The following is a 288358-nucleotide window of genomic DNA, read 5'->3' on the forward strand; positions in this document are numbered from 1 at the left end:
AATGCCAGCTATACTAGAGGCAATAGTATGTTCATACAAGAAATTATTCATTCTTTAACTGAATTCAGGTGAAAGTACAAGTGAACTAGAATCACAGAACTGCTCAGGTTGGAAAAAGCCTTAAAGATCAAGTCCAACTAGCTATACTCCATTCCAGTAAGGTGTTTCAGAACCCTTCATCTCCAGGTCATTTGATTTTTCAAATATCTGTATGCATATATTTATATAAAATATGTTCAGCCAATCTGTAAACGACAGCAAAGCACTGCTTCCTGGGCACTGAGTGCCCAGCATGAAATGCATTAACTGCTTTCCCCTTTGCTTGATGGAGACCTGTTCCTATCACAGATCTGTCATCATGGGTGTTGTGAACTTGCAGCCCTACTTGGAGAGGCTCACAGGGTGAGAAGACTTGCTGGAGCTCCTTCTCTCAAATATTGCCCTGAACTGAATGACACACATGGAGGACATGACGCTGAGCTCCCTGCTGCACACACAGGCTCAGATCTTCCTCCCAGGCCCAGAAGCAGCTTTCTGGTCAGGTACGTCTAGATTTTTTACACAGAGTTTCTGACAGATTTCTGTTCCTAACCACCTTTTTGGGGCATCTGTTTCTCTTTGAGCAATTAGGGCTTTTCTGAGACTCACACACAGGGATGCTTATAGGGAAAGCATCAGTTTTTCATAAAAGGTTTCTTGGATATTAATGTATGATTTTATGATATTGTTTATAGGATAATGAAACAAAATGAAAGCAATCTTCTGTCCGCTCTGTTTCTTACCCGAATCTATTGTGGAAAGCATAAAAAAAAAATCCACAAACTCAGCAGAACCCTTTTAAAAGTATAACATATTACTTTCAGCTTCTCCTGATATTCCAAGCTTTTTCTGAGGAACACTGAGGGTCTTATATGCAAGATGCTAAGAACTTTGATTAGCACAAAGGTTTGAGTCATTGTGACTGACAGACACAATTATTTAGACTACTGCACTGTGTAGCCCCACATCCCCCTTAATGGTTCAGGGAAGAATATATGTATCATATTAGCATAAATTTAATTTACTGACTCATATAAAATGCAAATCAGTAAGACTGAACTTTAAGAAGCATTCGTTTAGTTTTTCATGCAGGGCTTTGTAGGGCGAGGATTCCTACCAGGGTTGAGGAACAAACAAATGAACATAAATCTGAGTAATCTGAAGTTCATCAGTGGTGAAAATCACAGCTAATGGTAGTGACTATGTTGAAAAACAGTGCTTTGTAGCTGAGAATTTGCTCTATCAAATACTGCTATTGTGCTCTGTTGCCATTTCCATGGATATAGGAGGCATTACTTTCAGAGCGATCTACTTGTACATCTATATGAAGTCAGAGTCCTTTATTTATCATAAGATTTGACTAACAAATGACTTTTGCCTTTGATTGCATGGGAAAAAAACATTTTATAGATGCCTCTATTGAGTTCTAAGGGTTGTTTAAAGTCATCTGCTCTTTTAAAGATGGAAGTTCAAGGGAAATAATTTCAAAGCACCTCAGACGAGAGAAACTGAAGTTGGCATCTCCCTCTCATTTGTATATTCCTTAGCTCTCATTTGAAAGAAGAAAAAACCTTGTTTTGTATGGAGAAGAGAACTGAGATAAAAATTACCAAATATATGAATCAGCTCCAAAGAAATGGAAGCAGAATCACCTGCTGGGAAATGGCCATTCCTTCATTTTAGATCTGGATACAGAAAATACAAAGAGAGTTGTAAACACAGGTTAAAGACAGGATACAGTGGTTCAACCTCTCCAGTTCTGCCATCTCTCTCTCTTTAAGATACTGTTCAAGGTAAAGCATTTAAATAAAATCTCTTTAGAAAAACTCAGCAAGATTGAATTCCTTAAGAAAACATGGTGAAAAACTGTCCTTTTGTTCTTTTCTTCTCCATTTTTTTTTAAACATCATCTTTAATTATAAACTACCAGCTATGCTCAAAGAACCATTCTGTCACTATGAACCTTTTTTTGAAGGCGATGGAAGGGCCATACCCAATCTAGGAGATTTTATAGAATGGGAGGAAAATTTCTATGTTTAATTTGATTAAGTTTAAATAAAGTTTCAGGAATTGAAGATGTATAAACAGCCTTCTGCAATCTCCTTCAACAGGAATTGCTTGGGTTTGTTTTAACAGACACTTTGGGAGACTGCTGCTTCTCTTCAGAGTTCCAATGAAAGACAGATACTGCGAAATAGCCACATCCTTACTGTAAGACACAGCACCTCGTACTCAGTCTTTCTAATTTCATGAGGTTTATGTGAGCCAACTCTCCAGCCTGTCTGGATCCCTCTGGATGGCATCCCTTCCCTCTATCAAGTCAAAAGCACACCCCAGGTTGGTGTCAGTTGCTGAGTGCACTCAGTCACATTATCTATGATGTTTATTTTATTTATCCACTGGGGGGAAAAATGTCTTGAATACAGCAAGAGTCTATAAGCCATTTATCTGGTCATTTCTGCTTAGAAAGTTGTCTTAAGTTGTTATACTACATTGAACACACAAAGATAAGAAAAAAAATGCTAATTGATTAAAAGAAATAGATGGATGGCCCTTCATTTCCCCATTGGGTTGCTTTCATTTCTCTGGTCTGAGGCACCTCCTGAGCTGTTCACAGGAATGTGACAATAATTTCAAAGAGGATAAAGTGATCATATTAGATAATTTAGAATACAGTTGCATCATGGGAAAGCAGATTATGAGACAAAATGGTGTGTCAGCTTTATTCAGGAGAAAAGAGAATTGTATAGATTATTTTTCCTTCAGATCTAATATCTGCTGTTCACAGTAAGTGACTGTATTTTCTGCTTGGTCATAGTTAATTTTCTTTCTGTTTTTGACATATTTTCCTGATTTTAATAAAAATATTCCATAATTTTACTATTTATAAACTCAGATTCTGTTTTAAAATAGCCTCCTGATTTATTTGCATCTTCATCTAGCTCCATTTTTTTTCCAGTGTATTTAGAGCTCAATGACTTAAGAATCCTCTCCAGAATGCTTAAACGAAAGCATTTGACAGCTCATTTTAGTTCTCTCTCAGCTAATCCTTTCCAGCTTGCACACCAGATCCGTGCTGCTCCTGCCTCCTCTCTAACAGCTTGCCTCAAGCCTGGCCTTGAAAGGCAACTGCACAATAAAGCATCTTTGACAAACATGCAGTAATTCATTATTATCATGAAAGCAAACTAAGAGTGATAAGTTTCTGAAAATTGCCCTTAATTAGCTGAGCAAATCATACCAGCAGTCCAATGCCCAATAAGCAAGTTCTCTGCTTGCTGCCCTTCTGACTCTTACACTTACCATTCTGCCCTCTTGCATTTGATGTTTGATCAATAGTATCAGAAATCTGATCTGGCTGCCATTGAAATGACTGCAAAACTTTCTTTGTTTTGATTGGAAACATGACGGGGCTCAGATTTTTGTCTTTTAATTAACAAGAGGTTTTAAAAATAAGTCTTAAGTTATATGGCTTGATTTGATCACTGCGGCGACCTTTCCTCGTGCTCTCAAAGCTACGTTTTAGAGCCCAGTGGTGCAAGGAGAGCCCTTTCCATGGGGGCAAAGGGAGCATAGCAGCAGCAGAATAAAACAGACTGCTCTGAAGATGTCCAGAGCAGAACAAAGAATACAACTAATTAGATTACTTTATGGCAATGTTTAATCTTTTCAAATGAATTGAAAACTGTTTTTCAACTCCCTTCCTTGGTGATTTCTCAGAGCCATAAAGTGTATTCTTTGTAGATGTAGTTCCCAACACTGAACAAAACTCCTGTGAAAACGTCTCACCATCTGATTTTCTTAATCCACTTTTGTAGATTAATGTCTAAACTGAACTGTAGTATTCATCCAGCAAGAGCACCTAGCATCCTCTCTGCTGTTTTCAATACACCTTCATATAATCACTGGTCCCAAAGAAAGGATTAGTCTGTCGTTTCTTACTATTAATTCATCTTCTTCAAATCCCTTTTCAATAAATCTCTGAAATTAAGACAAACGCTGTAAATATGGGGTTTAATTCAACAATATAGTTTTAGTGTTCATTTCCTTTTCAGTATGGATTTGGTCTCAATGCTCTCAGAAAGCTATGGAGGTTATTCAGTTTCTCTTGCAATCTTTTCATCTCATCCATATGAAATATTAAACTTCCAGCATTTAATAATGATGTGTAAGACTGAGTTTACAGCAACTTAAAAAATGTTTTTCTTTTATTTCAGCACCAAGAGCGGGATTGTTCTCAAATCCAACTATTTGGTTTCTTTCAGTTGCTTTTGTTGCTTTCTCTTTATAAATAAATATTCTTTTCTTGACTGTTCTACTTAACGTCAGCCTCAACAACTAAAGAATCTGAGCTTTGCCTGACCAATTTACCTGTAAAGCATTGCTGTTTTGAGCTCTGGGTTTAGGAGTGCCCTCAGGTCTTTTGGCTTCTCAGTTCTGCAGAGGATGGGAGACTCGTCCTGCCTGTGAGCCCTGCACAGCCTTCCCCTATGAGGATATTAGAGAAGAAATCTGCATTTCTGAAAACACAATTCTAAGTGCAGAGTGGAAGAGCACAGTCAATTCCATTGCAGATCTGAAAATATAATTAAGTTCCTTAAAATCCCAGTTCATCCCCCCTCTTAAGCCACTCCACTGACCTAACATGAAAGGGACTGGTGGTTGTGCCTAACCACTATGTCTCATCTCCTGTCTTTTCTCATCTCTTTCCTCTCTTGCCTTCTCCTACTTTTGGTGGTTCTAGATCTTCACAAAAAGCCTGAAAACTGATCATTATGCCAAGGTAAGGATAAGGCTCCTCTGATTCTTCTTTTTATCACTGCAGAACTTGGCCAGGGTCAAACATACAAAGCTGCTGAAGGTTGTTCTTTTAGAAGGAACCTTCGTTATTGCAGCTCTGTGGCAGAAACACCTCATAGACTGACTCTACATACAGTTTTAGTTTCTTGTTTATCCTGCTTCACTTTCATTTCAAAATAGGAATGTAAAAATAGCAAGTGTCTTCATTTTGTTTATGGTTTATGTTAATTTCATCACTATGTAGGGCAAATTCCTTCTGGTTGTATGGCTTCAATCCATGCCTGATTCAACGTTTTCTTGCTTGATCTCTTTTTTTGGTCAGTAATAAATGCAGCTTTGGCAACAGTCTACCTGATCCTTCCTGCATTCTCTTCAGTGGTCACCATTATGTGTCTTTACTGCAGTTACTGCAGAAACGTGCCATGGCCAATGCATACATCATACCAGTAACATACAGTAATGGGAGCATCCTGAGACATTCCCTGTTCTGGTGCAGTCCTTGCATTCCCTTCGAACGAGCACAGGAAGAAAAGAAAAAAGAAGTCTGAAAGTTTCCTTTTTTTCCTTTTCTTTTGGTAAACTTTGTTTCTCCCTGCCTGGCAGGAGGGAGAAGCAGCTAATGTCTCCCTGCTGAAAGCATTAACTGATTGCATTGTTGCTTGAGCACAGCAGCTGTCCTTTTGCATTTAGACTCCCAGTGACAACAAAATTAAGGCAGCCTCCCCTTCTGTCAGGCAATAAAATGATTTTCTCAACTTCTTTATTTCTTCTGAGAACTTCTTAGCGCCTGCCGCTCTATGACTGCAGTAAGATGCTACAACCATAATGAAGGGGACTCTTTTAATCAGTGTTTTCTGGAAAGTCAAATGGGAAACACAAAACAACGCAGATTGTAATGTGTCTTGAGGACTGACTTCCCCCACATTTTCTATTTGCCTTAAATTTGCTGATGGGTGTGTGTGTGTGTTTAATCTCATTTACACCACCAATGCTATGCTGATTAATTTCCCATTGATTTCTTATGTCTGATAAAAAAGATTGTGCTATGACATCTATAGAAAAGAACAAATCGCCAGCAAGGAGGAAGAGTGCTGCATGAGTCTGGATGGACCCTAATATTTTGTTATGCTCTTTGCGCTAGATCAAAATGAGTCCATCCCAAATGATGCCTTCCAGGTAGTTTCACCTACCTAAGTCTTAGGATGATGTGGATGCATAGCTGAATAAGAAAATAACTTTAAACTCAGTCCTTTCCTCTTCCAGTGACCTATTTCAGGTACTCCTCTTTAAGCAGACATCCTGCCTGCAATGAAAGTGCAACAGGAATGGAAGCTGCTGCTGAAAACTGACATACATCTCTATATCCTCACTTTCTGATTTTACACATAGTTAAATGTGCATTATTTTTAATGAGAAAAAAAGCACTTTTCAATTTAATAACTCTTTTTATCCTGGTTCTGACTGCATCTGTTTATGTGCAGCTGCTAGGTCCAGTGTGGTGCACCGAAAGCATGGGCTCTACTATAACTTATGGGGGTTTGGGAGCCACAGTGCTAGGCTAAATCATCCACCATTTGCCACAGCAGGATCCTTCACCTATTTTCTGAAACATTTAGTTTCATTTTTTTTCCTCTGGATCTGACCCTTGCAGCTCAGTGTGGGTAATTAGCCCCCTGCTTCTTCTGTAGCTACTAAAAACTGGGGGAAAATAAAACGTTTCCATTTAAAACCATTATTGCAAAGGCACAGCCATGGAACGCTGGAGACTCACTCACAATGTAAAGGGCAATTCTCATAAAATGACACTCAGGCATTTGGGTTCTTGCCTTCAGAATTAAGAACAGTATATTTTCTTAAGGAAAAAAAAAAGAAAAACAAAATACAAGAAAATGGAAAATGAGGCAGTTCTGTTTCTGTGGTTTCAGAACAGGAATTCAGGTATTGAAATCTCAGCTTGATGTTTCACCATCCTAAAATCACTTATGCAAGGAACTCTGATGTGAAATAATAAAAATTAGCATTAAAGTAAGCAAAGAAAGAGTCTTTGGGTACACGTTTTCTTCTCCAGAGGTACCCAAAGGAAATGAACTCTATATGGAAGGGTGGTCAAGAGATGAACTCTTAAAAAAGCTGTTATTGCAGGATATCTGCAACACTATTTGCCATCACACAGTTCTAATAGCACTTGAGAGCTTCCCCTTGCAGCTCCCTTGACTAAGTATCCTTCCAGTTACTGCTTCTACGCCACTTAAATCAAAAGTAAAGTTTAGACAACCAAGCAAAAGGTAAGATCTGCTGTTATGGGGCTGCGCAGTTCTGCCCTTTCTGCATACTGACCCAATCGGGCAGATATTTCATTAAAGCAGTAAATATCAAAGCCAAGCCAGAATTTACCCAAACATCCAAAGCAGTATTGCACTTTACAAACTATGAATCTGCTACGCTGTTTCTCATTGAATCTATGGATTTAAAATTAAATCCCATTTTCTTCTTTCTACAAAGGAGGTATTAGAACAGACATTATTGGCTGAGAACTTAATCCTGCAATGGTACCATGTCCAACTCATCCAATTTTCTTATGAAATTCAATGGCTTTCTTTAAGCTCCAGCTTTCTGCATCAACCAGTTCCATAAGGAGCTCAGCTATTCATTTCAGCAGAGCTGAAGTCCAACTTTGACTTGGGTACACACTAAAGGCTCAAAAAGCCCTACATACACAATAGTTAAAATGATTGCCCATTTTGGGGGAGAAATTGTGATTTTTGAATGCCGCTGACAGTGCAGGCATTGAATATTTGAGAGGGGAACGGAACGCTAACAGAGAAACATCTCAGTGTCTGCTGGCTTTGCTGGAGAAAGACCCGCTCTGAGCAACCACATTCCCTGCTTCTTATTCACCCATCTCTCCCTTTTGCACTCCCCACAATTCTCAGAGATTAATCTGGAAATAAAGTTGCCTTTCTGTGAGTTTTTCTCAAGTTTCCCCATCCCTATAAAGGTTTTATCTACTCTGCCATTGACTTGATGCCATTCTGCTGCAGAAATTCTGCTCAACCTCAGCTTTTCCAATAGCACAAAAGCAGTTCTGAGAGCCCTTAAAGACATCATTAAACATTTTATTTCCACGCCTTTCAAAGCCCCTGGAAATACATGTTGTATTACACGCCATCATTGCAAACAGCATTTCTCTTAATGCAATAATCTCAGTCTGATCTTTAGGCAGTGTGAATATTCTGAAAGGGAGGTTTAAAGATGTAGATGCTAAATAAATTAAAGTGAGCTAAGGGAAGGTGCTTTATAACTCTAGAAATATTGCAAGCGTTATTTAAAGTAGTTAATATTTTTACAGCCTCGTGAATGCTAATCTCTGGGAAATCTCAGGTAGCAAATATAGTTTTAATTCTCAATTTTAGTTATCACAATCTGGAACTGTAAATTAATTTCAACACCATAAAAAGTAATAGAGACGTTTATTTTCCTAAGCAATCTGGCTTATTCAGCTGCAGACTAAATCTGAATTAATGGTTCCGATATGCTGGATACAAAATTAGTAATGATGTGAAACACAAACAACGACAGTATCTGCTGGAAGAGTTACGCTGCAGTCCAACTTCTTCTCATTAATAAACTCCATTACTATTATATTACTATTATAAAAAATTATACTGAGCTTTCTAGCTGGCACTTGAGTGCTCTCCTGGAGTCTCCTCTACAACAAATAACACCATCTGCAGTATTGTTATAGCCTAAATGTACTTCTTTCTCTCAGGGTTGCATTAAATGCAGAATTCTGACATCTGTCATATTTGTGTAAACAAGAAGCAAACTAAGGTAAAAACTTAGGAAAGTCATGGGATGTGATGGCCAGTGCTCAGCCCGGGGAGGGAGGTAGAAGAGTTTACAAGAGCCTTATTTTAGTCATTGGAAAATAGAAACAAAAGGGAACAGGAAGGAAACCACGATGATGCCTCAGGAACACAGCGTGATTCAAAGAAAACTGCACTGTTGAAGAGCCATTGGTACTGCCCTGTGCCAAAGAAGAGGTTTCTTCAATTACACGTTGAAGACTTGTATGTACACAGGAGTATTTTTGTAAGTCCATGTATATGGGAAGATAGGAAACAGGGCAGAGGCATGCAAGACTGAAAATAGGATCGAGAAGGAAAGCAAGCAGCTTAGACTTACAGGAGGTCTAAAAGCCATGTGAAAAAGTACCAAACAGCACTGTTAGACTTAATTACTGTTTACTATTGACTTCCCTAAGTAAGACAGTATTGCCAAAGAAAGCTATTGTCTTCCTCCCTAACAGGAGCAACCCCCAAATCCCTCCATCTACAAATTACAAGTTCATCAACAAACGAGTTTTTACCACAGTGGCTGGACTGTAGAGCTGATGGTTTAATTACAGGTATGTTGATTACATCCAGGTGAAGAGTCTGGGTACATACTGCTGCCTGTGAAAACCTAGCAGGGAAGATGAGGTTGGCAGCTCTCCAAAGAGAACTCAACCTGTCCTTGCTGCCCTCATGCTCAAAATCACCTGAAAGCCCTCACAGACAGGAGCTGAATCACTCTGTACTCGTGGCATTAAACAGAAGTCAAAGCAAATAGCAAGGCAGGAAAAAAAAGACACAACAAAACTTCTCTAGGATTAACAAGGAATATCTTTAACTTGAGAGCATGCTGAGAAACCTGTCCCACTGCTGGGGATGCGGAGGGGCTGCTCTCCCCACCAGGCCACGTTCATACTGATGGCGCTGGAGGCATCTGCCTGCAAAGCATCATCAGCTTCTACTGAGAATGTGGCCACCACCAGCAGCCCAGATAAAACTCTGCTCTGGGATGGAGCAGCGTGCATCTCCTCAACCAACCAAGGGTGCTCCTGCACGGTGAGCACAACACAGAGGGACTCAGAGTGCTCTGGCTAACTTCTTTGGCAGAAAAATGTTCCAGTGAATGCAGAGCTATGAGAACCTGATTAGGAGGATTTGCCAGGGCCTTTCCTCTGCAAGAAGTGTCGTATCATAATGGCAAAGCAGAACAAAAGCGTTACTAATTGTAAAAGAACAGCACACATGGATGTCAGCACCCAGGCAAAGAAATACTCTATTTGTTTTAAACAACAAAAGAAAAAAATCTACTGAATCTTCATTGCCTACACACAAAATATTATGCCAGTATTAAAGCCCTGAAACGTACATTATTTGCTAGAAAGCATAGAAATATTTAGGCTTTGTTCTATATCAGAAAAACTGATTTGAAAACTGGAAAGCACTAAAAACATCTCTGCACATCCCCAGTTGGGACCTACGATTATGACAGATCTTTAAGAGCAATTCCACCTGAGAGCTCTGGTAATCCTGCAGTTATTTGGTTACCAAACTGCTTTAATGTAAACTTCACTTGGAAAATACATGGGAGTTTTAGTGCAACTCCTCAGAAGAAGAGCCAGACAAATCAGGTATCTCTGGTAAAGCATTTCACGGTGCACTTCCTATGCTGATATCTCCCTTCCTCAGAGGACAGATGTCTTCCTACCATTGCCTGCAGGGCTGGGAGACGTGCACAGCTCCAGACTACCATGAGTGGTGCTGGAAGCCTTAATAAACACAGGAGATTGCGCTGATTAAAACTCAATGGCGTAATTTGACCGGGTATATTTAATTTTATTAAATGCCAAGCTATGTACCAGCACAGACCAGAGTGCGTATGAATCAATAGTTGTTGGCAGGCTCATTTTATTTAAAGTTGCTACTGCCACAAAGTGACCATATTTCAGCTGATATCTTTAATTTAGGAAATGAAAGAAAAAAGAACTAAGTTGTAGGGATGGGGTGATGATAACCGTGGCCATGAGTTCATTTCACAGGTGCCTTTGAGTGGTATATAAAACATCTCAATAAAACAAGTTTTAAAGTACAAGGTGTGTTATCATTTTATTTCCTCGGAACAACTAATAAGCCTGGAAAGCCAGCCATGTATTTATAGAGGGATATATTTATAGAAGAAATCTTCGGGTGACTGGGGGAAAAATGGAGAAGCACACACCACTCCTAATGTAGAGAAATGGCGGGTAGCTCATAGTTATGAATGTAGTGCCATAGCTAAATTAGATAAATTATTATGGGCCCTAGGTACCAATATCTGCTGCTATACACTGCCTGCTGCTGCAGAATCAGCCTTTTGATTTTTCTTCTCAGGGAGAGAGGGAAAATGAAAAATGTATTACTTTTTTCATTACACAGCTCTCTATTTTCTACTCCTTATATACGTGTTTGTATCTATACGTGCATAGATATGCGTGCTTAGTTACCAGCTTTTATTTTTAATTTTCTTGCTGCTGAGTGCACTCATCTCCTGTACACGTGGGAAATGCTGGTGCCCCAGTGCTGCCCCACCACCAGGCAGCTCTACCCACGCTGCTTTTGGAGTGATATATTGATTCCAAGAACAAGAGTGAAACCTACCGTAACACCATAAAACCAAACCCTTTTCTTCAATAAAAGCATAACCTAATGCAATAAACTTCACTGTTTGCCAACCAACACAACAGGCACAGAACAGAGTACTTCTCTCCTAGATGCCTAGATATGAGGAGAAAGGTCTGTGTGTTAAACGGGAGAAAAAGGGATTCTTTGGGGGGTTTAGACTTTAGGCAGCTAATTCAAAAACCTCATGCAACTCAGGAGCCTAGGAGGATCTCTCTATTAAGGAGCATCTCCAATTGGAACAGTGTGGGTACTCGGAGATGTTCTCTACAGAAGGTATTTCTTGTGCCATGATGATTTTACTTAACAGATTTCACCACATAATGCATATACACATACACATAAATAGGTATAATAATGCTGCCTTGTAAACCTAACGCTGAATACATAATATGAAATAAGATTTAAAACTTTTTGCTCCATACATAATTTTGAGATTTCTTACAACTGCAAATGAGATAGAGAACGGTGCAGAAACTTACTCAGAACCACTCTTGTTGGAGGTACCAGAAAAACTTCATTCTTCAACATTATTGGAAGTAAATGCTATTACCCTGTAAGGAAGCATGAAACTGCATGTGTGCACACAGGGATGAGAGAGGGTGTAGGAAAGCAGCTACTTTCCTCCTTATCAGCCACAGTAAGAATCAAACCTGGAAATTCTTTCCCCCACTCTGCACCACAGTCTGCCTCCTACTTCCTTTGCTAGGAGCAGGAACACAGAAAAGTAGTTCCAGCTCAGCCAGAGGATGATTTTTATCAGCTCATTTTAGTCAATAAAGAATGGAGTCAATCACTCTTAGAAAACAGCACTTTGCAGTCCTTGTATACCAGGCCGGTACAATCACAGAATAAGTCAATAACCACATTAATCAATGCAATGTAAACTGCTGATCTCTGCGGATAAATGGTACTGGTGTAAGAAGGCCCTCAAATAAATCCCAAACCCACTCAAATGCATAGGTCTTAAATCTACTGAGGGCAGAGGGACACGTGAAAGATTTGCCTTGTTTCTCTTTAAAATCTTGAACATGTCTCATGAAATCCAGGATGGGCTTTTTTTGTTGTTATCTCTTTGTGTCTCAGAGTTATTCCAATTCATTTTTTAAGGACAGGATATCTCTGTAGACATTTTCCTGCACTGAAATACATTGGCATACGTTGAACAGGTTAAGCAAAGAAATAATACATAGCAGCATTATTAATATGACATTCTAATTGCTACAGCACACACATTGTCAAGTACTAAGTGCTATGAACTGATAAAAAAAGAAGCTCAAACTAAAAAAGCCTGAATGATTGAAGCCATTTAGAGGCCCTTATTGTACCATGCTGTCAAAATGTCCAAGTGACCTTTTCTACACGGTAAATTTAACCAAGAAAAATTTTATACAAGCTATTTTAATAACACTGTTTTGCCCCTTCCCCTTCCCCCCCCACCTCATAGTTTTGGGATTAGATAATGGTCAAAGCAAGAGAAATGTCACATCTTTACACAAACGCTGAAGATGACTGGGGCATTACGTGCCAAGTCTCTGCAACTTCATCTATGTTTTCAGGTAGAGAGATATTTCTGAATGCATATATACAAATGCATGAAAGCGATACTATTCTTCCACATTGCTGGTCCATAACAAGCCTTTGCTATGTGGCAGCACTCCAATAATCCACTCTCAGTGGCAGAAGACAGCACACAGATGTCACCTGAACCCAACATGATAAATAATGCAAACACAAGACAGCATTTCCATATTGCCTGCACTTGGAAGATCTCACCACACTCGTCCCAATATTTCAGTAGTCCACTAAAATATTATCATACCTCAAACCACATTCACCCAAAGGCTACAGTGAAGCTGCATCTACATGACGCAAGGCAAACTTCAAGGCAACTGACATTCAAGGGCACTGAGACACATGGGTGTGTACCCTGGACACACAGGTACCAGAGTGGAGGAAAGGCATTAGGGATACTCACTGTAGGGCAAGATTCTGGATAGCTTTTACCCAGAGAAGTGCAAAGAGCACTTGGACACAAGTTCCTTTTGAAGACCAAATAGATAAAACCTGTGTCAGCATCCCCAGCCACCAGCTCAGACAGCCCTGTGCACGCAAAAGCCTCTCTGAGCAGATTAATTCTTGCTTCCGTGCAGAAAATCGTTGTGGGAAATTCTCTATGACTGCAGTACATTCAGATATTAATAAAATCTTTCTTTGCTTTTGCAATGTATTTATACATAAGCGTGATTTAGAGCTCTGTGTCAAGTCCTCACTAGCACTGCATTCCAACAACCTGCACAAAACACAGGGTGTTTCTACACATCAGGGTAATGCTGATTTAGGGGTTGGTACAATGGCACACATGGGCTATTTTACTTAGTTTCTTGGCATTCATATTCAGAAATTGCTCTATAAAGAAGGGAGAAGGCATTAAAGAAAGTTTAAATGATCTTAAATCACAGTGAAACATTGCATTTGGAACCAACTGAAACATTTGGATAGACTCAAAATTGCTTTTTTTTTTTTTTCAGGGAGAAATATTTTGTTGATGTATTAAATTTAAAATGAAAATCTCTGACTGCAACTGGCTTTAGTTTTTTTGTGCTTGCTTATGTCATCAAAATATAATAGATATTACTCTTCTTGCTGTTGGAAATCTGAGTCTCGTCTTGGATTTGATCCCATGCTCTGAAGTCTGGGAGGCCTGCACCCAGCATTTCCAGTACAGAGCAAATAAGCAGGGTTGTTTTCGTCTTTCCTTCCCCTTCTCTGTTGTTTTCCTTTTGACTTCTAGTTTTGGGGAGTTTATATTCCTATGTTGAAATATCTTCTACAACTGTGAGTATCAAAACTATTTTTGCAACTTTTTTTTCCACCCCCTCTTCCAGTCAACTAAACTCGTTTGATTTCGGCATCAGATGTCTTAACATTGTACAAAGATACAAGAAGAAAACATTCAAGTGGGCTACCTGGCCTCTCAACACAGTTCTTGTAGATTGACCAGCCCAGTTTCATTTGGACATCTATTTTAGTGAAACAAACAAGAAAAAAATAAAAATAATAGGGAGAACATGGGCCTCCACAATTTAACGAACTTCATTTATTTAGGAAGAGTAGGGGACCACATTATTATTTAACAGTATTCTCTTTAAGACTGCTCAGAAGCAGTGTTTTAAGGCATTCTTCTCTTGTTTGAGTTTCTGAACGCTAGGTAAATCTACTTTAGGAAGCACAGCAGCAGAACAAAATAGTGAATTAGATCAATTTAAGTTCTGTTTGCTGAAGTAAACATCTCCTACGGGAAAGAATGAAAAGATTACTTGCTAGAGTTGCATGTCTTACTTGGTTTTAGTGGTTATGATGCCTAAAACCTGATGCCCGCAGGCAGAGGGAGCAACACTTCACCACAATGGTGGAGCAGAGTTCTATGATAGACACTGTCCATATGGTGGCACATGGAAGAGGCAGGAAACAGAAGCTTTAACAACTACTGGTTATTGCCTTGATATTGCAAGAGTCCTTCCTGTGTAAATACGCAACTGGAACTCACTAGGCAGAAGAGTAACTTGGTAATCCACTCATGTTCCAGCTCTAAGGAAGCTCAGCCAAAAAAAAGCTTTATTCAAGTCAGCAACTTTCCAATTCCTAGGGTCCTCCTTTAATTTAAAAGGGGATTCTTGCACAGAAATAACAGAATAAGACGCATGTAGAAATTATGAAGTCAAACATGGGGAATTTGAAAATTACCTTCTACAAAGAAAAACACCTTGCAAGGAAAATCAGTAACGCATGCAGAAATTAAAACAAACCTTAAGAAAACATTTCCTTGTTTAGTTTCGCTGCAAAGAAAAATATTTGTTCTTAGGGTATTAACAAGACTTCTAAATACCACAGCTACTTCATTCTGCACTGCTCTTTCCTACTGAAAGCTGTGTTAAACCTCTTCCTAGTAATTCCTGCAATTAGTATCTATGTAGAAGCCTCAGAGGACAGGCTTCTAAAAGCAGAATTATATTTTCAGAACCTCCCTGTAATTAATCACCTATCAGGCCTCCTATATAGTTCCACACAACTGCTCTGCAGAACGTATTTCTTTCCTTGAATGAAAAGAACTGTTTTGTTTCAACTTCGTGAAAGGATCACATTCATGTTATAAAATATAAGAGCTTAAGTTACATTTCACTGAAAAAAAATAAATACCCCTCGCTTATTGGATGACAGAAAATCTGCATGCAGGCTGCAATGGTAGCAACAAGCTGCAACTAGAGACCTGCTGGGACGCAATGATGCAAAAAGCTCTGTCAGAGCTCCACTGCAGCGGTCATCCTTTTGAAAAACAATGTTGAATTCAGTATGAGGATTACCAGGTGTCACCAGATACGAGTAAAATTCGTTTATCTACAATAAATAAAAGCCCACATTTCTACACTCGATTCTGTAGCCACAAGAATGTGAAATACGCTCTTTTCCAGCTTTGATAGCAGCACAGAAAAAGCAAATATTTAACAGAGTGCAATTCCTAGTGAAATACCTTGTCCTGGGGATGTAACGTCCTTTTCATCCTCTAGAGTACATAAATCAAAACCGAACATTGTTTCATAATGCATGCTCTTGTTACGTGTTTATTATTTATGGGTCTATGTCAGAGCACGTGGAGTTCTCTCAGCACGTCAGTAATCCCAAGCATCAAAATTTTGGTAACTTCCCATACGATTTCAAACTTTAAGGACAATATCAATGAAGAAAGGCTGAGGGAGATGAGCTTGTTTAGCTTGGAGAAAAAAAGGCTCCGGGGAGACCTCACTGAGGCCTTTCTGTACTTGAGGGGAGCTTATAAACAGGAGCAGAGCAACACATTACACAGTCTGATAGCAATAGGCTTTGGGGGAATGGCTTTAAACTAAAAGAGCAGAGATTTAAATTAGATGTTAGGAAGCATTTCCTCACTCAGAGCAGTGGGCATCCCATCTCTGGAGGAACCCAAGGCCATGGATGAGGCCCTAAGCAGCCTCAGCTGGAGGGCCAAGGAGGGGGTGAGCAGCCAGCTTACAGCAAGAGATTGGAACTGGGTGATGTTTAAGATCCCTTCCAACCTTGATGATTAAGACTCTTGCTTCCAGATCAGCTTCCCATTTCTGTGGATGTGAAATATGTTTTATTATGCTTTTTGGAAGATTACCATGCACAGGTTAAAGCATATTCTTCAGCTCATTCATGTGCACACACAGTGCCATCTCCCTTTGAGCCCTTCTTTTTTCAGAAGTATTGGGGAAGGGAGGGAATTTGATTAATTTGTTGTTGCAAATGGTTACAAAGATGAGATAACACATTTGTCAGTAATGAAAAGAAAATAGACTTCAGAATATAGTGGGAAGGATGAAAAGGTCCCCTAGTAGTGATGCGAGAAAACAAATACCTTTTATAGGATGTTGTTAAAGCTGACAGCAGTGTGACTTCATGTTTTGAGCTCTATCTATTTACTTGAAAGTCACGCTCACTCTGGTGTTTAATTTGACATGCTAATAACTCAATAGATTGAAGGGTTTAATTAGATGCTTTTATTTATATTTCAAGATGAGGAAAATCAATGTTCTTCTCATTTACCTTCACACCCATCCCAGAGATGAATCTACACTTTCAATCTACAGTGAAGAACAACAATGCCAGCTGAAGGATAACTAAACATGCTAGAAGACAGATATATTTTAATCTCCCCTTAAAAAAAGTTGTTGATTAGAACAGCCTTTGCATAAAACAACCTGTTAAAGTTCATATCTCAAATTACAAAAGGCTCTGCCTTGTCCAAACCTGATTCAAGGCTTGCTGGTGTTACTGACACTCTCTTAAACTCAAGGGTTTGGGGTTGGTCTATATACCTCCTTTTAATATGATGGATCTTTTCAGAATAAAACAATAAAGTGTTGGTCTACTCAGAAAGAAGCAAAATCACTTTCAACAAGCTCTTGGAAATACCAGCCAAAGCATTCACAGATAAACCAACAGCCACATACAGAAAAAAGAACTAAACTCACCCAGATGGTGAAGGGGATCCCTGTCTATGCAGCACATCTCCTCAAGAAGCAGTCCAGGTCCAAGAGATACTCTCCTTCCAAGAGTTAGCCCCTGTCTGAGCCCTACTTCCCCTCCCCTTGTGGTTAAGTGGGAAGGGAGCACAGGTGCAAACAATTTGCCTGTGCTGTCTGGGCCAGGCACACCCCTTCACCAGGTGTTCAATCACCAGTCAAAGCCCTGAACTAACAGCTCCCCTGCAAATATATTCCATAACATGAATTCTGTAGTGGTTCCTGTAATACAGAAAGTAAACAACTAACTGTTATTTATTTGAAATGGTTTTGGTGGGTTTTGTTTTGTTTAGAAGTTGTGGTGAAGAATGTGAGATAATTAATATCCACATCACAAGTAATTTCAAGTCTCTTCTCAGTTACCTCCTGGCACAAATCTTTCACGTTTGCCATACCATTAAATTGGAGTTTCAATAAGAATTAGTACAAAACTGGAAATCACTCTTTTCACAGTCTCAAGTTATATTTGGTACCACTCTATTTAATTAATGCATATACATTTAGCTGTGTATTTCAAAGCTTATCTTTTTAATCAATACATTATTAATATTTAGATTTTGTTCTATGTGTACAATCTCTGTCTCCCTTCCCCACCCCCATTATTTTTCCTTATTGGAAATTTTGGTTCTGATAAAGTATTAAGACAGAATCTACAGGTAGTTCAATGTTAAGAGTCCATTGCTTCAGTCATCAAGGAAAAGAGTACATAAGAACAAAACTCAAGAGTAGGATAGCAGATGTCAACATAGACAGTTCTCTTGGGGACAGTTTTATTCCTCCAGAGCTTAAACCTGTAAAGATATAAGCATAAAAATAAGGAAATTTCTGTCCCAAACCATTTTTCCCATGCAGTCTTGTCCAACAATGCTCTTTTACAATATATTTGCAAAATAAAATATCCAAAAGACTATTTCTTTCTATTCACTTTTAAGTTGTAGCAGCAATTCTAGGGAGTTTTGAACGGCCTTCCCATGCCCCATATAGATATCTGCTTGCAGGAGGGTCTGGATTGGTTAGTTACAACCCAGGGTTCCATACTGTGTGAGTAATAAGAGCAGAGCCTGGACACACCTGCACTAGCTGTGGAGTGCAGCTGAGGAGCTTTACCTCAGTTATCAGCAGCTCCAAATCGGATTAAAATCTGCAGCGTATACAAAAGCTGCAGAGTTGAGTTCAGTAAGAAAGTTTATGTCCATGAAAAGCATTACAGATAAGGTCACATCTGGGTGTTGTGTGAACACGAGAAAACTGGAGACTAATCTACATTCACCCAGTGGAACAAAGGGAGAGGGAGGTCAACAGTGGAAGCAAAAATTTTGTTAATCCTTTGTACTATTTAGAGGCACACAGATTTCTTATTACACACTGATATTCAGAGAAAGGAAATACAATCTTACGTACTTGATATTTTTGGGATCCTAATTTCCTCGCTGCTGCTGCCATCCCCACCATCACTGACGGTTCTTATTTCAATGAGATAATCTTCTTCAAATGGCACCAGAAGTTCAGCTGAAGTGTTGTTTGTCTCCAGTATGTGAGCTTTACTCTGTCTGTTTTGTCTGTACAAAATCTAAGCAAAAAAGGGTTAGACAACAGAGGTTACTCGATTACTTCAAATTTTACATTGTTCTTTAGATGGCTGAGAAATGAAAGGACAGAAGTCTGGACAGTATCATCTGGGTTTCCACTTAGGCAGCACGTTTCTGCAATTAAATGTGATGGACCCAGTGCCTGCCTTCATACAGGTCTCTTCACTAATTTATCTCTGGGACGAGGTGCAGAGCAGCCCTGAGCCCACGTGCCCTGGGGGAGGTGGAGATCCTACAGACTGTGATCAGATTGGGTCTTCTAGAAGCCTTTCTTCATAATTAGCACTCTTGACCAACTTTTTACATAGTTATGATTAAAAGAGCACTTGAAGAGCAAAGCAGAAGGAGAAATAGAGTTAATGGAGACTGTAAGGCAAATACTGTGTTGAGTACTTATAGCACTCTCTCCACAACAAAATATAACAGACAGTTATAACGAAAAAGCAGGTATGCTAGAAACAAGGAAAAAGAGCTTAAAAGTCTGATTTTAATGTGTGGGGCCATTCAAACACACTAACTAGGCTCTAAGAGGAGGTGATCTTGAGAAAGATTACATGGTAGGATATTTTTTCTGTCCTTTTCCTCCCTGGGAATAAATAACTCTTGATAGTCACTTAAATGCTGAGCAACACAAGGATCTTGATCCTGACAATCTTTCCCCATCTAAGTGCTCTCCCCAGCCATTCTGACCACTTTTCAGGTCTTTCAGAAAGTCTTTGAGGGTCAGAGACACTGCAAATAAACTTTAAACTAAATGTTCCTGTCCTTAAAAAGCAGATTTATAGAACCATCTTTTACTTCACCCACACTGATCTTTATGTGAATATCTTCCATTCTATTTTCAAAACTGTGTTTATGAATTGTCAGAGAGGGAGGACTTTTAAATATGTTCTGTGTCAATTTAACTCTTAGGAGTCTGTTCTCTATTTCTTACAGGTGTGTGAAGCTCATTTCAATGGAAGAACCTTATAGAAATAAGATTACAAGGGAAAAGGAACAAGAGGAGTCCAGCAATGGGGACGTCCAACTCCAAATGAGATATTCTTCCACCGTCTGTATAAATGTCAGCCAACCATCCCAGTGTCTGCAGAAAATTCACCTTTTCATGGGTAAAGAATAGTCACAGTCCAACTACTCACTTTTTTCACCTCTGTTATAAACAACGTGTATGATTAAGGAGATGAAGCAATGACTTACCTTGTAGCCTAGCACCTCTGATTCATTCTCCATTGTTTTCACATGTTCCCAATTCAAGCAGATTTTGGAATTTGTCAGTTTCCATGCAATATTTACTGGAGGTTGACTGGGAGCTTAAAAACAAAAAGAAACCAAGATGATCACAAGATACAACTTTATATTAATTTGCATAGTGTAATTGAATGAAACTCTGACATGGAAGTAGCAAATGCATGGGTGATTCAAGTCTAAAAGAGAGAAATATATTTTCCAGTCCATCATTGCTCTCTTATTAGTCAGAATAAAGATCTATTCATAGCACAGAACCACTTACTGTGAGAGTTCATTCTGGAAATTAGGCGAAGCCTGACAGTGCCTGACAGTTCAAGTTACATTTGATAGATTTTATTTAAGTATTATGTTGTTCCCATCTATCTTTTAATGGACTGGAGAATGTTTTGCTGTATGGATTTCAGAAAAAAAAGTTGAAACCAGGAGCAGAATACAAAAGGCTCGATTTTCATCGGCCATGAGAATAGGCTACAAAGAGTTACACATTAAAGTCTCCATGTGATCCATCATGAAACGTTGCTGGATTTTATAAATTCTCAGTATAATAGGCTGAGGGTAGATTTTCAAAGGTTTTTTTATGCCTAAGTGCCAGGGCTTTGAAAATTTGCCTACGAGTGACAGAAATCGAATCTGTGTGAACATGTGAAGTTGAAACTGTGCCTTTGAACTGACTGTCTCAGATTGACATCATCTCCATCTCCATGGTGCGTTCCCCAAATCCTGCCTGGGAGGAGAGTGCCAGGGGTGTCAGAGGAAGTAAGGATTTAAAAATAATTGAGAAAAGAGAGATCTGGAGAAAGGACTGCTGGGTTGTCAGGGTCCCAGGCCTGACTTTAAAATGTTAAACTTCTGGGATTCTTCTTCATTCCTTACAGTTCTTACATACTGATGGGTTAGCATACATAACTCAGAAGGTACCACAGACTTGGTAATACTCCATCATCTGTTTATTTCCAACATGGAGAATGAATCAACGGCATCTGTTGTTATGTATCTATCTGCTTCTTGACTGTGGAGAAGTTTAATCCACCCCACTGTCTGGAAAAGGAGCTGTTACTGGGCCACTCAGGTGAATCTAAGCAGATGTCTTTCCATGAACCGTAGTCCATACTGGATAAAGATTATTTTTCTTTTTGAATGCATTTAAATACATTCACATGCATAAAACCACAAATTTACTTAAATTTTGTTTGAAACTTCTTTGTTGCTTTCACCAAATGTTTTAGATAAAGGAATTCAGACATGAAACATTCTCAATATATAAAGGATGTCAAATTTTTAATTGACTGGGTACTTTGAAAACTCTTTGATGTCCTCAAATATGGGAGAATATCATCTTATCTAAAATCTTTTGATATAATACTTAAAACCATTTAAATTCCCCAACTTTTGGTTGAAAGAACCACCTCTGGGTGACTTCCTAAACTGAATTATCTGGTTTTCATTTACAGTCAGGGGCCAGAATAGGCAGTAATGGATTGCCCTTTCCCAAACTCACAGTGATACCCATAAACAAGAACACTATGAACAGCTCCTTAGATATAAGACGACCAAGCCTTTCCACAACTAACTTATCAACTTTATCAACATCATTTGATATTCCTAAGTAAATCAAGTTAATGAAGTTACTCATGTTTTAGGAAATCCTCACAGGTTTTTTGAGTTGAAGTTTATACTTGCGAAGTATTTCTAATATGAACATCTGCTGACATATGCATTAGTGATTAAAAAGCAGTCAAATCTCTTAAAACCATGGTGACATATGAATAAAATAAGTGGAATAGCTGAGCCTCGTAATGCCTCCTTGTGGAGCACTATGCATCATTTTTACTTTCCTAAGCAGTAAACCTACACCACAGTGTCAACCTAGACATAAAACCGATCTTAGATAAGTATGTTTCAATCAGAATTGCACCTATTTATTATAATTATTTTTATTATTTATATTATATTTATATTATATTTATATTATATTATTATTATTTATTATTATTATTATTTGGCTGAAGGCCTATTGGAGTTTTAAGTTTGGCTTAGTCTGTACAATAATTCCGTATACAGAACACTGGGAATCTTTGGCAATGAGTGTGAAGACAGAGCTATTTGTTTGAAGCCAAAGCTCCCGCTGTATATATGTATTGTTTATATGCTCTTGATGTACCATCTCTTCTTCTATTGAAAATGCCTGCATTTTTCAGAAATGAGAGCTTAAAATTTTAATATATGTTTTCAAGTATTAAATAGGTTGTTTTGACTTTAATTTTTAAATGAACCATTAGCACCATCCTGAGTTTGACAGAAGACAAAATCAATGTAAATCAAAAACAAATCTGTTCCCTTTTTGTTTTGCCTTTTGACTGACATGTCTTTATCTTTTCTTCCATACAAATATACACACAAATATGGAGAATCATTTCCAGAGATGAGTCTGTGAGGAAAGTCTTCCTTGAAGTTTTAATTTCACAAAATATTTTCTCTGTCTTTATTTTGGCTTATGCTACCAACATTAAATTTTATCATTAAAGTATTTATCTCCTGTCTAGCGCTTTAAAGCAATAACCTGGAGCGATACATGGATAAGAGGACAAACGAGGAGAGTCAGAAGATTCCATTTTTGTGCAAAAGTGTTGATAAATTGGGAAAACGTAGTCCACTGATACTCTAAAAATAATGGGGCGTGTGGATATATAGCAGATTAGCAAGAGTTCCTGTTTTATGACTATTTTGCTGTTGGTGAGCATTTCCTTTACAGGTTCTATCATGTAAAACAGCACTCCCGTATTATCTCAGAGGATGGCCCCATGAAAGCCTACATTTCACGTAGCTCTTATTCTCACAGGTAGAAAAGCGCATGTTTTTGCTTCTAAAATTGCAGGGAATTTGAACAGTTACTGATTAAATAGTATTTAAGTGAATGTGTCACATAAGTTCCTTTCTGCACGGCACAATTTTGGGGTCCCCAGAAACACCTAGAAAATTTAACAGTTCCCTATTAAAAAAATAAAAATAAAATAAATAAAAGCCATAATCCCAAATCTACAGTTTGACCTGTGGAATATCTTTCCTTCATTGAATTTGAATCTCTTTTGAAATTTCCTGAAAGCAAGTGGCACACTGTTCCATTCAAAAAGATCCTTCCTAATTGTTGCTACACTGTAGGAACATAAACACCCACGTTACCTGGTTTTGCCAATGTAGATAATTACCTGAGCACACACGCAGAACAGGGTAAAAGAAATAACCTCAGGGCTGATTTCACTCACTGGGAATTGTAGCTTCAGAACTGAACGCAGATCTAAATACAACATCAACATCTTGCATACCAGAATCTGAGCAAACTCAACGCTGACCACAAAATCAAGAAACAAAGAAGAGACAGGGAAGTTTCTCAGCCACAGACTTCACTGCTTAATTTTATGAAGAAATTTGGGATCCCATTTTCCTCGGTACTGCAACATTTAGCAGAGCTGGGTCATGATAAGCTGAAATGTCACTGTCCCACCTGGGAGTCTGCAACATTTGTTGTACAAAATTGAATACTCACGTGACTTTTTAGTGGTGACATTTACTGGGGAGCTGGAGGGCCCTGTCCCTGCTGTGTTGTAAGCCCGAACTGTTGCAAAATACACGGTGTTAGCTTTTAGGCCTGTGATATTTTTGGCTGTTACGCTCCCATTGACTCTGACTTTACCAGTTGTGCTTTCCTTGGGATCATCAGTCCAATATAAAACCTGAAAAGCCAAAACAAATGAAAGGCAATTCATTGTTTTACATCAGTTACAGATCTGGCTGGCATGTAGGCACACTGCCAGCGAAGATTTCAAGGAATACTGGATTTTTCATATACAAAACCAGCAGGAAATAAAACCAAGCATGAATATTTAGAGAGAAGAAATAAAAATTCAAAAACAGAATACACATTAAGAAAGCAAATGGAATCCTTACAGAAATCCAAAAGGAAAACTTTGAAAACACTAGATATTTTAAAAGCTTTTTGGCTTTAAGGTTTGAACAGATATAAAAGAAAAAAAAAATCTTTAAAAGATACAAAGAAACATTTATATGCATCATCCAAGAGGATTTCAACTATTTTGTATCCTGTCTAATTTTTGTTCTGTGACAGCCATTTAGACCTTCTTTGCTTTTTAATGAACATTTGATTTGGAAGGTTTGGGTATTGCTGCTCGCTATGAACAGGAGAGAGAAGCTCAAAGCCTTTCAAATGCTGCAGCAGAAGCTCTGGTTGGTAATAACATGCATTTCCTTCTGTAAGGAATGGTGGAGGTCATGTGCATGCCTGCTATATATCAGCTGCCCCCATCATGCTCAGGCAGTGCTAAAGCTGTGTAATAGGAGGGAGGATCAACCTTGTTTTGTGGAATCAAGAACAAGCACAAGTCCTTCTATAGTGGCCATCACAAATGATTAATCTTGAGGTTTTAATTTACATTACAAAAAGGCTGGGTAAGAACTGCAGTCCTGGTCTGTAAATGCTTGTGATTATCTCAGGTGAAATGCTGTTAATGAGAGTCAGGTGAAGAGCTGCATTATCTGCTGACTTGGCAGCAAGGGAAGAAGAACCAGAATACCAATGTGAATGGGGAAGGGATGTCTGCAAGGTTCCCAATCTCAGCCCCATCCCCCTTCTGACCCCAGCAACAACAGCATCAGCTGCTACCTCACCTCATAGCCCAGCACCCTGCCTGTGTGCCTGTTCCATGCAACAGGCTGCCAGGAGACCTCCACCTCTGCCGCCGAGATGCTCAGTGCTGAAGTCCCTGCTGGTGCTATCTGCGGCTCTGGATCATGAGAGGAAAGGCAATAAGTGGAACGTTTGTAGTATGAAAGGGGTATTGCATCAGAAAGTTAGGGAGATATGAGAAAAAGTCAACATTTTTGGTGGAAGCAGCAGGAAGAGGATTGTACTTTTGCTGCCCATTTATTGTGGAACAGTAGCAAAACTGTGATTTTTCAAAATTGGTCATAACCTGTAATCTGGGACAGATCTTTAGAGGAAATGAGCTGTATGGAGTGGTCTGGGCTCTCTGATAGAGATAAAATGTTTTGAACATCTCCTGCTTTTTCTTATACTTCCCAGTGGGAGCTCCTGAGACAAGTGCATTGAAACGTGCCATCTACTTAAAGTAACTCTGACAATCTTTTCCTTGCCTTTGTTCCTTTCGAATTCCCATCCTCTGTCCCGTGTCTCTCGAGAATCTGCAATGAGCAGCTTTGAACAGATTTCTTACCACCCTACAGAGATCTGCATGGTCATACCTGGGACCTATGGGCTCTACAGAACCGATACTAATAAGAGCAACACACTTTACCATCTTCTCCAGAGTAGACAATGGATATGGAGCTCAGGGTCCCTTCTCCTTCATTGTTGTAGACACCAACTTTCACTTCAAAAGGAGACAGAGGTGCAATGCTTTCATTCCTATAAACGTATTTACTTGCTTCTACGGGAGCCACCGCTGCTTTTGTCCACGTTGTTGAGCCAAGAGGGCGAAACATAACGATATAGCCAAAACCTTCTCCATTTTGTAGTTCTTCTGGCACTGGCTGCAGTGACAGGGCAGTCAGTCAATAAGCATTTGCAAGTATACACTGTTTTAATTGAATCTTCATTTTCTCAGAATATTTTAGGAGCATTGATTCAGTTGACTGTGCCTTAGAGAAGATAATAATGTTTGCTCCATCAGTCAATGTAATATTGAAATAAAAATCAAAATAATAAATCTATTGAGGCAATCAATTTAGAAACAAAAGATCTGATCAGCTCCATTAAAGTTATTCTCTTTCAGGCATGAAGTTTTCAAAATTAAAAGCAATTCACTCAGCACAGTTTATAGCTGGATTTTTTTCCCCCAAGGGGCAAAGGAACACTAATTTTAAATGATTTTAAAAGAAGGAAAGAGATGGGAAAGGAGCAAATGTACATAGAGGCTCATGTCAGCTGTGTAATTGCTTGTGCATGTCTAGAGCACGTATATTTTTCTTAGAACAAGGGAGAGTTTGGAGTGCATGAATGTTTTCTTATTTAAGTTTGTTTAAAACAGAAATGTTATTGCGAGCTAACATGACAAAATTAATGTTTCTATTAATAAAATCTCATGTCAAGAAATGTATTAATGACTCATACCGAACAGGCAGTTACATCAACACTGTATCCAGAATGAACACTCCTATTTTCTTGGGAAATAAAGTACTTCTATGCTGGCTTTTCAAAGCAAGAGAACATTTGTAAAACAAGAAAAGAACAGCAGTATATGGAGGAAGAAGTTTTGCCAGCAAAATTCCATTTATTTTGAATGCTTTCATCAAAGCAAAGGTGCCCAGAAAAGCCGCCATGACAAATGGTACCAAGGGCAGAACTGCTGCCCCTGCGGTGGGTCCTGGCTCCTCCACCACGAGTGTTACTGGGGTGAGAAGGTGGGAGGATAAAACTGGTGAACATCAGTCGATTTCAGAGCACCGAGTTTATTTATTTCTTCATAAATTACTTCTAATGTGATAGTAAGATTGTCAGATTATAACCCTGATCTGACACACATGACAAATGTTGTAATATCTTAAGTTCTTTACAGGCATTAATTCATCAATCTGCCCCCCCTTCAACGTCCTATCCAGACCCAAGAAAGTTAAACGTGAGGGCTGAGGGTGCAGTGGGGATTGATAAGAGCTCAAGCCACTTTCTAGAGCTTTTAGATTGTTTTCAAGGCTTTCACGACCTCAGATTTAATCAGAATGTTTAGGGAGTTCATCACAGAAAGCCAGAGAGTCGTATTCAGTGTGTTTGCTTATTAATTACTATTTCTTCTGACTATTTTTCAGGACACGCCATGGAGTCCAACAGGATAATTTGATTGAGATCTCTCAGGTTGTTTTTCAATTTTCACATTCTGCTCGCAAAGAATAGATTGGTGGAGGAGAAGATGAAACACAACTGAGGAAGATGCATATGGAGGAAAACTCAGCTCAGTAAAAGCGAAGTTTCAGTCTGTTTGGAGAGCTGAAAGGGGAAAGCAGTGCACTATTATTTATCTTGTGGGGATTTCGGGTTTCATTTTTTTTCCCCTCTGTCACTTCCCTTCCTCTCACACTGGTTAAATGGCAGAGTTATCAGCATACAGGACAAGATGGGCAGATCGCTCAGCTGATGAATAACATCGCTTTTAGAATTAATTTCTTCTCCTTTTCTTCAAACTATGGACACAAGGTTGGCTCTTCTTTTGACAAATAATGAAGTCAAGGAAAAGTGGTTTTTTTTTAATGAATAAAGATTCTCCATGACTTATGAAGGGAGCATAGCAGTTTTGAAGCTGTGTCCTCAACTGAGAATTAACTGAAGACCACGTTCAGCTTGAGGCACACAACAAAAACACAGAGGTTGGACACTGGTTGCTGGCCAGTTTTATCACAGGGCAGGAGGCTTCCTGCCTTCATCAGGCTGGAGAAGGAGGGCTACTTCCTTCTTTCTGCTCTCCACAATGACCCGCACTCTACTCCCTCATTGCAACTTGTAGGATGGTGCTGAGGGTTCTGAAATTGTATATTCTCTCCTCCTGCTGCAGCACTGGAGAATTAAAGGGTTCATCTCCTTTAACACATAATAGGATATGCCTTGTCAGCACAGTGTTCCAGAATGAAAAACATGTAAACAAAAGTATGAAAAACGTTAATGCAGAAAATGGCCGAGCAGATTAGTGTGTTAAGCACCTCCTGTACAATGGAGATAAGAGGGTTATACAGACTTCTAAACATCTTTATAACATGCCTCCTAAGCTGTTTATTTTTATAAATGGTTCACTATAACACAGAAAACTTGCTGTGTATCTTAAACTGTTTCCTCTCCAGATGCAGGATGAATCTCAAGCCAATAGCTGAAAGGCTCTGGATTTCAGCAGGGCTGTGATTGCGCTCACTGAATCCCCCATCAGACAGCTTAAGTTAATTGAGTTACCAATTACCTCCCATGTGATGACCAGCTCTGAGCGGCTCCCTCCTCCTCCGCTGATGTTCGTTGGTGCCACTGTTGGAACTGGAGGACAAAAAACACCAGGGCTGCAACAACCACCACTGCTGGGGGTCTCCTCTACTGCAAGAATAAAGCTTTCCTCCTGGCTCCTCTCACGTGCAGCTCCTCTGCCATTCAAGACGTGCAACAAGGGTTGCATTCTATTACGGTGCATTTTAAGTGAACTGAAATCATGTTTGCACATTTTCAGGTTTCTAAGGCTGAAGCCACAGATGTATTTGATACATGAGTACCCTGGTTCAAAAAATTAATTAAAGAAGCTAGTAGCATCAAGTATCTGACATTATTATGCCTCATCAACTAATTGGCAAAATGCTGTTCCATTCAGACTGTAGCTGCAACACTACTGATTTACTAATTATGCATTTGTTCAGTAAACATGTTGTTGGAGCAATATATTAATTTTTTTTAATTGGCTGCATGCTTTCCTTAGGAAATTCAGAACTTGTAATTTGCTGTTCTCCTTCTGCCAGCACTGTAAGAGACCCAACGTGCATTGATTTGAGCCTGACTTTCCCCAGTGGTGCTTCAAGTGTGTGGCTGCATAGGTCCATGGTTGAGGTCAAATAATATGTTGCTGTTGCAGGCTGAAGGGACTTTCATTTGTCTAATGGCTGTTGGTGGAGAGGCCAAGAAAGTATTTCTTGCCTCTTGCTTTATATCTCAATACACATACTCAATACACATCAGCCTATAAACATTTCTGCTTATTGGACACTGAACTGTGATGTGATGGATGGGATTTAGACTGAGCAGCTTTGTTCCTATTGCATATTTCGCAATACATTTACTTGCGAGGATGATGTCATGCTGTTTTTCTGCTGTGTATTAAAAAGTATTAAAAAAAAAAGGACAGCTGCACCACTTACAGATGCAAAAACCTCCCATAAGAGGGCATTTATATTGTTTGCCACCTCCAAACCTTCTGCTTCCGCTGCCTAAAAATGGTGTTGAGATAAGGCCAAAACTTTTCCAGCTGCTGTTTTGCCATGACTGCCAACCCTTCCCCACGTCTTCCTCCTGGAGTTAAGCACAGCTGTAGGAGGAGCGATATAGGCAACAGCTCCCCACATTCCCAGAAAGGTATGTGAACTGGCTGCCACCCACATCTACATCTTTACCTGACTTAATTCTCTTGAGAAACATTGAGATTCTAAGGTACATTTGTTGTGCAGCCAGAAAAGCGAGTGAAGGTACAAATGGACTAAATTCTGGGGGTCGTTTAGCGTAGGCGTTCTGTTTTGTCACTCACAATCCATGTCTTTGTGCACATCAGAGGTAAATAACCTCAGACTGAAAAGAACATCAAAGGGAAAAAAATAACAAAATGGATATTCAAGACTACTCCTTCACTGCATGGGTCAACTTAAACTCAAACAATTTATGTGTTAAATGTGTTCAGCACTTACTATATTGGCATGGGAAAAAAAACTGGTACTGCTGCTCAGCAGAGCCTCAACTGGGCCACAGGTGAGAAACAGATGAAAAACTGAGTGCACCAAAAGAGCCTCAATTAATTCTCTGCTACACCTTAATGGAACAAACGGTGGCTCATTTGCACTCACAAATCTACTGATGCTTAGATTCTAGCTGGCAAAATAGCCACGGTAACAGCAAAGTTGAAATTCGCCCTACACAGCTGGTCTTTTGCTCTCCACACTGTGGTGCTGCATGCAGTTTCCTATTCTAATAAAAAATTGAAGACAAGTGTTACTCCTTCTATTGCATAGTGATGCTTTGAGGCAGAGCAGTGGACAGCAGTGAAGGGGTAAAGTAAAGGAAACCTAGAGTCTTTCTATTCCCTGTGCTGAGCTTCAGCTTGCACTAAACTGTAAGGAAATAACACTTCTTATGCTACTGCCATGATAAATAATAGTAATTTTATTGTTTCTTTCTCTTTCTAGCCCCAGCCTTGTGAATCCTCCCAATAAAACTGATGAGAGCTGTTACTGATTGCATAGGTGGTTTGGAACACCACACTCCACAAAGCCCCAAGGCAACATCAGTAAGAAAGACCCTCTCAAGACTAATTTTGACTTCATGATCAATCATGTGTTGGAAAGCACATATCTCTGATGCTCTGTGGGGAAATACAGAAAATTCGGCCTCTTCCTGTCTGCAGCTTTTCTTTAGCCTTCCATTTCCACACTGCCCTTATTTCTCCCATGTAAAAGCTTCCTGGGGTTCTTCTGAGGGAGGAAGGGTTTGTGCCACTTGGGCACACATCCCCTCTACACCTGAGCAAAGGATTGGTCCCTGCTGCAGGCTGGGAGCCCACCAGCCCTGTGCTGGTGAGCAGCCTGCAACCCTCTGCACTGCCATACTAGCCAGGTGGTCCTGACTGCTAATGAGCCTCATTTGATTTCTCCCTCTGCACCTGGCAAGCAGACAAAATCTATCAAAACTGGTGCTCTAATGTTCAAGTAGTTTTTTCTGGCACCAGGACTCAGAAGAATCTTTTACTTCAACAACAGGAAAAAAAACACAGAACACTTTCTTATTAAATTTAGATCAACTGATTCAATACATTTTGAAGTAATTCTGCCTTGGGAAAAATATGGCAGGTAGACAAATAATGTGGTGGGTATTCTGAGAAATAGATGGATCTGCCTTTCCAAGACTAAATATGCTTAAGTTGCTCTGAAAGAAATGCCTTCTATTTCTTTTCATGAAAACTACAACAGCTACTAAGAGCACAGTAACACTACTTGATAAAGCAACATCTCACACAAAGAAAATATATATACTAGCTATGCATTTTTTGCTTGTGATGAACACGAGCTTGCATGTGCTTGTCAAAATCTGTACCAGCAGAGGTGACCATGCTGCTGTCACCACTGCTCAAAGACACCACCCACCCTTTGCTGTGGTCACATCCACTGTTTGTCTCCATAAATGTTCAGCAAGCGTTAATGAATGTCAATGAGTGACATCTTTTTCGCATTACACAGACCTTTGCTTCATACACATCATTCTATCAGGCTGTCCCTCTGCTGCTATCTGCCACATGGCAACAAAATGTAATGGAATACTGGTGGGAAGGTTCAGCCTCTCCTACCGTACCACCAACCTCTGCTTCTGATGTAATGAAGCAACATAATAAAATAGGAGGCATTACCTTTGGAGCAGATCTTGCATTTTCTACTCTATAATCTACATTATTATATTTTGAGTTCAGTCTTGAAATGCACCTTGCCAAGCTTCAGCACATGGCAAATGAGAGAAAAAGAGGGGAGAAAGTGGACTGGAAAAACTGCTTCCATTTCACTGCTCTCCATCCTACAGGTGTTGGTTTTATGGGTGCAAGAGAGCTGATAGGCAGGGGGCTGAGATAAACATAAAATGAAGCAAAGGTTTGGGCTTCAAATAAATTGTACCAAACAGAGAAGGTTAAAGGACTGACAGTGTTGGTCATCCAAGAATGAGCTTTCTTCCCATGAGGTTCCAAGTCCCGGAAGATAATTGTGTAAAGGTTAGACAGACTGATAGGAAAGATCCTGTCCTGGAGTCAGTAGAAGCTATTAGCCTCACTGGGCTTTGGATGTTGTAATTTATTTCCTCCAGTTATAGCCAATATCCTGTCCCCACTGATGTTCAGATATCAAACACCCTAAGCAGCAAAGGCTTTATGTGCTCATGCTAGGGTATGCCAGAGAGCTGGCTTTATCATTTTCTGTTCAAGTCTCCGAGCAGAGTATAAGTGCAGTTATAATAGGAGGAAAACATAAGTTGCTCCATAATTGCTTCAATGAAAGCTTGCGTTCAGGCACAGGCATTAGATGCACTTGGGGATGTATAAAAGCACAGCCCAGCTCCAGCCTTTATTGCTGGCTCAGGTGATCTTTTAGCTGGAGAGAAATGCACGTGGTACCTAAGACATGTTCAAGCATCACTCGCATCAGTATTGCAGGTCAAGGAGACATAAGAGCCACAAACTGGTAAAACACCAAAGAGGTATTTAAGAAACTCTGAAGTAGGGAGGCTTTGCTTCCACAAACCTCTTACATAGGAAACTGGTGAGGTACCTGTGCTGAAAAACCCAGGAGAAACCAGGGACTTACCCGCTGCTTTGGTTTTCAGTAGAGCTGATGGCTTGCTTGGTTCCCCAGTTCCAACACTGTTGCTGGCAACCACGCGGAACTCATACTCAACCCAAGGGCTTAAGTCAACCACTGTTGCCCTGTGAGTCCTACTATTGAGGACTTCAGGAACTAGAAGCAAAATAAACATGTCAATAAAACGATATTTTTGGAGTAATTAATGTTATATGCACAAAATACAAGGCAACTCTCAAATTACTCGCCTGTTGAAACTGCCTGCCATCCAACTGAGAAAGGAGTCCTTGTCTGAATGCTGTAGATCTGGACTGGACTATTGTTATCTTTCCCAGATTTCCAGGATAACACAGCAGTAGTGCTAGAAATCTGTTCAACTCTAACATCTTCTGGTGGGCCTGGAGGACCTAATGTGAAAGATATTTTAAGATAAATGCATTCAAAAGAGAAGATGATAACTGAAGATAAGCAAGAGTGCAAGGCAGTGCTTTATACAGAAGTCTGATTTCTACCAGTGGCTACAGGATTTGCTCCCATCAAAGCATTTCTTTTGCTGTTGACAGTAGAAGGATTAGCTAAAACTTTAACCTTATCACTTAGTTGATCATAGGAAGTGATCTTTCACCTTAGCTCCAAAGAGTGGAAAGAGGCCTGGTCTCTTGATTTTTGCCAGCCTCTACCATGACCCAGAGACGCCCAGCAAGGAGCAGGTGACTCTGAGCTCTGCTCAGCTGCACAGCAAGAAAGAATAACCCCCCAAAAAAGGCCAAGGCACAATTGCTCAGATCTCCCACTGAGTTACCGAAATCTTAGACTGTCATCCCAGGACTTTTTAAACAACAGCTGATGCTAAGAAATACTAATTCCTCCAGAAGATACGTGTCTACATTTAATAAACATACCTCTTACAATTATGTCTGCTGCTGTAGATTGACTGTCTAAAGTTGTCTGCACCATGCACACGTATTTCCCAGAATGATGAAGCTGAATATTTCTTATCATCAAATCTCCAACGGATTCCTGGCGATACAAAGAAAGTAAACTAATCACTCACAACGTGCTTCTCATACTGGACACTTTTATAAATTGCTCAATATTAATAAAAAATTCGGCTTTTAAATTAAAATATTCATAGCTACCATCAGTTTTTCTCATGCGGACATTTTTATTATGGCTTCACAAATAACTCAACTGCCTTTATGATATTTAAGAAAGAAAAATAAATGGCTGCAGTCCTTTTAAAGAAACAGAGATTTGGTGCACATATAAACAGTGACAGGAGAGTAATGAAAAATGCTTGTGCACTCCAATGACTGGCAAATAGATTCATTAAGCACTAAAGAGTTCTAAAAACTTACTCCTCCAATTCTCTCAAAATGATGTATTCCTCTTTGAAAGTCAATTTTGTTGCCATTGAATGACCACGTGAATGTCACAGCAATGGAGGGGTCATGAGAAACCTGGCATGGAAGGACTATGCTTTCTCCAACTGTTACATCCATGTCAGAAGGTGAAACAGTAATTACAGTCCTTTCTGTGGAGACAAAACAATTTCCTTTTTATTAAAGTGCTTATAAAAATAGTAGATCTTGAGTGAGCTTTGTACTATTGGTGAAATGATGTAAAACTGGCCCATCTGTCCCATAATAGGGAAGATTATCTCTAATACGGTGATGACTTTAGAACACTCTTACCCACGTGCAGCCTATTACTTCTGCAGTATCGATACGAGCACTCTGTGTGCTCTGAGAGTGAGCAGATGTCAGAGGCAACACGCTAAATTAGTCACATGTTACTTTGTAAATCCCATAGTCAATAGATATGATTTCAGCTTAAAACGTGCAGAATTAATTATTGAGACTGCTGGAAATATACCCACTGTTCTTCAGGTTTAAAAATCCCTCTTTATAGAAAACTGCAGCAAAAACAAAAGTGGTGTCCATCTATCCCCATTTACTGTATATACAGTGAGATCTTTAATCTACATTCTTAGCAGTAGTTTACTGTAGTGCTGCTTACACTACAGCTTCAAAAAACCTCAACAGACAGAAAAACTATCTATGTAATCTTTATTAACCCCTTAGACTGAGAAATAAAAATGCAGATCTTATGAAGGGAACTGGTAGTTTGCCAGAGGGGAAAGAAAAGGGTTTCTATGGCTTCATTTTTGTTGTTATGACTGGCAGATAGATTAGGGATAACAACCACTTTGTTGTAGCAATTCCATTGAATAAAGCTTTTGTGCATGAAAATGTTATAAAATGGTGAGAATTGAGAGGCACATGAATAAAATGAGAGCAGAATCTATTCAACAATATTAATGCATTCCGAAAATAACATGAGAGGAGGAGAAGAAACCTTGCAGGAGCCGTATTAGTTTAGTGTTCATGCTGGCTTAACCCTATCTGTTATAAATGCATTCAAGAATTCAGAATTTTGGTTACCAAGGCTATGGCTCCAAGGGGATGGGTGCATGATAGAGCATCCAACACTTCACCTTCAAGAACGTTTTTGTTCAGATTGTTACGACCACTGTAGTAGCCAAATAATATGTAGGTGCAGGTAGGCAACATGGACTGAAGCTTGATGGGCATCTGAGCATGTCTGCTGTGATATCGTATACCATTATCAAAGGAAAACAAAGAGCTGATTTCTATTGCTATAGGCCAATTAGGTGATTTTTTTTCATTCCAGAATCACTGAGAAGCCGACTGTCAGAGTTTCTCGTCATCTAGAGCTCAGATTTAGAACACTTTATTAGATTCCCCTGTGTACCCTGAATGCTCTTCATAACTTATGCAAAACCGCCATCATGGCAGATTCATCCGTTTGTCTGAAGTCAAGGACTGCAGAAATGTGAAGGCCTCAGATGACTGTCTTGAAGATACTTGATCATTAAGTTAAAGCAATCTCTCCCTCTCCCTGGAAGCAGAGTGTCAGTCGCAATAAATTCCAGATGATTCAAGGGCCATACTCTCCGTTGGCACAACTCCACTGATTTCAGCACACACTGGCAAAGAACTTGGCTCCATAAATCTCAAGTGAAGTAATTCCATTGTGAAGTACAGTTAACTTTTACAGAATAATGTTGAAAAGTAACTAAGAACTACAGAAAACCTCTGCAAACTTTTACTTTCTTGATTTTTTTTTTCTCTAGCACTTTTTTTCTCACAACTGAAAGAGATTACCATGAATAACACTCTGAAATAAGAATTGGAGTAATGCTGTGTACATTAAAAGAAGAAAGAAAGAATTCCTTGGTATAAGATAAAAAATGGAAAGATGGTTTTGTGATCGCTGGAACTGTCCTTTGCCACCCGCAGATGGAGAAGCATGATCTGGCCTGAGGTGGCCCTCAAGCCCATAATCTCTTCCTCCAAGGCCATCCTGTGACAGTGTCTCCATCCTTAAGCCTATAAACTCTTTGCATCTTTAAATAGAGCTGTTGAAGCCAAATAAGTAGGGAAGTCAAGAAACAATATCTGGATAAGACTGAATGGTTGTTACAGGCTTCAGGTTCCCAGAAAGTTACTCTGAGGTTCCATACAAGTTCTCTGCTGATTAGTATGAACTGTCTTGCTTAAAGCTGACAGGAGTATGTCTGATCTGTATTGCGTTGGTGGCAGCCTGGAGCTACCCCTGAATTCTGTTACTACAACAAAACTCCAAACCACTGCATCTACTCTAGGGATGCAGTTCACATTGTTTGCTTTGGTCCATTAAGCTTTAATAAAGCTTTGCACCACTACTGAATTTTCCATGTCAAATACTCCCTGTCCTTCAAACTCCTCTTTAAAATACCTGACCTTCACCAGCCCCATCTCACCTCTGCTGCCAAAAGAGTTAACATTACCTCAATTTGTAACTCCTACTTCTCTGCACTGGATGGCTGGTCACCCAGATTGGTACATTTTGACTCTTCTGCTATGCACTGTGTACAATTACAGCAGTCTATAAATAAGTAAAATACTACAAATGAAATCAATTTATTTCTATGGAAAAGTCGGAGTAAAACTAAGCAAGAATGATAGCAACAGGATTGCATAGAATTTATAATCAGATTCAACAGTTATATTCTGAAACCCACAGAATACAAATAGAAAATGGTGCTCCATACAGTGAAATGTTTAAGACTCCCCCAGAGCCAACTGACTGTAATATAGGAAGGGGCCATCAGTTGGCTGGGTGGGAACTTTTTGAAATCTTTATTTTTATTCTTTTAATCAGAAAGTTCCAGAATGATTATGATTGCCTCATCGGGTCAGTAACATTATTTCTTGTGCCATCTGATTGTAACTCCAAGAGATCTGAAATCAGATAAGTGCAATCCTGTTATGAAATATTATTAGAACTGAAAATCCCAGAGATCATTTCTCTGTTGAAATTTATTGAATTCCTCCTTTTTAAGAGTTCTTTAGGAGTGCTTGCAAAAAACCCACACTGTTTTGTTATTAGATTATCATCCTGTTGTACCTTCCGTTCTGGCCTGCTCATAAACAGTAGCATCACTGATGCAGAGCTGTTCACTCGTATTATTTTCTGCTTCCTTTATGGAGCTGTCCTTAAGACAACCACCTCAAACACTTTGAAAAACTTATCACAGATTCATGGCTCTACATTATCTTGTTTAGCAACTTCAGATGTGTATTAAATGGCAAGACCCATTCCAAAGGAGAAAACAGATAAGATGGTGCGAGTGCTTGAGGTGCAATAAGGATTTCTCACACAAAGAATAAACAACTCAATGAGCAGCAATAAACTTAATTTGCACATTAGATATGCTTTTCCAAGTTCTGACATTTCAGTTGAAAATAATGCTGAAGCAACGAGGCCTATAATTGAACAGCCAAAACTTCTCCAGAGGGGAAACAAAAACAAATGTTCCCTGCAAACAAGATCATTTTTATAACATGTTGTTACTCAGTGTTTTAATAAACTTCCTAAATGCCAAACAAAATATTTTTTTCATTTTTTTTTCTTTTAATGGGATTTTTTTCATATTGCTCCATTAGGATGTATATGTGGGGTAGCTGAAATGGTGCCTAACTTTAATGAAATCAGAGCCACCTAAACCCTAAAGTTCTCAGTGTATTCACCACCAGCTGTGCTGTAACATCAGCTCAGATTACACATTGCACTGCATCAATGCTAATTGCCCTTTCAGAGTATGAAAACAGTCTTAGACAACTGCCGTAGGTTAGGAAGAAGGACGTTCCTGCAGGCTAGAGTAAATATTCTGAATTCATTGAAAATGAAAATATTAAGGAAAAAAAGAAGTTACAAACTGCATGTAATAATGTGCTCTTCTTGTAACTGCAATCATTATTAATGTTAGTTCTTTCGCAAAACTGAAGCATATTTACTATAGTCGCACAAGTTCCACACTTGAACTTTTCTTTCTCATTTAAAATCAACAAATATGAATACTTGTACAGGAAAATACCAGTACTGAAAAGATCATGCAGGAAATAGAGAAGGAAAAGACACCATTTGCCTTAGTTTTCCTTCTTTTCTTCCCTTCATAGATCAGACATCAGAGGATACAGAGCACAGTCATTATATATGCTGCTCACAGGAGCAGCTACACAAACAATATCTCTTTTTATGTCCTTCAGCTCTGGACTGGCCCACCTGAGAGATAAGTTGATACTAGCACTTTTTACTAATGGAGATGGACCATCCATCAGTGCGGCAAAACTTGAAGCTGCTTGGATGTAATAGACTTTAATGTCTTCCACAATGCATTTATCTGTGTTTCAAAGAAGGGTGGAAACTGCAGCAGGGAGGTAACCCGTGTGGAGCAGCACTGCTCTGGGAGCACAGCCAGGGTGTGAAGTCACAGCAGCAGCCCCAGTGCTGCCTCTTATAACTACCCATACTGAGAATCTCAAAGAGATGCTGTCTTTGTAAGGGTGTCAAAGTAGCAGCCAGCAGCTGAGTGGGTGCAGCTTCAGGATCTGCAGGGATACTACAAATGCAACACACCCATTTTATGGTCTCTTCTGCAGTCTCAGATGTGACAGCAATTAAAAATGAGCAGAATAAACCCACGCAAGCACACTGTATGGGGGCACCATATTGTTGTGCTAAACTCAGGCTGCCCAATGCCTTCAACTTCTAAACAGTACTGCAGTGCAAATATCACTATTAATGTTACTGTGCATTTCAGTTGGTATCTTGAGAGGCCTCTCTGATAAACACATTGATCGTCAGTCTGCTGTGGCCATGAGGTTTCTTTGCTACAGGTGATGTCGCTCATTTTCAGCTGTAAACTGCAAGGAAAAACCTCTCGATACCAACAGTGACTGGTTTAATCTTGAGCATCCCAGTAAAAAAAAACAACCCACATACTTTCTACTACTCATAAAACACAAAGGAATATGCTAAGAATATGAAATATACCTTTCACTATCACGTTCCCTGAGTTTCTGGCAACTCCAAACTGATTTGTTGCTATACAAGTGTACACCCCAGCATCTGATTTGGTGATGTTGTAGAGCCTGAGACTGCCATCCTCCAGTAAGAGGGCCCTGGGAAAACAAACAAAACAAGCAAGCAATAAAAGAAGAAGAAGAAGAAAAAAGGCTTCTGTTACAGGAACTGCAATAAAAATGCAATCCTTCCTTTAATATTTAAGTGCTTCCATTATGTTTCTTTTCTCTTCCACAGCAAGCTGAATATGCAGCAACTAATTTTCACCTCTGCTCATTATTGATTTCTATATTGAGAATGTTATATTGACATACTGGAATTGACCATTAACTTATCCAGATCGCTTGTAGTAAAATTAGGAGTCTCAAGAGAAAGAAGGAAGACCCAACTTTTTACCTAATTGTGCTGTATTTGACCATGGGGGACATTTTTCCAGATCCCGATGCTGAGATGCTAACGTTATGTCTGAGGCCAGCTGCCTGTGCAATTTTGTCAGGATTATTAAAAGACATTAGCAGAGTAGCTGAGATGCTGAAATGCCATCTCACAAGCCAAGGAGCCAAATCAAACACACTACTCTCTCCCAGGGCCCTCAAATCACCTTGTTAGTCACTATGTTGTTCACATCGGTTTGCAGAGGATTGGGTAAATTGCATTTAATAGTGATTTCAGAACCACTCCTGGGTTTTGTGGATAAAATTAATTTCCAAGCTTGTTTACATGCCTCTTCGTGTCAATGAGATACCTTTCGGATGCATGCCAGTGCAGTGCTCAGCGTGAATTTTCTGTAGGTATTTTTCTGTAGGTAGGCTTACACAGCAGGCCTGAGACCTCTTTCTGTTACATACAGGGAAAACAATTCAGGACAAGAAGACTTCCTTCATGAATATACAGAAATAGAATCGTTAGGGAATGAGCTTTAGGACAGAAAAGACATTATTCTGTAAGATCTTCTTAATTCGATGTCAGTTCTTCCACCCAACTAATGCTCCTGATGCAGAAGCTTTTAATAATTTTTTGAGTTTAGACCGGAAGACTTGAAGATCCTCAAATCACATGAAAATGGGGTTGGGGTTTCAGTGTACAGCCTTTCCTGCTAGTAAGGCCCCTGTATGAGCACACTCCTTAGTAGGCATCAGAGAATCTGCACTGCACAGGGATGAGCTACAGTCAGACATCACGCTTTGCAGGATCTGACAGAATCCAGACGTAAGTCATAAATCCCCAGGAAAAGAGGCTTCACTCATTCCAGTGCTCACAGAAGCACTGCATTATTCTTTTATATTCCTCTTTTAATTGACATTTAAATCTAACACAAGAATGCTTTTATAAAAAGAAAATATCTAATTCATGCATCACAACTTGGGTATTTAATATTTATTACTGACAACATAAGATTGGATGATGCAATGAATTATTAAAGGAAATGAACAATAACAAGAGCAGCAGTTGAAGCTGGCAGTACTATCATAGCTGTTAAATCACACAAACCATCACAGCACCTTTCTGTATTCCACTCTTGTATTTACATGCTTGTCGCTATACACAGAACACACATCAGGCCTTGTACTTCTTCCCATTACCTGTTTTCAGCCTTAGCTGAAGTGCCAGATGTGGGTTTCAGACCTTTCCTGGAGCAACAGGGCCAACCCATCCTGCACCACACCAGGGATGCAGAGTGGGGGCTGAACAGAGGTGATGTAGTGCCCACCTGATGAGGGGCGATGGGGAGATGAGCTGAGAGGGAAAAGGATTCAGGTTTGAATGAAAAATCTTTGTTACCTTGGCAATAATCACCAGTACTGCAGTGGTTGCTTGCCTGCAATTTGGAGTATGATGAGAAAATAAGTTGGGGTTTAATAATCTATCATATATCCATATTAAATTGGAGAAGAGCAATAAAGTACACTCTTCAATACAACAATGACTCAACCAAATAACATTTTCAGATAGGGATGAATAAGCAAGAAAGAATTTGACCTTTCCACTGGCATCACGATGCTGTGCATCAAACCAGGGGCTGGGAGTGCATCTCCTTCGTGTGCTGGTTGGCTGCTGTGTGGTGGCTTTATCATACAGCACCAACAGGTACTCAGATGAGATCAGCAAGTGTTCACAGACTGGATACCTGACGTATAAGCTATAATGAGCCAAAACAGCACCTGTCTCACCACCAGATACTGACATCCTGTTATTTTAACTGCAGTTGTATGTAAAAGCATTAGGCACAAACTGGAATCCAGAAGTGGGAAAGAGGAAAAGAAGACAATGCCAGTCCCCAAAACCTTCTACTGTAAATATCTGGGAAAAGCAGTCAGTAGAAATGCAGAATAATAAAGGAAGAAACTTTGAAAGCACTGCGCTGAGCCCACTGTGGGCTTTTCCACCAAAGTTTAGTGATGTCTGGCTCAGATTTCTTTTTGTGTATTCTTCGTTAGGAACTGGGATCTGAATAATTCACAGCTTTGTGGTTTACCCACCATGAGGGGTTGGTACCCACTCAAGTGCTGACAAGGCAGTGTTTGATCTGTAGAACTGTTGTTCTGAAGCAATACTTCCACAACCCGGAGAGTTGAGATAGAATGGTTCTTTCAATGGAAAAAAAAAAACAGCGCTTGGCAGAGACAAGCCAAGAGCTAATAAAAGCTTCAGAGCAGTGTGAAACCTGGCAGAGGTCACATTACCTGAAGACAATTAGAGAGACAGTAATACATATGATACTTGGGCAGAATTTATGTAAAAGCAGAGTGGAATCTGGAGTAATTGGCTGGCAAAGAAGGGAATTAAAGCAAAACAAAGAAAAAAGAAAGAAGTAATTTACAAATGTACTGAGGTCTGTGTCAAGAGAGAAAGCAGAGCACAGCAGAAAATCAACATGATGCATTTTGAATACAAGGGAAAAAGCTCTGTGAAACACTGACCCCATTGCCATGTACAGCAAAGTCGCCATAAACTTCCTCCAAGCCATGACTTTATGCTGTGGGTGGGTTCAGAGGGGCTTCACTTTGTCCTCTTCCATTTGCCTTTCAAATTACAGCACTGCGTTTCTGACGGCGATGGGAATGTTTCCTTTAATGCACTTCGGATCAGGCTCTAACAAACAGTTTAAGAAGAAGCTGTGAAATGCACGTCTCACCTGCTGAAAGGCTTGCTGAAAACCGCTACTTTTCACAACATTTTACACTGTGTGAAGGATATGGATAATAATTCTTACCACTTGCATCGGGAGACAAGGTAATTTCAAGTAATGAGACGAGATAGAAAAGTTTAACTTGTTGGATATAATGCCAGTAGAATATTTTCTCTGCCAGGAAAATGAGACTTTACTCAGTAAGTAAACAAGGGTTTGCCAAGGGACAAAAGTTGAAAGGCCGGCAGTGAATCTGGTGAATGTCTCCCTGCTATGGAGGAGAAAATGCAATGAGCTGTTTGAGACACAGCTGCTCATAAAATCCTGCTGCAGCAAGGGATTGCTTGGGCAAAAGCCTAAGTCTGAACTGGCATCTCTGACTTACAGAGTGCTGAAATACTTAACAGAGTGCTCTAATGCTGGTATTTCTGCCTGAATTATGCAAGTTCTCTCTGGGTAAATAGCTCAATCAAGCAAAGATGCTGTGAGGAGAAGGAGATAGAAAATTCAGTGATACAAACTCATATGAAAGTTCCAGCACACAAGAGATGGTTAGAAATACTCAGAAATATCACCCCCCTATGTAACAAGCCTGGGAACCTACCCCACAGAGGTGGATATGGTGCATGAAGTTTGCTTCCAGTGGATCATAGGAACGTAAGACAGCTGTAAAGCCCAGTTCCAGGGCACAGCTCTCCAGTTCTGCAGCCGTTCCCATGGAAGAAGGGAGGGCAGGGCCCTGCAGTGCTGTCCCAGCACCAGGTGGGCTGCAATGCAGGTTTGGTTCCAGCAGCAGTGCCTTTCCAAGCACGATGAAAACCACCCAGAGGGGATCCACAGCTCTTCGCATCTCTGTCAACCTTCAGTCATGCACCAGTTTGGGAGAATTTTCTCCTTGGTTTATTAAGCGCAGTGATGTCCTTTTGTTTGTTTTTAATCTACTAATTTCATGGGATTGATCCATGTCCTTGTCCTCCTTGAGTGACTCCATTAACATGCAAGACAAGTGCAGAAGTGAGAAGGGAAAACAAACAGGAGACCCAAGAGTCAAAACTCTGTCATGTTCAAAAAGAAGAGACTGCAATGCTTCTGTAGAAGACACGAAGCTGGGAAGAAGTGAGAGCTCATTAAAATTGTCACACATACTTTTTAGGTAAAGAACTTGAGAAATCAGGCAGGGACAATAGATACAGCTTTTAATTAACCAGGCCAAACAAACCATCTCCGAAAGCGTTGTCTCATGTGAACAAAAGATTGTTGATGGCTATTTGCTTTGATCTTAAGGGCATGAAAGAATAATATGTATTTAACAAGGCTGATAGAAAAATAAAACCTGGGAAAAGAAAGAGGTGTCAACTCATTAGATTTTAAAGAGCAGCAGAGGTAATTTTGCACACAGCCGCATTGTTCAGCCAATCCTTGTTAGAGAGGTACGATTCTAATTCATGGATGTGAATTGCATTAATTCAATACAGCAAACGTCTTTGAAATCCCCATCAAAATCAGCTGAACTGCATTGGTGTAATAGCAGGGGTGATTCAAACCTATGCCTGCAGATTTCAGTGCTGCCAGTATTACAGTTATCTCTTCAAGGGCATAAAATAATTCCTCTCCAAATAAAGTAACCCTGATACTTGATGTACAGATTCACCCTTCTTTTCTCCTGTCTGCCTCTAACATCAAGTGTCTGACACCTCGTAATGTTATTGAAGCCATCATTGTGGCACTGTGCAGATAAAAACGCGCTGGATCTGATGAAATCAGAGGCAAAGTAATTTTTATTATCTGAGAGATCCTATTTGTAACTATATCTTCTCAGTCTCACTTTGGTGCTCGAGAGCAAAACCACTCCTGATTTCATAGGCTCTGAAAAGCCACATTGTTTATACATTTCTAGCGGGTATGCCGGCAGTCACCGAGACAATAGCTGACTCTTCCAATTGTGCAAAGATCGGTAAAGCACAAGGGAGGCTGAATTAAAAAGTATGGGGGGGAAGCAAGCGAGGGGCAGATACATGAGCACAGCTCTCCAGAGACTCGGTTCCTACTGATTTATGCAGATGTGAATGTGAGTAAAGTTTGACTGAGTGAATGAATTGTACCTGCGGATGACAGCTCTGGTATTTTTGAAAAGGTCCCACTGAGTCCCATCTGAGATCCAACTGTCTGTATTATATGTTAATGATCTTTGTACCTGTTTATCTATTCTGAATGTAATTTGTATGCTAATAGTACTGCCATTTAATAAACTATGCTTAAACGAAGATTTTCCTTATCTGCGCAGCTGACAGTTAACTGGAAATAAAATAAATGCCATTAAAATCCATGCTAACTATTTAGATCAAAACAAAACTCCACAATCAAGCTGAATAATCTTATTGAAATATTTTAGAGCAGAATGCCATTAGCAATGGTAGAAGGTGTCAGCAAAACACTGCTTGTTGCCATCTTCCAAAATCCCTCACTGTTCCTAAAAACAAACATTATTTCCGTGTAGAATCTCTGCTATTTGAGATAGCACATATTTACCTTATTCAAATATATGCAGACATCTGAACCGAGTTTTATGCCATCGTGAAGCTTCAAGACAAATTATAATATTTTCAGGAGATGGCATTCCCATTAGCATAAAATAGTTATGGTTGCTAGGCCCTGTTTTTAAGATACTCGAGTGCTAAATGTGAGGCAGATGTCTTTATGTGACGGCCAGAGGAAAAAACACAGCAAAACCATCAGCCTGTAGCTCTGTCTGAACATTCTGCATTACTGTATCTCCAGATTTGTAGCTGAGGAGTCCTGGGCAGCAGCACCTCTCCGTGTATGGGAAAGAAAGATGTGCCAACCAAGTAACTGAGTTAGTAATGAAAGAAAACAAAAGATTGGTGCCAAAACCACTTTAATCCTTTCAGCTTTCTAAATCACTGCAATAGTTTTAAGCTGCTTGTTAGCCCTTTCATCCCCAGTCTGCTGCACCAAACATCCATGCTCTGTTCTGGTCTTCTCCCATATGGTGAAATGGGTCTCATGCCATATTACCAGACATGGCCTATTTATAACTATTCTCTCCCATGTCTGTCCTTGTCCTGCTTGAAACCTGCATCTAAAAAACCAGTGCCATGAGATGTCAGATAAACCTGACTGAGACACGAGCTGCACCCCACAAAGCCCAGCCATAAAGAGACATTTCTTGGTTACAGAATCATAGAATCACCAAGGTTGGAAAAGACCCACGGGATCACCCAGTCCAACCATCTACCCATCACCAACAGTTCTCATTAAACCACATCCAAATAGGTCTACCTCACAGGCAGGGTGTAATGAAACGCAGCATTTACATAGCTGTACATCAATCTGACAGTCACACCTGACAAAAATACAGTGATAAAGAAACAGTAAAAAGGAAAGGACCAGGAACCAGACTTCACAAATTCTGTGTTGAGAATCCAGGTAGAAATCAAACGGAATTGATATAGAAAAAAGGTTGCCATATTTTCTATTTGCTGGCAAGTTCTGTTGCTTTGAAGAGACCTTTACATCAGAGGAAAGTTCTTCCAGCACAGGATGGTATGCCCACACTAATAGTATTCAATCTAATCCCACCATTAATCATTACTTTTATGATTCAGATCTTATCAGAGGCAGCCATTCATACAGCCAAATTCACTCCAGATGTAAAACTAAGCCCTTAATGTGGGACTTAAGTAGAATTTAAACAGTACATAAGGCCCTGAATTACCCTCTGTGTGGGAGTTTAATTCACATAGAGAAATCTTCTTCCCTATCTGCTTGTCAGAATGTATTTCAAAAATAAAAGTACAATAAAATCTGCAGTTAACTTTAAATTGTTTTGTATATACAAGTGGCAAGTGACACCAGGTACACAGTGTGGTACCGGTTTGTTTTCACAGATCCTGAAGCAGTGTGTTTGTGTGCATGCTCACACATAATAGATCTGCAGTGCTGGGGATGCTCTTGCTGTAGCATGTTCTAATGTTGAAGTGATTAATTTTTAACAATCACATCAGGAAAGGGGTTTCAGAATGAGTAGATCCAAATCCCTAGCACAGGTGAGCAATTCCTAAGACAGCAAAAAAGGAAGGCCCCAAAGCCATGTTCTCCTCTACTGAGGAGCTCTCACTGCTGCTTTGCCATTGACTTTCTCTCTGAGCTCATCCCCTGAATCCCTCTGCTCTGCTCAGCCTGACTACACTCATCTGTTGATCTCAGCCTTCACACCAATGACCCATCTTAACTCTGTGCACTACTTGCCTATCATGCTAATCAATATCACTCTATTGCATCTTTCAACATCATCTCCCCAACATACCTCAATCTGTTGCTTCTTAATACTACATTTAGGGCAAAACTTTTTCAATCAGGAATCTTTTACTCGATACTTGTGCAGTGCAGCACAGCATGTTTTCCACCAGTTACTCTTATTTCTGCATGCAGTAGCAATATGCACAAGAATAAGTGCAGCACTAATGATGTAGATGGCAGTACAACTTGGACTAGAATAGCAGCACAGAAGGTTGCATTCTCTCATTATTTTTTTGCAAACTCCTAATTAGGAACCTTGATACAGAGCCTGTTGAAGTCAATGGAAAAGCTCCGGTGAGATTAGCTGGCTTTGGATCAAATCCTAAACATCAATCAGAATATGTGCATGAAGCAGGGACAGAACATGAACTGAAAGGGAGAGAGGGCACAACACCGACACTCACTAGGGCTTAGTTTATTACAACTCCATATGACATAGAAGAGTGACAGATTGCTTGGGACATCTCAGCATGTAGGACAGCCCCTCAGAAAGGCTCACCTTAGCAAGGTTCCCAGGAGCTGTCTAGGAACAATTTAAAATTGCATTACAGAGATGTCATACAGGAGGGAAATTGTAATAAATCCAGTATTGTGCAGGTTGTCATTCTTTGTCGAACGTGAGAACATATGGTTCATTTGCTTACTTGATGCTCATTCTATCTGATGTGCTAAACACTATTGCATTAAGTAGTCAGTAATACATGATGAAATTAAGTTTATTGGCTTGTTCCATTATGAAACTCCCTAAGGAGAGAGAAGAGAAAAGGAAAGAAAAGCCTTTTCCTCTGCCTTCCACTGCACTAATATTCTGCCTGCTGCCCAACAGAGTTCCATTGGGTCAAGTAGCAATGGGGGGCCCCTTCTGTCTTCTCATTACTTTACAGTGGATCAACTTCAAATGAAAAGATAACAGAGAAGGAAGAAAGGGGAAAAACAAAGCAAGATAAGATTAAGAAGAAAATTAAAATACTGTCCTTTTCTTCCCCTCCTCTGTGCTCATTCTTCCTTCTCTCTGTATCTCTTTCCTCATCTCTCATTCATACGCTTTCTACTCTCTGGCCTTCCCTCTCATCTCAAGGTGAAGGCAGAAACAACTGGAAAGACAAAAAATATGAAGGAAATGTGAAGGTACTGCAGGTCAGTCAGACACTTCCTAGCACTCCTGTGATGGCAACATTTGTCTTATGCCAATATTATCATTTTTGCCAAATCACCAAAAATTTCTGCTCATGCTTACTCAGTCATTGGCAGGTATTGCAATGTTTTATGGTCCTGATTGATTTGATGACGTTATCTAGAAATGGGAAGAAAATTGGAAAAAGCTTGCAATAAAACAATGAAAACAGAAAAATAGCATGGCCGATAGCAAACAAATATCCAAGAACTACATCTTTCCTACTTCTACTGGTCTTTCACAGTACCTTTGCTACTATCATCTGAGTAGAAACAGAGACCGTTATAATCTGAGAATAAGACATTTTTAGCCAGAATGTAGAACACTCCCTGCAACTTTCAGTGCTCCCTTGGGAAGGGTGTAATGATGGATTTTGTCTGGTTACCACCACCAAACAGATAGCAGTAGCGCGGCTAGAGAGTTGAAAACCCAAAGCAATTGTACACCGCAATCTCAGGTTTTGCAGGAGTTTTCCTATCTTAATATGTAAGTTCAGACCTAATGCAGTGATTGCAGGCAGGTAAAACCATGTCTTTGATTTCTGTCAGTCTAGTTGTTAGCAAGGAATGGAACTGATTAATCAAATTTAGCAGATGTGGAATCAATTTCATTGGTTCCCTCAGCAAAATTAGAATTTCATCAAGAGATAAGCTTAATTTGTATTCATGTTGACTTACAGCGATAGAGTCTAAGATATCTGGAATTGCTCTGATTGCTGATGCCCACACTTCAAGTGCTCTATTTAAAAGCTAAAATAGGAAATGAACTTCTTTACAAGCACACAGACAATGATAAGATAGAGGGGTTAAGGCATATCATCAAAGCTATGCAAAGCCTCTTGTGACAGAAAAGCAAGAGGGATAAAATGGAGATACACCTAATCCAGGCTTCAAAAAGTGGACTTAAAAATAAAATAATAGCAACATTAATATCCCATTCCTACTCATCTAGCCACATCAATGTAGAAAGCTGGGAACAGAATGCTAAGTGCTGGAATAGCATAAGAAAACATGTTGCATGTGAAAATTGCTACCAGCATACAAATGCCTGCACTACCTTTATCTGCAAACAGTGAGTGCACAAATCAGGGCAGTTTGTGGCACTAAGCAGCATGACAAGCAAAGCTTCTCTTTGTCTGTACTTTGCAACTCGTGTGACTTCAGTCCAGGCTTCTTTTTTTTTCAAACACTGTGGATGTTTCATTCCCCAGCTTTGTTCATCTAAAAGTTTGGCATCTCATTTGAGACGGAGGTGCCTGCCAAGAAAAAAGTAAATAACTACCTTACACTGCATATTGACTTCAGCTAAATAAAAGCTAAGTAACATCCATCTCCTCCTTTGTTAGTAGAGTATGGCAAAACTTGGAATTCTCAATCTCTTTTGTCGTGATTCCTCCCCAAGCAGGATTTTTTATTTATTTATTTATTTTAAATAATGGATATTCTGGAAGGTTTCGATACAAGCTAAACAAACAACGCTGACATTCTGGTAATTGAAATGTTTCGTTGCAGTTTGTTGAACTGCCCTGACACATTTCTTCTCAAATTGGTTCAAGCTGAAATGCTATTTCACAGCGCAATATGCTTTGTGCGTACTATTTGAGCAGTAGATTGAGGACTTCTCATGTTTACCAATTAGTTTTCCTCACTTTTTAAAATCCTCCTTTCTCTAATTCCAACAGCAGTCCACAAGAAGACAGCCTTTATTTATTCTCTTTCTTGCAAATAACCAAAAAGTTTTAAAGGTATGTATATACACACATTTTTGAGATGGGGATCTGGCTCTCAACAGTGGAGCAGCAGAAAAAGAGCAGCAGCAGACAGCAGCTGGGCACACTGGAAAGGCTGAAGAAGAGCAGTTAAGCTCAGGAGATCCATCTGCTGATGGAGCAGCTCAGATGCAGCACACGGCTATGAGAGGAGCCAACCCTTCAGCTAATGCAACCCGCTGGGTTGCTGCATCTCACCTGGGAGCAGGAGAATCCCCCCCAGCTCCAGCCTCCAAGGGGCAGCTGTAAGACCTCAGCAATTAGCGGATCATCTTCCTGCCCTCATAATGGTAGGCTTCAGCCACAACAACTGCTCAGAATCACATCAGATTCCTGCAAGACAGCTTTTCATTTCAGCTGTTTCAACCCTTCTTCCACATTTCCTTTGATAAATGGCAATAACTTGAATGCAAAATACCAACAAGTGTTGGTATATGAGAGAGAATATGCCAGGGTAGAGTAGCTTTACTTATGGCCAAGAATCAATTACCATCCTTCACTGAGATAGGGGTGAACACAGTCCTGCATGCGAGACCTGGAGCCAACAAGTACTGAGCATGTTTTATTGACGTACTTCTTGTCCAGTCCCCAGGAAAGAATTTAAATTATGAATATTTGCTTATTACTGATTATTAATGCATGGAAAGTGCTGTATATGACTAATGCATTTTTTCAGCCTACCTCATTTCTCTGTTTTCCCTAAGCAGTCTTCATTTAAATTCTGAGTGGAGTGAATCATTTGTTTATATGCATTCACTACAGTGTTTGGGGATCCTCATCTCATGCTGAGGGAATAGCACCTCTCCCTGGTAAGTACGTAGGGTTCCAATTCCCGTTTATTAAAATGCTTCAATCAAAAAGAATTTTTCAGAAACACGTTTGCCATGAGGCTCCCGATCCCACCAACGGCACAAATAAGACAAGCATTCGTGATGAGATCAGTATCTAGGCTAGAAAATTTGCTGTGTTTAATATATTAATTGCTCTCCCTTTCTGCATCTTCTCTCTACTTTTCCTCAGCGAGGCGTGAGATGAAGAAAACTCCCTTTGGACTTACTGGGAATACCCAACATCAAAAATAGCTCACACCTGTGTCAAACTTCACAGCTTAGGATGATCCAGAGGAGCTGGTTGGGGATCACAGGAAGGAGGAAGCAGGTAGAAAGAGCTCAGATTAGTCAGCTGCAGGGTTCCTTTTTGATTCCTGTATTTGATAACCTCAAGTTCTGCCTCTAAAGCAGCCAGCTGCACGAGGCAAGGATAAACCCCACTATTTGGTGGGGTGGCTCCTAACAGTGGATTTAAATGATTTTAGAGAATCTTGAAATAAAGTACTTATGCAGATGAGGATCAGGAAGCAGATCTGATAGAGTTTGTTTTGCCATTTAATGTGAAAATTTATTGATTTGGGAATGTTTTGAAGGATTTATGTATGTGATTCAAAGGTAATAAAGTATTCTGCACAAGCAAGAGCACAAAAGTAGCTGAAGAGCTGAGCAAAGATGTTTATGAGTTACAGAGAAGATGGGAACGATAAGTGGGGCTGGAGAAACCTGTCTGTGCCCTGGGAAGGGGGCTGCAGGCTGAGAACCTTCACCAAGCTCTGCAGCTTGGTAAACAAAGAGGAAATCAAGTACAAAATATTTCACAGTGCTTATATTAATAGTATGGACGGTTTTACAACTCTTCCTAGTTAGCACATTTCTACTTACGTACTTAAACTGACGTTAATGTAATATAATGCAAACTAACATTGCTTGAAGAGTTCATAGGATCAAACCGAGCAGTGGCCATATATGCCACAATCATCATCAAATAAACCATTACGAGTGGAAAGAGGAAGGTGAAAAAGAAAGAATATCCTTTTTCCCTTAGTGTGAAACAAGTCTAGTTGCACTATTTCTGTAACAAAAGATCAAATTAGTCCAAGTCATTCCCTGGAAGCTATGGGGTTTGACTTATTTTGTAACGTGTCCATCACAGTTCTGCTGTCAGAACCACGAGGGATTGGTATTTCCTTCCTTTTTCCCTCCAGCATATATAGCCCAACCTGCCTTAAAATAATAATAATAATAAAAGGTAGAAGAGGAATCCACAGAGATTAGAAATGCTGCATAATAGCATGAGAACTGATATAAGCAAAGGTTTAGTTAAAACAGTGTGTCTGTACATGACATGGCAGGATTTAATCATACACACAAGTAAGTCAAAAGCAGGTTCTCTCTCTGTTTTTATGAGTAAGGATGTGTGATTTTAGTACTTTAATGAGCTCTGAAGAGAAATTACAGCCATACAAGAACTCTTTTTATTTCTGCTTTCTATCACAAAGATCTCTTTGAAAAACACCATACAGATGATTTACTTTACCTTCTCTAAAGCTGTAGCATTATCTATTTTGTCATTTAATAATCCAAAAGCCTCAAATTCTGCCCCGCACCAGTGGGCACACAGGCAATAATGCTTTGCACGTGGAGCGTCTAAAATCCTCTCATTCACTTCAGTGCAAATCCTGCTCCTTTTGTTTACTTTTGCTCAGCAGCAAAGGCCTTATGGGATGCTTAAAAATTACAGCGTGCTTATAATTATTGTTAGTAAATTAAGACAGGAATATAAGTAAATACACAGTATGTAAATATTTTTTATGAGTAGATCAGATGGGGAATATCATGGTGCTGGAACTTCAAGGTCTAGGCTTAATTCAGTGATCTGAATTGCAAGTTTTAGATGGTGCTATCCTCACTCCTGTTATTTAATATCAGAAAATTCAGAGCTTGCTCGTGGCAAACTGGGAGCGTGCAGTATACTGTGGTAGACCACATCCAATAGGAAAGAATAGGAATTTCTGTCAAATAGACCACGCAATCAAAATGCAAATAGAAATATCAGAGCGAGCACTGGTTAGAAAAGTATTTTTAGCTAATAGCTGAGTGGTTAAATGGAAAATAAAACTGGCATTATTGAAGAGATGGAAAAACCATTGCAAAGTTCTCTACATCCTCTAGCACAGACTGCTTGCCTGATTATTTCTGTTTCACTGCAAGTGCCTTAGCAAAATCTCTCCTCAACTTTGCACCTTCTTGCACAAAACTTATATTTACTGTTATCAGCATTGTACACCATGGCAGTATGGGATAGGAAAATACTTATCTCAAACTGTGATGCAAATAAAGTTGCTCTAAAGAACTGAAGTGATATCCCTTACATGACCCAAAGCAGCGTCTTTGAACAACTGGTACTGCCTGCAAAATCTGCTGTTTGATGCCCAGAACTTTATGAATTACTAGCTCTGGTTTTAGCCTTTGAAAATGATGATGTGATAGAACTGTGTTGCTGTTACAGTTGTGAACTGAAGGAACTGCTGAGGAAGATTTCACTTCTTAAGACACTGTTCCCTATTCTGTTTGCCTTCACTTCTATATGGGGGACAGTATTATTTTACATCATGTCTGCTGTTCACAACTTAATCAGTTCCGCAAGTAATTTCTCGTTTTGATACTTATATCAGAAGGTAATGCTATAGTGAGTTTGTGGCAACTCACAAATCAGCTGGTAGCCCGGGCAGACCCTATGTCAGCAAAGCCCTGCACAAAACCATGTTACCACACACCAGTGTGTGTGAGCATCCTGGCACACTGATCCAGTGGCTCAGTCCTGCCTGAACAGCACAGACAGAGGATATGGAGGATGATTTAGGCATGGGTTGTTGTACAACCTGTACAGATGCCAAGCAATTATGCTGCAGCCTGGGGGTATGTTCCACCTCCCCGAAGCCTCCACTGATGCTTCCTGCATGAAGTTGATTCACTCAGGCTTTTGCACATGGCAAACAGTTGGCTTTAATAGCATTGCAGTGAGTTAACTGATGATGAACACAAGCATATGTATCATACAATTACCCCAGCGGATTCGGTTTGTCTTTGTTCTCAGTCAGCTTTCTATCTGCAGAACTGTATGGCTATTGCTAAAGAATAGGCCTCTGGCATCAAAGCTTTCCATCAATAAGCTGTCAAAAGCAATACTAACTCAGCTGTGTTGCGGTGCTGTTTAAATGATATTAAAACAGAGAACACCCAACAATCCAGCAGCTGCTTTATTACAGTACCTTTTGTTCAGGCGCAGCACCTCGGGGCCCTTTCTCCAGTCAATAGCTGCTCTGGGAGAAGCACTTGGTCTACAACCAATGGTGACTTCACCACCAACTTGAACAACGGATGTTTTTTTCACAGGATTTTTGGAAAAATCTGGGGCTGCCACTAAGAATAAAGAAGAGCAGAATGCAGTTGTTAAGTTATTGGACGAACTTGCTGAATTCTTTTGAGTAACACAGTAGGTGAATCCAATAATTGCTTTGCTTTTAGGGTTTCTACAAAAGTGGGTGTGTCAAACATGAGGAATATATCTGAGTAAGAAAGCACGGAATCCACTGAGTCTTATTTATGCTGCTGATCTGAACTCTCCAGTGTGACATCACTCCTTAAGATTCTCTGTGGACTGGGACATGTCTGTCTGTGGTAAGGGAGGCTCCTGAGCTACATCAGCAATAGGGGAAGCTGATTCCTGATCCCAGTCACAGCTCGTCATCCATGGTGTTAAGAAGATTCAATTACAAATGGCATTTTTCAGTGACTGTCAGTTCATCTGTTTTCTGAAAGCACTACACACAGATCTGTCCAGTAACCTATGGGGAAATTCTTTCAGAGAAACAGCAAATAAGTCCTGTACAACAGTTATCATCATGATACTATGATGCAACAGTTAGGTGCTCCCCAAATTAGTGTTCCACTGCTCTGAATGGCACTTGGCTGTAGAACAGCCTTTATGTTTTGCTATCTATACTGGAATACTTTTCACTGTTTGGGAAAGAATCCCATTTTATGTGCATCTCTGGTAATTGTTCATTACATTATTTGTTCTGTTATGCTTTTATATACACATATGCCATATGTTCTTTATGTAATATTAAAACTTTTCCCACTTTCTGAAATTATTTTTAAAGCTGCAGAAGAGCTACGAATAGCTCAAAATACAAAGTGAGAAGAATTATTTAAACTTGGAAAAGTTCACACATGGGATCAGAAATTTCCCCCCCAAGCAGCCGTGAAACCAATAAACATTTACATACAGCTTTATGAAATTCAAGCAGCAAAATAGCATGAGCCTGAACTGTCAGGTAAAATTTAATCATTTCTTGATTTCAGATCTTTAAAGGGAGCATCCCATTACACGTCATTTTAATGCCATTTACTCACCTATAACCCTCAATTCAGCACTGGCATAAATAGTATCGTACTTGTTTTCTGCCACACATTGATAGAGGCCAGAGTCTGACATATTCAGTGTCGGTATGATAAGAGTTCCATTTTCCACTTGAATTCTCTCCTGATAAAGGAAAAACAATCAAAAACAGATTAACGGAGCCAATAAACATATGATCCCAAATATTTTTGGTATCACACTGTTGCACCTAAACATAATTCAGGAGTAGATATGCTATTTTCTATTAAAAGTGCATGTACAAGTGATGCATACATCAGTTACAATGGTTTTTATTTTTCCAGACCTCCTAACTCATGGTCCAAACCCCTCTATTCTATTAATCCAATGATGATAATTGGATAATAGAAGGTGATCAGCTAACCTCCCCAGGTGACAGAGATATTCAAATAGCCAAAATTCTGAAGTGTCATTGGATCCATGTCATGAAAAAAAAAAAATACGATCCACTGAAAATGTTCTGAATCACAGAATGGCCTGGGTTGAAAAGGGCCACAATGATCATCTCATTTCAACCCCCCTGCTATGTGCAGGGTCACCAACCAGCAGATCAGGCTGCCCAGAGCCACATCCACCCTGGCCTTGAATGCCTGCAGGGATGGGGCATCCACAGCCTCCTTGGGCAACCTGTTCCAATGTGACACCACCCTCTGGGTGAAAAAGCACTCCTGAAAGTCAATTCCTAAATTTCTATTGAAGCCCAAAGCCAGCTGTTCAGCTCAGAGGAACTGCACATTCCTCATGCATTGAATTTCTATTTACAGTACGTTTCTTTGGTGTAATACTGCTGAAACAGTGGAAACTGCACAGTAGGTAAATTCGGACAAGAGCTTAGTTTTTGTGTATTAAATTATTTTGGCAAATTAAAAAGCTTGTTTCATGATACAAGCTTAACTTAAAGCCAGATATTCTGTGATCTCAGCTCCATTGTGAAGCGTAACACTGAGAAGTAAGAGAAAGTGCGTTCTCCAAAACAGATCCATGAGGAAGAAGCCCACAACCGGGAATATAAATTCCATCACCAAGTGCAAATCTGAAACAACAGTGCTATTATTATTATGTCTTAGTCTGGCTCTACTGCCTCTGAAACAGTAACATAGGAACATACGTTGTTAAGCTGTCCTTTGCTGAACAGCTAGAAGCATCTACAACATCCCTGTGAAGCGCAGAACAGATTAGCCCTTTGCATCCCCGCGGGGAGATTTCTCTCTGTGCTTGCAGAGGGGAGGGTGCCACCTACTGAGCTAGGGAGCTCTGTGTTTCAGTGCTGTCTTTTTCCTTGGAGGTCTCCCAACCAGGAACTGACCGAGTCCAACCTTGTTCAGTTCAGAAATTTGATGTGATCACAGCCTGTGGCTGTATGGTTGGTGTATTGCAAGCTAATTAACAACATTACATTACTTATCTACTGTTAATTTTTTGAGGCTCTTGCTACAAATATCTTCTGCATACTTAGTTTTACCTTCAGGCTGTTTGCTATCCTCTTGATGCATTCTATTTTTACAAACATCCTTTGAATACAAAACCCCCTTCTGAAGTAACACTTGCATTTCATACACATGCTGAATCCCCCTCCATTCTCAGCTGGCTCTTTTGAACTACACAGACAAAGAGAAGAATAAAGCACACCATGTACACAAGCAGGAATACTGCAGAGATGACCAACCAGGTGGTTGGGGAAAAGGGTTTTACAGAGAGCAGACAATATCCTCAGAATCAGCCCCGAGATGGAAAGCATCATATTTCCAGCAAGCAGGGTGCTGTGATGGTCTGAATATTTTATTACACATCCCTTGTACTTTCACCTTCAAACTATCCATTTTGTCCATTGAGCAATAACATTCAGTATTTTGTTGCCTGAAGTATTCCATTTACAATATACTGTAAGCACTGTGAAAATGTTTCTGTAGAGTTTTATCCTTTTTTTTTTTTTTTTTTTTATTTTATATTTTTATTGAAACGATGCAATTGTAGAGTGGCAGGCTTTAAATATCACTGTCTTCAAAGAGAGAAAATAGATAATCTTGTGTAGGAACAGGCAACAATATGAGTGAAATTATTGGGTTCTGAAAAACTGCAATCCAAGTAAATTCTGCCTAACCTTCTCAGATGCTGGTTGAGCGTTGCTTAGGATTCATCCAAAAGAAGATCACATAGCAGACTGGACCCCCTTCCAATTATTTCAAACAAGCACCAGCAAATCAAACAAGCGTAGGTTCTACACCCCAGCAGGTACAGAACACATCTATTTTGGAAGTGCTTCTGTATCTGTTCTTGTTAGACAGAAACTAATCACAGTATTATTTTTCTCCTATCAAGTTAAAAAATGCATTACAAATGAGCCACGCCATTTCACACTCAATAGATGCTGCACAGATGCTAATAAAAAGGGAAACTCGGCCTCAGCAGAACACAAATGCAGCAAAGAATCTCTTGTCACAGAAGTCGGAAGACTGGAAGATGGATGTACCAAAGCTTGGCCGCCACAAAAGAATAATTATACTGCTCTGAAAGAGCCAAAGCTGAGTTCTCAGAAACCAGACTGCATAAGTAGCTGATCAGCTCTTTTAGATGTCTGAGCTCCAATTGATTTCCTCTCTCATCCCCCACTCTTACAACTCTATTGCTTCCTTCTCCACTTTGTCCTTTAAGTGAGGTTTTTCATTTATTCCCCTTTTTCTGGTTAGGTTGTGGTTGGACTCAATGATCTTTAAGGACTTTTCCAACCTGAGCAGTTCTATGATTCTTATAACTTTATATGGTCTTCTTTGGTTTGTTATTCCACTACTGGGTGTCACATGTATACTAAACTTAATCAGTTAATAACTGATTTTCATGGCTAATTCAGTTACAGTATTAATATGCACACTGCATCAGACCAGAGGTCCATTCAGCCTCAGGTTAAGAGCAGAAGCCACAGAACCAAGTTGTTAATGGGCTGATGAGATTGCTCTAAAACAGTTTTCCACAGCCAGCCAATTAGGACAGGCACCCTACTGGCTTTCCAGACTACATGTGGCCTACACATGCATTCACTATTTCTGGACAGACCCTTCTTTCCCCACTTATAATGGTGATTTATAAACCCATCTGTACTTGTCATATCTTGTGTGTCATATCTTGTAACACTCAGATGCTTTGTAAGATAAATTATAATCGACATTTTCAATATATATGAACTCAAAGTACTGAGGCTTTATGTTGCAAAGCTTAAGCTGCTGCACTAATTATCATTTCTGAAACTTAATAAATTCATGAAACTAGCAACATGATTTACAATGAACGTCATAACCAAACCCTGTAAAAAGGAGACAAGAAGTTAAAAAGATAGAACCTTACCTCGGACATGAGAGGCTGGCCATTTTTTAACCAGCTGTAGGAAGGGGTTGGTTTTCCTTTTGCCTTACATTCCCAAAACAAACTGTCATAGAGAGACAGAAAGGCATTTTCGATTTTTTTATCCCATTCAGGGAGTGCTGAAAAGAACACGCAGATCATTTTAAACAGGAGAAAAAATGATTTTGCTGGAAGTGTGCTGTTGTTAATGAATGAACTGAGCTAAGCTAATGAGTATTTGACCAAAACACTCACATTGTCTTACAAGTAAATTCTGCACAACGGATCTCCTGGCACTGAATGAACTTCAGGACTAACTTGGGAGGATGTTAGAAATTAAGTGGTCAGGAGATTCAGTTTAGATATTGTTTCTTATGGCCAAAATTTGCAGAAATGGTTATTTTAGATGCCCAGAAGTCTGGACACTCCATTTCAGATGCTATAATCTATGTACCAAAAGTAGGAAAATCCAAACTATTAGTCAGCAGCTAATCAAAATCACAGACCGTAAGTGCCACCCCCTGTGTTTTAAACACATACCTGAGATGATGGTTTTACATCATAGGTTCTTCAAGTGTAATTTACAACAGACACTATACAAAGGAATTAGGATTATTCAAAACAGTTTCTAAACACTTGAGATGCACTGACATAAAGGTTTATGAAACAAACAAACAAACAAACAGAACTTGGAAGAATCACAAAGAAGCTCTGTAAACATCCACATAAACACAGAAGGACAGAGCTGAGCAGGAGTTAGCACGAGGCTGACGTAGTTGTGATATACTGGTGAATATGAGAGCCAGGAAGAATGACCAATGTCCAGCAGGCTCTGGGATACACCAAAGCCACTGGAAGCATGGTTCTACATTGCATCCTCCTGTCTCAGGTGAGTGGTTGATGTCTCAGCATCCCATGAAGATTCCTGGCTTGGTTAAGTCATAAATCTTCAGACTTTGTGTGTGTGTGTGTGTGTGTGTGTGTGTGTGTATTCCAATTTCTTATATACAGCAATTACATTTCAGGAAGAGAACTGTTATCTTTTAAGATAAGCAGAACAGGCTACTAAAAAATAATCATTAAATAAACCTACCTCCATAGCACAACCCTATGGGGACAAGCCCATGGCTGTGCCCCATTGAATCACCCTGACAGTACCACAAGGCCAACATTTCACAGGGCATGAAAGTCTACTAAAGACACAACTCTCCACACTCAAAAGTTACTCTAATTACATGTTGTCTTCACTGCTCTCAGAGACACGTGCACAAAGCACCACCCAGCAAAAAAAACCCATTTCCTAAAGATGAGCTGCTTACAGAGTGAGTAAAACAGCAGCACGTAAACTAAGAGGAAGTCCATTATGTAGATAATAAGCAAGTACACTCCTAATACAATAAAAATTCTTGTGCAAACTCTTCACACTGTCTGTTTACATGTTTACTATGAATGGCCATTAATTTACAAAGCGCAATTAATGACTATATGCTTTCAAACTGTAATAACTGATTAAAATGTTGTAGTTGCCTATGTTGTTATCAGTCATGTCCAAGTAGTTTCCTCAACTTTGTTTTACCGGAATTCTTAGACATCCTGTGAAAATTAGTGAGCAATGTGAGCAAAAATAACCCCTTAAAAACAAAGAAATAATTAAATATTCAAAGCAGCAGCAGACTGCTCTATTCCCAGCATAGATCTTGATATTAGCCATGGCAGCAGGAGTTGTAGCTTATTAGCAAAGCTTGCACTGCTTTGTTCGCCAAGGTCTTCTCAACAGATATTAATTGTAGGCACATAGTCTAGCTTTCCTGTAATTCCTTTTTTATTAAGAAGTTTTATTTTTTCCTCTTATTTTCCAAGACCCATCAAGTCAGGAAAAGACCTCCATATCTCCTACTGACGCATAAACATTGCTTTTTTTCCCAAGTATTAAAAAGAGGACTAAATGAGTATACAATTTGCTTTGGCTGCAGTGGAACATCATGCATAACTTGGACCACAGGAAATTAATGCGTAGGATGGGAAGGGAAATGGGAGAACAGTTTCACAGAAATATTATTGCCTGCTTTTACACAAGGAGGAAGGAGAGGGAGGCAACAAGATGAGTTTCCCCTGCTTTGCCCTCATCTGTTTCTGGAGAAACATTGTTCAGCTAGAACTCATATGAACCAAAATCTCATGAATCCTTCCCTAATCTGCATCAGGGCAGCACAGTTTTCTGCTGCTGTGAGCTACTGAGAGTAAATCTTTTTGCCTGCCCTTAATGTTTCATGTAAATGTACCAAGGATTTTTTTCTGCCTTGTATTAACCTTTACAACTTCATCACGGCACAGCCCACATTTTCAATCTGAGTTTTAATGCAAAATATCTTTATTTGCTGAGGATATAATTCAGTGAAGGTCACTGCAGACCTGCAATCATTTTTTAATCAGCTTAACCTGAACTACATTTCATATCCCCAGAAAGGGGCTAATAGACTTCATCTACAAAATACATCTGAATGTTATCAGGCTCTGTAGAGGAGAAAAAAAGAAGAAGAAATTAATCAATCTGCTTACCATAGACGAGTAATTGCCCTCTTGCAATGTTTCTGCCTCGAATATTTTCTGCAATGCACTCATAAGAACCTTCATCTTCTTGCTGAACATCTGGGATTTCAAGAACTCCTTTGTTTTTGTCATGTTTGATTTTCTTTGTCAATGAGTTTCCATCAGACCTCCTCCAGCTGATATTAGGGACTGGACTAAATAATTATATTTATTAGAGAAGAGTGAGCGTTTGTTATAGCAGAAAAGATAATGTGAAATCCCTTTATAGAAACATATTTCAAAAAATAAATCATTTCGGTTTCTAAGAGCAATTTGCAGAGGCTCAGAAGGCTGAGGTTTTATAACTCACCCAACCTATTCAGGGGCAAAAGCGTAACTGTGGTATGAAGCCCTCAATGATTTCTTGTAAAGCCAATTTTTATTTTCCCCACAGTAACTCTGAGAGTTCGGTGAAGGGACAATTCTGGATGTCCAAAAAAAAAAACCCAACAAACACCACAGAAACCCAGAATAATTGACGACTTGTTTTGTAGAAAACAAATTCCCTCTGGCAACAGAGCTATTTTCACACCTCAAAATAGGAAACACTGCACAAGCATTTAAAGAAGCTAAAAAGACCAATAAATCTAGGTATAAAAAATGGGATCTGAAGTAGAGGAGGGCAGGAAGACAGTTGAACAAGGAAGTGGAAAGCACAAAAGGTTGAAAGGAGATAGAGACTAAAGAGAATATTTCTTGTTTTGTGCTTTCGTAGCTTTCTATCACTTTCATTTACATTTAGATCAATGTATTCTATATGATAAAAACAGGCAAGTGTAAAGAATGCTACAAAATAATTCTTGGGTTCCTGGTAATATCATACACCATACAAGCCTTGCTATCACGATCTATTGTGTCACCAGAACGCTTTGAAATATTAATAGTGTTAGATGTCACAGTTGCCTTCTGTAACAGCAAACCAAAGTAAGCTGCTTTTTTCTAAGCAGACGAGCAGTGACGTTTTGAACAGCTTCTTACAGTGGTTTTGATTAAGGCTGCCATCTATTCCATCGGAAGTAACATCAACAACAAACACTTGGTACTAAACTTTAAAGCATGACATCCATAGAAATCAGAAGCGCACACTGCCCTCACTTTCCAGTCCCTAAGGTCTCCCTATGTGGCCTGCAGCACTGATATACAAAGTGTTTTTAACAGAGATCATAACTTATTTAGGTCCCTGGTTCAAATTCTTGTTTACTGACCAAAGAAATCAAGTCAACAATATAGAATGGAAAAAACACTTAACACTGCAAAATCAGGTTTAGCTCCTGTGCTTTGAGCCCATGGCAAATGCAAACTTGCTTAGCATCATTCCCTACTAGGGATGCTGAGGGGCTTGACTGTCACACAGGTCAGTGTAGTAGAAGGTGCCATCTCCCCCACCAACTCTTGTGTGATATTTCTCATGCAGAATTTCTCAAAACAGAGTTGTTTTAGTCATTTAAAAGAGAAACAGCTCTCAGGCAGAACAGGCCCATCCCAGTGCTGCTATGATCAAGCCAGGAAAACAGCCAGAGGTACTCTGCAGCGTCCTGAAGGACTGACACAGACCATTGACAACATGAAGGGGAGCACTGCTGGCTTTAAAACACTACTGCATATTAAACAATGGGTGAATAGCTGCTGTGTAATGGAATCCTGCTGTTCTCTGAATGCTAGAAGCCTTAACTGCTTACTTTAAAGGCACCTCTTCTGGATGTCTTTTTTTCCCCCCATACCACCCAGATTAAAGGAAACTGATGTTTATGCAAGAGAGGAGAAACAATTAGACATTCATTTATATCCTGCTACCTGAAAATGCTTCATCTAAATATTTCCTATACTATGAGTTTATTTTCCATAGCACGACTATGAATGAAGGGAAGCCTGCACTGACACTAAGGCCAGAGGCAGGGCTCTGTGGAAAAAGGCCACTCCGTCAACTTGTCAACTGAAGTTTACCAAAACTGGCACTGAAAATGATGTCCTGCTTTCCTTCTCCACACCAGATACTTATAATGACATCCTTGGGGATGTTTCAAGGCAAACTCTCCTCCTTGTCAGCCCCATCCTTCCTAACAAGGCTGCCTCTGATGCCAGCTGCAGCAGGATGACATAGAAAATCAAGTTTGGGTTAGCAACTTGACTGTCTTTAAATGCATAATTGCAATAAATACTTAACTGCACTTTGTTCTTCTGGGAAAGCACGTGCTGAGCGGCCTAGTTTTGTCAGAAGAAGGAATTCATTCGTCAGGAGTGCAGCCCCTCACCAAGATAAAGGCTCAGCAAGCAGCTGCAGGAGGAGCCAAAGCTCAGCCATGTGCCACCAGCCGTGGCTGGACCTTTGGTACCATAGGGCTGCAGGAGCTCTGCATTTCTCCATTGCCTCTGCAATACCTCCATCCTCGCCATAGGGTTTCCAGAAGCTTTAATCACTGTTTTGCAAAAGGCAGGGTTTGGGGTGGTTTCACTTTCTTCCAAAGTTAGTATATACCTTATTTAAATATATACATATATCAGCACTAGTATTACAGGGCATTTGAAACCTTTCAAGCTGAGAAAATCTGAATAGCTTTAAAAAAGAATGAATGTAGAATTTACTTCAGTGATTTCTCTTAGCTTCAGAAATACACCCTTGTGAGCTTCTGCAGGATGATGCACGGAGGTTGGAACTAGATGATATTTAAGGTCCCTTCCAACCCAAGGCATTTTATGGTTGTACTTCTCATAACTCCTACACTGAAGGTCATTATCTGACATTCCAGCACAGACCGGTACTTTCCCATACCGATTTGGGGTATCTACTTTCTGTAGCGGTTACTAACAACCAAATTGGATGAAGAATTAAGTAATTGCTTGGTGTTAGGAAGTTTTTGAATATGTAAAGAAACAATGAGTGTACTTATTTATTACACTTCACAGGCAAGTCTTGCTTTCACCTGAGTAAATAAGAAAACAAGGCATAAATATGAGAGTGTCTCTGTATATAAATCTATAGTATATCTGAAGTCCTCAGAGCATCCAAGAGTACTGAGCTCAGCTACTAATTTAATTTATACTACCACGCAGACGGCAGGATCACAAAACTGAATGTTATTAACTTCGAAAGAAAATGAGATGAAAAATATTTTTTGGTTGGTGACAAGTCTTGTCATACTGAACATTAGATTAATCCCTTTGCAGCATTACGCCCCACACCAAGAGCCCCACTCTCCTACGGCAGAGACTCAGCAGCCAGTTGATGTATGGCACCTGGGCCACAGCTTTACCCTTGTGCACCGGAGGGCACTCCACAAAAACATTAAGTCATAGAATGACTTCGGTTGAAAGGGACCCCAAGGATCATCAAGTTCCAACCCCCTGCCACAGGCAGGGCCACCAACTGGCTTCAATAATGAAACCTCCAGCTTCCATAATGAAGATGATGCCTTGATAAAAAATGCTTCTGGTTTACTTGATGTATTTGGAAACAGCAAAGAATCCACATTCTCTGAAACCAGACATCATCTTTCCTTCTCCTGTGGTCACAGGCCATCCACATTAACTTGTGTGAGATTGGCACTCGCAGAGCTGCTTCCTCATCTCTTGAGGTACAAATTCTCTGGTATTTGTTCTATCAGGAAGGCAGGCTGAAAGTACCAAAACTTCACTTGTAGTAGAAAAACTGATTCATGTGAAACATGGTTTTTAGAATTCTGTGCTTGATCTCTCTACAGCCTCTTGCATAAAATCTTAAAGATACTTTGAAAAGCTGTGAAGCCTGGTGTTGTGATGTCAATGTAGTAAAGATGGTTATTTGGAACCCACTTGTGGCAGCGTTGTATACTTGTACTAACAGCCTCTAGAAAAGCTCAGCTCTGAATAGATAAACAATGGGAAGATGTAGCATCTTCCCTGGAAAGAAAAAAAAATAAATAGATATTTGGGGTTAAAAGAAGTCCCGTTTTGTATTATTCAATATGCTTTTCACAACTTCAGCTAACAATGACCCATCCACAAGGATTCTGAACAGGTTATCTTTTTATTTTAGTGAATTAAACACAGGCACAATTTAATATCCACACACACCCAACACTGAAACTATTTCGCATATTTTTGCTCCAGAAACTGTTTCTATTACTACATGAGAAAAAAGTTTCTTGGAAAGAAATCTATAGAAAAGCACAGTAACTCAGCTGAACTTATCTGTGAGCAACGCCTTCCATGGCACTCAGTCCACTCAACAGCAAGCCGTAATTCAGATATATGGCATGATTAATATAGCTTGATCCACAACATGACTTTTAATACTGGCATAGTATTAAACACTGTCAACATAATGAGTCTTATTGCAGAACACAAAGTCTCATCTCTTCTAATAAATTGCCACAGGCTGCAGCATCTGAGATGGTCATATTAGTATTTCCATATTTCAGTTTTCCCTCTTCAAAGAATTAAGCTATAATGTGCATTTGTGTTCTGTTTGAATTCTCCATGCCAATCACCATAGAGATGCAGGCTACTCACATTCCTTTTGTGCAACCACATAGCATCACAGTGAGGAATAATTTACTCCTCAAAAGCTGCTATTCAGGGTTTCTGTCCTACCAGAAAAACTTGCCCAAACATTTTGTCCATTTGAGATCCATTGCTTCAAACCCTCTCCCCAGGAATAAATAGCATCTCTTTGGCCTCCCTATATTTATTTCCATCAAACAGGCATGGGCTGTGTGACACCCGCTATGACATTCCCATGCAAAATGCATGAACAGAGCTTTGCAACAGATTGCAATGGAGAGAACAACAAATGCTTTGTGCCCGTGGGGTGCAGTAAGTGTTGAGGTCTCCAAAAGCATCCTCAGAAGGCACATGGAATGCATTAGCTCTGGGCACCTACGGTCTGATTGTGCTAAGTTGGGTGACTTAGAGCTGCCTTGGGTAAAAAGGGCTTAAAACTCAGCCCTCTGTCTGGCCTCCTCTACTTATGTTTTAAATGCAGAAGTGCTTTTTAAGCAACATCCAAGAGGTATGATTTGCTGTTCCGTATAGAAAAGAGATGCTATTTCTCTAAATACCGTGAAACTACTTTCATTTAAGACTTTTGGAGACCAAAACCGCAGCAGGTTGCCTATAATCTGCCTTAGATGTGAAAGATTTCTGTTATTCATAGTGCGAGGCAGCAGCAGCTGACAGCTTTGTCTGAACCAGTGGACTAACAGTATGAATATAGAAAATTATGGATAATGGGAAAGCAGTTCTGAAATCCAAGAGAGATAATAACCGTTAGTGCTTGTGGCAGATCAGAGGTATAGTTCAACAAACGCTGAGCTGAATTGATTTTAACATAAACAGACAATAGTAGAGGCTAGAGTTTTGGTGGAATTGAGGCATGTAAAGGTGCAGATGACCGCATCGCTGCACTTGTGAGTGCCTGACTACAATTGCAAACAGCTGGAGGTAGGAAGCTTAGAGGTTGAACACCACCACTAACCACCTGCATACCTTTAAAAAGCTGGCCTCACTAATGAGTTAAGAGTATTTTGCCCGTAATCTGTTTTTCTTGCTTTATTCACATACAAATTTCTGCTCTGAAATAATGCTTTTCCCCCACTGACTGAAAATGTACTTCAAGGCTGTGTTCAGAGAAAAAACTCTGATGGAAAAGCGGAGACATCTAATCCACCACAAAATGCTGGAAAGGAGAAATTCTCCAGCACTCCAGCAAGAGCCTTTCCTTACGTACATCATCTCCTGAACACATGCACTGGACCATGTACACAGCAGCAGTACGATATCACAAAAGCTGTGAAACATTTCTGTGCACAGATGACTGCTATTTACTTTGTAAAACTCCAAGCAAGCATACCAGCACCAGTATCTGCTCCAGTCCTACACGTGAAGAAATGCCTATTAAAGCTGCATTAACCCTCTCAGCCATTCAGTTTTCTAAGCATGACATAAGCAGGTATGATGCACCTACACAGGAGGAGCTGTGCTGGCTGTTTCATTACCCACATCCTTTCAGAACACACTGCTGCTTTAATAACAATTTAAGCATGGTCAAAACTAACACGATCTGTCTTTATCCCTTCATTGGAAAGGCACTGTTTTGTACGTATTACTTTCTGGTTTTGAAATGCTTTTTGTGTAGTCAATATACCACTGCTAAATGCCTCCCGTGCAACAGATGGAAATCTATAGTGACAACTTGTGGTGTAAAGCCTGCACTGACTCACACACAATTAAAAGAGGTATTTAAAGAGAAGTAGCTTGATTGTTTGGAAAGGAAAACCAGATTTAGCAGGAATGTTCCAGTCTGGGACTAGTTTGGGGCCAAGAAATTCATATGCTTTTGAATGTGACTGCAGAAATATTTTTTTTTTGTCAAACTAATTTTGGGGCTAATTTTCATTTCTATAAAAACCTCATCTGTAAGGCAAGACCGTATCTCATCTTACTACCTTTATTTGCTTTATTTTTCTACTTCTCAGCATAGGTTCCAGAGGAACTTGATTAATTTGTGCTGCCTGCATGTCAGGCTTTTAACCTCTGGAAAAGCTCTAGACGCTATAAAAGCCTTAAAAAGGATTGTCAAAGTGAACTTAAACTAAATAGAGGTCGGCTATGTAAGGTTATTTTAGCTCTTCCATGGAAAAAGGGACGCACTGGAAAGGCAAGTTAAACATTCAGTTAACCATCAGCTCTCAGAATACAGAGCATCTCTTTGCATTTGAGTACCCTACTGCTTCTGCAAAGGGTATGTCTATGTGAGGAGCCCAGACACAATCCATGCTAGACTGTAGCTTCCCAGGGCTCCTCAGTATCTCTTTAGAGAAAAGGGTGATGAGAGCCACGTGGGACCCATTCCAGACAGTGTTGGGAACACGTTGCACAGAAACAAACCAAGATAAGGTTAGAAAAATATTTACATTTTCATGTTCTGACCAAAAAATAATAATCTGCTATGTCACTCAGAAAGAAACAATTTCTCACTGTACAACTGGGCTAGAAACCACAATTAATAAAAAACAGGAATCTTACTTTCCAAGGGCAAAACATTCCAGTTTAACAGACGAGCCCTTCGCTGCGTATGTTGTTTCTGGAAAACGCGCTTCAATCTTTGGTTCATACTCTCCCATCACACCTGTTGAACATCAAAACAGCTAGCACTCCAGTGGAGCTTCAGACCTGCCTAGTACAACAGAATTTCAGGCATTAATAGTCTTAGAGCCTTATGCTCCACCCATGGACATGTGATATCTGAAGATGAGTTTTAAGCATCTGGGTGAAATCCCAATCTATGCTGAAAGCTCATTGTGAAACGTGCAAGTTCTTCACATTTCAGTGGTGAAGCATGCACGAGTACAATATCGACATGAATTTAGGGAGAATTTGGGGTTCACACCTCTTGTTAGTTGCTAATAGTGACAGATGTCACAGGCATTGCTTCAGTTGCCACTTCTAGGGATACCAGGTAGTTCTGAGCACAAGAGAAAATTACAGGGTTCTATGTCCAAACTAATTACAAAACACTTCAAGCTTTTTAAAAATAGCCAGATGTGGACTCCAGGCTCAAGAAAGGCTGATCTAATTGGATATAGCGATCACATCCCCAAATCTCATCAAGCATCTGATAAACCAGATAATCCAGTATCAGTTTAAGGGCATTTGACCTTGCAGCAGGTTTGGGATTGCTTTAGAAAACTGACTTTTTAGCTGAAATTCTTTAAAATGCATTAATCTTTCAGTAGAACTCATTGAATCAGGAACGATGAATATCGGTCTCCCTCAGATAGAGTCTTAGCCCAGATCTCACTCAAAAATGAATTAGTTCATATTTTACATTGAACAGGGGCCCAGCTACTGCTACATGTGCTATTCTGTACAGTTCCCTTGAGACTGCCTGCTTAGGACTCAATCCAGAGGCTACCAAAGAGAACAGGAGAAGATTAAGAGACTGATGAGACTGAGAAAAGGAATAAAGCATGATGATGAGAAGGAAGAAAACAGGCATAAAAGATCTAAAGCATTTACATGCAGTACCAAATTATTAACTTCCAATTTTGGGAATTATAACTTAATTTAGGGTGATCAGATGGAATGTTATAAAGTAGCATAGTCTCTCAGTGAGAGTGTTATGCAATAATGCACAGTTGAGTTTTATTTATATCAGAAACATAACACTGTACTGACTTTGGTAACAACTTGTCACTGAAATGTAGGTGAGCAAACTTACAAAACCAACTTAGTGTAAAGACCTCCCAGGTATGCACTTCCCCATGCAAACATTTAATTAGAGGCATTGCTGAAAAGGCATTTGTATATGTGCAGGTGAGTCTTTCACCGCACTGACTAACTCAGAACAGCTTTCTAGATCTGATATTTGAGCTATACTTAACACTGAGTGTGACAAGAGAGCTTACCATCGCTGCGCAGGGTGAGGGGAGTTGGTGGCCCCTGAACACTCTGCCCAGCCTTGGAGTTGGTCACCACACAGGTGTAATTGCCCACATCCCATGGCTCTACCTTGGCAATGTACAGATTGCCCGTTTCTTGTGAAACGAAACGCCGTCTGTCCTCCTGAACGTACAAGGTGTTATTGTTGAAGGTCCATGCAAAGGACAAGCCTAGAAAAGAGCAATATACGTCATGCATCCTCAGATTTGCTTGCTTCCTCTTAATGCTTTTGCTGGTTGAAAGAATGTGCCAGTTACAGGGCAGACCACTGGGGATGCACAAATTAGCACAGGCAGGATAAGTACTGCTTCAGTTCTAAACTTACTTCGAGCCACTTCAGAAGGTCACAGGAGTTTCTGTCCCTTGCTACTTTTCATTTTCCTGTTTCAGACCTATTTTTAGGTAGAAATGGCAGTGCTGCATTGCCACAAGAAAGCTGGCTTAGTAAATAATTCCTGTCTATAGCAACTTCCCTCTCAATACTAAGAGCCAATTGCCGATCACACAGCACTACTGCTCCCTTCTCCACTCTGCACATGGAGAAACAGGTAAAAGAACATCAGATTCTTACACTGAGGGAAAGAACTCTGCTGCATCCAAACATTTGGAGATTAATCACTCCTTCTCTGCCTTTTTCCTTATCTTCCATACTTTCAATCGCCCCGTGCTTCTTGTCCTGTTCTGACTTGCTAATCCTGTTCTGTTGACTTTTCCCATAGCATTTCACACCGTACACCTTAAAAAGGCACATCCATAGCCTAGCCACTTTAAAACTAATTTATTTGATCATCAGGAGAGAGCTTTGTGAGACTGCCATCCAAGGGCCCTGCTGCCCCAACCCTGTGTTTCCATCAGTGCTAGAGGTTCCATGCCCACCCCATGCCCAATACAGAGCTGCAGTGTTCAGCTCTGCAGTGGCAGCAGCAGGACAGAAACTCTGTCATTAACAAGGCCCAGTAAATCAGAACTTCCAAAACCTACCCAGTTTAGCTCCCTCTAATTAAATGTATAATTCATAAGCTAACAGTGCTCTGCCAACAGCTTCATTTTTTGCACATTTCCCCTATCAAATATACCATTTGCAAAAGATTATTTACATTTCTTTCCCCTCCCTTGGTTGCAGCATGGGTACAGTATGATAATAAGTCTGCAAACTCCAGTGGTTTTGTGGAGTTTTATGTTATCATCTTCCAACATTTTAAAACTCTCATTAGAAATGACACATCTCCAGGGAGCAATCAATGACACTTTCTATCCTTGGCTAAATTCTGTAATAGGCTCTGTTTTATTACAGTATTTTTTTATTATTCTTATTTTGACATACAGTAAGCCCAGAAGATGCAACAGGTCCTAAAGCAGTGCAATAGGTGTGTGTACGGGATTGAGCAGAGGTAGCTGGACACCCATCAGGCTTTCCATGACAAGACAAGTAACCCCAAAGTGAGCTAAATAGGAACAATGAGTGATGGTTCACTTCCTAGAGTGCAGTTCTGGTGCTGGCAGTTACAAGGCTGATGAGAGCCCTGACCCATGGACAAAGAACCATGAAAGACTTCTAGGTCATCCTGTGGCACACCATCCAAACCCAGATACCTGCTGGTGGCTCCTATACTACACAGCAGTGCAGCAAACTTCTCCATTACAACAGGGTATACAAACACTAATGAAAACCTATTAAAAGTAGCATTCTGCTGCACAGAGCTTGTTCATGACACCAACCTACATATCAGTAGGTAGGAGAGCCAGTTCTCATCTCTTATGATTTCAGCACAGGGGTTTCCACCTGACAGTCTTACAGAGTCTCCATTACATTCTATCTGTACTGAGCCATTGCCTCAGTGCCTATTAAATTTCCCATTAACTAGGAACGAATTCAGGCCTTTTCATATTTCAATTCCTTCTCTCCCCAGAATGAGGCATATAAACACTGCCACTCTTCTCACTGCAGGCTCATCATCTCCAGCTCCCAGACCTTACTTGCCTAGAGCCTAATTCAGATCCATTAAACTCTGTAGAAGCTCTAATTTTAATTGACTTCAGTGGGAGCTGAATGAAATCTCAAGAAAAAGATCCAAACTTTGGAGATCAAACTTTTTTCCTCTTCTAAAGCATAGCCCCAGCAGGATACTCCCTCACACAGCATCTTTTCACAGAAAGCTACGATAAGCAAAAAATATTAATAGATTTAATAGACTAGAAAATGTAACGTTACATTACAGAAGGAGCTACTTTTACTTAAACATTTCCATTTTGGGTCACTTGGAATAGATCCGATTTACGCTCCTTTCTTTTCCTCATTTAGTGGCTCTGGTACAAGGCCCATACCATCATTTTTGGGTTATGCTCATTTGCATGAGTAAATCAGCAGCTGGGAAGGCTCTGGTGAAAGTAATGGTGAACAGAAGGTAGCAGAGACATAGAAGGGAAATTATGTAAAAAATGCAGTAACCTGCTAATGAAGTCTAGCTAAAATGGACTTGAAAATTGCTGCCACCAGCTATTTTAGTGAGGAATAAGAAGTTACCTTTCTAAAGTTTATTTTGCTTTCCATTTAACCATAAGATTTCTGAAAATGAGAGCTGCCGGGTTCACATCCCCAACACAAATCCAGAGCTGCTGAATTTCAGAGGCTGCTATGAAAAGGCTTCAGTAAAGGTCTTACACAAGCCTTAGCCATTATCAGCACCAATTATTTTTTGTTCCCAATTCATTTTCCCCTTGCACAGAGCCTTGTATATCTGCCACTTTCCCTCTAGGGTGACTGCTTATGTGAAGTTGAAAACAAATCAACATGCTTCAAAGTAAGGGAGCAAAGAAGGTTTTCTGCAGGAGACCAATTAGTCCAATTTTTTAATTCTCTTTCCACTGTGGTTAACCTGTGATGCTTCAGAGAAGTAAACTACATGGATGTACAGAAAGGAAAAAAAAGAGGCTGGGGAAGAGAGATCTTCTGGAGGCCCCTACATAGGGTTAGATTTGTCCACAGTCTATGGGGTTCATTCTTCCCCTTCACAAAAACCAGGAAACATTCCCAGCACCTTACAACTAACCAGTCCTTTCCTCACACGCTAAGGCTGCATAGATAAACGGCCACCTGTGCCCCAAGGGGGAATGCTTTTAATCTGAGATAAGGGAGGTTTAGGTTGGATATTAGGAGGAAGTTTTTCACCCAGAGGGTGGTGTCACATTGGAACAGGTTGCCCAAGGAGGCTGTGGATGCTCCATCCCTGCAGGAATTCAAGGCCAGGCTGGATGTGGCTCTGGGCAGCCTGGGCTGCTGGTTGGTGACCCTGCACATAGCAGGGGGTTGAAATGAGATGTGCAATGTGGGCCTTTTCAACCCAGACCATTCTACAGTTCTATGAACTTTAGCCAATATGACACCATTTGTCCTTGATATACATGTAAGGATCTTTAGAAATGCTTTTTGCTATCCAGAAATGAATACTTCCAAAACATGGGTTAGATGAGGCTACTACCAGCAGGCAGACACTGTCTCTCCTGGTTTTGCTGCACCCTGGAATTGTTTGTGCCAAAAATCAGCAAAATGGTTCCCTGAGCACCGTGTCACCATGTGCAGAGAGAGACAAGCTGAAGCACACTGAGGCAGTCCCTGCTCAGTAGTGCTTTAGGTAAAGGCCAAGAAAGCAGAAGTTGATCACAGCTTTTGCTTTAATCTTCTGAAGAAAATCACATACAGTAATGTCAGACTTGTTCTAAAGTCAGGAAAAATGAGTATGATCTCCTCCCGGGTTAGAATAGAACTCTGCTAACCTTATGACAGCCTTATGTTCAGAGATGACCCCACTTCCTACAAATAATAACAGAACACAACACCCACAATACTATACAAGTTCCAGGATTCAGTTCACAAAGACTCCAACAGAAGAGAGAAAGCATTATAAAGTATAATTTATATCATTTCTATTTTTAATTTAACACTTGTGTTAGTCTCACAGACAAGCTTAGAAAACATCAATCACCTTCATGTGATTAATTTTTTAATTCTGCCCGGCTACTGCCTAATAAATACCACACTACAGCTCCTTTTTCACTTGTGCAGCTGAGTGGCCTTAGCCCAAATTAACATGTTTGAGCTCTGAACACTAGAAAATGATATTTGCTCTCTAAAGTAATCCTGGTGCCATTATTGACTCTGTGGGAAGAAGGTGCCTTGAGTGCACAGAACTGCATTTACTTCAAAGGGGCTGTGTGGCAGCAAAGGGATAATTACAGCAACATAGACTTCATTATGCACATGCCAGCTTATAGGCTTTTTTATTAGCGCTGCAACCCTAATTGTTTGGTTCTTAATCCAAGACAGGTGACTGCACAGGGTCCATCTCACTTCTCACCCAGGCCTCAAGCAGTGAGCCCAGCTCAGCTGCCAGCACCAGGAGGAAGCACTGCCAGCTCAGGGCACAGCTGGGAAGGGGAGCAGCTGATAACCATCTCTGATATATCAGTCTAGGGAATATAACATTTCAGAGCTCTCCTCAGCCCAAGCAAACTCAGATCGATATTGCTGGTTCTGCAGGAGGAGAGCACAGGATGGTCTCAGGGAAGGATTAAAGATTCATAGGGGAGCTGAGAAACAGGAGCAGAGAGAAAGCTGCTCTAAAGCAGTGATTAAGGCACTCAGCTTTGTAAAGGGAGATACCCATCAATCCATCACTTGGAAATTATGCATGTTATCAGATGATTGTTTAATACAAAATGCAGAAACAACACAAGGAAGCAGTCAAAGAGCCTTTTACATAGAAAAGCACCGCTCATCTCATCTCCACACACCCACTCCCCTGCCCTCTATGCCCTCCTGCCAACTGAGGACTCAACATTTGTCTCTACTGAGCCGACTTCAGAGCTCTCACTTCTTTAAGAGCCTTTTTGGTTTTTTAATCCAGCTCCGCTGTAGTTACAGCAATACAGAAAAAGCCCACTGAGTCAGCATCCCAGGTTTGAGCCCCAGCAGCCCTCACGCATGACTAAATGCAAATGCACAAGTGATCCTGCTGCTTCTAACAAGATTAGCAACTTTCTTAAGACTCTGCAGGGAACCAGCTTGGAGGAAACAAGCCTTATATCAGACTTCACCTCTAACAAAATAAACGAAGAACATCCCACCTCATAGTCCTGTGTCAAGTATTACCACTTTGGGAATGACTCCTTAATCACAGGCAGGTCAGCCTCATACTCAGCTACAGAACTGAAAGCTTCTTTAGGCTTCCTTCCTCCCTCGTAGATGCTTTTCAACACTTAACTCTATACAAGATGCTTCTCTCTTTCTTGTAAGTAATAAAACAACAGCATATGTTGACTATACAGAGAGAAAAAAATAACGCTGACCTAAAGAACTTTAGCTGCAGAATAGATGTGTCCCAAAGAGAGAAATACAGCTTACCTCCCCACCCCTACACCCTGGAGCCTCACTAACAAGCAGAAAAGGGTCAGATGCTGAACTCTATAAGGTGTGTTAATGAGCCTCATAAATAACAACAGCTGAGGCTGAAGAGCAGCAGGTGCAAAAATAGGCAAGAAGGGAAGGGTGTAGGAAGCAAGAGCTGGGGTGTGTAATTGTTGTTTCATTACTGTTCTATTTATTTATTTATTTATTTTGGTCTTTTGGTCAACAGATCCCACCTCTAGCTTAAACCCAGTGCCAGACAGATAGGATGGTGGTTTTTTTCCATGCAATTTAACCTGAAGTAAGCTTGCTTACTATTGATGTACTCATTCCGAGTGCTTTGCCAAATCATAATTTTATCTATCAGCAGGAAGAAGACACACAGCTCACGGATGGATGTATTGTCTTTGTCCCACTGATACATTTCAGGAACTCTTTAAAGCTTTCTCTGCCCTTAAGGGCCACATTTCACTTCATCTCCTTGATCACATACCTCTTTCATACAGCTGCAAGCACTAAGTGAACTGACGTTTCCTTTCTGTTCAAGACTTGTGGGTTTTAAATTGACTGATGGGTTTCTCTACTTCTCTGATATACTGCATCCTCCTTATAGATCACAATTTACCTTCTTCTTATGGGAATTTGTCTTACAGCTATTTCTCAAGAAGGATTGAGGAAGCAGAGCTGAGAGCAGGACATTGGTGCTAGCACACAACATGCTCCTTCTCCTGTGGGTGCGTGGTTATAACTAAAAGCAGGAGGTGAGTGCTATATAAACTGCTGATTCCTTCAATCCAGTAACCGTACTATTGATGATTAACGCCTCTTTAATGTGCATCAGCTTTTCCAGGATAATATTTATAATCATCTTCAGCTGGTTATGTTAGAAAACTACAGACATTGCTCTGAGCCTCACAAGATAAGAAGCAGTTATGATGCGAGTACTGGCACCTCCAAAATAAGATTTGAAAATGCAGATGGCTCAGAACCTGCAAAAGTCAGTGTTAGGGGGAAAAAAACAAAACACAACCACACTCAGAAAATTGCTCTCAAGAGCTTCTTGCTGCTATCAGATGCAAAACGTGGGGTTGAAGAGAAATGGTACTGCTCTAACAGTAGTGCGCATGCATGATCAAGCCTTTGTATTGCTCTGAAGTCACTGATGTTGGAAGTAGGCTGTAGCAATAAAGGAGGGGGAATGAATAACGTGCCCCTTGGCTAGGGATAGCTTACTTTAAAGAAGTCTGAAACATCACATGAAAGGCCCTGTTAGCTCATTACATGTCCCCAGAACTCTACCTTGTCCAGAGCAATAGCAACAGAAGGACACCCCACATCCATTCTTTGCTTGGGTTGCACCCAACTCAGAGCTACTCCACGTACCTCCGTGATGTGGTGGAGGACCACAGAGCAGAACCACTCCTTGTCCTTCTCTGACCAACACTGTGCTTCTCGTTTTCATTTCAAAATTCTCAAGATCTGAAGAGAGGAGGAGAAAACAAAACCGTGTTATAATCAGATTTACTCCTAGCTACAGTCCAAAGTACACAGTGCTTATAGATCACTCAAGAATATACAGTTCAGTTGTATAAAATCTCACTATGCAAACTAAAGTACTGGATGGACAAATAGCTCATCCAGCCTCCTACCTGGTCCTTCAGCAACCATAAAGGAAGTATTTATAAAGCACTTATACTCTAACAAGTGTGGTTTCTTTTCTCCTTGTACAGCTAGTGTATTCTGTCAGTTTTTCTAGCGACCCATCTCAGAATTTATTAGTCTTAATCTGCACGAATAAGGGAAAAACATTTTGGGCTGCTTCCCTTTTTTTAATCAATTAAATGCAGGTGTGTGTTTCTGTAAGTATAAATGATAATTAAACCCCATCAGAACTCCCGCAGAGTGTGCGTTTAAGTGATAAAAGTATGCCATACTTTCAATGAGCATGTTCTTTCCTAAAGCTGTCTGTGGTAAGTGGGCATGATTTTAATTGACTTGAACGAACCTTAGCACTGGTTTCAAAGGGGAGGATAAGAGCACTCTCAAGAAGCAAAAATCACACAATGCCCCAGGGAAATTTGTGTAAAAACATTGATGCCTTGACTCCCATGGGTGATTTTTGTGTGTGCTTATCAATTTTTAAGTTATTTTTACTGAATCTAACACAGTATTTTCTGCTTTCTCCCATTTCACTAACACGTGGAAGTCTCTTTTTTAAGCACGGTTCAGTTTCAGGACACGATGTAACAGATGTTCTTTAAAAACAGATTATTTTTTGATCCATTTCTCACCCTAATGAACTGAGTGACTACTTTTGTCAGAGCACTTTGGAAAGCACTTGTTTGAAATGCATTCAGAATGTTTTAATAAAATAAACAGCACCAGCTTCCCCTTAAATCTATCAACATGGTGTGCTGCAGGTTCTTGTTTCAAACAATTGTTCCATTTTTCATCAGCTGAACAACTACCCGATCCGGAGTTCAATAGAAAGAAACAGTTCTCATTGGTCAAAGCCATCATGATTACTACCTGTACAGCCCCAGCTATTTATGTCAATATATCAATTTTCTCTCCCTTTGTTGAACTTTACAGAGTTAATTTTTCTTTTTTCTTCTATATATTGGTCTCTCATGAAGACATTGTCTACTCAGAGGTGACTGAATTGAATTAGGCAGTGGTGGCACCTCCTCACACCGCCATAGCCACAATAGATGGTACCTGTCAATACACAGGTAAGTGTTTTAAACTCTGATGTTCTTTTAATTGCCTGCCAACTAGATCATTGCCTTGCAGTCCAGGTAGTCCAGAGGGACACACACACACAAAAAGAGAGATGGAGTGAAACTATAAACATTTTTCTGCCTGTCTCTTTAATACTAATTGGGAAAGAAAACAATGGAATGCCTTCTTAAGAGTTTTGATTCATATCTAAAATACACTTACCCAACCTCTGAATGTGTGGACTGATTTATTTACCTGTTCTGAAAATTCACTCTGAAAAAAAGCTAATCCTGTTTCTTTTTCTTTTCTATCCTGTGGGTTAAGTAGTTTTGAGAAGGAAAAGACCAGAACAAAAATTGGTCCTAATGGCAAGTCAGCACAGGGGGCCAGACCAAGGCACATGTGCTATGGGAAGAGATGTCAGCTCCGTATGTGTTAGAGGAGTTAGGAGGAAGATAGGAAAGAGTCAGAACATTCAGACACAAGCAATGAAAACAGTTGCATCTCCCATTCCTATCACATTCCTTTCCTTGATTTGCTAATGTAACACGTTGCGCAGTTCCTACAGAAAAACAGAGATTAAAAATAATTGCAAATCTCTACACTCATATGACAAATAGATGTAGTACAACCGGTGGTGTTCATTATGGTTAATCAGATCTACATTTTTGCTGAGAACAAAACTTTACTGGAAAAGAAAGAATGAAAAAGGAAGTCTGGTGCTGCAGTTAACAAAAGGTTTTCATGACAGTTCAGAATTAACTATAGGATACTTTAGTCTGAAACTGGCATGGTTTCTGGAAAGTAATAGGTTGCTAGTAGCAATTCTTAGTTTAATGACACAATATGTCAAGGTATCATTTTACCCATTTAAGAAACTGTCACCTGTCCATGTTCCCCCATTAAGATAATGGCAAGTATTCCTGGCTGAAGCACTGACAAAGCACAAGTACTAGATGGCTCATGGGTTGCATTATTTTATAATTAGCGGGACTCATTCAGATTACAGGCGGAGAAAAATTTGACTTTGTCCTTTCAATCTCTGAAATATCCAGTTCTGCATGCAGGAGCACCACCACTTCCCTAGCATACTTATACTTTGGTTATATACAGCAGCCCATCTTTTCCTGGTGCTGGACAGATTTTTGTCCTCTTCTTATGGTCAGTAGTGAATGGTAGGTATAAAAGCTGTTATGGGGACACACTAGGGATCATTTACTCGTGCCCATCACAGGTTTGAGTACACACACATCCTTCCAAACAGACAATAATTTAACCTATTAGACTCCTAGGGACAGACATTTCCTTAGATGATGCATTCCAGTGCTTGGCTCTGGACTTACCACACTGAATCCTCGAGCAGCTCTCACTCCCAGACTCTTAATAAATCTAACAGGAATGATCCTTTTTTCCCCTCTACCTCAGGTCATTTTTAGTAGATAATCATACAAAATATTCAGTGTCTGTCTAATAAAGAATCACTGCATATTAAAATAATATCCCTGAAAGAATGACTCATTCTTCTTTTGTTCTTCAACTTCAAGGGACCTTCTTTCCATGCAGGCTCCACCTCCCATAAAATACTACGACACTTCATTCAGGAAGTTTTCAGTAATGAGTTACAGAATTGTCTGTCTCCAATACGTAGCCCAGGGTGACAGCCAGGACTGAGGTGGACCATCAGGAAAAATGCTTCCTTTGGCTGGAAGCGGTCTTTTTGCTTGAAAGATTTTTGCATCTATTTTCCCCTCTTCTTGTATGTGTGTATTTGCAATGATTAATAGCAGCCGAAAATGTGCTAAGTGAAGAAAAAGAACTTGAAGATGAATAAAAATGCAATATTTATATTTGTTCTTGTTATTCTGAATCTCTGGCTGCTTCCCAAAACCACATCTCTTAGCCCCAAGCACACACTTACACCAACAGAGCACAACCACCCCATCCTCCTTGTTACTGTTACCTAGCATAACTCTATAACATAACATGACATAACCTAATAAAGCATAATGTTGCTTGTCAAAAAGACTATCAAAAGATAGCTAAGATCAGGTGTTTGGCACACATTTAGATTGCTAATATGCACTTAGGAATAGTGTGACTATTTAACAGATGGTATACTTGCTAACTTCAGTGTTTCTGCAGAGATCTATAAATAAATTATCACCTAGTTCCTCTATTCTTTGCATTTATCTCACTTTATGAACAATGAGTGTCCTCACTGCTCTATCAGCTACAAGTTTTAACAAACAAAACTTCCTTCAGCACAGCACATGTTGGCAGATTACTATCAGTGTAGCACAATTAATCAGTCGGATGCGATAATGAGGTCACACAGGCTAAGCAAAATGCTCAGGTGAACAAATGATTCTTCACAGGGAGAGTGGAAATATATGAGCTCAGCTGTGTGTGGCAAAGAGTCATCATCTTCAGCTGGGAACATTTGCAGACCTAAGCAGGAAAGGTGTGTGCCTGGAGCATGGGAAACATCTGTTATTTTGTGGAAAGCATATCAGAAAGCGACAAGGCTTCCTCTGATGGTGGAGGCATGCAACTCCTCACCTGGTATGAATGCAGGGACAGGGAGGAGTAATGGGCCACAGCTTGTTTCAGCTGGTGTAAATCATTAGGACCCCACTGAGGTCAAGAAAATGATGCTGATTTATGCTAGCAGAGGGTATGGCTTGCAAGTTCTCAGCACGGGTACTCAATTACAATAAAACCAGGAAGTGACAGGCCAAGCATGCACACAGGTATGGTGTGGTGCTTCCTTGAAGTGAAGGATGCAGAGACTGACAGGTGTCAGTGTAATAGATTAACAGAAATTCCTCCTGCTCAAGCACTGCTGTTAATAGGTTAATTGTTAGAATCAGACACACCTGGAAAATGTGTGTTTTCTTCATTTTAAAACTTGCACTGACAAACACTGAGCTAATTGCTGCTTGGGCATTAAAAGCATTGCTTTTCTAGTTTCTTCCCCAGCTTTTATTCACTGTAACAATCACAAAGATCAATGCAGTGAAATGACAATACAGGCGAGGCAATGACAAAAGGACTGCTGCAATGGAAAGGTGTTATAAAGGAAAAGTGCCTGTCTCTGAAGATCTAGGTTCACAAGGGAGGGATCTTCAATTAAAATCCTCCCCCAGTGTCAGTCAGCCCTTAAGTGAAGTCTAAGGGAGGTGCAGCCAGGCTCCACCCTTTCTGCTCACACGGCTGAATTGCCTTCACCTGTGTTCCCAGAGCTGACCAAGTCCTTTCCCCAGATGCTCAATCAGTGGTTCAGGCTGTGACTCAACAGTTACTATATGCTCACACATCTGCTATTTTTTTTCTTAATACAAAACTACCTTGAAAGAGTTCTACTTGCACACCAGTGTGTGTGAAAGCAGAAATAGTTTTCCTGGGATTTGGGGATCACTTTTTAAACTTCTATCACAGGAACAAAATGTAATCACAAGTAACAACTCATTCCTTTCAGCCTCCATGTTGTGTGTTTCAAGTTCCTCTGTCTGCTCAGGGATAGGTGTAACCCTTCTCGTTTGGTCTGGCTTAAGAATGGGAGTAGAACATCCTCGTTTTACCGAATAAGAAACAAGGAAGATGGGCTATTTTAATATATAGAATTGTTACAGACAATTAGAAAAAAGTCCAATTCATCATCTTACATAATTACTAACAATTCATCTGAATTACTGTAATTTCATGCTTTCTTGAATTCTTGATTTTTTTTACATAAGTGTTTTGTCATTACATAATCCCAACTATTATAGTTGGAATTGCCTGTTATTGAAATGTGCAATGAATACTAAGGCGTTACATGCAAGAACACTTTATAAATCAGCTCTGCTCCCGAGGATGAATCAATAAACTTTTCCATGTTTCGGTGGGGCTCTGTCAAATTGTGATGTATTGCATCTGTTCCTATTTCTTCTCCTTCTCCTATTGGCTGTGATATATTGCAATAGGATTGGCGTTACGGGATGTGATGTATCACAATAGAAATTCTCTTGCAGCGAAATGGGATAAAATTATGACCTCAGCAGTTTTTAAAAGAAGCTCATTGTTATGATTTGCTATAAGCATTTCTAACACCTGTGTTATGCGCTGACAATTAGTTATCTTCACTTTCCCTTGACTGTAATGAATTAGGGGGCCCATTGGTAATTCTTGGCTTGAACTCCAGGCCTGATTCAGAGGCATAGGGTCTGCTGCAGGTGCAAACAGAAATCTTTATTGGATCCTTATCTCAAATTCTAGGCTATCCCATACTTCGGATGTATTTTACCTATGTGTTGTTTTTTTTTTGGCATGCAATGAGATAAAATGCTTTAGACACAAACTGTGCTTGTTGCCAAAAGACAGTGATAACCTCTTTCAGATCACTCCAGGAGAACTTCATTGCATTCAGAAGTCCCTTTTTTCTGCTCAGTCCTGTTGTACTGAACAGCTCGTTAGATCAGCACAAATCTCTGTTCCTTTAGTTACCAGTAGGGTGTGTTAAGGCAATCTTTCTCCAAATACCTCCCAAGGGAATGGCCACTCTCACTTCCTGCAACTTTCACAGTTAAGTAAACTCTCTTCTCAGCTTTCGCAACTGTAGTAAACTTGCTAAACAAATCCTCCAGCCACTCCTTTGTCCTGATAATAGTGTCAATACTATTAATCGTTTCCCTCTACCATCTAATCTCAATTTTTTTAAAATGTTCTAATTGATTTTCTATGAATTCAATTCTATGATTAAGAGCTGTGTTATCTCTAATTAAGGTGTCTGAAAGCTGCTTAGCATTTCCCATTTCCTGATTTTTAAGTTTTCCACTAAACATGTAATGAGTTCTGTTCCTTCCTATTGAAACGTTTGAAAACCTCTGCTCTGTCAGTGCTGAAGCATCACAGGGACTGCAGGAGTTGAAGGAGCTGAATGTCCCCTTTGATCAGGACAGGTTAAAAATCAGCTATAATTCACACTTGTTTTAGGTGTACCCCAGTGCATCCCATTCTGGTGGGAAGCGAAGGCCACTGGAAGAGCCCTGCTGCCAAACCCTGAATGAAATGCACAGTCACCAGGTCTTGTCCTTTTCCAATGCTGCATAATCGACCAAGGACCTTCATCAGGGCTTCTTTATTTAGTTAAATTGCTTTGCAGCTTCTAAGGGGAGCGGAGCTGTAATTTACGCATTAGGATGCACGCTGGCCCCAGGTCTTCAATTCAGCTTAAATGGTATGAATAGCCAATCCAGGCACTAATTTTCAAGGTGGAGAACAATAATTTCTGCCACAGCCTGATTGTCTTTTTCAATTAAAGAGTGAAAATGCCCTTTACAAAGTAATATCAAGCTTCTCTAGAGGAAAAAATGGAAGGTCACAATTAAATTAAATGGAGAGAATGAGGGGGAAAAATCCCAACTTGGTTTTTGTTCAGGCACCAAGAAACCGGTGTGAAGAGGCATATGCCATGAAGCTGTGCTGCTGGTCTACATCTGCTTTTTGTTATTTTTCCCCTTTTAGAGATTTAGCAGCATAAAACATTCAAGCTTTCTTTTGATCTGAACACAGGCATCGCGCCGAGCAGTAAGTGTTGTTGCAGCCTTAGGGCTCTTACGCTAAACTCCAGCTGCATGCTGGAGGCACAGTGGAGGATCCAGCCCTCTCAAAGGGAAGGGAGACATAAGAAATTCATTTTTTAATATTTTATTCCCGAACAGTTTACTCACTTGTCACAGCAGAGTTCATTTGTCACCTGTCATCACAGAGTCACTTCACCGTCTGCGTGAGTTTTCACCAGACTGGAGTGCTCTTAAAAACAGATTTCTCTCTCCAGTGTAAATCTCACGGGACAGATTTCTCCCTGACAGAGCTGTGCCGCTTTGACTGACTCACACCAGGGGTGGCCTGGGCCCCCTGTGTCCATCCACCTTAAGGCAGCGGTGCTGATTATATCCAGCATTGGCTTCTTTCATCGTGTGCCTTAAAACTTTTGTATTAGGTAGGATCAACCTTCATTCAAAAAGTAACTAGTAAATCAATTACATTGCTTTGAAGCCATAAGAGTCAGTCATTCCAAACACTTTAATATGTATATTTTTTTTTCTCTCAAGCTTCAATCTCTTATTTATTTATTTATTTATTTATTTTTGACAGACTGAAGAATGAGGGATTTGATGTGGACTCTATGGATATTTCATTCAGTAACTTATTGGAATTTAAGTCATATCATCTGCAATGGAAGTAGGGCAGATAAAAAGAAAATCACCCAGACTGCAAGTACAGACTGGTTTTATCCTTCAAAAATATTAAATTTTATTAATCAGAATCTAACATCTTTGGGACCCGCTTTGTTCCCTACCACATCTCAATCACATATATTGCTTTTCCAATACAACTTGCAGTGGGCTGATTTAGGATAACCACTTTTGTAGGAACCGCAGAATAGTGAGTAATATATAACTGAAAGATAATCTTCAAATACTTATGCATTCCACATTACTCCTTTATCTGAGTAGCCTTCTGCCTGTAAAGCTCCTTCCAACATCTCTGTAATGGATGTCTCCATTTTAAAGATAAAAAAATTCCTGTATGAAAGGAGTGAGAGCCAGGTATAATAGAAGTTAATAGAAGTTTAAGCAACTAAAAATTAGACGCTGGTGCAATTCAACCTGATAGGATGAAGGAGCTTTAACAAAGTGTGCTGATGCAGCATAGCCTTGAATGGTGGTTAGACTCTCTGAGAGAGATGAGTTTAAAAGCATTTGAGAAAGGAAAATGCATCTCAGATCTGTGATGCTGCCTGGGCTGGTGCCATCAAATGAAAGCAAAATGTTGCTGCCATCAGCTCTGGTTTGTGTGTTTAATGAGAAAGGGGAGGATGTGACTGTGTGTGATGTTGATTCCCTTTAGATGGGCTCCGGGAACACATAGGACTCGAACCTTTAGGGGAACATCTGACAAAATAAAACCCTTCTACTATATAGACAGCCCTGTATCTTCTGGTTTTAAGATTTCAAGGTGTTCTTTGTGTCTTCAGGAACATCCAGATGTTTGCATGATCCTATTCTTGTAGTATCTGAGCTTTAGAACAGAAATGCTATCATCAGAAGGCAGGGGAACCCATCCCAGGCTCCTGCTTCATCACTGCTGAAGGGCGGCTGATGGCTCTCCTTGAGTCTGTGTGTGCATAGAATACTGTGAAGAATAAATGCTGGAAACCTCAGCAGACAAACAGATGAACATAGCAAGGTCTGGTATGGTTTTTGATCATTGTGCAAAAATGCTGCATCATTTATAGTTGGTTCTCCTTTGCTTAAAGCAATCTTTTAAGGAAGCACAATGCCCAGATTCAAGGTGGCTGGAGCAGTGCACTGACCCACTGAAGCATGGCAGGATTCCATGAAGTCTTTCCTAATTTTGTGCAGAACTGAGGAGGAGGAGGGGGGAAAGTGAAAAGAAAAAAGAAAGCCCAGGGTTGCTTGGTCTGCTCCATGGAGAGCATCCATTAAGGCAAAGGACTTGGTGCAGAGCTGCTGCAATGAGTTTTGGAGCACTGGCACAAAGTGTCCATAGCAATCAGAGCTGATAAATGAAACTTCAGTTTCTTTTTACTCCAGGCTGATTTCTGACAAAATATGGGATGTATTTCCAAGTAATAAACTGATGGTATACTTACTACAATTCATTTTATTCAGAAAGCTTGCTCTCTCCACCTGCCTGTACTGAGGGAAAAGCAAATGCTGCTGCTGTAGCCGTGTTGCATTGTTTGACTGGTTAGGAGCCCAGAAGGCAATTTTGAGCTGTAAGCCTATTTAGACAGGAGGGATGACAGTAGCATTTCCATCCTCCAGACAGAATCGTTGCTACTGCAAGCTGCATTTTATTCTCACCTGCCCACAGGAAGATGCAGATTGTGAGGTGTTGCCAGGGCTATTAGGAGGGCTGGATGAGCCACTGCTCTCTCTCAGATTCTCCATACATCCACATGTCAAGGTGTGTTTCTACACTATGTGTAAGGAAGACTTTCAAGATCCGAGAGGTAGGCTTAACGTATTACTTTGCATTTGGGGTGTCCCTAGACAGGACAAGGGAAAAGTTGTTCAGTGAGCAGTTTGCCATCCCTGCACCACTTCTCAGTGCTACATTGAGGAGCACACAGCTCCTTCTGAATCAGAAAGAAGTCGCAGTGTTCACTCTTCAGCATGAGCTGCGAGGCAGCTTTATCAGCATGGCAGCCCCATCTGGGCTGATGAATTAACACTCAGCTTAAGGGCGGAGAGAGCTTTACTCAGGGTGGTAGTTACAACATCTTGCACACCTTCTAATCAAATACAATTGTTACAGGGGGATTTCTGAGCACACACGGTACTGTGGTACAGCCAATGCAGAAGAGTATGTGCTATTTAGACTAGAATTCATGCTTGTGCAGACTTTGCAAATTCAGACTATCTGATCTGATTTAAGTGCATTGATTTTTCCATTTTCTATTTCAAAGCATATGCTACAAGTAAAAAGGGTTATGACATTTCGAGGCATGCTGTATTGCTTTGTGATGTTTGTGTAATTTGTGTGCAGTCAAAGGTAAATAACATGATGAAGTAATCAGATGAAAAGTGGGCTTTCATGCTAGCTGAGCATCTCACAGACAGTCACTCTAAAAGGGCTTTGCAAATGCCTCAGACTGTTACAATCTAGCAAAGACTAAATGCACTTGATTGCTTTTAATCTTTCCCCTAAAATGTTTAAATACTACTGACGGATTATTATTTTTCTTCTCAGAATGAGAAAAGCTCCGTCCAGAAGGAATTATTGCCTCTTCAGTTTGTTACTGCAGCAAAACCATGTCATCATTTGTCTATCTGATAAAAGGCACTTGGGATCTCCAGGTTTCTTCCAAGTGCTCCAGCACCATCATTCTCATCCATGCTGCCCCAAGCAGGTCCTCAGTGGCCAAGAGGAGGGAGAAAACTTAGAAAAACACTACTTAGGAAAAGGCAAAAGCAAAACCTCTGACCGCCCCACTGAAAGCCATGAGAGCATGACTGCATCCCAACAATGCCAAGGAAGACTCCTTCCTTACTCAGTAGCACTGGGAAAAAAATCCTGTTTATAAGAGGTCTACTGTCCTGTGCTGTTCAGGACGAAATGACTAAACCTATCCATGGATTTAAATTGTTGTCATTGTTTCTCAGAATTCATGTTGAATTAATGAGACCCGAGGTCTGAGGAAGTTGCAATCATCACGACAGTCTACCAGCAATGCTAGAACAGTGGGACTGAGAATCTCATTTAAGATCCCCAGCCAGCCAAACATTTTCAATAAGTACTGAACTTTCAGGGTTTATGTCCTGAGTAGTCGTGGATCAGGTCCACATATGATTCTTTCTCATGGGAGAGCACTGTTTTTCTATTTTGCTCAACTGCATTTCTTATTTCTGCTATGCATCTCTTAATGTCTCTATCACAGACACATATGAGGACTAGAAGAGTTACTAACTGGCTGGGACAGCCTGTTTTACTGCAACTAGTAATGGAGATTTCCCTCAAGACCAATTGCTTGCATACAGTTACTTTTACTTAAAACTGATGAAATAATTAAAACAAATCCCCTGTGTGCCTGGAATACAATTCTGGTTGCAGCAGTATTTAAGCAGTTCTCCGTAACAGGTTTGTTTGTCTTTTTTTTTTAAGGTGTGAAATCCAATCTAGAAGACCTACATTAGTAAGAACAGATTTATGCAGAACACCTCGTCAATATACACGTAGGTACAGATTGTCTTTGCCCCAGCTCTGAGTTGAAGCTCCACTGGTGCCTGTGTGTTGGATGCCAACAACAAGTGTGGAGATGGGGAAGCACAGTGCGGGTGGTGGTTGTGACTTGGGGGCACATCTGGGTGAGGACCCTGCTTCAGTGCCTGGCTCTGGCTTCACAAGCTGGGGTTCAACATCCATGTTTCTTATTCTGCCTGCAGATCTAGATCACTGACTTCATTTCTTGCGGGACACACATTAGCTTTTCAGAATGTACTGCTTGCTGGGTAGCTGGAGATGCACAGGATTTATAGGGAGCTTTCAACTTTATTTATGACAAAACAAACCTTCACCGGGAAGTATGAATAACATAGGGCTGCCATGCTATGCATCCTGCAAATGCATTTATGTGCTCTTGCTCTGCTCTCTCTCGCTGGTGCTGTCTCTCATTTTCAGCCTGTAGCTTTAATAATCTATGCCACTTCCTTCTGTACAATATTCCTCCTGCAGCTTTCATTTGACAGCTCTGTTTTTAATAGAGGATAAGCATGAAACTCCAGCTGAATCTGAAGACATATTTCTAATCTCATACAGCATTTATTTTGCTACTCAGAGAGCTTGCTATCTTGAAGAAAGGAAAAAGTATTTTTCACATATTGAGATGTACAATAGGTTTCCAAAGGTATCATTAATTCAAATTCCAACTCAAAGTTACCTTGTAGTAAGAAGACAAATGCACATAAACCCTGTTACCCAGATAATAGGTTTGATTCAATTATTTATCATGGTGACTGCTATAGTATGCCAGTCCCATTCAGGGAAGAGTCCCATCTTGTTTGGTATTGAATGGAAGTGTCACAACAACAACATGCCTGCCTGCCCAGATTTTAAGATGTAATCTGAAATACCGGATGAAACAAACATGCAAATTGGATGGCAGCATGAAAATAAGAAACAAGGAAATGTTAACTGTGAAATAACTGTTACAAGGTAATTTGTTCCACTGTTCTTATCAGGTCATTTTGGCATTTGCTATGTACTGTGTTCTTGGTTTTTTTTCTCTTGTAAGACAAGTAGACTCATACTTTCAAAGTGGTATCACTGAACTGAAGCATTTTCCTGTATACTTTTGTTTGCAAACGTAAATGACATTTCAATTCATCTGTCCTATCTCTTTGATATGGGAAAGGATCAACACTTCTGTTACTGGCAATGGAAAAATTGCGTACTTCTTGGAAAGGGGATACATTTACTGCTATGCAGCTAGAGGGTCAAAGCAGGATGAGAGCAGTAGGTTCGTTTGCTGCCATGGACAAATGAGACCCCATTTTGTTGTGAATTGCTCCCTGCAGTAACTTTGAGAAGAGCCTTGGTGGGAATATAGAGCCTAAGAAAAGGAACTGTGTGATATTTAGCCCATCTGACTACCTTATATTGGCCTGAGACACTAGGGAGTTACATGCTTCAGAGGGAATGCTTCACCAGCATGGAACATTAAAGAAGTGGTCTTTAAAAGCTGAAAATACTTAGGCCACTGACAATGACCATTTGCTAGCAACGAGTTTCTCTAGTTGCTCAGGAGCATTGATTGAATGACGTTGGAATACACTTTGCCTCAGGATGGCCAGAAATCCACAAATAAACCAAAGTGCTTCCAGGAGTTTGAGTCAGGGACAGATTTTTCCAAAAGAAGTGGAAATTAGTGAGGAATGTGAGATGCTGAACAATGACTGGAGCCTTTTCATCTTCCACTTTCCATGGACATTCCTTTTTATTTTATTTTATTTTAAGAACTTTCCTTGACCTTCCCTTCCCTTCCCTTCCCTTCCCTTCCCCTTCCCCTTCCCCTTCCCCTTCCCCTTCCCCTTCCCCTCCTTCCCTTCCCTTCCCTTCCCTTCCCTTCCCTTCCCTTCCCTTCCCTTCCCTTCCCTTTCCTTCCCTTTCCTTTCCTTCCCTTTCCTTTCCTTCCCTTCCCTTTCCTTCCCTTCCCTTTCCCTTCCTTCCCTTTCCCTTCCTTCCCTTTCCCTTCCTTCCCTTCCCCTTTCCCTTTCCCCTTTCCCTTTCCCTTTCCCTTTCCCTTTCCCTTTCCCTTTCCCTTTCCCTTTCCCTTTCCCTTTCCCTTTCCCTTTCCCTTTCCCTTTCCCTTTCCCCTTTCCCTTTCCCTTTCCCTTTCCCCTTCCCTTTCCCCTTCCCTTTCCCCTTTCCCTTTCCCTTTCCCTTTCCCTTTCCCTTTCCCTTTCCCTTTCCCTTTCCCTTTCCCTTTCCCTTTCCCTTTCCCTTTCCCTTTCCCCTTTCCCTTTCCCTTTCCCTTTCCCCTTCCCTTTCCCCTTCCCTTTCCCCTTTCCCTTTCCCTTTCCCTTTCCCTTTCCCTTTCCCTTTCCCTTTCCCTTTCCCTTTCCCTTTCCCTTTCCCTTTCCCTTTCCCTTCCCTTTCCCTTCCCTTCCCTTCCCTTCCCTTCCCTTCCCTTCCCTTCCCTTCCCTTCCCTTCCCTTCCCTTCCCTTCCCTTCCCTTCCCTTCCCTTCCCTTCCCTTCCCTTCCCTTCCCTTCCCTTCCCTTCCCTTCCCTTCCCTTCCCTTCCCTTCCCTTCCCTTCCCTTCCCTTTCCTTTCCTTTCCTTTCCCTTTCCCTTTCCCTTTCCCTTTCCTTCCCTTTCCCTTTCCCTTTCCTTCCCTTTCCCTTTCCCTTTCCTTCCCTTTCCCTTTCCCTTCCTTTCCCTTTCCCTTTCCCTTTCCTTCCCTTTCCCTTTCCCTTTCCTTCCCTTTCCCTTTCCCTTCCTTTCCCTTTCCCTTTCCTTTCCCTTTCCTTTCCCTTTCCTTTCCCTTTCCTTTCCCTTTCCTTCCCCTTCCCCTTCCCCTTCCCCTTCCCCTTCCCCTTCCCCTTCCCCTTCCCCTTCCCCTTCCCCTTCCCCTTCCCTTCCCCTTCCCCTTCCCCTTCCCCTTCCCCTTCCCCTTCCCCTTCCCCTTCCCCTTCCCCTTCCCCTTCCCCTTCCCCTTCCCCTTTCCCTTTCCCTTTCCCTTTCCCTTTCCCTTTCCCTTTCCCTTTCCCTTTCCCTTTCCCTTTCCCTTCCCTTCCCTTCCCTTCCCTTCCCTTTCCTTTCCTTTCCTTTCCTTTCCTTTCCTTTCCTTTCCTTTCCTTTTTTACTCCTTTGAGTCTTCATGTGAAGGTGTTCCTTCTCTCTAAGTCTCTTCCCCACATCTTCTTGGCCTTTCATGCCTCCTTGTGGGTTACAGATTCCACACTTAATCCCAAGGCCACCTATTCTTCCTTAGAACTAAAACAGGATTTGTTCTGTCACTAAACACTTCTTATCTTCAAGCTTTGAAATCATTTCCCATACAGAGGAGTGACTTACAAAGGTGCTTCAGAAAAACTGTGAAAATAATGAATCAAAATTTTGCTTTCCATCTGACCAGCTTCTGGGAATCAAAAGCTCTTTGAGAAATTCAGGGTAAAACATTATTAAACAAGATACTAGTGATATACCATCTGATCTGCTTTACTAAGAGAGAGTCTGCGAACCATCCTGACCTCTAATGTCTCCTTTGTATAACCCCTGTGACACGAGATTTGCTATGAGTAATGGAAGAAGATTAATAATTAATACATTTTCTGGTGTCTGGAATAGCGGCACAAGGTTGTCTTTTTGGCACATGTTTTATTAATGAGGTTGAAAACAATTGCTTTCTCCCAGCAACAGATAGCTCAGACTTTGATACTGAAGAAATCGGAGTTGAAGCAGTATCTGTTTTTCAGTGGTGGTTTTTTTTGTTTTGTTCTGGGGGAGGAAGGGAGGGTTGGGGTTGTTTTGTTTAGTTTTGCTTCCCCAGGGCATCGACGCAACTCAGTCACCACGTAAGTGTTGCAGAAAAGGTTGTGAAGTTGTGAGGAAGCGAAATGGAAGTGAACTGGGGAGCAAGGCTGAAATAAGATGTAAACTGGCTCAAGACAGCATACGTGCTCTGTCCAGTTGAGCTGAAATAGGACACACTGCAGAGCCTAGCATCATCATTTTGCATGCTGTGTAAGGGGAGAGGAATTTACTCTGTTAATAATATAACAAAATGTCCGTGTGGCAATTAGGGGAACAATGTTTTGTACCCATCCTTATGGACCTCCTCATGCTAAGCCTAACTTTCAGACACATTTCCCCCCACTCAACTGCTCTTACCTGCAATGCAGCACTGAAACCAGTCTTAAAAAAGTGGAAACACCTCTACTAAGTGAAAACAACTGCATTCATCTTCCTTTAGCTTTCAGTTTTCTAAAAGTTACTCTTCTACCTGAGGGTTTGCAGCTCTCAGATGTCTGCTTTTGTTATTAATATTTACTAGAAATGATTTTTTTTTAAAGAATAAGCACTGCTGAATTAGGCCAAACATTTGAACAGAACCATCAACGATTCTTTAATTATCCAATATATTACCACTCATGCACAAAATTAATCAGAAAATAATGCTCTAATAAATATGATCTTCCCAACTTACATGCAAATTGAAGCTTTGCCTTCCTGCTCAGAATTGTTCCAAATGTATTTGTGGCCAAACACTGGTATGTTCCAATATCCTGTTTTTTACGTGGGTTATTGATTGCCAAGCTGCCTCCAACCAACCTGTAGTGATAACTCATGGTAAGATCAATATCTGTGCCATTTTGCTTCCACCTTTGAGGGGAAAAAAATCAAATTATGCTTATAATTTACAGAGTCTATTCATGTTTGTCTTAAGTAGCGTGCTGTAGCACACCTGTAATGATAAAAATGGAGCTAAATATCAGAAAATTATATCATTTTTCACACAACTGCTGCTTATATCAATCTTGATGATGTCAATAACTCTGTCCTTTGAGAAAAAAATCTTTACTGCTTTTGTGCTAGTCACCGATGTTCATCCAAATGTCTACAAAAAGTAATTATAGCTCAATTATAGAAACTAAAGTTACCCATCAGACTGATATTATGGCATATTCCTTCGCTGAAACTACCATATTTTTAATGACTTAAACAGTACCCAAATATGTTTTACAGTCTTTACAAATGATGTCATAAATTTGGTTACAGAAATGATGTGGAGATATAAGCCAGGAAGGATTACACTTCAGAGGACAGAGGAAAACAAGCAGAAGTTTTCTTGCTGGAAATTTAAGACAGATAGTTTAATGATGATTACAAAACTTGATTTGCCTCAGCGTTAAGTACAAAATGGATGGTGTCTGCAACATTACAAATGTAAGAGCTGAAGCTTATATTGCAAAGAAAATAATTATCTGTTTTAATTTGGAAAAGAATTGTGGCTTTCTTATTGTTTATGTAAGAGCTGAACTCTCCTTGCCCATGTGAGGCTCAAAAGAAACATCCTCAGTCACTGATGTCTGCAAGCTTTGAGCACGTTTGTGCCACATTTTAAGTCGTGAGCAGCCCTAATGCTCCATAACCAAGCATTTTTTCCTCTTAATTTCATTCCATGTCTTCAGCCATGTCAGGGCTGTTGGCCTAGAAGAGCATGATGCTGACCCCTCTGTAGGATGCAAAGACCACAGAAGAGTCCACAGAAGAACAGAACTTCCTCCTCCTTGTTAGCTGTCAGGAGGATCATAGTGAAAAAAAACGTGTGTTTATTTCTTTTTCTGTGCAGAGATGAACCTACAGAGAGGGAAGCATAGCAGACTTGTTTGCACAGTTAAAACTTGAAGCAAACCTGCATTATAATTACAGTCCTGGATGATCTGACCTGGGTCCACAGCACAGTGCTTTGCTCCTCACACTCACAGACCTTTCTCAACACAGTCAGCCTGTGCAGGTGGCTGCTCCAACGGAGAGAGACTTTCAAACTGTGCTGTCAAAAGCAGTGCTGTGTTCCAAGGTAAATCTTGATGAAAATGTATGGAGGAAGGAAAGATCCTGACTTTTGAAGTGGGCAATTGTTTTCCAAGACAAAAAATAGCCGATTAAATAGGAAATGAGTTGACTTCTGTGAACAAATCCCAACAAAACAAATTCTAAACTAACATAATTCCAATTAATTCCCAGGTCTGCTTCTTCTTTTGACCCTTGTGTACCACTGCTCTATTCCCTTTTTTGTTAATGTTTTCCCTTAGTTGGCCTGCATTATTGCTGCAGTTTTGGTTTCTTTTCTTTGTGTCTTCATTTATTACTTATTTTTCTCCCAAAAAGAGAAGGTTTCAACCCATGCCCCTCCGTGTGCCTCTTCCATAAAGCAGTGGGAGGATTCTGCAGTATTTCAGAATTTACATACAATGCATGCTCTCTATCTTTTCAGTTCTCTAAGATGGGATATTTTGGTATTTAGTTTGCCATTTCTCTTTAATTTCTGAATCAATCACTGAAATAACTGCTGTCATCATTACATGGCTCCCAATTAAGCTCTATAATTGTTTTTCAAAACACATGCAAAGTTGTTGGCTTAGTTGTCGCAAATGAATTCTTCACAGTATCCCAATAATCATTCTAATCACCATGGTACAATGATTATTAAACTGTGTATATAGATCAGGGGTTCATCTCCCGGAGTGGGCTTTTTCCTAATTAATATGTTTACATCACTAAAAGAACAGAATTAATGAATTCATGTGATAGGCAATGATTTAATGACTTTGTGCGTTCTGCAGTGCGGGGTCTAAAACACAGAAAAAAAAACCTTTGAAGAATTCTTTGAGGAGAATTTGAACAGGTTCATGCTAAGGCACGGGTTGCCTATGTATTTTCTTGAGATTCCTCATGTTACCATTGCAAAGTCCTTTCAATCAGTGACAGGAAATGCATCCTGGACCAATCATTACAGAATCTGAACTTAAAATGTGCTCTATCTTGAGTTCAGTTGTTCTCTGGAAATGCAAGACATCTCAAATCCCATCAATACATCCAGGTATTAAAAACCAACAGTAAAAATATGCCTTATGTGCTTTACAAATGAACAGAATTGATTGCCATGTTCTTTTTGTTTTAAAATCCCTGTTTCTGAAATAGAATTCCAGTCCTAAAATGTTCCCAATAAATCCCTCATTGAATTAAATACTTCGGAAGCGTACAAATGGAGCGCCACCCCATCCATCCCATCTTGATTTAAAGACTTCAGGTGATAAGTAGTCAGATTTCTCTTGTTCTCCTTTCTTAAATTGTTACAGTTTCAATTTATTCTGATATTTGAATGTACGACAATGCCAACATTCTTCAAAGTATGAAACTTGCTTCAGTGAGATAAATCTGGTAACCTCTGGTCTTTGCTATTTTAGTTGTAAAAAGATGATTTTTGACACAAGATTATGTTTTCTGGGAAATACAATTCTGTGCAATGGAAATGAAATTCTAAGAAATGAAAATGAAATTTCAAGGTACATCACTTTTGGTAAAACAATCAATGTGGGCTTGTTGAAGCAATTCAGGAATTGGTAAAAGATTCCTTTTAGACAACGTGCAAATATTCAGATGTGATCTTTCATTAATCTGCTTTTCTTGTCTTTAAAGAAAGGCACACCTGGAACTGTTAGAATTTTGCTGCTGAAAGAGAAGTTTTGCAAAGCATGCACGGCTGGGTCATGATGTTGCACCAAAGCCTCAGCTGGAAGTTCTTATCTATACCTTTCCCTAATTTTGAACCACCTTCTCCATGATATAGAGAAGATATTTTTCTTTCTTGCGGTTCTCACAGACATAAGCCACTGGAAGGAAGAATCGTTGTTTTCATCCATAAATAAAAGCAACAAAAGCAAAACAGAGCAATGTGTGAACCATTACGTATTTCTTCTGATCGTTGCACCTCCACCGCTGTTTTGTGCAGATCAACAAAAACAGCTATCTAGATCAGATTTTTTATTGAGGTGGAAATACTCCTTTGATAGAGTAATCTCTATGGGGATTGTTAAATCAGATCCCTCAAATTATTATTTTAATACTTGGTGGAGCTCTGCTTTGAGGAAGAAATATTTACCTTAGGCTGATTGACATTTGGGAGGCATAGCTCATTCTCTCCCTAGGAACAATAGAAAGATCATTTCTGACCTGATCATTTCAAACAGAATTATTTCTAGTAAAAATAAGGGAAAGGAAAGTACAGCAAGGGCTTTTGGAAATCAAGAAGGATTGTTGAGAGTAGTACTTAATAAAGGAAAATCCTTTTGTGCAGGCTTAGAAGACTCCACTTGTTTTCCTTTGTTTTTCCAATCGAAGAGTATTTCTGTAGTAAGCAGACAACAATCCAAGATCCCCAAGTATGAGAACCCCGTCTTCAAAAGGGGCACATGGAATGGGATAGAACCAATCTCCAGACTGACTGCTCCACTTACATTTCCCCCTATTCTTACAGAACTTCAAAATACCTGAATTTTAGAGTCAGTGGTACATCCATTTATTCCATTAAGCTTTGGGTAAAGCTGCAAGCTTCCTGTCCGTATCTCTACCTTGCCCTATTCAATCTAACCTTTACCTGTCCTGAAGCCTTAGCAGCATCTTCCCCTAGAGTCACAAAGGTTATTTGGGACTTCTGATTTATCCCCACTTCTGATTTATTTCCCCCTATTATCACTTGACTCATTACTGAGTGGATCTTATGTGCATTTCTCCACTGTGAACTAGTGAAAATAATCAATGTAAGAACAAATAGACAGTACCCAATTTTAGTTTGCAAAAAGTAATGTAAAAATAAAATAGAAACACATACACAGCATGGAAATATGCATGCATGATTCTTCTAATAATCTTCTCAGGATACTGTTATAACAAAAGTAGGTGTTTTTTAAGTATTCATTAAGTGTTCTATGTTTCTAAAGTTAATTCCACTCTAACAGAATGCGTCCTGCCAAGCCTCCTGAAAAACAGTTGGATTTTTACACTGTTTCCATAGAGGCCAAAGATATAATATACAGTTTAAAAACCATTGGCTGAAACAGAAAATAGAGGTTGTAGAATTTTTTAGTTCTACTTCAGTGTCGAAGCAGAATCTACAATGAGTCAAGGGACAGCATTTGGCTGAACAAGCACACCACAGAAAGGCTGGCATTGGTTCTTCAAGATTATGAGTAAGATAAAAATAATCTCAGAGTTACTAGGAATAACTCCACAATCCCATGCAATTTTTATAAAACTCTTTTATGGTATTTGCAATCACTGTAGTCTTTCTGCTATGGCTTCTTTGCTTTTATTTGACTTTTGCAGTTCTGTTCTGGGGTGCTTTGACTTGAATTGAATTTGAAACTTTATCTTATTTTACTGCCTCAATCAAAGTTATGCTTAAACATTGAAATATTGTTCTATAATTAATCCAAGCCATCCTTGGATTTCTTACTTTCTCAAACAACTGATTGCTCTCTCTATAGATCTGGAGGAGGAAACCCCAAAAACTTGGTTTTATACTTTTGTGAAGATATTGGTTTACTTTACTCAGAACACTGAAGAAAAAAATGCAATGCATTCAAACCAATTGCCTGAACGCAAGCAGGAAATGTCAAAACATTGCAGAGAACACCAGCTTGGCAAGCTTTGGCACCATCTCTCTTTCTCTGCAGTGTGGAGGAAAGCTAGCTCTACTAAATGGAAGGACTTAATGGAAGAAAAATATGGGACAGTGCTGACATGTTCATGAATAGCCTGTAACCAGACAAAAAAAGGTAAAACTCATTTCTTAAAGTAGCTGATAAGCTTTCGATCAACTGCAATAAAACAGCCTCAGTACACAAAATTATAAATCTAATTTGAAAGGTTGTGTTTACCACCGGTATCACACAGAGGAAGAGCTGAAATAATGTACCTGATATTAGAAACAGTTTGATTGCACAGAAGACATCACAATAAATTATTAGGATGGCATTTAACGGGATATTTATCTAGATTTCCCAACATATTCACAAAAAAATCAGAGATATTTCTCTATTTTTGTTTCATCAGTAATCAGATCTATGTTTGCTATTATTTCCAGGAGAGGCAATCAGTTCCTCTCATTTTTTTCTCTTTAGGCATGATTCAACCCCATGCGATTCTTGCATTGTGATGGGATTTTGAAATGAAGTTGCAAAAGGTCATTAATATATTTAATGAGTCTTTAAGAATGTAATACAGTACATAAAAAATAAGATTTTTCTGTAAAGGAAAGGTTCTAATCATAATATTTATTTATCCAAATAGTTCCTAAATAGCAAATTAGTTTGGGCTTAACTTTATTCCTATTGTAGTGGTTTTATAGTTATGAATCAAGGAAAAGTCTTGCTATAGTCCAAGCTGTTCTTTTCTATCAGTCAGCAAAGGATATTATTAACATTTCATACTGTGCTTGATTTATCTAAAATTGTTGGAACTTCAAATATATGGGCTCAATCCTTATCTGATAAAACTGATATTAGCTCTACTGAAATCAAAGAAATGTGCTGAAGACTTCCTGCTCCTTTCAAGTCCTGGTAAAAAGCTCCCAAGTTGTTGTAGCAGCAGTGACGGTCTGATAACTTCTAATTGACCTAGATGGGGCAGGATCCATCCCCAGATGTTGATCTGGCCTTGCCAGAGCAATTAAGGCAAAGGAAAAAAAAATGAATTAACTAAAGGACAGCTAAAGAGCATAAGAAAGTGGAAAGGAAAATAGGAATATTGGATGCCTGATGAGACTTCACAGCTCTCCCACCTAATGAAATCGACTGTTACTACTGGTTGTGGATGCACAGAGTCTGTGGGTTGAATACACAGATTAATAACTTCTACATGTCACTGAGGAAGCTGCCTATATAATGGGATATGAAATGGATGGATGACATGAAACAGTGGATGACAGTGCTGAAAACTGCAAAAATCAATCTGTTGGGACCTGGATGAGGATTTCTTCTCATATGAAGAGAAGAAGCACTGGGAAAAGGTGATGAAGTACTACTTCTTTGCTGGCACAATGCTTGGAAAACATGGAGCACAAAAGCCAAGTTCATAATTAGCAGTTGTACTGTACAGAGGAAAACTCTTTTGTGAGCAATTAAAAGCTATAGAAGGAGTAGTGCCTAAGTATTTGGTAGGGGACACAGCTTTCTCTCACACGCTGGATGAATTAGTTCTTGTTTTTCACTTTCCTTTTCCCAGACTATTAGTTCACTCTTCTTTTCTGAAGAAAGCACCATCCTTCCTTTTCCATATATCCAGCTTTTCACCTTATTAGGCTCAGGTTCGTAAACCCTTGGTGCATCAAGCTACATTTTAAGCAATGAGTCCATATTTATTGAAAAAACAAACATTTCCTATGTACCAAGGTTTTATTAAGTGAGTCTACAGAGTGTTGTAAGCTAGATATCAAAGCTGTGCCTTGCTGTTTCTCTAGATAAACACTATAAATATATACATGAAATCTTGGAATTAGGAACGGGCAAGGATGTTGCTCTTTTGCTTTCATAGCATTTATAGATGTGCAGAAAGTTTTAGAAAATACAGATGCACAGCATCTCCATCTTCCCATTTTTCACAGCTATTCTGAGGATTCAGAAGTAATTTTGTAGGTTTTAAAATACTTTAGGGACAATTTTCAGTGCTGGGCTTTATTTTCCTCTGTCAATTTTCTTGAGTAGACTAGCAAAAATATTTTCCTTTCATTTTCTTTAACCCAGTAGCTTTTAAATTTTCACCATTTTCTTCCTCTTCCCCTCAGATGTTCTTTTGAAGTAGGCTTCAAATTATTTGATGCCATGCCTATATAGTTTTATGTACGCACATTTTCTTTTTGAAATAAAAGCAACAAATGTAAACTTGCTTCAATTTCGAGTGTAAATGAGCAGTCCCAAGGAAAAGCAGCAAACCCAGCCCCAACATCTGGCTGCAGGGTCAAGGTTTCCTGCTACCACCAGGCTTGCCTTGATCATTTGCCTCGCATTGAAGTCTACTTCTGATTAAAAACATGGCTAAAAGATTTACAGTGAGATGGCACATTTCCAAAGTTGACTTCACCTGTAGCTGGGGAGGGGATGTCCTTTAGCTGTACAGTTCAGTAGGACTTCTGGATTCACTGAGCCCATGGAATAAGTGATATCAGATGGCTCTTGAATGAAAATAGGACCGTGTAGTGTTTCTTCCCCTAGAAAACAAAAACAATAATTTAAGATTAGACAACTTTAGCATGTCCTTACGCACAAAAGTGTCCTTTGGTGTCTTTTCCTTTTGGTCAAAAGTTAAGGTCTACTATTATATTCAGCAGAGAGAGAACCTTCAGACATTTTGCCATTAGGGAGGAAATATTTCAAGCCTGATTGATAATAAAATCACATATCCCAGGTGTTGGTGATTTATTAAGCAAGTGACAGTTAAAACCACCTTCTTTGCATGTCTTCTATGGAAATTATACTGCCACATATTAAATCTTCCACATCTACCTCATACATATGGTTTAGTTTGAGACTGGAAGCAGAAAAGGATGATGTTGTGACTTTCTGTGTTCGCAGCTTGTATCTCCCTGCTCAGCTGGTGAAGAGTGAGATCTTCTCCTTAGTCTTTCACCACTTTTGCTTTAATAGTACTTTCATATAATATACCAGCTTGGTTTCAGGTTTATATATATATTTTTCTTACTTTTGGGCTCTTTTAGAGGAGCGGTAGCATAACATAAAGTTGGATCATTCATCATGCATTTTCACTAGAACCTGTTCCTGTTGCTGACACACAGAACCTAATTAGGGCTTGAAATCACAAAGGGACAACAGACGTGGGCTGCAGCAAGGACTGTTTGTCTCAGCAGTTCCTGCAGAAAAACATGCACAGAGGTGAAGTGATTTGTGAGAGAACAAAGAAATGGTTCCTAATCTTTGAGTAAAGCTTAGCAACTGGATCATCCTTTATTTCTCAGATAGTTTTCACAAATCCAAGAAACCCAGGAAGTTTGCAGTGCAGTTATGCAGGTATCTTGGGAGAGACGTGAACTTAAAGACTGGTAGCTCTTCAGTCATGTTCTGGAAGCAATGTAAATGTTGGCAGTAGTCATATCTGGTCTTATTCATCTATTTTATCTGTTTGTCACTAACAAGAGAAGGAACTTACAACATATTTCCTCACAGCTGCTGCTTCGCCCCACCTTCTGGAATCACCGCAAGCATGGGTTGCCCACTACAACCTTCTTGTTCTATAGCCCTGTAGCCCCTAGAGGATTTTCTAAGCTGCTGCAAATAGCTCCTATTCAGCTGACACCAGCAGTTTCTCCCTGCATCCCTGAAGATGGGCAGCAGTCCTGATGCATTAACTCAGCTGGTGCCCCAGGCACTTCTCCAAGCTTCACCTTAGCCAGGTCAGCTCGTCACTGGCACCACGTCAGCCCAAGCACCTTTTTCAGTGCCAGGAGTGACTGCACACAGTGCACATCAAAAATCAGATCCTCTGTATCAGCTTTCAGCTGTATACATATTCGAGTGCTTTTGTACTTTTAACCACTCCAATGTATTTCCTCTAGATCTGAAAAAAAAACAAAAAACCACCCAGATCAGCACTGTTGTCAGCTGTCATCGTTTTCTGACACTCAGTGCTTTTCTGAGAGTCCTAATCCCGGAATTGTATGAATAATTTGACTCATCTGAAGATTTATTTTTAAAATGTAATTTATTTATTTTTAAAAAATATTTATTTCATCTCTAAAATATTTTCAACTAAACTGAGAAGTTAACACTGATGTTTTTCTAGAAGTAAAATAGTTTTCTACTGATGGATTTGGTCAAACTTTTCCACTTTGCTGGATCTAAAAGAAAAAACCTCTTGCCAAAATATGGAATGATGATGAAAAAACCTTCCACACCTCAGCTCTTTTGACCTCTTTAAGAACGACACCTTATAACCACAATGTTTTCTACATATCTTAACATACCCACTTCTACATGTCTGATACCCACTTTACCGTGTGTATCCTTCAGAAACTCAGAAAGCCAGCCCAGTTGTGAGAAATATCGTTCAAAAGAATTGGAGTAAAATTCAAAGTAGCAGTCAAGGAAGATTGATTTGTTTTATACCACAATAGCTGTTTGGCTGGGCACAACTCATTTTAAGAATATCTCATGTTATATAGGCATTCATGTTATATAGGCATATAGGCATGGGCATTCCAGAAAGAGAAAATACATCCTTTCTATTTAGGATATAAAGTCTGGCTAGTAAAAGATCTGAGATGAGCTACTGGTTTGAAGGTACAATATTAAACTTGGCTGAATATTATATGTGATGTTATAAGAGACATAACAGACCATAAAATGAACTAAATCACATAAAATATTAATTTCCGTAACTTTCTCATTCCACTGAACATTGGATGCTATACGTGAATTTAATGTAGGCTCCAAATATTTTCTGACTTATCTGTAACTACTGGACATTTGAAGCAAACGCAATTAAAGAAGCTTTAACTCAAGTATATTCAAGGCACCATATTACCTTTCTATCTACAGGTTCTTCAGAAATATTATATGTCTCCCAGTATGTACTCAAGAGCCTAAATCCTTTTTTTCTCTGTCTTGCAGTTTCCCAATCAAATGGTTGTAAAACAAACCACAGTTTCTTCTATTTCTCATGAAGTCTTATTGTTTGTTTGTTTTTGCAGATTTCTCAACATCTAAATTCTTCTATGTCCTTTAAGAGTCTTTAATACAACACAAGGTTGAATGAGGAACTGTGGTTTACATGTACCCTAACAGACAGCTCCTTTATGGTAGACGTGCTGCAGCATCTGTCACAGAAAGATTGTCTATTTTAGTGAAGGTGGCTTCATGCTATTATTTTGTTTTCTTTTTAATATCCTTTTCTTGGTGTCTAATCCGTAACAGAGAATACCACCAAGTCCGTGAGAAATGATGTGCACTTTCAGAGCCGATGGTGTACTTTAAGTCCATCTCTTATTTATATGAAAGGTCAGATTGGTCATATCTAATTTCCTGATGCATCCTTTTGCATTTGGTGTAGAGAATGGCCATATATTTCCCCTCTATTCTCCAAATTCAATGCAAGCCTCCATGATCTTCTCCAAAGATACGCATGACAAACTCTGTAGTACTGTTTGCTTGGAGCCAGGCGGTAGGCTTGGAGGGGTCGTGCTGCTCCTAGGCAGAAATATTAGTGTATACTTACTGAAGATCATAAGAAAAAAGAGGCCAGAATAACAGTAAAACTTGTACTCTAAAAAGCCTCTAAATGCAAAACTGCCATAATTCACATAAGCAAACCAGATAAGGAGAAATTTATCCAGGCTATTAAGTTCCAGGAAGGCTGTAAATTCCAGGGGTAGTGAGTTTCTAATGAATCTTTCTTAATGTGCCTTAGATAGAGCCTCATATCTGATCCAAAACATTAATATGACTTTATGGGCCAAGGCTGACACCTGATTAAGAGGCCTCTTTTAAATCAGCTTGATAGTAAAACACCTGTCATTTCTAGTATAAAGGACGGGACATGTGAGTTAGAGACTTCCTTGTAATGACAGCATAAGTAGAGAAAACTAAGAAAAATCAAAATGACTTCAAAATCTGTCTAATTTTCTTCAAAACTTAAGACATCAGTAAGTTTTAATTGGAAGAGGGGGGAATTTATAGAGCTCACAGGTCTTTAAATATGATTGAGTCTTTCCTGGCAAATAACACTGGGGCTTTTGATTGAATTTTGACAGGAGCTGAATGGAATGATTATTTTTGTCATCCAAAGCTTGGATCTGGTAGCTCAAAGACTTTAAGGAGGATGACTGATGCAAAATGAGAGGTAATGGATGAGACGTTGTTTGTTAACAGGAAAGTGTGAACTTAAGTAATGCACATCGGTGCAAAGAATCATGTTAGCACTGAAAGAGAAGATGGGCAAAGAAGTGAGAAGCCAAAAAGGACCATGGAAGCACTCCTAGAAAAAGAAAAAAAGCTTGTCAATATTACTGGTAATGGGAAGCAGGCTACTCTCCTTTCCTTCTCATTCGGTTCTTAATCAGAGAGTGAAGCAGGAGGCTTATATACAGAGAAACGAGATTAGAAGAGATGTTACAGGTTTGAGCAGGCAGAAGCAACCTAAAACCTGTAGGATTTCCCCAAAGGGCCTTCAACTTTCATGTGTTTTCTCCTTTCAGACACTGATGTACAGAGCTCTAGAGACACCGGGTTCCTTTCAAGTTGCAGCTTCTATCAAAAAAGTCAAACTGGGAGTAGTGGTGAAATTCCACATTGTCTCTGTTATCAGACACCCAAACCAGAAAGACACTTAACTGTCTGTGATGTGGGGAGAAAGGTGGGCGTCAGGGCGGCACGCGGGGTGAAGTCCTGGCCCTGCTGAAGTCTGAAAAACTCAGTAATGAATTGAAGCTCAGTGCTCGAGCTCAGGTTTTCTTTATGAAGCCATCTATAAAATGACAGTCAATGGTGCAAGGCATCCCTTTCATCTGGGATACAGGCTCTGTGGGCCAGCAGTGCCCCATCCTTGCAGACAAATAGTGATTTTAAGCAGGTGAAAAGAGCCGTGCAGCTCCTCCAGCCCTGGCAAATGGCACATAATCATTAAATATCTTCAGCTCAGCAATCCTATATTCTCTAAACTTTATTCTTTGAAAAATATTCACCGAGTCCATCCTCAGGTTATATTCCAACTCTGCATTTTCCTTAGGTACTTGAGTGTGAAAACAAACAATAAGTGTGTAAAAATGACATTAATTACTAGTAGCCAGCTGACAGATTTGCCAGAACCTTACATACGAAACGAGATTTTAACATATCACAGCCAATAATGGATTACTATGCAAATCTGACTATAGTCTTGAATTATGAGCCTTGTCCACACACGCCGACAAAAGTTTTTGTCCAAACCCAAAGCTTCCGTCACTTTTTACAGTTTTATTATGATAACCTTTATTGCTTTAACTTTTAAGCACTTTTTAAAATATAATTGGGTATCAGTGAATTTACTCTCCACCTGCACTTTGGTCTAATAGATGCATACCTTCTAATTACAAAGTAATTAATGATAGATCTCTAATTGCCAAATTTTGGTGTCTCTCATACTGTCCTACTGAGTACTGCAATCAAACCTAACCCCGCATCCACATGATGTTAACTGCATTCAATTCATATGCAAAATATTCCCCAAATACTCTTTTCCATAAGTTTAAGCTGCAGTGTTGTACAATTGCTCATAACTGATGCACTCTGCACCATTCGGTGCTTTGCTGATTTCCACACTGGGCTAAAGATGAAGAGAGAGTTATGAAAAATGTATTGTACAGATATGTGTAAAAACACTGTGCTCCAAATGGTTATAGGGAATACAAATACCGCAACGTATGAACTATATTAATAACTTAATACTTAATTAAAAATAAAAAGCAAGTAAGGAACAATGTTGGAATTGCTAACCGTGCATGGCTTCGTGGCCCTTATGGAAAGATTTCTGAAGGCTTTTGTGCTACCGTGCAAGATGTAGACAAGATAAAGGAAGCCTTTTCATTTGTGCAGGTGATTTGTTTTATGTCATGAACTTGGCCATGTCCTTCAGATACAGAACTATTGTGGAACAGACATCTAATTACAGAGACAAATATCCACAATGAAGTTAGAGGGATGTGTCTTTATGATGTATAGTAATCTTGACGTGCACTCTTCTCAATGAAATTTCATTAGTTTTTGTGTTACCAGGCAAGATGAATAAATAATAACGAACCTTTTCCAATCTACTGCACAAGCACTTTGTTCACTGTAATTTCGCTTATAAGTGAGACACAGATTCAATGAGAGATACTGTTTGCTGCATTGTACTGCTGTGATATTCATTTGGCACTGTTGCCAAACTGACTGAAGGCTTAATTCAATAATTTACAATACAGGAAAAGATAACAGCTATATCGTGTGATATCTTGCCAGTTAAACAAATCCAACACTTTGTTTTTCTGCAACTATTATTATTGGTGTTTTTTTTGGTGTAAAATGTAACTATGATTTACTGTCTTAAGTGGATTTCACTAATTAAGCACAGATAATTTTTACCACTGCTAGCGTTGGCCAACTCCACTTTTTTCTTGGTGATGACTCCAAAGCTTCATTTCCCCTATTGACAGATGCACAGTCTAAACTGTAAGAGACAGAATCACTAGCTTCAAAGAGTACATAACAACTCAGCAAGCTACAGAGTTCTTACGCTCAACATGAAATACAAACAAAAAACCCCAACTGCTTCATGAAAAACTTCTTCCAAACTTTATGCTCAGAGTCATTTCAGTCTTTTCATTAAGCATCTTGCCTTGCATCCCTAGTTCCCATCCAGTGACTCCAGAGACAGAGACAAAAAGGAACCGCTCCCCCACCTCCTTCCTGCAGATCCTGAGCGTGTGCTGGGGAAGGAACAGCCCTGTCTCTCTTTTCTCCTTTTCCTATGTTAGAATAAACTGTATGTGTAGTTTCAAGGACTCGGAATGAAATGCTTTATTACTCTGCTCCCCGCCCTCTCCACGTTCTTGGCTGAAGTATCTGAGACAACCAACTCTTTAAACCTTCAAGATCATTTACACAAATCTTCCCTGGCACCTTTTTTCTTTCCCACCCTATGGCAGAAAGACCTGAGTAATCTGTTGGGAAAAAAAACAAATCAAATACAGCTGCATTTATAAGAATAAGTCTTTTTTTTTTTTTCCTTTCCCCCAGTGTGACTGTAATTTCAGCACAGAAAACACTCAGCAGCCTGATGGGTGCTAAGTTTGGCTACCGGTTTTATGGCTGGCAATAGATATAGTTTCATGCTCCATCAAGCTCTTTCTTTTCCTATTTAGAGAGTCAACTTATGAGCCAAAGTGCTCTGAAGTCAGTGAAAGCCTTTCATGAACTTCAGTGGGCACTGAATCAATCCCTAATGAACAGAGTAGTTGCAACAGAAGCTCCAGTCTTGTATGTGAAAACACTGTGCTACGTAACTTACATTTAGCCTACACTTAAATGCTTACATGCATAGTACACATAGATTTTTACAAGCAAAAAAAATATGCATATTGTAAGGAAAGAGGGAAGACATCTGCAAAGACCTGTCTTTGCTCTTCTATTCATATGAGCTTTATCATGTGTAGTAAATGATGGTGTTCAAAAACAGTACCAATTCTGTGTGTAAGAGCTATTGGGTATCGATGACAGCTGTGTTATTTTCACGCAGATACTTAGCAGCAAAAATCCAGCCACATTAGAATGAAAAAGAAATGATGAAAAGGGCGAGTTTGCAAGTAGCCTGAATGTATTAAAGCAAACAACAATTCCTCTTTTGTTTCCAGAGGGCATGCTTTGTAATTCCCATTTATGTTCAATAAGAAACATGTCGTAATGTGAAGCAGTGTTTTGTTTTTTGCAGTATTATGACTCCCAGACCTTGTACAAAGCTAGATACAATCACCATTATAGGGGACCTAAATTGGAGGTGGATGTTTAAGCTGTGTGTACACGTTATTTAAATTCTGCTTATTTACTTTAAATAACTGGAACTAAAAAGCTGTTTCAATGATGTTAGCTTTTCCCACCAAGGCTTAAATAGCAGGTATGAATGAGGCAGGAACTAGCCATAAGAACCTGACACCAGAAACGATTCTGTATGCAGATGGGAAGGTTCATATTCTGGAATAATATTTAAGAATAATAAAAATCATGAAGAGAATAAAAGAAAGTCACGTGGAGAGAATTTATCCTCCTAGCACAAATTATCACCATGGTAAAACTCTTTAGAACATAGGAGAAAGGAATCCCAGACTGTCACTCCTTGTTTGCCAATGATTGATAGTTGGGGAATAAAATCTTGGGAAAAAATCATCTTAACCAATCAAGGCAGTGTCAAGCCAGACAAGATTAAAGGGTTTTTTATTTTCTAACATGTAATTGAGGGGGAATACAAGAGGTGTTTATAACATTACTAAACCAAAGGAAGATCCTTATTTTAATTAGATTTATCAAGTAAGGTATTATCTCACATATGTTGTGAGGACTGATTTTCATAATCTTGCTGTCACAGAATTGAAACTACTTTAGTAGACGGAAACTAAACACAGAACTTAAAATTAAACTAGATATCAGGTCGTTTTCATTTCAATACTGATAACTGGCTGGTCAAAACACTCAGGGTTCAAGCAGACCCATCTCCATGTTGCTCCTAGCTCCTTTTATTGCCATTCCGATTGAGAAAAGCTGCAGGCTGTGCAGGGCAAGGCCATGGCATGCTCCTTTGCTCTGTGTCCACAGCTCCAAATAAAACCATTCCCCTTCTGTGCTGCTTTGTATGTAGTGAGGAAGTAATAGAGTATTCCAGCTATAAAGCATCTCTCTCTTTTTTATGTGTCTGCTTTTGTCTGGCTGCTATGCGATAGGTTGGATGCACCTTTGCTATGAACCTGCAGATCTGGTTCATCCCTAGGCCACTTCTATTTAATTATTCTTATTTTGGCATTCTAGGAAAAACAAAGAAATAAAAATCCTGAGTATCATAAACAGCAGAAGGAAAATAGTGATGTATAAAGCTTCTTTCTCAGAAAAGAAATGGCTGGGATTTCATGGGACGTAGCTCCACCATCAGACATTCAGTGCATTCTGAAAACCAGCTGATAACACGAAGGTGCAATATTTCCCCACAAAAGGGTTTCATAACCCATCTATTGTGGAAAAGATTGGGCAACCTAGAAAAAAAAGACTGTACTGTGTATTTTGCTATTGTGTCAAGCACTGAAAGCTCTCAGGCACTTTCACAATGAATAGGAGAAACAGAGATAAATGAAACCAAACTCTGTTAAATATCATCAATGAAGATTTGCTTTATTACTGGCAATTAAACAGAAAAAGTCAAAACACAAGTATCATTATCACTCATTGATTAAAAACTGGTTAGAACATTGCATTCCAAACTAACCTACTGCTTTGCTCGTTATGCATTTCAGCATGAGCAACAGCACAATATTTCAGAAATAATTAGGAACACAGCGTAAGTGATCAGTGCTAATGTTCCTGAATAAAATTGCCAAGGCAAATGATTATAGATCAGCCAAAAGACGCTATTTGAAGCCATCATCTTCTGTGACTATTTAGTATCTTCATGATGATCTTTCTCTGAGCAAATACAAATGAACTTAAAGCCATCTCAGTAATGGCATCCTAAAATTTAGTGGCAGCAACAAACATAATTTTTTAAATGCTCGTGTTTGGGAAAGCTGGAGCTACCAATTGAGTTCTCAGACAATTTTTGTCCTTAGTCTCTGTTTTAAAGAGGCTAATATCAACATTTTTGACATGCGGCAAGCCAAGGATGTCTCACTGTCAAATTACTGTTCTTTTCCATTCAAGAAAAAAAAATACATGACCTTTCTCTAATCTATTCTCAACAAAATGACAGCACAAATAGCAAAACAAAACACAATGGAATGGAGAAAATATACGTGGACTGATAGGGCTGCAATGAAACTGTGGAGCAGAGATGGGAAGGGAAGGGCTCAGGAGGAATCCAGCCAGCCACTGCTGGGTTATGGGCCAGGAGCCCATGAAGGGGAAATAGAGTCGGTGATATCGGCAGGCTGAAAAACCTGGGGAAAAGTGGTCAAGTTGAGAAGCCTTCTGTTACACTTTTCACCTCCTGATGGCTTCATTTCAGTGCCATGCTCTTAAAAACAGGAGCCCAACTGGCTTTCCTGGGTGTCTCTGTTCATTTTTCCAGCTGCACTCACTCCAAGAGCAAGCCGGCGGAGCATGAGATGCTGTGCCACTTGGGGAGAGTTTGTAAGATTTGTGCTCTGTGTCTCTGGTGCATGTTTCCAGGGGGAAACCAGAACTAGAAATGCTTTTCTATAAAAGAATACACCTGTATCGATACTTCTATCTATTGGATTGCCATTTTCATTTTAGCAGGCTGGCACCTCTTTATCTTTGTTCTTGCTTCATTTCATCTTGAACTTAAATACTTGTTGTAATCCGGCAATTTTTAAGAAACAGAAATTATTAATATTTCTATTTTATCCAGATCTTGAAAGCTGTAGTTTCAAATCAAGACTTTTCTTACCATCAACACTATTTTACAAAACCAAATTTTCTCCTGCTGTGAGTTACACTGATCTCTTTGCAATTAATGCCTACGGCAAGCTCTGATTGCTGAGCTTGCCCTTACTTTCATTTAAACTTCCTGTTTTCCTTTCTCTTTTAAGAAGCTAATAAAAACTAATGTAAGCCCAATGCCTTCTCCCCACCTGAAAACGTTCCAAAAAGGTCAGAACATAGCAGGAAAAAGCCAGTCTTAGGGCCTCCTTATGCTTAACACAGTATATTGAGACCTGCACAGTTTAGTACAATGTCACTGCCCAGGCTGGAAGCAGAAGTAAAGCCAGGTCAATCCACATTCTGTTGGGGGACTCCATCAAGGGACGATAATGAAATGCTGGCTAACCATTTCAGATGTATTCCTTTACTGTAATTTTTCTCTAATCCAAAAATCACAAAAATGCTGTAATTCTGCACAAATCTTGCGGACTTGAATTGCATATTTTTTCCTAGCTACAGTAGGAACTGATAACAGGCTGCTAAATTACTGCTTAATAAACCACTAAATGAGTGCCATCTAAGATAACGGGGCATTAAATGACAACTATTCAGGGAAAAAGTAGATGCGCAGAAAGAACTGCAGAAGGACTCTCTGCATAGACAGAAATTACATTAGTCATTTCATCTATGCCAGTGGTGGAATTCAAACTGAAGCAGAGGTGAAAAGAGGGGAAAGTAGTTTGATTTGTAATGCGCCAAAGGAAGGAGTGCACTCAGCACAGGGGTTGTCCCTCCTCACCACCAACTCAAGTGGTGTCATCACAGGGATTATACGAGCATTAACATGCAATGCAAAGGCCAAACATAATGCAGGGGTGCTAAAGCAGAATTAAGTAACATAAAACTAAAACATTATCAAACAAAACATAAGAAGAAAAAGAGCAGGTGGAGGGTTCCAGTCTGCAATGACAGAACTGAGTTCAGGTTCTTGATCTCCCAAATTCTGTGGGTTTGGCATTGGAATACCTGTCTGCAATGCAAGGGTAAGGCACTGCAAATGAGTGTGAGGGGTTGCTGTGCTGTAGCCCATCCATCACAGCCTGGTGTCATCCATCTGCAGGCATGTTTGTCCCAGAAGGCTGAGAATGTATTTGTTTGACATGTAGTTGCTGGAAAACTGCATGATCCTGACTGATGCTTAATGTGTCTGTGGTGTGGTATCACCTGTGGAGTTATGACAAAATGTCTGAAAGCCGTATTTCTGAGGAGTGATATAATCAACAACAGACACAAGTCTAATTTAGGCAGGTTTAGAGTGCAGAGTTTGAAAGGAAACAAAGTGGAGTGCTTTGTTTCATTGCTATTTGCAGCCAATTGAATTTACAGTGCACCTTGTTTAAAAGAGTTTATTTCTTGCTTTGTAGTATTTTCACGTCTCTATTATCTTGGAAACTGTATGGAAGTTTTAGTTAAATGTCAGTGTGTTATAAAATATTGTTGGTTTATTATTTTGGCCTGCAAAAGTGATATCCAACTTTGGGCTGCCAGAAGTGCTCTTTTCTCATCCTTTCCCCATAAAATAGCTATGTATCTGTTTTGTATGCACCAGACTGCAACATGAAATCTTAGCTCAGGTTAAGTTTTCTTAAATTACTTGTGAATTTTCAGCTGTTCTAAGGGACAAAATGGGAACTGGGCTGGATACTGTCCCCAGTGCTTCAGTCTTTCTTTCGTACAGACATTATTGGAAGCACTGGCAGCTGATGCAATTTTACATTGCGTTTACTATCTGAAGGTCCACTTTGACTGAGGAAAGGCCGTTTTGATGCTGTCATGTGGCTGACCAAGAGTGGAGCATTATCCTTTGTTTCTTACCTACTTTAGCCACTGTACTGCTTTTGAACTGAGAAAAGCTTTGGAAAAGCAAATATCACTACAAAACACCCCCAGAGGTTTAGTGCGGATAAGCCCTTCAATATTTGGGATTTTAAACATTTTGTCATTGAAAGTCTTGGAAATACATATGGAAACAAAAATGAACTTGCTACCCAGACAGACTTCATGTGGCTTTGGATGTTATGAGGAGTATATATATTTTATTTCTTTCCAAAGCAAACATCCAGGAGTAATAGTAAGACCCAGCTTCTTGTTTGCTCTCTGTACTTTGAGACATTATTTTTAATAACATGGAGGTGTTCCTATTCCCCAGCTCTCATGCTGTATTTTCAGCATTATGAGGTTGTTCTTTAACTGCCTATCGGATTCATAATCAATTCAACATAATAGAATGGAGATGTACTTTTCTTAAGGCAAATTTGAGGAGGACATGTGCACCACCATTTTAATAGCAACGCTACACAGGATTTGGTATACCACCAGCTTATCTTTAACAGAGGCTGGGGGTTAATTTAGTGAAAAAAATAAGTATACACTAATTAGAAGACAACAACTCATAGCTGATAAGGTCACTTGTCAGGCAAATATGAATTCAATATCTACTGCAGAAATGACTTTATTTACCTGCCCTGGAGCAAACTATTACTTTTTTTTTTTTTTTGGAAGAGTACAAATGTTTACAAGAAAGACACTGAGAAAACTCCTTTATCTCTACTGCATCCCATACAAAATAGAACAAATCTAATTGGAAACAGCAGTTGGAGGTATAATGTTATATTCTGATCTAAGCTACATTATTGCCAGTGATTTCAATAGCATTAGACTAATATGAGTGAAATATAAATCTGATTAATGCTCATCAAGACGTTAGTGGAGATTAAACCCTGGATTTTTTTCACACTGCCTGTTCCAGCATACATTTTTTATATATACTGTAGGAAAAGTAATCAATCATCACCAACTATTAGGCATAAGTGTATGAAGTGAGACAATAAGGGAGGATGAAGAAATTGTGTTCCATAAATCACCGCTCTGTTGGTGGGAAGGCCATCTAAGCACGAGTCAAAGTTTGGATGGATTTTACTCTAAACTACAAAGCCATTTTAAGGTTGAGTTCAGGGCACAGTCTATTAGATGGAGACAAAGCTGCAGTTTGGGAGGAATGGCAGCCTGAATGTCTGCGGGGGCCATAAAGGAACAGAAACAAATGTCCGTCCAAGAGCACACAGCAATCCAACAAAAGCTCATTCTGATGGAAGGGGTTTGTTCTCTGAATTTATAACTTGCTCCTATTTTTGGAGATGATTCTCCCAAATGATAATGAGCTTTGCATCAGCCAGTTTTTAAGGAGATCAAGTTGCAAACAGCGCACCTATCAGTGTCAGGGTGGTACTGCCAGCAGGTGAGATGGGACAGCCCAGCCTGCCTCTGCCTGTAGCTACAGCTCTGCTATAGCTGAAATACCACTGAACAGAAGAAGATGCAGAAATCAGATTCCATCTAACAATGGCACTGGTGTGCACACTAACACACGCGAGTGCCTGCAGAACAGCTCTGGCACACTGGTTCCAGTAGGACTCTCCGCTGTCTTTGTGGACCCAGACAGAATGATTTCAGAAGGAACTGGACACAGATGAACAGTGGCTTTGATTTTCAAGGATCAGTGTGAAATGTTTGTAATGCACAGATAATGCCAGATGTCCTGCCACAGAAAGGGAGTCACGCTCATTTTAGACGTACATCAATAAAGCCCGTAGCTATTAATAAATATTCCCTAGTGGCTCAAGAACACCATCTGTGTCTTCTGCTTGGGAACAGCAGTGATGCTGCCTGTTCCTAAGAATGCAGTCTGATGGATGTCATCTTATATACATATTGTGAAGACATCCCCAAGCCATGGTGACTTTCCTTGCTGATATCTTCAATAGTTGGATTACTTCAGTAATCTTTCACTTTTCCCTCTAAGCCCTCCTTCTTCTTTTGTGCCCAGTCTGGAGCCATCAAGTGCAATTATTCTATTTCTATGGCCTTCTGGGACTACAGTGAAAGGTGCATTTGTCACTACAAAAATATCTTTGTCCATGAGAACTTTTCATTCCCACTGACAGCAGCTCACACCATGGCAAAGCTCACAGGAGCCTTGATTAAAAGACCTGACTTACGTAAGAAGAAATGAATGACTTTCAGGCAATTATAGTGGGTTGAAAAGCAGGAGCATGGTGTTTGGAGCTAAACAATTTCACAGATAGCGCCTTAATTAGCAGCAAAAGAGATTTAGCAGATTAATATTATAATACTGATTCAATTGCTACAAATTATTAATAACAATGGCACAGAATAACCAATATCCAGTAACAGTGAGATGCAATATCTGTCAGAGGAAAACATATTGCCCCTTTAATAATGAGAACATAATTAGAGTAGAACAATAAAGCATATATTAATATTGAACAAAGGACAAAATACCATGGTATTACACTATACAGGAGAAAAAGAATCCTATTGCCAAAATCCCAAATGAATCTAAAAATCAAGCGTATAAAAGCAAAGGTATAGAGATTAGTATTAACATCCATAGATTCACCTCCTGCAGCAAAGCTGACATGACTTCAGTTTCCTCTTTGAGCCACCCTACAGGGACAAGGATTGTCACATGGAGTGCCCTTACGCAGACCTCAGGAAGCAGAAGTGGGGGCTGCTGGTCTCCTGCTGGTCTGATGCCCACCTCCATATTCAGAAATTGGTCTCTTTTTCCCAGTGCAGAAGAAGTCTGAGAGCCTTATCTATGGATGCTAATGATATTAACTATATTGTTAACACAGACCCTGAATAGTGTGGCTTTTTACACCATTCCTGAAACCGAGCAATGCCATGAGAGTGAAAAGCTGCCTTTCGTTTTGATTGATTGAGGGTTTTTTGTTTGTTTTAGAAAGATTCCACCCATCATACGTGATGAGAGAACATGGAAAAGGGGAGTTCTGGAGGATGAAAAACAAAGAGAAGGTAAATCAAAAGAATCTGTGTGCATTATTATTTTAAGGTTCATGACTATAATCTAGTCTCATAGAAAATACATATGTGGCTTGAGATTTTGATTGTCTTTTGAGTTAATAGCACCAAAACTAGGAAAAAATACAGGATCTGTAATATAATAAGACCATTGAGAGGACAGCATTACAGATGGTATGGAAGTAATAGCTTCAGTCAACAACAGTTCATCTCTATCTCAGATATTTTCATTCATCCAGCCCTTACACATGGCCCTGCTAGACTAATCCATCCATATATTTCCCAAATTACAGATCAGCGTGTGTCTCAGAGTTGGCTTCCCATGCATATACAGCAAGCAGTTTTAGTGGTAATCACAAGAGTTTCTCATCCAGATAGTTATGAAAAAAATGCCACATGCCCTAGGAGGCTTATGTGGGTAACACGGGCATGAGAACCAGAGCCTAGATAAAACTGCATTATCAGAAATGACTCTGCAAATTCAAACTCTGTGACGATCCCATTTGCTGCCCCAGACAAGTACCAAGAATAATAGTAGTTAAAAAAAAAGAAAAAATGATGTTATGTATACAAATCACAGAATCACAGAACCGTAGGGGTTGGAAGGGACCTCCAGAGATCATCGAGTCCAACCCCCTGCCAAAGCAGGTTCCCTACACCAGGTCACACAGCTCGGCATCCAGGCTGCCAGAGACTGAAGGAGAAAATGAAATAGGTTTTTGAAAAGCCCAGTTACAGTGATTGTACAAGCGAGCTTTGCCCAGGAATGCCAAGCAGGTAGGAATGCAGTGAATTCCAAGGTGTTTTCAGTGTTAATTTCTGCTCAACAAGAAACACACACACATAAACAGCAATCAATAGTCACTAAATGAAAAAGAAGTAGCAAATCAATAACTAGAGACATTTTATTTCCAAGCTTCTGCAAACAATGGAAGGGATGATCAGCCTGTGATTATGTGGAAGTAGCTGATACGGTTACAGCTCTTAAAAGCTGGTGAGCAAGGCTTCACCCATGTCAGTGTGCGCAGATCTGCTGGATGGGAATATTAAGACACATGGAAATTAGATCTGGGTCTCCATTTCTAAGTAAAGCAGACTGAGTAATGGTTTGCACTTCCAAGGTCTGTTTTCTGAAAGTTGAATAAATCCTTCCCATATTTACTATTCATTTGCTGAACTTTTCTACTAGTGGAAAGTTACAGAATACAACCGGGTTTCTCTTCATTTCATAAAGAACATCTGCTCTTTATTAAACATAACCTTCCACACGCCAGTTGGAACTCACTCCACTTGAGGAATGGTTTTCCATGAGAGAAAGCATTTGATTATTATACCCGTGATTTGATTACAGTAACTATACATCAGAGAAAGATGCCACCATCTCAACTCCGAAATGGGGAATCTCAAAATCCAGCACTGGGACTTTAGCAGAACATTCCTTAATAAAGCACCCTGCTCAAATAATAAACCTTGGCAAAAGAATGTCTTAAATATTAGCTTAATGGTGAGCCCGCCTCCTCCTAAAGGTCTCTAGCTTTGAACAAATGAATAACCCTGGTGCCAGGAAGAAGTCCTGGGCAATGTGGGAGAATACAACACGCCCACAGTTGCAGTTGATTTTGTGCTTATCTGGACTGAAATGGAGTTTCAGAAGTAAAATTCACACCTTCACCTCCAAAATAGACAGTAGGATTTATATTAAATGTACAAACTACATCCAAATGCTCTTGAAAACAGTGATGTGTCTGACTATGACGCTGATCTATTATCATGCCATTTTAAGGTGGGGTTTTGTTTGTTTTTTTTTGTAGTTATATTTTCTTCTGCTGGTCAAGAAAGTGCTCAAAATACTTTAAGTGCTTAATTACCTGATAACTTCTTGGCAGTGAAAAAAAGAAGTGTTTCTAAAGTACCAGTTAATGAGTCTTTCATATGAAGAGATGAAATGACTTGGTATAAAACAGAAAGAAAACATGTAAAAGTTGCAATATAGCAAAATAGCATTTCTTTTTTAAGGAAAGTAACTAATTGTGGAGATTAGAAAGCGGTAATTATTTAAACCTCTATAAAAATCTGTTAGTCCTTTCAGCCTAAAGGAAAAACTTCTGTACTGGAGCCACACAGAAAACATAAACCTCCAGTAATGACTTCCATGAATTCTAGCATGCTCCACTTAACTTCAGGAACTGTAAATAACATCTTTCTGACAGCTAAATCAATGCAACCTAAAATTTGAAAGTGTATTGACCCTCAAAGAAGCATCTGAGCTCTAACCTCTTTTTCACCATCCGCCTGTGCACTCAAGGGAATTCAAGAAAGATATTTTTTCTTGGAAAGGAAATGTAATAAGGAAGGTGCTTCTATAATGTGAATCTAGCCCATGTTATGTAACATTAGATGATATCACTCCTTGTATCCATCAAGTCAGTTTGACGTAATACAGTGTACACAGGAAGCACCATGGTGATACACTTCATTGTCCACTCAGAAAGGCTGCCTGGGATGTGGGCTTCTGTTTTTTTTTTACTGCAAAGCTATTAAAGCTCTTAAGATCCTTAAACATAATGGGTGAGGCTTTCAGAAATTCCCAGCCTTACTCCGATACTTTGCTTTTCAAAACAAGTGATACGATTTCCAATGCAAACTATGCCAGTGTAAAAATAGCAGAGCTGGGTCCTCAGCTCTGCTAATGTTTGTTGCCACTTCTTTACTGATGTTACCATCATTGCTGCACCATCATTCCTTTCTACGTGTGCTTTGTTATCACGGCAGCTGAAACCACACACTGTTGTGAATATCCTTCTCTTGAAATTGAGCAATGAAGGAAATAACTCCACAGTGCATCATAACATCCTCCTGCTCCTGTAGCCAGTAAGTGGTAGAGCCAGAAATTGCTCACGGGCTTCCTGAGCAGCACTCCTCTTAGTCACAAGAGGATTCATCCTTTACATTGCCTTGCACTGAAGAAAGACATTCACATTTCTTACATGCTGGCTTATTTTGTCTCCTTTTTGCCCTCAAGTTAGTAACAGTTTGCAGTTCTGATAAGAGACAGGGAATGGAAATAATAACATTGTTCATCCTCATTCCTAAAATTAAAGACCAGCTCTGTGTAAGCCCTTCTAGAAATGAACAGAGGCAGAGCAGCTCACTCCCCACAAATCACCTGCTCTCTAGCTTAAGGCAATATTTACGTTAAGATTTTCTAAATGCTATGTCTGCAAAACCAGGCGATGGATTAGAAAAATAACTTATTTTCACTTCCTATCCGTCATGTTTTTCATTTATCTTGCACATGTTTTTACATCTTTTTCTTTTTCTTTTTTTTAATAAGAGTCTATTTTTTTTCTGCTGATTCAAAGTATGTCCTGGTTTTGCATCACAAGTGGTAGATCTCAGAGTACTGGATTTCAGCTGGGACAAGGCTGGCAAGGGAAGAACTACTCACCTTCCTGTGGCTCTCCACCTGTCTGCCACCCTCCCAGTCCCTGTAGCCCCAGGGACTCCAGGTGCTCTCATTTTCTGGCTTTGTTCTACCAGAGTATGTTTACTGTTCACTGAAATCAGGAAACAAGCTGAACCAAATGGCATCCCATAAAATGGAAATAAAGGTTTTTCTTTAAATGTCAGTTTTCACTCCCCTGAGAAGGTCACTGCGTTACCAGACATCATCTCTTGCCAGATGCTTGGAAGTGGCTTACAGAAACACAGCTTTCAGGGTCACTGTTTGCCAAAGTCATCAGAACTTCCATGCTGTCCAAGGGAGACCTGATTATTATCTTTCTCTGACTCATCAGTGGGTCTCTGAATGCCTCAGGTCTAACATTTAACGCCCTAACATTTTTGGGCTAGACTAGTTCTTCTCCACAGTTTGCTGTTAGAAATAGCAAAGATGTCACTTGTCTTAAAATATATGGTCTGCTGTTCCATTCCTAAAGGTGCTGTTATGCTAACAATAAATCTGCAAGAGACTGCAGGCAGAGCGTGGGATGTGATGTATTCAATATTCATCATGCTGTGACCCAAAGGAGTGTCAGGACACTTTACATCAGGAAATTTCTCTCCCTAATTTAGCAGTTTCAAAATGATGGGCCAAAACAGAGCCCAGGAGGTTGTAGTTGCATCTTCAACTGAGTTTTGTCTAAGAAGCCAACAGACTGTAAAAACATAATTACTGCTTGATTTCCAAAATAGAACTTCGGAATAACTGGTTGGCTTTTCAGATTTACATTGTCCACAGCTATTTTTAAGTGCCCGACACTTTCTGTTTTCTTCATCTTTAACCTTGAAAAATCTGCTTGCTTCCAAGATGACCAGCAGAGCAAAGGATGGCTGCAGAGCCATCTTTACACTGAAGTTTGTGTGTTTTTCAAACACAGGTGCCAACAGAAATGAGAAAAAAGGGGAACCACAGCAGACCTCCAGAATGGGAGATACAAGTGAATTTTGTATAAGTAGTCCAGGAAGAAGAGAGAAGCTGCTGAAACAATTATAAGATGGCTCTCCTCCTCTTCCTGAATGGTAAAGAGCTGCAGAGAAGTGCAGGAAGGAAGCAGGGAAGCTGAGATAGTTACAGTGAAATTGGTGCCAAAGTGGAACTGTACATATGGTGCTGTGAAGAGACGTACCAACAGACTTGTTTACTCTCCCAGTGTCATGTATTCAAAGCATCCACTGGGAAAACCAAATAGCACCTGTTTCTCTTCAGTTATTTTCTTCCTTGAATGCTTAGGCCACACTTCTGTTCAGATCAACCTCTCTGTCTAAATCTTTAATACATAAAGTGAGCACTCTTGCTTGGCACGTTAACATCAAGCAACGTTTAAATTTCAGCAACAGTGCATAGAGATGGCTGTCATACATCCATTCAGCAAATACACAGAATTTAAAGTAATGATCTCGGTGTTTACCTTCAGTACCCTTCTCGCCTCTGGTCCTTCACTTAGATCAGAAAGTGTAATCAGTTCCCTCACTGTGTAGAGTGTACATGCATACATTACTTTGTTTTATTTTATCCCTTAAGGTGCTTGCAAGAAAACCCCCAAGACCCTTGTTGAGTCACATAAAAAAAGCACTGCTGGAAAACAAGAGTTGGAAGAAATATTACTCCTTCCACAAGCTTTCCAAATATTTGAGAAGTTAGAGAGTAAGTTGATCCTTGAGTAGCTGAGCTGCCATTTTGAGGGGTAATAATATCTAGCTTTACTGTGCAGCAAATTTAACCCTTAGACTTAAAATTCATTTATGGGTCAATTTCATTCTCATTCTACACATCTGGTAAAACTGAGGTAGAGACAAGAAAGAAATGGCTGACCAATGTCATCTAACAACCTGAATTATCTTTCAAGTCCCAGCCCACAAGGATGCTCTCCAGCACTGTGACTAGTCTTGAATTTTCACACTCAGTTCCATCACTTCTACATTGACGTGAGCCATCCATGTAATAAATCAAAGAACCCCTAACTGCAACTTTGACTATTACAGAATGCCACCTAGTAAAAATCAGCATAAGCCCACATTCGTAATTTACACTCAGGTACAAATTAACTTATCTAGGCAAAGTCAGTAGGCACTCTGCAATTTCTTCAGTTGACAGCTGAATCAGGACACAGGTGCCATCGTGATCTGCTCTTGGTGCTTAGGAATATAGATCATTTACATTTTTAGCTATTAAGTCTTCAAAAACCTGAACACATTAACGTAAATGAGAGCTCCTAATATCTTTTAACTCTGTTGGCCTGGGATTCTGGTCTCATTAAAAGATGATCCTCTAGCAAGAAAGATGAAGATGACAAAAAGTTTGAAAAATGAAAGCTTTGTGAAAAAAAAAGAGAAGGGAAAGGTTATATTTGGAAATATAAAACAAGATCATGTTCATCACTAAGGTGTACTGTGCCTCAACAGTGCTTTGAATTTCAGGACTGCCGTTTACTTCACAACTGGTAAAAGCCATCAAGAAATCATAGGGGTGTCCTATGATCACTATAAGACCTTTATTTAGATGAGAAAAGAAGGAAGCAATCTGTAAGAAGCAGCCAAGTAGGGCAGGTAAACGCTGTGGCAGTGCAGTGAGCTCCCAGTGTGGTTACAATTGCAGGCAATTAAAGGGAAGTTTGTGCTCCTAAACATGCTGCTATGTTTTCTTCAGCATATCTGGGATTAAAGGAGTGACTGCTTATTTGAAATCTGCAAACTGTGTATTATCAAGTCCTTAAAATGTTGGCTGTTTGTTACTGGAACAGGTACTTAGTATTGATTTGACAGAATGTCAGGTCCTGAGATTTACGTTTTCACCTGGAAACTATTAATAGACAAAATACTGTGCAGTTTAATTTAAATAGTATTTTAAAATACTACTCCAGTCTGCTTCTGTAGCTTCTTCATTTCAAACAGTTGCTGACTCATGCAGTACATAATTAATTTAAGTATCATTTGAGGTTACTTTAACACAATTTCTTCGTAAGTACACGAGTAACATACCAGCTATTTAGAGTTCAATATACTAATTATAGGCAAAAGTCAGTTGTCATGGTTTCTATCACAGACAGTGTGAAAGGTCAGTTCATCCCCAAATTCATTATAACCTCAAAGTTACCATTCAGAGCCTGGTCTCAGACGGGTCTGTAATGAATCATAAGCATTAATTCCACTTACAGGATTTTATGAAACAGAATTGTCCAGTTACACGTTTCCAATTAGAAGAAAGGTTCAAAAAACCAAATCAACTCAGAATAGTGAATCTTTGTGGTGAGCAATGGCCTTCCAGGAAGAAAAGAGCACTGTGCCTTACAGTACAGCAGCAAAAAGTTGCTCACAGTTAAGTACAAGGCATATTTATGGAGGAGAATGGGGAAAAGCAGTTCTGCTTCCTCCAACCATACTTTCTCCACTGAATACCACCCGAGGATAGAGATGATGCCCTGGATTTAGATCGCTGACCACATGGGTTGTGTGAAGGTCCATGCCAACTGGAGACAAAGAAGGAAGAAACGTCTGCATTTGCTTTAGGAAAGAAGCAAGATTTCCCTTCATTTCTGGCATTTACGTTTTGGCAGTCCTTGTGATTCTCACCAGTTTGGGATCTCATCAATGAATTTAAATGTGATTTAAAGACACTTTCTGAGTACAGCCGAGACATAAAGGTGTGGTATTTTGTTAAGTGTAGACACCAAACTTCCATATACCTCACAGTGGTGTTCTGTCCTTTAAACTTGCTGGTTTGGGACCTGATTGTGCTGTGGCTAGGAAATGCTTTTCACATGCATGTTGTTAGCAAAGTGACAGTTGTAATTTTTCCTCAGTTGCTGCAGTTTACAATGTTTTTAAAAGCTATTACCTGAAGTACACTTTTCTTATGATCTTGAAACATGCTTCCCTGGTTCAAAGGCAGCAACTTATGTTGCTTAATATTAAAGGATGTCCTAACGAAAAGCTCCTTAATCACTTGTTCATGCGAATAAGTACGGTTAGTTTTGGTAATTGCTTCGCCTTTCTAGAAGAATTATGATACTGATACAGATTTATCAATCACAAACACCAACAGTAGAACATTTTACCTGTGCTGCAGCTCATGAATGGCAGCAGAATTATTAGTTTCCATAGCAACACCATCTCCACTTTCCAAGGTCAAAAATTCCTCCCATCCAATCAGTGGAAAGTAAAGTGTGTCTTCCTGTGACTACCTTGATATTCTGCAAAAACAGGAAGAGTTATTCAGTAATTGAACTATAGATTCAATACAAATGCCCCAATTTTCTCTATGTAAAATGATGTTCTACTACACCACTGAAGACTCAGAAACATAAGATGCGATAAGTGATCTAATCAGGATCGTCCCAATGTGAAAGTAATTCCAACAGGACACAAAGCCGGAAAGGAGGTTGGTGATAAGCATATGTAATATCTGAGACTCATTCATCCTCTCCATGTGGCAAAGGGGAGAGCTTCTAAAAGTAAGAAAGCAAAATCTGTCCTTGGTCCATTCACCAAGTACTGCTGGGTTAGGAGGAATGGCATTCACAGGTGAACAGCCGAGTGGTAGCTGTCATTTGCAAGGGAAAAGCAATATAATGTTTTACGTGCACTACATAAAAACAACAACAAAAAAAATCAAACAAGAAAACATATAACATTTTTTTGTCATAACGTTTATTCTTCAGATATGAAACGTGTACCCACAAGGATTTACATAACAACTTGCTTTAATTTCCTTTGACATTTCAGCGGACATATGATGAATTAAACCAAGAAAAAAAATACGTGTTCGGCCTTTACTCCCAAAGGGTAAGTTTGTAATTTACTGTTGGGAATCAGTTCATAAAACAGCTGAAACCAGAAGCCACTTAATAAAATGGGTTTACAAAATCATAAAATCATTCTAAACCTTTTAAGTGCTAAAAAATTTCCACTGAGAAATTATCTTTATGAGTCAGGCTTATGGAACCATATCCTCGTTCCTCTTGTCTCATTTTTCATACCAATGTGAAAAAAGATAAAATCATACAGGGTTGCCTTGGAACTTCCGGCTGATGTGAATGAGGAAGATGTTTTTCAGACAATGAAGAAATGCAGCTCTTGTGGAAATCATCCCACTTTTATAAGGAATCTCATTCTGTTCACTGGTTTTTATAAGCTTCACCTAAAAGTCGTAGGTGGTCTCAAGGGAGGCACGGATCAACCCGGTGCACTGTTGCCAGTTTCCATTTCAGATGGGGAATGATCAAATCTTGACAAGCTTCTAAGTTTTTTGGGGAAAAAAAAGGGATGAAAAAAGCTGTTCCTCTTTAATCTTTCTTTTAATCTTTTGTAAGGTCCTACTTCACACACACCTGGAGTCTACAGAAGCACTTTAGTGTCATTTAAAAGTGTAAATGGCTTGAACTCTTTAAAAAAAAAAAAAGAAATCCAAGTTTGGATAATTCTACTGCAGTAGAAATGGAGCTGGATGGTACCTTTATGTATCGGATAATTCTGCCTCAAGTAACATTAACTGCACCTAAAAAGTCCTCAGTAAATATTTACTACTTTTTAAGACTTAGAGTGATGCAAGGCTTTCCATAACATCCTCAGAAAACCCTGCTAATATTCTCAGTTTAGAGGTTATTCCTAAGTTTAGTTATAAGTGTGTTTATTTACCTACTCTCAGTAGACACGGATTCCTCTCCATACCTTTGCATGTTTGAACAGTATGATTCTATCTGATATGAGAGGATTCCCAATCTGTCTGTCGTCCATCCTAGCTACAGCACTGCTTTTCATCCTTGTCTCTGCTGGATCCCTCTGGCACTGCAGGCCCTTTTCTTCCAGCACACTGCCAAGAGCTGTGTGCAGCCCTCAGGCTGAGACAACCAGTGTCAATCTGCCGTCTGCTATTCCTGCAGTCCCAAATGAGGATCGCTATCCTTCTATACTTGCATTCAGTTCAGGGTCCACTCTAACCCCTTCTTTAAACCTCCTGCCTGTGCTGAAGGTGTGTATTGATTATTTCTACCTAAGTGTGAAACCCTGTACTTTTCCTTATTGAATTGCATCGTATTTTTTTCACACGCTTTCTTCTATTTGTCAATATTTATCTCAAAGCTGGTGTTCACATCACTGATATTTAAGGCTAGAAAAAAATCTTATCTTTTTTTCCCCTTGTCCTTCCTAAACAGAATGTACTCTTTCCAATCGATACTGCAGACATGGCAATTTAGTTATCTGGTTTTGTTTGCCAGCTAAGGGAGGGATTTTTTACTAGGATTTCATGTTAATTCTTCCCATGTAAGTCCCCACTTTCCCCTGCCTCCCAGTTTTATCTAGAGCGGCACGAAGGCTCTGTTGTCTGTCAGAAGACACCCCAAGCAATGCTAACAAAGGTACTAAATATGCTTAAAAGAAAAAAGACTTGAACTCTTCAATGTGACACGTGCTTTCTGAATATCCCGAACCACAAAGAAATCACCAATAGAACCCAACTGATTGCTCACAGGTGTCCTCTTCCAAGACATTTGACCCTTCTTACAAGAACAGTTCCTTCCAAAAAGCTCCTTGTTTGCTTTTGTCCTCTCTCTGAATTATACTTCAGTTTGCAGAAACCAAAAAGCAAATCCCTCCTGCTGACCGTTTCCAGAATATACTTCCAAAACTCTCTGTATTCATATAAGCTATTGATTCATCTCCAGAATTGTAACTTTTCTTCTAAGGTCACAAATTTTTGGCATTATTGCGGATATATAAATATATATGTATGTATGTATATATATTTACATTTCCTTTAAGTAACTCAACTATTTTACTTATTTCACTCTGACAAACACAAGGACCTAACAGGCAAGTAGGCACTTAATAATTTTTACAACGCCTTTCCAACAGCAGCTTCCATGGGATTATTTACTGTCAAACTAAATCAAGAATAAATGAAAAAACTGAAATATTTATGACATAAGAAAAATCTGGTTCAGACTAGAAACCCCAGACTGGCATTAAATCAAGAAATGTAACAAGATAAATTGTGCCATCATACTCTTTGTTTGCTGGATGTAACACTATCACTTATTGTAATTGTTATGCCACAGTTTGAACCGTCGATCTAGATAGATGGAGCACAAAGTATGTTAAATATGATCATAGGGGAAACATTACATTTTCCCCTAAAAATACTGATTGCACGTCTGTTTGTCAACAGCGTGTAATTTACACAAATATGTTTGTTACAGAATCATTTGTTGTTGTTTTTCCATTAGGGAAAACAAGTCGGTAGGAAAGGACTCAAGTCTCAGATATATTTTGCCTGTCATTTCTTCCTCTTATTTGCAGGGGAAAAAAAACATATATATTCCTGAGACATCCAGATGTTAAGAGCAGGACATACAGATGCATGTTTGAGATGAACAGATGGAAATCAGATGGTTGCAATGAGTTTCAGGGAAAATCAATGGTTGGCTACCACACTGCCAAGTGGGGTCGGGTCATACAGCAGCCATTTTCCATTGCAAATGCCACAGGTAATGTTATCAGAAAGAAATGGCACAAAAATATTGCATTCCTCAAACATTCCTTTGAGGATGTCTGGAACACTGACAAGCGCAGTCGAAATATGGAATATGAGCAGATGGACTGACTTGATGGCACTGCACTTAGAACACAGAGAGAAAGTTTTTATAGCAAGTGTCCTAAGCTTGCAATTTTATTGCTTTTTTTTTCTCCTGAAAATGTGATCTAGAAGGGTTAAGGTAAAATTCATTTATTAATGAAGTTATCTGACATATTTAACACATTAACATAAGTGCCAACATACTGTCCGTTATTTCAGAGTTGGAGCCAATGTTTAAAGTATTGCCTTGGCATTAGATTTTGAGATCTAGACTTTCTTCTACTGCTTATTTTTGAGTAACAAAACATTCAGAAGATCGAGTCTGTGATGAAGAGGAAAACACACTTCTGGCAACACCAGACTTTTCATGCAAACATGCAACATTTCACATTTCTGCCACAACTGTCTGCTGGTTTCATGAAAGCAAAAAGGAGTCAGTTCAGGTGGCAAACTGACATCTTTCTGAGGTAAGAGTTGTCAGGCAGTGGGAAAGATGAGATTTTGCTCTTAGCTAAATTCAAACAAATTGACATTTTTACCCGTGGCAAAATGTAGCTATGTTTGCAGGAGGAGTAACTTCTTGACCTGGTGAAAGAAGCAGTGTTTAACAACAGGGAGTTGGGGCCAAATTTCACACAGGTGCTGGCAGAAGAGCTTTGCTCCAGGACTGGTGTATAGGTGTAAATTCCCATAGAAACATGTATGCAGAATGTATGCAGGAGGAAAGGTACAAAAAAATGTGCAGATAAGGGGCTATAACACAGGGAGTACATGCAGGCTTTTTATTCTGCAGCTCTGGCTCCCCCTCCTACCAGCTTCAGCACGTCTATATTATCTTTTGGTCTTACATACTTTTGTATTCTTCATCTGCCAGGAAATAAGCTGAGCCTGTCCCAGCTAGGCTTGCATTCTTGGCACACCATAGCTCCTGATCTCTATATTGTCTCCAGAGCACCTGATTTGAAGTCATCTAATGTGAATTTTCTCATGAATGCCAATGATATACAGCTACATTTTTCTTTTCAAACTTTTTATCCCTGAGGCGCTTTCTGCACTCAAACTATTTTCCAGATATCCATAACAGACTGAATAGCAAATACTTGTAACTACCAGAGCAGAAGGAGAAGAGACCAGTTTTACAGGCTCCAGCAAGATTTACCTGTGCTGTTGTAGTGCTTACTACTTATTTAAAATTACTGAACCATACTTCAAAGGAGAAAAGTACTCCACAGTATTTAACTAAGGTTAAATCATCTGATGCTGATGACTCCTGTGATCCTTTTCTCACAGAAGGACAGGAAATGTCATTTGTTTTTTCCTTCTCACTGCAATTGCTTACTTTTCCTAAGGAAACAGAAAATACTGGAGCATGTTTTTAATTCAAATTCAGTACATAAAGCCTTCAGGGGCTTCAAATCTTGGATCTTCAAAACATCTTCCTAAATTGTAACAGCTTGTTGTATTTCAGGTGACATTAAGATCAATATACTGTGTGACGGCATGGATGTTTTGGTTCCTTATCTCTGCATTAAGGCATCACATCAGTTTAAGAGGGGCAATGGACTGGACTATACACTGGTATCTGTGATGGCTCATCTCAGTTCCTTAGATAGATTTACTGGTATTAAAAGAAGCAGGTATGATGGCCATAACTGGCTTACTGAATGTTGGTAGTCCTGTAAAGTGTGTGGGCAAAAGGCTTTGGCTGAGCAAGCTGCCAAAAAGGATCCAGCAGCCTCCCCATTCATCATCCCACAATGAAGGACCCTTCAGAGAATTCACCACGTCTTCTAACACACAAATACAAGATGCAGCAGAATTTCTAAATTTAACAAATTATTTTGACTTTCCATATAGTTTCATTTTCAAAGAAATCAACATTTATAAGGCTTTACACCATGTCTCTGAATACCGTCCAGTGAGGACTGCAATGGAATCATAAACTACCTGGAAACAGACACACTCGTTTCCAAGCAATGCACTGCAGAAGGGACCATGTGCTCTGTCCTGCTAGCATCACTGAGGCAATGCCAGCCAGGGAAGATGTCAGTGAGTTCACTGGGACACTGGAAGTATGTGCACAACTGCAAGTAATTGTGCCTCTGTAGGAAAGAGGCAATGCAGGAATTTGTTGTATTTAACCCAAACATAAAGACTGAAAGACATAAACCCTAGTGTGTGGCTGACAAATCGGCATAAAAACACCTTTCAACAGTAAACTGCTTAAGCCATAAGGGATGTAACTGCTGTAATACAACCACAGCCCTTGTGCTTAGCCAAGTCTTAAGAAAGCACACTAAAGGTGCAGTTATCTCATGCGAACCATGTTGCTTGAAGCTTATTTACTAGTACTTTGATTTTTTTTCTTTCAGTTTACACGCTGTGTGCAATGCTAGTAATCATTCTGAAAGCATTGTCTATTGGGCAGTATAAAATTTTGCTGCACGTACTCACATTTCAGCATTGCTGGCCATGTTTCCTTGTAACTTACAAGATGTAGATGCACTAGGTTTTTATATATGCATGTGTCCATATGTATATATGTACATGAGTCTGTGTATATAATACGGAACACAAATAAAGGTATGATTCAATTCTATCAACTCCACTGTAGTCAGCTTTTTGACACGTGAGATTACAGGCCTATTTGTATTCTCTGCAGTGATAGGTATGATAAATAAAGACGAAAATATCTCACCGTGGTGTCGCGGGATAAAACCAGCCCAGAAATTGGTTTCACTTGAAGAGTGGTGAAGGCTTTTCTATTCATTACCAGCTCTGTCTCCTGTACTGGTCTTATACTTTGAGACATATTAGTCAGTGTGGGTAATGTTAGCAGGCAATGTACCTCCCTTCAGGGTACGTCTTCACACCTGCAGCCTTTCAAGAACAATGCTGGGCTGTGCCAAGTGCTGGCCCCAGTCCAGATGCATCTCCAAATATCTTTCAGGGAAATGATGAAACTAAAATATTCTACCCATTCAGGCTAACACCTCCCAGAACACTAAATGGCATTCAAATAAACTGCTTAACCCATTACCAGAACCACGATTCCTGAATTCATTATAAATAAAATCCCAGTAATTGCATTCCCCTTTATAAGGCACTCAATCATTTCCATTTCCAGTTATCATGCCTGGAGTTGTATATAAACTCTCTTTGGCTCAAGTCAGTGGAAGACAATGTATGGTTACAAAAACAACTTACATTCCGCACTCCTACAGCCTGTAGCACATGAAAGATTACCTGTTGGACTATCATTTATATGTAAGACTGCCCAAATTGAAGGCAGAATAAAATATTTAGCACTTAAGTGAGGCAAAACATGGTATGCGTCTCTTAAAATATTCAGTGAGCGATTGCTTTCTATTAGTTAGTCACCTCCCTTTACCCTACCTAATGTAAAAAGCAATTGTATCAGTTTAAGTAGTTTAGAAATACCTTGTCATGAACATTAGTATTCATTACTGATATTCCTGGAGGCGGCAGTGAGGATCAGCATCCGTTTACAGTGAGTAAGCTCCTCATCTTCAGGATCCTGAAATGTGATATCGAGAAACACAAGGTCTCCTACCCCTCTACGGTTGTGCTTCAGTTCCCGTTATCTGCTCAGTGTTCTCTGCTCCTAGCAGAAATTATCACTTCTGACTTCAGGAAAATGCGTTTTTTACAGTGGTTTTGTAGTAGGATGAGCATAGGTGCTTTTGACTCTGCCTTGCTAGCCTGCAACTCTTTTCATAAACTAACAGAAGTGAGGCAGAAGCAGAGCGAAGCAAAGCCGAGTAATTATTTATCTTATCTTGCTTGATAGTAAGAAAAACGTCAGCCACAAAAGCTTCCTGGGGCGAAATGGATAACCTTAGAGAGAGATTTGCAGCAGATGATAGCAGCATTTAGCAATGTCTGCCATGTTTCCAGCGACTGAAGGAAGGCAAAACTAATTCAAGCTTAGAAGTTTCTGTAGGCAATATTTACAGTGGTTTGCCAAAAGATTATGGGCTATTGACCCACCATCTCTTTGCATTTGCAGAAACATAGGTCCTGCAGGCATGCTGAAAGAATTAAACTCACACAATTTTCCACTTTGCTTCTATGTTTCTGTGCAGTTTAAGTCTTCCACTGCACAATAGGCGGTATATATGAAAACTGAGAAAGCAAAATGCATGAAATATGTTGCTAGACCTAAGAATATGTTATGTTCCTGGACTAGGTGTGTAACTCAGTCACAGCCTATGTCCAGAAGGCACCAAGATGACATGAGAGCCTCAGTCTAAGCTTCAGATATTTCTGCAAGCCACAGAAGAGAACAACATCCATGTGAACTACAGGTTAAAAGTTACCATCATATAGGTAATTTCCATCAACTAGAAGTTTCAATACTGATCACTCAGCACAGTCTATAGTAATTACCAAACAAACACGGAGATAGAAGAGGTTTGATAAGAAAGAATTGAATGGCTTTGTTGAGGGGTAGGCCAATTTTCAATGCAATACATTATGAAATAAAGTGAGAGATCTGAAAGCATTACATTCACCAAACCTGGAAGTATAACTTGTGAACTATTAACCACATTTGTTTAACATGGTCACAAAACATGAAATGTTTAAATGTTACTCATAAACTAAGAGCAGATATTCTTCATAAATAAAAAGTTTAACACCTACTTAATATTTGTGAGCAAAGGCTCTGAACTCTAGAAAACTGCCTTCCAAATATGATCATTGTAATAGTGATAAAAACCTTGATTCTATTCCAACTAAAGTCAATAGAAAAATTCCTATTTCTTCAGCAAAATAGGATCAAAATAAGAATGTCATCAAAAGATACTATGCAGGTTTCTTCAAGGATAGGGATGTTATTAAATGAACAGCTGATAAACCTTTACAATGCTATCTTGAAGACTTCACCTCTTTCAATATCTCACGCAGTGCTTGTTTCAATATGAGCCTATATCAGAGGAATGCTTTAATTTGTGCCACTGTGAAGTCCCCTATTCAGAGTTTTCAGTTTTATCTTTTGCTTGCCTCATATTTAATATCCCAGATCTTTTTATTAAAATCCATATTAAAGGTATTGTGATATCTTTATGGCGCTCTCCTTTCAAACAAAATAATATCCTTCAAGAAGGAAAGCTCTTCTTCCTGCATTCCTTACACCTCTACACCTCCAACTGGTGGCTATGGAGGGGATCACAATGGTGAGATGCAGTCACATCACCTCATTTGGTTCCTATTTCCCCAGCTGTGGTTAGACTACTGCTAGACAGAAACAGAGCAACAAGCCTCCACCATCCTCAATGACAGAAATACTTCTGATGCCTTTACCTGGAGCTGGCACACAGCTAATGGGTGAGAGGACTTTCACGCAATGGCCCACAAACCTTAAATCAGCAGGTAGCAGGGATTTACTGTTCACTGGGAGAGTCCCCTTTTTTTCTATTTTTAACTATTCTTGGCTTCTTGATCTATCATATATTTACAGGCATGGAATCTCATTTGCAGTTTATTGCTCTAACATCTCTCTTTCTCATTTAATTGTTGCTCATTGTTTGTTATTCCCTACAATTACAGTCAGCCAGCACCAAATGCCAGGCTCCCAAGCCCAGCACAGGAGCCAGTTTCTCACCATTGCAGCACCACCTGGTTAGCAGCTTCTCCAACTTTAAAAAAATAAATACTGTTATGGACAGTTTATTAAGAAACTATTCATTTTCATATTCTCTGTTCTGGAGAAGGGATGAATTATGTACTTTGCATGCAAAACATGCCAGGCACAAGGTATGAAGGAATGCAGGACAAGACATTCTGTGAGTGGTACTGAATAAGCATTAAATGTTACACTTGAAATGGTAAGTTTTCTTTGTGTGTTCACTGGGGTTTCCCATGACCAGAGTAATGTGGTTGCACACCATTCCCAGAGTCTCCCATAAGCCCACTAAGACATATTTGCAAAGCAAGTGTGTAGTTGAGTAAACACCAGTGGAACTCAGTCCCTTTGGAAGAGATGGAGAAATGCCCTTTTAAAGCAGGGGCTTGGACACAGTCCTTCAGAAGAACAAGGAGGCTAGAAGGGGAATAGGGGATCCACCTATCTCTTCTGCCCTGAGCATTCATGGATCAGTTATTATTTGTAAACAAAGCAAAAAGTGAAACTGAAGCTAATTTTAGGCAGGAACATGGAAATCGGCCAACTTATTAACAACTGGTCATCAGCCTGGCAGAAAGTATTAATGGCACTATGAATGTAAATTATTAACCTTAGATTTCCCCAGTGAGCTGTCAGGAAATACTTCAGATTTTTTAATAGCTGTGTGTTGCTGTGCAGCTGTAAGTAAGGAGACTAGGACTATTTCTTTGCTGACCTGGGACAACACAAATACCCATAGGTTAGATAGATTTACACCAGCTGGCAATGAGACTATGTTGAATACTCAATAATATAAATAGGAACCAGGCAGGACTGTAATGCCAGGGTGACTTTAAGATTAGCTGAACCATATGTGGCCATTATTTTTGCCTAAGATGAAGTCTCTAATCATTTTATTTGCATGCATATGTGCACATGTGTGTCAGAAGGGAAAGTTAATTTCAGGGCTTAGTGTTTAACAAGTAAATGATTCAGCATGAAATGATGATCCTCACCATTCCCTTCCTCCCTGATGATGTTATTTCTGTTTATCACTATAATTTAGAATCGCTTTGATAAAGAGGAAAAGAAGAAAATAATCAAGTTGCTTTCTATGTGAAATTGGACTTAATTCACCATAACCTATGTATTTTGAGATAGGGAATAAATCCAAGTAGAATTAGTAGTGTTATTGTATTAGTGTCTAGACAAGGCCTGAAGACAGGAACAAACATCCAAATTATTCAACTATCCTGTTTGAATAACAGATCTGGATGCTAGTGGAATACGAAGAAGGGAAAGAAAGAGAAGTCAGATAACACATCAAGGGAGAAAAGTACTGGACTTTCTAACAGCATCACCATGTCAAGTGCCTTTTCTATAAGAGGTTTTTGGGTGCTGCAATGGAAGAGGGGAGCTCTCAGGCTGGCTTAGCAATAATTAAATCAATGAGCAAGGCACAGCCAGCTCATACAAGGGTCTGGCATTCAAACACCAGTTTGTCCCTTACTGCTCACAATGGCCATGCCGCAGGCCAGGTCAAACTGAGCCCAGTTCTCCTTTAGCTGCTGTATATAGTAGAGTATATTGTTCTGGTTTTTAACACTTACTATTGCAGGAACAGGGATGCTGGTAATAGTCCTAGATACTCCCACAGCCTTAGAGTTGTGACTTTTGGTCTTTTATTAGTAGTCTGAATTTTAGAGAGAGCAAGGAGCTCTGCAGCAAGAAGCGAAGTCCTGAGCCTTATCCCAGTGAAAATAGTGGCACAGACCTTGGATTTCAGCTATGAGAGCAAGCTGCTTCACACTGTATTGTCTCTGCACTGGTGAGACAATGACCACTGCGTAAGGGGTGATACCTATGCAAGGGCTGGAGCCCATGAACCAGCAAAGATGCAAAGCAGAAATCAAAGGACTGGGAGCTCAGTGATGCTTCCCTGCCCAAATGAGACTAAACTGGTGAATAGAAGGCCTAGCATTCTCAGTTAAGGTTCCACTGATAAAGGCATTATTAGGGTCTAACGAAATATTACCAGCAATGTCTTTCTTGAACAACTTGCCACACATCAGACATTAAGCACTGTTCTGACTTCTAGAAGATGCTGATCATCTTTAAAGCACAGTACAACTTACTAAAGGCCAAAGGCTCTTTTAATTTAAGAGAACCTCTTGGCACATTCAAAATAAGTCTATTCTCCTTTTCCTACAATTGAATATAACTTTCTTTTCCCTAGGAATTATGTAGGCACATCTAAGTTCCTTCAAAGATACTTCAAGGTCAGTTCACACTTCATATACCAATTTCATCACATTGTGTAAAAATTATGTTATTCCATGCCTTGGATTAATTGATCTGTATTTGTTCATTAATGAATTTCTACTGCAACCTATCATGTTTGTGAGGCTTTTTCTGAGCAGACCCTCTCAAGAGTAACCAAGCACAGAAGGTAAAAAGAGAGAAATATTAACGTATTTGATTATGTTAATTACTACTGGACTCCTATTTTGCACATTGCAGATGATTTGTTGGAAATGGATTGTTTCTTGATAATTATGCTGCACTCCAAACAAGTCATGCATGCAAGTATCAATACATTTGCATCTGTTGGATATGCAGCAGGACATTTATATAGATCCAGAATATGTTAGAAAAGCAAAATGTTAGCTTGAATAATAATCAGTATTTATGCATGTTTTCTCTCCCTGGACACACTAAGGAGATTTGAGCTTGAGCTTACTATTCTGGAGGTGTTCTCATTTTTTGACAGGTAAACAGGGTTGGATACTCCAGCAGTGTAAGTAGGAACAGCTTTGAGCTTTGTGGGGAAATGCTAATTTACAGACAGGAGCCAGAACCGAAGAGATTTGGAAGAAAAAGCCTTTTACATTTATCTGTTGTAAGATAAGAGTAATGATTTTACTTAGGATTACCTAATACGGGGAGAGATAATATTTAGGATATCTTTAGCTTCAATGTATGCACTCATTTAAAATGTATCAGTGTAGAATTCTAAACTGTGAAGTCCCATGAAAACTATCAGCACCAAACCTGGATATAAATATTTAGCAAGAGAGTCTGAGTGGCACGGAAGGCTGTTTCTTTTTTTCTAGAACCTGCTTGCCACTTCTTTGTTTCCTCCTCTATTAGACCGTACATTGAGAGCTGATAGGACTTTAACCTGTTTTCTGGTAACATCAAAGCTCTGAGAAGCCTCTTTTATACTCTTCTATTCATCACTTTATGCACCAAAATATGTTGTTAGAATCACTGACAGTAAGCAAGAGAAAATTGCACAATGCTGAATAATCTGTTATAATACAAAAAAAGAAATAGCAGTGAATTAAACACACAGCTATTTTACCCCAGGCCATTTTAAGGAGCACTTGTTTTGCAGTGCGCTTATGCAAATGATTCTTATGATTAAGTTCCCCAAAATATAACTGAGTGCTGGGGAACGATACACATCCCTCAGCAAAACATCGTCCTGAGAATCCCAGTAAGCTGCACTACATTCACATATTGACAGGCAAGAGTTATTGCAAGGAAGAAATCCTGAAGCTTAGAACATTCCTGTTGTGCCACGTAAAGCATGATGATGAAAATTTAGCTGTAATTAGCTCCTATCTGTTCCTTTTCATTCTCCCGTTGTCTCCTTTCTATCCTAAGCGTTCCTGTGTACTTCTTAATCAGGTGCTGCATTCTTAATCTGGACACGGCTGTATTTTTGTTCTGGTAGAATACATGAAATGTTTGAGGACAAATTTCCTTCCAGGATTTACGTGGCTGAACTCATCATCACAGCCTCATCTTCAGAAAGAAACGGGCATCACTGCTGGTCTGAGTGGTGATCTATTGGTAGCACTGGGATTGGGTATGTTTGCTTCTCAGAAGGATTATGCTCATGCAAAGAGAAAGGAGTACTGCAAGCAAAATCCTCCACATGGATCTAAGACCAGACTTACACTGCCTTTTCTTTTTATGTGCAGAAGAACAGACTACAAATGTAGTCTACTGTGAATTAATTCACAAGGATCTAAGGAAACGTACTTTCCCACTCTTATCTTGTTCGCTGTACTGTTCTTAGGTGATTGCATGATCCTTCTCCCTTTGTGTTGGCCCAGCTTCATGGTTGCAGAGTGTGAGGCTCCTGTCTTCTCCCAGCCCTCCTGGCAGCCACCCTCATCTACATCCAGAAGTAGTGGAGTGTTCCCTTATCCATACAACAGAGATATCTCCCATCTCTGAATGAGCCCATGACCTGAACAAGAACGCATTGCTTGCCAAGTGAAAAACCAAGTACTGATATCTGTGCACACTTGTTAATCATATTTCAACACCCGAAAACATGAATTGCCATTCCCTGCAGTATAAACTAAGCTACAGGGGCAGAGCAGCAGAAATAACTGATGATGCTCCAAAATCCTCTCCTGGATATCAGGATGATCCAGCCTGCATATAATAACCCTCATGCAGCACTTGAAGCTCTCACAGCTGTATACAGTTCTAAAGATCCTAAATCAAGAAGCAATCTTTGCCTTTTGACAACGATATAAAAAAAGCACCGAATTCCTCTGGTTTCATACCTGTGTAAAACAGTGTAAACTGTCCCTCTTGTTGTTTTAACAGACTTTAAGAACATCAAAATACAATAAAGAGGATATTACCTTATGCCCTCATCATTTCCTTAGCCCTTATCAAAAGCAAGTCTTGCTTTCTGGATTTATTATTAAAGTGTGTTATTTCCCCAGATCTCTTCGATAGGTTGTCCTATGTTCTAAGCCACAGCTGAAAACACACTTAGAATACGAAAACACGCTCTGTCACAATAAATTGTTAAGAGCATTTCTTCATAATTGCATTTACATTTTCTACTTCAACAAAAATACGTCAACAGTCAACATTTTCCTGATGCCTTGTAAAGGCACTTGAGGGGAAATTTCCTGCAAAAGTAGAGGTCTGATTATGTAACATTTCTGCTAATATGTCTATTGCCAAGTATGTAGAAAAGTTGGGTTTTAACAGCAAAGATTACTAGATAACATATTTCCGGGTCCTTCTGTACATTTCTTGTTGTACCTGAAGGACCATGCTGAGCTGTGACAATGTATGAGAAGGCTCTCTCCTTTGTAAGAGCAGTTTGAATGGTAAATCCGAAGAGACAAAATTCCATGGTTCTATTTCTTTTCCCATCTCCAATTTCATTAGGTGTTTCCACGCAACAGGGATCCAAAACGTAAAACAAATGTAGTCTACACTTGAATTCTCCTAAGGTTCAAGAGAGTTCACTGATTACGCAACTATTAAGAAAGCTTCTGACAAATGTGGCTTGTATACCAACAGTAATAACAGAATAGCTTTGGAGATACTTGTTTCTAGGCCATTTTAAACTATGGATGAACATACAGAACTAGCGTGTGATAAATGAGTCAGAAGAGCCCTGACCTGATACTATCCCAAGTCCATCAAACCCACCGCAATGACTGTAGAAAAATTATTGCACAAGTATCACTTTCAGCTTCGCATGTTCCTCTATCAATACGTTTCTGCACATTTCCTTGGAAGCATATTTGTGAAGCCTCAAAGTAGAGTTCAGTCTCTAATGGGCTTAAATATGCTTCCTGATCTGAAGAAGAGACGTTGAGGAGGATCTCAAAGTGAAGTGTCTGCAGTTTTGTATGCTAATTATACTTTTACCAGAGTTATGTTCTTAATAATGCAAATTGTTTCCTGGGATATTGCAGCTTTTCCCCAACTTCTTGTCATTCACCTATTTGATTGCACTCATAAATTGCATGTGGGCACTAATAAGTTCTGCTGATGTTACACTGCACGTCACTCTGATCGTTAACTCTGCCTCTCTTATAGTCCAGGATTTCCTCTAGGAGCAGATGTTAAAGGTTCAGCAAGAGTTTAGGAGATTGAACACAGACAATAAGAAGATGATGGATTTGCATTTCGTTCTTGAAAACATCCACTTACTGGTAATGATCCAAACAGTGTGCTTTTCTTTTTTTCCTTGACACGTAAAACAATGTCAAGTTTTTACCACTTCTAGGCTAAGAGCAACAAAGGGACGGATTGTATTCCTCTCTTGGCCTATTCCTCTTTGAAAAATTTATTGTCTATTAGAGGAAAGAGCAACTATGAGGTCTGAAGGGATCCACTAGCTTTAGCTTTTATCTCCTTAATAAGCAAATCAGTCCTCATTGGTGTTCAAGATCATCAACACGTATTTCAATTTCTGTATGCATTAGAATATATCAACCACAATTACATTATGTAGAGGGTAAATCACATAGTAATTAATGTAGCTAATAAGAGGTAAACAAGCTTTGATTCAGCCTTATGAAAGTCATGGAAACATATCCCACTGACTTCAGGAAGAACTGGATCAGCTTTCTAAAGATTAGGATCTTCGCTTACCTTGTGATATAATCATACAGTGCAGTAAATAAGCTTATGCTCTCTGTGCCTGTACCTGTAGGTCAGCACCCTCATACTTCATGCAGGAACTACTGAACAAAAGCGGCTTTTATACTTTATGTGTCCGGCTCCAAAAGAAGAAAACAAGTGCTCCAAGGAAGTGAGTACCACCTTCCCTTCCAGGAATTAGCCACATCCAGCAGAAAGCTGCTGCCAGAAAAATATGTATGTAACCATGCTATAACAGCTCTTCTACACTCACACCCTATGATATGCGATGCAAGGGTGAAAAAATCCCTTTCACAAGGTTTACAGCCTCATAAGTTTTCTTCGGTTATTGCTCAGAGCATCTCCAGCTACCCACCGTAAAATCCACACGGCCAACCTGTGAAGCGACAAGCAAACAACTGTGCTGATATAAATAAAAGTTGTCCCTTGCAGAAAACTTCAGGCAGTTTGTGTCTGTTTATTTTGGTCTCATTAGGCTGCCACCACATGATAAATGGTTTAGGTTAAGGGTAATTTAGTTTACGGCACAACAGGCAGGAAAGGTTATTCCTTCTTATGCACTGCTCACATAAAATCTACCTTAAAAAAGTAAAGTCTTTATGTCTCAATAAACAGAAGCCACATAGATATTGTGTAACAAATTACATATTGGATAACAATCTATAAAATTTTATTGGCTTATGAGGTTTGCATCGATTTGAATTTTACCCAAAAGCAAAACATTACTGTTTCTCCAACACACTAAAATAAAAGGAAAACAGAAATTTCCATTACAGTCACCAGAAATGGCTCAGAGCAATGCAATCCAACTCCTGGAAACAGCTGAGTTCACTGTGTGCACGATCGAGAAAGCCTTGCAAATCCGCTCCAGCAAGGCATTTAACACTGAGGTTCACCACAAAGCCCAGAAACAGCACCTGACACTGGGTGGTAATTGTGAGACAATTCTGTAAAGCTCTGCTGCCACATTTCCACTCTGAGATGTTGGTGGTTTACTGTGTACATGAGTGATACCGCTGCATGGAATTGCGGATGAGATGCAAGAGTTCAGGCAGATCATTTTGCACAAGAATCTGTTCTATGAAATGCAGAGTCTTGGGGGAAAAGATGTGAATTGTGGTGAAGGTGAATCTTCCCTTGACCTCCTGCCGCTAAGTGCCCACAGTGCATACAGACAAAGATGGAACGGACATGTGCATCCTTTACATAAGCATGCAGTAAAAACTACTGATTATTAACATAAACAGGTGAAGTACAAATAAGTCTGTTATTACAGGCATTAATTGCTACTCTTCTATCCAAATGCTGTGCATTTTTCTCAGTATTACTTTACATGCTTTTTGGCACATGAGACTAAGACATGGATGTTTTTCACACCGTTTTTCAGTGTTCTATATTACGTTACCTATCCCCTGTAAACATGACTTGCCCATAAACCTCACTGCACTGAGCAGCAGGCTCTGATTATTCAGGGCATGGGGCTGATTTTTAGATACTGCTGCTGGCTGCTCAGCATTGTCAAACAAAGCATTTTTTCTGCTAATTCCTTTCAGGGTTTAGGTGGATTTTCAATCAATCTTGCTGAGAAAGTCAGCCAGACAAAAGGTAAATTCGTGACATGGTTAGTCATTTATATTTTACCTGAATCAGTCAGTAGGGAACTTTTTGCCCGTTCGTATGCTTCGTACAGAACTTTTATCCTACCATTTTTCTGAGAGGAGTTTGACTTTGGCAATCTCTTGGCTACGTCTCCCAAATCAATCTCCTGAATCCCTAACCCAAAGTTTAAAATCATCCATTATTCAACACCTCAGCTAACAATAAGGCTAACTTTAAAACTAGTAATCTCTCAGTAAAGCTGAGCAATTAATGCTGAAATACCTCAAGTACAGAATAACAGCAGCTAGCACTCCCCATAGCCCTCCTAAGAGCATCCCAAATTACCAATAGTCTTCTCGACATCTCTAGTTATCAAACATTCTTTAAGACTTAGCGGTAGACTGGGGCTCACCTAAGTAGACCTGCTTAAAATTCAGAACATTTTTCCCTGCATATTGAACCACGGACTCTCTACCTGACCACAGTGCGCCTGTTTTATGCTAGGTTGGAGTGATCAAAATGACCCCCAGTGTTGCTTAGTCCATTCTAGCTCATCCTGTCTCTTTCCTCACTCTGGACTGCCATACCAAACCACGCTTTCTGTAGCTCCCTGCAGCCCTAGAGCCCCTGCCTGCTCCCCCCTGCTTTGGGATCAGGGGGCTGCTTTAACAGGCTGCAGTTTCACTTCTCCCTGTGGTATCAGGCTACGGCCTGCACCTGGACAAAGCTCTTGCTTTACAGTCTTCATAGCCGCAGCAGCGTATGTTTTATATGAAAACATTACTTTTACTGCAATATAAAGAGGCCATTATTGCTTAGCTGTGTTCACCGCTGTTCTTCCTTCCCTCCCCCTCCCTTCCCACCTCTTTTCCTGATGTCTTCCCAGAGTTATACAGTATATACTACACTTACTTATCCCTGCTTGCACTAGATTCAACACAGTTATGTTTCTTCCCCCAAGCTCAGTGTCCTCAGAGGAGTATTTAGGTTAAGAACAGTTTATTCCTGGCTGGAACTGCAGCAATTGTGAGTGGGTTCATAAACCAGGATTCTCCTTTGCTGCAGGCAGCTGCTAAAAGCCCAGGTGATGTCTCAGATGGAGACAGGAGCAGAGAGGTGTGTGGCAGTGGGGGACAATACATGCCTGACGCTGCTGGGGGCACAGTAGTAGCCCTCTGTTCCCCAGAAAACATGCAAGAAAAGGAACTCAAGGTCACAAAGCAGAGGGAAATGAGGGCAGGCTGAGGGTGCTCCTCATGCTCTGCAGGGTCTGAACACCTGCCCATGACACCTGGGTGAGGTGTGAGTCTCAGCACCCTGCCATGCCTCCTGCCTAGGAATGGGGTTGCTTGCAGAGGTCCCAGTCTGAGGGTGACCTTACTCTGCTCACTGCATTCTTTTAAACGCAAGGCCAAGTAACACTTGCAGCACAGTACTCCTACAAGAACTCTATCACTGAAGAATGATTTTTTTTTTCCCTTTGGCTTTATTTTTATACATAGAAAATAAAATGTGTAATTTCCTATTTGAACTGTATGGGAAGTAAAGATTTCCCTTTTCAGCAGAAGACATTTCCGACAAGTCTTTTCCCCTCTGGCTGTGCCCTCACCAAACCCAGTCATCGCACAGATATACAGTTAGTAAATACTGCTATTTAGTATGGAACTCCAGGCAGGGAAAGCACACAAGGACTGGAAACCCTCATCTAGCTATGCTGCCACAGAAGAACCAGAAAGGAGTTAGTGGATTAGACGTGCATCCCTACAGCTTCAAGGTGAGCAATACGGGGTGGGGGGGAGAAGAGTTTTATATAGATATACATAGCTTTTAGCTTTATCTGATATCTTCAGCAAGGACTGGGTCACCTTTGTGGAGAAGCTTCAGCAACATGTCAGAGCTAATGATGTCAGAGCTGAGAAAAAGGTGGCAGTTTAAGTGAGTATAACAGGGGTAAAACCTCTAACCCGCTGTGCAGCCAGAGTGCTCCCGTTAAGCCAGCAGACAAAACAATTTTTAGGAGAGAGGTGATTTTGTAGCATTTCCTCAGCCCCTAGCTCTGCTGGCGGTTGCAGAGCCTCCCTGCTATTATCATCCAAAGGAAAGTGAAACCATTGGGGGATAAGTGCCTGAATTAAGGAAATCAACAAGAACATGGCCAGTCTGAGGAGAGCTTAAATGCAGCAGTAACACTACAGAAAGCCACACAGCATGCGTCAGTTACCAGCCAGGGTTTAGCTGACTATAAAGGATAGGAAGACTCTAACGTATTAGTTGTTGTGCTAGTGGCTGCTGACAGACAGGCCACAGGAGTGCAACAATGCACCAAGGACGATCAGCAGCAGTGCTGGAGATCAGCCCAGATGCTCAGCGTGGCTCTTCAAAGCCTGTGTGTCTCCTCTGCAGAGAACAGTCCCACAGAGCAAATAACAAGCTTGGGTTTATTTACCACATTCAAGGACAGGCTTCTTGGGATCTATGAGATGCTGGGGGAGGCAGGGATGCAGCACAGATCACCACAGATGCACCTGAATTCTGACCACTGAGACAACAGAGAGGTGCAATGGGACACCAAGTCCGTGCACGATGCTGGGGAGCATGCATGGCACAACAGTCTCATTTAGGTGATACAAATCTACACTTTATCTGGATTCCTTTACAAATAGAGGAAGCACAATTTATAGCAAGGTTCACTCTGATCCTGATTTTTTTTTTTTTTTTTTTTTTTTTTTTAATTTCATGGTAGAATTATCAGAAAGTGCTTGAAAAGATGAAGCTGCAGAAACCTCAGTGCTTTTAATCCACATTTCTCTCACCAAAGGCACCACGTATATGCTGTACACATTGCCTGGGAGAAATGGATTTGGGTTGGTGTGGTGTATGGCGTACCAGAGTTTCAGAAACACAAATACCCCAACATCTAACCATCCCTATACTTGGCAGACTGACCTAGCAACAGACAAGGCAGCAGTATAGGATGAAGCCCAAAATGCACAAAAGATGTGTTTGAAGGGGAAATAAACATTAAGCATCTGAAAACTCACTCACTAACTCTGATGCAACACTTTTGCCCAGCTAGGCTCTCCAACTGTATGCTGTGTTAATCACAGGAATGAGAGAAGAAAAAGGCACTGGTAAGCAGTGGTTATCTTCTTGTGCTTACTGACAGATCAGCCTAGCATGTCCTTTGTCCACAGCAGAGTGCTTTCCTCATTAGCTGGGCAATGGTTTCTCTAAAATCTACTCCTCTCCAGTCAGTTAGCAATGGAGTGAGATGTTCAGTAGCTCAGTACAACAGCAGCAATCCTCACGCACGGAACCAGCTCTGATAAAATTTTACATGGGAAGATTTTTTTTTAATACATAAGAAAACTGCTGAAATAAGGCTCTAGAATAGCTAAGTTTAGGTCATGAGCAGCAATGAAATTTCTGCTCTGCCTAAATAGTGTTCTCGTGTTCCCTGGAGAGGGTCCTAATCCCAGACTGCAGGCTGCTGTCAGCTCATCTCCCCCAGGGTTTGATCATCTTGACCCTAGGAAAACCTTCTGAGAAAGGCTCAGCAAGAACAGCAGAGAGTAATCCACCCGATCCAGGGTAGCAAATTAACCACTGATCTTTTTTTGCACATCAAAAGGTTGCAGTTATGAGATCATTGCCCTAAATCCCATTTGAGCAGCTGCTCCGAAATACACTGCTCAGCCACTTCTGCTCTGGAATGGAAATGAATAAAATGACACCATTTTCAACAGTAGAAGATTCTCGTTTTCCAGTTAGCCCCTTCCCATGGTAGCTTCCTTGCAGGCATTGCCACTGGTAGGAGATATGAACTTTACGCCTTTGTTAGAGCTGTGATAGCATAGCTTATGAAAAAAAAAAACAAACAAAACAACAGGAAACAGTGCTCAGATTTAACCTGAGGAAAATTATACATTACACGGATCCTACTGGCAATCACATCACGCTGTCCTAAAGCAAGATGAGTACTTAATTTAGGAACAGTTAAGTAACACCTTTATTTCTTTGAAAGGCCTCTGGGAGCTGTGATGGGAGCCCAAGAGGGCTATACTGTCCCTGGGTCACACGTCTGTTTATAGCTAATAAAAACAGTTATCTGGAATCCAACCCTATCAGTTCCCGTATTATTATGTTGTGTAAACAGCAAGGACATAACACTGCTTCACTCATCTTCCTGCTGTTCTATCTCTTTTAACAAGAGCATTATAGCAGGTGCTGTCAACAATTTTAATAAAACAAACCATATTTCTGACTGTCTTTATCTTTTTTCTTTTTGTGGGGGGAGGGGGCCTTTATAGGCTAGAAACATACTAGAGGGACTTAAAGTAATATTACTCTTCTCTCCTTCCACCTCCCCCCTCTTTCTGTCTCTCTGTTTCTACTCTATATGCTACACATCTTTCTCTTGCAGGAAAGCCAAAATACAAACAATCCGACCTAAAAGCCCCCCAGAAAACAGGCATGGCAGACCGGATACTTAAACTGTCAGCAAGCCTCTTTACTGAGCCCAGAAGAGCCTAACATGGTGGTAGTGCTGTCCTCAGCCCAGCCTGCTCCGGGAGCAGGCAGGAGAACAAGGAGGATCAACAGTAGCCCGGGGACACTGACATGGGGGGGTTTAAAGCACTGAGTTATCGAGGACAAAACAAAGTAACCCGACCAGGAAATATGCCAATAACATGCAACCTGATTAAATGTTGCACAGCTACTGCCAGCAGTGCAGGAGGGATCATCTGTCTCCTGTCCTCCAGCAGAGCACAGAGGCTGCTGCACTTGTGAAAATGCAAGCGTGTACCTACCAGTGGAAGAGCTGCTTCTGTCTGCTCGTGTCAGCAGTTCACAGCTCTGACCTTCTTCTGGTGACTCGAGGCTGGTCCTTCTCAGCTCCGTAATGGACCTTGCAGACATGCAAATCCGGTCTTTGAGATGGCGCGAGGGGACGACTGTGCATCTTAAAGAGGAAGAAGTAAAGCACAGGGCAAGGCAGGTCCAAAGCCACGTGCTAAACCAGGACAGCTCGGGAAAGCCCATTTTAAGACAGGTGTTTCTCCCGCTGTGCCCTTCCCATGTTTTCTGAAGTTAAGCAAATATTCTGGGAAAGAATCCTAGAAGATTTCAGCATCCAGCCATGCAACAGAAGCGTCCACGCAGAGAGGAGAAAAAAAGTCCTCACTGCAGGCCTGAGTTATCCACCCCCACGTGCTTCCTACAGCAACATCAAATCAACAGTTGTGTGAGGTGAATTACTGCCTCGAATGGGTTGTTAAGAGCTGTTAATTATCAGCTGGCGGGCCGAGCAGCTGGGCCTGGCCTGCTAGGCCGAGGAACTGCAGCAACGAGCTGGCAGAGACCAGCTCCTCAGCCTGGGAATCTCCAAATGTTTGAAACCGATAGATCCAGATCCTCATATTTGGCTGTTGCTATATTTTGTGCAGCAGTATCCTGCTGTCACCTCTCTCAGAGCTGAGCTGGTCTGCTCAGCAGCAGCCTTGGTGCTCTGCCTCGGGCCGCATCTGGTTGCTCCCCTGACAAGGCACAGAACTGTAAGTACCACGTCCTAATTTACCGTGATGTGGGTTGGTTTTCTTTCTGATGCTTCGGCTTTTCAAAGTGACTTTTTCAGCGGTGCAGACTTTTATTTTCCTTGCGTATTCTGCATTTATAGAAAGTTTTTTGTGTTAATAAGAAGGCCTTACAGAAGCGCACTAGGTTTGGAGTGGAGATAAGGGTGTTACAGAGTGCTGTTTTCCCACAGTGCTGGGTTTTTGGTATCCCAGAGATAAACTACCAGTGCAGGTATCTGTGTGGTTGGAAAACTGTCTGAAGTTACTTGAGCCTTTGCTTTGTAAAGAGATTGCTTCGCGCCTAGCAGAGCAAGCTGCAAACGTGCCCTCATACCTAACTCTAATCCATGCTGAGTGCAGCCTTTGATAAGAAGGATAAAGGGGGTTTTGGCGTTTTTTTTCCTCCTCTCGAGTTCACGTGGGTAGAGGTGGGTGGGTTTGGGGCATGGTTGCCATGAGTGGGGCCTGCAGGCAGCTGGCTGGATTGGGCAGGGACTGAGAGCAGGCAAGCAGCAGCAACCCTCTGCAATGAAGTCGGTGGTGATTTTAAACAAAAGGAATATTGTCTTGTAGTAACGTGGAGTTAATACAGCTTCTGGGAGGGGGGGAAGATCACTGAATGTCATTTTGAAGAGTTGATATAGTCCTATATACTGCCAAGACAGAGACAAACCTTCTGATGGAAGTTTCCTTCTCAGTTACAAATAGTGTTTTCTGGGCATGTAATGCAAATGCACAGCTTTGTATTTCAAGTCCTCTTGGGGATGCTGGCACCTTGCTTTGTGATGGCAATATTTGCTTCAGCAGCAAGAAATTAGTTTTAGGGGAGCCTACTATGCACCACAGACCTTTCTAATAGTGACTGAAGAGCTGGAAGAAACATGTCTCTTCTTTGATTTAAAGCACTTACGTTGTTATATATTATTTATAATTCCATCCTCAGCATGGAAGGTAACACACCTAATACATGGCAATCAGTACCTCACCACCATTTGAAAACTATAGCTGGATACATTGGTGTGTTTTATTTTTCTTTTTTAAACAATAAAATTTGATATACAGTAGTTGCTAACTTCCTACAGGTACTGAGTTGGGACTTTTTAATGTCATAAAACCTCTGAAGCAGGGATTCATGGAACGTGAAACACTGAAATAGTGCCTCAGGAGCACCAAAGCAAAAGCTGGCTGATGGGGATGGGTTCTTTGTGGTGGTGTGGTGCCTGGAATTACAAATGCTGCAGGGTTTACATATATACGCACAACTCAGTGAACTTGCAGAACTTGAAGAATTGCTGGTGTGGCAGTTCCACCCTCTTGGGAGGAAGAGAATAAAAAGGGTGGAGGAAGTGCCATTTCATAAAAATAAATAGATAAATAGTCTGATTCTTTTAACTAGTTATATTTACCTGAAATTGGCTGCAGCCTTGTCAAAAGGACAAGCAACTTCTTTAAATAGGGTGCAGAGTGTTTGCCTCTTGTTTAATCATTCAGATGCATAAGTGCTGCAGGAAATTGTTAGCATTCAGCCTGATGGTTCAGAGGCTGCTGGAGGAGACCCTTCAGACATGCAACAACTGTCTGAGTCGAGGTGTTTGCCTAAAGAGCACCATGGGAGTACATGGTTTAACAGAAGGTGCTAGTCAAGCAGTTGCTTCTGGAAACGTGGACTTCCAAAACTTTTTATACAGTGTCACATTTCTTTATGGCTGTGTCATAAGCTGTAAGTAAATGACAGCGTCGAAAATAAAACTTTGCACATCTTGCAAAACCAGAATGCTGTTACCTTGACTTTTTTAATTGTTAAAACGAGCATGAAGAAAGGCTTGCTTAAATTTTCTTAGGATTTATGTTTATTGCTTTTACACCTTCAGCTGGTAGAAATTAGATTGGTCTCTCATTACCCACCTCGTTATTTATATGCTGCACAAAGTCTTATGAAAGTGGCAGAATTAGCACTGTCATCCTCTGTGTTGTCCGTGTTACTGCAGCAGCGAGCTGTGATACTCTCAAAAAATATACCTGTGGTGTCTGTTACCAGCACAGTCTCCTACTCTGTTTGACTCAGACCTCGCATGCATACAAATTCATTATGTATATATTTGTCTCTTTCAAAAATGTATACATTTGGAGCATCAGCCATTTAGAGATAGAACAACATAAATAAAGCAGTGAATTTTCTTCATTCTCTACCCCTTATGCTAATGAAAAATACTGATTTAAAACCAAATCAACAAAAAAAAAAAGACAGTTCCCCCAGCATTATTCACATTGCAGTAGACAGCACAATTCTGTACTTACAGATCTTAACAGTGAAATGTCTCAGGATCTTTACAATTTTCTGCAGAACTGTTTCAAGCTCTCAGCAAGGCACAGTGTTCATCGAGGCAGAACGGAGCCGTATGGAAGGTCTATGCAGCTGGGAGATAATGGAACTATTTTCCCAGCTGGGACTAGAAGCCTTTTATCCACTGAGCATAGCGTGTCTCTTCACTGGTATTAACCATGAAATACACTGCTTTCCTGCTGCACTCGTGCTAGAACCCACACAATTAATGCTTGAAGCAGATAAACAGGTACTACAGTGTATGCATATTCCTGTCTGCAAATCTTGAACGTAGGAAAATTAGCTCTGCACTGATCATCCTTCAAGCAAGCTGAGAGTGAAAACACAGCTGTCAGGCTTGTAGCATGAAAGATTAAATCTGCTCTTGCTATTCTTTTCCTACAAATAGGAGCTCCTGTCAGGTAATCAGAAAACCTCCCTACCTGGAAATTGGGTCACCACTCAGTATTGGGTTTAGAACAGGAGCAGAAATATTTTGTTTAGTCCCAGGTCACACAGTCACTTTCTGAGCTCCGTAATACGAAGCCCATCAGATGGGAGCTGAGTCTCTGCATCCCAGCGCTGACTGTCGTCCTGAAGCATTTAAATGCCCCTCATATTTTGCATATTCAAAAACAACACAACAACAACAACAAAAAAAAAAGGCTTGTTTGTTTGAAGTAGCAGAGACATAAATCCTTATTACACACAAACTTCTTAGATTTCCGTTTTTCCTCTTGAGACTGCTTCAGCAGAGATCAAATGCAAAGCTTAGACAGGGAAATGACTTTCTGTTAGTAAGCAAAAGTTATTTGTATTCACGAGGGATGGAAGTGGAAAGAGCAGTTTTCAGAATGTTCCTGCCAAGAAAAGTGCGGTTGTGTCACAGGCACTGCTTCACCACATTTTAATGTAATCGTGGTGTAAATCCATTAGTTTGTAATGGGATTAATTGCATGCCTGTCTGAGCAGTGGCAAAGTGGAGAGGAAGTGGAAGTCAGGTGGCAAATACACACAGCGGTACACAGATGCCTTGAGCAGACAAAACATCTCAGTCTGCAGAAGAGGAGGTACACACCTCCACATGACTTGGTTGGTGTTCACCCCAGCTGTAAGCTGAGGGCTGTTCCTTCTGCCACCATGCCTATCCTTTCCAGGTCCACAGGATCTCATGGGCTGTACGTACGTCCTTCACCAGCCCCACAGGGACACGACTGGATCAGTTCCCTCTTGATCCACAGCTCACAGAGCCATCCTCCTGATTAACATAACCAATCTTACGCGTCCATTGTGCGAGCATCTCAAATGACTTCACTGACAATTAATTAAGCCTTGCAGCACCTTCCAAAGTAGACAGGCATTGTAATTAGCAGCCCTGTTTTTAATTAGGAGTACAATTTGAAATGGAATCTAAGTATTTCCTCATTATTATTTTTAAATAATGAGAGTGCTTTTTAAAAGTTGCATCAAGTGTAAATAGACCAGGAGTTGGTTATAACTGATTAACCCTTGCTTCTTGTCACTGGCTTGCTTTTAGAGCTTTCTCATTTCCAATTGGGAATGAAAACAAAGATGTCCCCCACTAAAGATAGATTATTCATTTCAAGTTCCAATATTTTCACTTGGCAAATATTGTAACAAATATGTTTGAACTTTGAACTTCTGAAATTCTGCATTGTGTTCTTATTAAAAGTCGGTTAGTTCTGATTTTCATTTTCTGAAACATATTATCATGTATTGAAGATTATGCTTATATCTTTTAGAAATGACGCAGCGAAGACAAAATTGAATATCAAAACAGTCTGTTCCTAAAGGTCAAGATAGAACATTTAAATGCTACCAAAATGTTGTATTTTTTGCCCCGTTTTCTTTCAGAACAAAATTTCCTTGACATTGACATTTCATTTTGAACAATTACCATATTCTGGCAGGGAAAGCTGTCTGGTTTTATTTTTTTATTTTATTTTATTTTAATGCAGATCAAACAGAACTTTACATGGTTTCCAGCAGTCAAAAGCTATTTAAACCTTTCCAACCATAAAACCTTCTTCCATTGGGGTCCTATTAGTGCCAGAGTGTGGGCGATTGTCACCCCAAAAGCTGGCACTGGCTGATAATGAGTCAAAAGTTTCCAGAGCTCAACATGAACCTCACAAAGTCCTTGTATACCTTTCAGGACACTGTTCTAGACTAAAAATAACTCGGAGATAAGATCTGGTCTATAAACCTGACAGTGGGAACATAAGCCGGAAGACAGAAGTGAATTAGCAGGAGTTGGGCCAAGGTGCCTCTTGCAAAAACTCTGCTGAGAAATGGCCAGGAAGACATTTTCTCCTCTGTTTCCTCTGTCAAAACTGGAGATGCCTTCAGATGATGCATGCTTTTTTTTTTTTCCTTGTTTTTTTTTCCTAAGTGCTGTCACTGAGCCTTCAAAAGGAAATAGAGCTCTCCAGCTTACTGCTGACTTCTTGTGGCTGTGTCAGTTTTTCTATCTCTCCTTTAGACAGAGTAGATAAATCCAAGATGTCCTTAGCAGCATTTTAAAGCAAGTTAGATCAAGGACTAATATCTAGACTGTTTCTGTCATGCTCAAACAGCACCTTGTCCTTGAGCGAGTCCCTATGATCACAGAGGCAAAATTTAAGGACTGAGATGAAACTCCCTTGAACAAAGGAATGTGCATCCCATGAGGTGCTGTATTTAGGCAGTGCCCGAATACTGCTTTGAAACATCATATATTAAGCAACCTAAATTGCTCTTTGGCATTTATACTGTGCATTGGATTTTGGTTGCTGTAAAACCTTTGATCATCTTTATGAATCCATAGGCACTGCTCAAGTAAGATTGAAAGTGAGTTTTGCAGGCCTCCTCTAGCAGTTGTTGCAGAGGCAATACTCCCAGTCCCGAGCTACCAACTATAAAGGTCTGCATGCAATTAGTGGCTCTGCTGTAGGCATTCCCGAGATGTTAGAGAAAGCCCCTACCTAAAGCTTTGTATAAACAGTGTTTCTGTGTACTGCCCTCAGTCATTAGTAGGGTCCTTGATAGCTAGTGCTCTCCCAGGCAACATCATGCACACCTGGGGGGCATCAGCAAGAGCAGGAGGCCAACCCTGGGCACCAGATGTGGAAGCAGTGTCCAGCCTGGTGTGCAGAGCAGGGGAATTGAACTGTGGGGCATGAATTGCTCTGCTTCAACTGCCTCCACAGTGCAGGTGAACCTGGGGATGAATGAATTACTAATAGAAATGTGGCCATGTGGAGGTATGTCTGCAGTTTCCTGGGAAGAGGAAAGGACTTTTTCTCTGGAAGTGATGTGTGCTTTTCCTTTCCTTTCTTTTCTTTCTTTTTCTTTTTTTTTTTTTTTTTTTTTTTTTTTTTCTTTTTTTGCTGACACTTTATTTAGACATTTTAATTATGCACTTACCATACAACTGGAGGGAGCAAGAAGTCTCAACAGCATGTCATCTCTGTATGCTTTAGCAATGTGAATCATGAGGAAGTATCTTAATGCAGAAAACAATCAATGTAATCTGTAGGAAATCATAGAATATGGTCATAGAATCACAAGGTTGGAAAGGACCTACAAGATCATCCAGTCCAACGGTCCTCCTATTACTGTTGCTACCACAAGCCACTAAACCATCTCTCTCATAGCTCCCCATCCAGACACCTCTTGATTACTACCAGGGATGGCGACTCCACCACCTCCCTGGGCAGCCCTTCCAGTGCCTTCTCTCTTTGAGAGAAGAAGTTTTTCCTTATGTCTAAAGATATACCTTGATAGCTGTTTTCTCTGTAGTCTTTGTAGATTTTACTTTTAATTTTTTAGGAGCACAAAGCTAAAGGGGTTGACAAGTTTAATGTAAGCAGTTTGAATGAGCTTTGTATATTTAGCTGCCTTTCCACTGAGTGTAAAAAGACACAATTAAAAATATTGAGTTTATTGGCCTTTTACACATTAGATCCATAGAAGAACCAAAACAGCCTACTTCAGCCCTTGTTTGTATGCCACAAAACTCTTTGTTCTGTAGGGACTGTGGCCTTTGATTCCTATATATGGTGTGTTTTGTCCTTACCTTATTTCTGGTACAGTACTGACTCATGTATAGGCTCAGCACATGGCCACGTTTTGGTAATGCAGGTTGTTCCAAATGCGTACACGCATGTGAGGAACCCAGAAAAAACAGTCCCCTGGACTCTTGTCTCGAACTCCCTGCAAAGAGAATGAGGGAAAGAAACCACTCAGCAATGCTGTTTGTTCTAGTGTTAAAGCTCAGTCTCTCCAGAATAAATGTGGCAGTTTAGTGGATGTTAATCCTCGCAGAATGCACAGCTTCTTAATGATCCTTCCAGAAAAGGTGACCTCTGGAGCTACAAATAATGCTCTCAGTAAAGCCTAAGTGGTTCCTGCGCTTTCACTTGATCTTCATTATTTGCCGATGCCGTTTCGCTTTTGCTACATGGCAAGGGATTTGAAAACTTTCTGTCCTCTGCAGATATCTGGTTCTGACTGGGGGTGGGAAATGCTCAAATCAATACCTGTGAGCTTATCTATAATGGAACTGGGAGCTCTTTCACCCCAGGAGTGAACTGTCAGGCTTGATTGGAGATAATTGGACAAGGAAATTCTAAAAGTATAAGCAAAACTAAACACGAAGGCTTTTACAGAAGTTATTTTTGACACAGCTGGTAGCGTTATCAAGTGTGGCTTCTGTTTTGAAAACACAGCCCAGTGCAACCACTGATGAACAGCTTTAGCTTTCAAGACAATTGGAGTATACTCAGTGATACCTTTTAATGCGCTCAAAATGGGTTTGTGGCTAAGTATCATATGATTTTCTATTCATAGTGTCCATTTTTAGCAATTTGGGTGTTATGTCTTTTTAATTTCTTTAGGGTTTTGTGTTTTTGTTTTGCTTTTAGAAAACAATTGTCCGAGGCATTTTGAGATTTTTAGGGTTGTGTTTGTGGTTGTGGCTTCTGGATGTGAAGTATCAGATAAGTGGGTCACTTTTCACATTGATTTTTGTTAAGGGAGAGAAAACTAGAAGAATGGAGTCTGGGAATTACAATGAAGTTTCATTACTGCACCTCACAATCCTGCTAAATAGTCAGTGGATCAATGTCTGTGTTATGTGTTGGAGAAGCCTCTGAAGACATCAGTGGTTTCAAGTATAGGGTACCCGGTGTCACATAACAAGTATCAGTTGGAAGTAGTCACTTAGCTATGAGAGAGTGCAGCAAACCAGACAGAATCAGAACAATTTACAAAAACACTAAATTTGCAGATCTTAGCGTAGCTGCACGCTACATGGCTTCATTCAAACGTGGCTTTCTGGTGTCTGAGATTTGGTGTTTTGTTCAGGTATTTTGCAGAAGTGCTTGCAGATGTTACCTGTTCCCTCTGCAGCCCTGTCTCATTGGACTGACACTGTGGTGCAAGCAGGCAGCCATCTCCTATGGTCACTGCCTCTCCATGTGACCCATGTTTCTTAGCGCTTTCATGGTGGGAAGCTTTTGCAGCTTCTATTAACACTGATGATTTCGGATTGTTTTAAACGCATTTGTCTTCCCACGTCTGTTCTTTCTTCCAGAAATCTCCAACGATTCTGATCTCATTTCTTTATTTCTGGAGTGAATGCAGTGCTTTTCCCAGATCTCTGCCAAATAAAATGTCAGTAGGTAACAGCCTGTGCTATTCACTGGGGTCTCACAAAAATTACTTTTGACACTTCTAATAGACCTTCTTACCACGTCTTTATCATTCATTTTGTGATTCCTATATTACATCTCATTATCACAGTGTCTTTACGGAATTTCTGCTCTGATGTTGTTACTCGTTGAATTAATGAAGAAGAGGGGAAGGATGAACACTTCCTGCCAACCTGCATTAATTAGGAAGCCCTGCCCCATTCCTTCCTTGGCAGTGGTTATGCCATGTTGGCTGTCCCTCACCAGTTCTGGCAGCTGAGCCCTTTTTTCTAGGTAGAGAAAACAGTGTTGCATAGGAGTCTGTTGTGTTGCCTTTAAATGTTAACAAAGCCATGCTACCTGCTCATGAACCCAGTTTGGTTTAGCCAGGCATATCCAGACTGAGGCTTCTTATGTGTTTCTACATTTGCTTTATTACATATTAAAGAAGAAGAAGAAGAAAAAAAAAAAAAGAATAATATTAATTTGCATAAAGAATATGAAGGAAGATAATAGGGTTTCGATTTTCATGATTTAGAGGCTAAAGATTGCCGAAGAAGTGAAAATGGTCTGTAATGATATGCATGAATTGCAGCAAGGAAGGATCCATCACCAGAAAGACATTCACCCAAGCATCTGCTTACCTTCTCTCCATCTGGAGTGCAAGTGCAAGGAAGCAGATAATTGTTGATTAAGGCGACACAGGTTGGAGAATGCTAAAAATGAAACAGGGACAGTAATATAGATTCACTCGAGCAGGTAAATGGTTCAGTGTTATAGCTAATATCAAAGTAGTTGGAAATTAAAAACTGTATATGCTGTATCATAATCTCAGTTCACGCAGAGACAGCAGTAGGTACAAAGTAGATTAAAAGCAGAAAATGCATTCAATTTTTCTATGTCATCTTTGGATCCTTTAAAAGCTTGAGTCTCTCAGCGTGTTTCAGAAGATGCGGGGTTTAAGCTTTAAAATATGTCCATCTTCATCTAAAACAGGAAAACAGATTTCTTTTTAGAAGATGTATACAGTGGCAGTTCATATAAACTACAGTCAGATTAGATCAAATTGTGCTTGCTGTTACAAAGATGTAGCAGGAAACCCTCAAGTATTATTGCACTGGTACTTTGATTTGAAGCTTGGCATTGATGTCAGCTGTAAAGGAACAATTAAACTTGCTCTGTGTTTATCCAGCCAGTCGCTTCCCACCAGGCTCACCAGGCCAGTGTTTGAGCATTTCTGACTTTATCACCATTTGATCTAATTTGAAATATAAACAGAGAGAGTCCGTGGTAAAACACTTGCTGTTATATTAGGCCTTCCTTTAGGTAGCTAGTATATAACATCCACTTATTAAGAACATATAGGTGAGAATCGTAGATGGACTTTATGGATCTGGTTTTACTGCAGAAAATGCAGTTATTTGGGGATCTCAAAAAGGACAAACCCACACATAGGCTTTTACAGTGCCGAGTGACCTTATTTGAATAAAAACATTCTTTTTTTTCTGCATCCTTCTCTGTACAACATTTGAAGACATTTTTCAGTTGGATTTTTTACTTTATTTATTTGTTAATATAATTTCAAATACAAAACATTCCTCTTCCTATTTGTAGATAAAATTAATGAGAGGAATATCATATCCAGACAAGGACTGTCTGTATAGCGTTACTTGCCAGGTGCTTTGTGTAGAAATACCCTTGTGTTTTGACATACTGATTTCTTATTTTCTGACAGTGGTATAATTTGCTATAAGAATTGTTTCAGTCACTTCCCAAATATTTCTTATGCAGCACTGGATAGAAATAATTGAATTTTGTAAAGTTATACCAACCTTTTATTATGGGGAAAAACAGAGATCTTTATGTAATCCCATCAACTTCCCCTTCAGAGATCAGCTTAATTAAAACTACAGTCTTTTAAAACAGATCATCGCATACGTTTAGAATGAAATCATGTAGGTTAGTTTTTGTATCACATAAGATAATTTCTCATTGCTACTGCCTTGTAGAATTGTAATAAGAGGTGCTGTAATCAAGGATCAGTCTGTCTTTCCTTTTTAAACCCTGCATATATTTCAGGGGTGCCTATGAGCCTCTAAGGATAAATCTCGCAAAGGCAGCAGCTTAGTGAAGAACAGGTCTCAGCTCAGGAAGGGTTTTTTTTGTGGTGTTTTTTTTTGGCTTCATGGTCTTCCCAAAATGGCAGGGAAAACTGATGGGAAGTTTGCTGTGGATGTCAACCAGCATCATGTTTGTTCTGCTGCTTAGAGTTGTTTACAGAATCAGCAGGGCTGATACAAATAGCAAATGTTATAAAAAGCAGTGCAGTAAGACAGTTTTTGCTTTACTGGAGTCAGTTACAGTTATATTTTTAGAAAGGGACTGAATCATCTGATTTGCATGGACTTTTGATAATGACTGTATTTAGCCCATTCCCATCCTCAAATTAGTCTCTTATTTGAATGGTTCCTAGTAGTTTAATGCCTCACCACTCTTCCTGTAACTCTGCCATTTGTGTAAATCCTTGTGTGGGTAGTGCTCCCCACTATCCAAATCTTTCTGCATCTTTCCAACGTGCAACGGATTGTGTCAGACTATTAAAAATAAATTATGCAGGCTTCATGCCACACAATCAAATCCCTGCTTGTGAAGCACTTACTGCCAGTGATCAACCTCCCTACATTTCAGAAAGGTTATAGCTCAGCTGTGTTACCTGCATGAAATAAGAGCTTGTCTTGGGGGCTGTTGTGTAATTTTACTCAGTAGAGAATGGTTCAGAACAAAGCCATCAGGTGAAGCATTCACTCAGATTCTGATGCTTCTTCCATAACAGGTGCAGCTGTGCAGCAAAGGATGCATGAGGAGATGAGGAACATTCCTTCCATTTAGAGGCTGTTGTGTATTCCTAGGATTGATTCTAGGCAGTTCCTTTTGGTTTCAACGTTGAGCACTAAAATCCAGAGATTCACATCCTTTTTCATTTTGCCTTCAGCCTATACCACTGTTATTCTAAACACATGATTTAGTGAAATGTTACCTTCTGGCAGGGTCAGCCCTGCACCTGGTCTACTAAAAAACATTGCAGTCTCTGTGTGAAGTCGCACAATGTGTCACCCACTTTTAAACCCAACACTTGAGTTGACTTGAGTTATACCAATGCAACTATTCCTTGACAAACCTTCCTGGTTCCATGGTCTCCTTACATAAGAAAGGACAAGAACGATTTAACAAGATCACTTTCCATATATAGATCTATATATCATGTTCAGTTGTTCCCATCTCCTTAATGCTGTTTGTTTCGACTTCCTTTGGCAACTGTTGCACCATTTTTTCTCATCTTGGTGCATAAACTGTATTGAAAAAGCAAACATCTCAAATTAACTTCCTGGTAGCTCGTTTTAATTTTGCCTTGTGCTGTGAGAGGGATGATAACCTAAATCAGCCCGATTGCTATTTCAGCTGGTAAACAGCGTATATTATCCACTACATATTACTCCTAATAGCTTGTACATAGTCCTTGAGGCTATGTATATTCTTCTAATAATTAATTCACTAATGCTATCCCTGTAGAAGTAACAGGAGATGTCTAAAGGTAGCAGAAAGAGGTACAACAAGAGAGGGCACTGTGCAGCCTGTATACCAAAATCCCTCATTAAGAACACATCAGACTCCTGTAATTGAACTCAGGGGAAAATGATCACTCAGGCTACTGTTGGGTAAATTTCCTTACTTAAACTCTTGATCTTTCTTTGTACTTTCTGATGTCTGGTGACGAATGAAATTAAGAACTGTAGAAGTAAAACTGCATCTCAAGAAAGAGAGTGTGGTTGCTGGGGCCTTTCAATAGCAAACCAGTCTTTAGACGAAGTAATTAGTAGCATGGCTTCAGGCATGGTGTGAGGGGGGCAAAGAAATGTTGCTAGTAATAGTAGCAGTTGCATGCTCAGGAAGAGAAACAGAGGTTGCTAAAGGAAAGTACTTGGAGGTGATGACTCTCAGTGGCTGCCCAGGCTGTAACAGCAAAGTGAACAAGGCACCCAGGGGCTTGTCACCCAGCTTTGTGTCCTGTGAGTCCCTGGCACAGGGTGAGCCACATCTCCCTGCATAGCCTCCTCTGCATAAATACCCATTGTTACTGCCAGTAGTGGATTTACTCCTTTATCTCTAGTAATAAATGTCTGTAATTTTGGATTTCTGGTTGAAATCTTGTTCTGGAAAAGCTGGAAGTGGCATCCAATCTGTTCTCAGCTCTGCTAAAGACAGAATTAGCAGTGCTGTTATTCAGTGTTGGAGAGGAAGTATACAAAGTTAAAAACACAGATGGATGGTAATGATGAGCTAGAGAACAATGAGAATCAAAGTACAGATCACAGAATCATTAAGGTTGGAAAAGACATCTATGATCATCTAGTCTAACAGTGTACTTACCACCAGTGCTGCCATGTTACTTAGCTGTTGTGAGAACTGGTAATACTCGTATAGAAGTTAGACCATTCACCACAATCTAGAGTATGAAATAACAGGAAAGAAATGTGTGTCGGTGTTATTGTTATGTTTATGGAAATGGATTAATTATCCTCTGCTGGCTTCTGAGAAGCAGGTCCATTCAAATACCAGACCTGTGTCCAGGTCAGCAATTAGTGCTGTGCTGTACTGAAAGGAAAGCGTCTCACTGCCTTTTGTGAGCACAGTGTGTGCCTGGGCTGCAGCTGCAACTAATTTAAGAGGACGTTTACATATCCTGAAGTGTTCCTTGTGAATAGGTTTTATCATTCTCAGTCCCACAGGAAAGAAAGCCTCCAAATGTGTCTGTTGACACTGGCATGAAGCATGGTGTTTGAAGTCAAACCCATTAGGTTTGCTTTCTGGCCAGCCCAGTTACATTTGTCACAGGACTTGACAAGGATGGCTCTTCTCCTGTTGTGAGCTCTGGTGTTCAGGTTGTCCAAAGCTGTCCTAGCCATGGAATAAAGTATCCCACTCTTGTAGTAGTTTGCTTTAGGTTTGTGGGCTTTGGGAAATGATCTGGCTGTAGGACATCAAACATATCAGAAGCACAGCAATGCTTGCTCTCATCTGTTATGAGCACCAGCGATGCTGCTTGAATAGAGGGGCAGCTGTGAAGGGCAGTCTGGCTCTGCAGGCTCTGGGGTCCATCCCACTGATGGAGAGCTGCCATTTGTACAATAACAGTTTCTGAGGGAAAAAGACAAGTCAGGGCATTCCTGGATTCCCAGAACTTGACATATCTTATGCTGCTGACAAAGCCAAAGAACGAAGAGTTATCAAGGTCAAAACAGCAAAGAAAAATCCTATTTCTCCTGTGCTGTCTCAGCTTTCCAAATGCCAGTGCCATTCAGGATCACTGATAATGGTGTGGTCACAGAGAGGTCAAGACCGCTTGTGAAGTGCTGATTAATAAATTGGTTCATCATCATCAACTGATTAGATGTGAGGTTTAGGTGTGCATTACAGTTAAGTATCAGCAGTAGTTGAAAGAAATTTATAGCACATACTGAGCATCTCAGCTATAGTATCTAATGATATTTCAGTAATAAACCCTTCCTTTCAGGTGATAGCCCTCACCATTATAACAAAAGTTTAATCAGAGGATTAAAGATGCTTTTTTTATTATGATTTTGGTTTATAAGCTTTAATTCTTTTTCCCTCTGGAAACCTTCAACAGAACTGCAAGAAATATAAATCTTAGGAAGTGAAATTAAGCACCAATTTTAATTCTAGTAAAATTTCTGAGAGCATTCCACAGGTTTTAGACACGAGTATATCAAAACGCTCCGTACATGTATTTATCTTTACAATATCCTAAGAAATAGAGACCTGCTGCTTGTAGAATGGCTCTGTGGGAGATGGAAAAGACCAATCTGAATCTTGTGAGAAGTGGCTTGTTCCTTGACCCCACAGTAGTCATTCCTTTCCAAACAAACTTGAAGCTTGCTTTAAAGTGAAGTATCCCTAGCCAGTTCCACTGCCCTGGAGAATCCTACTGACAAAGTCAGGCCATATCGCCTAGGAGCTGACTCCAGGTTCACATCCTCAGGAGGCTTTTATCCCAACTGATGTGAACAAAGTGTAACCACCGCTGGGGAATGTTTTCCCATGGTGGTTTGGGAGAGCTCCAGTCACAGTATGTATCTCATATGTCTGCTGTGAGCACAGCAATTATTTTCTGCTACCTTAAGATTAGAGCTGTTTAAAATCCTTGGTGAATATTGAACACAACACTGAGAGAAAGTTACGAGAAGTTTCAAATATTCTGTATACATTCAAGAGGTGATTTATGTACATTATTGTATTTAGTCTAGCTAAGCAAGATTTCTCTCAAAATAATGTTAAATAATGAAACGCTCATCAAAATATCTACTGTAATGCAGAATAACCATCTTGTTAGCATAAACTGTGCACAGTGATGACTTTTGAGAGCCATGGTAGATGAAAATCCCTTTCAATTATTTTATTACATATCTAAATTTCACTTTCTAATGTTGTGGTATTATTTAACTTTGTTATTTACCACTGAATGCTATGGTACAAGCTAAGAGCTTTCTTCTATACCTGTAATTATAAATGTCACCTATACGTTTGTTGTTCTGTGCTCTCTTTCCTTCTCTCTCTCTTTTCTTTTTTTTTTTAATGCATTTCTGCTACAGGTCTTTTTCTGCATAAATAATTCATGGCTTCAAGTGTAGTTACTGAAAACTTTTGCAATAGCATTTAATCCCCTCTATATCTTAAAGGAGATGTTTGATCTTTAGAAGGATTTCTTTCTTTAGAGAACTACAGCAGTGCTTAATTATTTCTGTTTAAAATCAAGCAAGATTCATGGGCAATATTTTTTGTTAACTTCAGTGGATTTACTTTTAATAGCATAAAGGAAGTTTGGATCATGATAAGAATCTAAAATTCTTCCATATTAATTCTTTTCTGACCTGCTTGTTTTCTCTAATCTTTGGTAAACGTTTCAAAAGGAATTTGTTAAGTTTCTTCTTCTGTAATATAGTAGAGATTAATTTTCATCCAGGTTTCAGGGATTTTTCAACCATGTTCTCACAGGTATTTAGGTTTCTGGTTGCTGTTCATGGCAGGAGTATTGATAATTATTTAAGTGTTGGAATATCCTGTTTTCTATTAGATTACACAGAAGACATTTTGCAGAGTATAGTTTATCCATCACTTGCTGTGTGCAGTGCTAGCTGAAGAATATTCAAATTCATCAAGTGTTTTATGCACAAATTAGGCTTGAGAATATGCTGATTTTTGTTGTTGTAATTGAATGCCCACCCCGGAAAATTAGGAGTTCCCTTTCTGTGAAATCCTATCTCTGTTGACAACAAAGGTAACATTTCTCCCTTTAGATTGAAATTCTCTCCTTGCTGTTGCTTTAAATTAAAAAGAAAAAGAGAGAGAGAGAAGGAAGAAGCCTTCACTTATTATATATGTTATAATATATATTATAACTGCTGCGCAATCATGATATTGCCAGTCATTTTAAAAATCATGTCCCCTATCCTTTAAAATAAGTAACGACTACCAATATACCAGGTTGGTGATCACAGATGCCATTACCGGTGCGTATGGGAACAAAGCCAGAATAATGTGACTTGGGATTGATTCATTATATTCTTTTCTTTGTAAAAACATTTGATTCCTTTTTATATTGTCCAAGTAACCAAAATATAAACAAGTACAATGCTTTCCCAAAATCCAGTTCCTAAGGGCCACAAAAGCAGTTTCTTTCTCTCTGCTCACTCATTTCTTTTCAATAAATCTTCAAAAAATCTTAAAAAAAACCACCCAAACTCAAACCCAAAATGTATTCAACGAGACCAGAAAATCAGTAGCATTTTATTTCAAACAAAGGAACAAAACACAAACAGGCTGCAAGTGTGAAATTCCTTCTGCTTCCATTCTTCCCTTGTTTTGCTTTAGCTCTTTAAATGCACCTTTTCCTTGGGGAGGGGGGAGGATGGGGGGGGAGCTGGAGGAAGAATCTATATTGTCCAATTGTTTTTCCATTAAAATCTACAGCAAACCCCTACAGCTTTATAAAGGACCAAGATCAAGGTAGGCATATTTGTTCATGTATTGATCATTCCTGCTGGATATCATGCCTTTTCTCTGGGCTGATAATCTACATCACTTTCTGATCTGGTGATTTCTGCTCTCTGAAAGTTGTATGGCAGGAAGAGATTGCTGCTTTTTGTCTGTGTAATTGCTTTGAAGATTTAGGGCGAGATTTTAATCTCAGAAGGGCAATATATCTCAAAGAATCTTAGAAGAAGAAGAAAAAACATTGCTAATGGGTATGCAGGCAGAATTGCAGCAGCATTTTCCATGTAACAAACAATGCATGACATATACCTGAGGTTAGGGTCTGGCAGTTGTGAAATTTAGAGGGAAAGCCCTACAGAGAGCTATTAGTAATTTCGACGCCATCAGTCATGATCTCCTATGTGATAATTGTAACGCTTCTTTAATATCTTTATGCAAGGATCTGTAAGCCCTTCTACATTGAAGTTCAGGTTGTACATTTAAGAGAACTTTTCTTCTTCCTCCCCTGAAAAGAGAAAATCACCCTTTTCTCACAGAGCAACACACAAGTCACAGTGCACACAGAGCCATAATCCCACCTGCATCTGAATAAAGCAGCAATTTAGTGGCCTAATGCATTTTTCAAGACTTATCAAAACACCATAACAAAATCCAAGTGCTCGTATCTGTAATTCCAAGAAATGATATTCTAATCTCAGTGAAATTTTTTCCACATTTACTTGAATTCAGCCAAGTACAGAAGTTGAAGCTGCTTGGGCCAGAAAGTAACTTTAGAATCATCTGAAAGATTTGTGAGTGTATATTAGAATTTAATGTTTCGGTTCAGACTTTTTTTTTTTTTTTTTTTTTTTTTTTTCCCTCTTACAGTCATTGCACAGAAAACTACTTTTCTTGGAGGGCTCGTTACCATGATCTGTCAACAAAACACACTACCTTGTCTTTCCTATTGATTACAGATTCAGTCAACTTTGTGTTCTGGGTAATGTGCTCCTAGCGTGCTGCCCAGGCTGAGGTGAAGTCCCTCAGGGTTGTGGTTCTTCACTGCAATAGATTGCAACCTGATATTTTTGCCTCAAAACATTTATATTGTCTACAGATAGGTTTTTGTTTTTTTTTCAGTGCTGGCTTTGACATGTTGAGAAGAGATGGGTCTTGGGTCGGTAATGAATGACACCAGTTTCCTAGCAGGTTTCGGTTTTTTCTGACTTGGAGAGGCTCTCTCTGTGTATATGTATATAAAATAATTATCACCATAATTATCAGCAACTTACTTAAAGCAGGTAGCACACCTGGCACTGAGGCCGTATGTGACAGCTTTCACGTGTTGCAGGAGACCTCTCCAATAGCCAAGACCCCTGGATATGGTACTTCTCTGTGCTGCACCTGGCAGGATGTACCAACAGCATTGCCTACCTCTTCAAGGAGAGCAATCCTGGTTGGTTCACTGACCAGATTCACCCATGATATCACACAGTGTGTAAAACTGGGAACCTAATGGAAAAAATAGATGTGATGCAACCCATGGTGTTAACAAGCCTGAGGAGTACTGATAAAAATATTTGGAGGCTTCACTGTGAATACAAAGGCTGATGACTTTTTTGTTTCCAATTGTTGCTACTCAATACAGAGTGTGTTTGAAGATCTGAAACTTTCAATTGAGGAAAAAGTTGCCTTCTTGTTCTTTTCGTCATGCTGTGTTGACATGTTTTCATCAGCTACATCGTATTACCTCTTCTACATTAAAGGCTAATCACAGACTTGGAGTCTGCAGTTACCAGCTACAAATAGAATGATTTCTCCCTGTGAGACCACAGCATTCCTCAAGCAATTTTCCACCTTTATGCAGGTTTTTTTTTGTTTTGTTTCATGAGGGGTTTTTGTTTGTTTCTTACCATCTGCCTTGCAATTAAGTTATTTAAAAGCACCCGCATCAAAGAAGTGTTGTGGTTCTCTACAAACAGATATCACCACTGCAGTGCAGTAGTGACAAAAATAATCTACCCAGTTCCATAGCTCATTATGATGAAATAAATAGTTTCCCTGGTATTTCTTACTGACAATTACAAAACCAAATCACACATTAAAAAAAACCCACATTTTCAAAATGAGAAAGCAATTCATCTTCAGATAAAACCTAGACAATGACAGCTAGACAATGAGAATCAGATCGGAAGCATCCATCTTCTATTTATATATATGTAAGTTATATATAGACAAGTTATAAAGTTGCTGGAGATTTTCATTTTTTTTAATGTGTTTCTAAAATATGTTGAATACATTCCTATATGAAGATCATAATGGTATGATCCAATACCTATATGACATTTATATTTTTAATTTAAAAATGTATGTGTTGCTTTAATGCCCCTTCTAGTCTTTAGGCTTTACAGACTGTGGAGAACAGGTATGGTTGAAGAAAGGGATGGAAGATAAGGGCTGAAGATCAACCTTAGGAAGCTCTGAAACAGCCAGTACTTCACATTAATTGTTGTTAAGAGTCCCATAGGGATCGGTTTTTCAAAAGATGCAGTATTTAAACAACAAGGCTGTACTGAATGTAAAGGCAGAGGGGAAAAAAAAAACAACAAAACATGGATTAGAGGAGCCATTAAAATAAATGTCAGCTTTGGCATTTTTCCCACTTCTGTATTTCCCCACTGTACAGTAATAAAGAGAGAAAGAAGGCCAGACGCTTTAAAGAAGACAATTTCTATCAGGAGGAATGCAATTATAGTGGAATGAGAAGACATGGAGGAAAAGGAAATACAAAGAATCCAACATTTCAGGAAAAAATATTTGCAAAGGTGAAAATGTTCAGAGTGGTCTCCATGACATGGCAATGGAGAACCTGTACAAAAATTGACCAGAGCTTGCTGGTAATTGGAGGTAATGTTTCATTGCCCAGACAGGTGATTACCTTTGAGCTGCTCAGAGTGGCCTCCCCAAACAATCTGAAACCAAGCTGAGAAAATGGGATTTTGTGTTGTCTTCCTCTGTGACCTCTACTGTCAGCTTAACAAGAAAGTAAATTAATCATGGTGTGTTTGCTTTATTCAAAGAGCAACGCTTGCCTTTGACATGTTCTCTTTTATTTCCATGGCTTGTGATTTACATTCTTAAGAGAAAAAAAACAACACTAAAGGAATTTTGCAAATTGCATTTCTCTTATTGGAGACCAAAGAGGGAACTGAGTCATGCCCTTCTGGCTGCCCTGACACAGAAGCAAGGGGAGAAGCAGGGGATGGTTTTGAACCTCCTATTCAGTTGTTAGGTGGTCTCCATGGATTTCAGGTAATTTCTCTGTCTCAATCTTAAACAAGTTTTGAACCAAGAGCAGACCTCCAAAAAATAGTTGCTAGCCTGGTCCTCTGTGTTGCAACACACTTTTTAGGTGAGTGACACCAAAACTGCCTTTCACTTTGAAATTTGTTTTGGAGTTTTACTGTGCCTCTATTTTCAGACTTGACGTGTCCCTAGATTCATTGACACAAAACTCCAGAATTTCCCCTCTGATTTATCTAAAAGAGTAAAGCAGTTGTTTTCCCCACTTTTTCCTTTGCAGCGATTAAAATGTCTCCTGTCCTTCTGCAAGGCCGGCACACACACTGTTTGAGACTTAGAGCAGAAATTCAGTTCTAGAAATCCTTTGAAAGCCCTTACCTTCTTAGATATTTGGCTGTATTTTCCTGTTCCACATTTCAAAAACCTCAAGTGTCACCTTCACTCCCAGGTGTGAAGTCAGTGATGTGCAAGGCAGAGCCAATGCACAGCAGCGCCCTATCTGCTGCTCTGTGATTAAAACCTGGAATGGTAAAATTCTACCAGTCATTACCACTGTGTCGCTTCCCCATGGAAATCACCTTTTTCTTCACCTTTGTAGTTGCTGTAATGAGATCAGTGCACAGCAATGCAGCGTGCAGAGCGGTCCAGCTGTGTGGGTGGGCCCTGTGGAAATGAGCCAGCTGGAATTGCCATTCCTGGGGATCACGAGAAAGGTTTTCAGATTTATCACCAGTATTTGATATACTAATCTCATTTGTGCTTTCATTCCGGTGATTGAAAGTAACCAAATTGGAATTAATTGTCAAGTTTTGAGAGAATTAGGCTAATTGTTTTCAAAGCAGCTATCAAGTGATGGATCTCATGTCCTGCCCCATCAGCCACTGCCTCTATAGTGTGTATGTCCGAAAAGCCATACAGCCTCACCATGGCTCAGTGCTGGACTCACTGTATTCTTCTCCAGCATTAAGGAATGAAGTTATTCTTCAGAGGAGACCTCCAGGGCTTCATTTGTTACGAGAGCTGGCAGTATGGAATTCAAAGCACAAATTTAAAGGGAACGATTATAATTCACCAGGAAAAAAATAAAATAAAATAAAATAAATTAATAATAATTTTTTAAAAAAAGGGGAAAAAAAAGAACCTGCTTTAAAGAAAAAGCAAATATTCAGGGTGAGCTCTGTGGTGCTACTACATTGCTGTCTAATATAACATACACTTTAATAGGCAGGTTTTAATGAGCAACATCTTGAAGACTGAGCTATTCTCTCAAGATAATAGCTGCTTCAGAGATAAAACCTTTTAACCTGAACAGAGTGAAAAAGCTTAGATCTTGAGTGTATGTGGAGCTGCATCCTGTCTAGGGAAGAATAAACCCAGACAGCCGCCCACAGCGGAAAGCTTAACAAATTTGTATAATAAATGTTACATATTATGTAATACAGAACTGAGGAGTGTCTGGGAGACTGAACATCATAATTGTGCCAAAGGTATTAATGGATCGAGTTGTTCATTTCCTACCAGGGAATCGGAATGCAGAAGATCAGTTACGTCTGATCTGTGTATCCTGGGTTGTTTCATTTTTCCTTTCGAGGGTGTTCTTTGATTCAAAACATGTAAAGATGTTTTCCACGTAATTCCTTTAAAAATGATCCACCCTGAATCCCCTACTCATGTCTCTGTGTCTGAGCTTGTGCAGGCAGGGCAGCAGTCACAATGCAGCACAGAAAGCAGCTGTGACAGGCAGAGAAAAAATATAATCAGCATGAAAAATGGCTGTGGTTTGTTAGTAAAACTGCTGTTGCTAACCTAAAGTATCGTATTTTTATTCCTGTTTTTAGGTGGATTTCTTTTTATGGCCCTCTTTACTCATGTCAGTTTTCTGAAGAAATACTGAACAGCCTTGCCCTTAGTAATAAGAGGTGATGACTTCCATCTATGTAGTTGGTAATTCTGACGGGTTCTCAAGAGATTCATCAACTTTTCAAGTTCTGTTTGCCTGGGGGGCGGGGGGGTGAAATATCCGTGCCTTTATATAAAAAAATCTTAAAGCAGAAATATTGAACGTTCAAGTTCTGACTGACCAAAGGGTTAATAAAATGCATTGCACAAGTTTGCTAGCAGTGTTCAGAACGCAAAGCTGTCTTTCCTCTATGATAGTAAAACAAACAAGGTGGTTTTCAGCACGACTAATTGTCAGAGATAAGAAACAAATGTCAAGAAGGGAGGTGAATCTGGCACCTGGCAGAGCCTGACATGCAGAACATGTTAAGCACCTTAACCTGCGTCAGGAGCTGAGATGCTCCTTAGTGAAAATAAGATCAGAACAAAGATTAAGCCTCATTTGCTTAGGAAAGAATTGTGGATGTGTTTCGTATCTAAAATACTCAAAGTCAAACATGCACTTCAATAATAGACCAAAAACGGAAGGTTCAATCCAGTTTCCCCATAGAATTAGCCTGTTTGGGAAGGAGTTTTTTACCCAGTGCCAGAAACAAAGAGAAGCATAAATCAGAGGGCTGTGTAAATAAAGCATTCACAAATGTATGTTTTCTATCATTAGCCAAACCACTCATTGTAAGTATTCCTGGGAGTACCATTTTACCACAGCCTAAGCACTGTATTTGTACTACACAATCCTGCAATAAGTACTTATTAAAGTCAACTATACAATGTATTAAGTGAAAACCATTTATAAACATAATCTGAGAGTTAAATGCTATTAGTCATTTTGAAAGTATTGATAGAGCCTCTTACTAGAAAGATTAGAGATATTACTTATCCAGCCACTTGCACAGGAATCAAAGTGCACAATGGAACAGAATTAGCACTGCCACGCTCAGTAAAACCTTTACTGCTGGCAGCATTCACCTACGCATTGGATGACAGGTTTTGAGTCTGTGATTGTGTTACGCATGTGGACCAACCCCAGGTATGGTTCTGTTTTATCTAGTCAGTTTAGAACCTTCCGTCTTATCCTAGATGGGCTTCTGATGCAGATGCTGTCTGTAAAGGGGCTTAAAGTATATAGGTTATATTTGTACATAAAAAAATCTCTAGAGTTCTCCCACATGATGGGAAAACTGGAGAGATGTTGCCAGAGTCTCTCCATGTGGCTTCAATGAAAGGTTGAAAGAAGATGTAGATATTGGCACATCTCGGGGGGTACCTGGCAAGGTTGAAATATTACCATTGAGCAGTGGGGAAACTGAAAATAATTCCAGTCTTTGTGTGATGATTCTGTCTCTGCCAAAGCCAGCTGCTGGCAGTTGGCTTTGTCAGGGTGAGGAAGACAGCATTTTCTTCTGCAGAACTTTTCTTCAAATGTAATGAAGAGAAACAAACAGTTAAAATAAAAGCTACGAGAAAGCGCAGCGAGACAGAGAGCAGTTCAGGAAACAGCAATTCCCCGTGGACTGTGAAATGAAAAAGGCTTACTAATTCATAAACTTCAGGTGTCTGTGCTTTAAAAGAGAAAACTTATGAGACCCGTACTTCATTTTTTCCCTTTTATTAACCATACGATGTGCTGTAGGCGTGTAATTTCTTCAGTCTAGAATTCATTCGATTCCTCAGTGCTGTCTTACCATAGCTTTCAGCACCTTGAGATGAGAGCGGTGTTCAGGGACAGGCTCTGCTGGCCAGGACTCACATCTGTGGAGGGAAAAGGCAACTCATCTTCCATTGGGCTGCAGTGAGGAAGGGGCTGGGAGGCAGCAATGTGTGGAAACAAAGCTCTGATGGAGGGGGAAGGAAGTGAATTTCCCTTGATGCTCTGTCATTCAATTACTCTTACAAGAGCTATTGTTGCCATTATTATACTGTGTTGTGATAGATCGCTATCTGACTATGACTTTGGACCTAGCCAGTGAAGTGCTCTCCATTCACACGGGCCTTCTGTATCCCGTGGATAGGGTTTGAAATGTTAAAAAAAGCATGTGGAGCACAGGAAGTGTTGTTATCACCTTGTTACGGACATGGACACGGACATAAGTGCAGAGAGAATATGGGAAAATGTGGTGGCAGCGTGAATCAACTTTGAGTCTCCTGGGCCATAGTCTTGATGCTTTTTCTATGACAGTTCAAAATGTATAAAATTTGCTAGTGATGATTTCCAAGAGGATTCTTTACCTGCCATGTTATTAAATTCTTAATCATCACTGCCACAGAGCAGAAGCTTGCTAAATATATCCTTCGTCTGACCAGCTGTAGCAGTTCTTAGGTTTCTTAGTATTGCTGAATGTTGACAGCATCAGAAATAAGATTTTTCTCTGTTTGAACCGTTATTAATTTTTATCAGTGGCTTTCAAAGGAACCATATGATGGGATTATAAACTCTTCTGATTAATTAGTAGAGTTCTGCTTTCTACTTCGTGTCTGAAATACAATCACGCAGTGCCATATTGCTGCTAGAGAGGAGTGGCCAGGAACAGCTACAGGTGATCACTCAGTTCATCAGCAGGTGATTTATGAAGCCTTCTAGACAACGTAGTGCGAGCAGTAAAAGAAAGAAGCTCTCCAGGGAATAGTAAAGTCAGAGCAGAGAGTGGAGAATTGAAAGATGCAGTAAAGAAAGATGATTTCACTTAATTATGCTTCTTAGTTCAAGGACTGGTCTCTCCACTGATGGCGAGACACCTACATCGTAGTGAAGGGAGAGGGAGAGGGGGACACACAGAAGAATCACAGAGGTTGGAAAAGCCCTGTAAGATCATAAAGTCCAACCATTATATGGCACCTGCTGCTTTTCACAGATATGTCTTTAAAAGAATATACAGGGCTCATCAAAGTACCTGCAAGACTTCTTGGCTTTCTAAGTATCTTTTTATCCAGATGGGATAGAACTGTCTAAATGCACAGAAAGTACATGACAGTGCAGAGCTCTTTAGTTCAGCAGGTAAAGCTGCAGCCGGAGGTGTCTGCAAGCTGCAGCTGTGTACAGTCAGATTGGAAAGGAAGCAAATAGCCCTGGCAGTGTGGACAGGCAGCGCATCAAGTTTACTGCAGAATGAAGAATGTGGTCTGGTATGTTTTAAAAGTTTTTCCACTACAACCAGTATTTTTTGGAAAGGAAACCTGTCTCTGGGATGAAGTGGGAGCTGAGTGTGCTTGTTTGCCTACGAAAGTCCTTTGCTTTATGGCTTCAGACCTCTCTGTCAGGGAAACTATTCTCCAGACAAGCAATTCCCAGAGCATCCTGTTGGGACCTGTGTGTGTACATCAGTTTCTACAGATGTGAAGTAAATTTGAAGTCTTGGGCAAACTGTCTGGCAAAGCAGTTTAAACAATAAGTTAAACAACCACATTTCCAATTAGAAATGTTTTTGAGTGTCGTCATGCATTGTCTTACATGATTGAGTGCTGCTGTGACATTTAAAACCATTGGTGTGTGGTGCTTGTTGGAATTTGCTAGTTAAATGCAAATTGAGACCTTCAGGCTGAATTGCAACTAATTATTCAAAATAATACTTTTAGTAGGTGAGAGTAAATTATATGAAAACTAAAGCCTGGATCTGATATCTAAATTTTATGCAGTATGAGTATTGCTCTCAGAGACTTCTGTGAATATAAATTTAGAGTGCTAAATATTGCCATATCTGCCATAATTGCATTGTGATGGTTTTGCTGTAATAATATTATATTCCTATTGCTAATAGGAGATGGGTTTTAGCTGGTCAGACTGGACACGTATAACATCTACCTGGAAAACAGAGAGTGAATTTCAGGAGCAGTGCTGCCATGGGGAGGGAAAGAAGCAGTGTTGATCCTGACTTTATGGGGCTGAATCAGTCCCTAAATGCTGTTAGAGATGTTTGCAAGGGTGACCTAATCCTGGCATACCAGGGTATGGACAAGCGTCTCACTATGAGGAGCAGCTGTGACTTGAAATGTGACTTTAAAGTAACTTTAAGATAGCTATATAGAAATGGACTCACACAGTTTTGAACTTGACCTTCAGTAAGTACATAATCTTCAGCACTTATTTTCACTCTATGAACTGTAGTCACCTTTCCAGTGGCCAACAGACTCATGGCCTGGTGGTTATGAACAGCTAAGGGAAAACCATAGAAACCGGGCTGAAGTCACAAAGTGTCAAAACCTGGTGAAATTTAACTGAATTGAATCAGGGAATTTAAAAAAGAAAAGAAAAAAGAATTAATATTCCCAAAGACTTTTAACATTTCTGACTCCATAAGCTGGGAAGACAATCTTAGAAACTTTAAAATGCCCCTGACAAATACTCAAAGACATGTACTTAACTCTGAACTTTCCAGTTTAGAGATTAGAAGTTCTTCACTTTTACATAAACTAAGGAAAGTTAAGGTTTTTTCCTGTATGTATATCTAGAACTGGAAGCAGGGCTTTTTCTAGGATTACAAAAGCCAGTGTTTGTGTGTCAATAGCAAAGGCAGGTTGAGCCTAATTACAAGTGAACTTTTAGTGTTTTCCATATGAAATCCCGGTGGTTATTTTTGTTTGTTTGTTTGTTTTTGCACTATTGCAAAGCTGATGGAGAAAATGAACTGGCATAATCCGATTTCCTATCAGGAGCTGTCTTGCAATTTTAGTAAAACAACATTTACTAATCTAAGTAAGTCATTGATATGATAAAAATTGTGCTTAATAAGGTAAGACTTCATGTTGCATTAAAGACTCCCCTATCACATCAGGGAATTGTAGTCTCACTCTCTCTCTCCAGAAGTCTTACAATTTAAATAAGTTTAGGTTAAGTAAAACAAGATATGCTTAATGATTTTACAGCTGTTTCAGTCCAGCAGCATTAGTGCTATTAGTCAATCACTCAGCACTCAGGTAGTGCTCTCATTTAGTATTTCCCACACCTGACAAATGGGATATACTGCAATGCGTGAGTTTGCCATGGGGATATCACCAGCTTTTCCTGGTCTGGATATAGGAAATCATTTGCTTCAGACATGTACTCTTCCATTTCCGTGTTTTCTCTTTGACAAGGAGCTGGAACCATATGCTTTGGAAGGAAGGTGGTGTCTGCAACATGCCAATTTGGGATGGCAGCCACTCTGTCTTCATTCCTAATTGTTAAATAGGTGGCTCTAAGCACAGATGCATGAGGCTTCATGTCACTTGTCAAATTTTCTAGCTAAACATGCTCAAAATAAAAGGAAGCACATCATGATATATCCTCAAAGCTTTTGTTAATCATGTCAATGACCAGCTTTTAGAATCTGTTTTTTCTTACTCATGGCAATTAATTTCGTACACTGTATGGAGAAAATTCCTTTTTTGTCCACTTAGATTGCGTCACTTTTCAGTGACCACCTGTTGGCACTATATGAGACAGTGCAAACACTTTTGCTCCCATTCATGACTGATTCAAGATGGACGGTTCTGCTTTTCCAAATGTCATATTAATTCTTTACTCAGTGCAGGAGTTGCTTCTGTAACCGACGAGGAAATGTCAACAAGTGGTCAGCACACCTTTATTCCATGCACCTGCCAAATTAGTTTCCCAGAAATTTGCCTATCAGGCAGATGTTTGTTATGGCTTATCTCCTAAACATACACTGAATATGATTCCCATTGGAGGTACCTGTAAATATACTGTCAGAAGGGTGATAAAGGATCCTGTGCTGTGCTTGTGCTATGCAGACCTGGAGGACCAGAGCACACAGGAGGGTTTGAGAACAGCCCTGCAGCCGTTCCCTGGCTCTTTCCCTGCTGTAGGTAGCTATCAAGCAAAGCTGCTGAGAATTGTGAAGGCTATGTTAGATTACAGAAATGAGATGGGAGATGGTAGTCACTCTGTCAGACAAATAAGTCATAATTCCTCCAAGAGAAAGGAGTCTAAGAATAACTCAGAGCTGAGAGAGGGAAATGCTAATGAGTTTAAATCAAAGCTCATTTGCATGCAAGAACGCAAACTCTTTAAGTATTAGCTGTGTAAGCTGTACAATAACCTCTTGGAGACACTGCTAATGTGTTTGGTTTCAGCAGAGACGCTGGGCTGACAGCTCTGGAGCCCGACGGGCTGTTTGCTCAGTGCAGAGATGTGCAGCAGTCACGGTGCAGGATGTGTCCTGCGGTGCCAGGGCTCTGCTGCACCCGAGGGCTGGGCACCTCCGAGCTGCATCGCGCTCCCAACCACGTTTATCGCAAATAAGCCTGGTGTCTGCTGCTTGTTTACCCTTGTATTCTGTCTTCCTGCCTTGGTATGCTTTTTTAATTAGATGCACTCCAGTTCTTTCCCTGCTTGCTCACACTTTAATTTGGGAAGCAGAGTTTTCATTAGCTCTGCAAATATCTGCCGTTCTTTACAAAGTCAAATCTATTACTTGCAAAATAACCTTGCTTAGTCCTGGTTATCAGTTATACCAATAATACTGTGCTCTCTAATTAGTCCAGCTGTTAACTGTTCAAATTCACTTGACTTAGCTGCATTATGTAGCTCTGCCTCACCGTCATCGGTGCTCTCACTTGGCAGATATTTGCTTGCAGAAGAAAGTGCTGTTTCTAAGCTGCTGGAAAAGGTACAGACTTTTTTTTTCTCTCCAACTTTCAGAATGATCTTGTCTTGCAGCTTTGCCATTTTCCTCGTAATCCCACTGTAATGTACTGCCTGTTTCTAATGCCACTAAACCCGCCACATGTAACAGATTTTTCTGTCTTCAATATCTCTTCAGAGCGACTTGCTTCCAATGAAATCCACAAGTGCTGTAATCTTCCCTTCCAGCTCTGGGCTGCGCTCAGCTCCTGGCCGATGCATTCAGGTGGCTTCATTTTCTGCCCAGAGTTTCCCTGCTCCTGACACCATGTCAGGGCTGAGCAGCTGCAGCTGTATTGCAGGGCTCAGGGGTTGTGACACAGCTCTGAGCTTTGGATGCAGGTGATGGTGGATCCAGCGCATGCTTATGGTAACTGCAAGGCTCCATCCACCATTGTATATTTTTAAGGCAATTCTAAGATACACATCCTTTGTTTTATGTCCTCTGCTCTGAGCATCAGATAGATAGCAGCAAAGCATTTCTTATGGACTGTTTCAGAAATGCCACAGAATACTTCAAATTTCAAATCTGATATTCAACTTACTACATCACAATAAATGTATTCAGTGAAAGAAATGAGAAAACAGCAAAGCATCAGGGCTGTCCATGCCTTTTGCAATAAATTCCACTTTTTTAATTGGTCGGCACTCGCTTTCTAGTAGTATTTTCATCTTGTTTTTGAAGACATTTAAGTTCTAAAGTAGGAAAGGGCGTGTAATTTTGGAACCGAATGGAACATTTTGTTCAACTTGGAAAGATGTTTAGTTATTGTCTTTAAGCTTCCCAGAAGCTGAGGTAAATTTTCACATTAAAGTGACCAAAACTTTACTTAAGAAACATGAAAACAAACTGCAGGGTTTTGTTTCTTTTCCTTTCTTCCCCCCCCCCCCCAGTCAAAGCTAGCTGAACTTCCCTGTTAGAAATAAGACACAGTGTCACTGTGCGGTGGAGGGCAGATATGACAGAGGGAGGCTCTTCCATCGCAGTATGGTACCACAGCTTGAGTGCAGACCTGCTGCCAAAGCAGAACCTGCTCACGGGAACAAGTGTTGCTCACTGTGAACACACTGACAGCATCTGTTCCCTAGGAATAACCCAGGGCTTTGGGGTCACTCAGCCCCTGCACAGAGCACAGAGTGAGTCGGGGTTTGATTTGGGGTAAAATCTGGCTTCCTGAGCTCTCCTTTTGGGAGATGTTTGAGACAAATGCACATCAGAATTGGGAGCAACCCAGTGCCCTGCGATGTGGGGAAATGTTTAAGCTTTTCAGGAAAAATGTGCACCTGTGCTCTGAAGAGATGTGGGTAGAAAAGTTTCAGTTATGAAACCAAAGCACTGTAACTCAGCTGAGCTACGGCCAGGTGAAAAATAGGAGGTTTTGGATGTGCTATTCTCTGTCTAGAACAATGTCATAAAAAGCTTTGTTATACAGTAGTAATAGGTTTAGAGTAACAGGCTGGCTGATGGCTTCACATCCCTCCCAGTCCACAGATGGAACTCACGCAGAGACTCCTAAACTGTGCTCTGAATAATGCAGGTCTCCACTGCCAGTGCTTTGTGCCTAGGGCCACTAATTGTCCTTCACTGCAGCCCCTGCTCTGCTCACCGGCCCTAAGCCCGCTCTGGCATGTTTTGCTGCAGGATCACTGTGGAAGGTGGGGGAACTGGAGATAATCAGTGGCAGCTTCAGAGGGATGCAAAAATAAGCACTTTAAGAGCCTCACTGAGGTTACGATCAGCTTTAGATATTGAATCGGCAGGAGTAAATATTTTTCTCTTTCTCTGTTAAATTGGCTTAGACTTATCTTTTGTACAATAAATAATTAATTGAATTTACGTTTAACTATTCATTTTTGTACTAGCCCAGATAGGAGCAAAACAATATTTGCTACAGTGTTTTCCTAGAGCTTCTAGAAAGTTACCTTTGCAGTAAATAAACAAACAACTGTATATTAAAGCCTGTTTTTCAGCAAAGGTGCACAGGCTTTGTAAGCAGCCACTGCACTCAAGATTGTGCAGAACTTAAATCCAGGTTTGGAACACATTCTCACTTTGTTTGCTGGAAAATATAAAAGGAACTGATTTCCCAGTGCAGTGAGATGGAGTTTCCCTTGCCTTGCAACATCTACCATCCAGTTAGAGATCAGATTGCTAATTCCTTACCTGCAGATATAAATTTACACATATAAAGACCTGTTTGTGCTTCTGCATTAGGCAGGATGCTCAAGGAGAAACCTCAGGAGGTAACATCAGTACACGTTTTTTTGCAGAGGCTTCTCTGCTTATGGCAATGTGCTTGTTGGGTGCTGAGGAAGCATTTGACGTGAGAGAATGGCTGTTCTCCAACGATTTCAATTTCATTCCCACTCTTAACGTGGGTCAGAGTGCTTTATACCTGTCTATTTGAGGCTGCAAAGACCTGGTGTCATCTCCTCATATTTCCCACTAGACCAATGCGGGAGATAAGAAAGTGTGCTTTCTCCTTTGTTGTCCTTCAGGATCAAAGGTTTTAATGGCTGCGATTTGGATTGCTGAGCAGCACAGTGAATTATGCGTCTTGAAAGCTGAAAATAGGATTTCAATTATTTGCAGGTAGTATATAGATTTTTTATGACTGATCCTAATAAGCCCTCCTTAGCATTTGACAGGCAGAAGTGTGTGTGTTTTTACCCGAGGAAATCAAATGAGGGAAAGAAAAGTAATTTGATTATACATGGTGGGAGGTAGTTGAAAAATGGACAAGTAAAGAACCACACTGTAAATTGAACTAGACCCGGGACAAGGTGCAGGCAGCTGAGCAGTGGCTCTTATTACTCCTGGGTACCTCTGCCTTGGAAGAGACTACTGAAACTACTGGGCATGCTCTGCCTGCTAGACAGGAAAAGTACTGGGCAGCTGTAGGTCAGGTAATTCCTTCCATCCTTTTGGCAGATATAATACATAAGTATCAGTTTGCAGCCCTTTGCAGAGGATCTTGAGCCTGACTGCTGAGCAGGGGAATTCATAAAATAAACAGGCTCAGCAGGCCTGTAGAGAAATTGGAGAGATCAGCAATGTCTGGATGGTGGGACCTTTGCTCTGGGCTGTGGCAAAGTGACTCCTCCAAGACAGGGCGGATGGCAGGGCCTACATTCCAGGCTGCATAACTTGAGGGGAGCATGGGCTGGGCTCTGCTCTCGCAGCCCCTGGAGGTCAGCAGCTGTCTGCCTGGCACTGGGAATGAGTAGGAAGTTATCAGTCTGTATTGCATCAGGATGGAGGGCCTGAAGGAGTGTTGCTCAGGACTCTGAGGGCAGAGCTGCAGGGCCCAGGCCCAGGCGTGCTCAGGCACACCACGTCATCCATGCATTTCTGACCTCCTGGCTGGGGATATGACTCCATACTGAAGTCAGGCTCTAGGCTAATGAAACTCTGGGTACTATCCAAGCGGAATTATTTGGGGCTTAAGGTGCTTCCTCTTCTTTTAACAACAGTGACATACACCCCAGCGTTGGACTGAGCACAGCTGTCACACAACTCAAAGGAGTGAGTGCAGAGATGCATCTTTTTAAAGATAGATCTTTGCTCTTCTTGCACTCCCACACAGAAGCAAAATGCCAGCGGGGACAAGTTGTATTTCTCCTTTATGTCAGATAGATGTTTCTGTGGTCCGTTACCTAAGCGTCTCAGCATCTCCTAAATCTGTCATCTGTTTCACAGCACTATATTAATTTGGTATTATGGGCTATGGATGCACCAAGGGGCTGAAAAACGCAAACAAGACTTGATGGGGGGTCTGGAGCTCACTGAGCAGGGAATTGGTCCCTCATTTCCTAAGTATTAGAAAACACTCTTCCCTGTGTTTTCATCCTTCTCCCAGAATCAGCTCTGCTTCTGCAAAAACACAAGTGCGTCAATTTCTTCCTACTGTTTTCTCTGACAACTTCCCATTTTGTCCATTAGCTTTACAATTTCAAAGTTTATTTACTCTAGAAGAATAAGGTTACGTGCTTCTTTAGTCGTCTGCCTCATCCGATAAAGCAAATTGTTTCACTTTGCCATTCATCTATCACATGTTACCGCAGTGTTTAGTGCTTCATTAAAAATAAAACCTGGGAAAACATCAATTCTTGAACATCTCTGTAGCCCTCCGGCCACAGTGCGCCTCTTGGAATCAGACAGTAATATATTTACACTAAACAATAGAGTCTGCACTTAGGTACTTTATAGGACAGAATGTGCAAGTAAGCCTGTTTTTCTCAGAAGAGGTCATCTTTATGGTGGTCTTTGTGCATTGAAATAGCAGAGGCAGCTTTGTGGGGAGAGCTGCTGGCCATGGCTGTGTGAGCACACAGCTTCTGAAATAACACCTCCAGCCTGCCTTGGCAATACCCCTACGCTCATTAGTACAGCAAAGGAATTGTTTCCAAAGGTGGTATAAATAGCCAGCATTACACAAAGCCTGCCTGTATTCCAGATTTCACAACGTGACACTTTGTCAGTCATTTGCAGAACAGCCTTGTGAGTATCATCGGCTGTGAGCTTAGTAAAAGCTGACTGTGTTTTGTTGAGACAACTTGGGGAGATACAGTTTGTGACTACTGAATCACATTAGTCTAATGCATTTATTCTTTTCTTATGAGAACGCATATCCTCATATATAGTTTCAGACATAGAATAGCAGTGGCAATAAACAGATGTGTTATATGGGTCCAAGTAGAAGTGCTGAGGAGATAAGTAAATGGGAAGAGAGATGCAAGAGATGGATTCGGTAGTGAAAGCTAAGGGGCTCTGAGCAGCCATGCTCCAGCAGCATACAGCTTTATTGCTAGTAGCACAGCCTGTAAAAGATGGTGTACAGTGCTGATCTGACAACCCTTTATGTAAATACTTAAGAAAACATTTGAGGGGAAAAAACACTTCAATCTCCTGAGTCCATATGCCTGAAAGGAACTTGCCACGAGGCTTATTCTTCTCTAGGAAATTTCCTTTCCATTCCCCTGAAGGCAGAGCTATTAACAAGACATGAGATCTCTATTGTTTTTGTGTCGGCTCTGGAAGAAAGGATCCTATAAAATATGCTTATTAACAGGTAGGCTTTTCCCTTGCTGCTGTGCGGTTTCCTTTTTGTTTCTTCATGTAGGCTTTGCAGAGCGTGTTTCTGCAGTAACAGGTCTACTTTTCCCTTGTAACACTGAATTATTAACCTGTGATGGGGTCAGCAGAATGGCTTACTTCTCTAATGGTACAGGTCCCATTATTCACACTGAGAAGCACCACACTCAGCATGGGGTCTTGCTGAAGGGATCTATCTGCAAAGTGTGCTGCTGCTGGAAATTAAATTGGTAGGGCTTCATATGCCACAGCACAGGATGCAGAAAATCAGAAGCTGCAACACAAGTCTGTAAGACATTAAAAAATCCAGTTGTTGTGGGATGCAAATGACTTTCAAGCTTTGTTTATTCAAAAAGAATAAAAGAAAACAAAAGGCAAATCACCGTTGGGGCTTTTGGAAAACCTCTAATCTTCCCCTAGTTTGGCTGTATTTCTGTGCACTTAATTGAATCCCCTCTCTGTTTCAAATACCTACTGCAGATCTTGTGTAACACAGAATTAAATTGTTCACTTCCTGAAACTGAGCATTTCAGTTCCCAGTGCTGAAATCTGTTGAAACTTTCTATTTACTTTAATACAATAAGATTCTCTGTAATATATCCTCTTCTGCACAATTTTTCCTTGGGCACAATGTTCTATCCTGATTCCTATATATATTCTAGTCTTCTTTATGCTCTATTCTCCACAGTATGCCTTAGCGAAGGAAGAAAATTTACAGCCTGGTGTCTACAGCCTTTTCTCTGCAAATAAAAAAGAAATAATGCTGAAGTAAATAACAGATGTCAGATCATGTCACAGTGCTACTTTGAGATGAGAAATGTAGTGTTACCAGAGTTTACAAGTCGTGCAAGCTGGAAGATAGTTAAGCATTGTTATTGCTAATCGGACTAATTTCATAATAAAATCGTTATTAAAGTACAGAAATCAAAAGCACATTTCGTATGTTTAAATAAAGGTCTCTAAGGACAGAAATCTGTGACTGATATGGTTTTCTCCTATGTGAAATACTTTCAGTATGCTTACTGGCACTGAGCTGGGGATGTGTAGGATGAGACCTTCATGAGGGGTCCCACTATTGTGAGTGAACAGGATCTTGGTTCCTGAAGCCAAAAGAAGTCCATGTATTTCAATGATATATATATATATATATATTTCAGCTAAATTATTTGGCATTCAGTGGTCATTTACACATAAGTGTTGACTGAAAAATTGAAGAGTGGTGCTGTGCATATTAAGTATTTGCATTTCAGAACAATGGTGGAATTTGTTCCCCTGACTCGACTGCTTCCATTTTCCATGTAGTCTTTGGAAACAGAGCTGTTTTCCAAGGATACAGTGGAAGACCTCCATCTGTGTAATTTAAGTGCCTATACTTCAGGGAAGAAAATAGCCTTTGGATGTTTTCAGTGGGACTTACACCTCTCATTTGACTCTAAATTTGGCATAAATAATGCTCAGAGATAGACAGGTAGACTGGCCCTTGCTCCTAGCTTGCTTGCTGAAGGAGGAATAGGAAACCATATGTTATTCAAACTGCCTTATCAACCTCTAAGAGACATTCAGCCACTGTTGTGATAATGGTGGTCACCATTGAGTTGAATGGATATTTTTGGCAATGCTTTGAACACTGCAAAATGTTGATTTTGTCACAACTGTTCTCGTTCTTACATTTATTACTATTCACCATTCCTTCTCCAGGAGGAAGAGGGAACTTTGTTTTATCTCAGAATGTTTTTTGGAATGTGAAAATTATTCTCTGTTGAGCTCTGGCTCTATGGCTTGGAGCAGGCAGCAAGCAGGGTTTTGTCTGAGTAAGGAGGAATTGCCTGGGATGGGTGTCCCAGCAGTTGGGCCCCTCTGCAGGGCAATGCAGCATCTGCTGCACAGTGAAAGATGTGCCAGTGAATCTTCTATGATGTGCTGCATAATTGTTTCAAGAATCAAGCATTAAAGCATTCTTTTTGCTATCCCTGAGCTTTATTTTATTAATGGAAGACATTTTCTGTTTTAAAAATGCCCGATAACATCCATACAGACTCATGATTTTGGAAATCTTGCTCTGCATTAAAAATAATTATAGCATTTCATGTAGCCTGCCTATTTCTTCACCGTTCGGATTAGGTACAGACACAGAACGAGCAATTAAACCAAGCTGAGAGGAAGAGCAACGTGGGCTCTGTGTGTGGGATGGTTTCCAGGTGGGATAGCTTTCATAAGTGCCTTAAAAAACATTCTGCCACATGGCTCTTTAGAGGCCTCCCCACAGAAGCAGCTCAATTATTCATTCAGTGCAGAAACTGTTTTATTACATGTCTTGTAGTCTGAATGGTTCGACTGAAATGTGGGACACTCTGCTCTCAACAAGGTTCTGGTACTTGCATTTGTACTTGCACTTGTCCTGCAGAGCGGTAAAAGAGTTGCCAACACCAGCTGGGAGATTGGAATATCATTAGCACATATTTTGTTTTGTATCTTCAAGGTTAGTACAAATCACAAAACCTCTGCAGCTGAAAGAGAGAAAAAGAGCACAGCTCTGGAACGGAACTTATTCTTCAAATCAGGCTGGACAAGTGTTAAAGCAGAACTGAATATCTGTCTTTGGTCCACTGCTGTATCTACAGAAGATATCTGCAGAATCACATCTGCTCAGAGTTGATTCTCAATTGAAAAATGTTCTGTCTTCCCCAAAAACGTGCATATTCTCCTTCCAGTCCATCTGTCTGCAGTGTCTCCAGTTGCAATGAGAGTTGCAAACATGGGATGCTCCTCACTCTGCACCTCTCCCCACCCGGGGGAATAGCTGAGTCCCTGCACCTACCACAGCTGTGTCCAGCAGGATGGATTCCCCTCCACACACCTCCATGGCTGTGTCTGGCTTTTTTAAGATATTCATCCAAAAGTGGGGATTTACTGCTGCTTTAGGTTAAAAAAATACACATTTTTTAAAGCATCTTTTTGATTAAGGAATAAAAAACAACAAAACTTTCTTTCTTCATATCTATCACCAACTGGATCAAAGTAATATCGTGTCATTAGGATCCATGGCTCCATTGGAGGCTATCTGATACCACAATCTGGCACTGAATTAAGCAGTGAATGGTTTTCAAAGATTTTCCTTGAACTAACATTGACTTAATTGTGTAACACATTATATATTACCATATGTACACATTACCGAAGCTCTTAATTATTTTCTAATTTAAATTTCTCCAGCGGTTCTCTAAAGGACACTAATTCAGTACCACTCAACAAATGAATGTTACCACCACGATGCTCACCCAGAACCACTGAACCGGGCAGATCCGTGACTTTGTATTTCCCCATTGTGAGGAATGCTTAGCTAATTGTGGTCAGTGTTTGCACAGTAAATGAGTATAATTTCAAGTATTTCTATTTTGAAATTGGATTAGTTTATGTTTCTTCATAAAGCAGCTTAATTTAGTCAAGCTCGTTTGTTAGCACTCCAGAGACAACAATGGTGGCAAATGAATCATCTAATCAAACATACAAGTTAACTTTGCCAGTCCGAAAGCTGTGCCATCTCCTGTGGGCACGCTGCTTTCCTCACCTCAAAAGGTTGGACCAACCCAAGAAGGCTTCCCAACAGGAGGTGGTGGCCTCAGAAGGGATGACATCTCTGAGAGCAGGGTCCTTGGTGGCACAGTGCTCCTGGAGCAAGCAGTGAACTGCTGATGCTACTGTACCATACTCCAGTTTATATCCCCAAGTAAAATGTTATTCCAAGTCTAAGAGATGTTTAATGTTTAATCTTGCATGTTTAAGTGTTGGAAAAATAGGGAAAAGAATCCTACTTGTCAACATAGTTGGTTGAGTAGTCACTGGTGTGGCTGCATGCCCTTCATGCTGAAGCATTCGTGAGATTTAGAAAGTTTTGCTTATTCTGCTCCATGTTACTAGTTTATTCTCTAACACGTGCTTTCAGAATCAAAAGTATATGATGGCTTTAATGCTGCCAAAAGAATTAGCAAATAGAATGCAAGTATGTATGTATCAAATACCAATATTGTGCTCAGAGCTTAGAAGGTGAAGTCATCAGTCATGACCCTGCTGAGATCCCCTGTTGCAGTTTACATGCAAACCTCAGTATGGCAGAGGTGCCTGAAGCTTAACAACCATGGTTCTCCTTGATTTTTTAATGCTCTTTTCCTGCCTGATCCATCAGAAATTACCTTCCACTCACTGATGCACTATTGAGGAAATCAATGGGATGTCAGGTATATAATTCATGCTGCAATTTTATTAGAAAAAGAGAGTTCCCTTTTTCTGCCCATAAACTATTAAACAATGGTACCTTTCACATATGTGCAATACAAAATAATTGTAAATTAACCCAGGTTCCTCCCTAGAGATATTTGAAACTGCATGCATTTTTCAGAGCGCCCTGAGGTTTTAATTTATAATCTAATCCAAACTCAGAGAAACTGCAACTTCATGATTTCACGCCCAGCATGAGATGACTGCAATTGGCATGCACACCATCACACATTTAATGAATATGCTAATAGGCAAGTTAAGGTTAGGAAAGGAAGATGGTAAATCTTACGGCAGCTCCGAATTCAGATGCCTCCTCAGTTCCCTGGATCGCGGTAACTGTGTGCAGCACTTCCCATGACTCCTTCCATTCAGAAATTTGGATCAGGCTTTTTCTCATGAAAGAAACCGTCATAATGAAATAGTAATAATAATAATAATAAGAAGAAGAAGGCTTGAATTAAATACAGAAGGAGATCTGAGCATCTTTGAAAAGCTCCAGATCACAACTCAGATTGAAGACACGGGCAGTCCCTTACGAACAGGGAGGTTCCAGCTGTGTTCTCTCAAATGTTACTGAGAGATAAGCTCTGGGGATGCTGATAAATGCAAAATAAGTGAAGGCTTAGATGATACATTTTTAAAAGAGATAAAAGGACACATAAATGCATGCAGTGATGGCTAACTGATGCTTCATCTACATCAGGCAGGTGACCACAACTGATGTCATCAAATGCTTACAGGGAAAAAGGCACATACATGATACTGTAGGTGCTGTTATCTTTTGGGAAGAAAACACAATTAACATAGAGCAATGTTTGGATTGCTGTGTATACCATCACATGTGTCTACATACACACAAGGACTGTTTTATCTCTTTATTCCTGTGTTACTTCTGTATGATTCCTGATGTGATGTAAGTAAATTGTCTTCCTATAACTAATGTGTACCAGGACAGGACTCTATTTCTCACAAACTGATTAAATCAGGAGCCTTAAAACAGTTTGCTTAGTTTTATATGAGTGTTTCTGAACCCTATTGACTGAGAGTTTAACCACAATGAGAGAAACAATAATGCTTGGTCTGTGGTATATTCATAGCCCTCAGTGTCTGAAACAAGTTTATCCAAAGGATTCTGCTTGTGTGAGAGAAATTGCTGTGATCAATCATCGCATAGTCAGCGATCATAGAAAATGTTGCACCGATGGCTGGGTGTCATTTCTCCATTCAGCAGAAGAGAGGAGATACAGCAGGGGAGCTGTTACATGTTCTGCAAGGAAGCTGCAATTAATTTGTCATATCAAAATGAGGTGAAAACATACATGCTTAGATTTGCTTCACTGTATATATTTACTTCTGAGAGAGAAGCCAAAGGTTTTTTGGACGTCCAGGCTGTCGGCTACAGGCTCCTCTCCTGGAGATGGGAGATGGCACAAGACATTTTTTTCTCTGTTTTGTCCAGATTGCTGTCCTTTCACTAAGAAATACGTGAAAGCCAGAGCAAAATCCACATATACAAGAGTCTGAGCTCTTTGATTCTTCACTGAACAAATAACGCTTGTCCCTCTCCTTCCCTACAATGTGTCAGGTAATAGCTGTTTCTTACAAGGTTATAATGTGCATTTGAGCCCAATTTCACATGTCAGCTGAGTGGGAAAATCTGTAGCTCTGTTTCTTGTTCATATTGGCCATAAATGCATTGCACCCAGGCAGCCATCCTTGTGCTGGGACCTGCCATGATGGGACAGCACATGGCCAATGGTAGCTTCCCATCTTGTTTTGTGGAGGAAAGGACAGCAGTGCCATATCCATGTCTTCAGCCAGTACATCTGCACAGCTGCTTGGCTGGACAATAATACAATCTACAGAGAAGGGAATTATTTATCGCAATATTATTTCTGACTTCCTCACATCTCCCTGGCAAGGGAAAAATGCTACAGTTACCTCAGTCTGTGTGGCAGCACAGATATGTGAATTAAGCCATCTCCCAGCAGACTGCATACTACACTAATAAGGATTCAGCTGGAATAGTCTGGGAGAGGTCTCAGGAGGTGAAGCACTGTAAGATTAACTGCTTTGTTATTAGGGTTCACTTTCTTTAAATGGATGATGAAATTGTGACCATAAGAGTGTACGTTTAATGCAGATTATTTTAGCAACCCAGGCTGACTAAGAGTGGTTGAAACCAAGAAAACATATTAATGCTCATCTTCAGAAGAGCTTATCATTGCCTGCTCCCAGCTGTGGGGTAATTAATCAGCTTTGGTGGGGACCCAGGGAATCTCATTCAATGAGCAGAGGATTTCTAAACAGAAGCATAAATGAGTCAGGGACAAACTGCTACTTTGGAAAAACTGGTGGCAGAACTGCTGGCAAATTCACAAATCTGTCAAAGTCTACTTATAAGAACCCAGGAGTCTCATTGATTTGGAAATTTTAACTGTTTACTGAATTCCGATTTGTCGCTTTGTGATGTTTCCAACTTCTGGTCTTCACCAGGGCAGCTTCTCATTGCAAATTGGCATTCCCTGATCTGCCTGTCCCTTTGTGGCCAAGCAGCTTCAGGCATGGTGGAGCAGGTGATGGATTAGCTGAGCCTGTCCTCTGAGCCAGCCTCTGCTCTGGTGGCAAATCTGACAAATTTAATCAAAGACTGAAAGATATTCTGAAGGACTCTGCTTGTTGTATGCAAATGATGAGATGCAGGAAAATGCACTGTTGATACCATCTGTAAGAGGCTACTGGAGCATCCCGCAAAGTGAACATGAATTCATCTACCTGCAGAACAGTTCTGTTGAAAGCTTTTGTGTATACAGCAGTGAGTCGAAGTGTCTAGAGTAAACTGAAAATAGCAGCTATGTGCCATAGGGAACCTGCAAGCTAGCTTAAAGGTAGCAAGTGCACAACGCTCCCAAAGTGGGATAAGAAAAAGGTGCTGTTGAGGTCTCAGCCTGACCTGAGCAGGTTGTCCTTGGTTCCCTTCCACTCAGCGCCTTCAGCCCAAAGCTGCAGACACTGTGCAGCACTCCTAACCCCAGGGCCATGTGATGAAAGCTTGAAATAGCAGCAATTAACAACCCTCATTTGCCCAGTGGGACTGTAAATGGAGCAGTTGCACGCCCAGGGCACGGCTGGGAGCTGAGGAGATCCTGCTAAAAATATTGCTGTGAATTTTTAAAAAGAAGAGAAGGAGGCAAGAAATCACAACTATTGAGCATCTCCATGCTCTGGGTGCACCCTCTGCAACCCTTGCACAAGTGTCCCAGTTCCACTGGTCTATGGCATCATGTGGGGTCACCAAAGTTCCCCAGCCCCCACGCGGACATCGCCTGCACCCAGCATGGTTGCCCCAAGGGGGATAATGCATATATTGCTCCTAATGCAAGTGGGACTCGCCCAGCTTTGTAATATCTTTCATGTTTTGCCAGGCCTTGTCCTCTGAGATGCAGAGCACTGCTGTGCAGAGAGGGCTCACAGGGATGTGGTGCTGGATCTCTGAAACAAAAAATAAAAGCAGCAGCAGAAGGGGCTGTTTTCTAGCTCTGGGCTTCTATGTGCCACCCACACATTTCAACATAACACTGGTACTTGAGAGCACTTGGACAATCTGAATTTCAGACCATGGAAGGAGATGGTGAGGCTGCAGGCTGCCCTGGTCTGCCCAGTGCTGTCTGGTGGCATCTGCTGGGACATGTGATCATCACCAGCCCCCAAACAGCGCTCTGAGGTTGATAACGCATGGCTCATGGGTTTGGGAACACGGAAATGGTGACTGTGTAGTCAAGATGGTCAGGAGGTGTTTGTCTGTGTTTATGATCACCAAGATCTGGTGGGCCTTTAAGAGCGTTGTCAGCAAGGATGTGTACCAGGAAAGGTCAGTGACATTTGAGATTCACAGGGGGCTTCACCTCTCTTACAGTTCAGGCTCTTAAAGGAAGAAAACTGACCAGAAGCTTTAATTAACACACCATGAGATGACTGCAAAATTCAGCATTTTATCATAGCCTGAACCTAGTCACATAATTTAGCAGCCATTCATTGAGCAGCAGTCTCTTGAAAAGGAAATTGAGACTCTCCAAAGGCCAGCGCAGTGTGGGTGGCAGGAGGTCAGAGCTAGTTATTAAGGCAGTGCATCTCTAAACCTTGACCAGAATAACACTCGTCCTTGACACTAAACATTTGTTAGATGTCTGCCTCAGTGTAAGACCCAAAAGTTTGTCTTATGCATTCTGCTTTCCATCCTGTCCCATACCTGGAATATTGCTGTTGTGTTTCAAGGTCCTGACCAGGATCCGGGCCCTGTCACTCTCAGTGTTGTGCAAACAGAGATAAAGGGAAACATCTGCTCTGGAGAGATAAGATACACCATCAGGCAGGATTTGTACCCTCCAGGTGAGCTGTCCTCCTGCTGGGCTTCTGGCTGGCAGTGGAGAAGGTGAAGCCAGTTCTAGTGGAGCCACCTGGATGTATGAGATGGCAATCTGTTCCCTGGGGATGCAGGCTGTGACAGAAATGCATTGTTTAATCACTGTGTTGCTCCAGGCCACAATCATGCTGTTTGCAGAAGGAAGGACACCCCGACTTTGGTTTGACATCAGCTGGGGAGTCTGTACAAAAGGCTGTGGGAGCCATCCCACCACCACGGCCTGAGTCACACTGCGGGCATTGGAAGCAGCTGCCTCATCTCACTGTACCTAACATAGGAAGTAGGGCAGGGTGTTTGTTCATGAAGTTGTGTCCACCAGCCTGACCTTCATGGTCACAGCTCATCTCTGGGCCCTGGATTCCCTGGATCAGCAAGGAATTTGTGTCCTGTAGCTAAGGCAGAGGTCTGCAACACTGGAACAGCCCTGTGTTGGCATTGCCACATTACATCTGCTATAAATAAGTAAATTTTAAAGCCTTAAATATTTTATATTCTAAATATTTAACACTTGTAAAAAAAGAATCAAATGTAAATAGTAAATAAAGTTAAGAACAGTTGATGGAAGTGTGAATTTGGGCAAGGGTCAGGGCTGAAACTCAGTGACTGAACAGTCTTTGCTGGATGAAGAAGTATTAAAAAACATACAGCCACAACTGGAAATAAACGTGTTTTCTATTTGTTTAGAGAAAGCATGAACACTACAGAATATATACAGCTTATTGTCTTAAACCTGGCAAAGATTATGAATAAAACTGTTCTGTTCTACAAGCACATGTAGCTTGTCTATACATCATAAACCCACCGACAGATTCTGCAGGGATCAGAGCCGCAGATGATTGATATTAGATACATGCAGATTGCTCCCTGATTCAGCTCTGAAGGATGGGCTCCTCCAAGATATTTAATAAACAGCTACTGGGGAAAGTCATCAGGAAGCCTGATGAAGCGTTGGCTGCTTTCTTCTTGTAAATCCTTCCTTGGAGCAGAGGTGGAGGTGGCAGGAGCCTTTTTATAGGGCAGCAGCAGACTGAGCTCCACTAGGCTGAAGGCAGTTTTGTTGGCTGTCACAAAACAGCTCTAATTCTCCTATCTAATTGTTCACATCCGGTTGGAGAAAAAAATCTACCAGTTTAAGTCTTGTTTGTGTGAGCTCTGAATATCCTTACGCAGCCCTCCCAGCTGCTCACAGCCAATTTGGTTTCCACCCCAGCCCCATCTTTAATGTTCAGTAATAATACAATCCTGGTGAATAAAACTTTTGCCCTCATTATGGCTTTTGTTTCAGGTATCGATAAAACTGTTGCAAGCATTAATTAGCACCATGAGGTATAATAAACACTGTCTAATTGCTACTCCCACAATTCAGTGTGAGGATCACCCAGAGCTGCTGCTTTTCCCAGCACCAACTCTTGTGTTTGGTTGGTTTTTATTTAACTATTAACAAAAACAAAGACAAAGCACAAATCAACACTTCTGCAATTCCTCACTTACTGCCTTCGCAATTGAAGCTTCAATTCTGCAGAACTTAAGCTGTTCTGTTAAAGAAACAAAACCAAGTTCAGGTGTTTGGTGTTCACAGCCGCAAGCTTTAGGGAAATCACTCAGCAAGAGCAAAGGTGCTTTAAGACTCAAAGAGATTTTTTCCCCTTCTCCCGCTGGAGTCCTGGTAGTGCCGATGTTGGCAGGAGATGGGGCAATGCCTGAGCATTTCTCTTGCTTAAACTACTTATTTTTTCCTCTTTGCAAGAAGTCACATTGCCTGAGCATTGGGTGGGTGCTGCAGAACTTGGTTTATAAGACTCTGTAGTAAGATGATGAGAGCTTAGGAACACCAGGCATGAAAAGAAAAAAATAAACTGCAGTCCCTTTGGGGACCTGTATTTCCTGAGCTAATTAGCTAATTAGGCTATGGGCTTCTCTTAAGTGAAGCATCTCTAAGGAGCAGCTCATGGCCTGAAAGCCATGACTTCTTTGCCAGATTCAACAGCTCTGACCTTCTTTATTTGGCTGACAACTGTGCAAATAGTGTTTTTATGCCAAGATGCCTAACTTGAAATAGCTGGGGCAACATAAAATCCTAATGGCTGAGATATGTGCATTTTCTACCTTCATGTATATGTTTAAGTCAATCATGCGCCCGCCCCCATCTTGTTTGTTTAGCTACATAGATGTTACAAAAACTGTTTCACAAAATTTCTATATTAAAATGCTCTTAAAGACACTGTGAGACTTCCAAATTGTCTTGAGAAGCCTGGGTTGCACTCCTGCAACTCTCATTTATTTTATTTATGTATAAATCTGTTGTAGAACCGGGCTATAAATTGTTGTGTAGCTTTATGCTTGTTGAGCACAGACTTCATTTCATCTGAGAGGTGGTGATATTTAAGTAGCTGATTAAGTGAGAGTCTTTCAGGATGGAAGATGCTTTACAGCCAAAGCCACCTATACTCTGCATTACAGCAAAGCTAAATGCTGTGTGAAAGGCATCATAAATCTGGGTCTCGCTGAGAGCATCCTGCAGAATGCAAGTTCAGTAGTTTTGACAATTAAAGTTTTTAATTGGAAAAGATGAGATGGATAGCACAACGTGTCATTTTCTTCAATTTCTTTCTACTTTTTTAAAGCTACTTACAATACATTGTTTTTAAGTTTACCTGAGTTGCTGATTTGCATCATTTGGGCTGCGTGCAGAGCTGCTCTGCAGAGAGAGAGGTTTTTAGTAGAGAAAAGTTGTGGTGTGGGTACTGATAACACTTCTGGGAAGCTGCTGGAAGAGGGATCCATTTGCCTTCATGATCACCGTTATGGCAGCAAGTGACACCTACACCCAAGTAGCTTTGATGGCCCCCAGGTTGCCCAGAACTGTGTGTATGACTGCTGGTATAGCTTGCTTGCAGGATTTACCTTGAGATGTGACTTCAGGGGCTTGGTGGATAAATCATGCTTACAGATATTTTGGCCAATGAAAACGTCATCGTTGTGCAAGCCGTTTATCCTGCTTTGTGGCTTTTTGGATTAATTATTACATAAACAGCAGAGGTTGGGGAGGTCTGTTTGCTGCTCGCAGGCTGCCTCGGCCGACCTCTGCTCGGGATGAGTCAAAGCTGAATAGCTAAGAAGGACAATGGCTCATGCTATTAATTGAAGGCAAATAACCCCCCTTTCAATCTGCATAGTATTTGTTTCAGGTAATCTCCTTCTGCTCAGCCGTCTCCAATGCAACTGTTGCAGTTCTGGATCAAAAAGACTGCTGTCAACACCTATTAAAAAGCAAAAAGTTTTGGGACGATCAATCACACCTTTTTCAAGCTTGTATTTTCTGCATTCATGTCTAATGAAGTGTTTTGACTTAATTAAATCAAGATGATAAAATAGAAATACAGACATCTGTCTAATTCTCTCATATGCTGCAGTGTTTTGTATCAGTATTTCATCTCTTTATTGTGAACGGTAACTATGGGAGAATTGCAGCAGCCCAAAGCACTGTGCTGCAGTGTGGGCTGAAGGGTTCTGACCCCAGGGGTGGTCCCTGCAGGAACAGGTTCTGGTGATGGTGTGTTGCAGGATGAGGGGTGAAACATCTATCTAAAATACATAGTTCTGTTGCAAGCATACAGTAAAATCATGGTCTTCATCACTCCAAATTAGAGGAGAAAAAAAGCATCACATGGTAAGCTATTTTAAGGATTTCTCATCCAAAGCACAGATGCTACAGTACTAGAAAGAGACCACAAGTACATTCTTTGTCTTCAAAGGCATTAAATAAAGGATATTATTTAGTTTCACTTGTGCTCTCTCTTTCTAATTACCAGAAATAATTAAAATTACACCACACTTGCATTTTCTCCTAACTCAGCTGCTATGAAATACAGTTCCAAATATGAGGAGCAAAATGTAACCTTTCTATCTCTACCCAAATGGAAGGTCAGCTTTTTTAGTATCCTCAGCTTAGCTGGCAGTTTTCAGTTTGTAAACCATAACTTCTTATGAAGCTCACAGCCATGCCCACTGACAAGGAATTGGAAATAGGCGGTCCCACTGGGTACTTCTAGTTACCACACACTCCTTATCCCAGCTTGAAATGCCCCTGGCATCTTGAAATGAGCGTAGAGTTTCCTTGTGCCTTATCATGTCTTTGTTCACTTGTGTAGAAGGAGGAAGGCTTGCAGGCAGCATATTCTGTTCCATTAGCAGCAAGTGTCATCCTCAGGTTGTGCACTCTGCTGCTGCAGAAAGGCAGCTCCCCATTTATCTGTGCAGGGCATGGAGCATCTCTTATGCAGGCTGGATTTGTTTATAATTAGCCTCTTCAGAGTCTGGTTTCTCACAATGTGTTTGATAGTAAAATAATGCAGGAAGGCTGTAAACATGGTCACATTACATATAAAATAGTTGTCCAGTATCTCCGCTAATAAAATTACTGAGTTCAGTTTGCAGCTCTTGGACACAGATGCTAAAATTGATCACTGACTTTTTGCTGAAACTCATTTTATTTGGATTCTGTGTGTGTGTACATTTGTGTAAGGGATGAATTCATGAAAGAAGGAAAGACTCGTAATACAATATGGGCTGGGTTGCAAAGGACCTCAAAGATCATCTCGTTTAACCCCCTGCTATGTGCAGGGTTGCCAACCACCAGACCAGGCTGCCCAGAGATGAATATCATGCCAAAAACATATTTTCAGTCAGCGCTTCTGTCACGTGGAAAACATTCTGGTGTTCTTTCTTCTTCTGTTTTGGTGGTAACAGCCAACTATTCTACTTCAGAAACATTTCACTTTGTATAAGAAAAGTTTGCATCTTTTTGTACCTTGTGCTATTATTTTTCTATAGGACAAAATCCATAGTAAGAGTGGAGCAGCACAGACAGCAGGAGGTAGAGCCAGGAGGAGATAATGGAAGCTTTCACTGAATGAAAGCTTCCAGCCGTTGATTCAAGAGTAGTGAATAGGATGACTTATTTTATCTAATGCAGTTTTGGACAACTGAATGTCTTGATGGGTTTCTAGAAAAATCTATCCTTACTCTAATCCCCGAATGAGAGTGAACAGAAAAATCTCCCTCACTTTAGTACAGCTGGAAATGATCTTTGGGGTAGCAACAGAAGTTTTTAACAAGCTAGAGGGGAAAAAGAAGTTCTCTCTAGACCTAACCTTAACTAAACTAGAGGCAATAGTTCAGACATACTTGTCTTTCTCAACTCAGGATGATAAAAATGCACTGATGGGTTTGATATAATTACAGCGTAGTGGTGCTGGGAGACCTCGGTTTAATTCCGGTGTGAACCGCTGGATCTGTGCCTTCCTGCTCCTGGGCCATCCCAGAAGCTTTTCAGAGATCAGCACATCCCAACTACCTGACAGTAATCACAAATTGTGACTGTCACTATTAGAACTCCAAGTATTCATGGTCAGGAGAGGGAAAAACAACTGAGGAATGGCTTTTGCCATTTTTCATTATTTTTTTTTTCTTTAAATTAAAAAAGGGAAGTTCCATTCTCAGAATGCCTTTGATGAATATAGCAGAGCCTGTGAAGTGCTGACCTCTGACATAACCTACAAAAATGACATCAGCATGGATCACCAGGCAGATATTTTACATGTCCTTTGTTTCTTTGAAACCCAGAAGTGACGCGTTGGTTTGGTTCTGCTGGAGAATGCATCGGTTTTCCCTCATATGGAAGATTTTGGTTTGGTTCTGCTGGAAAATGCATCAGTTTTCCCTCATATGGAAGATTTATCGTTGCAGAATCAGTAGAGGAATTTCCAGAGGAATACATTTACTTGACATGGATGATTCTCATAATCTCCTTGCATAGTATCCCAAAATACCCTTATTTATGATGACTTCAAAAGCTGCAGAAGAGTGAGTGTGCCATCTTGGTCCAAGTATAACTAATTGCAGAATTCCTAATGACTTCAGTAGTGCTAATATTTCATCATATCAGAGATAAATAAGTATCAGACTTATTTATCCCTGGAACTTTGCAAACATTCCAAGCACGATATACAACTCCATGCCCACAGGTTATATACAGCTCTAAGCTGTAGCCCAACCTCCTGGTGAAACAACTTCCATTTTTTAACAAGTTGAGCATTTACCAAAACACTTCCTGCAGAGTGTTTCATCTGTAATCCTGGATCACAGTTTGTCACCAAGGATGCATCATGGATCATACTATATCACCAAACCCTGACGTGCAATTACCATTGGGCTGAATGTGACAGCAAATATAATGGCTAGCACTGCACAGTTTTTTAGATGTGGAGACACCAGTGGACAGCTCTAAGGGGCAAATATTCACCTTGGTTTCACTGAGGCGATTTGTTTTATTTTCTATTTCCTTAGCTCCTACTGCATTCAGACAAATATCTCTTCAAATGTTGAAGCTGATGAGGGCAAGGAAAATTCAAGTCAGAACTTCTATGTTGTGCACAAGAAATGTGTACTAAAGTAAGATTTAGTCATATTATTCAGGTGTTGATTATCAGTATTAAATAATACATCCTAATATGCCTAGACTAGCTGACCATGCCCCCCTGTAATAGAACTTGACCTCAATTCTGCTCATGGAGGAATCATCATGCCAGGTTCTGCATGTCATTTAACTGACATTGTCTCTCCACCTGCTTCCTCTGCAGACTGATGCTTAGCTGACTCTTCTCTGATCTAGACATCGTCCTTGTTAATAGGTTCTGGCCACTTGGGCTACTTTCCGTATCCTCTGATGAACTTTAGGCAGGGGTATGTACCTGTATAGGTTTGTACACTCTGGCAGGATCAGTTCAAAATTTCTTTTACCAGAATCCTTGATCCTGAGTGATGGAAATTTCCTCTCAGTTTACCTTTAGATACAGGAGAAATTGAGATTCTTGTGGCTTCCTAATATTCTCTCCGCCACCTCAGAGACCCATCTGAGAAAGCAATGGTGTGGTAGCAACGGTAATGGCAGGACGGTTGGACTAGATGATCTTGTAGGTCCTTTCCAACCTTGTGATTCTATGATTCTATGAAAGCTCCATGGTAGCCTTTTAGTTAGCCTTGGTACCAAGTGTTATCTTAAGGTCTGCAATCTCTCATGGGCACTGTGGTAGAAGCGTTTCTTTTCTAGCTGGAATCAGAATAATAGAGAATTGGGTTTAAAAAATGGTGGCTTTTGTAGTTTTAGTACAAGAAAAAATAATAGAATTCACTAATTAGAAATCCCTTGTAACCCTTCACTATGAGAAGTGACAATGAATCTGAAAGCTTCATAATATTTAAATATATTTCATGACAGAACACTGGCAGCATTTAAAAGGTCTTAGGTGTTTTGAATTCCTGATTGGCTTGACAGCTTGACAGTGATTTGTAAACCAAAGGTGTTGGCAGGGCTTGCTCTTCTGTCGGAGCAGATATCAAAGTTCAGATCCCAGAACAGTCACCGCTGGAATGCAGAGATGAAAAATTACTCTGTGATAAATGTTTTCACTGTGGAAGAGGCAAGATTTTGCTCCTGAAAACAGTTGGGCCTGATCTGAAAACAATTCAAACCGATGGAAAAACCTCTATTGATTTCGGTGGCCTTTGAATCAATCACATTTTCTGATACAACCTATTTTATGACTGAATGGGTGTTCTGGGGGTTTATCAGAAGACAGGCTACAGCTAAAACCCCCAGTGAGGCTGCACCAATATGAGGGGTTTTGCCAGCGTTAGGCAAGGGAACGGGGCTTAGTAAGTTGGAGCCAGTGGATAACGGTGAGTTATGACTTGGAGTCATGTAAATTGGGTTAAACATCAGCCCCGAGTATCTTTTTCCTCCTTTCTCAATCTTCTCGCTGAACATGAATTCATATTTTCTGTTGACAAGAAAATCTGAAAGCAATTTATTTGGATTCTATTGAGATTTGTCTGTAATGCACCTGAAGTACAGCACGAGCTATAGTAGGGCCACAGAAGGTTACGGGTCCATCATTTTTAAATAAAATAATTTCATTTTCAGAGCTGGTCTGTTTCAAGATCTTCTGCTGGGATCCCAGTAATCACAGAAATAATTAACTGGTGCAACTGAGCACGAAACACCCCACCTGCAAAGTTTGTTAGCCATGAAACTTTACAGTTGTTTCCATCGCTGTTCTCTATTTTGCACATTAGTCTGAACCGATACTGCATTATTAAACTATAAATTTTCACGGCTAACAGATTTTGCAGGTGTGATATTAAACGCTCAATTGCACTGGTTAATTATTTGCATGATTTTTAGCATCCTTGCAGGAGACGTGGAATTTGCTCAGGTGGGCAGTGACAGCCCTGCCTAGCCCTTGCCTGGGGAAAAGGCTCAAAGGTGATAACACATTAAAATCATGGATATTTTTTTCATGGTGATCCATTTTTAGCATAACCCCGGGAATGGTGGAAAGGCAGTCAATGCTCTGCAGAATGTCAAGAAATCCTTTGTAAAGGGAAAGGTGGTGAAGCACTGGAATAAATAGGAGTTAAGAGCCACTCCTCAGCCTAAGCTATCTGCTCATCTTCTGCACTGCAGAGAGGTGGGAGATCTGCACTCAGCAGCTATAGACACCCCTTTTCTCTCTGTGTTTTCCTTTCTGAAGAGCTATCACAGCTTCTTCCTCATTGAGGGCCCTCCTTGCCCTCAATGGCTGCAGACCTGAGAAGTGCTCATGGAAGATGCTCCCCAGATTGGAGTGCTTCTGTGCTGTAGCCCTTGGGATGTGAGGGCAGTCCCTTGACTGTCTCACAACCAGCAGAACGTCCTTAGGCAAGCAAGGAAAAAGGGACCAAAACCACCCATTCAGGTCCCTGCCAGCCTTATTTGACTTGCTTCTGTGTAAGGCTCACAGAATATTCCCATTCAGTGTGCAGGCAATCTGACACAGTCCCCTGCTGACTCTTGTATGCATTTGCTGTGAATACCCAACTCTCAATAACTTCATGTTGAACTTCATAGTTTTTTCTTCACTTCTATTTCTTTTTCATATCATAATTTACCTCATTTTGTCGGCCTGGGAGACTGAGGCATAGAAGAGATTCATACCTGTTGTCTTAGCAGCATTAGTGGAAGCATTGCAAATGATGCAGTTCACCCATGAAATAAATCATTGACACAAATAAAAGTAGACCCAGTGTCCTTGATCTCAGCCCCAGTCTCTGTCCTTTGTATTCTGACTCCAGGAACAGCCATTTTTTCCAGATGCTGCTCACTGTTTATGAACATGGCCCACACTCAGCTGCAGTGCTGAGAATCACTGATTTTATGGTAAGTGAAACGGAGAAGGTCATCTGAAATCTACCATATGTAAAATGCTTTATGTTTGCATGCTCATTTCAGCTGCCTGGCACATTACTTAGTTTTACATTAGGTTAATGCAGAACAATATTAATGAGGAAAGCAAGGTGTAATGTTCTTGCAAGAATGCTGACAGAAGTGAGACCAACTTTTAACCAGGGATTGCTTGCTTTAGCATTATCTCTATTGCCGTTAAACATGCTCTACATTTTCTGGGCAAATATCATTTGGAATTAATTGAATGGAAAGGCGGATGTTCAGAAAGTGCATCTTTAGAGCTGTTGAAGTATGACTTTTTAATCAAACCGAATGATTGTAAACATAAATTAGTTTTTGTTCTTCCTGCTGACTTGGGATTGCAGAAATGCGCGCACTGTGAGGTTAAAACCTTTTCCTCCTGGCTTCGCAGTTTCAAACCTTGTGGCTGTTCAGCTGTTCCGGTAGAACCATTATGTACCGATTACGACTTGAATGCTACTTGAGGCACAGACTTTATGCGTATGCAGAGTTTTAACATTTTATTCAACTCTATTATTCTCTGCATTCCCGATATGTTCTCTTATGGCAGAACTCTGTATGTGCTTCTGACTTCTTCCTCTGGGAGGACATCAGGTAAAAACTGTCAGGGTTTCCTTCCTCAACACTTTGGGATGCTTTTTCTTCACTAGGAGTGACTTCAGAGTTTCAGACCAAGCAGACAAAAACTACAACCTGTATAGTTTCTCCATACACATCATTACTTAAATACATCCATATGTTATCAGAATTAAGCTTTGGAATTTGTAGGTCTTCTACTTTTCTGGAGTGGATGTTCTTTGGGCATCCACATAATTGAGTGTAAATTGCAAAGCCGCATTTTCTGGTTTTATATCTGAAATAGCCTGAGTTTAGTCTGAGATCATCACAGAAATAGAAGTCTGAGCAGAAATGCCCATACCTGCAAGAAAGGAAGCTGTTACACTGAGACAGCATCCCGGTCCTATTCAGAGATCTTACAGAATGCATTTCCATTGCACAGGTTATAGAAAAGGGAGTTAATAGGTGCTATATATATATATATATATATGTATATAGGTGTTTAAAGCCATTCAGTCTGCAACAAGCAGAAGGAATATACAAAATGTCAGTGGATAAAGGTGATAGGAGAAGAACCAGATACTTTCTCTGGGCATCTTCAAACCTCTCTTCTGATGTCTGCTGCAGCTCTGGCTGGGGTATGGCTCTGCATGGGGTGAACATACAAAAAAGTCACTTCAGAGGGATCAACAGCAGAAATTTGTGTCAGAGGAAATAATTTTGTGGAAGGTCCAGAAGTCATTGATTCCACATTTCAATGAATGTTTCCATCTGGGTTTTAAGGGTTTCTTTCAACATGTAGTTAAGCAATAATTGCTATTCCCAAACATAAGAAAACTGTAAAAATGTAGATGAATAAAAGAGAATGACATTAGAGAAGAACTGAGAGAGCAAGTTCTCATTTTGTTTGCTAGAAGCTAAAAATAGATCCCCTTTGCACTGTTCCTAGTGAAGTCAAACAAGGGGTTGAGCAGCAGCTGTGATGCACAGTGCTTGCAGACTGGGAGCCAGCCGGTGTGCAGCTCGCTGCTGTAATCCTAATTAACGTGCTGCTGCCTCGTGCTCTCTCCACCTGGCGGCTGTTTCTGTGCTTGGGAAAGCTCTGGGGACCGTCGAGGCCGTTGTCTTGTGGTGCCTCTTGCTGTACTCACAAGCAGGCTCCAGATGTGTTTTGCTATGGTGCAGCTTTCCATTCCCAGTCTTATAAAGCGTGGTCTTCCACTTTGCGTTCTGGCTCTTTATGAAGCATGTTTTTAAGCCAATATTGCTATTAGGTCTTACTGAATGTAGAAAGGAACCAAAGGAGATCCTGGTTCATTATTCCTTTGCTTATGGACTGTTGGAGATGTAAGAAATCGTGAAGCTGTGACAAGTGTTTATGTTAAGAAGTGATCAACAAGTGCCAGCAGGTGAAAGTATTTCATCCTCCCTAGAAATTTAATGTGAACTTGTATAGTATTGCAGGACATAACATCTTAATTCTGCTTGGACATTGTCCACATGACTTTGCAGCCCACACCTGAACTGTGAATCCCAATTCTGGCATGGCAGTGACAAGCAGAGGCTCATCATGCTGGCAGGGACCTGATAGTTAAACCAGAAGCAAATACCTGCAATTAAACTCGAACTCAGGTCTGCTCCTTGAGCCAGCAGTTCACCGTGGGATTAACAGCTGAAGAAGGAGGGTAAAAGTGAAAGGATGTTGCATGGGAAGGGAAGTGCTTCGTGTCATCCCTTCCAGCAGCAGCATGGCCTTGAGCTGCTCTGAGGTGCACCAAGAGCCACTGTCAGATGCTGAACGGCTTCAAGAATAGTCAGGCTCAGTCGTGCCTCAGCAGGCACTTTATTCCAACATCCAGTTTTACCATTGCAGCACCGGTTGTTAAATGACACAGAAGCTTCACAGTGCTCATTTCTATTTTATTTTGCTTTTTAATTATCATAACCTCAGACGGCATTAAAGACAACAGAGAGCTGATTCCTCCATTACCCTTCTGAGGACTGGTAATAATTTCTGTAATTGCCAAGAATGCTGTTAGCAGAACCTGGAAAGCCTGACACAAGGGAACCATCCGAGAGCAAAACCTGTCACTGCTTCCCCTTTCGCTCTTGCACTGCAGCGATTCTGCCCCACACAACCATTTGATCAGCAGCTGGCAAATCACAGAAGATAAATCTCAGTCCTTTATGTCTTAAAGACCCAGCGCAGGTCACACTATTGATGTCTCTTATGAACAAAGGAATGGTGTGTGGTATTTTAAGCACAGATCTGTGCTCTCTTTTGTCAATTCTCATCAAGTCGTAAGGATATCAGCGCAATCTCTTGGACAAACATTAAGTGGAAGCATTGTTTCAACCTCCTTCCCCCCTCTCCCCCCAGCCCCCTTCTATTGCTGTGTGTGGTCTGCCTGATAAGCCACATGGCACTGAAATAAAACAGCAGAATATGCTGTTTACTAAAAAGTGAAAACACCTTATTTTGTCTTCAACAAAATCAATGTCATCTCTTGGGTACTGCTCCTGATAAGAGAATACAAATGCAAGAGAAACTCCTGCAGTGCTTTCCACTGACATTTTTGACAGATGCAGTTTATAAACTTTTAAGATAACTGCTGGTGTTGCTCTTTCAGAAGTAAAGCTGTAGGCTGCCTGGTTTTAACTATGAGAGGAAACAACAGAGGGCCACCAGGCAATGGCATGTACCTGACCTGTCCTTCTTCCTCCCACCCTCGGTGCAGCCTGCAGGTGTTGAGATATGGCATCGCTAACAGAATGGCTTTAGTTTCACCTTTCAAATAGAAATTGCTTTCTGTTGATTAATATGTTTAAGTGCCTGGGTAAATGCAGCTGTCTGACCCTGCTGTACAGGGAGGCTACAGCAGTACAAAGCCCATTAGCCTTGTAGGTCTCATTAGAGCTAGAGCCCACATCTAAATTGGAGATGATATTGCTAACATTTTTTTCTTCATTCCACTGGAAATGAGCTTAAAGGGAGATGAAGTGGTGCGAGCAACTTACAGAGAAGGTCTGTCCACATCAGAAAATTACAGACTGTCAGATGGGACTGGACAGGAGGGAGCAATAGAGGTGAAAGGGACAGCATGCATCTTGCCTTGAGAAGTGCTTTCTGCAGCAAATATTCAGCTACATTCTTACGTTGGGACTTTCTCTATGCCTGTATTATATTTATGATTTATTCAAAATGAACTGCGTTCAAAAGTTTTCTCTTTGCTTCAAAGGGGAATCCCAAAGTTGGACAACAGAGGTACCTCCATACAGTCCTAGCAAAGCCTTCTGCACTACGCTGAACAGCATCTGGCTATTTCTGGGCTCTCTCTGAGGGTGCTGTGTGAAGCCAGTTAACTTCAGTCATTGTGTTTATCTCAGTTAAGCCTCATAAAAATTACCCAATATATGGCAAAGAGCTCCAGGTATATAAAGTTTGTAGTTTATATTTTATTTCTACCTTAAGATATTTGGGATTGCTGAAGAGTTTGGGCATCTTGTTGGTGGTAGCACTATAGAAACACAACTATAAAAGAGTTTGCCATTCTGCTCCCTTACAATGAACAGAATATTACTGGCATACAACTGGAGGAATACACAAATAATAAATTGGGTCCAGAGAGAGATCCAGAGCACTTAGTGTAGAAACATAGAGACAAGCCAAGAGAAATTCGGCTGCTAGCAGAGAAACAGTCAAAACCTCCATTCTTGCTTTCATTGTTCCCTATAAATAATTCAGATTGTTTCAAATTCAGATCATGAGTTTACTTTCAACAATTCCCTGTATATACTGCTTTCATTTCCCTTTTGATAGGGAAAATCATAAATTATCGACTGTACTGTTAATGTCACATGGAACTAATCAGACATATAATCACGCGTGATATATTGTAAGTCCTCTGAAATACTGAAATAATGTTAATTATGACGATTTCATTTATTTAATATGGAAATATGCAGCTCTACTATGTAACAGAAATTAATGGACTGTAATGTTGAAGTGTTACTGAAATCATTTTCAGTGTTCCTTAATTAGTCACGTGTAATTCTTTCTTTGTCTGGGAATGCTGATGCTGTATTACACTTTCTTCCTTGCTAGAAATCACAGAAGGTCAAAATGAAAGATTTAAGAGCAGAATTAATTCTCTTTTGGAGATCATCTTTCAGAGTCAAGAATTTCTCTTCTTCAGAAATTGAAGCTAACGCAAGTAAGGAACAAATACAATGTCATTTATTTTATTAAATGCTGTAATTTGATTATTGTTATTGCATGAAAAATCCTACTCATATTCAGTAGAAGAAAATACCAAGACAGCTGATACATAGGGTTAGGTTAAAAGTAATGCAAACTATGCACTGGTGCAACAGTTGTCAGTTGTCTGTATTAAAGCAGCTGAGAAATGTGGTAATACTAAAAGAAAAATCACACAGTAGGACTTGCACTGATACACTGAACAGTGCACAGCTAATGCACTCCTATCCTCCTTTTTTCCCCCTACTTTGAAAATCAGGAGATAAGACCATGGCAAGGTATACTTTTGTCTCACTTGGGTTCCTTCAAAAATCCCATTAGGCACTTATCAGCATCTTAATGTGCCTAATAACTCATGAAATTTGTTCTAAGTGGTTTGTCTGGGTAAATGCAGATCATCTCCAGCATTATCAGAAACTAGATCTAAGGAAAGCCTCCCAACTCCTTACAGACATGCATAGGACCTCTCCTGGAGTAGGAGACTCCAGGAGACTCTCACTGCTCATTGGCTTTAACACACAGCTGTAGCAAGTTCAGGTCTCTGTGTGGACTTTTTGGGTTGGTTTTTGTCATTTTTGTGGTTTTTGTTCTTCAGTTGGAAATTACAGCTTTCGTTGAGATCAGTAACATCAGGACTTCTCAGAGCCTCTGAGAATGGGTCTGAAGGCAAGTTTGGAGCAATTTCTGAAAGTGGCTGAAATTGTCCCAATTTAAGGGTATCACATTTGAAAAGAAAAGAGAAGAAAAGAGAAGGAGAGAGAAGAGAAGAGAAGAGAAGAGAAGAGAAGAGAAGAGAAGAGAAGAGAAGAGAAGAGAAGAGAAGAGAAGAGAAGAGAAGAGAAGAGAAGAGAAGAGAAGAGAAGAGAAGAGAAGAGAAGAGAAGAGAAGAGAAGAGAAGAGAAGGAAAAGAAAAAAAGGATAACAAGTTTTTGACTTACATTCCTTCTTTCCTAAGGCTCCTTGTGTCTCTTTCTGATAGACTTTCTCTGGTCGGTGGTGTTCCCGGTGTAGTTCATGCTATGCCTATCTATTGGCCATCCATAGGTTTGGGCTCAGATCATCCTGAGCCACCTGAGACAGCGCAGCACAAGCCAAGCCCACACTGAAACCAAATCCCTGAAAGAAAAACAGAACACAGAAGAAGAGATAAAAAATAAATAAATCAATGCTGAAATGATGATGAAGCAGAAATTGCAGCAAACCAGCACAATGCTTATGAGCTGGTGTTCCTAATGTGCTCAAAAAACTCTACAAATTGTCCATGTTAAATGCTGCAAACAACTGGAAATGGATTAGGAAAATGATATAAAAGTACCTAGTCATTATGATGCTCAGACTTCTAGTAAATCCATTTCTTCCCTGCTGCTTGACCTGATGCCAGGTACCAAGTCCTCTCCAAACACGTGTCTGTAGAGAAATTACTTCTGTAATGGAACAAACAGTCAGGAAACTCTTGCCAAAAATTAAAACCCCATTGTTGAAATACTTTAATAGGGAGAAAATACACACCTAGCAGTGCTGGATACTGAAGCTTCCCAGAGATGCCACAAATCACACTGAGAAAGCTACAGCTCAAGAAAACAAATACAGAACTGGATTACCTCGAAGTGTTTTATCTGTTAATGTGACTAACGCTGCCGAATAATGCGAAGCAGAATGCACGAGGGAATTGTTTGTTTATGGTATAGTTATTCTTTTTACAGTCAAGAGAAAAAAAGACCAACTTTTTGTACACGGCAGCAGAGCGGGCTGTCAAGAATTACAGATACGGAGCGTTGTTTACTTGAAGACCTGTGAACAGCAGCTGTCAGACGGTATTGGTGAGCCCTGCGCACAGCCCAGACTTTTTCAGAGGTTGCTGACACTGAAACACACTTTTTTACAGAGCAGCTGCAGAAAAACAGAGCAAAATACAACGATGTGGAAATGGTGGGGTTCGGTCAATTGCTTTTAGCGGCAATTGCTCTGGAGGGGAACAATCAGGCTCTCCATTACTTGGCTCTGCAAAATTGCTACCAGTGGAAACAGGAGGTAGGCTTGTGTGGAAACATCATGTACACTTTGTCCATATTCCTGGCTTCTACTTCAGTGAGTTTCAGATGGGTTTCCAGATCTTGACTACACGTTAGTGCTGAGTGGTGGACCCTGGAGGTGGACGTTATGCTCTGACTTTGGAAAGGTTCAGCTTTGGATCATAATATGGTTTTGGTTTCGTTCTTGAAAACACTTCAATTATAAAAGGTTTGGGGGTTTTTTTTTGTTCTGGAGTTTGGCTCCATGGTGATCAGCCAAGACTTTATTTTTTCCCCTAACAGTGGAATTCTTCTGTTTTGTCCCAATATTTAGAGCTGCTCAAGGAAGTGGCTTCAGTTTGCACGTATGCACAGATAGCGTTTGGAGCAGGGTTTAAAATTTACTGTCACTCTGTAGAAACAGAACATACCTCCTGTGCTTCTGAGTGTGTTTCTTGTGATAAAACATGAATTGAAGGCTATGCTCAATGTTGAGGCTTAGGACAAGGTGCATCCCACAGCTCTGCTGCAGAGAGTCTCCATCATTTACAATACTTGTGAGCTGGTCCACTTGAGTGGTCCATTCAAAGCCCTGTGACAATGAATCTATAATCAGAGATGCTTGATTCTCTGGACCTGATTTTTTCAAGAGACTGTGAATTCTGAATTACAGCAAACAACTTTTTGCTGCTGTTCTGTTTTCCAGGGGTACTTTTCTTTTTTGGGAGAAGGAGGTGGAATGCAACGCAGTGCTCTGCCTAAGAACTGAAGGCTATTTATTCATCCAGTGTCTTGCTGCGGAGGAGACGTGTGGATGTACATTACCGTAGGGTGGTGGGGTATGAAAATTCCTTCTGTCAAGTGCCCCGTGTGAAATTATAGAAGAAATCAATCATCAGAGAAACGCATCAAAAACTTTTGTGCAAATGAATCAAGGATGACAGATGGTCTGAGCCTGGAACATATGGATTTTGTCAGACAACAGAAAAAAACACATAAGATCACGTTGTGGAAGAGAACGTGTAACCTCTGCGTGTGTACTCCAAGAGAAAAAGAAGGCGGCAGGATGTTTCAAAACTTATCATTTTTTCTTTGACAATGATTTAGAGAAAAGCGGACCACAAATTATTTGGTATTCAACCTTTCTAACCTCCCAAGTAACACCGATGCCAGGAAAAACAGATGGCACTCAGGTTTCTTCTGAAATGATAGTTATTCCACTCTTGCCAGATCTCTGTGGTGTGCAAAATATATGGTATAAGTCACTATCAGAAAACAAGTCATTAATTAATAGCATTTCACAGCTCAAGGATCAGGTGGGTGGGAGCGCCGGTCAGGCAGCTGCCGTTAGGAGATCTGTGTGGCAGAGGAGGGGAACGGCCGCAGTAAGAGACTGCTCTCCACCACCCCTAATGATGGAGGCATCCATCATTACATGTAATCAAGCCTACGAGTATTTATCATCCCTGGGGCATGGAGCCGTTTGAAGTCCAGAGTATAAAGAGAACATCAGTGCAACAACAAGACGATCAGTCAAGGAAAAAATAAGAAGTGGGAAAACCAGATAGTGGGATAGCAGAAAGATTATAATTAAACTCTTAAGTGTAATTAAATACAGTGTGAAGTGACAAACGGCACTGGCAGAATGTTTTTTGGTGTGTGTTGATGTGTTTACTGGATAATTTACACATCCTTTCTTTTCAGTTACCACCGTAGTCCTCTTGTGCCTACTTTCAAGCAGGAGTAACCTCCAGGAGCACAAACAGTGCATTCTCCATTTTACACTGAGATTTTTGGTGGGCAAAGCTTTGCAGACAGGTTGAAACCAAGGCTTTCTGAGGAAACGTGCCCTTAGCAAAAGCAGAGGCCTAAATGCTTTTCATTGGCTTTGACACTCTCACACTGATGTTTACAATTATACTTTTTGGGTAGGAAATATCATATACAAGACAGATGTACCTGTGTTCAACTTAACAGAATGCTTTTTGTGCCTCCCAAGGACTTGTCTCTGGATGTGCTGTCAGAGGCAGGCTCTTCTAAACAAGCATTTTTAATCAGCATTTCATCGCGTGCCCTTTACCACACCTGTATCAAACTGGGTGATGCGTTCAACCTCAAGCCCACCTGTCTGATGGGATGCATTATGAGAGGCAGTTCTCCTTGTTCCTGGAAGACTCAGCCAGCATTAGCACTTTGCCACCTGAGGTTTTGTATCCCTCACACAGACAGCAGTAGGCATCGGGTTCACTGCTGAGCAGATTCCTCCCAGCTTCTCTTCATCCAGCTGCCAGCAGCCCCAGCTCCCAAGTGTGGAAGCAGCTGAACTTCTTGTTCTCCAAAGAGAAAACTGCCTTCCCTTCCCCAAATTTCCAAAGCTCTAGTTCACAGAAAGCAACCTCTTATTCCTCAGTGCCTTTTGTTTTTCAGTTATTTTCTTCCCGGCTTGCTGAGGAGAATTTCTACCCTTCCACTGAGCTCCTCAGGGAGGAACTGGAAGTAGGCTGGGAAGCTAAAGATGCGCATGCAATTCTCTATTCCAGAGCTCTCTGAAAGCAGTAAGAAAACATGGGGCTGCTGAGGCTGGGTCACAGGAGGTTGGCTGCCTGGGAACTTCTCATCAGCCCAGCACAACAGCCATGGTAAGATGCGCACTGCATGTTGGCACAGGGGACACAACATAGGAAATCAGCCTCCAACGGGGCAGCAGCTGCATAATTTAATTGTGACTTCGAGCAAGATGCATTCAGCTGAAGATACCCGAAAGGTTATTCAATGCCTATGGAAGAAAGAAGACCTTGGGCACTGGGTTTTCTCAGTCCTTGGCTTCCAAACATCAAATCAATCTTTCTGCTGAGAGCAAAGACAGGTCTGCAGTGGTGACACAGCTCAGGGAAATCTTTCTATGTAATAATTCTTGATTAAACAGGAGTTGAAAGAAAGAAGCACTCCAAAACCAGAGGAAGAGGAACCCTCTTCTTTGCTATTCAGCAGTTTCCTTGTGCTCTTCTTTGCTCTTTTTCTGCTGTCTTGCTCATCCCAAGACCGGTTCCTGGATATTCTTTTATGATTCTTGTTGCTATAATTGTAAAGAGCATTTGACTTGATCTATTTAATTGGGAGCAGTTACTGTCAAGGGGACTTATCACCCAGTCCTCAAGGAATTTTCATTTTAATTATCTGCTTATTAGTAAATTTCCAATTTGCAGCCAGGTCTGTTGTGCATTACTTTATTGACAAGAGTCAAATGATACGTATACACTAGTTGTACCTCAGCCTTCTCTCAAAACACAGAACAGACCTTTAAACATGATGATTCTAATTCAGCCTGCATCCTGATTTTATCATGCATAAAAGAAATCTCGCGGAGTTGAACAGCTCTCCAGCACTGGCCTTTTATGTTACCTACAGATACTGTAGGCGTAGTGCTGCAAATGCAATACTTTGCCCGTGTTTATTAACTGCTCCTTCTGGTTTACTTAAAATGCATCCGATTGCATCAACACTAAATTGTGAAAGAAGACTCAGACCACGACCTCCCACTTGCTCCAGTCAGAGATCAGCAGCCAGAAAGAAGCTGTACTGCATTTCATAAGCTTTGACTTCTGGAACTGAGGTCAGAGTAATACAGAGATTACAGAATATTGTCCCAGAGCAATGCTGGAATTAAAGCCTTAAATTAAAGCAAAAAGCTATGACCCAGAGATCTGGGGACTGGGAAGTGGAGTGAATGATAAAGAGGTTGTAAGGATGGTTGTTTTGGCTGTAGTTAGAAGGTGAACTGGTGCCACAGGTGGAAACAGGGTGAGGTTTCTGTGTAATTAAATTTGAACAGCGTTAAGAGAGACAGTCAGAACCTGGACTGGGACTGTGAATGCATTTGGAAGCAGGCAGTAGGCCTGGCTCAAACATATGGTTCACATGGTCGTGGGCTGCAGTCCCATGACAGCTGCAGAGCTGGGCAGAGCTATTGGCACTGCTGCAGGCAGTGACAGTGTCTGCAAGGCAGGCTTAGGGTGACATCTAGGTGTGGAACCAAAACCCCAGATGTGGAACCAAAATTCGAGGTAGTTTTTGGCTGCTCAACTGAGACTGAAGCCAGAGGATGGTTTGGGACTGCAGACTGGTGAAAGCCTCTCTAGGACTAGACTGAGGCCACAGGTAGGAGCAAGGCACTGATATCTGGCATGGAAGATGATGATGATGGGTTAGGATTTTGCCCAGTGCTGATGCTGGGCAGTGCTGCAGTGAGTGGGAAGGATGGGACAGCTTGGCCTTGGAGATGGCTGTTACATTGCAGGTCTGAGCTTCAGCCTCACAGGGCTAAGACAGGCTGAAAGGGATTAGAAGAATATTTCCTCATCAACGTGCAGAAGTGAATTTCCCTGATGCAGAAATTACACTGATGGTGAATACTCAAGAAATACAAGCTCGTTATAATGAGCAGATGGCGGCTCCGTGAAGATTTGTATGGCGATCACCAGTCCTTTTGTTTACAACACATACACGTCCTGTTTTGTTTTTAATTACGCTGTTGTTTTTGCACTCAGGCTATTCACTTAAAAACAAAGCCCACCATCACCGTGTTTATGTCAGCAAAGCTAATAAGCAATCCAAGGGCTGGAGCTGGGTAAGCAAACGTTCATGAATATTGAGAAATCTCTGCTAGATGTGATGTCTGCCCATGTTGTTGGGATCCATCCTGATGTCCCTGGTGAAGCCCAAGGAGGGAAGAAGCAAACTATTTGCATTAGCTGTCTGGCTGGGAGCTGAGTGCTTTTCTGAATAATGCTTTGTTAAATCTATTTAAGAGCCTTATGTTCACAAGTCTGAAATGTATGAAAAGGGAGGAAAAAAAAAACAAATGCTCTCCCTCTCGTCAAAGGCTGTAGGTTTAGAGACAGGATTTAACCAGTTCCCACCTCTTGTATTGTCTCATATACCATACACAGCAAATGGCAAAATTAATTACAGGTAATAGACACAGAAGCTGCTAATAGGATTACCAGCAGCAGCAGCTTCGTGCTGGAAAGGAGGAGATACCGCACGTTACGCCCTCAGTAGTGGGCAATGAGCCGGGATCGTGTGCGGGGCGAAGCGCCCGGAGCCCCCCGAGCCCCAGCCGCTGCCCGGAATTGCGGCGCCCCCTGGCGGCCGGCGGAGCGAATAGTAGCAGGGTGCTGCACCGCGCCGCAGCGCTGCGAGTAGGTGGGTGAGAGCTGTTGCTTTCCAGCGTTTTAGGGGTTTTGATGTGCTCTTCTTCATTTTTATTTCTGTTTAATTAAGTAATTATTAATATCGCGTTCGGTTTGGGTAAGTAGTATCAGTCATCTAGTTCATTTATAATCTCGTTCGGTGGTTTATGCTAAAACCTAAATCATAATAGACCTGAATCCCAGCTGCCATCTGTTCATGTTGTTCAGTTACACTGAGCAAGGTTTAGTGATGTACTCTTACATAAAAGAGCCAAAGCAAGTACAACTTGTTATGTTTCACATAACCAACGTCCTTACTGAAAAAAAAGTGAAGTCAGTGTTGTCCTTATGGAGAAAAAGTCCTCATGGTATTTTATACATTACTTATTACTGAAGTATTTTAATGTTTCATAGAGGTACTCAGAGCCTAAAAAGTTTCTGAAGTCTTTACTGTCAGCATTACTGTCAGCAGTAAATACCCAGAACTGTGTGCATACGTGCTATTTCCTGCTGGGCTTCTGCTTCAGTCAGTAAACACAAGGGACAGAGCCCATAAAATTAACAGCGACTCAGTCTAATCTGTAGCTGCAGCCCTTGTGTAAATCGCAACCTAACTCCACATGTTATTTCCCCATCATCTATCTGACAGGTTTTTATCTGTGTGGGGTAGCACAAGCCCTTGTATGGTGCAGAAAAGATGCCATGGGGGGCGGAGGGGTGGAGGGGGGGGGGGGGCAGGGGGGGGGATACTGCATATTATCCTCTTCTGTGGTTCAGAAACTTAGGAATGATATTTTGACATCAATGGCAAAAACCTCTGATTCATACCGCCAGTATAGAAGGTCTATGGCAAAGATGTCTGGGAGTGCTTAGCATTTCTCAGGGCTGTGGGAATAATTTTAATCTGCTTCAGTTGTTCCGTTGTTCTGAAATATGACCAGAGAGATCAAGCTGGGAACGTGTACAATATCGAGTATGTATTCAGAGCCCATCTTTCCAAGCCTGATTTACTCATCACTGCAGTAATTCTGTGCTCCTTCAGCTGCCTTCCTCACAGAATCCACCTCCCCTTGAAATCCTTGTGCCTTTTCTTCTCCCTTTCTGCAAATGTCACTAAAAAGGAACTAATCAAAGTCTCTAGGCCTTCACACAGACCGAAGTGTTCTGATTGTGTTAAACCCGTGCTGGGATCATTTTGGTCATTCATACTTTGGTGTTTGCTGTTGTGGTATTTGACCTTACACCGAATAAGGAATCTGTTTTTTAGAGATCTCGAGTTATCTTCACTTCAGAAAACAGATTCATTAGTGGATACTTGAGGTGCATTCTGTGCTGCCTGATTAGCCCTCTCTTCTAGTGGTTGCCTTGGCCAGGATTGTGGGCATGTCAATGGTCATCCTGGCCAAACTAATGCACTTCTGAAATCTTTGGGTTTGGCCAGACACAAGCGATGAACCACAACGCTTTGAACCACATTACTTTATTTTGGGGTTGCTGTGCATCTGTAGCTGTAGGGAAAGTTGCTGCTTTACTTCTGTTACCCTCTTAACTTCCAGACTGTTTAAGATGTAGGACAGTGCAGACTCCAAGATGTGCTGCTCGGGCTGAAGCTGAAGATGTGGATTTTCTCTTATCCATTTTACAAACAGGCTCCTGGCATAAGAAGCCTTCAAGATTAGCTCATTTCTCTATTACTCCAATATATAAGAAAAGGACCGTTCATAATGGCCACTTGTGGGTCGGGTGTGTTGCAGCTTTTTGGAGCCTTGTGTTGCAGCCCTCCCTATATTTTTCACCAAGTTGTAAACAAAGATTTTGTTCCGAATATCGGTGACATAAAGCTGGATTTTTGTGTCAATGACTTTCAGAGGAGAACGGGGGATGCACAGCTTATTTCTGCAGGGCAAGTCACCCATAGGGGAACCAACAGAAAGCGTTCTTCATCAAAAGAACTGTCTTTCATTTCAGCTCAGCCAGTTACGCAATTCAGTCATTCCCCTGGCACTCCCTGTAGAGAAAACTTGAAATGACCCTTAAGTTTTCTCCACTTGGCTCTCCAAGCCTTTTCAAGCTGACAGGCTGCTGTTGTTTTCAGTGTCAGACTGAGAAAACCGGGGCTTTGGTAAAGTTCTTTCTCATTACAGTGCTGTTAAAGGCACAAACACTTGGCCTGTTTTGTACTTTCTGTCCTCTCAGCTCCTGGCTTTACACTCCCGCTTTGGTCAATTCATGTGAAGCCATCACACGTAGTTTTGTATGAGCAACCCAGAGTAGGAGATCCCTGTCTGAAATACTGATCACCTCTAGTAAGAAGCTGCTTAGATGTGTTTCCCCATAGTGACTAACATCATCCAACCCTGCTGCTGTTCCTAATTAACTGGTCTCAGAATGTGAAAACTATGATTTCTCCTTGCCCTTCTGCCTTAGCAGAACCTTTGCCTTACCCTGAAGGGGAAGGCAATATCAGACTCCAGATGGTAAGAATGCCTTGTGGATATTCTGTGATCACTGCAGCGGCTGGAGAAATAAGAGATGCTGTTCTAGTTGAACCAAGTGAGGAAAAGGTCATTATAGTCTATGGCACATCCCTGCTTTCATCTCGTTTGATTAAAATATCTGGATGAAACATGAATTATAAGAATTATCAGTACTTCGGAAGCTTTCTGAAAGGAAGGGAGGAGGAAGGGAAGGGAGACTGCAGTTCTCCAATGTGCCATGATGAATGTGGACTCAAGAGTAATTGCTGCTTCTTTGACATCTGCAGAAGACCACAATACCAGTTGGAGTAGTCACCGTGTTCTGCATGTAAAGAAAACCCAGTCCAAGTGTTTAACCTGACATGCCTGCTCTGGTTGGGTGAATTTAACAATATGAGCGGGCACTGAGCAAGGGTAGGATGGGCATGGTAAGGCAGATTGGGAACTAGTGTATCGATGTGTGCCGTTATTGGCATTAATAGTACCAGGAAACCGCTATGTATAGATCAGCCTAAAGATGTTACTAATTTGAAAGGTGATGTACTGAAACAGCATTAAATGCTCATGCTGGTATGCAGTGAATGTTTACGGTCTGACGGTATCTTGTGTAATAAGATCATGCGGCTTCTCCCTCTCATGTCTATGGGAATTCTAACTTTGGGTTTGGTTTGGTTTGGTTTTTCTGGTGAAAGCAGTGAAGCCGAGGGAAGATTTTGCGCAAATAAAGATTGGATCAGATTCTGAGATTCAGCAGACTGGCTGAAGAGAAAGCAAAACATTGTGCCATCAAGTGAATGAACAAGCAAGTTGACCTTCAGCACAGGAGAAATCCGGGGTGCAGTAGTCAGTTAATGGTTTTACTGTGTACAGCCCCTCTTACATGAATAACAGCCTTTGCATCCAGGTAGATGATGGTACAAGTACCTGAAGGCATCTCTTACTCCATGAAAAATACAGAATGCCAAAGAAGACCTAAACTATTTATTTTCATAAACACGGGTGGGCTTTTTTTCTTCTTCTTCTTCTTCTTTTTTTTTTTTTCCTGTAGAAATGTAACATTATGAAAAGCCTCAATTTTCTCACCAGCCACAAGTAGTAAATAACTTAACTGTATCGCATTATAGCCATTTAACAAATATTCCCCAACCAGCCAGCAACACTTAGCTCGGTGAAATAGATTTGTTCTGGATATAAACCAAGGCGAGCAGAACACGTATTTCTTGGCCCTGGTGGATATATGTGATGGAGTTGTGCTGGATGACTTGAATTAAGATGGAGCGTGTGTATAACGAGTATTCCCTGGGCAGTGATGTCTCTACATTCCCTCCCAGCCTCCCTTTTCCCTCCCTCCCAAATGCTGCTTATTATGGGTTGGTTTTTTCCCCCCACCGATAAGTGAATGTTAAAGTTATGTTACGGTTCTCTCAATACTGGGTAAATGTGTGTAATATATCTCTCATAAAATGTTACTACGCAGATGGGACTGGGAAAACTTTTTCAGTTTATGAAGCCATCGTTAGTAATATCTACCACTTATGAATAATAAAATAAAATGGCCTTTGGCACATCTCAAAGTTGTGTTTCCCGTGGAAATCCTCGAAGAAAACGAAGGCTTAGAAATGCAGTGATCAAAGATTATGATACAGAATCTCCTCAGGTGCAGTCACACAGCCTCTGTGCTTCACAGGGCCGATGCTTTGTGCACATGCAGCAAATCCTTTTGTCTTCTCTAGCTTTTTGGTCACAGTTCTAATTCCAGCAGGCGAATCTCAGTTGCAGCAAGTTCTCATTCTGTGTTTTAATGGGTAAACAAAGATGAGCTCGGGTACTACTATCTGTTTATTTGTTTTGATTAATGTACCCTGTATACTTGTCTGTCTTCGTGGTGGCAAACGAATGAAGGTATTAATAATACATGAAAACAAACAGCCAGTAAATACAAGCTGGAATTAAAATTGACCTGAGGAAGGGGAGTAGAGGGTAAAACCACAGTTTCACTTTATTAGGAGATAAACAGTGCTGAAGGGTAACCGGGTCTAGAAAGAAAGGGGAAAATCTGGCTGGTTCAGCGCTGTCAGTGCCTTGGGGAGCTGCTGGGAGACTCTGCTGAGTGCACATTGCTCTGCCCTGCCCCAAACTGAAGGGATGGTTTGGAGGCAGAGGGGAGCAGGAGCAGGTTGTGGCTGTGCTGTCACTGATGGGCATTACAGCTGTCCTCTCTGGCTGGTGTGGGACACTGAGAGCATGGAGCTGTGGGTCAGAGCCCTCCTCCCAGAGCTCACTGTGGGTGAGATTGGAGTGGACAGAAGGGAGGAAGTGATCAGGATGAAGGCTGATGTTTGTCATTTGCTGGAGTGACTCCACATGTGACACAGAACATGTGAGCTGCAGGTAGCTCCTGAGTGCACAGAATGGATGGAGCCAGACAGAGCCATTCCTTGGCAAGGAGATTCTGCTCTGCTCTGCTGAGCTAGATGTGCTTCAGCCTGCATGGGACTGCATGGGACTGCATGGGACCCATCCATGCTTGTGAGAAAGTCAGGGCTGTTCACAGTGCCTTCACTCATCCAGCAGTACCAATGGAAAGAATAAAGAGGAACTTGTCACCGTGAATGAAAAACTACAATGAGTATATTGACCAGTGCTATGTGATTAAAGGTTCAGTAAATGAATACTTCACCTTGGAACCTGGGAAGGCTTTAAAGAGAAAACGTCCTTGGATAGTAAAAACGGAGCATTAATGTTTCAGGAGGCAGGAAAATGAGAAAGAGGCTGAGGTGTGCATCATTTGTTAGTAGTTCTCAAGAACTGGAAAGTGATGAAAGGGAATTTTACAAAGGATGCAGAGGCACAATGTTGCCTCAGATGTAAGACTGCCAGGAATTTCCTGCAGCCTTTGGGGATTTCAGCAGGTTTGGGATTTGACCCTTCTCTTCTGTTTCTGAAGAAGAATGAAATGTGAGCTCCGTTCTGTCTTTGACAGCGCACAGAGATACTTTTGTTCATGTTCTGATTTACAGAGCTGGTCGCTGTCAGGTATCTGTTGCTGCATGGATTAACTATGCAGTATTTCTCGTCGTGGCTATGCAGACTTCTCAGTTAAGAAAGAGAAAGCATTACCGATGATCAGTTGTTGTATTTCTTGTATGAAAAAACAAACATTAACAATTTAAATTATTAAAGCACCATTTTCTCTTACAAAAGCAAGGGATAAAAGGGTGAAATTATACATATTTCTGAACAAGCAAATTATATGGATGTCTGTATTTGTATAGACATGTTCTATTTCTGTATAACTGGGTATTGTGATGGGAAATGTGAGCAACTAAAACCATGATTCTGTGGAGCCAAGGATCAGAACGAAGTGTGAACATGTGAGCAGTAGGACTGACTCAGGTGGGTTCACCTGGAGTTTTAAAATGGTGTTGCAACATCTTGTCATAGCTGGAGCCTCGTTTGCTCCATAACCCAAGTCTGACAGATCTCAAGCCTTCATTTAATTTGATCTAATTAGTAAGAAGTGAAATGAAGGGTGTTAATGTCTGAGGTGAAAGCAGGGAGAGGTTGGAAGCTGATGTTCTGAGTCAACATTCAGTGCTTGGAAAATGTACAGCATGGCCCTGTTGATTTTTGTTCCTTCAGGTCTTGTCTGAAAAGGACTTTCAAGATGGCTTTATCCAGTTTCAAAAGGTGATTCCTAAGATCATACTGAGTGCACATAGATCAGTGAAACAGATTGTGCAGATTTTTGCCAACTTAGGACACTCATTGCTGACGCTGTTTGATCGGGTACATTATAGGCACCAATACACCTGTTAATGGCATTTCAGTACAAGAAAATACTCATGTATGCTACTGTGTAAATTTCTAGAGAGATATCTGACATATGAACTAAAAATACTAATATCTACACAGTGAGTCATGCTGCAAAAATTCTGACTAATTCTATATGTTTTTGGTGCCTGTTTCCTTCATCCTGCAGTGAATGAGATATTCTCCATCACCAAAGTTTCCACAAAAGAAAAACCAGAAGATTCCCTGCTAAAACAGAGTACCCCAGAAATACCTGAGCTATTTCTTGACCGATTAACGTTGCAGTGCCACTTACATTTATAAGCCAGAAATCCCTTCCTGTGCCAAATGCAACAGGAGGTTCAAGGCTGCATATATACAGAGATGGATTCAGGCAAACATCAGCACTTCATCCCAACCTGATGAGACATCACACAGCTTCCGTCTCAAAATCACATACTAAAGTCATTGGAGTGAATGAATTCCCATCAGCTCAAGGACAGGAAAGTGCTCGTACAGCCAAAAATTTTTCAGGTCAGCCCTGAAGAGAGTGGCATGCTGGGCCACCTGTGTAAATCATCCTTCCATTTTCTAATCACAGCTGTTACGGAAATGGGACTCAACCTTTGTTACAAAGCTTTTGTAGGCTGCAGTGTTTGAGATCTTGAATGATAGTAAATAGCTTCGTGGTGGTGGCAGAGTTCAGATCCTGAAGGGGTAATGGGCATGCCTTTTTCTCACTACTTGCTGTTTTCCACTCTGATCTTCTTTAAAATGTTTGGTATGAATTGGGTCAAGTACATAAAACAAACTCTTCTTTACTACCAAAGCTTTAAAAAAAACACACACACATTGTCAGTTACTTAAAGGTTTATAAATATCTTTATCTTGAAGATTCAGGACAGTCTCTTCTGTTCTTGCTGTAAATATTTATAAACATCAAGTACAGTACTGTCTCTTGATCCTTTTTTTAACCATACGCTATTCCAGCAGGGCACAGGCTTGTCTGATGCGTAGTCTTTCTAAATCATACAGGTGTTGTGTTGTTAATTAGTATCCATCAGGAACTGGGAGAGGATTCCACCATCAGCTAAATCAAAGGAGCGGACTGTGCCCACTAGAGGGGCAATTGCATTGCTTGGTCTTTTATTTTCCTTATAGAGAAACGTGCAGAGTAACATGACTTTTTACGCCAAGATTTCTCATAAGCCACCTTTCCTATTTTAATAGGAGTGATCTGCAGTTAGACAGTGTTTTCAAGAAGGGCACTTAGGTTGCTTCTAGCCTGATTTATTTGGAGTACAGTCCTCAGACTTCTGTCTTCAAAAGTCAATCGCTTTTGTTACCCTGGTTGCACTGTGGCTACATGTAGACAACCATATGCCTTCTGTGTGTATGTCTTTGGGCAGAAGCTCCTGGCTTTGATAAATTCCATTCAAGTTGAATGGTGGTCAAAAGAACATAAAATTGTGACATATTTTATTAACTTCTGGTCCAGCTGATAAGAAACAAATCTGTCCTTCACTCCACATTATATTGTTACCATGATAATACTTCTACATCCCCTTAAACCGTTACATCAGGATTGAATACAACCTCAATTGCATTTCGTAAGAGTACAACAAAAGCTTCTATCGATGCATCCGTTCTTAATTTCAATTCAGTCTTAAATTCCAGGCCACAGTTTGATTATATTTGAATATTAAGCCCATTCTTCTATGTGAATATTTATTGTATCACTTGGTTGCCTTTTACAAGCACACGTGAAGAGGCACACCTATGTATGAGCATAGAAATGTAGAAGGAAAACAAAAATCAGTTCAGGTATAGAAAGCACTGGGTAGGAAATGGAACAAATACAGAATCAGCACAGCAGATTGTGCAGCCTGTGGTCACAGTTGGGATGCAGTTGTCCCATTGGAAATTCTTTGTGAGGAACAACAGCTTTTCTTTCAGGATCCTGTAATGTGTAAAGTAGTGATGACAGTATACCTTGAACATTAATTATGATAGAATGTATTTGGAAGCTAAGCTGCATCAACTACTATGAAGAAAATCTGGGGTCTCATTAGAAATGGGATGTCAATGTGAGAAGCTGACATTAGTCTGTGGTTTGTGAGCATAGGTTGCTCTCCTGGAGGTGGAGAAATACACACCATGGCAATAAAGGTTACGTCTTACATATTTCTCATCACACACATATTAGCCTATGTTATTTCCTGAGTGTCCAAAACTTGTACCAGGACATATGATGGGTAAGTTACATTGTCTGACCAAATATGAAAAGTAGCTTCTCATATATAAAGGCAGCTGACTTTTAATATGGAAGCTTTTCTTTGACCTTGTCTCTTAAGAGCCTTTGTTTTAATGAAATTCATCATTATGGTGCCTCATTTTGATGATTCAGTGTTATCATTCAATTGAAAAGGCAATTTGCTTTGATGATGTATATTCTTTATTCACCGTAGAAGAGAAAGAAAACAACTACTTTGGGAGGCAGAATTCAGAACTCTGTAACTCAGGAGAATGTTTTCCAAGAAACTGGGCATGAGGGATTCATTTACATTAGAGAGGCAAACATACTTTGAAAGAGAGATACAGGTAATGTCATCATTTTTCTCCAAGCAATACTGCTAAATTTAGATCTGGTCTCAGGGTAAATTCTGAAGATCTTCATATTTCAGAAGTTTTCAAACCCAGACTTTCATTTTATCTATTCAAAACACAGTTAATTACATCCTGCCTTTGTTTGTCAACCTGCATCACCCCACAGAGAAAGGTATTTACAACACATTTTCTCTGCAAGGGAGTGAGTCTTTGCCAGTAGAAATCACAGTGGGCTGCAGTCAGGCAGCCTCTGGTGCAGCCTCAGTCCCTTTTGCAGACAGTGGTTTTCCTCTTAACTGGAAGAAAACCAGTGTTGCAGCATTACATTGCTGATTGCTCAGCAATACGCTGGTATAATAAAAGGTATTATCTAAAGAAAATGGCTCTGCAGGATATATGAATTCTCACTGTTTCATACTGCCAGTTTTTTTCCCCTCTCTTGTTCTATGTGATTGGATAGCTTCTGTAGCATATGCTGGAGATGGGACCATTTGGGGCCATTTAAAAGCAGTAGGCTTTTAATGCAATTTTGAAACATATCTTATAATTTCAGGGGCTTGAATCCTTCATTCTGTGTTGGATATCCCATAACTTTTCTTCACCACTCCTACCACTGGTCTCCATCCACCCATTTGTACTAATGGCGGTGATAGTAAAAAAGAATCTCTCCTTCTCATCCCAGAAGGTACCAGTCTATAAAAAGGGAAAATTTCTGGCTTTTACACTCTTGCATTGCCTCAAAGAATTAGTTAAATTCAAGCTTGTAATATCAATATTAAAAGATCTAATTTGATCTCATAGGGACTTCTTGCAGAGGAGGTTCTCTATGCATATGGGGAGTGGAATGGGACCCAAAGGAAATGCTCTGATCAAACTCTCCTTTATGATTCCATAAGCAGTTTATGTTTTATACCATTGGTGAATGCAGAAGGAGATTTTCCTCCAAAATTCTTTCTCCCACAACACATATGACTGACAGCTCTGAAGAGCCCTATCTGTCACAACAAACTTTACTCACAGCTGCTGTTAGATGGATAAGCTGGGATACACAAGTGGAAATAAGTAGGTCACATTTCATTGAGGAAAGTTAAGACCACGTGGAATGTAGAAAAATATAATAGTCAGGTCAGGTCGTGAGTTTAAAAGGATAGGAAGTGAAATTGAAGTGTGATGCCTACAACAGCAACACTGTTGTTTTGGGTTATTTTACTCTTTATTTTCTATTTGTTAAAACAACACCATGTAAAAGGAATTTTATGCACAGAGAATTATATGCCAGAAAAATATGACTGGGAAAAATACTTCTAGATGATGGTAGTGCTAGGACTAAATTTGGAAGGTTAAACCTCTCTGCAGTCAATGGCTTTCTGAGTATGTCACAAGTTTCACAGTGTTAGACTCCTGTAATAAATCCCTCTGGAGTAACAGCCCACCATTAGAATGGTCTAAATGCATTTTAAAAATCTCTTCATTATTCTCTGTGCCAAAATTGTAAGTAAATATTTTTGGTCTGATTCTATTGTTTTCAGTGAGAATTTTGTGGGCCCTATCCTGTGAAAGAAGATACATGGGAGCAAGTATAATAACAACCACTATGATGCAGTGGAAAAGAGGAATCACTTACAAGGACTGTCTAGAAATGTCTCACTGTGTATTCCAAGATAGACTTAGTGAGTTCTAAAACTATTCATTGCTATCATTTTCCAGCATTCCAGCTATTGCACGTTCAGTTAGCCTAACAGTGGAATTCTTAATTAAAACTGTTAATTAAATTCTTAATAAAGATGTGGCATCTGTGAAAGTATCCTGCTGCTTCAGCACTTTGGACTTGCATGTGAAAAAAATATTAGCATTTCCTAATTCCCCAATGAATAGAAATCCCAATTTTCTGCTGTAATCCATGTTTGTGTATATCAAACATACAGATGGAATCTAAAACAGGGTCATCTTTTGCTTGGGTTTGTGTGCGTGTGCGTGCTTCCCCCCCCCCCTTCCACCCCACTCCATAAAACAGGTGGGTATTGAAAATCTATCATTGTTAGTGAGTGTTACTCACTTGTAGCAATTGCTGTTATACCAATGGTATAAAAGGGTTTAATCCATATTTATGCCAGGGAAGGTAAAAGAAGAACCAAGTCCCAGTGTAAATCGCTGTTAAAAGATGTCATACGTTGCATTTGACAGATGGGGTTTTGGTGCCCAAGCCCTGTCCTACTCCATGGGCATTTTAACAGCACAGATCACCTTTCTATCTAGGGCGGAACAGATCACTCCAGATGGTTTGTTCCTATCTTCATCCACTGGAGAAGACTTTCACACTGAGTATGGAAGAAGTAAGTATGTGTAACTTAAGCTCCATACTTGTAAATGGATGGAGTTAGGTTAAGCGAAGCCAAACACAGTCTTTGATCCAGTATCTTGACTTTGCTTTGTTCCCACAAAGAAAAAACTATTCTACTTCCAAGAAAAACTTCACAAAGTTTCACTTTCTATCGAGTCAGCTGTTTGCATCACTTGACTGCAAATACATTCTTGGCAGAATGCCTGTAAAAGCAAATGTATGCGAATCAGAGATCTCACCAGCTTGATCTGAGCTCTTTTTCTTTACTCAGCTTGAGAAGTATCACACGCAGCCGGGGATGAAATCTAAAGACTATGAAATCTAAAGACTATGCAGTATCACTTTCTAGAAATGTTACCAATCACGGCATCACAAGTCTGCATGGAAGGTGTGAGATGTACTTCAGCTGTGCCACTAGTGGAAATTCACTTCGTAGTTAACACTGTAAGCAAGGAACTGAATCACGGAAGCCCTACAGAATGCAACTTAGATAAAGACTAAAGCATTTGGGCAGGAGTTAGAGTTTGCATTTTACTGAATTATAACATAAAATATTGTCTCAATCTTTGACTTGCTCACAGCAGTCCTGCCTCTGTTCACAAAGAGAGCAGAAGCAAATCCATCCCACAGCTGTTGGAGGCTCTTCTTACTCCCTCGACTTCAAGTGGTTTACTCCTAATCTTTATCGAGAGACATGAGAAAGAATCCAATTCCACAAATGCACCTTGCAAGCAGACATTTCATCTGCTAGATCTGACCTTTCGCTTCAGTTTTTCCACACTCTAATATCCCTGCATTGAATGACAGGTTTATGATTAGGGGACAACATAAATGTTCGGGGAAATAGAAGAGTTGGTTCTAACCTTTGCGGTTGTGGTACCAGGAGGCTTTCAGACCTTCAGACACTCTGTGACCCATTTTAGAGGAAAAGTCCTATCTAAAATTCTTAATAAAGTTTGAAGAAGCGTCGAGTTGGGAAAAAAAAAACCCTCTCAAAATGTCTGGACCTTGGGAAATCTTCTCCCTAATTGTGATTCAGTAGTTCGTTCACTGTCAAATGTGTGATAAATGCCAAAGAAGCAAGAGCACGTTCTGCTCAGTATGAAGTTAAAGGCATGTTTGCCTTTAGACCTGTGAATTTAATATACAACAAGTTTCTAAGTGAGCCCTGTTCTTTCTGTCTTAATACCATTGGGCTGAGCAAAAACTTCATAGCTATTTTCTTTTTTTTTCATACACTATTTGGTTGTTTGCTGGGAACAAAGGCACAGCTTGTACATGAAGGAAAAGAATCTTTCTTCCTTGCCCCAAAAGTGTGTTGGTTTGTTGTTGTTGTTTTAATAACACGGTACTGCAAGTTCAATGTCAGCAGCACTTACTCTGAAGAAGATCAATAATTCAAACAATTCATTGCATCTATTTGCATATGTAAGTGCCAAAATGCCATTTCATCTGTCCCAACAAAGGAAACGAAAGATCCGAACACTAATTTGTACTATTCTGTAAATGAAAGGTCTTCTGTGGTGCTTCTATTGATGCATGAAATATGAAGAGCTGAGACAGCTCGACTTCTTCCATTCTTTTATTCAACTTTGTACATTTTATTTTTTTTAAATCAAAGAATATTGTGAAAATAAAATGAGAACATCACAGCTTGATCTCCAGATACTTAAACTTTTGTTGTCCCTTCTTCACCTTGTTTACTGACAAATAAAGACAGGGATTCTCTTGGTCCGAGCACCATTTCTGAAGCAAGAATGCTCCCACAGCTATTTTTTCTGGGCATTCATGATGCTGGAGTGGAACCTCTGGTCAAAGAGGGTGAGTCTTCCCCAAATATTCAGGAAGAAGAGGTTATGGAAGAAGCAGGTTCAAATACAGGCTGTGATACAGGGAGGAGAGACATAACCTCGAGATTTCCACATCTCAGGTAAAAAAAAAAACAACAAAAAACAGCTTTTTAGAACTTTAGTTTTTTATGCAATTGATAGAGGTCCTTTGGGTAGCTAAGAGAAAGAGAAAGGAAAAAAAACCAACAAACTTTCCTGCTGTAGGCCTCTCTGCTCCCTTCCTGTCACCCTCATATTTAAAGAACGTTTGCAAAAGAACTCATTCCTTTGGAAGCCAGGGTGCACGTTGAAGCTGTCAGCCCTTTATAAGCACATTCAGTTCCGTAGTACTTGCATACTTTGAAACATAGAGATGTACAATTTAAGAAATTCTGGAAGTGAAGAAACATTGCTCTGACTTTTAAAGTTTGAAAACCTCTCAGCAACCTCCTAATGAGGCTTTAAGTGACGCTTCCATTAGGTACTGATCAGTCACTGCTGGCATTTGCTGTATTGCCAGTGTCTCCCCAGCTCAAACCTTTGGGTCACAGTAGGCTAAGAAAGCTCAGACAAGATGTCCCCTCAGTACATAGTAGCCAAGAAATTGCCTTCTAATGAGAGTGAGGAAGGAAGATTAAATGTCTAAGCAATTGTAGCAATTAAATATTTAGTTCTGTCCTTGACTTGCCCAATCCATAGTTGTTTTGACTTATTGACCCTGGTCACCCACTCCATTCTCTCTTTTGGTCATTGTTTGTTCTCTTTGCAAAGAAAAACGTGCAGGGCATTTTCTATGGGGAAGCTGTTTTCACCTTGAATGTGGTAGCTGGCAATATTGCCTGGATTTCACTCTTGAAACGTTCACTGATTAGAGATGGCCTGTACAGTGTTTTGAGATAAGAATTAGATAACTAACTGCCCACCAGGCAAATAGTCTGAGCTCTGGGAAAAACAAATATTCTCCAGACTGCCAGACGCCTTGCAGGTAATCTTGTTCTTATGCTCTGTTTTTAACTATTTAGGACATTTACTGGCCAAAATGAGGAAGCTCCTCTAGGTCCAACATGGCTCCTCTGGGTCTTCTGATGTTCTTACAGTTTCTTGATACATTTTGGAGAGATTTCGGGAAAAAAAAATATATTTTTATAAGTTTATATTTTTTGCTCCTTTTGGGGTCTGAGTTCTGGGTTACACTAATCATATCACACCTGTCCTGACAGACTGCAGCTACCAAAGCTCATTTCAGGGTCTGTCCCTGGGAGACCCCTGCTGCAGACAGAGCTGTGAGCCCCAGCCCAGCCTCAGCAGCCCAGCCACCAGTATTCCTGATGGGAATTTTTGCCTTTATTTTTTTTACCTTCCAGGAAAGTTTGCTTGCCTGTGTGAGATGTCTCCCTAGAAGCTTAACTCAGCTGCAGGCCAAAATCCATTCAGACATTCAGTAATACAGCATGGAGCACTTAGCAGACAGGCACGCACTTGAACATAGGCTTAGATGAGCCTGAAAAGCTGATTTTATTGCATTTTTTTCCTACCATCCTCACAGGATATAAAAGCCTAAGAAGGTACATCTGATGAAGAAGAGAATGCCGAATGTGAAGAGCTCAATAGAGAAAGAAATACAAGTCGTTTGAGGAAGGGAAGGAGCAGGTATGAGCTGCCCGGGGGGTCTCACCTTTGGCCCTGCCACGTCTCTGTGGGCTGTTTCTTGGGATGAGGTGGCTGATAAAAGCAGACACATTCTCTGCTCTCCCAGAAGGAAAAGCACAGAACAGGAAAGGCTTTTCTCCTCCGATTAGCTGGGAAGCTGCACTGAGTAATGCTCATTTTCTGAGCAGACCACTAGATAGGAGTTTAGAAATAATCCCCAGAGAGGTTAAATGTCCTGACTGCAGGTGACAGGCGTCTTCCTTAACACACTCTTCTGGAATTTCTGCTCTTTTCCACAAAGCAGAGTGGTTTAACAGCACAGCAGCAAGGTTACTACTAACAGCACCTCTGCATACTTGTTAAATTCTTTATTAGGATGTGCTCTAGGAAGGAGATGCTTAAATCTCCTCAGGGAAATAAAGTTTTGTAAATACTGAGGAGTTCTGTAAATTGGAGACATAAATATTGGCTGCTATTTAAATGAAAGCAGCCACTTTCTTTCTTACTTGTGTGCTCCAAAATGCCAAGTCGAAGTTAAAAATCCTAATTCTGCAGTGAGTGTAGAGGTGTGAAATGCCTACAGCAAGACCCCTTGTGCCCCCATTTCGATGCCCAGGCAGCAGAGCTGCAGCCTGCAGTGTTGGACTGATGACTCCTCTTCAGTGCATAACTCATAATACTAATTAATAACTTAATTATTAGAATAATAACCCACACTGCTTTTTCTTTACTGCCAGGGGAGCCCTTGCTATTTTCCTTCTTCCAAGAACATGCAATTTGACATTTGTTTTCTACGGGAAGACTTCTAGCCAGAGATATCTTGATGCTTGCCCGAGCTGCAGTAATGACTCCTTTCTGACTCGTGTGTACACATACACCTTTTTAATTATCCCATGGGGTTTTGGAGTGAAATCCCTTCTCTCTGGAGGAGATGTGCACCCCACAGTTGCCACTGCAATGGTGGGGAACAAAGCCCTCACCCAGGGGTGGGAGAGCTGAAGTTCAGTCCACCCCCACTTGCAGCTTCTTCAGAGCAACGCAGAACGTTCTGCAGTGAGCTCCCAGGATGAGGGTAAATGCAGGGACAGGAAGGGTTGTGTTCACCAGAGGAAAAGAAAAGAAACCGTTTCTGCTGGAAGCAACCATCCCACTAATCCTGCTCTGCCTGAGGAGTGCTGCATATGAAGTAGTTCTCATCATAATTTCTTTCAATACCCTGCAGCTCCATCCTCTGAACTATTTTCTGCCTTCCCAGCTTTCACCTGCAGCTCAGTATGCCTGAGCACTAGCTCCTGACTTCATTAAGAAAAAGAAAAAAGAGCCATCTTTATTTTAGTTTGCAGATGAAAAATTCTCTTCTGCAGCTTGCTCTCTTGCAGACAAAACTTCCTTAAGTGATGTAGAAACTTGAGACAGGCAGGGTTCTTGAACTTCTTCCTTTGGACTTGGAAGATGATGGCAGAAAGAAGGCGCTTAGTGTTGTCATTGCACAGAGGTGCATGTTGCCCATTTGCAAAGCAGGTTGATGTTAGGATTAGGATTAGCCAAGGCTCTGGGAAGAAGTCCCTGCTCCATCTCACGATGTTCATGCAGCTGTCAGCTAATGGCAGAGAAGTTCAACACTTAAAAATCATGGAACTTGTGGCTTAGTTTCTTTAGTGCTTGACTGATCTCATTTTTTGCTTCTAGAGAGAGTGAAGAAAAAAAGAAAGTAAGTACAGTGGAAATGCTAACTCACAGCCTGAACCAGTGATGGAGCACCTGGTGGGAAAGGGCAGGGCCAGCCTAAGGGAGCTCAGGTGCATGCAGTGTACCTGAGTGATGGGAGGGTGGAGCCAGGATCCACCCCTTTCCAGTCCTCATTTAAGGGTTGGCAGTGGAGGTGAGGGTGTCTCTTTTTTGGAGATCCTTCTGTGTTTGCTGTCTTTCAAAGGTAAGTGGTTTCCCCTCATGCACCTACTGTTGTGTTTGAGTGAATCCCTCCTTGATGATGCTTGGGATCTTGCTGCTCTGCTGCTGTACTTTCTATTGCATTGTGGAAATAAAGCTGTTGGCCATCATGCTGAGGAGAGGTGTGTGGGTGGGTCAGTGGCCTGGTGTTTTTGGGGGTATATTTTGGGTCTCTGGGAAAACTGCTTTTAAGAATTTTAACTTAGGAAGCTTTCAGCTAGTTATGTGCTGCTTTGTATTCTTGCCTGCTTTCCTTCTGCTGTTCTTGAGGTGGCTGGGTAACAACTCTGATTCCCTCAGGGGTTTAAAAACTGTAATGCTTTCCTTCTTAAGGTAATGAGGAAAAAAACCATAGCTGCAGGAAGCAGCATCCTGGGCTATTGTTTGGATTAATGATCGTGATGGAAATAACTGGAGAAACGGGGTAAGCAAAAACTAAAACTTCATGTAGGTCTTTCTGAAAATAACGTCTCCTGTTTATTTCTATAGAAACTACAGCAGATGTTAAAAGCACTGTAATGCAGTTTGCTGGAGCAAGGGGCGGTGTTGGAGTTCTCAGCACTACAAGGACTTGTTTGTATCAAGCAACCACTTGCTTGCACCTTGCTCCACTTTCTTTAAGAATGTGAATTGTGTTACTTAGTAGTTTTGTCTATGTGAGCTTTCACCTTGGTTTCTGATGTCGTCTTTCCCCATGGTGTCTGGGCATGGGTGACATTGTGAGGTAGAAGTGACTAGAAGGGCATCTGAGAAGATAGGTTGGTTTTAATCTGAAAAGGTGATCTCCTTTTGAAGCTCCTGGTGAGCTGAAAGGCTGCCAGTAGAGCTGAGCCTGTAGCAGTTCTTTAAGGGCATTCAGTTGGGTTGTGCATTGAGATGGGATGCTGAGAACGCATCATTTCTTGTGTTGTCAGAAGCTGCCCTGTTATGGAGCAAGCTGCTCTGTGACTCCATAGTGGGTCTGGATTCACTCAAGGGTGTCCTTGTTACATTGCTCATCTGTCTGTCCTTGTTGTGTAGCTAAATCAGGTTTCAGTCAGTGAAGAAATATGACAGTGGTTGAATTTCAGCATTTCTGTATTGCATTTCATCATGACTTCAAGATTCTCATGGCTGCATCATTCATTCTTGAAAGAGCCAGCAAATAATTCAACAGTGCACAGCCACATGTGAAAAGGTCTCAGTTGGTGTATTTAACCTTGTGAATTGGTTTCATTTCATACATGTTTAGTGCTTTATGGAAACTTATGTTTTTATCTGCATCTTAAAAATTCTTCAATATATTGAATTTTTTTTATTGACCAAAGTTCAACAAATTTGACAGATATTCTAATAAATTCTCTTTCTAAATGCTGATCAGCACAGTGTTAATGGGCAGACATTCCTTGTAGCTGCTTTTTAGCTCCAATGCTCTCAAAATAATAGCTGTTTCTGCTTGTGCACCTCCAATTTATTCTAGTTAATAGTGCTTTCGTTGTTCCTGAAATCATTCTTCAGAGATGATTTCAAGTGACATCTGTGTAGGCCTAAAGACCTAAATTGCCTTCTAAATCATATCTGCTTGTGCCCAGGGATTTAATTAAAATATTCTAAAATACAGAAAGAGGAGAATTGGGAGATTTAGAAATACTACCCCCCATTCCTGCCTCAGCAGCCATGCTTGGAGAGAATGGAGACTGTTCATAAATATGCTGTAATTGCCTTAATGAGGTACATAATCACCTGATATTGGAAAGAATAGAGATGAAGGTTATGTTGATGTAATGGAAGAGTCTTTCCTAGTTCTAATTAGAACTCGCGATTTCAAGGCTTACATATCTATCTTAAACAGTGTGAGTTTGGGGCACAGCATGGGTATTTTATACCTCTGGGTTTTACTTTCTCATAGAACACACCTATGTCTTGGGTTTGCCCTGTTTATACAGTGTCCAACTTCATTGCCAAAGAAGATTTAGTTTTAGGGTTAAGGTAAATAAAAAGCCAAACAACTGTAGGCGTGTTTAGGAAATTAAACTAGCCCAGACTTCTGCTGTCCTCTACATTAAGGAAAACCACTGACCAGAGGTGGGGGAGTTCTTACTCCAGAATGTTCTTCAAGTGATACAGCTCAGACTGAATCTGTTCTCCTGCAGCTGCCCTGAATTGCCGAGTATTTGCATGATTAAGGAGGGGGAAAGTTCTTAAGCTGTTGTTGCTAAGGAAACTGCCACCTTGATATTTGCCTAGTGAGAACAGCTGTCTCTCTTTGTATCTAAGCGAAGGAGGCCTGGGAGCAAGTCTTCATAGTGGCAAGGTTGCGTATATGATGAGAACCGTGTGGGGTTATTGACAAGCCTTGTTTGCAGTCTAGTTGGCCCAGCAGTGAGCCAAGCAACCTCTGTATCATTATATCTAATTACTCTTTATTTTTTTTAACTCATGGAAATTGTGGAGCAGTGTTCACCTGTAAAATATATCTTTATTCCTTTTTAAAATATTCATTATTTGGGGGAATAATACCATGCTATATAAGCCAGCCTGAAGGAAAAATGTAGTGCTCTCCTATTTATTTCATGGCTCCTGTGATGTTGGCTTGGAAATATGTTAGAATTTCAGTTCTAATGTTCACCTTGCCTTCACCTCTGATCCCCACTTGTAAATTTGTCACTTGCTCTGACCCATTGTATCAAGCACTGAACTTGGAGAAGTTGCATGTTTTGATTTAGTGACTCTGGCCAGAGCAAATTTAGTACCATCTGCCATGAAAGAAGTTATGTGGTAGCTTAACCTCTGGATGATTCTTTCCTTCTCCCTGCTCTGAAGTCTGGCCCTTCAGAAGGTAATACTCAGCAGCTTTGGATTCCTACTGATGCATGTAGTTCTTTCTGATGTACCAACAATAATTTGGTATCTGTTTCAGTCATGCCCTTTGTGTATTGGAGTGCCAGCTGTACAGCTCAATTTTGTTTTGGCCCTCATCTGTTGTCTGTTCAACTTTAAGTCACTGATTTCCAGATATCTGCTCTGATGCATTCAGTTGCTCTAATGACACAGCTTTTCTTAAAGCGTTTCCAGCAGACCTGGACTTGTTGTTAGCCGTCATTCAAATTCTTTGTCGTATCTCTTTAAAACCAAAACAAGCAATAGATTTTTTTTCTTAGTTTCTAAAACCAGGTGTTTAAAGGTGGCTCTGGCCATTCTGTGTGTAATGGCCAAGCAATAACAACAAAAGCTTCAGCCTTATTCCCCTTAAGGAGGTATTTTACTGTGTATCCCTCCTCTGTGTCAGAGCATCCACTAGTGGTTGTAGTGTGTAAGACAGTCTTAATATAGATTTGAAAGTGTGTGAGGGGAAGAGCTCAAGATTTGTGTGGTTTCATCACATTTCCAAGATGATCCAACTCTCTTTTTCTTTAGTCCTACGCACTAAATCTTTCATGGCTGTGTTTTTCAGACTCTAACTATTGCTTGAACAGAGGTCTTCACAGAGCATAATCTTCCTGAAACATATTTTTGTCCACATCTATATAAGAGCATTAATTTTTAACAAGTTCGGATGTTCATCTTATCAGAGAACTGCGTGAGACAGAATAAAAGATTGAAGCTTAAGGTACAGAGCAGTTTTTGTAGAGTATGGCACAAAGGAAGGTGTTTATGTTTGAAGTGATTTTTAGTTTTCCTGCACTCTTTGTGCATCTTTAGTGTTTTGTGGTCTCTCTAATCTCCGCTGTTTCACTCAGTTCTTTTAATTCTTTGTGCTGCACTTTGAGCTTCAAAAAGCACATTCAGTGCCCCAGAACCTTCACTCTGACGTTTGCTCTTCAACAGAACAGTTTTGATACAACAGATAGTGAACAAGAATAAAGAAGTGCAAACAGTATAAGGAAAGACAGGAATGAAGAAAGGGGCTCTAATGAGAAAGATGAAGGTATGGTGGCTGCCCTGTATCATGCCCTGATGATGAAAGTCTGTGTAACATGCAGAAATAAGTGTTTATTTTCAGATACTCATGAAGCACCCAGTCACAATCAGAGGAGCAATCATGGCCCCACACAAAGCATTTCAGCTGTGTGAAAACACAAACATTTCTAATGCTTTTTGAGCAAGAACATTAAGAACAAGAACATTTCCTTCTGTGATGTGATAGGAGAACAAGTAAAACTGTGTCTGAAACTGACCACTGCCCTGGCCTTGTCAGAGCTTAGTTATATAAAGATGGCCAATGATTTAAGTTACCTTGGAGTTCTCTTGATCTGGTTAATTTAAATTTGGGTAGTTCTTTTGTGTACAACTCTGTGTACACAGAGGGAGCCTCTCAGCAGTAGAAGGCAGGCAGCATTGGTCTCAGCTTCCCTTCCAGTTTCTGGTGTAGACCTGTGCTGTAGGAGTGGATTTTGATATGTTTTCCTCCTTAAGGTAGAGGCCTAGAACAGCTTTGGGACTGTTAGGGGTGTTCATGCACAACACCGCTGCAGAATGATGTCTGTCTGCAGAACCCATCCGAGATGTTATGCTTTGGAGTCAGGTACCTTCAGACTGGGAGAATTGCTCTGTGAGTGGCCTTGTAATTGAATAGTTAAGCTTCTGCAGATGTAATAGCTGAAATGGTAGTTGCTTCCAGCATTTCTACCTTTAAGAGACAAGGCACATCTCTTGCAAATGAACTTTGATAAAAGGTAGCATCTGGATTTTAAAACTGGTCTTGCTTTTGCCAAAGAAGAAAATATGGATTAACTGAGAGAACTAGAGCTTTTAGCTGTACTTTTCATCATGCAGAGGGGCCATTAAAGAAGCCCTAAGAAAGCCATAAAATCTATTCCAGGAGATTTCATGTATTTAAAAAAAAAAAAAAAAAGCAAGACAAATCTTGTGAAACTTTCTTTTTGTCTGAGCTTGCTGTCTGTCATACAGGATTCACTTTGTGTCTATACAAACTTGTTCCCTATAACTTCCTAAAGGGAGGTTGTAGTGAGCTGGGGGTTGCCCTCCTCTTGTGTCATTAGTGACAGAACCAGAGGGAAAGGTTTCAAGCTATGGCAGGGGAGATTCAAGCTGGACATTAGGAAGTAGTACTTCTCAGAAAGGGTGGTCAGGCACTGGAATGGACTGCACAGGGAGGTGGTGGAGTCACCGATCATGGGGGTGTTCAAGGAAAGACTGGATGTTGTGTTGAGGGACATGGTTTAGTGGGAGCTATTGGTAACAGGTGAATGGTTGGACTGGATGATCGTTTAGGTCTTTTTCAAACTTGGTTATTATGTGATTCTAAGTCTTAATGCATATTCAGGTCTAGCTGTAGTAGCAAGGGGGGTGGAATGAGTCTGGTCTGGAATGAGAGTTTGTCTTCAACCATGGCATTAGGTATAATGCAAGATTCTTTCCTTTAAAGAGGTTGTATATGAAACTGACTGCATTTTATTGCTTAGTGCCTGGTGGTGTGTGCATGTTTGAAAACCTTAGGCCCAAGAGTTAACACTTCTTGCTTTTTCTGTGTGACAGACAGATTGTTCCTGATTGCAAGTTGTCCTGTTAAGTACATCCTGACTGTCAGAAGAGCATGATGTAGGTTTCACAGCAAAATTATGTCCAGTGAATATTCTCAGTTTTAAGTACAGTTAGATAGGAATATTACACATGATATAATTCTGTAGAGTAAGTCAGGAGTTGCTGCTGCATTTCTAAATGATCATTTGTAAAATGCTCTTTTTTTTTTTATGAGGGGGGTTCAGCTACCCATGACCTCCTAAAATTTATCAAGGCTTCAGTTCAGCTCAAGTAAATCTTCAGAATTAATGCATTTTTGTTAGCTCTGTTAGCAGTAGCTAGCAGTAGTGACAGCTTTGGAGTGGGGGAATTATATTTTTAACTATGATGCTAATGATTTAGCACAGCTTTTCTTTCCACTAAAAGAAAACATGTAAATCTAATTCTGAAACTCGAGGAAAGCTGTGGTTCTGCCATTTAACTTCCCTTCATTAGGACCTCACCAACTTGTATGTTCATCTACTGAAAAACTCCAGGTGTTTTCAGGTATTATAAATTTCAGGGCTACAGGTTGCTGTTTCTCTTAAAAGCAGGGAGTAAATAAGAATTTCTATAAAGCTTTTACCTGCTGATCATCAAAATGTGATTATTCAGAAAAGATTTCAGGTATCTCCTACCTATTCTATCAACAAGAATGATCTCTCTGCTTTCCCAACATCTGATAGTCTCCATTCTATCATATTTGTTTCTGTTCCCAGAACAAAAAGAAGACTGCTAGCTGACTCATAACTGGCTGTCTTTCCTGTCCACATGCAGCTCTGTTCTAATTGACTGCAGTGGGACTCCCCTTAGTATCAGGAAAGACATTGTGCATACAAAGGAAATGATTTAGAAAGGTAGAAAGTTATTCTTTGCTTATTTGCCTGTATGCTTTGCTGAAATACTTTCCTGCATCAACAGTTGATGAAAATACTTCAGCATGGAATACTTCAAATGAGTGCCTGTTGGTTCTTCTTTAGCATGTCAGCTCTGGCAGAGGTAAATATGAAGCTGCTTGAGGGTGCACAGGTTGGGCCTTTTCCTTGATGTATGAGCTTTCAGGAGTTTTTCAGCATTAAAAGTCATGAGAAATAAATATTTAAATAATGCCTATGAGCATACAGGTAGCGCTTTCACATTTTATTTACAGTGTTAAAGAGATCCCACAGGGTTTTCTAGAAATACTCTCAAACATTAATTATCCATAACTATTATCTCTTCTCAGGTGGTCTCAAGTATACACTGTACCTATTTGAGAGACACTGATTCCTGTATCTAGAGTTCCTCTTGCTTGATATTCCACTATGCTTGGAACAGTTAGCTGGCAGGTGAAGGCAAGGTTGAAGGGCTGGCTCTTTCACTAGAATATTCCTTCTCAGCTGCAATGCAAATCTGAGGATTTGTAGAAAGGGATTTGAAGCTGTAGTTCAAGATGATGAATAAAGTGGTCTTACTCTATGTGCAGATTTTCCTGAGTATCAGAGTTCTCGTTGTGGGCTTTCAAGCATGCAAAGTAATGCTGCTATGAAGGAAAATGATGAGGAAGCCAAAATATGTTTATTGGCAGCTGTCTAAGATGGTTATGAGGAAGTGGTTGCTACTGTTTCCTATACCTGTAGGACGTCTGGAATAGAGTTTAGGAAAAGAATATTTGAAGTAGACAAGTAGCCAGCAAGCTCCAGTCCTGAGTTAAAATTCTGTGTGTTAAAGGTTGAACATATTAAGGGCAGGTCAAGAAGTAAATCTTGCTTATGGTCTACAAGATGCTAAATAATCCTTTTTCTCAGCTTCTGTTTGGTCTTTGAGACCTATCTCAGATGATTTGTATCTTGAAGTCTATTGTGTTGATGGAGTATTTAGGAGTTGTCTCATGTTATTTTTGTATGTGTCTAGCAAGGGACTTGCTTTTATTCTGCTGTTGAATATTAAGGGTGTGTGTTGTGGATGAATTGTATCTAACCCAGTCAGTGTAGTCCTTAGTGAACAAAACTGAATACATTTGCTGTGAACCTGAGGCTGTCAGATAAGTAAGCATTCTTTACAGTAGTGAGTGGCTTCCTTTTCTGCTGTGTGCTTGCTCTGTATTTATACCTTAAGAAGGCATTTCTCCATTTCTGGAGAATATCCTACATACAACAACCAAAATTATCACAGACCTCGAGGCTTCTTATTTTTTGAGTTGAATGAAACAGAAGGAAAAAACATTGTGCAACTTATGACATAAGTACACAAAATTAAGATGCTTTATTAAAATGCCAATATTTGCATCTCGTTGGTAAAGCTTGCTGTCAGACTTCTCTGATTTTGAGATTGGTTTCTGTATTCTTCAAGAGTGGTATTTTAACACAGTAACTTGATCAGTTTAAATACCTGAATTTAGATACTTTAGTTGGAGCTGTGTAATACTTCCTCTGCATGTTTAATAAGAATCAGTATAGAGAGCCCACATTCAGTTTCATTTCTTGCAAAACATATAAAATAGATCAGATCTTGACCAGGTATTCTGTGTCTGTAAAGTCTGTTCCCAAGACTTAACATTCCCAACTATGAGATTGCTGAGGTGGTTATATTTAGGTGACGGTAGACTGTTTGTTCTTGAGGATTTCTCCTCCCACCCAATGCTTTGTTGTGTGGGCTTCTGGTGCAAGATTGAATGCAACTGATTTGTAGCAGCTTAACAAGTTACTGCTTGTCAGCTGAGCTGTGATTGATGATTCTGCAAGTACTGTTAGCTCTGTCTCACTTAACAGTAAAGTGCATACACTTAAACTATCCCTATGCCCAAGTGAATGTATTTCACGTTGCGGTGGCAATAGCCAATATGATTATTGGCTGTATGATTAGTGGAGGAAGATCAGCAGTTTCCAAATTGTGTTAAATCTTGTGCCTTTGCCACTGCTCTGATATACTGTAGTTGCTTGAATTTGAGGAGGAAGTGTTTTGTCTTTAGAAATCAGCACTTTTTTTTCCTTGAGCTCAGACTGGATTGATGAGAAATCCAGATGCAATAGTTATTAGAATGTAGGCAGCTGGCATCTGGGCTCTGACACCAACAACTATGTTCCATATGGCTCAGTTTTAACTCCAGAGAATTTTAACAAGTGGAAAGGACAAACAATCCAAGCCTGAATACTATTCATTTCTTATTTTTAAGGAAAGCAATTTGTACTATATTAAGACATGTTTTCAGAGACTTCAGGAGCATTTGTTCTAGCTTGAAATAGAAAAGAAAAAAGGTATGATTACCTTTCAGAACACTCCAAGTCTTGCTGGAATAACAAGTTTGAATATACCTTGAAGAGTTCTCAATTCTTACAATAGAATACACAAATTAACACTGTGGTTGAATAAGCAATGGAGGCTGACCAGGGCCACTGCATCCTCAACCAGAAACTGAGATAACAGCAGAAGCCAATGTCAGTTTTCCATTCTCCTCTTTAAAAGAATTGGAACAACACAAGGAGGAAAAAAACAAGCCTGTGAAATCCTGTGTCTTCTTGCTTCTTTCTAAGCTCAAGAGCAAATTAATTGCAGGAAGCTGGAAGAAATTTTACTGAAGTAATTAGGCTCCTGTGCAGGTGAGCTGTGTCATCACCTGAGCTCTTTTAACCCTTTTCAGAAGGTAGAGCTATTCTTCTGGGCATCTCCTGTATTCAAGTAGATCTCACTCTTAGTTAATGTTCTACTAGAGAGATACTGTATGATGCAAATATCAACTGTGTTGACAGATGGAAAAACAGTTTAAAGCTCTTCAATTAAATAACCTCAATACCACAAAGAAAGCATTATTCTGCAGGAGAATGTATTTTCTGTAATCTACAATAACTGAGTAACGATGTGGTAAAGATGCAATTAGATCTAATTTGCTTATGTAAGTGAGCTGAATAAAAAGATCAATATTCAATCTACACCTACTGTGAAAAACAATTAGTTTAATTGACAAACTGCTTTGGCTAATTACATAAAAATGACCTAATAGTAATTCAAATTAGGATTATTAATAGTACATGAGTATTTTAATTGATATATATCATCTTTACTTGTTAACTGGTATTCTCACAGTTAACTTAAGGATTTTAATTTTCTCAACTCATTTATCCTGCTTCCACAAAGTTCTATATTGCTTTTAAATTACAAAAGCCATTTCTCTTATGACCTTAATCTAGGCTGAGATCCTGTGGAAACAATGGAACATCAGAACACATTGCTCTGGCTGTCCCAAACTAATTATCATTCACTATTCAAGCAAATTCAATACCATACTGATGCTTGGTGTGGATGATGGGGAAATGCAGGTAGAGGCCAGGAGTTACTTGGGTCCTTTCTCCCTAATGGCAGTGCAGAGAGCTGTGGCAAAGGGGACAGGACCCTTTGGTAGTGTTTTGGAACACATGAACTGTTCTTGTTCTGAATCTTCCTAGAAGGAAACTCTTGTTCCTGAAGTCACAAAGGAGGAGGCATCTTATTTCAAATTAGTCTATAATTAGGCCGTGCTTTACTCAGTGTAGTATGGTTGAATGTAGAGACTGCAGTTTTAAACTTCCTGATTTGCAAAGGATTGTCATGTATTACCTGGCTGTGTTGTCAGATGATAAGCAGGTGCAAGCTGGCACTGCTGACAGGAGGGTTGTTATCAAGGCCTTCCATCTGTTTTAGCCTGTTGAGTCAGTAGGAAATGAGCATTCCCAGCCCAGCTTTTCTATTATACTTTTGTCAGTGTATGAAGTGCAGGAGCAGCACTCCTCTGATGGTGATGCGTGTTCAGGAGTTGCAGCAGAACCAACTGAGCTGCTGTGGAGAGGTCACCTGGCACAGTTCTCCTTAGCTCAGCTGCTTACCAGCTTTTGTCCATTAAGTCCTTGTGTTCTGATGCAAAATAGAGCAGTGCTATGGAGTCCACAGTACTCCTTCCCTGGAGGCATCCAGATATCAGTGCTCCTTCAGCAGCTATGAAACAAATCAATTGATTGTAACAAACTTCCAGTGGCAAGAGCAAAGGGCAGGGAAGACCTTACTACAGTTGGTGGATGACTTGGTCCATTCATTTTCCTTCCTCAGCCTTCATGTCTCATGGAGAAGAGAGAACCAGAGACCATCATGTTAGAGTAAGGTAAAGGCAATGGAGCTCTAGTAGAAACCTGTTGTTACTCATGCTGTTCACTTGTTTTAGTGCTCCTGGCACTGTAATTCTGATGGGGCAGGAAAAGTGATGATTTAACCTTGTATAGGAGCTGTTCATCAATCCAGTGAGAACTGAAAAAATAGTGCTGCTCTGAGCCCTTTGTGTCCCTGCTGAATGTCAGTGTTGTGAGCAATGGACACTGTAAAAGGTGTGAAGGGAAGAATGTGATTAAATCTCTGTAGAAATAGTGCACTTGGTGACCCTTAAAGCTGGGGCCTTCCGTGGGATGTTAAGGGGGGTTTGGATCACATCCCAGTCTCTGTCAGCTTACCTTACAGTTTCACAGGCACATTCTGTGTGTATCAGCAAGTGATGCAAATACAGGGCAATGAAATGGTTGTTAATAGACATGCATTTCCAGCTGCCATTCAGATTTTGACATGCATCCCTCTTTTGTGTCTGTACCTTATGTTTTTGATAGTTTTCTACAGCCACTTCTCTATCAAGTTCATAAGAACATGCTATCTAGCCTTCACATAGGAGGATTAATAAAACTTGCTTAACCCTTCCTAAGCTGTAATAATTTATTGATATGTAACACGCTAATCCACGTAGAACAAAGTGCTCAGTACTCTCCCAATTCTCCAATCCAGGAGTGCCCTCTTTTATTTTATTTTGAGTCTGAATGCAATTTAATAGATTTCCACCCTGCAGGGAACAAAAATCCTCTGCAGAACAGTTGGTGTTTTCTGGCTTTGAGCACTGTATGGTAATGTAAATGTCAGGATAGCATAAGGTAATAATTATGAGATCATACTTTACTGTTTAAAAGAACCAAAAGGTTTCTAAGAAGTAAATAAAAGTTATATTTTGTTATAAGCTCTCCCAGACAGCAGCTCAATTTTCATATGCTTGTGGATACTATTTAGTGCTGTCTGACTGCAAATTATATTTATTACTATAATACAAGCTGTTTTTCCACATTTTCTTTCTGTGAGCTAAGTGTTAATTACCTATAGCATTTCAGATACCTAGCAGAGCAAACCTTTGCATGCTCATCTCTATAAGAATGTGATAGAGTAGTTAAGTCACTCCCAATTACAGAAAATAGGGTGAGCTGAAGAAGTGAGGATGAATTTGTCAGTGGAGTGAATGTCTGTTACAGTCATCTAGTACTTTTTTAATGGTCAGTAGCAGTGTTTCAGAGGGGAAAAATACAGAACATGGTAATTCTAATACAATGAAGTTTCTTTTTTGAACAGATTTAGCTGGAAAGTGATAGGTCAATGTCTGAGGTCACAGAAATCAGACAAATTTGGCATTGGAGTCCCTGCTCCCTTGTTTTATTTGTTCGAATGCAATGACTGCCCATTGCTTTCTGGTAAGAATGAGCTAACCTTTGTAACTAGGACTGTCCCTGCAGAGTAATGTAGAGCCAGTGCTGGAGTAGAAACCAGCAGCAGGAGCTAACGCCTTGTAATCTCAGACAGGTGGAGGGATCTTTGTTTCTGCTCATTCTCTTTATCATCTACAAGTTTTTACATGAATACATCCCGCTCTTCTGCATGATGCATCATCAGTATACAGTGGAGATTTGAACATATTCCCACAAATGATTCGGAGGTGTTAAACATGGATCTTCACAATGCCCAGGTGCAATTTACAGGAGATCCAGTGACACTGAGCTATGTTATATCTTCTGTTCTGAAGGGATATTCCTCAGAGAAGTAGTAAACTGTTTGCTGTCAAAGGGTCCTGGAGTATTTCTAGATGTAAGTTTCACACTTGGAGAAACAGAGCAAAGTGCTTGCAGGGAATGCCCTGACTGTGGGCTGATATGAGGCATGCATCCATTGACAGAGGACTAGAGTGGTGGCAAGACTCTCAGGTTTTAAAAGGATGAGCAAAACAATGCTAGAGAGCAGTCATGAACTCCTACCTACTCTGCTTGGTGCTTAGTGTGTCTTGCTCCTGATCAGTAAACTGTATTTTGAGCTTGCTGTTCCCCCTCCTACTGATAGGAAATAAGTTTCCCAGAACTGCCAATCTGACACATACTTGCGTGGAATGAAATCAAGTGCCTTGCTTGTCAATCTCACGCGGAGCTCTGACCCAATGTGTTACTGCGTGAGGTGCTTCTGGGGAGATCACATATGTCCAACAAGGCTGAGCAGAGCTGCTCAGCTTCTCTGTGGGCTGCACACAGTGAAAGCTCCCAGATTCTCTGTCTGCTGGGATCATGAAGATCTCTGTTTCCACTTGATTTAGGGCCATGCAGTATTTTGTGGGTTGAAGCCAATGCTCTACTAATAACTAACCCTACTTGATGGAGTCAAATTATGCTGTACACTCACAAGAATGTGCGATGGGAATTGAAAGGTATGCCAACATATCTGCTCTACAACTATTAGTAACTGCTGTTTGTTTTGATCTTTTTTTAATGCAGGCATCTCAAATATCTTTACCTTCATTACTTCCATTAAAAGCAGTTCTTGGGTTAACCATATTGATTTGAGTGGGGTACAAGGGAAACTCAACAGTATGTATTCTAGCTTAGTTGTGCTCGTGTTGTCTGCATGTGATTGTTGGATCAGCTCTCTACTGCAGGTAGTAATGGACTGCAAGGTGTTATTTTGGTGTGACTGAAGGAGCTGCACCTTGAAGATCCACTAAGTGTTGGTGATCATTTAAAAGGTCCTGTCAAGTTTAGTACTAGTTGCTGTGTCCTGACCAAACTCTGAGCCAGGAATACCCCAATCATCTCCCTCATTGGTTTCAAACCCCCATGAATTAAGTGTGTGCAGTAATGCTTTGAAACTGTTCTGCTTTGTATTTTAAAGGTATAAATCATGTCTTGGTGGTTAAGCTTGAAAGGATGAAGTTGTTTTTTCTCAAGGATGGAATAAATATCTCCACACACGTGAGGTTTCCTGAAAGAGTGTACGTGTGGGGAGTTTGTGCTTATGTGCTTAGATTAATGCTGCTGCTTTTGATTGGAGTTGCTGCTTGCATCTTCCTGGGTCTGTAAATAAGAACAGATGTGTTGTTACTCATCACAGTTTTGATTAGGGCTTTCCCAAACATAATCTATGTTTGTGGTTGCGTTAGCCTGGAGAAATCACAGAAATTTGTCAGATGAAGGCTTGTCAGATCTATGGGTTTCCTTCTGTATGATTGAAGTGGGGAATGTGGATTTCATGTTCGCTTTGAAAGAAAACCAAGTTGTTCATTTAAAATATATTGGTTGCTTAAAAGCAAACAAAATACGGGGAGGGGCAGGTCACACTAATGCTTAGTTCAAAAGAGTGTTTGATCAGTGGAGAGTGTAAATCTAAATCTCTGGCTTGTAGTTCTGCCTGAATTTAGGGAGTTATCCCCAGTGATAAATACAGCAAAACCACATTTGAAAACTGCCAGCTGACTGTCCTGGGAAGTGCGATGTGTTCAGCATGTTCAGAGACAGCATTCGAGTTGCTGCTCCTCTGCAGTGATGTTCCTGCAGTCCAAGCAGGCTTTCCTGAAATACATGTGCTTTAAGAACTAAGAAAATCCCCTGTCCTTGTGATGTGATTTGATCATTTATCGTCCAGCCTTTTTCAGATGAAAACTCATGCTTTACCGCTTACTGTGTATTTGGTAGCAGCATGCTATTTTGCTTGACTGCTTGAATTGTTTTCTAGGTTCAGCCCTTCGTATGTTGAGAGAGCTCTCTGAATGTCAGATCCTGCCGTAAGTCTCCTGACTCTAAATAGTTTGGTGATCTGCGGCACAGATCTGGCAGCCACCTCTGTTTTTATTCCCTGTGACTGGCTGAGATTTCCCCTTGCTACTGATAAGGCACTTTAGAGCACATCTGCAAAACTGCTCATCCAGCATTTTCCATTTGTGCTTTTGGGAACTAAAGGACCAGCTTTTACCCAAAGAGCCATCGATATTTCAGATCACAAGTAGTTGTGCATATGAGCTTTGGCATTGCTATGCAATGAATGCAGGTGGCTGTAATGGTCAGTAAGGAAGGGGGGGAGGGGGATATTAAAACCAAAAGTTGTCTCTAATGAGCCTGGGGAAGTTGAAAATTAATATGCTTTTGAGGGTGAGTAAAATAGCATTAACTGAGCAGTAGAGGTTCATTTTGGAGTGAAAGCGAGCATTAGTGAAGAGCCATTAAGCACTGGGCAGAGAAACTTCAGAGAAGTTCTGAGGGAGTTGTGGTGCTGAGCCAGCAGTTCCATAGCAGAGGTGCACTGAGTGCTTCCAGCTGTGCATGTGGGGGGCTGGGTCTCACAGGGGCTTTTTTTAAGCACACCTGGCTCTGAGTGGCAGCTTATAGAATTGGAGGGTGTGATATATGAAAACAGTTTTGTGATAATCCTGGAATGAAGTTATTTGGTGAAAACTATTTAGCAAAGGTTTTCCAGTGCTTTTTAATGATTACAACTAAGAATAAGTCTGTCTGTGAACCAAATGCCATCTTTCTTAAAACTTGAAGAGAAGCAGTCCTCATTGATGGTGCATTTCCAGTGCTCTGTTGTATATAAGGTGGCAAACACAACTGAGCTGTGCTTATATGAGAACTTCTAATTTAGGTGAATTTCTCATTCTTGGCTATGAGGTTTGCATCTGTTCTTTCTGGCTTGGTTATGAGGGTTATGAAATCTTTGGAGTGTAGCTGATGGCACATTAGCCAATATTGATTGGCATTAGTAAGGATATATTAAAAATGAATAGTACTTTGAAGTGTCCCTTCTCTCATTCTCAAAATTTTGCTTTGAAAAAGGCAATGCTTAAGACTTAAAAAGGAGGAAAAAAAGTAGGAATGGAGGAACACTTTCCATGGGCAGGCCATTGCAACAAGTAGGTGCTAATGCTCTTGTGGAGGTTGGCTCAAGTAGTACACCAATGTGCCCAGATCCTGTAACACTTCCTGACATGCTCTTCCCTCTCCCTTTCCTTCCCTCCTCTTTGCATAAATACTTGCACTGTATGTATGCTTTGCAGACTGAAATGAGCCATTCTCATGTGTGCAGCATGCAGGTCACATCAGCCTTTCTGCAGCACAGCGTGCAGGGGAAGCAGCTACTAATGAGAATTCTCCAAGTGAGAAAATGTGAGCAAGATCCTGGGGCACGCTCATTTTTAAGGACTTTACTACTCTATATGTACGTGTGGGCAGGTGAATGATCAATACCAGACAGTCTTTTTACTGCAGATGGTTCAGACATCCTTCCACCTGAAGTACATATTTATATTGTCCCACTGCCTTGTTTGCCTTTGTACATGTTTATCCTGGTAACAGGCTGCTAACCTGCTAACAGAGGAGGAGTTATCAGAGAAATATGCACTTAACTTGCTGCCAAGTAGTTGAGTTCCATGAAAAGGAGACCAGCCTCAATTTTTGCTGCTTGTATTCAGTTTGTCTCAGAGCTGGTGGGAGCCAGAAAGGCTCCCAGGCTGCAAATCAATACACCTCTGTAGACATGCACTCATTAAATTTCATTGTGGTTGGATGCAGTGTGATCTATTGGGCCACTGGAGGTTGTGAATGCTGGCATTGGGCTCTGACAGTGCGTGGATACTTCTCCCATGAGTTAGTATGGCTGAAATTCCTCACGTGAGGAGAGTCCCACATCTAACATTTTACTTTAACTTCACAGTGGCAACCAGTGATTTTCTTTGTTAAATGCTTTCAATCAATGGTGTATATACTTATGCAGTGGTCAATACTGAAGAGTGGGTTTTTCTATTTTATTTAAGAAAAATGGCTAGTTTGGCAGAAACTTGTTGGAACTCTTTCCATTGCTTTCATAAGAATGACCCCTTCTGAGCAAGGAAGAATTTTCTAATATAGTATTTCTAGATTCTTAGATATATAGGACAGTATTTTCAAGAGTCATATTTGAGTTTTGTTGAAATGCTACTCTTTCTTGGTAAAGATTAGAAGAAAAATCAATTGGTTTTGTGTGGAACTTGCTCAAATTCAGTGGCAATAGCTGTCATAAAACAAAAAGCTTTTGACAGCACTAAATGAGTAAAAGGTTTGAATTTGTTTTTAAACGGTTACCTTCTTAATGTGTGTAGCTACTGAGTTTTGTCACTTCCATGAAAATAGATCACTTCTCTTTTTGATTTATGCTGGTAGATGTGTCATAGGAACAGAAGACTGCAGCTCCTTTTATCTGGAGGGAATTCTGCTCATCCATCACAATGTATTTTTGGAGGATTTATGTTTTTCCTTAATTTTTATTACTCAGCTGATTTGCATGAAAATGGGATCTTTGTTCCGTAGGGATGCATTGGATCCAGATGTTTATTTTCTGTGTCAAGTTGTAATCCCATTTGTAGCAAAATGGAGATGTTGGCAAACAAAGGTTTGACTATGCAAGGGATAAGCACCTGCAACTGGTGGCTTCCAGTAAAATAAGGACCCTGTTTCCATGCAGATCTGTGATGTGATATCACATATTAAAGACAGAATGAGGCAAAGGAAACCACAACCATGGGAGCATGTACAGAGGTGGAACCAGTTCATGCTCTTCACAAAGCTTAGTATACAGCAGATAAATTTTGGGCTACGTAATATAATTTGTAATAATGGGTATTTCATCACTTGGGTTTAATGATATCAATGATTGTTTAAACAAGCTGGTTGAAATTTCAGATGCAGTTAGCATCATTTATTGGTAACAAATCTTATTCTTTAGCCTCTGACTTCAGGCTGGCACTTTGTGTCTTTCAGTGAGAGAGATTCATTCTTAACTGTAAGGGAATAGAGATTAAGTCTTTATGGTTTTTCAAGAAGTCACATGCAACAAAAAGCATGTGGGAACATTAAAAATGATGAGTATTGGTCACTTCTAAGCTAAAGCAACATGGTTATAAATCATGATTCACATTAACTTCAGGCTTCCTTTTGGTTAGTCAGTGCACAGAGGCTTTGTTATTTCTCTTGATGGAACCAAGCAGCCAAGAGGAATAGAGTCACTGGCTTTAGGTAGAGAGGTGTTATGTAGGTACTAAGTTTAGATGACTCACACTGTAGAAATGTGAAGGAGGTCCTACCCAAATAGTGGTTAATAGATCATATTTTTTGTGTACCCTCATCCTCCTTCAGCCTGAAGTGTCTGCTTGGTTCCTGCACAGCACCAATCAATTCCAGGGCATTCTCAGCCTCTCACAACTTGCAATTCAAAAGTAAGTATGACTCTCTTAAACCTGAATCGGGTCCAGAATGATTAACATTTATTATGTAGCTACTTAATGGCTAGTGGCTATCCAGTCAAAGGAGATTTATATCTCCTTAGAACAGCTTAATGTGTACTTATGTTCCCCCAGGGTCCACTGTCCAGCTGAATGGCCAAAATGAATGTGTTTGGTGCACTCTCTCTGAGCAAGCTTCAGACCCACAGGCTGCTTGCACATTCTTATCTGATATATCCTGTGAAGGATAATGCCAATGCCAAACTAAGCTGGAATGGCAGTTCTCATGCAGGACCTTGCCTGAAAGAAACTTGTTTTTTGAGGACTGTTGTGAGCTGTCAGAACGGGTGGCTTTTCTGTGTAGAGATTGTGACACTGTGCTGCCATTGGGGTATGAGAACTCTGACTTTTGGCTTTGAAGAATTACTGAGCTGTGCACTCTTTATTTTCAATTTCTATTCATTTTTTTGGTAGGGTTAGGATATGTCTTGCATGGTGTGTGTGACCTTCAGGTGTCCTGGTGCAACATCCGTATTCAGGCACAGGAGTGACCACTGAGTGTATGATCTGAAGAGTAATATTAATGTTGGATGTACAGTTCATTTAACTGTTGTTCTTTTTATGTTAAGCAAAATTTTGCTGTGTCCCTGAGTATAACTACAGACAGCCCAACTGAGGTAATTGCTAAGCATCACAGCTGCATAGCATGGCCAATAATGCAGTTAAAATGAGTGTACTAAAAGAAAACAGTGGGAGCTAATGCTTTCTTAAAAGCTACTCTGAAAGTCCAAAGCATTTAGTTATTTTTATGCTTTCTATGGTGAAGGGATAATCCTTATTTGTGATGGAAACATCTCTAATCCCAGAAGCCCTTTACCTTCTTGGATGTGCAGCCACTCAGTCCTGGAATGAAGACCAGTGATGTTGAGAGTGGGGGTGATGGTGGGAATCAATGTTAAAAACGAAGTGCTGACTGCTGCTGTTTTGTCTGTTGCCCAGAAGACAGGAAAATAGCATGAGCCAACTACCTGAATGCTTTGTTCTTTGTTTTCTTTGGTGTGTGCTTTGGGAGCAGGGAAGAGCAAATCCAACCTTTCAGTAGTTCCTCCTGCCCTTTTAAATGGGGATGGGCCGGGTAACGAAATTCCCCACAGTGAATCCTGGTACTAAAGGGGAGCTGTGTATCATGGTGAATGATTTAAAAATTGTTCCCTTGCCTTGATTCATCCCCTCAGCAGGTGAAGTGATTGCTCTAGCATTTAGATTGCTATCCAGGAATTCTTATCTGGCCTTTGCATGCTCTCCTGTGTGAGGATGCGTGGTAACGTGTCTTGAAAGGCTTGCAGAAGAAAAGTGTTAAATCAGTTGCTGTCTGCAGTCAAGTTTCTTACTGTAGGACCATTTGAATCCTAGGCCTTTTTAATTAGTGCAGTCTAATCAGCAGTACTCCATGAGTGTTCTGCTTCCCTCTAATGTGCTTCTCCTGTATCCCATGAAGATAACGTCTTCAATTTTGCAGCAGAGTGGTGGCAGCTTTACCTGAGACTGTTCCAGAAAGTAAACAGGTTCCCCAAAGCCCCTCTTCCTGTACTGCCTGGAGCAGAGCTATTTTGTTGTGAAGCGTAAATGACATAAAGCTCTATTAAAAAAGACAGTAGCTGTCCTGATTCCAAATGTAAGTAAATGTGTTGAGCCTCAGTGCTCAGAAAGAAAATAGAGTGTACTTTGTGCCCATAATCAGTGTGTTTCCAGGAGACTAGCAAATGTTTTATGGTATTATTCACGACTGTTGCACCATCAGGAATCGTCCAGCATTTATTTCAACCTAATTGAACCACTGCTATGATACAGCCAAGCTTGTCAAGTGTTGAAACTGTAATTATAGGGAGTGCTTCTCTGGCAATTTCTATTGGACAGCTGCTTTCAAAATATTAAGGCTTCCCAATACCTCTGTGAAGATTTTCCTGGGAAAACTTGAGCTGCACAATTCCTGTGCCAAGCTCCTGGCTCCCCAGGCAAAGAGCAGTGGATATTGTACTGGATGGAGTGTATCCTAATCCCATTTCCTCCCGTGGCTCATGTTGGACCATCTCTGGCCCTCAAAGCAGGATGGGCTGTGCACCTGGTGTGTAGAGATAAGCTGGGATCCATGCTATTGCAAGCAAAGGCTCTGCAATTGCTGCAGTCCACGCAGCAAAGTGAGAACACACCACATCCTTGCTCTTCTCTCCTAAAACAGGGCCAGAGCAGCCAGTTACAAAGCATGCCAGTTTTCTGCTTCTTAATGCTGATAGTTCATGTATAAGTGGAGTGACAACTGGGAGAGAGCAGCATGGAGCTGGTTGCAATGGTGAACACTGCAGTTGACTATAGATTTGTAGCAGCTCCTAGGCAAGATGTGTTCAACCAAAGGTCACAAATGTATGCTGTCACGAGTTGACTCTGCAAGATGTATACCACAGATGTCACTTTCAGGGAGAGGCAGAATGACCCAAGTTGCCTGTTTGTATCAGATGATACAGAGCAAATATTAAAATGGAAGATCTGCCATCACCTTTTGCCGCACTGAGTGGAAAGGACAGTTTATAGATAGCGCACAAGTTGGAAGAGTGTAGAAGCAGATAAATGGTAAACAGGGAGAAGAACAGCATGTGTTACAAGATATCTTCTCCTTTTGCTGGATCTGCTGGTGCTGGAGAACAAAACTACCATGCTAGATTTGGTTTCCAGGGGTCTGTTGGGAAATGTGAAGTGAAATTTGTGTCACCTAACTTACTCAGGATGTGAGTACCACAAGGTACCCACAAATCAACTGCTTGATGCTTTCCTCATATGTAACATGAACAATCTCACAGTTGAAGAAATCCACCTGTTTTTATTGTTTTGGTGGGCAGTCTTTTCCTTTTCAGCTGTTGTGTGCTGTGATGTTCCATTGCTGTGAAAAGCTCTGGGACATCATCTGCTGTCTGTTGCTCATGGTGTTATATCAATGCAAATCATTGTTGGCTTTCCTTGCTTCTTGTGCTAGGCAGTCTGGCATGATGATTGCTTGGTTCTAATATTTTCTGTCCCAAGGCTATCAATTTGTTTCCAGTTTCTCCACCTGTTGGTTTGGCTCAGGTGTCCTGCAGGGTTTTGTCCCAGGCGTTCACTACTTAGGTTAATTTATTATGCTCCCAGCTTTGGAACACGGGCACCCTGAAGCATTCTACAAACAGGGTTGTTTTTGTTTTCCACAGATTTCTGGCAGAGATGTAGTTTGAGTTTTGTGTTTCCTCCATGTAAGCCTTGTGGTGAAGGTTGTTATTATTGCTCTGCATAAATTTGAGTTCCTTGACCAATTTTTCTGGTTAATAATGTGCTGTGTCCATTTGCTGCTGAGGTGCATACTGAGCAAATAAAGCATCTGAAGAAAAGCTTTTGCAGATAATTGTTTCCACAAAGTCGTCAGCCTTCCTTGTGGCTAACTTTGAGAGTGACTTTATAAGAGGATGTGAAGAGGCGACAGGAATTTCAAAAGGCTGAACTTAGCTCAAGGAGAGGTGCTGGAATGGCATGGCTAGAAGGAGCGGGAGTACTGACTGAAGCCCATTTACCCTTCAATGGGATACCCTTTGCTCAGGGGTAGTTTCTGCTAGTAGAAGCAGCGTCTGCTGTTGGAACAACTAAAACATCCAGAACATGGGCTCAGAATTAAGTTCTGTGTATGAAGCTGATAGTTCTCATTAACCATCCAAAGAGAAAGAGTGTTCTTAATGTTCTTAACAGTTGGACGTAGGTATAAATTGAAGAGAGGTGGTAGGATGGCATGGATGAAGCCTTTAATATTGTGAGCACAGATAAGCACAGCAGACAAACAGAATACATAGGCAGCATCTATTGTAGAGCATCCTTTTTTTTCCTCTTCAGCTAAGATTTGGATCTAAGTTGGAAAACCTTTGTTTATATGAAGAGCTGCAAGAAGGCAAAGACTAAAAATGCTTTTAACAGGATCTGTTCCATGGTCTCTCAATAAGAATGTTAAGAAAATGAGTACTGTGTAAGACAAATCTCAGTCACCTTGGTGACAGAGTGGCCACTGCTAAAGTGCACTCCATATAACCTGCAATTTTTCACTCTTCTTTCTTTGATATATTAGACAAATTATTCAATATTTTAGTATGAATCCATCTTCCCTTTCTTCCTCGCAGACAAAGGAAGTTAAGATAGCCTGTGCACTGGGCTTTTGGTTTTTGCTGTGGTTTAGTCAATTTAGGTTTTGATTTGTGTCATCCAAGAATGTTTGGGGCAGGAGGTCTAAGTAAGAGAGAGAGTGAAAGCAAACCTTAAATCTCTTAGTAAAATGCTTCTTCTGCTCTTTCTGCTGGAGGAAAGGGGGGAAAAAGATAAACAGCAGAGCTATTACAGCTTGGCCTGAGTCCAATCCCTTGGTTACATCTATGCCTTTAACTCTGCCTGAGAAAGTCATTTTAAAGAAATACAGTTATTACATGCATTAGTTCTCGCATCCTGGGAGGTACATCTGTACTATTCAATCTTTCTGGATTACCTCCAATGTATCCTGAAGGCTTTAAAATCCAGTGAAGACCGATCTGAGGGAATTTTTTCTGCAATCCTTTTCTTCTGCTGGCTTCATAGTCAGAAAAAAACCTCTGCAAATACTCACAGGCTACACTTTGAAAAACAGAACCTAACAAGAAAGTAGAAAACGATCCACGTAACCACAGCAGACAGGGAAACGGATGGAAGCAGAGCTTTCCCCTAGAATGAAATGTGGTTAACTTCTCGGTTCTGATCTCATGTCCGTGCTTTCTGAACACAGGCTGTTGGCTCAGCTGGTCAGAGCCAGTATGCATTTCAATGAATATGTACCAGCTTATGGCTGCTGAACAACTTGAACCCAGCAGGATGAGCGTGTGCAACCTTAAAAATAGACCCCAGATTGTGCACTTTATTCTCATAGTACTTTTTTTGTGTTTTACTGGTTAAAGTCAGTGGTGCTGCCCCCAATTTGCATTGGTGTGTGCTGAAAGAGGATCAAGTCAGCTCCACAGAAACTGTGACTGTTTGGATTCTGTTTCTGGGCATGGATCTGAAATATGATCAGAGATAATTGCCTGCTCTCTGGTGTTCCAAGGTAAAAATAGGCCAAATCTGAACTGTTTGTTATAATGCAGTTCTCAGAAAATGGCTGTCTGCTTGCTTGGAGCTGTAGCAAAATCTCAATTACATTCTGCAAAATGATTAATCCAAAAGACAGTTGTTAACTAATGCTGCTGGTCTTACTGATGCCACTGGCAATGCCTGTTTAACTGCTCTGTGTTGCATCCCCTGCTATTGGTACTGCTGTGCATTTGACTTCTGGACCTGGGCCACGTGGAATTTGCCATCTGCGTAGCCCATGTGGCTTGGCTTCTCTCTTTGATGTTCTTCTTCAGGAAGAAGCAAATAATGAGCAGGCCTGGTGGTGGTCAATTGAGCCTATGGAGAAGGTAGCTGGGATACTGGGTTCCCCACCATGCTGTAGAGATCACTGTCCTAACAGTGCCAAGAGCATTCTCTGAAAGGCTCAGCTGTGTGGAAAGCAGATGGTTTGCCTCAACTAGCAGAGAGACATAAATTAAAACACAGCCCTTATTATGTTATAAATGGAAGATCTGTAAAAATTGCTTATCATGTTAAATATCGTATTTGCTTTTTCTGTGCAAGATTCCCCATGGCAAAACTAGCTGTAAGGGACTTGAATTTATCTACAGCACAAGTGCTTTCTGAGAGTTCCTTCTTGACTTTTTTTCTTGCACTTAAGCAGTAAATATTTTTTTACTTTAAATTGGTGTGTCACAGGTAATATTTCTGTTGTTTGGGTGATTACCTTCAAGCTGGCATTGAGTGTTCCCTGAGTGTGATCCTGCTTCAGGGTTTCAGGTATCAGAATGCATCCTGCAGATCTTGGGGGTCTCAGCAGAGACCTGCTGTGTATTTACATGTGAAATGTATTGTAGCACCAGCACTTTGCTGACTGCAGATTGACTCAGCTGTGTGGAATATATAGAAATGAGAATGGGGAGCAGCGAAAGAATGATAGGATTTGCTTTTAAATTAGTGTCAGGGAATTCATGCACATCTTTAACTTTTAGCAGGTTTTACAGACAACTCTTCATATCGTGTCAGCATGAAGCTCTTCTGCTCATGAGTTGGCTTGCATGAAAGGCATACAGACCTGGTTTTGCTCTTATAAATTGTACAATTCAAAGGTCAATAATGGTATCATTTATCACAAGTCACTTGCTATACTACCTAGAGCTTAAGGGTGCGTGTTTTAATGTCATCTGTCAGCCCCTAGTTAACACATTTAATACTTAGCAGTAATATATTAGTAGTTTCATTTTTAGGTTTATCTTTCAACCCAAATAGCAGTGGGAAATTGATTGCTAGCTCAGTGGTTTCAGAATGGAATCAGATTGCTGGCCATGAATTACTGCTACAAAAATCACAGCAGGAGCCTGGATGGAGCATGATAGATAGGAGATGCTTTGTGCATTTGCAAAGCACGGGCACACCTGCTTTCTAAAGGATAGTCTGAATTTGGAAGCTAAAGAAAAGCCCAGCTGGGAGCCTGGATTTCCACTTGTGCTGTGCAGCACATGAGAGGTTCACTGCTTGCTTCCTCTTGGTGCTGAGAGCCAGAAGGCTCTGTACCACAGAGCTCAAGGCAGAGTCATCCGTTATGCTACTGGAGTCAGCATCCCTGACCTTACAGAGGCCAGAACACTTGTGCTTATTTAATTATTTCTCACACTGCAAAGGAAAATAGATGTTTGCTGGTGATGTTGGTGTCTGCTTGTATTCTGCTGTACAAGGATGGATCACTCACTAATTTCTAATATGAGATCTTAGTTAAGAGGACAAACTTGTTCTATGCTAAATAGTGTTGGAAGCAATAGAAAATCCCTCAGTGATAGATTGTGCTTAATACACATATCACTTATGCTGAGAACTCCTTTATGGATAGTAAAGGGATAATAATTACACGTCTGTGTAACTGATGTTAGTCAATCATATCCCATGGAAACTGATTTATTAAATAAGAACTATCAAATTAAGTAGTTAATATTAAGTTGCTTCTACATATTCCACTTTCTTACAACATTTGTCATTTCTTCCTAACAAATCCCATTTGCTTTCCAAATCAAAGCTCAGGTATTTAGTAACAGTACAGAAATGGAGATGTTCCAGCATACAGCAGACATGTTGTTATATCTGCAGTAATTATCTGACACAAAACAAAGTCATTGTGAAATAACGTTGTCAGATCTGTCTCCTAAAATTGTCTCAAAATTGGAATCATTTTATAGAGCATAAATAGCTTCAGAATATCTCACCCTTTGTAGTGGGATCTGATGTCACCCCACAGAGCTGCTCTTCACACAGATGTCTGTCTTAGCTTGCTATTTTATCATGTTCCCTGACTACTACAGCTGTCTTTCTGTTCTTTTCTAATCTGTTATTTACTACTTGAATTCAGTTTTCTGCCACTCGATGTTCTGAATTCTGTGAGCAAATGAACTTTTAAAAAGAAGCATCTGCAATTAACGCTCCGTGTGCCACTTGTAACATCCTCATGTGTGTTTACAGTCAACTTCAGACTTTTGTTCTGATAGAGCATGTTTTCAAAATCCTACCAGTTTTAATTTCAAAAGTACTTCTTAGTGTGTGGTTTGAGTAAGTTGAAGTCGGCGCTTCCAAGGGTGCAGCCTTCAAGTGCTGTTAGCAAACTCTGGCATTGAAATGCAGGCTCCTTGAGCTGTCGGCTGAGTCATTAAATTACTGTTCTAAGAAAATAGCTTTTAATGTTTGAGTTTGATTTGGATCTCTATTATTATTATACCAAATTAATTTACATGTACCAATGTAACACTATCTTTTAATACAGTCCTCCCAAGGGGAAGCAGTGCTGAAACACTTCTAAGAAAACTTCCAAGAGTTCTGTGTTCAAATGCTTTATATAGCTCAGGTTATCAGCCAGGCTTATGGCAGCCCTGTTTACTTGCTTTGTGCTAGCTTTTTTCTTGGTATATTTGCTATATTTAGTCAAAACAGGGCAGGAAGTCTATTAGTCTAAAAAAGATCGGCTTCTAGTAGAATTGTGCTCTCACTGTGACAATTAGAGCATTAAAATGCTGTTGTTCATCTCTTATTTTGTAGACGCTTTCCTTGCTCCCTTCTACTAAGGCAGCCACACTACTAGGGTGAGAATATCAACTTTCTAATGATTACTAGCGTTCCCACTGCTTGGAAATAAGCCTTTGTTTTGTGGCATTGTAAAATCTCTTGTATTTTCTTGTTTTATTTTGATTTACTCCCAATGTGATTTCATAAAACTGGCTGAGATTAGTGTTATTTGCCACCCTTTTATGTGTGGGCAAAATTGAAGCGCTTCCAAGAGGTGGGTCTGAATTGCTTCTGCAGTCATAAAGCAGCGCAAAAAGATGCTTCTATCTGTAAACCAGCATTGTAGGAATGAGTTTCATACATGTATGTTAACTCAAGGTAACTTCTGAGTCTTATGCCTGATAGGGGGAGCAAGGGATCCCTAATCCATGTGGGGACAGCATCCTCTTGCACAGCAATGACAAACCCAATGATAAAACTGTGTTCCCTGATGGACAGGCACATCCTTTCCAAGAACTGTTTTGTCTTCCAACCGAGCAAATCAGACCAAATGTGAAGGGATGTGGGTGTGTGAGTTCTGACTTGTCTTTTCTGTGTGGGGTTTAAGTCAGTGGGAGTTCTTTCACTGAGCGTGTTGCTCTTTGGAGTACAAGTTTAGGGCTTTCTTTGCACGAAGAAACTGATGTGGGCATCTTTTAAAACTGAGGATTTCCCCCTTTTGTTTTGTAAGACAGGAAATGCACCTGTTTCCAAAAAGAAATTGTTGCTTTTGGTCTGTAGTTATCTGTAAACAGAACTTTATTTTTAAGAAGCAAAATGTTCTCATTACAAGGATGGTAATAAAGATGTTACAGTTGGCTCCGTTTGGCTGAAATTAGAAGGCTCCTGGCTAAGTTTACAAAGAGGGACTTTCTTTCATTAAAGAGATGGTCATGCCAAAGCTATGAAACACTATTTGGCTTCAAACTCCATTTCATTATTTATGCTCTGTTTTCTGCTGCAGATCTGCTTTTGTACTGCCAGCTCATCCTCTTTCATGAGCTGACTGTAAGGCTCAGATCTTGGTAGGAACATAAAATCCTGTGTAAATTGTCAGCAGTAAAATATTTGTTTCTCTAACCATAGAAGTCTTGCAGTGCAGCCGGTCTGACAGTAACACACTTGAGCAATTTTTAAAGAGCATTACCCTCTATCAGTTACAATTGCTAGATCTGTATTAATTTTCTTGGCAACCCTTTTCCTGGCTTGTCCTTTCTAACCCAAGTTGTTCTGTGATTCTGGGACTTTGCTAATGATACAATTTGCAGATATTAATTTAGGAACTGTGGGCAGGAAGTGAGGGATGGTGTTCTGCACTTGGTTCCTACAGGCCTTCCCTGTACTTTAAAAGTACTATTGCTAATATCTCATCTGTTTGTTTTGCTTCTGGGTAAAGCACAACCTTCCAAACCCCATGTCTCTGTAAGGAAACTGGAGAAAACTGGCTTATATAGAGTGCTGTAGGTCATTTGTTCTCTCTAGATTAGGTCTGTTCAGCGGCTTGTAATCTTTAACAATCAATTATTTAAGAGCAAACATACCAGAACTATTCTCTTGTATCCATAGTGTAAGAACTGTAAGGCAGGATACAATAAAAGGTGGTCATAAGACACTGCAGAGTCACAAGGTGTGAGAGTGGTAGTAGTTCATAAAAGCACAATAGAATTCATAAATCATATTTGGACAAGTTCCTCAATTTGTCATACAGCCAAACACTACTAAATGAGATTTTTTATATTGGCCCGGGGGACTGAAGTTCACTGCATCACAGAAGGCTGCATGTTCTTCGGTCACTACTGACCTAAATACTTCTGAATAACAAATACCACGTGAAAGCCTTGATCGCTGTGGAGTTGTTGCTTTCTTTAGAGGTGAACATGGATTTCAGCTGTATCAGGTGCATCCTATAGATAGGTGGGCAGAGCACAGTCAGAATCTGGAGAAGCTTTCTATATTTGTACTAGAAGTAAATCAGGATTACCCCTAATGTAAGTTAAGAGAAATAAGAAAAGAGTACATCTGTTCAAGGAATTGAATTGTCCCAAAAATGTTTAAGTCTTTCTCTAGGGTAGTAGCAAGGCATTATGTGTTTGGGAGAGGAGGTTAGACTAACATCCCAATTACTTCTCACTTGTGCAAGTCAGAGAGAATTGGTGAAACACAAATGTGAAAGCTGCCTGAGAACTTGAGCCTCTCCTGTTGTTTGGTAGAGATGGGAAAGGTGCAAAAAGGGCTGAACTGAACCCCATCAACTATGGTATAGCTCAATGAAAAGGGGACTGAGATGAAATGTGTGGTAATGCAGCAGTGCCCATTGCATACAGAGAGCTGGAGCTGTTGCTCACTATGTGTGGAAGCAGCCTGTGCAATAGAGATGCAGGAAGAGCAGAACTCTAGCAGGAGGGCAAGGCAAGACAGTTCCCCTCCTTAGCCAGACTTGCCTTCTTGCAGACCAATTCCTTCTGTTAATTCAGGGAGTAAGCAAACTCATTTAATGTGTGTTGAGCTTTTGTAGGGGAGCTGTTGAAGAGCTTTTTGCTTTTTCATCTGAAAGTGACAGCACTGATACCTGGGAAGACCACATGGCTTCAGGAGTATGCTTTGCAGACAACTTCCTTTTCCTGTAGCAGCATTTATCTCATTCATTACTACTTCCAGGTGTAGTGAGATCTGATTCAGTGAGTTCTATTGGTAGTTGGCTGATAAATCACTTTGTGTGTCTCCATCAGGGAGCAGAGAGGTGCTGGACCCTTTTGTCAAGTGTGAGCTGTGAAGGCTTTGCAAGGCTCACCTGGGTTTGTGTTGTTGATGAGGATTTGAAGCACCCAGTTGAGAAATGAAAGTCATCAGACATCCTAAGTGAGGCAATAGATAAAGGGAGAAGGCACTACAGTGATGAGCATTGGACTTGGGATCCTCACAGGAGTAAGGAGGGGATGGTCTGGCCTCAAGGGACCCTTTCAGTACACTAACTTGTGACTTAGTTGATTTGCAATATGTAGTGTATGTGGTGTCATGCTGTGTTACCTATGGGCATATCTGGGGAGAAAAGCATCCTAAAATTCAGGAAATAAACATGCTAGTTTGGTTGAAAGCTGTCTGTTATTTGGTGTAGATGCTGTGTATTATGAGCCTGATGTAAGCTGCAGTGTGCATTTGCCCTCCATAGGTAGAAATACGCTTACAGGCTCTTTAAGGGTGTAACTACTGAAGGTTCATGTTGCCTTGTTTTCCACATGCTTGTTTCCATCTGGGCTGTCTCTGGTCCCCAGTGCAGTAAGAAAGGACCTGAATGAAGCCATCCACTCTGGTCTCACCTCCTTTGTTAAGTGTGGTTTGTTACCAAGTGCTCTGCTTGAGGAAACTCTGAAGAGAAGTAAAAAGAAATCCTATCTTTAAGTTATGGTTTCTTAAAGAGCAGTGGCTGCAGAATGTGCAGTTAAGCTGAGGATGTGATAGAGGCAGAGTACTGCCTTTTTTTTTTTTTTTTTCTGTGAACAAAATTAACTACCAACTACTGTCATTTTAAGACTATAAAGCAATCTAACCTATAAAACATTTACTGGGAGCCTAAGTCTTCTTCTGGATATCTTAGTGAAAGGAATAAACATAAAACTGAAATCAGATGCTTTAGGATTTATGAAGTTGATACCATTTTTTTTTTTTTTCTAGTGACTGTTTTAACAGCCTATTAACATCTTCCCCACAGCAAATATATAACAAAATTGATATTACAGAATTGAGTTAGGATGGTTCCCATGAGTGTACTTAAATATACCGTAAACATCTAGCACTATTCATCTGTGTTATGGACTGTGCATATAAAGTACATCTCAATAAATCCTACTAAAGCAAATTCTTTCGACTTCTTCTTGCAGAATAAAAATTAAAGGTTTGATTCTGCAAAGGGTTGAGCACTCCTGTTAAATTCCCAGCTCTCACGTAAAAGGATGATTCCTGCTCTTGCTTCCAGGGCTGCTCACAAAAGACTAATATTCTTCCTTTCAAGTGAAAACAGCTGAAATCAGTTTTTGCTGCAGTAAAAGTCTTTTACAGATGATTTATGCCTTGTTAATTTCTTAAGCGTCAGACATGAGTGCAACTAATTCATTGCAAAAGTATAAAGGCTGTTAAATGTTACTAATAAAAAGGAACTTGAGGGCTGTGCTGCTCAGTGTGGCTTTAATGTTTATCTGCATCCTGTAAGCCCTATTATAACATCAGCATAGGTTTACTGTAGCAGGCAAGATTTTCAGTTGTGCATATTTTTCTTGTCTCGCATCAAAACTGAATAATTACTTTATAATTAGACTAGCTGTTTGGTGAACCTGAACTTAGGAAACAGTGTCTCCTCTTAGTTCTTGCTTGGGTTCTTGGTCGTGTTAAGGTTAGTGACAGGAACTGCATGTGAAAATTCTGCAAAGCACTTGTTTGTGTCAGCAGACAAAACAGCATCCATCTCAGCTGGTCTCCTTTACCATCTCAATTTCTTTATGTTTTATGATCTAAGGAGAGAACAACCTGAGAACAGTAAGTTGTTTGGAGTAGGTATAGCAGTGTTGCCTCCAAAGTGGCACGTATGTTTGCAGATGAGGATTTGTAGACAGGATTTAGATTTGACTTGGCTAACTCAGTAATTCAGAAAGACTGTTTCAGTACAGTTAAGGCAGGGCTCCTTTTGGACAATTGATGATACATCGGTTTCATTTTACATTTAGAAATAAACTTAGTCTAAAACTTTGTAAATATGGGGTGTTTGCTAATAAGGAGATAAATTCCAGGTTCTTCTTCACAAAGAAATTTTGAATGGAAATCTTTCTGAGTAGCTGAACAAATTATATTAATTTCAACTGTTTTTCTCTAATGCACTGTTTAATCTGAACATGGCCTTCCATTGAATTACTTGCAGTTCATCTCTGACACATTTAACATAACAGTGTATTTTGAGACAAGATTAATTTGATTTGACAGAGTAAATTAGCAATCCAGTTGGCACTGAAGTCTATAAAGTACTCAATGAGGTGAACTCTTTTCTGTATAGAATAAGTGTAACTATTCTTGCAGTTTTGAACAGCAAGAGAAAGACACTGCTATTTAAATAGGAATTGATTTACTCAGGGCAAAGATTGGAGACAAAAAGCTCTGTATTCACAAATAAACTGAGACTTATCCTGGTCTTTGAAGTGAAAATGCGTGGTATTTAAAGCTTTGTGACTTCAGGGAAGAGGGGTGGTATCAAACGCATGCAAATAAAGAGTAAGGTATACTGATGGCAAAAAAATTCATGATGTGGGTCTACTGCTGTTTCTGGAGTTATCTCTCATTGATTGCAACTTTTTGCCTGGTACAGAGTAGAGGTTTTTATAATGTGCAGATAACTACCAGAAGGTAAAGCTGACCTAAAAGGTTCAAATTAATGACTTCTCATTCTGTTGGATTTTTAAGCAAATCTGCCATAGTGGTAGAGAAACTCAGCTGGCTTGGTGGCAGTGAGGGTGGAATAGGACTTCTTTGCATCCTGAAACTGTCCTGAAAACACACAGAGCAGTCAATGGATAACGAGTCATGGCAAGTCAAGGGTACCATTGACATACCAGTGCTGAAGTACACTCCTGCAAAATTATCAAGTCTTTACATCAGACTTTACAAATTTAGTTTATGCAAGATGATACTTCACCAAGGCTCAGGTTAAGTGTGGTGCTCTGGGAAATTATTACCCTGAAGGATCTTCATGAGAATACTCAGTATGAAAAAATGTGGAACCCATCAGGATTAGCAAGATACTAAAAGTATTTCAAGATATTGGTGTCACAAGCCATTCTCCTTGCAGCTGATGCCCCAGCTGCATCCATCCATCTGTCCGTGTACAAATATACATGCCACTGCATGAGAGTTGTGTTGGTTTTCAGAATGTTTAGCAATATTATTATTGTCTCAGTGTCATTTTGACACAAAGTACCCAAAAGCAATGGCAAAAAAAATTGGTGATGAGAGTTCAGATTTGCCTGTTCTTGTTGCTTGAGAACACCAGGGTGAATGGCATCGTATGTGATGGTCACTACCTGTGATTGGATTGCATCTCCTCCATTCAAAACAGATGCTTTATTTTAGTAGTGTTCCTGTTCACACACACTAGAGTTTCCTAATCTGTTGCACAGAATGGAAGTTTGTCAACTGCTGCTACCTTACAGCTAACATGGAGTCAGCTTCCAAAGCCCTGGAGTTTGACCTTCACTACTTACTAATAATTTCTCCAAGGCCTGAGAGATCTTTCCTTTTATAATACTGATTGGGCATTAATATCACACTTCAACAGCATGCGCTGATCACTTCATATTTCCCTTAAACAATGTTTATGTGATTTCAGAATACAAGTTGGTAACCAAAAATAGATTGCTCTCAAGTGAACTAATCTATCTGCAACATGCATTGCAATCTGTCTACCCCTGAAAGACAAGATGAATTGGAGTGGCTGGCTTCAAGTGTGGTCCTCATTTTGCTCATGTTTCTGGCTCAGTGAGATTGCGAAACAAGGTTGTGTAACTGCCTCAAGGTCACCAAATGACTTGCTCATGAAAGGTAATGAGGTAATGAAGGATTTGCTTGTTCCACCCTGTAACATTTATTTAAAGGTTTGGATGCTAAACCGGTCCTTGATGATTTGAGGGGGAGATGGAAGGATTTAGAATTGAGGAAGGCAAATGTCCAAGGGGATTATGCCTTCATGATTATCATTTGATATCCCTAATCTCTCACTTTCTCTCTCAAAACGAGGCCTACAGCAGATGTGCGGGGATTCAAGGTAATGCACTGGTTTGTCTGCATGCTGAAGACACATAGGACAGAGCTGTTCCTTGAGCTGCAGCCATACCACAACATAGTTGTAGGTAGGACATAACTGTTGAAAATAAGTATTTTACTTATATTTGAAGAGCAAAGAACCAGGTTGAGATATATATATATATGTAGTTTACCTTTGAATGTGTCAAGCTTACTGGGAAGAGTCAAAGCATTCTTTCCACACACCGTTCTCTTTCCACAAACAAATACACAGAGTTCAGAAAACTGGGAAGAACTGAATGATGTATTAGTTCTTAAATTCCCCAAAATACATTAGAATACAATAGTTACATCTATTTGCAGTAGCTTGTTTATTTTCAGGTGCTACCACTTCTTTTTTTTTCCTGGCATTTAGGCAGACAAGTCTTTAATATATTACAGTTCTACAGCTGTCAGGAATTCTTTATTTTGCAGGTAATTCTGTGGAAACACAGAAGCATAAAAGCTGAATTTTCAAAATAGTTGTACATCTAAATATAAAGACCTGTCAAATGGAAGTTCCAAGGGAGTTGAGATGCATGACACCTATGCAGATCAACACAACAGTACGGTGCTTTACATATGTGGCTGCCTGCATGTCTTTAATTATTTAGTTCTTATTACTCACATGAAAGCAGTGATTCTAAAATGAGTTAATCAGGGAGCTGCTTTAGAATGTCTTAGTGAGAACCTTTCTGCATTTTAGTGCCATGCTGTCTTGGAAGATGAGGCTTAGAGGGATTACGTCCTTTGCATACAGGTGACAGAATCAAGTTTGTAACATAGAAAGGCTGTAACTTCAGCATTCAAAAATATATCTGTGTGATATGCTTTATGTTAAAGTTGTGGTCCAGTTTATTTTCCTATGTTCTAAATTTCTTCAGATGAGAGGAATAGATGTACTGAGTAGCAAGGTACATCAGTGTTTCTGTTCACAGAATAGTTTCTGTACTGCCAAGTAAGGGATTGTGTACTGTTTATCTCTGAGAGGTGGTTGTTTTAGAAGAACCTTGATGTGACATCTGTTGTAGGCAAGTTGTTAACTGTCCTATAGTGCTGATAATAACAGCTTTTCATTGTGAGTCCTTTCTGAGATTCTTGCGTTGTGTCATAATACGTCCCATCCTAATTTAGCTTTGATTCTGGCAGTCATGGTATTCTAAGATACACACTGCAACCCAACTGGAGCGAGGCTCAGAGCAGCAAAGAACTTTAGCTTATATTGCTTGTAAGCAGATGCAAAATGTGTGTTATCTTGTATCTTTTTCTGTGGGAATTATATTAAGTTTTTGCTATCTCTAGATTTTAGCCACTGTTAAACAAGCATCCTGACTGACAAACATAAATGTCTGTTTCGATCATTTCCAATGAATCTTTATCTGCTTCACTCAGAGTGACTTTTATACTTATGATGTAAACAGAAGCTGTGACCCCCTCCCCCCCCCCCCACACACACACACTGCCCTGAATGAGGGTTTGACTGTTGCCTCTGCCATCTGTGTCAGTCAGGGAGATGGGTGTGGATGTGGAATTTCTTGGTCCGGGGAATGTTTTGAAGACTGTGACTTAAGGGCAACAGTAATGTGACCAGAAACTACAATTAAATTTGGCTTTTGAAAGTCAATTCAAGGCCAATGGGAAAGATAGTGGATAATCTGTAGGTATAACTGCAATGGCCAGAGAAAGCCTGTATTCACTCTCTAAATGTATTTTCATGCACATGCAAGATTAATACTGTAAGCATAGCATGTGAGGAGGACTGCAGTACATCTGCCTAAAAAGTCGCAGTGATATTTTACTCAGGCAGTGAGATAGGCTTACCTCATTAGCCTGCCATAATCCCTTCGTGTCATTAATCACAATGTCTATCATTTTGTCAGGCCTCAGATTTTCTCTGCAAGATAACTGTCCATCATGTCTGTGATCTATAGGCAACTTACCCTTTTGAATGACAAAGATTGTTTTATCTCTGGTTTTTCATAAGACTTCAATTCCAGAAAGAGACTTGGGGCAGCATCCTCAGTGAGCCCAGTCCTCAGCACACCTCTTTGATATTTTGCCAGCTGTCACTCACCTGTGGTGCTGATGGGCAAGCTTGTCCTTGCCATGCCCTTCCCATTTCTAGGGCTGGGAAGGATGTGATGCTTGTGATAGTGGCCATGGTTGCAGCAATTGGCATGCAGAGGTACATCATGGCTTGCAAAGCAAGCTGAGCACTGATGGCTGCAGTGCAGCCTCTCTGATAGAGAGGGCTCCCTCTGGAAGCAAGCAAAGCACTAGCAAAAGCATTGTCAGAAAAATGTGTGGGCAGTAATGAGGAGTTTGGGATTGCTTTCCAGGACAGACCAATGAGTCAGAGCTCCAGCGAGCGAAAATTAATATAGCTCAACTTGCTAAATTAGAGCTGCTCTTCTTTATGTAAGCTGAAGATTTGGTATGGAGTGAAAACTGGGGGCTTGGGAGGAGCTGAAAAATATCTCCCTTTCTTGCATCTGTTAGTGGGGGGGAAAAAGTCATCTAGAAGTGAGTAAGAAAAACATGCTTGGCTTTTAATTCTTCTGGCTTCTGTTTTTTGATTGCTGCATTTTTGTGTGCTATTGGGTCTGCATTAATTATACCTTCCTCCTCCCCTTTCTCTTGTTCTCAAAGTCTTTTTACCTGAGCTGCTTCTAGAGAAAACTTGTAGTACGCACTTTATCCCAAGACAATTTATAAAGAAGTGCAAGACTCAACTTGTGTTCTCACATAATAATTAATTTTTGTTATGAATTAAGCTTTTCATCTAAACAACAAATCGTGTTCAAAGCATATTTTGTGACTGAAATACAACATTGTTACTGTTTGGAACACGCTCCCCTTTATCTGTTTAAAGAACAGAAGTGATGATGAACCCCTGTGTCATCATGGCACTAATTAGAAAAGAACACATGAAATGTTATTTGCATTTACCCAAGTGATTAGTGTGAATGGTTCTAACATTTTGCTTTTTGACCTGCATTCAGGTTGGTTGGGAATGAGTCAAATCAGAGTTCATTTATCACTTTTCTTTCTTCTTTCTGTCCATTCTTATTCTTTCCAATACCCTGCAGAATGGATGGGGCTGGGGATATTTGTGTGCAGTGTGCCTATCCAAAGTAAAGCTGTCAGCAGGGTCTGGGTGCTACCAGCCTCAAACTCAATAATAAGCTGTTAATCCCTGAAACACCAAAAACTGGGTAACTACTGAAACTTGGGACCATCTTCTATTCTTTGCTATGTTGGAGTTGTTCCTATGTTATGGGGCTTATTCAGAATCACTGAGTTAATTAGTTGGGTTTTCTTATGTTCTAAATATAGCAATCGTTGCTTTGTTTGGTGGAAATCTTAGTATAATGATTTAGGTAAGATAGCTTAGTAAATGATAACAAAGAAGCAACACAAACTTGCATGTTTCACTCAGTTATTGTATTTTACTTTCAAAGCTCATGAAAGTACATTGATTCATAGCAGTGTTCCTAAGCAGTTTCTGCATTCTTAGTTGGGGGGGAAAAAAGGTTTTTCCCCTTCCAGATAATCCACTAAGGAGGCATTTAATGAGAAAAATTAAAAGCTGTTCCATTTCATGCATGGCTTGGAGATAGACAGCTGAACTCCTCCATGCTAAACAGCTTTCTAATTTATTTCATCTTCTATGGGGTTAAAATAAGTACTTTTTTAATGGCTGAAATGCCTAAATACAAGGAGAACAGAAATCAGTGATCTGCAAAATACATATGCTGTGCTTCTTATCTCTGCTACGGAGAATTGGCCAAATAAGCAGGTGGAAAAAATAATTTCCTCAAATAGATTCTGGGGAGTGGGGACAGCTCTGAGTATCTGTAAAGAAAGGAGACAAGCAGTACTCCTGGAGAGGGTCCAGAGTTCCTGGATTGCTTTATTTATACCCAATATGAAGGTGCTTTCCAGTGAAGAGCTCTCAGCTCTACTCAAACCTCTGTAATTAATTGCTTCCACCTTAGCGCACCAGCATGGAGTTAAAGCACCGGGAAGAAAAGACATTTGGAGGTGCCCTGATTGTATGGGAAAAGGCAGGATGCTCAAACAGGCTGCTGCAATCTCCCTGTGCTCTTACTGTGGGACAAGGGAGAGTCAGACACTCATTTTTGAACGATTAAATGGCAGCAACTAACCACGTAATCCTGGAAGTGGCTCTGTTATTTAATTTTACAGGGGATAACTATGGCCTTCAAAGCATTCAGGATGATTTTCCCTCAGCCTATATGTAGGCCCGTATTTATTCAGCTTCATTTTTTAGGGCATTTCCTGGATACTTGACAAAATATTTCACATTTAGTATTTTAGTGTGAGCAAAATAGAGCAGATAAAACTTTGGCAGGAATGCCTCATGTTTTTTCTCTCTGCTGCATTATGCTTCTGGAGATTATGTTAATCTAAATATAGCAGATCTAAAGTAGCTGTTATTTATATATGAGTAAGTTTATTATTTTGCATTTCATAAGGTGAGGCTTCAAATCTAGGAGCACTTGAACATGTTTTCTTTCTAGTCTCAAGCAGTAGAAAAGACAAGAAATGATGCACTCCTCTGGACCAATGTCTAGGGACAAAATGCCTGAGGACGGTGCAGGGAGAGGGGGATGATGGTGGGGATGGATCTGCAAGGTGCCATCCAGACAGAGAGGTCACCTGGGCACTGCAGTGAATGTGGTTCTTTGTCCAGTTTCTCTCCACTGAGGAACTGAAATCTGGTATAAAATATTAATACAGACGGTATTTCTGGCAGGAAGCTCAGCTATTCACACCAATCGCAATTCTTGTGTTACATCCACTCCAGGAGCTTTATCCTCCCTGAGAAATTGAGAGCAAAATTGGGCCTCCTGAGGTAGGGACCAGGTTGGTTCCCCAATTGGCTGTGGCCTTACTGACAAATGCCTGTGAACTGTGGCAGAACTGGAAACCTACAGCATATCCCTCACTGCCTGCAACTCCCTGCATATGTACTTTGGTTGCGATTCCTCTTGTATGGTCTGCATTTTTCATGGTAAATAGATATGGTGATGTCTGTGATTAAGGAACAGCACAATGCCCATAAAATTTGTGATACTTCTTTTGGCCCTAGGCTTCATCACACGTAGCTGAAATAGTAATAATGATGCTTTCAGGCTCAGAGATATTGCTTGTAAAACCTTTTGTGAAGCTTGCATCTGCCATAGGGCAACTGCATGATCAGCAGCATATAAATGTTAGTCATTAAGAAAAATAATCATAATAATGATCATCATCAGTAAAATAAAAATTAGCCTGTTCCTTGCTTGTCTAAATACTGCAGTACCTGCGGACAACTCATCTTCAATAAGCTGGAGGTGGTACAATGGCTGGAGCTTTGTCTGGGCAACACAACTGATCAATAGCGTAAGCAGAAGCAATCACTTTCATTGACTTGAGCAGGCAATTTGTGTTCGTCTTGTAGTGCAGCTGCATGGGAACATGGCGAACAGCAAGCAGATAAAAGTGGCAGCTCATCTATTGTTGCTGGTAGTTGGGGCCAATTACTGGAATTAAAATAACCTTTTTTGGACTGCAGTGAGATTAGCCATTGACCCTTTTGGCCTAATGCAGTTACTATTATACTTATTATCATCAGTCCTTTTCCTGTCTTTCCTGGTTATTCTCTGTAAATGAAGGTACTCATGCTTGTATTTCTTCTGCAGCCAGATTCTGTGGATTAGAAAAGTGCCAAGATCTTTCTATTAACAGAGCTGGAGAAAGGTAGTGTGTAAAGCAAGGGGAATTCAATTTTTAGTAGATAAAAGAGGAAGGCCACTAAAACTATACTCATTGAATAGCTGCAGCGAATATAAGTAATAAAAAGACTCAATCTCTGTGTTACATGAGACTTGATTAATGTCTCATTGCATACAATTTTTCTCTATTAGAAATACTTTTCTCTCTGTCTAATGATGTGCAGGTAGCCACCGATTGGAAAAAAATGTCTAAAAGACTCCAGAACTGCTGTTAATTTGTCGATTTTTATAGAGGGAAATTGATGCTGCTGAGACCCTCCCCAGAGAAGAAGTGCTCTGCCAGCCTTTGCTAGAGCCCCACCTCACACCTACTGACTTCAGAATGGCATTATGGAATATATAAGGCGACCTTATAATGCCAGATGTCTGGAGTTTTTTATTAGGTTCTGTTCATCATTATTGTTTCTAAATTGTAAAATAACAAAACTATACCTAGCCAAATTGTCATATATATGTGTCTCTATAGTATAAATTAGGTCTAGCACATGATTCTAGTATGGTCATGATCACAGTGTCAAGCACAGAGCAGTGCTAATCTTCAGAAACCTCTGGGTTGTCATAGTTATGTCTCAGTGGCGTATTTGTTGTACAGTTCCAGTGAGGATGAAATATTTCAAATGCTTTTATTTAGGAAAAACAACTGTGCAGTCTTGTGCATGGCTGGAAGTCTTGTGGATGAACTAGAGATGATGCCTAGCTTGCTAAATAAAACTCTTGTAGCCACTGCATGCAGGGTCTGTAGGGCTGTTTCCCTTACTGATCTTGTTGCATGGAAACTGAGCTCATCCCAGGACTGTGTACCATAAAGAATGAGGAGCAAACCTGATCAGGATGTACCGTGAAATCTCCATTGTGCCTTTCTCTTCAAAGAATTGCACACTGCCTTTCTTAAGCTGCATCACACAGTCTGTAGCCAGAAGGTCAAGTGGCACTTGCCAGGTCTTAGGAGGGTTCATAATAACTTTATTTTTTTTCCTTTGTACAAAGAATGATACAGGGAGAAATAAGCCCTGGTATCAGAAGAGTGCTTAGCTTAGTTCTTACAGCAGTATTCTTTATTTTTTTTGGTGTGTCTTTTTCCCTAAGTGGATTTATCTGATACGCAGGACATTAATATTATTGTCAGAAGGGGAAAGAATTATAGTTAGACCAAACATTGTCTGGATTATCAGTTTTCTCTCGGGAGGGAATGATGCCAACTGAGGCTGGAGCATATGTAGTGGAAATGAGAAACTGTGAGCCATGCCTTTACGCTGACTGTGAAATGAACCACCACTGGGAAATACAAGTTCCAGCAATGCTGGAAGCATGAGTCTGGTCTGAACACTCTTCCCCAAAGGGAGATCTTATTGAAACATCATGATATAATGTTGCAAGAGGAATAAAATTGCTATGCAAACCACCAAGCTTAGGGGAATAACCAACTGCTGTGTCATTAGGCTTGACTGAAATGACTAGTTTGCTCTTGGGGAATTGGCAGGAGATAGGAAATGCTCATTTGGTTCTTTTCCCCTCCAAGAACACATTTCAGCAGAGAGGTGCTTCACAGTAGGAGGGTAAAAACCTTTCGGGCGAAGAAAGCTTCATAGCAAACAATAGCAACTCTTTAAAAACTTGCATATAATTCTTGTTTTCTACCTGTTTAGGTAAATAAAAATAATATAATAATAATAAAGCCAGCACATTTAGTTGAATGGGGAAGCTGTAATTACTGTCAAAAGTGGTACCATTCTGACTTCTGCAAGAAGGTCATGTACTTCTGCAGAATTTATCCTGGAGTATTATTTCTTCAATGTTTCTCTGAGAGTAAGAAATTTGGCTCTTGGGGCTGTATTAATGTAACATCCTCTCTCTGAGGAAGACATGGGCTGGCATTGCAGACTAAGATGTTATGCTTATGTAGACTGTTTGACAGAATGGTTATTGAAGGTGAATTAAGAAGATGAACTATTCAGAGAAAGTACATGAGATTAAGAACACAAGGTCAAATCTCATGAAATAACTCAAGTCAGCTCTAATAAAAATAAAAGGAAAGACGTTGAGCATAAAAGTGATTTGAAGGGACAGGATGTTAAGAGGGGACTGGATGTGTGCTAAGCAGAAACCCAGTAAACCCAATTACTCTGGTTATTACTTCCTTCACTACTGTTACAAAGGTAGCTCGGTTGCTCATTAGTCATTCCTTGCAGAATTATAATCTATCATAGCCTCATCTCTTCTCAACTCTTTTGAGAATACAGAAAGGAAAACAAATCTATAAACTACCCCCTCCCCATATCCCCAGAAGACCTCTACAAGAGCTTCCTCATCCTTCAGAAAAGCAATCAGTATTGAACATCTTTTACTTTGTCAATGATTGATACTTCCTCATTTCCCATTACTCATAGGAAAAAAAAGACATTTGTTTTGTGTGGGGTTTTGTGTGTATTTTAAGAGATGATAGAGGCTGAGTATGGATGTCTTGAGATATTCATGAGAACTTCATGGCTGCTCCTTATCCAGCTTTGACAGCAGCCTCAAGGAATGGGAATGACCAAAGAATAAAACCCAGTGGTAGACAAGGAAAATGATCTCTTAGATGAATGCTTCTGTTGCCATGTATCGCAGAATGTTGAGGTTACTCTACCTGTAGAAATTGCTCCTTCAAATCCAGGTTACTTTTAGGAGACTATCAGTTAAATAAGGAAACTTTCTCTCTTCAGGATCTTTTTTTTAATAAACATTTATGGATTTCTTAGTGTAGATCTGAACTGGTATTCTCACTGCTGAAATCGGTGGGATTTCCAGATGATTGTTATATTGGAATGGACATTAACCCCACAGGTATAAAATAAATAGCAACCTTAAATTTTATGTTTGAAAATACTATATATGTTCTCTATCCATAGATAGATGCATATCTAGATCTATATAGGGCCAGAAAGACCATCTGTGACACTTGGTGCAGTTCCTCTATAACTTCAGGAGTTTTACAACAGATGTTTAAACCAGGATGTGACCAGAGTCAGCAGAATACTTCTCAGTGTTGTCAAGTGATTTCAGAGCCTTTAGAAAATGGTGAAAACATGCAATGCATGTGTCATAGGAAGAGAAGGAGACTGCAATAATATCAAGAATTCTCCATATTGGGATAAAAGTTCCCAGCAAATTCCAGGAGGTGAACGATACCTTTGCTCTTTGAAAGAAAGAAAAGGCCTTTGTGTTCAACACTGCTTTTCTGACTTGAGGGGAAATTCTCTTTCCACCTGAATGTAGCAATAGGAAAGATAATGATTAGGATAAGCAGTCTGCTTTTATTGATCCACATCAGGGATGCTATTCTGTTCTCAGCAGCGTTTTTCCTTCTACGCTGTTATTTCTTCTAACTATAATAAAGTTAAATTGGAAAGTGTACAATATTGTGGTGGGGACGTTCAATTAGTTCCGTGGAGTGTCTGTGCAAGTTAATGCAGTTTGACGAAAGCAGAACTTGAGCGCTCATCTCAGATTTGTGTTCAGTTTTGTTAATTCTGACAGATCCTAGCAGATGTCTGAAAAGACTAATTTAAAATTAAATGGCATGGAAAAAAAAGTTTGCTTTCACTTACAATGGTTGAAGAAAGAAATGAAACCATCTTCTTGTTTGCTTGCTGTAGAGTATTTCTGTAATACTTTAGATTGGCTTCAGTGCATCCCCTCTGCTCAATTCACTGGAAAACGTGCAGACACGAGGCAGTATATTTTCATTGCAAAGGTTCCTTTTAATTAAGCAAACATTCTAGGTTAGACGTACGCTTGAAGAATGTGGTGCTATCGAATAATTAAAGGAATTGAGTAAAAGGAGTCACAAGATACTGTGTTGGTCCTGTGCGGGCGCCATCATGGGTACTGGTAGTTGGATGCATCTGTCATTTCATGTTTTGGAGGAAAATATCTGATGTTGTTCCAAACACTTGTGCTGTATCTTGAAAATGTATTTTTATGTGATGTATGACTGTCAAAAGTGGACTCTGACATGCTAATGACAGCCCATATGCTTTCAAATGTTGTACAAGGAAAACGTTGAAAGTTCCCTGTAAATAGGCTCGATCCTACTGCTGCCAGGAAGTTTGTTAAAGGTTTTCCACAACCAGAGAGTGGCCTCTTTAAAATACTGCACGTGTTTTCCATCCAACAGTCAAAACTCTTGGGTTGTTGAGATTTCCTTCCCTTTGTAATCTCTGGATCATTCATCAAGCAGAATCAAATGGGAGGTTGGACTTGATCCCCAGAGGTCCCTTCCAACTCATAGTGTTTTGTGATTGCTCCATGATCTCAATATATTAGAGGGAATATTAAAGGAATATCAGTAACACCTAAGGCTACAAACATAATATATGCAATTTAATATTAGGTAATAACTTCTTAAACTTGCCTTTAATTTAAAAATGAGTTTCCAATTGAAATGGATTTTTATCCAATATAGCATTTAATTTATTAACGAAGTTCCCTTGCATTTCTTTACTGTGGTAGATGCACATCTGAGCTCTTGTTTCATACCACTTGCACCAGCACGGTGCCATTTTCTGATTTCTTCATGGGATGCTGAAGGGATAGGATGCATTGAGGCTCTGCTCTTCACATTAGTAGCTTCCTGTGCTGATGCAGAAGGGGCAATGGTACAAAGTCTTCGCTGCTCTCAGCTCTTTGCTGTGCTTCTGGTTTGCTTCTTGTCTTATCTCCCCTTTTCTGCATAACTGATGTCAGTGTGCTAACTCTCCATCCATGAAGTTCTGCTGGTGACTGGGGTCATCCCCTGTAAAGGATCTGAAAGAAAACAACGATATTGTCCTGGGAAGCACAAATCAATACAAAAGTTGTACTATTCAATATCCGTTGCTTTTTCAGAGACTTAGAGAAATGAAGTTCTAATTGCAAGTAACTTCCAAGATATGTGAAAGGTCAGAACATGCATTTGTATTTTAAATGGGTTTGTTTCCTTCTGGTTGATTGAGCAATCCCTCTTGAGGCTGATGAAGGTGCCCATGTTTGTCATTTAGGAGCAAGCAGCAGCATGGCTTGAATTGGCTCAAATACTGTGAGCTTAATAGGGTGAGCATACTTTCTGTAGTAGAGAATAATGGAGCAGCTTAGATCTACTAACACATTTGTTACTTTATCCAGCAGAGCATAGCATGCTCTATGTGTGGCAACCAATTAGCCTTGGTTAATTTTAGCATTTAATACAGATGGCATTTTCTTGGATAGATAAAGTTATGCATCAACTCTGCAAACTTCTTGTCATGCTTGCAAAGAAATGAGCTCGTGGACCAGGAGCAGCAGGCAAAGGCTGAATTCAGGGAGGATGAAAGTGATGCTGATCAGAAAGGCAAAGTGCTCTTCTTTCAGATGGATTCTGCCACAGCTGTCCAACAAGTTGTCTTCAGCCCGCATGGCTGGCGCTCCCAAGTTACCAGATGTAATTTGCTCCTGTCATGCTGTATTGCCAAGCTGGGGTGCATAGGACGCATACACATGTCTGAAGAGAAATTTAGCTATTCAATTAGCATTTTCATAATGCTTTGAGGTAATTTTCTATCACCAGTGATGAGGGACGTAGCACATCCCTCCTTGAACACATCGTATGTGAGGCAATAATAAAATGCATGGGGGAACATAAACTGGGAAATGCAGCTGATTGCACTTTAGGATGAAATGAGCACTGCTACTCCTAGCCCTGGGAGAACCTGCAGTTATGCACTTTGGGGATCTGTCAACTGGCTCCAGCCAGGCTGGGAATAGGGATTTAAGCATGAATGGCTACATGGAAATATGGGGTTCCTCTCCTGCCTGCTTTCCCTCTGCTCCCCCTCCTGAAGGAGTAAGGCATAGAAGCTGAAGTGGGCCCTGAAGTCCCTAATAAATACCAGTTTTTATGCTGTAGGACAACTCTTACCTGTACAAGACAGATATATGGCAGCAATAGTCATTATTTTTAATTTGCGTTTCAGTAGCCAGGTTATTGCATGTATAAAACTTCAATTATAATTTTAAAAGGCTGTTTGGATGCGTTCCAGCGTGCACATTACTATGTGTGTTGTAAAAGAGGAAATATCCATTGCCCCCAAACTATCAAACCCTCAGCAGTAGATGAAGTTTGGTGCAGATGGTATTTTGGTATCAGATGTGGCTTACAGGGAATTGGAGCACAGCCACCAGGAGGGGATTTACACTTCTCCAAAACAGAGTTGTTTACTAGCAGGTTGATGGAAGGAGATGACTTTCTGATGTTACCCTCAGGATAGACTATATAGTTTTATTTATTCACCCGAGTCATTTGTTACCAAGTGGTCTATTTTTGACATTACGAATACTCCTATTCATACTTTATCTCTGTTAGAATTGGATTGTGATTTCAGATGACCGGATAGCAGTAAAACCACCTTCCTCTTAAGGCTTAGGGAATCTGTAAGGAACTGTTGTTTTCCAGCATGTGTTCCAATACACCTGATGGACAGCAGAACACAGAGGTTATTTGCTAGGGCAAGTTGAAAGACACAGGGATACAGGGAGGTGGAACTGCCTTCCAGTGACTGCTCAAGCACTGAAGACTGATATTCAATAAAAGAACAGATTAGTGGTTGAAACCCTTTGTACCACAGGGAGTACTATCACCAAGCTTAACACTCAATGTATCATTCTAAAACCTGAGATAAAGAAAATAAGTAAATTAACTGCTGCTAATCAGGATCTCATTATCCATATTGCCAGGTGTTTGTCATGGATTTCTGAAAATTTATGCTGTAGTTAAAGCAAAAGAAAACCACACTTCAAGCATTCCTACCTTGCAGCAAGTACCACCATTAATAAGCTTTTCATGGATTAAATATTGGGCAATTTAAGCCCATTAAGATTTTTCATCAGATACTTTTGGGCAAGGCAAGAATAGAGTTTCAGTGTTAAAGACTGAGAAATTTGAGATGTTGTGCAAGAAATAACCAAACTTAGAAGATTTTGTTCTAAACCAAAGGCTGGAAAGAAGCTGTAAGCAGCAGACTTTCCATTTTTGCCTCCAGCAGAAAACTACAAAGGGTGCATGAAGTAGCACAAGAAGGAGGAGAAGAAAGATCGACTGTCAAGTATTGCTCTGTTTTACCTTTAACAAAGTGCATGGAAATGACTGTAGACAAAGGGCATAACGTGTCAGTATCTGCTAAGTTATGTATCCACTGAACCCAGTTACCTTCCTTGCTGGCACTATCTTGTCCTTTAAACCACTGCTGCACCAAGCTCTGCTGCTTTCATCTCTGCCTCCCAGCCCAGGGAGAGCAGAGCTCAGCACATCAGCTGCAGGAGGAGCCTGCTCTCACCTGCAGCCTGTCGGTAGCTTTTCAGGATGGAAAACTCCACTTATCATATCGTTCTTTAGTAATTTCTTTGTTGACTTGAAGCACACACTCCTTTTGCTGTCGCTGCTTTGTGATTAGCATCTCTGCAGGGGAAACGTTGCCAGCAGGTGTGTATTCACCTTGCGTCTCTGACAGCTTTTGCCATAGATGCCTTCTTGCTGTAAAAGCTCCCCAGAGAGGGGCTGCATCTCCCTCCCTGCCTTAATTTTGACAATTTGGGGGCTTTGAGGGCTGTCTCAGCTATTCATAGGAGTGAAGGGAGGAAAGAAGTGTGTTTCTGCAATCTTACACACGCTTGATTTCTGTTCCAGTAACTCACAGACTGTGTAGGAACAAAAAAAAATCCATCCTTGCTTGATTGTTCTTTAATTTTAAACCGTATATTATGGAGTACCTCAGTGAATCTCATCATGTAGAATCATATTTTGGAGTATTTTTGTTTAAAAGAGTACTTAAGAACTGTCAAACTACTAAAAGTAGGCACTAGAAACTACCAAAATGTGTGAAGTATAGAAAGAGAACACCAATATGGCTGTTTCATTTTTGTCTATCATTAATAGCAAGTCACACAAAGATCATATCCTGACATGAAACTCAGGTTGCTGGTTATCCATTAGGAATTCATACAGTTGTTTAGACCCTTATCCCAACTGGAAACAGTCATAGTTTGATTGTTCCCCTGTTATAGAGAATGCTTTATTTTCTTTAATATTTTAAAGTAGTCAGAAACCCAAGACAAAGAAAATCCACTAAGGACATACACAAGCTTTGCTTAACATTCAGTGTCGTGTCTGTATGTACCACGTGTGCTCCTACCCAAGTTAATCTCTTATAACTGCCAGCTCTAATCTTTGGGCTGGCCAAGTGATAGGTTCATCTGCAAAGCACCCGCTAACATAACCAGACATGCATCTGCAAGTTTTATACTGAAAGGCTTACATCTCTATTATTGGCATCATCAGTGTGAGCTTCCAGACCATGACCAATCCATGCAGATGTTCAGGCAGATATGTTGGAGTTTTGTTGTTTGTTGTTTTTTTTTTTGAAATACATCTATTTTCTAAAGGAGTTTTTGCTTAGTAATAATGGAATGTTTTTCCATCGGAAGATGTTTGTGTACTCAGCCATCTACAAGTAAGGAGTAATATGGTAATGTATGACTCATTCATCCAAATTTGCTTCTTTCTGTGTACAAATCCAGGCTTTTTTCAGTCACCTATGAACTATCCATATATGCCTGGAGGGGTACAAACTGTAGATGTCACTCAATGCCTGAACTTCTAGCACCAAAATCACAAGCTTGAAAATTCCTATTTTGATCATTTAATGGAATTGTAGCAGATGGGAAACTTTTTTTCTAGTTGTTCTGTTTAAGGCATCCATGTGAAATGTGCTTCTTTCTCTGTATTGCTTTTTTGTTTTCCCTACAGATAATCAGCAAAATGGGCTTAAAAAACCCAAACCACCATCACTTCTGTTTATGAATGTAACAGCAAGCCTTAAAGTGAATGTAATCAGAGTTTTCACAGGTGTCTTTCCTGAAGGGCAATAATAATAGCAGATTTTGAGCAACTTTCATACCTGGGAGCTTAAAATGTCCTTGCTGAAAATTCTCCTCAGCTCTGCCACATGTTTTGGAACACCTCTGCCAAAAGATAAGCATAAAAGAAAAAGATAGGAACACAAAGAGTTCTGCTCAGTACGTTCAGACATGTAGAGAATATTAGTCCCCATACATTCATGGCCAAATTGACTCCCTGCAGCTTATCCCACCCACCACCTTACTGCAGCTTGTAGTCCTCAGCCCATGCTTGGGCTGTGCTGATAGCAGCAGGGAGCCTGCACCTTTTGAAGAAGGCTTCTTTATGCTGTGTTCTAAGTCATGTCCAAATCGCCACCTTCTGCTAAGTTTAATTAAAATCAGTTGAGATTTGTTTTAGGGCAAGTGAGATAACAGGGACCTGTTTCCTATCTTCTCTCTTTAAAGGCTGCTCCTTCTCCAAACCACCATAGGAGAAAATAAGCAACACCTAAGATGCTTTGAACATGCATTTGCTAGGGCTGATGCATTTGGCATGTACAATAATTACCTTCTTTCCACTTGCTACAAAGGAGCAAGCCAACAATATCCAGGTTTTTTTCCACTCTTATAATTTCAGAGGCAATCCAATTACTAATAAATACCCTCAGCACAAAGCACAGCAATTTTGTGCTGGAGTGACTGCTCTCACCTACCCCCAGGCTGAGTCTCTGTGCTCTTCCAAAAGTGAGGTCGTTGGCAAGAAAGCTGCTTTTTTTTTTGCTGGAATTGCACAAGTGCAGATGGTAATGGGAGTCCATTATATAACAGTACAAATGTTGGGCATCCTAAAGGATGTTGAGAGTTTTCCACTGATCCTAATCTGTTTGAGAACAAGCAGCACCTATGAGGAAAATGGGAGTTTGGGAGAGCTCAGGACATGGTCCTATCCCAGAGTTCCTTTTATGGTGTATTTGGACTTCAAAAGGAGAAGTGTTTGAGTTAACAGCTGTACTAGGGGGAATACACAAACCTGTGTGCCTATAGGAAAATTATCTTACAGACATACCAAAAGAAAAGAAGAAATACAAAATGGTAACAGTTATCTATGTTATATATATATGTGTGTGTGTGTGTGTGTATATATATATATGTATATATATATATATATGCTTCTTCCTTGTGTTGACTGTGACCTCCCTGTAAGGCTTCTTCATAGAAGCTGAGTTTCCTGTAAGTCCTAGTTTTTAACCTTCACTTCCCATAGTGTTTCACAGTTACAAGAGCTGCCTTGAAAATGACTGTGTTTTAAGTATATTTAGAGCTTTGGAAAGTCAGTCTGTTTTAGCATGTAAATCTGCTTGAGTGTCAGCAGGATTCTTTGTTGGCTAAGGGTTAAGTCTTGTTGGAGGAAGCAGCTGAAGCAAGCTCTCCTTCAACAGCTCTAGGACATTTTGTTTCAGTTACAGCTCCTCCATCTGCCTTCAGATCTCAGGCTGCCATCCTTGCTTCTTCCACTACAGCATGTGGAACTGGATGGGAGTTGAAAGTAAAAGGAATGTGGTGGGTTAGTGGATGCTCAGCTCGCACATAGGACAGAAATAGCCTGTGGTTGGTTGGCTGTAGCACCATGACACGCAGCTGGCAGCTCATTTTGCCTTGTCACCTGGCAACCTTGGGCTGGAGGGATGCTGATGTACTGTTCATAGTATAATTGGCTGGTGTCTGCCTTGCCAACGCCTAATAATGAGGAAAAAGTTAAACTGTGGTTTTGTTTCTTTTTTCATATGGGGAAAGGATTACTTCAATTCCTTCAGTCTCTAAGTGGGCATGTAAATTAGCTTTTGACTTTAGGGAAAGAAACATATTGGGGGTGTAGAGATGGAAGTTTACAATGAGATGATTTCCAGTCTTTTGTAATAAAAAGCATACTCTTTTCATGTGCCATTATGCTGAATGACAGTATAATTAGAAGTTGAAATAATAGCACTGGGTTATTGATCACATAGCCACCCACAATGGGATGGGTGCTATTGCAGCAATCGTTGCCCCCCGCTCTGCTGCACCAGTGGCACACCTGCTGATTACAGTGGGACTCAGCCTAGTGTTTATATTTCAGAGGTTGAGTGCTAACACATGGAAAAGGCCTAAAAGGCAGTTTTGTTCAGGGGGGTTGAGAAAAGGCCTTAGCTTTCTGTGTGTAAAGAGCTCAGGGTGCCAGAGATGCAGAGTTTGGAAGTCTGTGCAGAAGGTGCCTCTGCATGGGACTGGGGCCATCCTGAGCTGTTCATGGAGGACATCTATCTTAGTGTGGGCTGATCTGTAGCTCATCTGTTCTATAGAGGAAAAGAAATTTGAGTGTTGAACACCACTAGATCACAGTGAGTAACGTGTGTGTAGGTGTGAGTGAATGTTACACGTTTCTGCCCATATCAGTAGGAAGGTAGATGATATTAGATAGTGTTGGTCTGCAGTCTCATTGCAATTCTTAGTGTGTTTTGCTTAGCTTTCTAAATAGGAAGGCAAAGTGGCTGTTGAACCAGGAGGCAAAGTGGCTGTTGAACCTCAGAGAAGCTGTCAAGCTTAGGGGTGATGGCTTTTCTAAATCCATCCTCATATCAGTGTCTGCTTGTTGTGCTGAAAGGAAGATACGCTGCACCTATCTGGAGCATGAAGGCACAGGTATTTCAGAGAGCTCTGCCTCTGTTCAAAGGAGCTGGATCTTCAGAAGTGCTCGGGTCATGAGAGCTCACACTGTTGAAATCAACAGTGGTTTTTTTTTTCCATTCACATGCTTGGATTTTGTGTCATGAGCATCTGGGAGATGGAGCAAGCACTTAATGGTATTAAATTTATTGCCACAACTCAAAATGCATTAGAGATTCAAAGCACACGTAACTCCAGGGTGAGCAATGTTGCAGATTAGCTTTTACCTCTGACAAGCTGTCATTTTTTGAAGTGTGTGAGGTAAGGAGAGAGGTGGTCAGGACTTAAAATCACTGCCTATTGTCAATCTTATCATCTGGTACATCGCACTGCATCCAGTTAGCTTAATGTGATATGACTCATATATGTATTGCATGCATTTAAGCACAGGCATACAGCAGAGCTGAACCCATTAAGCGAGGACAGGTGAGCACCCATGAAGAGTACAAACCATAACCCACCTATCCAAATTGCTCAGCATGCACAAAAGCCTTAGAAAAAGTCCCCACTTCTTAAGAACAGGGTGTATTTACATTGTCTCATATACTTCATACAACATGAAATTTGTTTTCAGCCTGACTAAAGCACCTGTTGGGAACAGACGTCATTTGAGTATGGCTGTCCATGCAGTCAATGTATTTCCTCCAGTATTACAAGGCTGCCATTTCCATGGGGAAGCCCCAGCTTCCTGTAGCTGTTTTATGTATTGTACTGAGGAAAGGTGAACTTCATGTTGATGTTTCTAGAAGCCTAAAACTGGGAACTATTGAGAATCTTACCATTTAAAATGAACTTAGCTGGGGTAAAATGAATATCAGCTCACTGCTGTTTAGTGGTAAGACACAGGATGCTAAAAAAAATCACAGATCAAGAAGTGGGAGTTATTTTCCTTGTATGTGAAGAGCAAAATGACATAGTAATATTAAATGATCTTTCTAGGTAGGTGATGATTTGTATTCCTAACTGTACTTCTTATATGAATGAAAGTGATAAGTTAGCATCCTATGGAGGTATTTTACATATGCTTTCTTGTTTCCAAACTTGATAAGCAGCAGAAATAAAATACTCAAACATGTAAAATCTCCTCTTCGTGAGTCCATCTTTTAGTCTAATTTTGCAAGAATTTATTATTTAAGAAAATAAAGGAAAAAAATCCTTGAAATGAATCTCAGTTTCAGAATTAAAATTTGGGTTTTTTTTGTGTATTTTTTTTTTTTTTAATATCCTCTAAAGAGCAGAAATAAAATGTGACATGCCTTGAGAATCATAAGAAATTCATATTGCAGAGAGATAAAGAAAGCCTCTGTCAGGTGGGGGTCTGCTCTGCCTCCCTTGGTCCCTGCAGACCGTCTGCTGATGACCTCTGTGGGCTTAACCCTGCTTTAGATTGTTGGAATTGAGAATCAAATAAACCCCACTGAGTGCTGTGGAGAAAGCTGCGTAAATGAAAGGAGCTGGATTTTGCATTCCTGCCTGTATGTGGATGTGTTTCAAAGGACATCTTTGTGTATATTGCTTTTGCCTGATCGTGACAATATTCATCCCGAAGTTCAGGGAAATCCTGGGGATTATTGCTCACAGCACAGCTGAATGAATGCTTCTGGCCCCGTCTCTGCAGCACATTTGTGTTGCTGCTGCTGGTGTTTTTGCAAACACTTTTGCTCACCTGTGCTTGAGGAAGGTGATTTTGGTTGACCTTTTTTCTGCTGTGCGAGCTGTGGGTTCTGAAACCAGCTGTGCACAAATGGCTGCAAGAGGACACAGACCTTCTCACTGCAGCTCCTCACTGGCAGCAGTGACAGCTTCACCTATTGTGCTGGTTCAGTATGTTGGGGGTTTGCATGGAGAGTATTTGGGGGACTGTTTGCTGCAGTTGTCTACAGAACAGGCTATCTGACATTGAGTACAGCCAGTCTACTTGCAAAGAGCTCTGTAGATGACTTCTGTACCTTTAGGTTGTGTGGGCAAGACTGGAGGATTTCCTTGGCTTTAGAGAAGTCCTGGAGCTCAGCTGGCACAGTTATTTTTTGCAGGTGGCACATTTTCCAAGATATCATACAAGTGGGTGACTGCACACATCTGCCAGCACTTCTGGGATGGTTGGCAGCTTTCCCTTTCAGATGATGTTCTTTGGCTTCATAGCCCCAGGTGAGGATGTGCACAAGCTGCTGGGAAGCTGCCGTGGGACTGGTGGCATTGAATTGGGATTACTTGGGAAATGTTGATTGGTTTTGAACCACTGATCATCTGGAATCCATTTAATTCCTGCCAGGGAGAGGGAGAACAGAGTGCTCCAATTAGTTGATGCTCATTTTCAGCCATGTCAGCTAATTAGTCCAAGACCGACCAGATGGGAAAAGATTGATCATAGTGCTTTCAGAGGCCCAGGACTGGAGGCTGCCCAGCTCAAGCATTTGGGAATTAATTCTTTTTCTTCCAGGAGGAGGAAGGCAGGCGGGGAAGGTGGACTCCCAATTCTTTGTTCTCTTATGGGCAGGGTTAGGTGCTCATTAGGCTCAGTTTGCAGCACACTTGCTGTAACCCAGCTGACTTTGCCACCTAGAAGTGGCTCTCATGAAAGAAACAGCTCTGTCTCACAATGGATGCGAGCAAGAAATGAATTCAGTCCTGCAGGTACTGAGGTGTGTTTGCTGGAGAACTTGTGCCTTCCAGGCTGCTGCAATGAACTCGCAGCCAGCAGGGCAGGAGCAAGGAGCTGAGCCCTGCCTGGCAAGCACATAAAGGGGAGCCAGCAGGGTTTTCTGAGGCGCATCTGTAAGAAAGGTGCTTACAGTGTGGGCAGCACAGGGATGTGATTTGTGAGTGCAGACAGCCTTTGTTAAGGCAAGAAACTTAACAGCCTTTTCTATTTCAGTACAGCCTTCAACTATCTCAGAGAGGGAGCTGTGGGTGCACAGTTGTGTTATGTCCTGGACAATGATCACATACAAATCACAAGGTCTCATTTTGAAGTGTCTTCTGTTCAGACAGGAGCGTCTGCCCCTGACAACGCTGCTCATTTCTTGCCTCCCGTGGTGGAGGGACTCACCGTGTCATTTCCCCCATTCTTTAATTCTTAGAGAATTTGGTTTGCTATGAGCAGTTTCTGACCTGTTTATCCAGACACTTCTCTGGATCCTTCCTCCAGGCTCTTTCAGTTTGCTCACTTTCTCCAACATTTTCTATATTGCTCTCTTGCTCACTACCTCATGCTAACACGGTAGAACAGCAGCATCTTTTTGCAGCATTCATTTTCAATTAGTCTTTACCTTCCCTGGATCACTGTTTGCTCTTCGGCATTGTGCAGGTGCATGTTTTACACTCTGTGGTTCCCCCCACTCACCATGTGTTAATGTAGCACCCACCCCAGCAGCTCATGGGGTTTGGTTGCTGCTCAGGTTGCCGTCCATGTTTCCTCCTCAGCATGTAGAATATTTCTTTGTTGACCGATGAACATCACTGGCAATTCGTAAAGAATATTTTTAATGATGAGAGAAGGAAAAGATGAAGGTGGACACTTTCAAAGCTACTTCTGTGCCTTCAGTACTCTGAGCCCATTTCTTCAAAGGGAAATCAGCATCTGACTCCCATAGATGACTGTTCCTTCTAAACATGTTAAGACTGGAAATGGAGAAACTATAAGACAAATAAGGAGGAGGATGCCACAGTGTAAGCAAGCTTGTTTTTCCTTGTTCTGCTATACCTACATTGAGTAATTTGAGCACCAACTGGGAACAAAGTTGTATTAATTGTGCTCCAGAAGCCTGCAGATCTACTCTGTGAATCTTTCATGTTATTATACTCCTGTGCAGTGTCTTTGATAATTTTGGTGTCCTGTGTTTAGCTGGTAGGGTCCATAAACCTTGACTAATTACTTTTACATTCCACATCTTCTCATTACAGCATGTTTACCTGAAGCCCCGTGCCATGCTGTTCACAGCAAGTTTTGTGAAACATATCAAACCATCAGCAGTTTTCCTTCTTGAATTTGTGGAGAATCTAAAACCCGGCAGTTCTTTCTCAGTTTGCTTTTTAACACCTGGTACTTTGACTTTGCTTATGTGAGCTGCATCTTTGCCCATTTAATTAGCCTTTTGTTTGTATGCTGGATCTGACAAATTAAGGGTAACCAAAGTGTGTAGTAGAACAGCGGTTGTTTGTAGTTGTGTATGTGACCTGTGTGAACCCAACAGCCCCTGATCGATGCAGGAGGTTCTGTTTCAGTGGGACAAAACAATAGAAACATTTCAGATTTTCAGAAGGCATCTGCTTGGAACGGATAAGAGAAAGGGCACCCCATGCTCTTTTCTGGCCTTGAAAAATCACATCTTGTTCCACTCATGCACGTTCAGAATATTTCAGTAATGAATATCCGGTTCCCTAATCCCAGCACTTCCCACCCCCCTCCAGTGTTCTCCCATTAGCTCCTCTTTGTGCCACAGCAAACATAAGCTACTTGTTCTCATTTTCATGACCTCTCCTCGCTCAATTCTCTCTCAATTCATTTCTGGGATGTTGGCTTCATGGCCCAATAACACCAGGAGGCATTGCTCATCTATTACACATCCAGGCTGCTGCATGCACCTCCATCTCCACTGCTTTGCCACTGCTCCTGCAGAGAGCAGCAGCCCATCTTGGGGGGTAGTGCTGGGGATAAATATTAGGATAAAAGCATTATCCTATTCATGTACGTATCTGCTAATATCCTGAGTGCCCTAAGCCCTCCAGTTTTGCTTCCCTTTTTCTGGGCTTTGTCCATAACCCTTCTACAGATGAGGAAACTCATATGCCAGCAGCACAGGTCTGTCTCTGCTAACTGGCTCCTGCTGCATGTGGCTTGGTTGGTTTTATTCTTTCATTTACTCGTTTAATGAGCTGGGAAATCATTCCCGTGCTCTTCATGCAACCAGAGGAGAAAGTGATTCTTTTGTAATTAGCTAATGCATCTATTTACGTGTTTCTTTTAACACGTTACTGTTAATCAATTAGCATTGTGGGAGTTGGTAGAGCTGCTCCGTGGTGCTAAGCATTGTATATTGATATCAGCTTAAACTGTTTCCCTCCACTCAGCCATTTATTGCAGCGTTAGCCTGCCATGCTGCAACGGGGTGATTATGGCGTGATTCATTGTAATATTTTCTAACTCCAAATTCCCATTGATTTCAGAAGGATTTGGGAAGAAATGAGGGGAAGTTATAACTTAATTTCATGTGTGAATGTCCACACAGGACTAGCTGGCCAGAGAGTGTGTGAGGAGGCCATGGCTTGAATCAATCTTAATGGTTTAAAAAGAAAGCAACAGCAGATCATAAACTGTGCTCCACTGAATTATTTTCTTTATCAAGGTAAATAACGCATTGAGGTTCTTAGGAATAAAGCAGTTTTGCTTTATTTCAGTTTGATTCAAGTTTTGCTGTTCTTTTCTTGTCCAGTGATGTCAAACATCCTCTTTTCTTCTTGTGTTACTTCCATGAAGTGCAGATGAGAAACCAGAACGTGAGATTGTAATTTTTTGGTCATTTGCTGCTGCTCCTCACAGCAATATTCATCACTTCATTTATTATCCTTACAAGAGTGAAGCCTGGAGAGGCACAGCAGCAGTGGTAACAACAGCCAGAAGGCAAAAATGCCTTCCTCATATGCTGGGCAAGAGACAGCACTGGGTTGGTCCTGGTATTGGTCCTCCTCTCCTTGCAGGAGGCAACACAACCCTTATCCATGTGCAGGATGGACATACCATAGTCCAACATGGAGCAAACTGAGAAAGGTTCTTTGTTCTTCAGTGTGGTTTTATTTCCTTGTGATGAACCACACTGCATTTTTGTTTATACCGTACTTGAGCAATGAATGCGGATCAGGTTGGTGCCTAGGGAAGTTCTGTTTCTCCATGAGAGACTCAAAGGCTCAGGAGGATCAGCACGTACCCCTGTTCTTTAAGACATCATGTTTTCTGAACCTGCGCTCTCTTGGCAGGTTAATAGCTTCAGATATATTAATTGCATTAACTACTGATATATTATCAGAGGAAAGAATGTGCTTTCGGCTGGACTGGAGTGTACAGGAAGGTCATAAGATTGGTTAGAAAATGCAATTCTTACGTCCCAATGTCTGAAACTTCATTATGCCAGAAACCCCCTCACTGATAGCAGCAGGATGACTTGCCTGGCTGGCACGAATGTGGCTTTATCTTAAGCTGTGTTTTTTGTGCACTTTAATAGAGTTCAGAATGGAAAAGTCTGCAAGAAGACAAGGAATTAAACAGTTGTCTCATTAAGCCTTCAGCATTTGCAAATAGTGCTGTGGTACAGTCTGACTTCCCAGTGGTAACCACTCTGTATCATTTTGGTCATTAAATTACGCACTAAACCTTTCCCAAAGCTTTTCTTTAGTCTTTTTCTTTTTATCAACAGCTGTCACAGAAACTGGATGTAATGCTTTCTCATCACACAGTTAGCCCGCCAGTACCTAAATTAAGAAGTGGGAAGTGCAGTGGTTAACTGTGAACCTAGAAAAACGGTGTAGAACTTCCTCCTTACACACATGCAGTGATCTTTGTGGCATGTGATTTACACAAATCAAATCAGTCCTTAGATCCAGAGGCAGCTGAGACTTTCCAGCTTAGCTCAACAGTCGTTTTTGTTGTAAATAATCTATCATTCGAAAACCTTGTAAGCGGAAATTAGTTCACAATAGCCTGCCCACAGTCCAAAGCAGCTCTGTGGCTTTTAAAAGTATTCTGAATAGGCTCCTCTGAGAAAATGAATGGGCTTTTAACCATTGCAGCGATGAGAATCAATGGATTTATCTTTGCGGCAGCGTCCACCCACTGTTTTCTTTATTCAGACAATTAAACAAAACGTTGCTGGGACCAAAGATAAGAGAAACAGCTCATGCTCCAGCAACTCTTCATTAGTAAATACAGCTGGAATTGGTCTGTGATGCTATGATGTGACTGCTATGCTGATGTCCTGCTGTTGAGGCCAGAGCACCCCAGCCCACTCTACAGGCAAAGGTGAGGGAAGGGCTTTGGGGCATCACCTGCTGTCTTCACAAAGGCATTTTTAGAGCTTATATTCTGAGCTGTACAGCAAGCAGAAAAGTAATACGCGTAATAAGTAAAGAAATATTATGTACTTGAATTTTTAATTAAGTTTTATTTACGATGTTGTCGTCCTTTTTGAAACATTGAGAGCAGCTCTACCTTTAATGCAGGAAGGATTTCCTTTATCTACAAATTTTACAATAAAAAAGGAAAAGGAATGTGGCTGTTTTTACATTGCAAGTGCCTTTGTGTCAAATGTAAGCTAGATTTTATTTTTTAATGAAACTTAAATTAGCCTAGTTAAGGAACCAATAACCATATTTCCTAATTCAGTTTATTAAAGTAATAAACACAGCTATTCCAGGAAATGAAAACATTTCTGAATATGAAATAGAGTTCTCTGCAGAAGATATTCAAGTGTGGATCTCTGACGTTAAGCATTAAAACTGTATATTTGGGTATAAAACAGGCTTCTATATACCCCTGTGTTCTGGGCACCATCCAGCCTGATTGATGTCTGTGCGTAATGCAGATTCTCAGCACTTCTGACAGCTTGGTTTGTTTTATTTGGATGTTTAAGTTGAATTTAGATGTCTAATTTTAAGCAGCAAGATAATCCCATGCTTGTACCTTGTTTTTGAATGTGAAGATAGCTTCAGCTGCATTAAGGAGCCTGAAATGATGGGACCAGAACTGATATTTAATAATACACCGTACTGTAAGAATACTGTAGTACAACACAGTTATTAAGAAATGCCATTAGTCAAAGGCAGCAGTGTTTGTTATTTATTGCTGAATGCCTTGAAGTTTCAATTTAAGAAAAGTGAAAAGTACAAAAGCAGATCCATTGCTATCAGACTGATGTGGGATTAACCGGGTTGGTTCTTGGCAAGCTCCCATTGGTTTATGTTGAATGTTTTGCTGCTTTTGTCTCTGGAGAAGTGCAGCCAGGTTTTGCCTGGTCTGGGGTCCTGGAGCTTCACTGCAGGAGGACTCCATGCTGGCCGAGGAGATGGGTGCCACTGCCTGACACAAGGGGAATTTACTCCACAAGGATCTTAGGTAAAGAGTTATAATTGAGCACAACATTTATGCACCTATGAAAATGCTTGTTTAGAAACGTGGGAAGCTTTAACAACCTTTGTTGTACATCGACGCGCAAATAAAGAGATGAATTTTAACGCTGTGGAGATTTCAGGAGAGTATTTATGGATAAATGAAGGATTTTGAACATTGATCCAAAATCAGCCAGTTCTTTCTATTTCCACCCATCTTTCCAGTGTGTCAGTCTCCTTAGTCTGTGAAGTTGCCCCTTCTTTGATAGGCTCTTGTAAAATTGTTCAGAAAAGTTAAATAGTAATAACATTGCCAATGGTTTCTCATATGTGCTCAGCAGAGACCCTGAGAGGTCACACATCTCCCGTGCTGCAGGACAGAAGCTCCTTGGGCACCTCAAAACCCATCACATTCACTGGGTCCTAAGGAAACCCTGATCTCCCTGTTTGTTTGGTTGTTTTTCTATGTCCTGGATATCTCTATCACTTCCTCTTAGAATCCTCTCAGAACAGTGGTTGGTTTCCCTTAAAAAAGAGAAGAGGAAAAGGCGGTGAGCGGCTCTCTATGTGAGGCAGCCAGTGCTGGGTGGCAGCATTGGAAACCTTCTCATCTGCATTGAAAAAAATAATATTTAGCAGAGCTATGGAGTCTACCAGGAGATACCGGTTATTTCCAGAGCCCAGTCAAAAATCAGTATGAATCTGCTGGCAATATTTAAAGTTTCTGCAACTTTCAGTCACCCTCCAGGCAGAGCAGATCTGTTGAGCATGGAGCAGCTCAGAGCGAAATGGGAGCAAAGGCAGCCATGAGAAGCAGCCACTTGGAGAAATGCCTCTGAGATGGCTCCCATAAAAAAATTATCCCTTATCAGCAGCTGTTGAATGACACAGCACCGCTGCCAAAGCACCCCTCTGCAGCACCTGCTCTCTGCAAACTGCTGCTTTTGGCAGTAGGCTGGGAAGAGTGGTGCTCATTCTTGCAGCTCCTGGAGCAGCAGCTCCTGGTATCAATTCCTTAGGGTGGGGAAGATGTGTGCTGCTCACAGGAGCACTGCTTTGCCTTTGATTGTGCTAACCACAGAATATCACCTGGATCCATTTGCAGTAATCCGTGTGCAAGCTGTCTGTCTGCTGAGCTATAGCTCTTAACCCAGACACTTTCCAAACCTCTATAGTGAGGTCACTCCTTGTTTGTACTTCAGAGCAATGTTTGCTGTGGTTTATGTTCTAAGAAAAAAAAACAACCCATCAACATGCTGTAATACATTTGAATAAAAGTGTTTATTTCCTGCTGGAATTTCATGCTGCTTGTGGATTTATGAATTGGATTTCCAAGGGGTAGTACTGAGCTCAAAGCAATTCTCAAAGGGGCAGGCAGAAAGTCATTAGCAACGCTTTGAAAATAAATTCTTCCTATTCTGCATCAGTGAGATTTGCGATCCCCTTTACATATATTTTATTATGATTACTCACCAGTTATCTTTTTGGTACTGTTAAAGTAATCTGGAAAAAAATATATTGCATATTGTGTGTATCACTTTGTATTATACCAGCCTGCTAAGGAGGAGCACAGGAACACTGAAAGAGAAATAGAAGTGGGAACAGATCTCCTGGGTTGGCATATCCTGTCTCCTGCTAGCACATCACCTAATTCCTTTCATAAACAGAAGTAATCTAAACCTCTGTGTCCTGTTAAATTTGAAATAAAAATGTTATTCTGGTATATCTGGAGATGATTAAAGTAAGCCAATAATGAACATAATTACAGTGAATTATAATAGATGACATGGAGATTTTATCCCTACTTATCTTGAGGTTTTGGGGAAGAGATTGTTTTGTTCTGTTTAGCTGCGATTTGCTTCCTTGAGCGTGTTTTGTTGAGGAAATAGAAATAATTCTGATCTTTTTCTCTTCCATAGCCTCACACAGGAGCAAGGCCGTGGCAGCAGTGTCAGTGCGTGGTGTAGGTATCCAGCAGTGCGTGCCACTGGCCTCTGGCCCATTGCACACAGCATCAGCTGATTCTCTACCAGTCACACTGGGAACTTGCAGAGCTACTGCGTAAGTTTTCCATTAACTTTCACTTATTTGAGACACTCATTTTAGATGCAAGTTAAGTGCCTATATTGGATGTCCACTGGAAGATGAGCACATCTATGTGTTCGAGCTGCACACTGAGTGCACGGGTGATGGAAACAGCAAGGTGTAACAATTAGATCAATATGCTGGGAGGGTGTTACAGCAGAGGTGTGATGATGGAAGGACTGGCACAATAGAAAGGTTCTATAAAGGAAGGGAAGAAGATTGCTCATCCCTATCAGAAGATTCCAGGTTCACAGGGGAAAGCTTCACCAAGGAGGGATGTTCAGAAAGAGATCCTTCCCCAGTGGCAGTCATCCTTTAAATAAGGTCTAAGAGGTGTGGAGCCTGACTTCACCTGTGCTCCCAGGGCTGACCTGGTCTTTTCCCCAGGTGCAATCCACTATCAGTGGTTCAGGCTGTGACTCAGCAGTTCCCATACATGTAGTCAAGCAGGTCCTCAGGACCAGTTTGCTCTGAGATCTCTCCCTGAGCTGTGCTTGCCACCATAGGTAACGAACCACGTGTCAGATAGGACAGACACCGTGTCCGCTTGTTCCAACAGCGTCATCTTCAATTCTCATCTTACCATATAAATGAGTTCCTGTTTTCTCACGGAGCCTGAAAAATAGACTTCTCACAACCGCACAGAGCAAATAAGATTTGCTGCTATGTATCTCAAGTATGGGATTTATTTTAGGATACAACAAGGATTTCATCTAAAAATATTTTCCACAAAGTAGAGAGATGCAGCAGAAAAAGAAAGTTAATTCCTCATCGCCTCGCCTGCAGCATTTGTTTTCTTCCAGCAGAACCCAGTGGAATTTAACAGCACAGTGGCTGAAGAGCTCTTTCAAATTATGGAGAGAGCAAAATAGCTCCTGTAGTGTTTTTTCCTGGCTTGCTTTAGCTGTTTCTTTCCGGTTGAGACTGCCTGAAGTGAGACTAATCAGCTATTCCTCCTGAGAGAAAGCAGGGCGACTGGAAATAAAAATAATAAATCATAGCATTTTACTATAAAGAAACAGTATACATCAAGGGAGTGACTTTTACAACATTATATTGCTGTCTTCCACAAAAACAAACTAGTGGAATGAGAAGTTAATTCAAGTAGGATGTTCGTAGCCAGTTTTCACACGAGTGCTGCCATGTTTACATGCACGTTTTCCACTTCAAATTGAAAGAAAAGTTCAGTTTGAGGAAGGGCTTTCTTTTCTTTTTGTCCTGTTTCTTTAGTCCTGTTTTCTGAACCTTAATTAAGGGAGATTATTTTTTCTTATACAGAAGAGCACTGCAACGGACGCAGCTTATTATTAACAAATGAGCATCTTTTGCAATGGAGAGTTAGAGAAACCAGTCGTGTTAATTCCCTCTTTAGTTTGCTGTGTACCAAAGCCTACATTTCATTTTAAATCAAGTTCTTTTCATTTGGATTTCTTTAAACCCAGCTCAGATGACTGAATACTCAATAATGTGAATAATTTGGCTCCTCTTTCTACTCAGCTGCAGAAGTTTTAGATGAGTGGATTTCTTATGACTTACCTATTTGACCTAAGCAAGAAAGCCACTGTCTCAAACGCTGTTATTTCTCAGCCACTTGGTTCTAGGTCTTGGTATTACTTATGTCTGTGGATTCTGTATCACAGTGGATCCCAACATCCAGATGTTCAGCTTGGAAGAGGAGCACAGAGCTTCCTAAAGGCAATTGGTGGTGTAAGGAATGTACAGTGCTGCACTGTGGTTTTACACAAGCAGCACAAGGTTGTAAAACTGAAAGGCTGGAGTGCAGATGCCTGAAAGGTAACGTGAATGCTAAATTCATTCTTACAGGGTATAGCATCATCCCATGGTGTTTTGCAAACCAGATACATTCTTCACAGTCTGTCCCAAAATAGAAATAGCAATAGGAATCAGTGAAGTTGTCAGCAAGGTTTCTTGGAGGAATACCAGCATGTTTCTCCTGCAGGAAAATGTTTCTACAACAAATATTTCTACAGCAAATTTAAACTTTCCACTGCTATTAAAAAAGAACAAAACCAAAATCATACATATATGTATATTTTTACATATCATTGTAGAAGAAACCAGTTTTCTTCTTTCTCATATGTCCCCAGAATAGCTTACCCTTAAAGCAGCCGTTGTTGAATGATTCAAATCCAACTGCAGAAAGCATCAGGTGATTATGACTTACTGAAAATGCGAGTTGAATTAAAACATTGTCACCCAACATCAACTCCAGCTGCTGAATAGCAATTTAAAAGTAAGTTTCTAAACAGCAAAATGCTCAAACACCATTCAACGCGTGAATAGTTCTGTTAGTTTCAGTAAGGAAGCTAATTAGGGATCCCCCAAGTCCACCGTTTAACAAGGTGAAGCAGTAGTGATCGTTACTGGGTTATCATTACTCAACTGAGTTACAAATATTCCTCTGGTTACCCTCTGGAGGAGATGGGTGAAGGCAGAAAATGCCAGGTGCATGTTGGCCTAAAATGAGAGGGAGTGATTCATGCTGCTCCCAAGAAATGAGATTGGTTACCCATAGCTGCCAGGTGTGCTGAAGGCCATGAGTGTCTGGAAAAAAAAACAAACCCACCTCCTTGCTAAAGTTCCATCACGAAAGAAGTCAAATGGAAGTCAAATTTCACTTCTGTCACCTTCCTGTGCTGCTGGGATGCTCTGTCCTGGATGCTCCTTCCCTGCTGTGCCAGGCAGCCCACCCGCTGAGCATCTCACAGCAGGATGGGTCCATGCTGCACTACATATTGCCTGCAGCCATGCTGCTCTGCTGCCATTATTCAGCTAGTGCTCTCCTGCATGATGACACGCCTTTAAGTCAAATACTAATTATGTGAGCAGTGTGTTTTGTTCCAGACTTTGTAGTACCCAGCTTCAGAGGTTGTCAGGACCAAAGCAGCTGTGCGAATGCGGCGTCGTTCCTGATTAGGCACTTCTGATGTCGGAAGCGCGTTCAGACTCCTAATCTGAAGGAACTCAGGTAAAGTAAAGCAATGGAAGTTTGTTAATATATTTAAATGAAATGCAGGATAAATTTCCCAGCTGGAAGGAAGAATCAAACAACTTCTTTTTGATAGCGTTATGAAAAATACTTTATGATCCTTTTCCAGCAGCTACCTTTTAATTGCAAACAATTCAACACAGTTGTTCACATCAAAAACCATTTAGGATTGTTCTTGAATCTAATAAAGTGAGTGAAAATGTTGCGTTTTTACTGCGGGAGCTCCAACTTTAAACTGTTTTAATCATTTGATTGTTAACCTTGACATAAAAAGTGACAGGAGCTTTTAATTGCTTGATGGCTCACAGGAGTGCTGGCTTTTGAATGGAGTTCATAAATGTGGCTTAAAATTGATATACTGATGTTCAGACCAGTCAACTCAATATCCTTGAAGGATAAGGAAAAATTGCTTAAATCAGAGGCTTCTCTGTAGAAATGAAATTTTGCTTAGGATTGTTTATGTAATCACACCTCCAGATGTGCTGCTTTTTACAGCTGACGTATTCCGGAATGATGCTTAATTATTTTGGCATTCTGTTCTATCAGAGGACACAGGGCAGCCTTCTGCCATTAGAAAAAATGCATATATATATATATGTGTGTGTGTGTGTGTGTGTGTGTGTTTACATGTGTGTGTGCAGTCAGAACTCTGAGTCAAGAAGAAAGAACATTATGCATCTGTATGCAGCTAAATTATGCATCCTCTGGATTGTTTGTGGATGTTACTGCTGTCGGTCCCATGGAGCTGGCAGCACACTCATTGGGGAGGCACTTCATTTTATGTGTCTCTCTCTTTGCTTTATGACACAAGTGATTTTATGCACGTACTGTTTGCAGCTTCTTCCCTTTGGCACTTTACACTGGTAAAATGGACCGCATTCCTTGTAGTCCAGCTGCTGCTTATACTGAATTCACAGCATTCATCCCCATTTATCTCTTCTCTCTAAGTTCTACAGAATACAACTTTCTGGGATGGCTTTTATTATCCTCATGCTGATCATGTTGTTCTCTCCAGCCTTGTGCATTCATTTCATGTCACATCTTTCAAGGCTCCTTCTGGTGTTGAACCAGTTGATGGTTGCAATGTTTGAATAATAAACATAATTTGTCAGTTCAGGTAAATAACCCCATCCCTATTTTTTCATGTTACTGTTCTTTTGCTCAGTCTAATGATCTTGATCTTTATAACTTTGTCAACAAATGGAGTGGCCAAACAGCCTCTCACTGTAATACATTTCTCCAAAGAGAGCTGTGCTTTGTGCTTATTTGCTTCCCACTTGGTTCAATTTGTTACAGTGCGCTCTCAGTCTTTTAAAGTTTCAGTGCCAGTTCCAGCACTATAACAAATAGTACTTCTTTATTCCCCCCTCCCCCTTTTCTGTTCTGTAGTATATGATGTATTGAAAAGAAGTCACAATGGTAACGTACATACAGCCCTTTAATTTTCCTTTTGACATACTGAT

At 40.4% G+C, this 288358-nt stretch overlaps 1 protein-coding gene and 1 long non-coding RNA gene across 7 annotated transcripts in view; one reads left to right on the forward strand and one right to left on the reverse strand.

Moving 5' to 3' along the window:
* Nucleotides 1-16455: 16455 nt before the first annotated feature.
* On the reverse strand, nucleotides 16456-146546 carry CNTN6 (contactin 6). Of its 6 annotated transcripts, XM_072347083.1 has the most exons (24): nucleotides 146106-146546; nucleotides 121054-121188; nucleotides 98565-98691; nucleotides 91129-91304; nucleotides 75572-75667; nucleotides 68751-68954; nucleotides 67369-67471; nucleotides 60337-60521; nucleotides 57781-57917; nucleotides 54417-54546; nucleotides 53270-53420; nucleotides 38746-38873; nucleotides 33702-33877; nucleotides 33246-33363; nucleotides 32592-32750; nucleotides 32350-32499; nucleotides 28221-28291; nucleotides 25578-25812; nucleotides 24931-25046; nucleotides 23939-23978; nucleotides 23792-23860; nucleotides 20197-20309; nucleotides 18812-18980; nucleotides 16456-18201 (listed from the first exon to the last, which is right to left on the reverse strand). In XM_072347083.1, the coding sequence occupies exons 2-24, from the start codon at nucleotides 121106-121108 to the stop codon at nucleotides 18101-18103; spliced, it is 3009 nt and encodes a 1002-aa protein (XP_072203184.1). In that variant the 5' UTR covers nucleotides 121109-121188; nucleotides 146106-146546; the 3' UTR covers nucleotides 16456-18100. The 6 variants fall into 6 exon arrangements, with proteins under 6 accessions (XP_072203184.1, XP_072203183.1, XP_072203181.1 ...); XM_072347082.1 differs by having other exon boundaries at nucleotides 23792-23978; nucleotides 91129-91253; XM_072347080.1 differs by having other exon boundaries at nucleotides 23792-23978.
* A 140189-nt stretch (nucleotides 146547-286735) lies between these two features.
* The window catches only part of LOC140257641 (uncharacterized), a 5692-nt gene continuing 4069 nt past the window's right edge, over nucleotides 286736-288358 (forward strand). Inside the window, exon 1 of the long non-coding RNA XR_011905093.1 lies at nucleotides 286736-286874. This is a non-coding gene — a long non-coding RNA (uncharacterized lncRNA). The remainder of the gene's footprint in view (nucleotides 286875-288358) is intronic.

The sequence above is a fragment of the Excalfactoria chinensis genome, chromosome 12 (genome assembly GCF_039878825.1).
Source record: "Excalfactoria chinensis isolate bCotChi1 chromosome 12, bCotChi1.hap2, whole genome shotgun sequence".
NCBI lineage: Eukaryota > Metazoa > Chordata > Aves > Galliformes > Phasianidae > Excalfactoria > Excalfactoria chinensis.

Bases quoted from the DNA above. Each gene is read 5' to 3' on its own strand.
- CNTN6 (XM_072347080.1), bottom strand. From the start codon at position 121,108: ATGGTGTTGCTATGGAAACTAATAATTCTGCTGCCATTCATGAGCTGC. The intron at 33,364-33,701 runs GTAAGTTTTTAG...TTGTATCGCCAG, and splicing joins ATTTTGAGAGAATTGGAGGA to GAATCCGTTGGAGATTTGAT. The intron at 32,500-32,591 runs GCGAGTAATTTG...TTTTGCTTCTAG, and splicing joins ATGGCAGGCAGTTTCAACAG to TTCCTGAAGTCCTCAATAGT.